We start from the raw sequence: 288,358 nt of genomic DNA, 5'->3' as shown, positions 1-288,358 counted from the left end.
GCGTGCCATCCAGCAATGGTACCTATCCAGAAGCGCTTGAGCGTGCCATCCAGCGATGGTACCTATCCAGAAGTGCTTGAGCATGCCATCCAGAGATGGTACCTATCCCCAGCGATGGTACCTATCCAGAAGCGCTTGAGCGTGCCATCCAGTGATGGTACCTATCCAGAAGCGCTTGAGCATGCCATCCAGTGATGGTACCTATCCAGAAGCGCTTGAGCGTGCCATCCAGCGATGGTACCTATCCAGAAGCGCTTGAGCGTGCCATCCAGTGATGGTACCTATCCAGAAGCGCTTGAGCGTGCCATCCAGCGATGATACCTATTCAGAAGTGCTTGAGCATGCCATCCAGAGATGGTACCTATCCCCAGCGATGGTACCTATCCAGAAGCGCTTGAGCGTGCCATCCAGTGATGGTACCTATCCAGAAGTGCTTGAGCGTGCCATCCAGCGATCGTACATATCCAGAAGCGTTTGAGCGTGCCATCCAGCGATGGTACCTATCCAGAAGCGCTTGAGCGTGCCATCCAGTGATGGTACCTATCCAGAAGTGCTTGAGCATGCCATCCAGAGATGGTACCTATCCCCAGCGATGGTACCTATCCAGAAGCGCTTGAGCGAGCCATCCAGTGATGGTACCTATCCAGAAGCGCTTGAGCGTGCCATCCAGCAATGGTACCTATCCAGAAGCGCTTGAGTGTGCCATCCAGTGATGGTACCTATCCAGAAGCGCTTGAGCGTGCCATCCGGCGATGGTACCTATCCAGAAGCGCTTGAGCGTGCCATCCAGCGATGGTACCTATCCAGAAGTGCTTGAGCATGCCATCCAGAGATGGTACCTATCCCCAGCGATGGTACCTATCCAGAAGCGCTTGATTTTGCCATCCAGTGATGGTACCTATACAGAAGCGCTTGAGCGTGCCATCCAGCGATGGTACCTATCCAGAAGCGCTTGAGCGTGCCATCCAGTGATGGTACTTATCCAGAAGCGCTTGAGCGTGCCATCCAGCGATGGTACCTATCCAGAAGCGCTTGAGCATGTCATCTAGAGATGGTACCTATCCCCAGCGATGGTAGCTATCCAGAAGCGCTTGAACTTGCCATACAGAGATGGTACCTATCCAGAAGCACTTGAACGTGCCATCCAGAAATGGTACCTATCCAGAAGCGCTTGAACGTGCCACCCAGAGATGGTACCTATCCAGAAGCGCTTGAGCGTGCCATCCAGAGATGGTACCTATCCAGAAGCGCTTGAGCATGCCATCCAGCGATGGTACCTATGACCTTCAGCTTCTAGGTACTCTTGCTGCTCTTCGGGTGCTGGGCTTGCTGGTAGCCAAGCAAAGCAATAATCTGTATTAACTCTTTACACACTCTTCTTACCATTGCCCCACCCCTTACATGTGCCTCTCGCCCCACTGGCCCTGTAGTCCGAAGACCGCCCAAGGATTGTGCTGCAGCGGGTAGGAAAGGGGTTGCAGGAAGGAGAGGTGCTGGGAAAGGGACCCAACTTCCTTAGATAAGCACAAAACACTATATGAATCTCTGTAACAAGGCAACATATAAAAAAGCGACACAAACAAGACACTCACCACTTTAGCTTCCGTGAACTGCTCCTTTGAGCTACTTACCTATAACGTCGCCTCTCGCTTTGCCCTAAGCATCCTCAGGTCACCAGGTGGTATTAACCACTCAAGTCCTCACTTAAACACCTATAAACCTGACTATTTCTTTATGTGAACAATACAACAACCCCTCCCACCCACCCCCATCTAAGCAGCGCCAGTATAAAAATGATTGTAAACATGTACTAGCTATGAAGTGCTCACTTTAAAAGACTTGTGTATAAAAAAAACAGACTTCAAGAGCGTGTTCTCTGGCAGCCTAGTCCCAGCTGCCTGATGTGCTGGCCTCTTTAACCTTTGCTGGACTCTTGGCAGTGGTGGGACGCAGCAAAATCAGCTGTGGCCAGCCTAAAGTAGTCCCAGTATCCGGGCAAGTGCAGAGCCAACCACGAAAGTTGAGTGGGCTCGACCTGAGTGGGCCCATTAACCCTTTGTGCTGTTGACCATTCCTTACTTCTGAGACCAGGAGGCTGCGCCTTCCTTTGGGCCACTGCATTGTTATTGTAATTGTTTATTTATACAGCGCTTATACATAAGTGAAGTGCGTCAAAGCGCTTCACAGCGGGAAAGGGAACAAGAGAATACAGTAATCATGCTTAAGCCTTGAAGTTTCCGAAGGATCGAACATAAATAACCATCATACGAGGCCTGATGGCAGTTTATAGTGACTATTTCGAATTAAATAATTTCGAATGCCAAAATGTTGAAAAAATGATACCTAAAAAAACAATTTCGAATGTCTTTTTTTTGTAACCCTTTTTTTCCCTCCGAAACAAAAAAAAACATGTAAATTAAAAAATAAGACATTCGAAATATTTTTTTAGGTATAATTTTTTTGGACATTTTTGTCATTCGAACTTACTATTTCGACATATTAAGTGGATACCCCTGACGGCATTTCTCCTAGTGCAAGTGCATGAAGTGTTACAGGCGTGACCAAGCTAGGGAGGGGGGGCAAGAAAAGGGGGGGACAGGACCGACCAACTAACTAGTCCTAGTACATTTAGGTCATGCATGCATACAGACAGAGGAGACGGAGGTGCAAGGAAGGGCGCGTGGGGGGGGAAACAAACGAGCCCGGTCCAGCATGGCCCTGGGTTAAGTGCAGAGGGGTTGCCCCACTCAAGGAGCCTAAGCAGAAAGTGCAGTAATGTTGAACGGAGGCAAGTACAAAAGACTGGTGGGTGAGTCTGGGAGCTGTTAGGCTCTGGAGGTGAACCAGGCAACATTCCGCATAAACTGAACAGAGTTAGGGAGGAGAAGGAGGGTGGAGAGAAAAAGAACAGAGGTTAGCAGGGGAGAGGGAGAGAGAAGGAGGAAGAGAAGGGGAAGGTCTTGAGGAGTTTCCGGAACTTAAGGTGCTCCGGCTCAAGATGGAGAGAGACAGGGAGGCTGTTCCAGAGGGCGGCACCTGCAGAGGATAAAGATCTAACCCCAAATCTCTGTGAAAGCGGCTCCCCCGCAGAGAGTTGGAGGAGGCCGAGCGGCGGACTCTAGAGGGAGAGTATTTAGGAAGAGAACATTGTAGATAGTGTGGGCCTCGGTCCCAGAAAGCCTTGTGGATTATACAGAGTGTCTTGAACTTGATCCTTGCAGCCACGGGAACCAGTGGAGGGATTTCAGTGCTGGAGAGATGCAGTCCCTGGGCTTGAGGCCAAGAATCAGCAGTTGTGTTCTGGATGAGTTGTAGAGGACGGAGAGTAGAAGTATGAAGATTAAGAAGGAGGCTGTTGCAATAGTCCAGCCTATAGAGAACAAGGGCTCTCGAGGTGGTGAACCTCTGGGGAGGTGCAGCTGGTAGTGGGACTTTTTGGAGATCTCTGAGGTGTGAGAAGAGAAGGAGAGAATGGAGTCAAAGATGACCCCTAGATTTTTTGCCTCATTGGTAGGTGAGGGCGCAGGGCCAAGAGAGGCCGGCCAGTGTGAGAGTTGGAAAGCGGGAGCAAGGGGTCCCAATGAGTACAATATCTGTCTTACTGGCATTCAGGAACAGATCGTTAGTAGCACACCAAGACTGAATTGCAGATAGACCGTCAGGGATGAGTGAGGAGGAGGAGGAAGAGGCTGGGGGTAGCCTGAAGGAGAGCTGCGTGTCATCCGCATAACACTGAAAGTTAGAGGAGAAGGTAGAGATCCTGTGGGCCAATGGGGCTATGTAGATATTGAAGAACCAGGTGGATAGGATAGATCCCTGGGGGACACCACAAGTCGAGAGAGTGGTAGAGGAGTTCCACCTGGGAGGCCCGGTCAGAGAGATAGGAGGTGAGCCCCACCAGGGCCTGATCTATGATGCCAAGGGCATCACAGAGACAGGAGATCAGGATGTTGTGGTTTACTCTATCAAAAGCCGAAGAGAGGTTGAGAAGAATGAGGGCAGAGGGAGAGTAAGAGTCAAGATTTGAGAGCAGGTCTTCATAGGTGTTCAGAATAGTAGCTTCGTGCCTATTTCACCCGAATTCAGAGGCCATTTAGCTTCACAACGAGATGCTAATCATTGGTGGTGTGTGCCATCTAAAAGCTGAGCTTAGCAGTTAAGCTTTTGGCTTCATCGCAGGGAGTACATTAATAGTGCCTGGGCAGACGTTGGTTCTCTGGCTCTGTATGTTTGCTGCTGATGCCATGTTAACAATGATTGCTGAAATATAAAAGCTCTTCTCTCCAAGGAGTTTGGCAGGCTCTTGTGGTAGCAGCAATTTCCCAGTGGAGCTCCAGGCTGAGCATCACAGCAGAGTGCTGCCTTCTGCCTGCATCCTCATTCAAGTGTGAGGGCCCTCCCTGAGCCCGGGCTACGTCTCCTTAGCGGACCAGGTGCAGATTAGGCGGTGTGGCTGGGCTTGTTAGAAGACCCGGGCCACTTCTGCCAGACGCAGACCCAGTGAAGGCTGCAGTAGGAGTGAGGCGGCATAGAACAAGTTCTGGGCTGCCTAGCCGGAGTGGCCCGGGTGAAGAGGCTTCTGGCCAGTGGAGCCAGTGGCAATGCTCTTCATCGAGCATGCGCAAAGGAAGGGGAGCCCTATACTCTTGAGTTGCAGGGCAACCCTCACGAATCCTGGCCACCGCCGCAGTGAATTGCGCGGTACCGGTTTTGCTCTCAAGGCACTGGGTTGAAGTGAAAAGTTCCTGACAGGTTGCACCAGGTATCTTAGGTGACATGGTGAAGGCCCATTTAACAGAAGCTTGGCAGGCTCCGGGAGGAGCGCCATAGGCGGATCCTTGGAGTGAGGGCCCCTGGAAGCCGACCAAACCACCTTCAGTTCTGGGGAATAATTCTGGCTTCAGTTTGTTTTTATTTGAACAGTCCCTCATGTGGCGCACCGGGTGAAGAACAGACAACACGGGTGCAGCCCATGGGAACCTGGACTAAACCATGAGTTTTAAGAACATATACACATCCCTGATTTTGGAATTATTCATCAATGATAGCCACGTTCTAGTTATTATAAATCCCACTTGTTAAGGGAAAGGGCTTACATGAATTACCCCTTGAATTATCCTCGCCCCCGAGGGTAGTCAGTTAATAAAGGCATCTACCATGCAATTGTTTTTATGGCCGCCAATTGCCATCCACCAGTCTGGATTTTGGTCACCTCCAACAGTACCTCCAAACTCAGATGAACCTGCTCGCATATTGGAGGGACAGACTTTGAGGAAGCAATGGAAACTGGCACTGTACCCCTGGGGGCTTCGTGGTTAACTTCATAACTGGCCTTCCCTCTCTGGTGGGACAGCGAAGAGCAAAGGGGGCTCCTTGGAGGGTTTCCTCCTGAGCTGTCTAGGCACCCTCCACTCAGCCATGAACCCATCATCGCAGTGAAGGTACGGGTAAGGTACCCCGTTCTGCATGCAGCGTAGCCGGGACGATGGAATCAGGCTCTGGAGAAGTCTTAGGACAGTTCTTGGGAGGGACAATAGTAGATTCGGGTTCCTCAGGTGTTGGGTCTGGACATGTGGGCGGGAGAACCCACGCTTGCGACAGATCAGGGCAGTGGTCACTACCAATGTCAAACTGACCTCTTTCCACATTGGCACTGTGTACTTCTGGATGGACTTTCGCTGGCCTCAGTGCCCAGCGACTGACGCGTCAGGGCAGAGCCGCTGCTGTCTGGCCACAGCCCGAGTAGGGGACCGCTCCCCTTCTTCTTCTTGGGATAGCTCAGCTTTGTCCCCCACTGGGAGCAGGTGGTTACGGTGCAAGGTCTTGACATTCCTTTGCTGTCCTTCCTCAGTAGACTGGGAGCTGCCTAGCTGTTGCTACTCTATGGTGTACGGTCAGGATGCCCTCCTGTCACCTAGATGGTTCCTTCCGCTTTCCTGCTGGCTGCTGTTTTTAAGAAACACATTATTATGGTAATAGAATTTTCAATAAGCTTCCTGTAAACAAATATATAGAGCATTATTGCAACTAATGACATGATATGCTTTCAAAAAGTCATTTGAAAACAGAAAAGGATATGTACTTTCAATCATGCTTCTAAAGAAGCTTCATATATTTAGTAAAGTGACATGCATGACTATACATCATATGGACAATTACTGGTGCTTCCTTTAAGGGAGTAATACTTACTCAAATGTGTGAAGTCGTTGTCTTCACCAAACAAATGTTGTGTTCCTGTGAGGTGCAGAAGTGAATTGCTTCTACACCTCACAGGAGGTTTGCAGTTTACTCAATTATATATATTATACAACCGTAAATGAGCTGAGCTGTTGTAATTTTAAAAACAATATTTTGATTTATAATAATAATAATTGTATTATTATTATTAATATTAGGGTATTTATAGAGCACACACCAAGCTTCGGGAAGCAAAGAGTGCTTTACAATTATAGTGGGAAGAACAGACTGAGGGTAGCAGAGAGAAAAGGAGCAGGAAGCTAACAATAAGGGTTGGCAATTGGCAGCATGGGGGGAAGACAGTGGGTAGCAGATCACAGAGTCTCAGGTAGGATGGGGAGTGCAGTGTGTCTGGACCTAGGTGTTAAGGAGGATCCATTCCTTGCCGAGGAAGGTCTTGAGCTCTTTCCTGAACTGTAGAAGTGGTGGGGCAAGTCCGAAGTTGACGAGGAGGAGGTTCCAGAGTCTTGGAGTGCAGACAGAGAAGGCCTGTCTTCTGGTTCTTCCCTTCCTGCACCCTCGAAGATCAAGTCTGCACATTCCCTTACTGCTGATGTATCGCAGGCCTCAGGAGATGCAGAGTATCGCAGGGAGGTACCTTGGGGACTTCAGGATGACAGCCTTGTAGATGATGCAGCAGGATTTGAAGATGATACGGGCTTGCAGCGGGAGACAGTGCAGTTTGATGAGGGCCAGGGCGATGTGATTGAATTTGCAGAGACCTTGAATGCGTCGTGCGGCAGCCTACTGGACACACCTCAGGAGCCCGCATAGTCACCGGAAGGCCTTCCAGAAGGTTATTGCCACCATCCAGGTGGGAAAGGGCCCAATGCATGCACAGCAGATCTGAAATTGTTTTCTAGGATGAAGGGCTTGATTTACTACCAGAGAGGAAGTTGGTACCAGGCCGTTTGTGTCTTCCTTGCTATGTGCTGTTTGAACGTGAGGTGTCTGTCGATGTTGAACCCAATGGATTTAGCACAGGTGGCCAGCTGGGGTGTGAATCGCTCGAGGATCATAGCAGAGAGCCAGGTCTGGATGTGAGGGTGCTTGGTGTTGTTGGTCAGCAGTAGGAATTCAGTCTTGGAGGGGTTGAGTTTCAGGTCAGCACTGGACATCCAGGACTGGATCAATGTGAGGCAGGCCTGGAGCCTGTGGATGTCTTCGATGGAGGATCTTGAGGTAGATCTGCGTGTCATCTGCGTATTGGTGGATGTGGACGTTGTGTGGAGAGAGGTGGGTTCTGAGTGGTTCCATCTAAAGACTGAAGATCACAGGGGATAGGATGGATCCTTGTGGGACTCCACAGGTGGTTGGCAGAGTTGGTGATCTGCGTATTGGTGGATGTGGACGTTATGTGGAGAGAGGTGGGTTCTGAGTGGTTCCATGTAAAGACTGAAGATCACGGGGGATAGGATGGATCCTTGTGGGACTCCACAGGTGGTTGGCAGAGTTGGTGATCTGCGTATTGGTGGATGTGGACGTTGTGTGGAGAGAGGTGGGTTCTGAGTGGTTCCATCTAAAGACTGAAGATCACAGGGGATAGGATGGATCCTTGTGGGACTCCACAGGTGGTTGGCAGAGTTGGTGATCTGCGTATTGGTGGATGTGGACGTTGTGTGGAGAGAGGTGGGTTCTGAGTGGTTCCATGTAAAGACTGAAGATCACGGGGGATAGGATGGATCCTTGTGGGACTCCACAGGTGGTTGGCAGAGTTGGTGATCTGCGTATTGGTGGATGTGGACGTTGTGTGGAGAGAGGTGGGTTCTGAGTGGTTCCATCTAAAGACTGAAGATCACAGGGGATAGGATGGATCCTTGTGGGACTCCACAGGTGGTTGGCAGAGTTGGTGATCTGCGTATTGGTGGATGTGGACGTTGTGTGGAGAGAGGTGGGTTCTGAGTGGTTCCATGTAAAGACTGAAGATCACGGGGGACAGGATGGATCCTTGTGGGACTTTATCTGCTTTTGGCCTTTGGCAGAGGGCAGACGGTGACTTGCATCCTATGTGGCTTCTCCTCTCGGTATGGGTATTTCACCAAACTGTTATGCCCGTCATTAGTTGGGTTTGTGCACAAGGGCTTTCCTCGGATCGTTAACATGGCAGACATTATGTTGATGGCCCTGACTCCTTTTTGGCGTTATCTCTGATCTCTGTTTTCCGTCTCGGAGGGGCCTCGACATCCTGTTCGCCACCATTCAGGCTGCCTTGCACATTGTAATGCCGCAAGGTTTGTTCTTCTCTGACACAGCATTGCTTTGGCATCCATCTTGCATGAGGCCAGGTCAGTGGCTGACACATGAGGAGATGGAACATCATATTTTAGATGCCAGCCTTCAATGCTGGGGGGACGGGGGTGGAGAATGAGCACTGGCAGCTTTTGGTGGTCCTCAGAGTCAGCCCTTCACAGCCATGTTTTAGTGACCCTTCTGGCCCTGAGAGATTTCTGAAAGTGAAAGTTCCTGCTGGCTGCTGCTGTGGGCTTCTGAAGCTGTACGATATAAGAACCAAATGGGGAGGTCCCTTGTCCAAACTGCTTGCCAATCTCGCCTTGGTTTTCTAGCAATTCTACCTTCATTGGGGTATCTTTCTCAATGCAGATTGTGTCCTGTGACTCCGGAGCTGGATTGCATGTGGCAATCCCACCATAGGCATTGGAGTCTACAACCATTTAGCATCCAGATTTAACTACCAACTGCCTCACTTCTTAAGCTAGCGTCCAGACTTGGAGGTCTGTCCATTGATTGGGAACCCTCTGCCCAAATGCCTTCTTGCCCATGTCTTCATTGCCAGCCATCTACCACCAGTGCAGGTTGGCTTTTGTTCTACACGTTGTAGTGGTGCCAGTTGAGCGTGCCTAGCATTGTTTCCCTACACTCTTCCGGCTTTCCGCCAGCTCTCCGATTCTGTTCCCTGCTCTGCTGTTCCTTGAGCTGGGCTCCAGCACTGATGGGCAGCCCCTGTGCTTACAGGGTGACCTTTCTCTGAAAGGGTTGAGGTGTTGCAGAGCTCCTGATCCCTGGTGAGTCTTTCTGGTGAGGGTCGGAAACTCTTCCACTCATCGTGCCTCAGAGGGACGATTAAGGACTGCAGCTCTGCCGTGGTCCCCTGATGTTGCTGGTCTTTGGAGGGGTCTCTCGATCCCTTTCTAAGCCTATTGTGGATGTTGAGTATTTCCTGTCTGATCTCTTTGGTTTTTGGGAACTCCAACCCTACTATCATTGTGTACTGTCAGTTGTGTCTGCAGGCCCAAGAGCCTAAATGGGCTTCTGGTCGTGAACCTTGGGAGGCCCCAGTGACTCCTTGGAACTCTCTTGTGGGACGGGCTGGCTGGTCTCTGACTTTCGGGGCTGGGCTCAGTTCTTTTAACTGGAAGTTGCCTCTTTTTTCTTCATTGTCAGGATCAAGACCTTGTCATTGTCCTCTTTCTAAATCTCCGCCAAGGCCTGCCTGAAGCTCTGCATGACGGAACATGTCTACAATGTCAGTCCTTATGGATTAGCATGGTATCTAGTCCATAACTCCCTGGCATCTGCTGTCATTGGGGCCTTCCTTGTGTGGTTGTGGAATAGCCACTCGACTACATCTTCCTCTCCTCTGAACAGAGGCAGCAAAAGGAGCTCAGGGACCATTTTCCGACTATATTGGGGTTCTGATAGCCTTCTCCCCATTACTTTAGTGCATTTTGCACACACCCCCTAACATTGAATATAATCTAATCGCTCATCAAAAGGCGTGAGAGGTAGGGCACATGGAAGATCAGGACTATCCCTTACTCCCCTTCCCTCTTTCCCTTTTTGTGTTCCCCCATTCACCTTTACACAGTCAACTCTTGGCTCTGGCACTTCACTCTATCAGTTTGGCACTTACCAGCCTATCTCCGTGGTTTACCGGGTCGGCCATTTAAACATTTAATCTGGAGAAAGTGCCCCCACACTTCAAGGACACTCTTTAGGGGTCTATGTGATTACTGCGCATTGGCAATAAGCAGTTATATGTGGGGGAGACGCCCCCTGCTCCACCACCTATACTCCCCTCACATAATGCATTACCATAACCCACCCCCCACAAAAACTGCTGCGAAAGTCGCATTACAAACATCTGCATTTTCGCGTTCAGTAATTTCCGATGCGCACTAAAGGGGTGATACCCTCTTGAGCGCATCTCGACTCCATCACACAACCGTGCACTGACTAATGTTAGTACCATGCATGCAGGGTACTGGGCAATGCCCTCACTGAAAATTGCTCGACTTTACAGTTGGGTTTTAGTCCCTCATTTCTGGTCAACATTAGTTTAATTCATTACCAGTATTTACACAGGCACCCCATAAATGATGCTCCCCTCAACCCCATTCTACCTTTCCAGGTATTTGTATGTGTGTTTCTATCCTACTCCCAATTCTCCGACCCGCTTGTCTTTTTGCCCCTTTCCTTTCCCTTCCCTAGCAGACCACAATCTGTGGATAAGCAAGGCTGTGCTTTTTTTTATTGTGATCTGGTTTACAGAAAACCTTTCACAACCTTTAAAAAGAAGTAAGAAAAATCACATAGTCCGAAGCAATAACATCATACAACATTTCAATTCAATAAAGCATTATCTCCTCGCAATTCCTTCAAAAATCTCCAAAAGAAATCTGCACATTGCTAACATCAGGGAAACATTCTCGCCCCACATAAGGCCAGACCAAAACAGGTCCCCGGCAAAGTCAGTCCCCGATGAAGTATTGTCCTTAAAATCAGACCCTCTGTTGTTATTCAATATTGGGCAAACAGTGACCAAATGTCCTAAAGTCTCTAACTCGCCAACACCTCCTCAAAGACGACATTCAAGCCCCAGATGTGTGTGTGCTTGCCAGAAGCCTACACGTTCCAGCGTGGGTAGCTGGTAAATGGAAAAGGAAAGGGAAATGTTATGCATTTTGTTACCAGGAAGGAGTTGTAGGTGCCTGGGCAAAGCACCCTTCTTTGTCAGGAATTTAGCATATTCTTTATAAGAACCATAAATACTACATTGGGCAATAGTTTCTAACCGATCCTGCCTGAACAATTGGTGTTTAGTGCTGGCAGGATGTGTAATGAGTTCATCTTCAGTTGAGATAATGCAACCTAAAAGATTTGACAATTTAGTCTTAAAATCATTAATAGTTTCTACAGACCTATCCCCCATCGTTCTCGTCGGGTCCATATACAACCAATTTGGGAGAGGAGAAATTACCGTCGCATACCTAGACAACTACCTCCATAAAAATCTTGTTTGCAAAGAAATTAACCACAGCTCGTGTCTCAGGGTGGCATTGGAAACAGCCCTAGACAGGCCCATTGTGTGTTTCCATATCTGCCCCTGTATCACCTTTAGGTAAAGGCCCAGGTCCATTGGGGCATATCCAGTCCATACAACAAAAGCGGTTCAATCTGTGCCAGATAGAATCTTTTTAATGGTATGATGGAAAATGTACACAACTGACCATAAGGCCCACAACGGGGCCCTGTCTACCCCTGTCCACCACGGTACGCCGCAATGCTACCCTGTGTTTTGGCCCCTGTGAGTGTTCGTGTGACCCCCTCCCACCACCATGCCCCCCGTGAGTGTTTCTGTGCCCCCCAACCCCATACCCCTGTGAGTGTTTCTGTGCCCCCTCCCACCCCATTCCCCCGTCAGTGTTTCTGTGCCCCCCGCCCCCATGCCCATGTGAGTGTTTCTGTGAGCCCCTCCCACCCCCATGCCCATGTGAGTGTTTCTGTGAGCCCCTCCCACCCCCATGCCCCCGTGAGTGTTTCTGTGCCCCCTCCCACCCCCATGCCCCCGTGAGTGTTTCTGTGCCCCCTCCCACCACCATGCCCCCGTGAGTGTTTCTGTGCCCCCCAACCCCATGCCCCTGTGAGTGTTTCTGTAACCCCCACCCACCTCTTGCCCCTATGAGTGTTTCTGTGCCCCTCCCACCCCCATGCCCCCTGTGAGTGTTTCTGAGCCCCCACCCACCCCCATGCCCCTGTGAGTGTTTCTGTAACCCCCACCCACCTCTTGCCCCTGTGAGTGTTTCTGTGCCCCCCAACCCCATGCCCCTATGAGTATTTCTGTAACCCCCACCCACCTCTTGCCCCTGTGAGTGTTTCTGTGCCCCCCAATCACCCCTATGCCCCCGTGAATGTGTCTGTGCCCCACCCATCTCCATGCCCCTGTGAGTGTTTCTGTGGCCCCCTCCCACCCCCCATGCCCCCTGTGAGTGTTTCTGTGCCCCCCACCCCCATGCCCCTGTGAGTGTTTCTGTGCCCCCTCCCACCCCCATTCCCCCGTGAGTGTTTCTGTAACCCCCACCCACCTCTTGCCCCTGTGTTTCTGTGCCCCCCAATCACCCCTATGCCCCCGTGAATGTGTCTGTGCCCCACCCATCTCCATGCCCCTGTGAGTGTTTCTGTGCCCCCCTCCCACCCCCCATGCCCCCTGTGAGTGTTTCTGTGCCCCCCAACCCCATGCCCCTGTGAGTGTTTCTGTGAGCCCCTCCCACCCCCATGCCCATGTGAGTGTTTCTGTGCCTCCTCCCACCCCCATGCCCCTGTGAGTGTTTCTGTGAGCCCCTCCCACCCCCATGCCCATGTGAGTGTTTCTGTGCCTCCTCCCACCCCCATGCCCCTGTGAGTGTTTCTGTGAGCCCCTCCCACCCCCATGCCCATGTGAGTGTTTCTGTGCCTCCTCCCACCCCATGCCCCCTGTGAGTGTTTCTGTGCCCCCCTCCCACCCACATGACCCGTGAGTGTTTCTGTGCCCCCCTCCCACCCCCATGCCACGGTGAGTGTTTCTGTAACCCCCACCCACCTACATGCCCCCTGATTAGTGTTACATGCCCCCCTCATGATCATTTGTCCCTTGACCTCTTGTAACAGCTTGTCTGTCTCCCCCCTTTCTCTCCTTGTCTTCTCCTCCCACCCCTCTCCCCATTGCTATCCTGAATATGCGTTGGACATTTTTTGATAGCCGCTTGTTCTGTTCCTCTCCCTATCACCTCTCTCCACTCCCCCCACCTCCCTTTTGCCCCTCCTCTTGTCATTCAGGCATAGTAATGTTACTGCTTGGCTTGTCTCCTTTTCTCCTCCCTCTCCTCTCTCTTATTGTTCCCTGCACTTGCACTATCTGAAATGTCACCAGACTGATAATGATAGTTATTTTCACATTCTGATTTGTTTCAAGGACCTGTAAGAATGTAACTGTATTCTGCCATGTCCCCTCCCTGAAGCCCTTTGAAACACATAGTGTCTAGACGCTATACAAGTAAACAATCAATTCAATTCAATAAAGCCTCATGAGCTAAGACACAAGAGGCTGAGCCTTACCTATTAAAGGTTGTTTCCAAGGGCCAACGAATTGACATTAGTGAGATCGTAACCCAAGTATCTCAAAGGAGACCCTCTGTCAATCTCTGGCCGCCAATTTCCCAGTACATGGTTTTGGGCTGTGTCCTTCGAAAGATGCCAATTTTAGATTTTTCTCCATTAACCAATACCTTGTTGATACAGGGATATTGGAAAAACAAAGTAAGCGTTCGCTGAATACCAATGGCCTACTTATCAAAGAAGACCAGTTCGTCAGAGAAGGACAAGCAGTTTAGCTTTAAATGATCCAAATTCACTGGAAAGATTGTATTATTCTGCCAGAGAAGGTTGATGTTGTCGATGTAAGTATTAAAAAGAGCTGGGGCCGAAAGGCACCCCTGTTTAAGTCCTGCAGATGTCATAATGGGCTTCGACATGAAACCTTCCCTGGAGAGCCGGATCTTCATGGACATGGCACTATGCATCAGCTTCATCAAATGCACTCATTTCAGAGGCACCTCTAACCACAGGTAGATCTCGCTTCCCGATCAAAAGCGCCACTTAAATCAATCATTGCCATATATATGGTCCCATTCGAAGCTTTCTTCACGCTAGCTTGTGAATTTCCACAATGGTGGCATTTCATGCAGTGCCCATATTGCGTCTTAAGCCCGCTGGGTCAGGAGCAATGGCACCCGATTGTAGGGAAGTAATGCCATTAAGGTCTCTTCACAGAGGTGAGCCGCATCCAGTAAGACTATGGTCCTTTAATTATCTGATTTACTACGGTCGCCTTTTTCATAGACTCCCTCCATGTAGGTTGAGTAACACGCAACTTATATATATTAGTAAACAAGGCCTTCAAAAATGGAAGCCCTATGTTGGGAGTGCTTTTGATCATTACTGGTGCCAAGCCATCAAGACCAGAGGTCTTAGAAGCCTTTGCTCTGGATATCGCCCAAAGAATGTCCTCTTGAGTCCAGGGTCAATCACCCGGACATATGTACCCCGTTAAAGTTCAATCCCCTAGGGTAAACCCCACCGGACAAGAGTATTTATGATTAAGATACTCTACCCAGACCTCTTCCCGGGATAGGACATGAGGTTCAGGTCTGAACCTTACCCAGTTTGTTGTTGATTTTTGTCCAAAATCTGGCTGTGTGCTCACTCATTAAATACTTCAACACAAACCGGTTGTCCTTTGTGTACATTTCAATTTTTAGAGATTTAACATCGTTTTTGTGGGTCTGTACAATAGCTCTCCTATTAATCATAAATTCCAAGGGAGAAAGACCCTCTTTTACAAGATCTCGGCGATTAGCTCTTTGCAACGTTTTAGAGTTCGCTATTCGCATTTCGAATATGTGCTTGGAAGATGTATTTGTTATCATCCTGCCTTTGTTGGATAGTGTAGTCAGGCATTGGCGAATCACGAGATAGAAGGTTTTGAAAGAGAAATGAGAGATGGGAATACTACCATTGCACGGATCATGATTGGGAATGGCAATAGATATTGAACTGGTAAACCTTCGACAAGTATGGCCGTTCCATTTAACCGTTATCCCCCCGCCCCAAAGCCGGTCAGGTTATAACATAGCCATAGCCGGATTTAAATCCAGACACCCAACTTGAATCTGCATAGAAAAGTGAAAGATGATATGCTATGGTCCCCCACTGCTGGATCGTATAGCTGTAGGGGGCCACAGAATCTTCTCAGCTCATCTGACACCTACATATGATCAACCACGAGTGCCTAGTCCCCCGATGCCAAGGGTAGGGGTTTGTGCCCTCCAGCACCTCGTGTAATGGGACAACAGACATCCTCCACCCCAGCATATATGAATCCCAGTCAACTCCTCGTAGTATGTTAAGAGGAGTAGTTGAAAGTGGCACGATCGAGAGCTCATTTAACTTGGCACCCTCTGCACAATTTGAATTAAAATCCCCTCTTACTATGATAACATGTAGAAAGCCTTGTTCTAACCAATCGGCCATTAACAAAACCAAAGCATCCTGCATAGAGGACAAAGACGACCTAGATGTATTCCAGTACACGTTGACTATAAGACATTCCAAGATCCCTGGTTCAGTAAAAAGTCCTAAAGCCAAAAGGCCTTCATGCAAAGAGTTGATACAATATGATATGATATGATAGGTTATTTATAACACGCTTAATACCCATATGTTTCTAAGCGCTTACCCAGGGATCGAACCGTGTTGCTCGTGTCGTCCAGCTTCCAAGTCGAGCTATCCTCCCAAGCCAGATAAGCCTTGACTCTCAAGTTTAGCTCTAATGCAATGGCCAACCCCCCACTAGGACATCCCATAGGTCCTCTGGTGGCCGGCTTAGTAAAAGTAGTATATCTCGCTAAGTCAAAATGTTCCAATGCCATAGTTTCTTGGATCATGATAATATGCTTATCCTTGAAAAAGTCAGAATTGAGAAGGATTTTAGTCAAATGTGCCTGTCCACATGCATTCCCAGAAGAGTTTAGAATAGGAAGGGGGTCAGCGGTGAGAATTGGCCTCTCTCATGCTAGTAAACATTTGAATGGCCCCCTCTAACCAAGCCCAGTCCTGGGGCGGGCCCAAAGCTGCACATGCTTAAGTAGCGTTAGACGAGTTGACGAAGGCAACTTCCATGGGGGGGCGGGGGGTGGATAATGTGGAAAGAAACATTTTGATTTCTTCTTTAGTGCTCAATGTGTGGAGATCAAAGCCTCAGGATCTCTGAGTTACTCTGTGATAACCCTGAGGGCATCTTCACACCTACTCCCTTTTGATCCTCTTCTCAGGTGGCCAGGGAAAGGCCATCGCTCTTGGATTCTGACACTGGGGGTTGAGATGCGAGTGAGGATCACCTGGGCGGAGGGTTCTTGGGGATTGGGGATTGTGGAGAGGATATCCGCAGGTGTGACATGGTATCCCCCCTTTTCTGGGGAGAACCAACCTTACCCTCTCTCTGCCTTATAGGCTCTTACCAATCACTTCCTCTCATTTCCCCTCATTCATATCATCATAGTACTGGGACGAGGAAAAGGCGATTAGGAGTAGTACACACTAACTTTTCATTTCACCACTCTGGTACTGAGACCAGGAAGAGGCATGATGACTGTTGTGAGGGTCAGGCATGTCCCAATAACTACGGGCCAGCCAATTGGAGCTAAGAACTCACACCTGCAACCTGTTAAATGGTTGCAGGTGTATAAAAAGAGAGACCAGCAGAGAGAGAGGGAGCAGAAGAGAAATACATCTGGACAGGAGAGTGAAGCTGGCAGAATATGGGCCGGTGAAAACGATGCTGACTACTGCAGAGAAGCCAGAAAGATGCCAAGGCCAGAGCCGGCCGCAAGAGGGTCAGGAGCTGTGCAGAGCCCTATGTTGTGTGTTCCCCATTGGGAGTGGGAAACACAGAGGCCCTCATTACAAGTCCGGCGCTGGACCATGGTGCTATTAGCACAAGTCCGGCGCTGGACCATGGTGCTATTAGCACAAGTCCGGCGCTGGACCATGGTGCTATTAGCACAAGTCCGGCGCTGGACCATGGTCCATGCTAGAGTCCGGCATGGTGGATGACGGAATTACCGCCCCATTCCAAGGTGAGTGGGGCGGTAATTCCCCATTCACCATTTGCCCTTCCCCATTCCAATTTTTGCCCCATAGGGCATAATGGGGATGGGGAAGGCGCTAATTACGGCACCGTAAATTACGGTGCCGTAATTAGCACCAAGGTCGCTTAGCGCCTTGGACCTTAACGCCTGCAAAAAGCAGGCGTTAAAGTGGGAATCAGGCGTTAATGATTAACGGTGCCGATGGCGCCGTTAAACCCTTAACGCCTGACTTGTAATGAGGGCCAGAGACTACCCGATGCCATCGACCACTGCAGGAAAGTCTGAAGGAAGCAAGCTCTGCCTGCCAGAGAACCCCGGGAGTGGGAGAGAAGCAAGTAAGAACCCAAGAGCGAAACCAGAGCACCCAGAGGACTGACCGCACACGGGGCGCTCCAGGGGCATGGTGTGGGAACGGTGGATGCCGCTGAAGTAAAAGTACATGACAAATGGGTCTGGAGGACAAAAGTGAACTATTGCATACCGAACAGGTTGTCAAGGATGTAATGAGCTTTGAAGGGTGAACGGAGGAAAAGATATGGGAAAAACATGAGAATAATGCAGGAATGAAACAGCAGGTGATGGGCATTTGCAAAGGAGATGAATTTAAAAAGACAGCATTTGCGGACAAAGTGAAACCAGTAAAAGGCAAAACACTATTTGATAGTGTGAAAGCAAGGTGGTAACCAGGAGAAATACCACAAAGGAACGTGTGTGATAGTCACATGTTGGTGGCAAGAAGCTGTTAAATTGAACCAGAGGCATAGGTGCACGTGTGACACGGATACAGAATGGAAGTCCTATGAGAAAGAATGGACCGTTGCAAAGGGCCATTGGTTATCCGTTGTGCGACCTGTGATGGGTGGACCGTGTGATCTGATAACTGCACTTAGACTGAGGAATCCTTAATTGGAGTAAAGCAAGGGAAGTCAAGAGGCTGAGGCTGGTCAGTCTAAGATTGTTCAAGTGACAGAAAGACAAGGTAAAGTACGAAACTTGATTTGGTGGTGAATTTGAAGCCAGAAGAGCTGCCTACTTGAGGAAGGGACCCCCAAAACCATTTTGGTTGGAACTTTGTTGTATTTGGGGAAGGGAATGCTGAGACCATTTTTATGGAACTGTCTTGAACTTGGGGCAGGGAGCCAAGAGCAAACCAGGAGCTGGAAGAAGCTCGGAACTTTATTTTGAACACTGTTTCTTTGGTTGCTGACATCCCTACACATTGTTTAGCTTTAGTTGGGAGAGCAAGTATAGGTTTTGGACCCAGACAGACTTTTAGGTTGAACCTACTGACTCGGACTATCCTTAGTTTCTTTAGGTGGGGAAATCCCACCCTAGTATAGGGCAAGTTTGGCCTTACACCGTCCTGACATTTGAGTTAATAAAGATCTTTTGTTTGAACGTTGAATCTTTTGTCTGTGTCTTGCTTCATGATGCCTTCACATTGCTCATCCAAAACCTTCACGCAACTAAGGGTAAATAGAAGTGACTGACCAGTCGATCCAATCATTGTTTAGATAATGCTACATAATCAATGTCACCTGTGTGGAGAAGTCTCAAGGAGGGAATATGCTGGAAAATACCCAACAATGTGTGCCAATTCGTGGGCTGGGACCCATTGACGTGTATCAGGTTTTCCCAGCCGATGATAACCAATGCTTGCCCATTTGATCTAGTAGTTTGCCCACTCTGTGAAGGCGGGGCCGGTAGTTATAATTGATGAATCATAGCCTACTTTAGGCTCCTCAGTCGACGTAGACTGCTATACCAAAGAAGCAACGTTTACCGATGGAATACAAAGTGTTGGTAACCAGATTATTTTTGTCTCTACGTAGATCAGAAACATTCACTTGGGTAACAGAATCACAAGCGTAAGTGACAGGACCACAGGTTGCATCTTTAGTTGACCGCAAATAGGTGGTGATTTTTCTTTGATTGTTAGGTCATGTGCAATTTTTAAAGGCTAACTAGCCCCCTCCGCCCCCCGCTTCTGACGTTGCCAAAGTTGTTGATGTTAATGTAGAGGCTCCGGTGGCTTCAGTGTTTAGATCAATAATTTCTCCCTCTGCTGGTAAAGACCGCAAACATTTCAATGATGATTTGTGTTTCTTTAAATTAAGGGCAGGCAGATTTTTAGTTTTTTGAATGAACTGCAGACTTTTTTCCTGGTTTTATTTTTTTGTTTTCCACAGACCCGTGGTAAAATTGGAACACCAATCATAGTCGGACTCTCCGCCACTGGGGACTCAAACAACACTGGATTCTACTTTAGTAGTAGAGCTGGGAGGGTTGTGGGGGGTAGAACTATTTGGGGTTGGCTAAGAGGAGATAGTTCTAAGTGCATTTGGAGAATTAGTGGCGGAGGGCAAGTCCAAGTCAACCTGAACCTCTCTGTGCTCTATGACAGCGTGCATCACACTTCCCTTTGCCAAAAAGTCCAGTTCTTTCTGTGTTTTTTGATCTACCATAGCAATTTCCACAACATTATCCTGCACGATATCTTTGATATTGGCATAAATGCATAGCAGTGACTCCAAGTGGAGAGCAGATATAGAGGCTGACTCCAAGGAATCCGCATTAGGCAATATATTAGACATTCTCCTAGATTGCATATTCTTTGGAGTGAAATAGTGCATAGCTGCACACAACTCAGGGTATAAGCTTCATTCCTGGGACCATACTGAAGAGGAATGGGGAAGCCACCCCCTTCCTCCCCCGTCTATGAAATACAGGACACGGACGAAGACCAGGAAACATTGCAACCAACCATTCTATTCCTGATGAATCCCCAAAGGACCTATGGTTGACAAATATGTCGAGAGGCCTCAGCCAGCCCTAAAGGCCAGGCACGGTACAAATCTACCCCAGAGTGGACGAGGAGCCCCAGGTGGCAACCAAAGACACCTCAATTGACAGTATCGATTAAAGCACCAAGAAGCTATGCTGCTGACATCTTTAGAGACACCACGACTTAGCAGTGTCAGATATGAAGCACACGTGCCATCCGCACTCCGGGACATAAACACACATTCGAATACATGAAGAACACGAGCATACAGTTCTATAGAGAGAGGACAGATTCATATACATACTGTCATTGCTTTATATTATTTTGTCATTAGCTAAACTCAGCAACGTAGCACCCGCAAGAAGCAAGTGATCCTGAGCAAAGCTTGCAGATGCTTACATGCGAATACCCTTATGAAACTGCAGGAGCACCTATAGGACCAGACAGAACCAAAGTGTGACTAACCTATGGAGAATATACAATAGCACATAGACCGTAGACGCCACATTATGGTTTAGGAAAATTACAGCAGGCCACCGGCCTCTCGGCAAGAGCTGATCTGAGCTGATTTCAGGATGAAAGGAGAGCAAGACGTGCGAGACAGGGCCCACTGCCAAGGCCACAAGACACGGATGACATTCCAGTGAGTCGATCTCACGCTACCAGAGAGAGGATTGTAACAAAGATGTTACAATGTAAGAAAGTGTTGCACAGAGCGAACAATCACTCTCATAGCCTAAGGTGCTACACACAAGTTACAATGCAGACACATAGTCATTCTTATTACCTTGAAAAGGTACACCAAGAGCTGAGAACCTTTGCAGATCCCAGGCCTGGGGACAACAGCTCTAGCCAATCACAGTTTAGTATCCTAGGGGTGGGTAGCAATGGGCAAGAACCAATGGTTAGACCCTCATACTGCAACATTGTTATAGATAGTGAGTTGGGGATGTACCAGGCCAGCCACCTGACATGGGAGAGCCAGTAGAATAACACATATAGGCAACCATATAGGTTATTAGACTCCTGATGGCCAATCCCAGATGTCAATAGGTTTTTGGAGAAAGGCCCAGATAGTGATGGAGCAGTGACATAATTCTACAACAAAACTGGCCTGCGAGCCAGGAGAAGTTGAGATGTCCATAGATTTCTTCTGTCCCTGTGCTGATCCCTGTTGGTTTTGTCTGTAATAAACCGCAGTTTGATCTTGCCATTGACTGAGTCCTCCGGTTGTCCTGTGGAAGGTGTTGGGCCTTTCAAGAGTCTGCAAACTCCTAGTGGCCCTCTGGCGTGCAAGCCCGGCACCAGGTCAACTGATTAGCCGCCGAACCTGAGAGGCTGCAGGACCCTCGCATATTTCCAGAAGTCGGGAAAACGCGCGCCCGTTTACAGGTCGCCAGGAGCCCCTTGTGAATTATCCTGCCTGAAGTCAGCGAGTTGTCCAGGCAGACCAATACGGGGAGGCAAGCGCCTTGACAGGGAGCCAGCAGCCGAGTGGCGCTAGCACACCATGGAGTCTAAGTATTGGCCCAGTCTAAAGCCAAATGTGGGTGTGAGGGAGGGTATTGAGTATTGTGGAGCATTGGTTAGTATTGCAGAGTACTATTGAAGTATTGTCTAGTATTATGAAAAGTGAATAGGGACAGGAGCTGAGGTAGAAGTCCCTTTTCTACGTTTAGGGCACATTCGGTCTTAGAGGTAAAAGGTCCTGGTGAATTACTTAGACTATTGACTCCAGGGCTTTGTTGCCAAAAGTTATGTAAAATAGCGGTATTCCTGTGGGTTGAGCGTTTTAGCTCTGGTCATAGATGACGGTATCCCTGTGAGGGTTAGCAAGGGAGCTGGCCTAGATTGCGGAATGTGAGTCGACTGGTTAAGTCTCCTGGAGTGAGGCGTTTCGCACGCTAGGTGAAACAGAGGGTGCAGTTTCATCCCAGGAGAATATTGGTATACTCTGCCTGGAGTGCAGGAAGACAGCTGTGGGGTTTTTGTGTGGGTTGGTAGTAGCAGGCTATTACAGTGTGCGCACAATATTTGAGTTACCTATGCTGTTTTGGTAGCTTGGTTACATCACCCTTAGGTGTGCACATAGGACACGAAGATCTTGAGACCGTGAGGAGCTAGTATTGGAAACATGGGATTAGCAGACGAGATGAACCAGCGGCGGTGCGTGGAAGGAGCATGCGCAAGATCGTGGGTGTGCATGAGGAGGCAGAAACTGTGAAAGCGGGCAGTGTGCGGAGCTCTCCTGACAGCTGTAGGACCAGAGAGGCTCATAGAAACTGGAAATTATTGTTACTGTATTGTGCTTTCTTCCATAACCAGCGGGCTATCGAAACCCTCAACTTGAGGTCCGGTATAAGGTATTGAGATGTATCAAGGTAAAAGTGGGGGGGATACACCCCTTCAACACTGGTGTAAGACACTTACACCTTATAAGATAAAGATTTGTAAATATAGCATAGAATGGTTCAACTGTATTGAGGGTAACTTAACCAGACCATGGCCACCTTGTGGAAGTTTCTTCAAAGACGTATAGCAATCACTATCGACACACATACAGGGTACCTACAAGGGGAAGAAATGGACTAAACGCATGCCCATATTTCAGTTGTGGCGCGTGTTCCAGAAGGGTGAAGGGGATGCCGTGAGGCACCAGTGGATGCTAAACTAGCAGGAGGTGAAGGACCAAGGGACCCATCCCTCCGCACCCCTGCCTGCCCTCCTCAAGTGTAGCATCTGATGATACAGACGATGAACGAGGAATGTATCCAATGAGGGAATTAAGGGCAGCAGAGGGGTATTTAAGTCTGACATATAAGCCACCACCACATACAAAAGAGGAGAAGCCGAAAGACGCAGTGCAGCCAGCTATTGATACAGGGGCGAGCAGTGAGAGGCAGCAGCATGTGAATGAGAAGCTCAAGGGCGTTAGCGCAAACTAATGGATAGCAGTGCAGGTACTTTTGAAGCTTCAAGGGAAGACAAATGGAGAGGCGGAAGGGGCGATAGACCGATAGACATCCCGAAGAAGAACAGTGACACGATGGATTGGGCAGATACAATGGACGAGTAAGAAAAACACAAGTTAGCTGAAAGGGAACGGCGGAGGTTGCATTTAGACAGACTGGCAAGGGAACGAGCGTGCAGGGAGGAGGACAAGCAAGCAATAAGGGCGGTAAAGATGCAGGTAGCACTGGATGGGGAAAGGAATAGATTTGAGGAGGACAGATGGACAGAACCAGACAATACAAACTCTCGGGGCAGGAGCACAAATGAGGGAGGTGGAGCAGGCCTACGCGTTTGGACAGGAGGAAACAGGGGTGACTTGAGTGACATCAATCTCAGCATGTAAACCCATCACAGACTTGACATCGAGGAGTCTGAGTTTCGCAGATGATTTCTGTAGCAACATGGACACTGGGTCTGAAAACGAGGACAAATGCAGTGGGGACGGGAGAGGGGAGCAGTACTGATGACAGTCCACGGGAACAGAGACAGACAAACGGGTGTCATGGGAGTTCAGGCCGCATACACAGGGAGAAGGGAGAGGTGGCTCAGATGAGCAGAGACAACAGGCAGATGACTTCTGCACCCCACACAGTACTTATATGAACAGATTGAGGGATCTCCCAGAACAAAGGAGAGTGGGGACAACCATAGCTTGTTGAGGGGGACGGTCGACAAGACCTAATGATGACAACAGAAGAGTGCCCATATTTGAGCCAGTAGATGTATGCGCAGGCATTTAGAGTGTGAAGGGGCCTCGACAGATAAGACTGACCAGAAGGTCACCTGAGGAGGAGACATCATACACACAGATGCCTTTACTGGAGAGAGGAGGGGTGAGACCTAAGTATGTGCCGTGGAAGCACACAGACAAGGAGAATGTGAAGTGTAGGTTACCATTGTTGAGCTCAGGAGCCCAAAAATGGATTTATGAGATGGAGAAGATGACAGCTGGCCATAGATTAGCAGTGGGTGACATAAAGGGACTGTTAGCATCGATATTAGGATACACAGCTGATGAAGTATGGAAGAGGGCAGCGTTCCCAGGGGTGACGACACAGAACACAGCGCACAACGGGTCACCATTTACAAACTGCAGGGTGCAGCAGTCTGGCAAGCATTAAGGACACAATACCCAGACATGTCAGACATTGGGGCAATTACATCACGTAAGATGAGGGAAGATGAAGATCCTGTGAAGTACATTCAGGAGATTCAAGAGCTTTGGTGCCTCAAAACTCGAGAGTCTTGGAACAAAACAATAGCAATCCTTTACCACATATTAGTGCAGGGACTACCAGAGCCAGTTCAAAAGAGTTTGAGGAAACGGGTAGGGATGGAAGCGAAAGGAAGACCAGAGATACAGCTCACGATAGTGCACCATTGTAGACTGGGTTTCTGAAAAGGGGAGGCCTACAAAGGGATCATGATATTGGTCCACAGATGCATCGCAATCAAGGGGGATTTTCAGGAGGGTTTCGGGGATATGGACAACAGGTGCAGCAGAACCCAAGGGACTTCTCAGGGGGTTTTCCAGGTCAGGGAAGGGAGCCACCACAGTGCTGGACCTGTAGGCAGCTAGGGCACATCTCCAGGATATATTGGTTTAGAGGGACACAACAAAGTTGGGGAGAGCATGACTAGCAGCCATATCAAGGGGGTCAAGAAGATTATTATGCACAGGATCAACAACCACAAGGGCAGACACAGGGTACATATCAACAAATGCCACAAGCACGACCAGCACAGATGCCAGTATCAATACCACAGTAACTACAGGCACCACAGATAAGAGGGAGCACACAACAATTAGTGCAGATACAGAATGACGACACAGCAGCAAACGTGGACACAGTGGTGACAGTACCCATTTGACAACTAAGGGGGAGTTACCATGGTAGGGAGCAACCCCTTTACAGGAAATGGGTTGTCCATGTAACCTCAATAGGACAGCCCATAGACGAACTTGATGTGTCCCATCCTGTCAATAACACTCAACCCTGCGGAGGAACCTCGCATAGTGGTGGCGATAGGTTAAAAAACATGTTCTTTTCTTGTTGACACCAGGGCGACTAGGTCATGCATTAGGGAAGGAACATTTACATTGTCAGGCGATGCCATGAACACTCAAGGGTTCTCTGGGGCTCGGGAAGTGGTTCCTTATACTGATAATATCTCACTTTCTATAGGAGATCACAATCTATCACTACCTTTACTCTACTATCGAGAGACACCAGTAAACATATTGGGACGAGACATTATGAGCAGGCTAAACATGACCATTTAATTCACAGACAAAGGCATAGTGTGCGCAACACCAGGCATACACATGCTCAATGTAAGGCAGATTGTTCAAGTATATTTTTGAAGCACGGTACGGAGGGGGTCCCAGTGGACCCAGAAATGTTCCTGTGTGGGACTGACATTGCTATTGAATGGCTTCCTGGCATCTCAGGGAAAGTGTGATGGGTCCCAAACGAATACCTGTTCAGGCCAGAAAAACCCTTGGATGACCAAGAAGGAACAATAGTGCCCATAGGAATAGGGACAGTGGAGGCGAGAGAGGATTGTATTGCAGTACACTGGATGGATGACACAGGGAGGGCATAGAGAGCAATAATTGCAGCTGCAGAGGGGTGCAGGCTAACTACAGTGACAGACAAGGAACTGTTCAAGGAAGAGAGACACGAACTGGAGATGGTTTTTGAAATGTGTGTAACGTACTGGTTACAGATACACTACAGAGAGGTGCCACAGAGAATGGCAATGGCGCTGGAAACGCCACCCTCATTTTGGGAGGAGAACTTAGCCAAGGTACCTAGCAGTTTATGGACTACAATTCCTTATGACGTGGGCTGTATAAAGAGAATAGGGGGAGTGAAGATCAAGCTGAAGCCAGGAGTGATTTTGCCAAGAGTGAAACAGTACCACCTAACTAAGGAAGCAGATGAAGGCATTCATGGGACAATCACAGCTCTGATTGAGAGAGTCCCCATGTAACACAGCAGTGTACTCTGTGCGTAAGGCAAATGGGGTGTCATGGCATTTTATTCAAGATTTAAGACCTTTTAACCATATTGTAGAAGAAGCGTATCCTCTAGTTGCAAACCCAGCGACAATCCTGTGCAGCATTCGGCGGAAGCTGCCTGCTTCACGGTCATTGATTTGAAGAATGCATTCTTCTCAGTGCCACTACACCCAGACTCACAAGACTTGACAAGTTTCCTGTATAGAAAACAGAAGTGGAAACAAAATTATTTACCACAATGGTACTGCGAGTCGCCATCAATCTATAACTAAGTGATACAAATGGACCTGAGCAACATACAGACAGAAAGCACAGTTTTACAGTATGTAGATGACATTATGATTTGCAGTGACACAGAAGATCAGTGCAGGAGGGACTTAGTGTACATGCTGACAGTGTTAGCTGACAAAGGGTGCAAAGTGGACAAGGCTAAGTTACAATATTGCCAGAAGGAGGTGCTGTACATTGGACAGATGATATCGAAGGACGGCCGACAAATTGCCCCACGGAGAGCCGAGGCAATACGTAAGACACCCCAGCCCACGACAGTGAGGGAGATGCAACAGTTCTTGGGATTGTGTAATTACTGCAAAGCATGGGTCTTTGACTACAGCACATACACAAGGCCACTACTGTGTGCCCTGAAAGAGGAACAGAGGGGAACAAAGACACTGACATGGACCACAGAGATGACTGAGGCCTTTGAGGAACCGAAGGAAGCCGTAAGGACTGCCCGAGTGTTAGGGACCCCATGCCACAAAAAGGAATTCTTCCTATCTTCCCACACTGGCGGTGTAGTGATGAAGATAGTACTGACACAGAAGACAAGCATGGGGCATAAGCCAATTGCTTGCTACAGTGGACAACTTGACCCAGTGATGAGAGGACATATTCCGTGCAAACAAGCTTTGGCAGCTGCAGCCTTTGCAGTAGAGAAGTCATCAGCAATAACAATGGGGTGCTCCACCACTCTGTACGTGGAGCACACCCTCTTTGCGATACTACATAAGGCAAACAGCACACTGACCACACAGAGAGCATCAGGGTACGAGGTGATAGTATTGAATGTAGGATTGAAGATGGTAAGATGCAAGACTGTAAATCCAGTGACATTCTTGGCAGATGTTCTCCAGGTAGTATCTAACAACATGTGGTACAAACACATGACGAAAGTATGTTAGAAAACCACCGGGGAGAGCTGTTATGTCTGCTCTTTAATCCCCTACCCCATGAGTTCCTCTAGAAAGTTCATAGCAACTGAAATACCAACAGCAAGAGCACAGTGCCTGATGTATCTCGCGATGGTGCAAATGCGAGGAAGAATCCAAGGGAAGACAGCAACATTGAGATGGATGTCCAAAGGAACATTCCCATGTGAAGATAATTACATAAAGACATTGGATAAGATGAACAATTATTGGCAGCTAGATGAGGCCATACAGTACATAAATGACAGACCTGAGAAGGGAGAAACAAAGATGATCACATTGAAGGAGCTACCATGTCCATGGACAAGCGTGAAGGAAATAGGAAGGGAACCTGGCTGCTGGGAAAGGCCACAGATATTAGTGTATGGATGAGTGTACACTAAAGATGGATGGCAAGATGGGGTAGTAGGAAGCAAGGCACTGACACTAGCCCAAACGTCAGTGAACAAGGTGCAGGAAGAAACGAAAACGATAAGTGCCTGAAGGAATGGGACGCAAGTGCAAAATTACTGACATGGGTAGAAAATGAAGCGGGCCGATGTCGATAATCCCTCTGAAGACACCAGCCCTGTGCTATCAGAACAATGGCAAGGTCGAAGTGGGTGAGAACGTGGGGTACAAAACAATTGAACAACTTGCAGCAATGAGAGCGGGAACGGCATTGCTCATGGATCACTACTGGGCTTGTGGATCGAAGGCCTATGTGAAGCTGCCACTTAAATGGAGAGGAGTTTGCTCACTGGTACACATCAACATGCCTTCGTTGGTCGAACTCAAGAAGGATGTAAAGTTAGATGAATGCCCGGAAATGAACAACAATAAGAGAAGGAAGAGATTGGTCGGGGTGACACCAACAGCCCATGCGGATCAGGCGGAGAAAAGGGGAGGATTGAGCAGAGTGAAGAGAGGGAGGAATTACTTCTCAGAGGCATCAGAAACAGCGCTGGATGAGATTCCAGCAGAACACAGATGTTCATTGCATCAATAATACCAGGGATACAGACATCCGAAACACCAAGTGGTTGCAGGTCACTAGTTGGGAGCTGATGGTAACAATGAACTCTACGGTGAATGGGTTCAACCCCATAAAGGAAGAGCTCAGAGCAATAAGGTTGGTGGCACTCCAGAATAGATATGTTCTGGATCGCCTCATGGCTATGGAAGGAGGAGTTTTCACAAAGATAGGGAGTTCCTGTTGCACATTCACACCTGCCAATGATGAAGGTAACAGAACTCTATCAGATGCAGTGGCACAACTGGCACAGAGGCATGCCAAAATGAAAGATGAAGCCTGAGAAACCCGGGAAGGACAAGAGCTGGATAGCATATATATGGTCATAGAAGCCATCATGGCTGTCAGGCGGTACTGAAGGTGATAGCAGGAGCTCTTGTACTGGGAGCAGCATCCATGTGTGGGATCAAAATCTGCATGGCAAGATGCAATATAACAGACAGCAGAAGAGGCTATCGGAATGCAGATCCTGATGGATGTAAACATAGGGGGAACAAAAGACGAGTTTGTTGCAGAACGAGGCAAGATCATATCGAAATATCATGCAGTGTGACCTATTCCCAACCAAATCCATGAAGCTGGTCAACCTATATGATCCAAAGTACTATGAAGGAAAGTTGGTTTGGTGTAACCCTGAAGGAGTGTGCTGTTACATGCACTGGTTGTTTGATGACCAAGCAAACTAATATGGACAAGTTGGAGGAATAACAAAGATATGGCAGCCTGTCATATAAGGATATGGTTGACAGGTCAACCAGAGGGGGGACTGAAGAGGGATGGGGAGCCTACCACCTCCTCCCCCTGCTAAGAAATACATGACATGGAGGAAGACCAGTAAACATCGCAACCATCCATTCTATTTCAGACAAATTCCCAACTGACCTATGGTTGACAAATATGTCGAGAGGTACCCCCTCAGCCAGCCCTAAAGGCCAGACGCGGTACAAATCTACCCCCGAGTGGACGAGGAGCCCCAGGTGGCAACCAAACACACCTCAATTGACAGTACGATTAAACCCTTAAGTGCCAAGGACGAGATATCTTGGCCTTGGGATTACCTCCAGGATGCCAGGGACGGGGTAGCTCGTCCTTTTTGGCACTTTGTTTTGTGTGATCCCTGCAAAGCAGGGATCACACAAAACATTAATCCATCCCTCGGGTTATGTCATCACTACGCCTCTTTTGTGCTTTAATAACACTACCGCGAATATTGGCGATCGTGACGTCTTTTTCTTTTTTAATTTATTCATCCCCGTTCCATATTCAACGCCACTCGCAGACGGTTTACTCCCAGATGGTAAAGTGAAAACACAACTGACACGAAGGGTGTCTTTTAAGGAAAGAGGAAGTTGTTATGTCCAGGCCAGGCAGACCAAAGCTGGGGGCACCCAGAAAACATGCTGGGGACACCCAGCAGACACATAGGCTGCGTCCACGCAGCAGGATTGCGGGCAGGGATCACTCTGCTTGCGTCGGGATCACCCGACATGGCCTCTAGGCTGAGGGCACCCAGAAAACAGATCCGGACCGGGGGCACCCGGTCAGCCGTGAGCACACGGCTCATCCATGGCCTGGGGGCACCCAGGCCTATTCAGCAGACAACGCTGGTGTTGCCCAGCAGGGGCACCGGCTTCCAGGAGTAGAGTTGCCCAGCAGAGGCTCTTCAGACATGGCAGGCAGCCATGGGGGACAGCGTTGCCCAGCAGGGGCACCGGCTTCCAGGGGGGTAGAGTTGCCCAGCTGGGGCTCTTCAGACATGGCAGGCAGCCCTGAGGGACAGCGTTGCCCAGCAGGGGCACCGGCTTCCAGGGGGGTAGGGTTGCCCAGCTGGGGCTCTTCAGACATGGCAGGCAGCCATGAGGGACAGCGTTGCCCAGCAGGGGCACCGGCTTCCAGGGGGAAGAGTTGCCCAGCTGGGGCTCTTCAGACATGGCAGGCAGCCATGAGGGACAGCGTTGCCCAGCAGGGGCACCGGCTTCCAGGGGGAAGAGTTGCCCAGCTGGGGCTCTTCAGACATGGCAGGCAGCCATGAGGGACAGCGTTGCCCAGCAGGGGCACCGGCTTCCAGGGGGGTAGAGTTGCCCAGCTGGGGCTCTTCAGACATGGCAGGCAGCCCTGAGGGACAGCGTTGCCCAGCAGGGGCACCGGCTTCCAGGGGGGTAGGGTTGCCCAGCTGGGGCTCTTCAGACATAGCAGGCAGCCCTGAGGGACTGCGTTGCCTGGCAGGGGCACTGTCCTGGTGGAGGCCCTCTGCCAGCTACGCAGCACCAGCATGGTGCTGTGCAATAACGACACGGAACACCATGGTCGGTTACTCTGAAGACTAAATGCCACGAGACAGGAGCAGAAGCCTGGGAGATACCATGCTCCCAGGAGGGGAAACCCGTGACAGAGGTGTAGTGGTTGTGAGGAGACTATGAATGCTAGGGTGAGTGGATACACATACTAGAAACGTCCCATCACATTTGCCAATGTTAGTAGCAGACTAGTAGTCTGAGACTAGGCAACAGCACCGCTGTTCACTTTTCTCTAAATCCTGCTGCACTGAACATTTGAGCTTGTGACGCGGGTTAAAGGACAAGGTATTTGATCATTTGCTTTCTTGGAATGGAATATTTTTAAGACAAAATGAAACAATGCTATTGGTTAGATGACACCATTTTCTTTTGTTATTTTTTTTTACCGTGAACTTCCCCAGGGATTTTTGGGGACCATGACTACACTTTTGGTATCATTATTCTGTGTAAAATGGGTTTGCACTGAAATCTTTGTTGATTAAATACCCTTTGTCTTGCTAGGATGTACTCATTCTAATACGTCACTTGATTATTGCTTGTACTTTACACAGGTAGGTAGGGTCATTACCATCTAATGTTACCTACACACGTGTCTTACGTTATACACTGATTGGTGATTTTGAGTACTTTGATTAAGTTTAGATGGTGCCTGCTTTCTCTTTTCTTTTGCAAACAACATTTCTACCAACTTTAGCTGGGAAATGTGTTGGAGTGTCAGGGTTGCAAACTGGTTTCAAAATGCTGCTTCGCCACTTAACCAAAGTGTGTGCTCCTGGGCAAATCATTTGATCTCATTATGGCTTATCTCCCAGAATGAAAAGTCTCTTCAAGTGATTCAGCTCACACTGTGGGTACCCCAAAGAGGCCTCACTCCTGATACTGCCACAGACCTAATATTAAAGTGATCATTTATATCCTGGACTTCACAGTTTATTTGTCTCTTGACTTACTCATGGGAACTTGTTTGAATATTCCTTGCCATGATCACTTCGAATTTTAAAGACTCATTCTGTGACATCATTTTCTGTGATGTTACTACATATGCAAATAAGGGGGGCCACGCATCTTATTTTACTGCCAAGGGTCCGGGGAATCTAATCTAAAGGCGTACACGGATACAGGGATTTCCAAACAGGCCGGCCTACAATTTTGCATTGCTGTTGTGGCTGGTGTAGAGTCAGTCGCATGTCAAGCGACTTGCTTCTAAAAGATCAGGAACTATGGACAAAGGCAGTCCCATCAGCTGCAGACTGCAGGCTAGCGTTGATCTGAATCTGCTCCAGGTCTCCAGTCCCATCAGGTGCAGACTGCAGTCTAGTGTTGATCTGAATCTGCTCCTGGTCTCCAGTCCCATCAGTTGCAAACTGCAGTCTAGCAATGATCTGAATCTGCTCCAGGTCGCCAGTCTCATCAGCTGCAGACTGCAGTCTAGCGTTGATCTGAATCTACTCCAGGTCTCCAGTCCCATTAGGTGCAGACTGCAGTTAGCGTTGATCTGAATCTGCTCCAGGTCCACAGTCATATCAGGTGCAGAATGCAGTCTAGCGTTGATCAGAATCTGCTCCAGCTCTCTAGTCTCATCGGGTGCAGACTGCAGTCTAGCGTTGATCTGAATCTGCTCCAGGTGTCCAGTCTCATTAGGTGCAGACTTCAGCCTAGCATTGATCAGAATCTGCTCCAGGTCTCCAGTCCAATCGGCTGCAGACTTCAGTCTATCAATCTGAATCTGCTCCACGACTCCAGTCCCATCGGGTGCAGACTATAGACTAGCGTTGGAAAATGAATTGATATTAGAAATAAAGTTTTACTCAAATGTGCCAACCTTTAGGGGTTACATTTGTTATGGTGAGTCTTCAAATTAAAGATCCAATTTTCAATTAAGAGAAAGAAAAAGTCTTCAATATTTGTCATTTGTTTTGTTCCAAAGTACTTTTTATTTTTAGTTCCACGTTACCATCACATGTATAATTCCATTATTTTTCCAGTCCCACATGTGCAATTCCGTTGTTTTTTGTTTCAAGTTTTTCAGTCCAAGTGTTTACTTCACACTTAAATAATCAATAAACAGAAGATTCTCAAAGAATAATATCAATGTTCCCACTCAATCATTTTTGTTCCCACTCAACACGTGTTTCCCCGTTGTTGGTTACAATGGTTCATCAGGAGACCAAATCCTAATCAAATTAACATAATTGTGAGAAAAAAGAAGGAAAGAAAGAAAAGAAGACCATTGTCACGAATATTATTCTAGTAAAAACTTTTTGATAATGTAAAATAATTTGTTATTTCTTGACTCACCCTATTTAGTTCCTTCATACACACATTATACGGTGCATTCACTTTGTCCAAGTTAGTTTAACTTATGGTTGTTTAAATGCAATAGCTGTGCTTTTTTGCAGAAATGTATGTTGTCAGCTCTCTGCTGCTGATTCTTAGTAGATTCTGTTAAATAGAGAAGGCTTACTTAGAAATGAAGGATCTTTCCAGATTATAAATGTTTAGTTTAAAAATGGCTTGGAATTGTGTTAGTTTTCCAACAAAGAGATGCCTGCCAAGAAAGATCTAAGTGATCTTACCTTGGTTTGCTGTTAATTTCAATCTTCCAAAAAATGTCCTTCCGGTCCTGTTACATTGCAGAGTGCTGTCGGATGCTTTCGCGGCATCTCTGCTTTGAAACGCTTTTTTTATAACTCGCACGAGGCGCAATGATGTCATCACGCCGCGCGTCACATCATTACGCGTGACTTGATGACATCATTGCGTTACTTGACATTTCGGTGGCCATTTTGTTTGTCCTTACAATGTGGAATGATCTTTTCTATGGTTTTCCAAATTTATTTGTTAATGTTTTGAAATTTCCCTTTTCATGGTCTTCAAATTTGAATGTCAGATAGCCCTATTTACATTTTGGAGCATGACAGTTATATTAAATATATTTATATAAGAGTGTTTTGACTAAAAAGGAATATTTTCAATCATTATTATGCGAGAGATATATATAATTATTTCTAATTTCTGCAATACAAATTAAGAGGTTCTTGAGCACAATTGATACATTTTCCGTATTAATAACATTCTGAACTTTGATATTATTATTTATACATTAACAAATCACATATAGAACTTTAATTAGTCAGACATGTTCATAATCAATATAACAAGATGCTAAATCATAGCCAAATGTACATTTCTGTGTTGCAATTCAAACTAGTTACACATGTGACCATAATGCATATCCATTTACTTTCCTGTTTTCTCAAAATGTCTTCTTTATTTCCTCCTCTGGGAGGTAGAGATTTTTTCCAAGCCAAAAATCTTTAGATTGGATATGTCCAACGTCGGGCGATTTTCCATCATGTGGACTGATATGGGAGATCTTAGGTCTTTGTTGTTAATTGCTCTAAGATGTTCAAAAATTCTCACCTTACGTTTTCTTATTGTACTACCAATGTTCAATTTTTTGCAAACACATTCTAGCCCATAGATTACAAATGTTGAGTTGCAATTAATAAGTTGGTAGATTTGTTTGGTTTTTCCATTTGGTAATAAAATCTCCCTTTTCCCAGTGCTTAGCAAAGGACATAGTTTACAATGCCCACATTTGTGAGTGCCCTTTGTGAGTGTAGTCTAGCGTTGATCTGAATCTGCTCCACGTCGCCAGTCCCATCAGGTGCAGACTGCAGTCTAGCGTTGATCTGAATCTGCTCCAGGTCTCCAGTCCCATTGTGAAAACAAAGAGAACATTTCGAGGCTGAGTACCCCCAAAAGGAAATACACCGAACACGGGTTACAAAGGAACATACAAAGATCTTTATTTTATACTGAACAGTTTCAAAGGACAAAACAACAGATAGCTATCGGCCCTCAGTACAACACAGCGAACTCCAGCGTGGTTCGGTGTGCTCAGTGAGTGGGGCTGTACATTAGAATAGTCGCACCTTATATACCTTTGAAAACATGATGTCCAACCCTACTGTGGGTTAATATTTGTTAATACATTACGGATCTAGGGTTCGTGCCGAGTTCACACATCTATACGTTTAGGGTTTACTTTTAATGTATTCACCAACAAGCCTTAATAGTAACAGTGTATCTTAGGATTTTGTGTTGAGCCTTCTTAAACATCTATACAATGTAGTTTAAACAAATGTTCTCAGTTCAGTATTTGAATACATTGTTCGTAACATATGCTCGCGGATTTAGCTTCATTGGCACGAGTAATCCTTCACACACAGGTCAACGAAGGACAAGATCTCAGTTCATCACCCTAATAAGTGGCCTGCAGGCAAGTTACATATTAGTTTATACATAGAGGTCAAGGCGGCCATGTTATATTTTCGCAATGACACTATCCACCATTTTAGCTCACAGGGTGACTTTGCAGAGAGAACCTAAAATGGCGGATTGACCTGAAATGGCGGCTTACATTGATTCTAAGGTCGGGACCTTGCAACACGGATTTCTTCGCAAGTGGCTTACAAGCAGCTTTGCGTAGGCCAATATACATATATTCATAGCAATAGGAAGCACAATATAATTTCCCGTTTGACAAACCCTCCTTTTGGCCTATGCCAAGTGCTAAACTACTTCTGATCTTCTTGCAAACACTACATGTATCATTGTCCATGCACCCTGAATCACTGTCGGAAATATCTATTGCCATTAGATCAGTTGCTAAAATTTCTTTTAACACATATTCTTTGGAGTTTTTATCTGGGGCATCTACCTTATATCCTATTGTACCTATCGCCTGTGCGCAACATCCCCCTAGCATCGAACATATACTAGGTAAACACTGGATACAACAGCAAAGAAACAACAAAATTCCCAAAATTATCAGTAAGACTGAAAGCACCTTCCAACCCCAAGATCGCAAGAAGTCCCAGAACCAAGCGCTAAGATCCCAGTTTCCCTCGGGAACATGCACTTCTGAACTAAGGATGTGCAGATTCTGTATTGCCTTGAAGATAGTTGGGGAGGAATCTGGCACGAAAACACAGCAAGCGGAACCCACCAATTTACACACTCCACCACGTTCAGCCAGAATGACATCGAATGCCATCCGGTTCTGAAGTGCTACAAACCTTATTGCTTTCTGTTCTAAATTCATATTATAGAGTATGTCTGTGGTCCGGTTGATGGTTCTCTCCAGTACTCTCGCTAGTCTTCTGATATCCTCGGAATGCGGTATCTGCCCCTAAAATGGCACGAATGATTTTGCTACATCTCCCAAGATCTGTGCTGGAGTGTCACCATTCTCGTCCCGCCGTGGACAAGCCTTTGAAACCTCTACAGTACTAGCTATGAACACCCCGGGTAACAGGATCCCTAAATAACAAGTTCCCTGCCAATCCCTGGGTAACCATGGAAATGCTACATTACCGCAAACAAAGTAGACAGGTTCGCCTACATACAAAGGTCTGTCTTCCCCAGTCAAATTCGCAACGTTGGCGCAACCTTTAAAATCTCCCATTGACTGAGTACCATTCCTCTGTATGCAGAAAGAAACTGAATCGGGGCTATGGTTAACAGTGTACGAAGGAGGCATGGATCCTTATTGCCTATCAGAGCCATCTTGAAGGAAATCAAAGATTGAAAGGGACGAGACAGTCTATCAGAGGGCCTTATAGAAGCAATGTTAAGCTTACTCCTATTTGCGAAAAAAGCAAGCATCCCAGGGGAGTCAGAACACGTTTCTCAAAACTATTCAAATTAGTACCATCGAAGTTCCCCGAGATACTATCGTTCCAATGGCCAAAGAACAGTGCTCTAAGAGAAGCATAACAAGCAGTTGTTAAGGGTAAAGGATGAATATACCAACCTAGCCCCTTGTTGCCATGCTGCGGTAAATGCGAGCAGACCCAACAGTTGGATCTATTAAAAATGGCATGTCTGGCATTCATGATAAGTAACAATGTATTGTTGTGATATCTTTGTCTATGCTGGGAGTGCCTAGGGGACAGAGTATGCAAGTGCACAAAAGGAGTAGAAACAGTGGGTACATTTTCAGTCGGTAACAAGGTTTCGAATGGATGTACTTCCTAGAGGCACCAAAGGACTAAGACAGTGACTATTATAAAACCAATTAACATTATAAAAAGACAGCAATACGTTTTCGGGGCCCAAGAAATTTGTCCATTTTCCCGGCCGGTCACACGATCATTTATCAGTCCAGTACGAGCGGTAGCGGTTGCAGTCATTGCAGTCTTCAAACGAAAAACCCCAATGTTATTAGCTGGTGACCTCCCGGCCGTGCGACTTCTTAGTCCTTCCACAACCCTAGCCAACAGAATCCCCTTTTTCAAACAATTACTCGGACAAAAAGCAAGCCCTCGATGAATTTCCTTTCTTCTTCGAATGCACAGCCGAACCGTGCCGTAAGTCTATTTCCTTGGACGTAAATTGTACCTTGCTGTTCCTGGTACTGATTGATCCGAGAACAATGTGTCGTCACTTCCCGTTGAAAGCAGCGTATCAAGAGCAAGTGAAGATGCAGGATCCGGAACGACAGTTTCCGGAAGCGAAACTTTCGGAGAGTGTGGAGACAAAATGGCAGGTTTCCCAAGCCTCACAGGCTCAGAGAGATTCTCTGATGCACTCTCGACGCTATTTACTGCTTCGGGATCATTGATTGCAGGGTTAGCGAGGGGTTCTGTTTCTTCTGTATCGTGTGGCACTGGGTGAGGAAGTCTCTTGAGATGCGTGGCGTGGATCAAATTTTTTCAGCCTGCTCCACGCACCGCCATCTGTGTGACCAGCAGACCTGGAATGGGCCCCGCCAACGAGATGCAAGGCAAGAAGAACGCTCAAATGCCTTGGTGAGCACCCAATCTCCGGGCCGAATACTGTGGCCCGGATCCTCGTATCCACAGGTAAAGCCTCTCGCACCTGGTGATAAATCAAATACAGGTTTTTAGTCAACTGGCTACAGTAATCTGAAAGAAGTACATTTTCGACATTCTTTAAAGATCGACATTTCTGAAGGTTCCAGATATTGGCAGATCTCCCCATTACCACCTCAAATGGAGACAGCCCAGTCTTAGTTTGAGGGGTTGTACGCATGGCTAATAACACGATCGGTAAGGCATCCGGCCATTTTAATTTGGTGCCGGCACACGTCTTGGCGAGCTTGTTCTTGATGATGCCGTTGTGCCTTTCTACTAGTCCGGCGCTCTGAGCGTGTCTGGCCGAATGGAACCGTTTGTCGATCTGTAATGCCGCGCATATCTGCAGAATTACAGCAGCGACAAAATGTGGACCAATGTCCGACCAGATGACTCTTGGTAGCCCGAACCTGGGAAAATATTCTTTTAACATGGTTTTCACAATAGTCATGGCTGTAGCGTCTTTGACAGGGAAAGCCTCGACCCATTTGCTGAAAGCACAGATGACAACTAACACATATTTCAAATGATTACAATGTTCCATTTCAATAAAATCAAAGTGGATGACCTCAAAGGGGACAGAAGGTGGCCTGAAACTTCCCCTTGGAGTTGATGTTCCCTTTCCCACATTGTGCTGTAAACAGATCATACAGTCTTGGACATAGCGCTGAGCTATTTTCGATATTTCGTCATTCGCCAAAACTTTCTAGCATTTTCGTAACCTTCTGGGCACATATATGTGTAGGGCCATGGGCCATAACAACCATCATCATCACGTATGCATCAAGAAGTAGCCATTTCCCTTCAGCTATGTCTACCCAACACCCATCATCATCGAGTTTCCCCAAGCCCTGAGCCCACCACTTATATTATTCTAACATGGCATCGGCTTGGATATCCCTTACGGACCCAACAACCTCGTCCATTGCATAGGCATTTACAGTCGCCCTTGAAACATACATCTCCGTAAAGAGATTGGTGGCAGTCTGTTTAGCTATCTGATCAGCGAAAGCATTCCCATTTCCTATATCATCTATAATCTTTCGATGTGCTGCACATTTCACAACAGCTAACTGAGTATGGAGTGCAAGCGCTGAGAGCAGTTGTCGTATTAGGGAGCCATGCTGGATCTTTGTACCATGTGAAGTTAAGAACCCTCTCTCTGACCAAAGTCTCCCAAAGTTGTGAACCACCCCAAAGGCATACTGACTATCAGTATATATGTTTACTGTAAATCCTTCAGAAAGTTCACAAGCTCGGGTCAATGCTATAATCTCTGTGGCCTGCGCAGAGTTATGTGTGATGCTCTTGGTTTCCACGACCGTGCTCATTGTAGTGATTGCATACGCAGCTGTGGATGTACCATCCGGGAGTTTGAAGCAGGAGCCGTCACAAAACACCTCCCCTTGTGGATTGTTCAAAGGAATGTCTTTCAGATCAATTCTACCCTTTGTCTCTTGTTCGGTAGTATATAGACAGTCATGTGACTCTTTGTCACTGCAAGCAGTACCTTGCGGGAAAGGTAAGAGTCAGCCGGATTAAGAACACAACATCTCTTAATTTGTATGTGGGGAGCGAACAAGACCAATTCATATCTCATCAACCGTGCGGAAGTTAGGTGTTGCGTTTGGGTTCTGTTCAGTAGAACATCTACAGAGTGAGGCACCATCAGGGCTAGATCATGGCCTAGGACCATTCCCTCACTCTGTTTTACAGACGCAGCAGCAGTGACAGCTCACAAACATCTTGGCAAAGCGCATGCTACTGGATCAAGGGCGGAAGAAAAGTAACCGCACGGCCTATTCTTCCCTCCATGTTCCTGCGTTAATATAGCCAAAGCACATCCATCACATTCATGCACAAACAACACAAAGGCCTTTTCGTAATTTGGTGTGCCCAAAACCGGTGACGAGCACAATGCAGTCTTGAGCAGATCAAATGATTGCTGGTGTTCCGCGTTCCACGTCAATGGTGAAGAAATGCCCTTCTTCGTCAAAGCCAACATTGGCTTAATCACTAGTGAGAAGTTTGGGATCCACAACCTACAGTAAGAAGCCATATCTACGAAGGCTCTAACTTACTTCTGTGTATTTGGGACAGACATGCCAGAAATGTGTTTTATTTGTTCAGGTGTCAATCTTCTTCCCTCCTTTGACAGGAGATAGCCTAAACAGGCGACCTCCTGACAACAGTATTGAAACTTTTTAAGCGAAGCTTTGTGACCATGTTTAGCCAGGTGTATAAGCAACAACACAGTGCCCTCCTTACAAGCGCTCTCAGAGTCAGCAGCTAAAAGCAGGTCATCAACATACTGAAGTAATGTACAAGAAGAGGGCAATTCAAGGGTATCAGGCTGTTCTTTCAAAGCCCTACTATAAATGCTAGGACTCTTTGTCACTGCAAGCAGTACCTTGCGGGAAAGGTAAGAGTCAGCCGGATCAAGAACACAACATCTCTTAATTTGTATGTGGGGAGCGAACAAGATCAATTCATATCTCATCAACCGTGCGGAAGTTAGGTGTTGCGTTTGGGTTCTGTTCAGTAGAACATCTACAGAGTGAGGCACCATCAGGGCTAGATCATGGCCTAGGACCATTCCCTCACTCTGTTTAACAGACGCAGCGACAGCTCACAAACATCTTGGCAAAGCGCATGCTACAGGATCAAGGGCGGAAGAAAAGTAACCGCACGGCCTATTCTTCCCTCCATGTTCCTGCGTTAATATAGCCAAAGCACATCCATCACATTCATGCACAAACAACACAAAGGCCTTTTCGTAATTTGGTGTGCCCAAAACCGGTGACGAGCACAATGCAGTCTTGAGCAGATCAAATGATTGCTGGTGTTCCGCGTTCCACGTCAATGGTGAAGAAATGCCCTTCTTCGTCAAAGCCAACATTGGCTTAATCACTAGTGAGAAGTTTGGGATCCACAACCTACAGTAAGAAGCCATATCTACGAAGGCTCTAACTTACTTCTGTGTATTTGGGACAGACATGCCAGAAATGTGTTTTATTTGTTCAGGTGTCAATCTTCTTCCCTCCTTTGACAGGAGATAGCCTAAACAGGCGACCTCCTGACAACAGTATTGAAACTTTTTAAGCAAAGCTTTGTGACCATGTTTAGCCAGGTGTATAAGCAACAACACAGTGCCCTCCTTACAAGCGCTCTCAGAGTCAGCAGCTAAAAGCAGGTCATCAACATACTGAAGTAATGTACAAGAAGAGGGCAATTCAAGGGTATCAGGCTGTTCTTTCAAAGCCCTACTATAAATGCTAGGACTTTCCGTGTAACCTTGCGGTGCACGGGTAAAGGTGAATGAGCGTCCTCCTAAGGTGAAAGCGAACAATTATCTACTGTCCTTGTGTATAGGAATACTGAAGAAAGCCTTCTTCAGATCCACAACACTAAAGTAAGTAGCTGTAGCCGAAACCATAGTTAATATTGTCGTCACATCAGGCACAATTGGAAATTGCGGAGCAACGACCTTATTGATGGCACGTAAATCAATTATGAAACGTAAAGGAATTGCACTATCACCTTTTTTGTACACGGGTAAAATTGGACTATTCCACAAACTACCTGCAATTTCCTCAATCACCCCGCGGTGCACAAAATCAGAAACGATGCATTTCAAAGCTTGCTCGCCCTCAACTGAAATCTTATATTGTGGAATGCGTGGCAGCTTTATTCCATTTTTCAAGACTATTTTAACAGGCTTGATCTGTAAAACACCGACATCATTGTCGTCAATTGCCCATAAACACTCTGGTACATCACTGAATTCTGGTGGCAAAGGTCTGGTTAAGAATTGAGTGACAGAATGTTGCTGTGGTGAAATCGTCAAACGCACTCCATCAGAACAACAATGAATTACCGCATTTAATTCCTTCAACAGATTCAACCCCAGCAAATTCTCTCCACAGTTCGAAGTCAAAAGGAATGGACAGTGGTCCGTAAAGGGACCCAAAGAAATAGGTACCCACGAAGAAACTGGACAAACAACTGGTGTGCCAGAAAACCCTACAGAAACATTGGTTTGCCCTGACAGTGGAATGTTTGGAACCCGAGAATGATCAATGGAACACTTCTGTGCCCCTGTATCTACCAAGAATGGATGTTTCCTATTTCCCACTACCATTTCAATGTAGGGACCTTTCTGATTAACGGGATTAGGCGTAGGTTCCAAACCCTGCTTCGGGCAATCCTAACGAAACAGAATGTCATCAAAAGGAAGTTCTTCAGATAGATATGCAGCAGAAGGATGATCAAATATGTTTCTAGTATCCACACTCGGAGTCTGATTATCCTGCGAAAAAGATTGCTGTGGATCCTGTGCAAACTGACCTCTACCAGGGCCCCCTACACCCGGGCGACCTCTGGATCGTCTACCCATATTTCCGAATGTGTTATTCGACCTTTGTCGAAGGACGGGGCATTGTGCACGCCAATGACCCTCTTGTCGACAATAGGCACACTGGTTAATGTTCACAGGACCCAAGGGCACATTCCCTTGTGGAACATACTGACCTCTAATCTGCGAACTAGCGTTCTAGGGCCTCTAACAATTTGTTGTAATAATACTTTAGTCTTCAAATCATCATTTCTCTTCTCTACTCTTTCCTTTTCATTATTGACACAATTCTCGTAGTACTAAGCCATTTGCAGTACTTCTGATTGGGTCTTCGCCTGCCAAGCGCTCTCAGAAGACATAATTTGTGACTGGATGTCAGGCAGCAATCCACGCACAAATTTGTCCACAAATAATCTTTTCCCAGACTCTGTGCCTAGGTCTTGTCCACTGGAATCCGAGAATACCTGTTCAAACTGATTGAAGAACTCGGTAGCACCCTCAGACTTCCCTTGGACACAGGCTGTAAGCTTGTCCTAAATAATTCTCTTTTCGGGAATTATGGTTTTCAATTTAGCAATAATCCTGTCAGGTAAAGTTAGTATCACCTGAGGCGGTCTCTCGCCAGCTGGCCTTTCTCCATCGAGTCTAATTATGTTAGCCCATGTATCTCCCAACCCTGGTGTGTCATCTATAGTCCTAACCTGTTTCCACAAATCTATGGGCAGGAGTACAGGAAATAACAGATCAATATCACCCAAGGTGAATACTAAGGACTGTAACACAGACTCTATTTCTTTATAGAATCCTGTCGGATTTTTCCTAATGTGAGGAATAGATTGTCTAAGGGTATTCACTTCCTGTCTCGAGAACGGGACGTGAACAAATTGCGATACATAATGTGCAGGAATGTTCACAGTAACTGCATTCGTTGCAGGATCAGCCGCAATCTCAACCTTGGGACAAATGTCGGAGGAACCTCTCTCATAGGCAACTGAGAAGTAGGCAACTCTGAACGCTTACTAAGCAACAGAGCCAGATGGAGCGCTAAAGCAGTCGAAAAAGCTCTCTTATAAATACCCAATAACTCTGTGGGACAACTAATCTTTCTCTTTACACATTCATCCTGCAGGTACTCTATCATTACCTGTATCACTTTCCTCTGCATTTCTAGCGTATACTGACTATTAGTATCAAATACTTCAACTGGAGTTATCGATATGTCTGAAATCCATCTAATCGCATCTTTCGTACAAATTCGTGTTTCTTCAGATATCGATTTGCGACAAGGAAGGAACTGTTTCTGTACATACATACTATCCTCATTATCATCCTCATTCTGTAACCTTTCCAACTCCTTTCTATACTCAAATATTCTCTCGACATGCTCATGTACCTTCTCCACAGTGTCTCTTGAAAACGCTAAAGTGTTAAGATCTCTCAACCCTTGTGGGAGATCTGCATTATTTAATTTGCCCCACATTACACATAAATGAATCCCTAAACCTTCAATGAAAACATTTTTCTCAGGAAAACTATCCATATTAGAAAGTGTGGCAAGAACATTAGCTCGATCATCCCTCTCTATACAATGCTTAGCCCATGCAATCAAATCTCGTTTCTTCTCTGGAGGTACAGTATTGTGAGTAACAACCCTTGACCCCGCACCCTGATAGACTACAAGCGGTACAAGACCACTTGGAAGAGGGGGAGCAGGTAAGTTCAATGTAGGTACTGTTACTGGTGCAATAGGTAGAAGTGGAGGAACAGGTGGAAGAACAACAACTGGAGGAAGAGGAACATTCGGAGGAGCAGGAACAACAGGAACAACAGCAGGATGAGCAGGAATAACAGCAGGAAGATGCAAAGCGGCAGGAAGAGGAACATACGGAGGTGGTGCAAGGGCACCAGGCCTTCGTTCATTTAACAATTTGTCAATAAATTCATCGGAAACATGGAAATCTTTGAAAGGATAGATTTTCTGAATGCCAAGTGAGAAAGCCCTATCCATATTCCTAGCTGACTCAGAATGTTTATCTTGGTCATATAACAACGCTTTTTCGGTGTTCGTCTTATGACGGCGCGCATGTTTTTCTCTGCTCTTAAATTGCTGCAACGCTTCTTTTTTCCAATTCTGCAAAACATCGAATGCTGCAGGTCTAGCCTTTTTCTTTAACAAAATTGACTCTAAATACTCAATACGAGGGATTTCAAAACTACCATTGATTGGCCACTGAAGTTCGGAGGCATGTCTGGTGGGTCTGTGCCAAAAATCATTAAACACTATACTTCCAATGCCATGCTTACAGTACATAGTACAAGCCGGCGACCCCTCCTGTGGTGCCGGATGGCTAAATTCCAAAGATTGCCTATCGCTGCGGAATAACGCCCTGAAGCAGGTAGACAATTTCCCAGGCATATCAAAATATTGGTGTTACCTGGTCAATAATTGTATTTGCAGATACAATGCGCCAAAACAAATTATCAGGATACTTAAAAATCAGGTCACGACTCACCTGATCAATCCTAAGGAGGTCCGATCGGATTTCAAAATTCTTTTCTAACGAATATTACCTCATGTTTGGTGATTTCGGCAAAACTGGCCGCCTCGATAAGTGGACCCAGAAGGGGCCCCTTTATTTTGTCACACCGTCCGATCCCGGTCCGATAGCGTGTGTCAACCTTCGACAATCCGGCATCAATCTTGAGGGTCCCTATTCGGGCGCCAACTGTGAAAACAAAGAGAAAATATCGAGGCTGAGTACCCCCAAAAGGAAATACACCAAACACGGGTTACAAAGGAACATACAAAGATCTTTAATTTATACTGAACAGTTTCAAAGGACAAAACAACAGATAGCTATCGGCCCTCAGTACAACACAGGGAACTCCAGCGTGGTTCGGTGTGCTCAGTGAGTGGAGCTGTACATTAGAATAGTCGCACCTTATATACCTTTGAGAACATGATGTCCAACCCTACTGTGGGTTATTTGTTAATACATTACGGATCTAGGGTTCGAGCCGAGTTCACACATCTATACGTTTAGGGTTTACTTTTAATATATTCACCAACAAGCCTTAATAGTAACAGTGTGTCTTAGGATTTTGTGTTGAGCCTTCTTAAACATCTATACAATGTAGTTTAAACAAATGTTCTCAGTTCAGTATTTGAATACATTGTTCGTAACATATGCTTGCGGATTTAGCTTCATTGGCACGAGTAATCCTTTACACACAGGTCAACGAAGGACAAGGTCTCAGTTCATGACCCTAACAAGTGCCCTGCAGGCAAGTTACATATTAGTTTATACATAGAGGTCAAGACGGCCATGTTATATTTTCGCAATGACACTGTCCACCATTTTAACTCACATGGTGACTTTTGCAGAGAGAACCTAAAATGGCAGATTGACCTAAAATGGCGGCTTACATTGATTCTAAGGTTGGGACCTTGCAACACGGATTTCTTTGCAAGTGGCTTACAAGCAGCTTGGCGTAGGCCAATATACATATATTCATCACAATAGGAGGCACGATATAATTTCCCGTTTGACACCATTAGGTGAATACTGCAGTCTAGTGTTGATCTGAGTCTGCTGCAGGTCTCCAGTCCCATCAGGTGCAGACTGCAGTCTAGCATTGACTTGAATCTGCTTCAGGTCTCCAGTCCCATCAGGTGCAGAATGGAGTCTAGCGTTGACTTGAATCTGCTCCAGGTCTCCAGTCCCATCCAGCGCAGACTGCAGTCTAGTGTTGATCTGAGTCTGCTGCAGGTCTCCATTCCCATCAGGTGCAGACTGCAGTCTAGCATTGACTTGAATCTGCTTCAGGTCTTCAGTCCCATCAGGTGCAGAATGGAGTCTAGTGTTGATCTGAATCTGCTCCAGGTCTCCAGTCCCATTAGGTGAAGACTGCAGTCTAGTGTTGATCTGAGTCTGCTGCAGGTCTCCAGTCCCATCAGGTGCAGACTGCAGTCTAGCATTGACTTGAATCTGCTTCAGGTCTCCAGTCCCATCAGGTGCAGACTGCAATCTAGCGTTCACCTGAATCTGCTCCAGGTCTCCAGTCCCATCTGGTGCAGACTGCAGTCTAGTGTTGATCTGAGTCTGCTGCAGGTCTCCAGTCCCATCAGGTGCAGACTGCAGTCTAGCATTGACTTGAATCTGCTTCAGGTCTCCAGTCCTATCAGGTGCAGAATGGAGTCTAGCATTGATCTGAATGTGCCCCAGGTTCTCAGTCCCTCAGGTGCACAGTATAGCGTTGATCTGAATCTGCCCAAAGTCTCCAGTCCCATTAGGTGCAGACTGCAGTCTAGCGTTGACCTGAATCTACTCCAGGTCTCCAGTCCCATCAAGTGCAGACTGCAGTCTAGCGTTGATTTGAATCTGCTCCACGTCACCAGTCCCATCAGGTGCAGACTGCAGTCTAGCATTGACCTGAATCTACTCCCGGTCTCCAGTCCCATCAGGTGCAGACTGCAGTCTAGCATTGATCTGAATCTGCTCCAGGTCTCCAGTCCCATTAAGTGCAGACTGCAGTCTAGCGTTGATCTGAATATGCCCTGTGTCTCCAGTCCCATCAGGTGCAGACTGCAACTTAGCGTTGATCTGAATCTGCTAAAGATCTCCAGTCCCATTAGGTGCAGACTGCAGTCTAGCGCTGATCTGAATCTGTTCCAGGTCTCCTGACCAATCAGGTGCAGACTACAGTCTGTCTTGACCCTAGTCTGCTCCAGGTCTCCAGTCCCATCGGGTGCAGACTGCCGTCTAGCGTTGATCTGAATCTTCTCCAGGTCGCCAGTCCCATCAGTTGCAGACTGCAGTCTAGCGTTGATCGGAATCTGCTCCAGGTCTCCAGTCCCATTAAGTGCAGACTGCAGTCTAGCATTGATCTGAATCTGCTCCAGGTTGCATGTCCCATCAGGTACAGACTGCAGTTTACCGTTGATCTGAATCTGCTCCAGGTCTACAGTCCCATTGGGTGCAGACTGCAGCCTAGCATTGACTTGAATCTGCTCCAGGTCTCCAGTCCCATCGGGTACAGACTGCAGTCTAGCATTGACTTGAATCTGCTCCAGGTCTCCAGTCCCATCGGGTGCAGACTGCAGTCTAGTGTTGATCTGAATCTGCTCCAGGTCTCCAGTCCCATCAGGTGCACAGCCTAGTGTTGATCTGAATCTGCTGCAGGTCTCCAGTCCCATCAGGTGCAGACTGCAGTCTAGCATTGACCTGAATCTATTCCAGGTGTCCAGTCCCATTGGGTGCAGACTGCCGTCTAGCGTTGACCTGAATCAACTCTAGGTGTCCAGTCCCATCAGGTGCAGACTGCAGTCTAGCATTGATCTGAATCTGCTCCAGGTCTCCAGTCCCGTTAAGTGCAGACTGCAGTCTAGCGTTGATCTGAATATGCCCTGTGTCTCCAGTCCCATCAGGCGCAGACTGCAGCCTAGCGTTGATCAGAATCTGCTAAAGATCTCCAGTCCCATTAGGTGCAGACTGCAGTCTAGCGCTGATCTGAATCTGTTCCGGTCTCCTGTCCAATCAGGTGCAGTCTACAGTCTATCTTGATCCTAATCTGCTCCAGGTCTCCAGTCCCATCGGGTGCAGACTGCCGTCTAGCGTTGATCTGAATCTTCTCCAGGTCACCAGTCCCATCCATTGCAGACTGCAGTCTAGCGTTGATCGGAATCTGCTCCAGGTCCCATTAAGTGCAGACTGCAGTCTAGCATTGATCTGAATCTGCTCCAGGTCGCATGTCCCATCAGGTACAGACTGCAGTCTAGCATTGATCTGAATCTGCTCCAGGTCTACAGTCCCATTGGGTGCAGACTGCAGTCTAGCATTGACTTGAATCTGCTCCAGGTCTCCAGTCCCATCGGGTACAGACTGCAGTCTAGCATTGACTTGAATCTGCTCCAGGTCTCCAGTCCCATCGGGTGCAGACTCCAGTCTAGCATTGACCTGAATCTACTCCAGGTCTCCAGTCCCATTGGGTGTAGACTGCAGTCTAGCATTGACCTGAATCTACTCCAGGTCTCCAGTCCCATCGGGTGCAGACCACAGTCTGGCATTGACCTGAATCTGCTCCAGGTCTCCAGTCCCATCGGGTGCAGACCTCAGTCTAGCATTGACCTGAATCTGCTCCAAGTCTCCACTCCATTCAGGTGCAGACTGCAGTCTAGCGTTGACCTGAATCTGCTCCAGGTCTCCAGTCCCATCGGTTGCAGACTGCAGTCTAGCGTTGACCTGAATCTACTCCAGGTCTCCAGTCCCATCGGTTGCAGACTGCAGTCTAGCGTTGACCTGAATCTACTCCAGGTCTCCAGTCCAATCGGGTGGAGACTGCAGTCTAGCAATGATCTGAATCTGCTCGAGGTCTCCAGTCCCATTAGGTGCAGACTGCAGTCTAGCGTTGACCTGAATCTGGCCCAGGTCTCCAGTCCCATCAGGTGCAGACTGCAGTCTAGCGTTCACCTGAATCTGCTCCAGGTCTCCAGTCCCCTCAGGTGCAGACTGCAGTCTAGCGTTGATCTGAATCTGCTCCAGGTCTCCAGTCCCATCAGGTGCAGACTGCAGTCTGGTGTTGATCTGAATCTGCTCCAGGTCTCAAGTCCCATCGGGTGCAGACTGCCGTCTAGCATTGATCTGAATCTGCTCCAGGTCTCCAGGCCCCTCGGGTGCAGACTGAAGTCTGGCACTGATCTGAATCTGCTCCAGGTCTCCACTCCCATCGGGTGCAGACTGAAGTCTAGCATTGACCTGAATCTTCTCCATGTCTCCAGTCCCATTAGGTGCAGATACTGCAGTCTAGCATTGACCTGAATCTGCTCCAGGTCCCCAGTCCCATTAGGTGCAGACTGCAGTCTAGCATTGACCTGAGTCTGCTGCAGGTCTCCAGTCCCCTCAGGTGCAGACTGCAGTCTAGCGTTGAGCTGAATCTGCTCCAGGTCTCCAGTCCCATCTGGTACAGACTGCAGTTTAGCGTTGACCTGAATCTGCTCCAGGTCTCCAGTCTAGCAATTATCTGAATCTGCTCCAGGTCTCCAGTCTCATCAGGTGCACACTGCAGTCTAGCGTTGACCTGAATCTGCTCCAGGTCTCCAGTCCCATCAGGTGCAGACTGCTGTCTAGCGTTGATCTGAATCTGCTCCAGGTCTCCAGTCCCATCGGGTGCAGACTGCATTCTATCGTTGATCTGAATCTGCTCCAGGCCTTCCGTCCCATCAGGTGCAGACTGCAGTCTAGCAATGATCTGAATCTGCTCCAGTTCTCCAGTCCCATCAGGTGCAGACTGCAGTCTAGCTTTGATCTAAATATGCTTCAGGTCTCCAGTCCCATCAGGTGCAGACTGCAGTCTAGCATTGGTCTGAATCTGCTCGAGGTCTCCAGTCCCATCAGGTGCAGACTGCAGTCTAGCGTTGATCTGAATCTGCTCAGGTCAGTCCCATCAGGTGCAGACTGCGGTCTAGCGTTGATCTGAATCTGCTCCAGGTCTCCAGTCCCATCGGGTGCAGACTGCGGTCTAGCGTTGATCAGAATCTGCTCCAGGTCTCCAGTCCCATCGGGTGCAGACTGCAGTCTAGCGTTGACCTGAATCTGCTCCAGGTCTCCAGTCCCATCGGGTGCAGACTGCAGGCTAGCACTGATCTGAATCTGCTCCAGGTCTCCAGTCCCATCAGGGGCAGACTGCAGCCTAGCATTGATCTGAATCTGCTCCAGGTCTCCAGTCCCATCAGGTGCAGACTGCAGCCTAGCGTTGATCTTAATCTGCTCCAGGTCTCCAGTCCCATCAGGTGCAGACTGCAGCCTACCATTGATCTGAATCTGATCCAGGTCTCCAGCCCCATCAGGTGCAGACTGCAGTCTAGCATTGACCTGAATCTGATCCAGGTCTCCAGTCCCATCAGGTGCAGACTGCAGCCTAGCGTTGATCTTAATCTGCTCCAGGTCTCCAGTCCCATCAGGTGCAGACTGCAGCCTACCATTGATCTGAATCTGATCCAGGTCTCCAGCCCCATCAGGTGCAGACTGCAGTCTAGCATTGACCTGAATGTGCTCCATGGGCCTCATTACACGGTAGGCGGTAAGTTACTGCCTTTACCGGCATTGCGCTAATAACGTGTCCGGGTAGGAAGTAGGCCGCTAATAACGTGGCATCACGAGTACACGGGCACGAGCTTAGCGCCATGCCGGTAAGGACCTTACCGCCATGCCGGTAAAGACCCCGTAAAGGCCCTTACCGGCACCGAAGAAAGCGCTGATAGCACTTCCGCACTCCCACAACACGGCATTAGCGGTGACCGCTATCAGCGGTCACCGTAAATAAGCAGAGCCGGAAGTAGTGTCATCGGACAGGAATGGGAAATAGCACGGCGGCCATCTTTAAAAACACAATCCATTGCCATCCTCTGCCCCCAGGACCTGCATCCACACCAGAGCCTTCCAAAATACTTCACAGACCCACTGGCAATGCCCAAGGCAATTAAAAAAGGAGCAGAGCGACAGCGCAAGGAGCGTTTTTCCAATGAAGAGCTTACAATGCTCACTGACACGCTTGCTGCAAAAGCAGAGGTGGTGTTCGCCAATGACATGTGGCGTCCCACCCTAATCACAATAAAGGAGATCTGGGAAGAGGTGGCCCGTAAAGTCAGTGCGGTGGGTTCCACACCCCGCACTGTGAAAGATGTCAGGAAGCGGTGGGACGATCTCAGCCTCCGTGTACGCCGCATCCAGGCTGCCAACTGGAACCTGGCCATCGGCACAGGAGGCGTTGGAGGATCCTCAATAAAACAAATAGAGTGGGAGGAGACCTGTGCAAGCACCATTGGGGTTGAATCAATCGAGGGAGTTGGCGAAATGGAGCGTGGTGTGCCCACATCGTCAGATGGAGGTGAGTGACCACACAAAACACTGCACTGTGAAAGATGAGGTAATTGCCCAAATGTGAGCCCTAAATCATCTCATGGATGTGGCCATCAAACATACATGCACACAACCCTGCCCATATGCGTTTCACATCCCAACACACACACATGCATGCGTCACCACAGACACGTGTCACCCAGACTCATGCATGAATGACCCACCCAACAGTCTTACGACCTGTATGCCCAAACATGAAGTCTGAATGCATAGAAGCATGAACAACATCTGCATGAAGCACGTTGACCAATCAACAATGCCATCCCTCTCTTTGTCCCCCACAGGCTCTCAAACTGACAGCGATGAGCAGGACACTGCGACGCTGGCTCCCCCGCTAAGAAACAACCCAGGGGAAAGGAATCAGGCAACATCGCCAGCACGTCGAGGGGCATAGGGAATAGTGCACTCTAGCAGAGGGCCAAACCCACCAAGCCACCCACGTCAGCAAGACGTGAACGTACGCCTGAACCAATTGCAGCACCCACTCTAGTAAGTCCCCCCACGCACGATCCACCCGCGGAAGGGACACTGTCTGCTGCCAATAGTTCCATCGGCGAGGCAGCTGCCACGGCACCCATGTCCGATGTGGAGGACACTTGTGACTCGCCCATACAACAACATACATCCAGTCCCCAGCAGTCAAAAGAACCAAGCCCACGCCCACATCACATTCCAGCAGTCATGGCCAGTCCGGGGATGAAATAGTGGCAGGGTGCTGGAGTCCACCAGTGTCATCACCTGATGCTGGACCAATACAACAAGGTGCGGCATCCACCCCACAAGCAAGACACAGTGGCCCTGACATGGCCATCATCAGACAGCGGCAGGAGGACATCACTGCGCTGGTTGGCCAGCATGTGGATGAGGCAGCACGTGCGAGGGAGGAGTGCAGGGAGCATGCAAGGGACACTAACAGGCTATGTGAGGAAATGTCACTTTTGAGGCAGGTCCTCACATGCAGAGCAGACGCAATGGACAGGCAGAACCCCCCACCGGCACCGGAACAACCGTGCACCTCCTCTTCTGCCAGCTCAAGGCAGAACAGCCCCCGGCGCAGGTCCTTGCGGGCTATGCGGCGCACAACCTCTCAACCCCCCCAATGGTAGCAGTGGGGATGGGAACTAGAGCCAGCCGGATGTTGCTGACACATGTACAGCTATGCAGCACTGATGTACAAGTAAATCAAGCATTTCGAGCTAGAAAAGTCCTCTTTTTCAGGGGGCTGCGTGGCTGAGGACAAAATGCAAACGTGTATGAACAAGAGTGCCACTAAATACAGCTACCCGCCTACACACATGCTAGGTGTGACTAGTTGCACCAAGTGTTAACAAATCGTGTTGCTTTATAAATCCAAACAGGAAAGAGAGATAGAGATAAACATATTTTAATCAGTACACGAGAAAACTCGACATGTTAAAAAAACAAAAATGCATTTAGTTTACACAAAACATAAAAACATGGTTTGAAAATCAGCGTGTATCCTAACCAGAAAGACAACAACTGCAAACATCATTTTTAAACAGTGTTGTGAGGTTAGTACAAGTGTGGTATTGACAATTCGCATATCCTCAATAGTTGTTGTTATTATTTGTCCTTGACTCTGTCGACACAGAGAAATGTATTTCTGGGTTCCAGCAGATGTTGTTGAAAAGAAAAACTCTCTAGCTGACGTTAGATTGCTATGAGACATGTGCTGGACCCGTCTTCAGGACAATACTTTGTAGGGCCACTGGATAAATCTCAGGGGCACAATGGTAATGCTTGCAATTGCTTTGTAGCTGTGTGTGGCATCGGATTTGGTCACCATTTCGGCCAACACCGTGTCGATCGACATCAACGAATAGGCACACCTTGCCTGTGCATAAAGTCATTCTCACTGTGAGCTCCCACAGTTACTACTATCGAATTTGGTCTACATGGTCACCAAAGCCGATGCCACACACATCTACAAAGCAATTGCAAGCATTACCATTGTACCACCGTGGACGAGCCTTTGAAACCTCTACAGTACTAGCTATGAACACCCCAGGTAACAGGATCCCCAAATAACAGGTTCCCTGCCAATCCCTGGGTAACCATGGAAATGCTACATTAAATGCTACGCAAACAAAGTAGAAAGGTTCGCCTGCATACAAAGGTCTGTCTTCCCCAGTCAAATTTGCACCGTTGGCACAACCTTTAAAATCTCCCATTGACTGAGTACCATTCCTCTGGATGCAGAAAGAAACTGAATCGGGGCTATGGTTAACAGTGTAAGAAGGAGGCATGGCATCCTTATTTCCTATCAGAGCCATCTTGAAGGAAATCAAAGATTGAAAGGGACGAGACAGTCTATCAGAAGGCCTAATAGAAGCAATGTTGAGCTTACTCCTATTTATGAAGAGCGAGCATCCCAGGGGAGTCAGAACACGTTTCTCAAAATTATTCAAATTAGTACCATCAAAGTTCCCCGAGATTCTATCGTTCCATCAGCCAAAGAACAGTGCTCTAAGAGAAGCATAACAAGCAGTTGTCAAAGGTAAAGGATGAATATACCAACTTAACCCCTTATCCCCATGTTGCGGTAAATGTGAACAGACCCAACTGTTGGACCTATTAAAAATGCCATGCGTAGTATTCATGATTAGTAACAGAGTATTGTTATGGTACCTTTGTCTATGCTATGAGTCCCTAGGGGACAGAGTATGCAAATGTACGAAGGGAGTAGGAACAGTGGGTACAGTTTCAGTCGGTAACAAGGACTCTAAAGAATGAGTTTCCTCAATGTACCAAAAGCCTAAGACAGTGGCCCACATTACGACCCTGGCATTAAGGGGTTAGCGGCGCTGTAAAAGGTGTCGGCACCGTTAAACCCTTAACGCCTGATTACGAGGTCCCTTTGCGGCTCCCGACCTTAACTACTGGTCTGGACCAGCCGTTTAAGTAGGGACCCGCAAAGGGACTTTTGAGGTAATTACGGTACCGCAATTTGCGGTACCGTAATTACCGCCTTCCCCAGTCCCATTGAGCCCTATGGGGCAAAAATGGGAATGGCGCAGGGCCAATGGAAAATGGGGAATTACCGCCCCGCCAAACTTGGAATGGGGTGGTAATTCCCCATTTACCATTGGCGGAATCGGTAAGTTACCAGTGTTAGCCATGGCACTATTAGCGCCATTGATTAATGCTGGAGTCGTAATGAGGGCCAGTGACTATTATAAAACCAAATATTATTATAAAAACACAGCAATATGTTTTCGGGCCCAGATTTTTTGTCCTTTATCCCGGCTGCTCACACGATCATTTACAAGTACCAAGCGGTAGCAGTGGCAGGCATTGTAGTCTTCATACGACAAACTCCAGTGTTATTAGCTGGCGACCTCCCGGCCTCACGACTTCTTAGTCCTTCCACAACCCTAGCCAACAGAATCACCTTTCTCAAATTTGGGCAAAAACAAGACCTCAATGATTCTTTTCCTTCTTCAAATGCACAGCCGAACTGTGCCGTAAGTCTATCAGATGCACAGCAAAACCGTGCCCGAAGTCTATTTCCTTGGACGCAGATTGTACCTTGCTTTTCCCGGTACTGATTGATCCGGAAACAATGTGTCATCACTTCCCGTTGGGAGCAACGTATCAGGAGCAAGTGAAGATGCAGAATTTGGAACAACAGTTTCCAGAAGCAAAACTTTTGGAGAGTGTGGAGACAGAATGGCAGGTTCCCCAAGCCTCACGGCTCAGAAAGATTCTCCGATGCACTCTCAGCGCTATTTACTGCTTTGGGATTGTTGGTTAAAGCGTTAGCGAGGGGTTCTGTTTCTTCTGTACCGTGTGGCACTGAGTGAGGAAGCCTCTTGACATGTGTTGCGTGGATCCAATTCTTTCTGCCTGAGACACGTACCGCCGTTTGTATGACCAACAGGACCTGGAATGGGCCCCGCCAACGAGGTACAAGGCAGGAAGAACGCTCAAATACCTTGATGAGCACCCAGTCCCCTGGCCGTATGCTGTGGCCCGGGCCCTTGTATTGCACAGGTAAAGCCTCTCGCACCTGGTGATAAATCAAATACAGGTTTTTAGTCAACTGGCTGCAATAATCTGAAAGAAGTACATTTTCAACATTTTTCAAGGATCTACATTTAGGAAGATTCCAGATATTGGCAGGTCTCCCCATTACCACCTCAAATGGAGAGAGCCCAGTCTTAGTTTGAGGGGTTGTACGCATGGCTAATAACATGATCGGTAAAGGCGTCCGGCCATTTTAATTTAGTGCCGGTACACGTCTTAGCGAGCTTGTTCTTGATGATACCGTTGTGAATTCTACTAGTCTGGCACTCTGAGCGTGTCTGGCCGAATGGAACCGTTTGGCGATCTGTAATGCCGCATATATCTGCAGAATTAAAGCAGTGACAAAATGTGGGCCATTGCCTGACCAGATCACTCTTGGTAGCCCGAACCGAGGAAAATACACCTTTAACATGGTTTTCGCAGTAGTCATGGCTGTAGCATCTTTGCCAGGGAAAACCTCGACCCATTTACTAAAAGCACAGATGACAACTAATACATACTTCATAGTGTTGCACCGTTCCATTTCAATAAAATCGAAGTGAATGAGTTCGAAGGGGACATAAGGTGGCCCAAATCTTCCCCTTGGAGTTGATGTCCCCTTTCCCACATTGTGTTGTAGGCAAATCATGCAGTCCTGAACATAGCGCTGGGCAATTTTTCGAAATATTGTCATTTGCCCAAACTTTCTCTAACATTTTCTTAACTTACTTGGCACATATATGCGTAGGACCATGGGCCATGACGACCATCATCATCACAAAAGCGTCAGGAAGTAGCCATTTCCCTTCAACTATGTCCACCCAACACCCATCATCATCGAGTTTCCCCAAGCCTTCAGCCCACCTCTTGGATTCTTCTAACGTGGCATCGGCTTGGCTATCCCGTACAGACCCAATACCCTCATCCATTTCTTAGGCATTTACAGTCTCCGTTGAAACATACATCTCTGTAAAGAGATCGGTGGCAGTTTGTCTATCTATCTATCTGATCAGCGAAAGCATTCCCTTTTCCTATATCATCTGTAATCTTTCGATGTGCTGCACATTTTACGACAGCTAACTGAGTAGGGAGTGCAAGCGCTGAGAGCAGTTGTACTATTAGGGAGCCATGTTGGATCTTTGTGCCATGTGAAGTTAAGAACCCTCTCTCTGACCAAAGTCTCCCAAAGTTGTGAACCACCCTAAAGGCGTATTGACTATCAGTATATATGTTTACTGTAAGCCCTTCGGAAAGTTCACAAGCTTGGGTCAATGCTATAATCTCTGCAGCCTGCGCAAAGTTATGCGTGATTCTCTTGGTTTCCACGACCATGCTTAATGTGGTGATTGCATAAAGCAGGAGCCATCACAAAACAGCTCTTCTTGCGGATTGTTCAAAGGAGTGTCTTTTAGATCAATTCTACCCTTTGTCTCTTGTTCGGTAGTATACAGACAGTCATGTGATTCTTCGTCGCCGCAAGCAGTACCTTGCAGGAAAGGTAGGAGTGCAGCCGGATTATGAACACAACACCTCATAATTTGGATGTGAGGAGCAAACAAGATCAATTCATATCTCGTCAACCGTGCGGAAGGGAGGTGTTGCGTTTGGGTTCTGTTTAGTAGAACATCTACAGAGTGAGGCACCATCAGGGTTAGATCAGGGCCTAGTACCATTCCCTCACTCTGTTTTACAGACGCAGCAGCAGCAGCGACAGCTCGCAAACATCTTGGCAAAGTGCATGCTACAGGATCAAGGGCGGAAGAAAAGTAACCGCACGCCCTATTCTTCCCTCCATGTTCCTGCGGTAATACAGCCAAAGCACATCCATCACATTCATGCACAAAAAACACAAAGGCCTTTTCATAGTTTGGTGTGCCCAAACTGGTGCCGAGCATAATGCAATCTTGAGCAAATCAAATGATTGCTGGTGCTCCGTGTTCCACGGCAATGGCGAAGAAATGCCCTTCTTTGTCAAAGCCAACCTCGGTTAAATCGCTAGTGAGAAGTTTGGGATCCACAAACTACAGTAAGAAGCCATACCTATCAAGGCTCTAACTTCCTTCTCTGTATTTGGGACAGACATGCCAGAAATGTGTTGTATTCTTTCAGGTGTCAATCTTCTTCCCTCCTTTGACAGGAGATAGCCTAAATAGGCGACCTCCTGGCAACAATATTGAAACTTTTTAAGCAAAGCTTTGTGACCATGCTTAGCTAGATGAATAAGCAACAACACAGTGCCCTCCTAAGAGGCACTTTCGGAGTCTGCAGCTAAAAGAAAGTCATCAACATACTGAATCAATGTACAAGTAGAGGGTAATTCAAGAGTATCAAGCTGTTCTTTCAAAGCCCTACTGTAGATGCTAGTACTCTCTGTGTAACCTTGAGGTGCACGAGTAAATGTGAACAAGCGTCCCCCTAAGGTGAACACGAACAAGTATCTACTGTCCTTGTGTATAGGAATACTAAAGAAAGCATTCTTCAGATCCACAACACTAAAGTGCGTAGCTGTAGCTGGAATCATGGTCAATATTGTCGTCACATCAGGCACAATTGGAAATTGCGGAGCGACGACTTTATTAATGGCACGTAAATCAATTATGAAACGGAATGGAATTGCATTGTCGCCTTTTTTGTACACAGGTAAAATTGGACTAGTGCACAAACTACCTGCAATTTTCTCAATCATCACGCGATGCACAAAATTGGAAACAATGCACTTCAAAGCTTGCTCGCCCTCAACTGAACTCTTATACTGAGGAATGTGGGGCACATTCCCTTGTGGAACATACTGACCTCTAATCTGCGAACTACCCCCTCTGGGGCTTCTAACAATTTGCTGTAATAATACTTCAGTCTTTAAATCACCTTTTCGCTTCTCAACTCTATCTTTTTCATTGTTGACACAATTCTTGTAGTACTGAGCCATGTGCAGTACTTCTGATTGGGACTTCGCCTGCCAAGCGCTCTCAGAAGACATCATTTGTGACTGGATGTCAGGCAGCAATCCACGCACAAATGTGTCCACAAATAATCTTTTCCCAGACTCTGTGCCTAAGTCTTGTCCACTGAAATCTGAGAATACCTGTTCGAACCGATTAAAGAACTCGGTAGCACCCTCAGACTTCCCTTGGACACAGGCCGTAAGCTTGTCCCAGATAATCCTCTTTTCGGGAATGATAGTCTTCAATTTTGCAACGATTCTATCAGGCAAAGTTAGTATCACCTGGGGCGGTCTCTCACCAGCTGGCCTTTCTCCATCAAGTTTAGTTATGTTAGCCCATGTATCTCCCAACCCTGGTACGTCGTCTATAGTCCTAACTTGTTTCCACAAATCTACGGGCAGGAGTACAGGAAATAACAAATCGATATCACCTAGGGTGAATACTGAGGACTGCAAGACAGACTCTATTTCTTTATAGAATCCTGTCGGATTTTTCCTAATATCAGGAATAGATTGGCTATTGTATTCACTTCCTGTCTTGAGAACGGGACGTGAACAAACTGTGATACATAATGTGCAGGAATGTTCACAGCAACTATACCCGCAGCAGCATCGGCCGCAATCTCAACCTTCGGGACAAATGTCGGAGGAACCTCTCTCATAGGCAACTGAGAAGTAGGCAACTCCGAACGCTTACTAAGCAGCAGAGCTAAGTCGAGCACTAAAGCAGTTGAAGAAGTGTCAAGAGAAAAAGCTCTCTTATAAATACTCAGTAACTCTGTGGGACAACTAATCTTTCTCTTCACACAATCATCCTGTAGGTACTCTACCATTACCTGTATCACTTTCCTCTGTATTTTTGGTGTATACTGACTGTATGTGTCATATAACTCAACTGGAGTTATCGACATATCTGAAATCCATCTAAGCGTGTCTTTCGCACAAATTCGTGCTTCCTCAGATATCGATTTTCGACAAGGAAGGAACCGTTTCTGTACATACATACTTTCCCCATCGTCATCCTCATTCTGTAACCTTTCCAACTCCTTTCTATACTCAAATAACCTCTCGACATGCTCATTTACTTTCTCCACAGTGTCTCTTGAAAACGCTAAAGTGTTTAGATCCCTTAACCATTGCAGGAAATCTGTATTATTTAATTTGCCCCCCATTACACATAAATGAATCCCTAAACCTTCAATGAAAACATTTTTCTCATGAAAATTATCCATATTAGAAAGTGTGGCAAAAACGTTAGTTTGATCATCTCTCTCTATACAATGCTTAGCCCATGCAATCAATTCATGTTTCTTTTTTGGAGATACAGTATTACGAATGACAACCCTTGACCCCGCACCCTGATCGACTACAAGCGGTACGAGACCACTTGGGAGAGGGGGAGCAGGCAAATTCAATGGAGATACCGTTTCTGATGCAATAGGAACAGGTGGAGGAACAACAACTGGAGGAAGAGGAACATTAGGAGGAGCAAGTACAACAGGCACAGCAGGAATAACAGCAGGAAGAGGCACAACAGCAGGAAGAGGAACATACAGAGGTGGCACAGTGGCACCAGGCCTTCGTTCATTTAACAATTTGTCAATTAATTCATCAGAAACATGGAAATCTTTAGAAGGATAGATTTTCTGAATACCAAGTGAGAAAACCCTATCCATATTCCTAGCTGACTCAGACTGTTTATCTTGGTCATACAATAATGCTTTTTCGGCGTTCGTCTTATGATGGCGTGCATGTTTTTACCTACTCTTGAGTTGCTGTAACGCTTCTTTTTTCCAGTTCTGCAAAACATTGAATGCTACAGGTCTAGCCTTTTTCTTTAATAGAATTGACTCTAAATACTCAATACGAGGGATTTCAAAACTAACATTGATTGGCCACTGAAGTTTGGAGGCATGTCTGGTTTGTCTGTGCCAAATATCATTAAACACTACAGTTCCAATGTCATGCTTACAGTACATAGTACACGCCGGCGACCCCTCCTGTGGTGCTGGACGGCTACATTCCAAAGATTCTCTATCGCTGCAGAATAACGCCCTGAAGCAGGTAGACAATTTCCCAGGCATATCAAAATATTGGTGTTACCTGGTCAATAATTGTGTCTGCAGATACAATACGCCAAAATCAAATTATCAGGATATTTAAGAATTGGGTCACGACTCACCTGATCAATCCTAAGGAGAGCCGATTGGATTACAAAGAATCTTACCTAACTAATCTTACCTCGTGTTTGGTGATTTCGGCAAATCTGCCCGCCTCGATAAGTGGAGCTTCGTCAAGATGCCGTCTCGGACCACATGCTAATCGTCCAGGGATCGGGTCGTGCAGCGCTGCCGAGGTGTTGCATCTCGTTCAGAAGAGGCCCCCTTCACCGTCCGATCCCGGTCTGATAGCACGTGTCAACCTTCGACAATCCGGCATCAATCTTGAGGGTCCCTATTCAGGAGCCAACTGTGAAAACAAAGTGAAATTATCGAGGCTGAGTACCCCAAGAGGAAATACACCGAACACGGGTTACAAAGGAACATACAAAGATCTTGTATTTTATACAGAACATTTTCAAAGGACAAAAGTAACGGATAGCTATCGGCCCTCAGTACAACACAACAAACTCCAGCGTGGTTCAGTGTGCTCAGTGAGTGGGGCTGAACATTAGAATAGTCCTGCTTTATATACGTTTGCGAACATGTTGTCCAACCCTACTGTGGGTTAATATTCCTCTAATACATTACTGATCTAGGGTTCATGCCGAGTTCACAGATCCATATGTATAGGGTTTTGCCTTTAATATATTCCCCAACAAGTCTACACGGTAACAGTGTATTTTTGGATTTCTCATAAAGGTCTTCTCAAACATTATTACAATGTAGTTAAACAAGTGTTCTCAGTTCAGTATTTGGATACATTGTTCTTAACATATGCTTGCGGATTAGTTTCATTGGCACGAGTAATCCTTTACACACAGGTCAGCGAAGGACAAGGTCCCAGTTCACGACCCCAACAAGTGGCCTGCAGGCAAGTTACATATTAATTGCACACAGAGGTCAAGACGCCATGTTGTATTTCGGAATGACATTGTCCACCATTTTAACTCACAGGGTGACTTTAAAGAGAGAACCTAAAATGGCGGATTGACCTAAAATGGCGGCTTACATTGATTCTAAGGTCAGGACCTTGTAACACGGACTTCTTCGCAAGTGGCTTATAAGCAGCTTGGCGTAGGCCAATATACATATATTCATTGCAATAGGAGGTACGATATAATTTCCCGTTTGACAGGGAGTGTTGTGGGGGGAGGGGGGAAATGGTGTTTTGGGAGTGTTGTGGGGTTAGGGGGAAAGGATGTTTTGGGAGTGTTGTGGGGGGAGGGGGAAAGGGTGTTTTGGGAGTGTTGTGGGGGGAGGGGGGAAAGAGTGTTTGCGTAGTTGGGTCCATGCACTTCTTTGACTAATAATAAATAAAACACACTGGTGACAAGATAAATCACAGGAGTGGACATTTTCATTGTGTATGTGTGCTTTATTGGTGGACAGGGCCCTGTGTACATTTTACCACAAAACCCAGTGGCCAAATACCCACATCCATTCAACAAAGTTCAACCATGTGTATTAGAAAATGTGGTCGATCAGATGCTGGCGCACAGCACGTCCCTCCTGGGCATCGCCACCTGCATGACCTGCAGCCCCGTCTCCTCCCTCCTCATCCCCATCATCATCCTCAGCAGGTGGTTGCAGTTCAATCTAAGGGGACATTGGCACATTCCGTCTGATGCACATATTGTGCAGCATGACACATGCCATGGTGATCTTGGCCACGTTCGCATGGCCGTACAGGAGTGCCCCGCCTGACCTGCTGAGGCACCGCAACCGTGTCTTCAAAAGGCCAAATGTCTGCTCAATTACCACGCGGGTACGTGTATATGCACGATTGTATTCCTCTTTGTGCCTGTTCCGTGGGTTCCGTACAGGAGTAAGGAGCCACCACTTCAGGGGATAGCCAGCATCACCTGCATGGGTGCAACAATGGGTATGTGTAAGTGTTTACATCAAGTGGAACCTGTACATATCACACAAATCAACTTTGCATTGTGAATGACATCCACAAATCCCTGCATGCATGAAGGCAATCAGAGTAACTGCAATGTGGGAAGGTGAGGTAGTCTTTGCAAGTGGTCATGCACCGTGTATGCCTACGGCAGTTATTGCCATGGACTGGGTGAGGTCAAGTCATTTGTGTCTCTTGGTCCTGGCAACGTTTGTACCACACTGCTAATGTACTGCCATCCTGAAGTTGATGTCCCCATGCTGTGATGCGGCACTTCAGTAGTGGTGCACGGGTGTGGATCAGTCAAGTGGCTACAGGTGATCCCTTTGTATGCACTCAAGGCCGCATATCCGTTGTGATGCTGTTCAGCGTTCATTTCCAATGTCCATTTTGGCTGCATGCTGCTGCTTTGTGTTATGGAGGGTTTGGTATGATGTGCAATGTGCATGTGGATGGATATCGCATGTTTGGCGTAATGGATAACTTTCTTTGTTGTGCAGATTACTACTTGCATGTGGTTTTGTGTCAGGTCCAGTCCATTGTGGGCTGCCTCGGTGGACAGTGGTGTAAATCTGTATGTCCATTTTTTGTCATGACAACTGTTCACACCCAGTTGGAGTATGCATCCCCCCCCCAATCACACCCAGTTGGAGTATGCATCTCTCCCCCCAATCACACCCAGTTGGAGTATGCATATCTCCCCCCCCAGTCACACACCACATCACACTGCCATTTGCTTGCCCTGCTACTCACCAAGTAGCCACAAACATTGTCCAGCATGTCGCTCCATGTAGCGTGGTACCGTTGAGTTCCGCAGGACCATTGAATCATGGGTTGATCCGGGATATCGGGCACAACAATGTGTGATTATCTTGTTTGAGTCACATACCATTTGGACGTTGATGGAGTGGTATTGCTTTCTGTTTCGGTATACTGCCTCATTAGCATGTGGGACCACCAATTCCACATGAATACAGTCGATGGCCCGGATGCAACTTGGCATGCCTGCCAATGAATAGAAGCCAACTTTGGTGTTGGAGGTCTCCTGGGCAGTCCGTGGCAGGGATATGTGTTCACTTGTGTGCTTTAGGAGGGCATCGAGCACCTGGTTCAGCATGCGTGAGAATACTGGTTGTGATATGTCATGCATCTGCCCTACCGTAGCTAGTAGGTGCCTGTGGCCAGGAAGTGGAGCACAGTTACCACCTTCAGTCGAGGGGGGATGGCAGTACAGATGTCTATGAGGCTCACAATGTCATTGTGTATCATGTCCACAATGTTGGTGATGGTATCCCGGTCCAGATGGTACAGGGTGTGTATCTGCTCAGGGGTTAGGTTGAATGGACTGGCTCTAATCCGGTATGGGCTTTTTGGGCCTATTCCATGCCGCTATTAGCATGTCCGCATGCCTTGTGATGGACTTCTATTTCCGCCATGCCGCTATTGCCGACATGAGGGGTTGCGCGCCTGTGACCATGCCGCTATTAGAGGCACTGTTCTTAGCGGTGCCGCTAATAGCGGACAGACTGGTCGTAATTGGCAGGAGCGTTAGCGATACCGGAAATCCTTTATACCGGCATTGTTTTTTCCCTTACCGCCTACCGTGTAATGAGGCCCATCTCCAGCCCCATTAGGTGCAGACTGCAGTCTAGCATTGACCTGAATCTGCTCCAGGTCTCCAGTCCCATCAGGTGCAGAATGGAGTCTAGCGTTGATCTGAATCTGCTCCCGGTCGCCAGTCCCTCAGGTGCACAGTCTAGCGTTGACCTGAATCTGCTTCAGGTCTCCATTCCCATCAAGTGCAGAATGCAGCCTGGCCCTGACCTGAATCTGCTCCAGGTCCCCAGTCCCATCAGGTGCAGACTGCAGTCTAGCGTTCACCTGAATTTGCTCCAGGTCTCCAGTCCCATCATGTGCAGACTGCAATCTAGCATTGATCTCAATCTGCTCCAGGTCGCAAGTCCCATCAGGTACAGACTGCAGTCTAGCGTTGATCTGAATCAACTGCAGGCCTCCAGTCCCATCGGGTGCAGAGTGCAATCTAGCGTTGACCTGAATCTGCTCTTGGTCTCCAGTCCCATCAAGTGCAGACTGCAGTCTAGTGTTGATCTGAATCTGCTCCAGGTCTCCAGTCCCATCAGGTGCAGACTGCAGTTGTTCAGGAGGGGAAGAAGTTACTGACGGGCCCATAGGTCAACACTCACCCTCCAGAACTTGTAAGACAAGATATCTGCACCATGTGAGGACAGGGGGGGCAGGATTCACCTAGTCCAACACGACTCAATAATGAGGACTCAGTAAGTTGGCAAAGAAAGTCTGTTTAATGACAATTACATCAAACAGAGAAACAAATGGAGATCAGCAGCATTGCGATCACCTGTCTCATTCCGACTTCCTCGAACTTCAGTTGAACAGCCACTTTTATGCATAAAACTCGTCATCATTGACGTCTAACTTTACAAAAATCATCATGCAATATAATTGGTTAGGAAAGGTAATTTAAGTATAGGTGTTATATCTGTATATGATAATAGGGCATGCGGATTGGATAACTCTTATGGGTGGGCGTCTACGCCCATCCCTCTACATTTCGCGTGATAGACGTCACTACATCTATGACGTCCTATTGGTTACAGTATCTATAGGACTCCAGATAACTTGGTCCATTGTGATTGGGCAGGTTACACCCCTAGACATAAATTTCCACTTTTAATTAGCAGCCCCTGTGCCTGGTGTCCCAAGTTTCACCCTGCCCCCCTTCCATCAATCAGTGCTTTAGGGCGATGTGTCAATTAGTTGGCTAAGGATAGCCTCGAAACTGTAGTCTCTTATCAGGAAAAGTTATGGCATCCTCGGGTCCTGGATGACATCAGGCGATGGTACTTCTTCGCGCCTGGCTGGTCACGTGTTAGTTCACCATGAATCTGCTTCAGTTTCCAGCTTTTAGTGCATTTGATTCTGTGTCAGCCTAGCCCCTGCATGGGGCCCCCCTTATCTTGACCTTCATGAGGCAGGCTGGTATGCTCTGAAGTTGGAGTCTTGTGAGCTGACGCGCTCCTCCCATTCTCTGGTTGACCTCGATTTCCTAGGCATGAGCCGCTCTTTGTTGAGTTTCGATTCCGCTCCTTCTCTTGCCTTTGGCTGGGTTTCAAAACTTGGCCTGTCAGACCTCTGGCCACCTGGGTACCTTTCTGCTTTTACAAAATGGAGTTGCACGTGTATAATGTGCCTTATTGAAGTAGATATACGGTTGGAGCTTGCCGCTCTATCTTTCTACTAAGCATTGCAAGCAACATCGGTTTCTTAGCATCTTGCGTTACAAGCCTATTTACACACGCTTAACAGGATGGTTGCTTCCATCTTGTCTCGTAGCACTGTTTCCTCCTTTTTTTAACATTGTCTCCTCTCTGTTTCTATTCCATTCATTTTTCGTAGTTACTCACACTGGCGTGTTATCTTCGACAGCTGCTTTTGTTCATTCACGGGTCTGTTCAGGCCCTTGTGTCATTTCCACTGGCCTTCCACTGGTCTTCCATTAAGGCTTTTGGGGTCTCTTCGTGGACCGTGTGTAGGTACTCCTCATTTCGCATCAGCGGCTGGTATGGCTGTCTAATAGGGTACCGTGCTGCCCAGGGTTGTCTGGTGATGGGTGCTTCAACCGGTATGGATCTTCTGATGTATACTGGGCGGAGTCCCAGTGCAGCTCTTTGTAGGTTCATTTGCTCTTCATACATCACATACCTTGGCGAGTACGCTCCTGGTACCTCGAAATAAGAGAAAGGGGTGCAGGCCATGTCTGGGACCTCCTCTACACTCCCCCCTCTGGTCGGTTCATCGACCACTTCCGCACCTTCCTTTGCATTCATTTCTTTTGGTTCTTCAGTGTCATGCTCATCGTCCTCTGCGTTGGTACATGATGGTGTGAATGTGTGAGCCTTTGGAGTCCATATTTTTATCACTCCCTTCAAACTCCCTGCTGTTCTCACATGTTCGTCTTTGTTCCATGCCATTAGCTGGCATTGTCCATTTGGGATGCAGTAGATCCATTTTCCTTCATACCTTCTTCGTTTCTTAGGGTATGTGAACTTTGTTCCCTCTGGTGCAAATTTGCTGGCTTTCCCAAAGTCTCTTATTTCATCATCAGTCAGGTCTCTGGGCTTCCATCCTGGCTCGACATCAACCATTATTTTCATCCCTATGGCTTTCTTTGCAGTTTTCTGGCACTGTGTAATGATTATCTTGATAACACAGAATCCTAGCAATACCATTGCTAGTAGAGCTCCCAGAAACTTGAATATATCTGCCATCCATTGTGAGACCCACAAGAATAGGTCTCCAAACCAGCTGTCATCGTCCACTTCATCACCTTCATCGATCATCTGTTTTTTCAGGCTTGTCAACATGTTTATGGCCTGTATCAGGGTTCCGTTTTCTTCATCGTGTGATGGTCCAAATGTGCAACATGATTCTCCGATTTTTGCACAAACACCTCCATCCATTGCAGTGATCATGTCAAGCACATATCTGTTTAGGAGGGTCATAAATCTGATTGCTCTCAGCTCTTCTTTGATCGCGTTGAATCCTTTTATGGTGGTATTGATGGTCTGCATTTACTCCCGTCTGGTTATCTGCAACCATTTAGTATTGACTCCAGCTTGGATGTGGGGCAGGAGTAGTGTTGTGAATACTGTTGTGGTGAGGCTGAACAGCCTGTGTTCGTAAGGGATTGCATGGAATGCCTCTTCTGATTTGAGAGAAAAATCATTTTCCCTCTTCATCCTGGATACCAGTTCCGCAGATCTCCTTTTTCTTAGATGAGCATCTGCTTTCAGGAAACTGTCCAACTTCAGGTCATTCTTAGGGATCACTAGTGTGTGAACATGGACGTTCACTAGTGTGCATATGCCTCCCCAGTTTTTCGGCCGTCTTATGTATGCCTTGGATACACATGCCCAGTAATGATCCATAATAATTGCGGTTCCTTGTTTCATTCCTGGAGCTTCAAAGATTCGTCCGCAGTTTTGATTCTCTCCCATCTTCCTTGTGCCATTGTTTCTGAAACATAGTTTCGGGCTCTCCAGTGGCACTATCTGCAGGTGTCCTCCTCTATCTTTGACCCATGTTAGCAGTTTTACCAACCTTGGCCACAGAGGTTTGCATAACCTCTGCAAATTCTCTATAGCTTCCTTGCAGACTCCAAGGTCCATCCATACTCGGCAGATTACTACTCCGTCTTCCCATCCATCTGGGGAGACCACGAACACCCAGATCTGCATTTGGCCTCTGTTCTTCCAGTTTTGAGCCTCTTCTGCAGTCTTCCCTCGAACGTTCAGTCTCGGGTTAACTTCCCATCTTATCCCTGATCCTTTGTTGTTAGGGTTCTCCTACCTGATCACATGATTGCTGGTGTGCGCTCGGTTTCTTGTTTTAATGTCCTGGACGTAGCCATCCTCATCCGGGTAATCCTTTTTGTTGGCCCATATCAACGAGGCGTCTCTTCCCATAAATTGTCCTCTGGTGTTGCACATTGCTACATGTGACATACAGTGTGCTGTAGGGACATCAATTCCTACAGCCACAAAGATCTTGGATTTTCCCATGCTGTTTGGTCGGAGAGCACAGACAAAGCATTCTCCTTCCGACTCACTTCGTCCTACTTCCTTCATGTGCTGGTACCATATGTTGTTTCCGGGATGAGCTGTGCTGTCCAGGTAATCATTAAGTTCATTGTTATCTTCGTGTGGGCTTCTCTTAATTCTCAGTGTTCTTCTGTAGTTTGCTATGACTATGTCTCTAAATACGTCTGTGCTGCTTTTCCTCTCTGGGTGTCTCGGTCGAGTAGGCTGCCTCAACTGCATTGCTGTGGTAGCAGGAGGATTTGTGCTGCCTTTCCTTCCCTTCTGTATTCTGCCATAAACTTCCCGTAACCACCATTTGTTCACCAACTTCCCAACTCGTGGCTGTATTGCAGGCCTGCGGCTTGTTCCTTGCTTTGGAGCAGGTGTGCTTGCTGTTATAGTTTCTGTAGTTCTGTTTTTCTGCTCCTTGTGCAGTTCCTTTGCTTGGGCTATGAATGGGAACAAATATTCTATTAGCATGTGTGTCTTCTCTGTGAGTTCTTTTGTGGCCACTTCTGTTCTTTTGAGGGATTTTGCTATGCCCTTTCTCTCTAGTGGTTCACTTAGCTCCTCTTGAGTACTACCACTGTTTTCTGGAATAGATGTTGGAGGTCCTGTAGCCATTGACACTTGCCCTGGTCGGTGTGCCTCCTGTGTGTGGGTGCGTGCAGTGGTCAGTGCAGCATTTTCATTCATTCCGTGCTGACCCTGTAAGCAGCTTTTCTCTTCATTTGTTACCTCAAATGTGGCTAAATCATTGCTTATAACATTTAAATTGAGTTTGTTACTTTTATCATCAGGTTTTCTTGAGACTGGGATGACTATATAGGGTCTGGGTGCTTTCGTAGGCCCCAGATGTTCATTATCTGGTGGGTGCACTGAGATTGGAGCACTTCGCGCACCAATAAAGAAAGCAGTTCTGATTGTTAATGACAGAAAAACAATAATAATAACTATACATATGCACACAATCGTTCGGAACGACAATTTGCAGAATTTTCTTCCAGGGAAGTGGGGGCGCCCTTCTGTTGGGGCTAAAACCAAGTTACTGTTCTGGGCCCCCATTTCGAATGAGTTCATAGTCAATTATTTATTCCTTCTTTTGCTCTGGTCTCGTGTATCGAGAGTTTGTTACTATTAGAGGTACGAGTGCTTCTCCAAATGTCCCCCCTCACGTCAGTGATGACGGTAGTCTCTGGATACTCAGTACAGTTCCTGTGCTAGACTATGGAAAAGGGTTGGGCTGTCAATCTGGGAAAATGAATACCCTTCATTTGAATGATAGATGTAACTTGACGGCTGTGGGCCAACCGTCTTATGCACCAAATTATACAAATATAAACTGCTATGCTTGACCGACGAGCGGCCATTTTAAATGTAGCAAGAATCGCCATTTTGCTTGTTAACCATTGCTCATTGCTTTCTGTCTAAAAACTGCTTTGCAGCTTGCAATTCTTGCGAATTCTGCTTACTCTGCTCAACGGTTAACATTGTTGTCTGAATATGAAAGGACAAGGTCGCGGGACTGAAGAGTTTGCTGAAACTCCTCATGAGTAGCCCAGAGAGGAATGCCCACGCTCCCTCTCTGTAGCCTTGGGAGGAAGCTGCAGGGCATTTAACCACTTCACAGCTGCCAGCCAGTCTCGTACGATGGTAGAATATGTTAGAATAATACAGTTAAAGGCTTGAATTATGCTTCTCTTACGCCCCCCCTTCGCAAAACCCTTCAGAACGTGTCGGCTCCCAGGACACGAATAGTACCTCATAGATAGCAAAGCTTGGAATGTGGCTCTTCCCCCGTGTACAGATTGCTTCCAAGACAGAACCACCGTGTTCTAAAAGATGCCTCCGCACTTTCTAAATTGCACATTGTTACTAGAATAGACATCGAAAGCATTATAATCGTCATACTCGTCGGATATGTCCATCGTCATCCCGAGTTCAAAGGAACTTAATACAGAGGGGTGTTGAACATGACTTTGCTGATTGTATGATATGCATTTTGTATATATGTAACTGATGTACGTAATTCGCTCTCTTGCGTCCCTCGAGGTCTAGGAAACTCACGTCGCGGGGCGTAAGATCAGAATTGGCCAATTGATACTATCTTTTGCTTGCAATAAACCCTAGCATTGGGAATTTGAAACCTCGTGTCTGGCGCATCTTTTTGTGTATGGTCGTTGCCTTGTTTCCATAGCACGAGGGACCCCTAGGGGCCCTTTTTAGGGCTAGCAACTTTGGTACATCACATTCATTATGCATATTGATAATAGGTGAGGTCCCAATGCACGCCTCGAATTTGTCTTGGTCCTGAGGACATGCTGGAACTTGCTCAATGCGAACGAATGAAAAGATGGAACTGCTAAAAATCACACAAAATAAAATGTTGTACAAATAAAAACAAAAATAAAAATAAAAGTGAACATATGAAAAAATAGGAAAAAATGAGAAAAATTAAGGAAAAGGAAAATAAGATGGTGAAGTTCTTGTGTCCTCTCCTTTCGTTCGGTCTCTTGGTGACAAGTTGAAGGACAGTGTCTCTTTCCTCTATCTGCTCCACGGCGGAAGGATGACGAAATGGATAATAAGAAAAATAGAAGAAAAATAAAAATAACTAGGATCAATGATGTTGTAATCCTCGTTACTGCTCTTCTCGATCTGTCCTTGGCGGGAAGTTTATTGGAATCTCCTTAGGAATTCTCGCTGGAAGTTGGACAGCTCCACTTGGAGCATTATACCATGGAGAAGTGTGCCCATGTGTGGGGCATTTGCCGGATCTCTAAGGAAGGTGATGACATCAACATCTGCAGGCCTTCCTACCATTTCTGGATAGTCTGTGACTAACCTAAACAGAACGTTCTGCACCAGCCGGGTGTCCTCGGGTGATAGGGACATTTGTTCTGTTTGGCTGTGTCCTGATCACAAGCTTTTCTTTTGATTCGCACAGTCTTTGCACCTTCCCATCGCGTGGATTACCACCAAATTATTTAATTTAGTCCACAGCTGACTCAGTTGAGCTAGGTTTCTTGGATCTCTGATATAAGTGCGTGTGTCAGTTGTTCTCCCGATGAGCCCTGGGCACTTCTCGACTATTTGGAAGAACAAATTAAACGTGAGTTCATCAATGTCTATTGGCAGTGGACGCATTTGTGCTCTTCTCACTGTACTCAGGCAGTACAATGAAGGCTTCCGTGATGACAGTCAGTAGTTGCCAGATTATTTTCTTGTTGGCCGAATCTTGGATAAAGTCTGTGACACTGGCTCCTCTCCCGATGAGTGATGGGTATGATAACACCACGAGTTGGAAATAGGTTAGCACATCCCACTTGAGACTTCTGCTGGAGTGTACCATAAGTTCTGCGAACAAAGTCTCAATACTGATTGCTTCAGGATACTGTGTTACACTCTCAAGCAATGTCTTATTTGCAGTCTATCAGAGTCTTGATTCTTTGTACTACTTGGGCATGTCGTGCTTTCGAAAGTTCATTTTATCAATGTTGTTGTGGCTTAGGATGTGCTTCTCTTTACCCTGCAACTGGGATATACAGAGTGCTCGTTATGTCCTTAATTCCCCTTGCTTGAGGAACCTGTCCAGTTCTATGCTACACTTTGCATCCGGGTTCTTTGTCTTGGTTTTCTGCTCATGCATCATTTTTCCTCGCCATGGATCTTGTCTGCATGTGCTGAAGTTCTTCCCCGTTGTCTGTGGTTTCTTTACAGTTGTATGCAGCAGGAGGGCTCTCTCCTATATAGGGTTTAATGTCATTCAGAAAGATCCATGCCCTTCTGCCCTGGAGCTTGACAGCTGATGGGGTGCAGTCCTCTACGATGAAGGGGCCATTGAATCTTGGCTCGTCCCACCTTTTTCTTGCGTGGTTTCTCACCAATACTGCATCACCAGGGAAGACAAGGGGCGCATGTACACCTTGCTCGGTGTCTGCTTCAGCACTTCCTGCTGTATTTTGTGCTGCGCCGTCCCCTTTTCGCCGTCGCTGCAGCTGGCCTGTAATGACAGAGGTGCTGGATGTCATACAGTCTAGGTACTTTTGCATCTCTGTTCCCAGGACCTCTAGTCGGCTGGGCATCACAACTAACTCTATCACGGGGGTAGGAGGGGTTCTCATCCTTCTGCTTATAACTATCTTGTGCGGTGTGAGATGATGGTCGGATCCTGGTTGGTTCTGAAGTGCATACAATGCCAATGGTAGACAATGCAGCCATCCCTTCTTTAATGTGAGCTTCAACTTGGCTATCCTCTCCTTAAGCAAGCCGTTGATCCGTTCACATATCCCATTCCCCTCAGGATGATACGCCGATGAGAACTTGTGCTTTATACCAAGCAACAAGCTAATCTGTTCGAAAACTGAATTAAAAAGTGAGCCCAGTTATCTGATCTCATTACTTCATACACACACCCCATCTATGGAACACCTCCTTCACTAGGAACTTGGCAGCACAGGTAGCGTCGGGATGTGTACAGGGACCTGCTTCTATCCATCTAAAGAATGGACACACCACCACAGTTAAATGCCCGTACCCGTTGCACACTTGAATCATGTCGACGTAGTCGATATGCAAGTGCTGGAATGGTCCATTTGGTCTGGGAATGATTCCTCTCACTACTTTTAATGTGAACCCAGCGGTGAACTGCTGGCAGATAATGCAGTTCACCATGAAAAATGAAACATGCTCTGCTAAATTCGGTGTGAACCAGTCTTCTGCGAGCGTTGCAGCAAGATTTTCTTTTGTCATGTGGATGGGGTAGTGTAGTTGTTCTAAAGCTACCTTTAGATGGGTGACAGGCATTACTGGTTTACCAGTGCTGTCTTGGCTCCACAACCCGTCAGAGGGGTTTAAAGAACACCCTCGACGCTTCCACAGATTTTTCTCCTCCTGAGGTGCCCCCCCCTCGAGCTCCATTAGCTGAGTCTGCCCCATATTGCTATAGGCTTCTGGTGTGGCTCGAACTACCATCATCCTCTCATTGGTACGTGCCACCTCCATGTCCATGATTGTTTCAGTTTTGAATGCCATGCACTTGGCTTCCGTGTCCGCTTCATGATTTCCATGTGACACGAAATCCATCCCCTTGGTATGAGCAGCGCATTTCACGACTGCTATGCCCACTGGGAGCTGTAGTGCTTTTATCAGCCTGTCCAATAAGGCTGCATGTTGCACTGGCGTGCCGTCTGCTCGGAGGTAGCCCCTCCTTTTACAGCGCGCTAGTCCTGCATGTACTGTGGACGTCACATAGGCTGAGTCACTGTACACAGTTACTTCCTGGTCTGCATGATTCTCAATGGCAAGGATCAGTGCCAGCAGTTCTGCAGCTTGCGCAGAATAGTGGGATGGTATTCGTGCACTAACGAGTACTCGAAACTCCCCATTCGTTAGGTGTTTTAACACGGCCACGCCTGTATACCTTTGTCCGTCTTCTTGGTCGATTCTTGAAGACCCATCAATAAAGACGATCTCTCCACTTGCCAGGGAGTTTTCCTTTACCCTGGGGATCTCATCGTAGAATTCCTCATAGTTCGCACAGTCATGTATAGGTTCTACCTCTGTGACTGGCTCAGCTATGAACGTAGCAGGGTTTACAGTTTTACATCACACTGTCTTGATCAATGGATTAGAGATGATCACCTCATAGGCGGATGCTCTCTCAGATGTCAGCGTGCCCTTTGGCTTCTCTAGTATGGCGAACAGTGAGTGTTCAACATACAATGTCATGGAGCACCCCATCACAATGGATGACGCCTTTTCGATAGCGAATCGGCAGTGGCTAGGTTTTGTTCGCATGGGAAGTGGCCCTTCATGACCGGGTCCAGACTCCCGCTGTAATATGCTAGGGGCTTGTACCCCAGCGAGGTTCGCTGCGTGAGCACTGCAGTCATAAAATTACCATCAGAGTGTGAGAACAGGTAGAATTCCTCTGCATAATTAGGAATCCCGAGAACTGGGGCCTTACAAATTGCCCCCTTGAGTTCTGCAAACCCTTTCTCCATTGTCTCAGTCCATTCAATTTCTCCTTTTGTTGCTTGGGCTTTCTTTAAAGCCTGAAGCAAGGGCTTGGTATACGAGCTGTAGTCAAAGACCCATGCTCTGACATAATTGCACAGGCCTAAGAAGCTCTGCATGTGTTTTAACGTGTGCGGCTTGGCCGTGTTCATGATGGCTTCAGCCCTTTCTGGGGTTACTTTCTTCCCCTTATGAGGGATCAGTTGCCCTATGTACAACACTTCTTGTTGACAGTACTGCAACTTTCGCTTATCAACTTTGTATCCCTTTTCCGCCAATATAGTCAATAGCTGGACAGTCGCGCCTGCATTGTTCTTCTGTTGTGCTGCTGATCAGAATGTCATCTATGTACTGCAAAACAACACTGTCCACCGCAATATTGTTTAGGTCCATCTGGCATAGCTTGACCGCCCAACTGCGCATTCTGAAAGCCATTTTGATTATTCTGAAAGCCTCCCTGGTAACCTCGAAACCCTCCTCGATTACTCTGCCATCCTCTTCCTCCAAAACCCCTTCCTCTTGGGTAAAATCCTGCGTTGCCCTGATTATTCTGCGATGGGTTGGTCGCTTGTTGTGCGCTTGGTTTGGCTGGGCTGGTGAGCATGGCTCCCTCGAGAGCATACTTCGAGAGCTTCTTTTGCACCATCTTCGCCTCCTCACCCTTACGAGTTGCCTCCTTTTTCCGATTCTTTTCTTGCAACAATCTACAGTAGTGTGCGATTGTCAACTGTATTTCGGCCCATGGTTTTGCTACTACTCCTACCAATTTTTTAAGCTGCTTCTGCACCAGTTCAGGCAACCCTTGGCATAATATGTGGTAGAATACAGGGATAGATTTCGTCCAAGACTCATGCGTTTCGAGCACCCACGCGTCCTAAAAATTCTGGATATAAAGCAATGGGATCTCTGACTTTTTCATTTTTTGAGTCATTATCGCCCCCATATCAGAAGTGTCTGGATATAGCGTTTACAGCGCTTTCCACACTGCTGCCCTACAGTTATTAAGCGGTACTATGTCATGGGAGGTGTTAGTTAGGGTTACCCTAGGATCGCCTGCCCGGTTTCCATACATCATCTGCTCTTTCACCAAGTATGGCCATTAGGAGGCCCTTAATGTCCCCTATGGCTAAGTTGACACCCCCCGTCATTTTCTCTAACTCGTGTATTCACTTTCGAGCTCCCGATGTCAGCATTGGAAGCTTATTTTTAAGGTTCTCTCGGTCCATATATGGCCATGGAATATACTGTGGTCTGGCTCCCCCCTTTTCTAACAATGGGAATTGGAATGCACAGTCCTCCTTCTCTTTCCCTGTAGCTCTCCGGTCTATTGTCGGGGTGGCATTCCCGCCTTGCTGTCTACCTGGCAATGCCCTTAGTGTGTCTGCATAGGCAGGTGCTGACGCCCCCCTCTGACCATGGGGTGTTCCTTCATGATGGCAGGACTGCGTGGCAGACTTTGGATCCCTACTTGTGGACCCACTAGCGTCTGACCATCGTACCCCTCGGTCCCCTGGGAGCCGTTTTTCGCACCATCTCCCTTCTTCATGTGCCACATCCTCCGTTTCCCCACCAGAGTCAGATTCTGAGTACTCCCAGTTTACACAACTCCTAGCATCTTCTTCATTTTGCCCAATCTCCAGCTTGTCTAGGGACAGTCCCCTGCTCCCACTACTTCGGGTGACATCCTCAGAGTCATATAGCTGAGTGCTCTCTTAGCGCTCATCTTCCCTTCCCCCATCGGATATATGCTCTAGCCCCATCTCGTCGTATATTTTATCGATCGTTTCCCCGATGCTTCTGGTGTCGAAGTTATCTTCAATATTTGTCCCGCTTGTACTTGGTACCGCATCGCTTGCAGGAAAGAATTCTTTTATGTCTTCCCATTCTACTGTAGGATTGGGTTTAATCACTTCCCGCTCCAAATATTCAAGATCCCGTGCCCTCTGTCTGTGCTTACGTTCTATTTCCTCATCTATTTCCTTTCGCTTCTTTGCTTCTTCCCTAGCCTTATCTACTTCCCTCATTCGTTCATTTCTACATTCTTTTGCCCTTCTATTTTCCTCATCTTCCCGCTTTTTTATTTTCCTGTTGTGCACTCTCCTTTCTTCCTCCAACCTTAACATGTTCTGCCAGTACCTTCTATAGGCTGCGTACTGTGTGCGACTGAGCGGTATTCCTTGCTCTTCGCGATATAGTTGTTCTCGCTTTAGCCTATCTTTCCTTCTAGACCTTTCATCTCTTTCTTCCATCCCTTTCTCTTTCTCTCCCCTTTGCATCTCATCAGACTTCTCCCTTGGCCTCAAACCATCACTTCCTTTTCCATCTAACTTCAGTAATATTTGACCTCCCATCCATTCGTCTTTCGCGATTGCTATCTCATCACCTCTACCTTAATTTCCTTTATGTTTATTTCCCTCTTTCTCCTTATCTGGAGGTGCACAACTCTGTGCCCAATCTTTCCCTTCATCTTCGCATCTCTCTTTGTCCCTTGAGACTGCGGAGGCGATATTGTTTTCCTGTTCTTTTCCCTTATTATCGTCACTACTGTACGTAGGCGACTCATATGCAGGGTTGCTATACCCCGTGGCTGCTTTAAGTTCTCTTAGTGGGTAAAGACCCTCTGACTTGCTTCCTTCAATGACTGGCTCATTCCCTCTTAGTTACAGAATCGCGCAAAGCCAAAATGCATTTCAACCAATCATTAATACAATTATTTTACGTTTGACATACAAAAAGACACATATGACAGACACTCGACACACTAGACGGACACTGGTCATACATATACCTGCTTTCTAATCAATACCCCGTCATGGGATGTGCATGAACCCCTTTTGTGCCGTCTTTAATCACCACCGTAGCCTAAATTGTCCCCCCACTGTGGGCTCTGGGTTCACGTTCCTTCTGACCACTCTTTAAAGAGCAGGAACAAGGTGAATCCTTACGTTTTATCTCAGGTGCCCCCCTGGTATTCCTTACGTTTTGTCTCGGGTGTCCCCCTGGTATTCTTCTTTATTTCTTATACTGGAGTCATTACCCCCTAGATATATACAGTCTTCTCTACTGCTAACTACTTTATTTTTTTTTCTTCTCCGCCACCCTCCGTTACCTTTCCCTAACTTACTCTAATGCCTACATGACATTTGCCAAAGTAACGAGTTTGTTGTTTCACTCACTGATCGCATCTTTTCCTCTCTGGAACTTCGGGATCACCGCCCCTTCCTCTTCCTGCTTTTAAGGTTTTCGTCCGATCCGCTGCTCGTGGGAATGAGAATGGTTATGCTTGGAAAGGTGGGTTCCTTCAGACCCACTGCAGATTTTTGGATTATTACTGTATCATTGTCCACGGGGAGCTTCTCAGTCTAGTCAGTCGGAATGGCGAAAAGGATCCGTGATTTTACCGAAGGCCTAGAGTTACTTCATGCCATCAGTCTAAAGGTGTCTTATAACTATCAATCGATAATCAATAACCGATGGCCGAAACCATCTTCACGCTACCAAGTGTTCAGGAGGGGAAGAAGTTACTGACGGGCCCATAGGTCAACACTCACCCTCCAGAACTTGTAAGACAAGATAGCTGCACCATGTGAGGACAGGGGGTGCACGATTCACCTAGTCCAACACGACTCAATAATGAGGACTCAGTAAGTTGGCAAAGGGAAGTCTGTTTAATGACAATTACATCAAACTGAGAAACAAATGGAGATCAGCAGCATTGCGATCACCTGTCTCGTTCCGACTTCCTCGAACTTCACTTGAACGGCCACTTTTATGCATAAAACTCGTCATCATTGACGTCTAACTTTACAAAAATCATCATGCAATATAATTGGTTAGGAAAGGTAACTTAAGTATAGGTGTTATATCTGTATATGATAATAGGGCATGCGGATTGGATAACTCTTATCGGGTGGGCGTCTACGCCCATCCCTCTACATCACGCGTGATAGGCGTCACTACATCTACGACGTCCTATTGGTTACAGTATCTATATGACTCCAGATAACTTGGTCCATTGTGATTGGGCAGGTTACACCCTAGACATAAGTTTCGACTTTTAATTAGCAGCCCCTGTGCCTGGTGTCCGAAGTTTCACCCTGCCTCTCTTCCATCAATCAGTGCTTTAGGGCGATGGGTCAATTAGTTGGCTAAGGATGGCCTCGAAACTGTAGTCTCTTATCAGAAAAAGTTATGGCATCCTCGGGTCCTGGATGACATCAGGCGATAGTACTTCTTCGCGCCTGGCTGGTCACGTGTTAGTTCACCATGAATCTGCTTCAGTTTCAAGCTTTTAGTGCATTTAATTCTGTGTCGGCCTAGCCACCTGCATGGGCCCCCTTATCTTGATCTTCATGAGGCAGGCTGGTATGCTCTGAAATTGGAGTCTTGTGAGCTGACGCTCTCCTACCCTTCTCTGGTTGACCTTGATTTCCTAGGCATGAGCCACTCTTTGTTGAGTTTCGATTCCGCTCCACTCTTGCCTTTGGCTGGGTTTCGAAACTTGGCCTGTCAGGCCTCTGGCCACCTGGGTACCTTTCTGCTTTTACAAAATGGAGTCACACTTGTATAATGTGCCTTATTGAGGTAGATATATGGTTGGCGCTTTCCGCTCTATCTTCTACTAAGCATTGCAAGCAATATCGATTTCTTAGCATCTTGCGTTTCAAGCCTATTTACACACGTTTCACAGGACGGTTGCTTCCATCTTGTCTCGTAGCACTGTTTCCTCACGTTGTAACATGTCTCCTCTCTGTGCCTATTCCATTCAATTTCGTAGTTACTCGCACTGGCGTGTTATCTCCGATAGCTGCTCTTGTTCATTCTCGGATCTGTTCAGGCCCTTGTGTCATTTCCACTGGCCTTCCATTAAGGCTTTTGGGGTCTCTTCGTGGACCGTGTGTAGGTACTCCTCATTTCGTATCAGCGGCTGGTATGGCTGTCTAATAGGGTACCGTGCTGCCCAGGGATGTCTGGTTATGGATGCTTCAACCGCTATGGATCTTCTGATGTATACTGGGCAGAGTCCCAGTGCAGACCTTTTTAGGTTCATTTGCTCTTCATACGTCACATACCTTGGCGAGTACGCTCCTGGTACCTCAAAATAAGAGGAAGGGGTGCAGGCCATGTTTGGGACCTCCTCCACACAGTCTAGCGTTGATCTGAATCTGCCCCAGGACTCCAGACACTGCAGGGGCACTGGCGTCCAGCCCTCCCCTTGTCCCCTGAAGCTGTGTACCTCACCTCGCTTTGCACGTCCTGCCTGTGGCACACAAGGTACGTGCCTGGAGGGGCACCGGTCGGAGAAGCACCTGCCACGCTTGGGCCTGCATGGCTATCAGTCCTTATGAAGTCTGTTGTTCATAGCCACGTGTTGATAAAGAGCTCAGGTACTGCTAATTACTTGGGCAATGCAAATATTGATGCACAGCAGATGTGCAAACACCTCTCCCCTGTGCCCACGGCCCTGGGCCCCGGGTCATGGCAATGACGCAAGCACGTCACAATCGTATTGCGAATTGTTTGCTGTTATTTTAATCTACAGTCAAATGAATGCAATATTGGACACTGCCAAGCAACTTTTAAAAAAGCAGAGGTTGTTTTGTCTCGTTAAAGAGAGCTTTAGATCGTTGGTCCTTAATGTGTTCTGCTAACATGACGTTTACAAAAGCAGAAGGTCAGCATGGCAGCAGCACTGCACAACATCTGATATGATAAGCCCCTCGTGTGTGCTTTGTGTGTGCTCTGGGCCTGTGTGAGAGATTGAAGCATGCAGACAGCCGCTGCGAGTGAAGCCCTGCGTGAGAGCGTTCCTTATTCCTCGCGTGTGCAACACTTCCCAGGAACACGCTATGCCAGGATTGCAAGGCTGCAGTGCAGCTGTGTATATTGTGATATACATTCTCACTGGCGGCTGATGACGAGGTCCACCAGACTATAGTGGGCAGCTCCTCTTATGCACCCATTGCGAGGCAGCTGGGAAAGGTCCCAGAGGTGGTGAAACACAGAGACAAGTTCTCCGCAATGTTCTTGCCTCTGGGCATTTTGGGATGGTTGCCCCTGGCAGAGTGGGGCACAGACTGGAAAATCTGCTCAATGATTTATCGTGCACCGCATGGCGATGCCAGCAGTGGCACCGTATAGGGAAGCCACTAGCCAGCAGTGCCACTGTATAGGGAAGCCCTAGTGTCACCGTATAGAGAAGCCAGCAGTGTCACTGTATAGGGAAGCCAGCAGTGCCATCATATAGAGAAGCCAGCAGAGTCACTGTACAGAAAAGCTAGCAGAGTCACCGTAGAGAAGCCAGCAGTGTCACCGTATTCACTGTATAGGGAAGCCGGCAGTGTCACCGTATAGAGAAGCCAGCAGTTTCACTGTATTCACTGTATAGGGAAGCCAGCAGTGTCACTTTATGGGGAAGCTAGCAATGCCATCATATAGAGAAGACAGCAGAGTCACTGTATAGAGAAGACAGCATAGTCACCGTACAGGGAAGCCAGCAGTGTCACTGTATAGGGAAGCCAGCAGTGCCACTGTATAGGGAACCCACTAGTGTCACTGTATAGGGAAGCCAGCAATGTCACCTATAGGAAAGCTAGTAGTGCCACTGGCAAGCCAGCAGTGTCACCATATAGGGAAGCCAGCAGAGTCACTGTATAGGGAAGCCAGCAGTGCCATCATATAGAGAAGCCAGCAGAGTCACTGTATAGAGAAGCCAGCAGACTCACCGTATAGAGAAGCCAGCAGTGTCACTGTATAGAGAAGCCAGCAGTGCCACCGTATAGGAAAGCCACCAGAGTCACCGTACACGGAAGCCAGCAGTGTCACTGTATAGGGAAGCCAGCAGACTCACCACATCGGGAAACCAGCAGAGTCACTGTACGGGAAGCGACCAGTGTCACTGTATAGGGAAGTCAGCAGTGCCACTGTATAGGGAAGCCACTATTGTCATCGTATACGGATGCCAGCAGTGTCACCCGTAGGAAAGCCAGCAGTGCCACCGTATAGGAAAGCCAGCAGTGTCACCGTATAGAGAAGCCAGCAGTGTTACTGTATAGGGAAGGTAGAAGTGGCATCCTATGGAGAAGCCAGCAGAGTCACTGTATAGAGAAGCCAGCAGTGTCACTGTATAGAGAAGCCAGAAGTGCCATGGTATAGGAAAGCCAGCACAGTCACTGTACAGGGAAGCCAGCAGTGTTGTCACTGTATAGGGAAGCCAGCAGTGCCACCGTATAGGAAATCAAGCAGTGCCACTGAATAGGGAAGCCACTAGTGTCACTGTATAGGGAAGCCAGCAGTGTCACCTATAGGAAAGTCAGCAGTGCCACTGTATAGGGAAGCCAGCAGTGTCATCATATAGGGAAGCCAGCAGAGTCACTGTATAGGGAAGCCAGCAGTGTCACCGTATAGGGAAGCCAGCAATGCCAGTGTATAGGGAAGCCAGCAGAGTCACTGTATAGGAAAGCCAGCAGAGTCACCGTACAGGGAAGCCAGCAGTGTCACTGTATAGGGAAGCCAGCAGAGTCACTGCATCGGGAAGCCAGCAGAGTCACTGTACGAGGAGCAACCAGTGTCACTGTATGGGGAAGCCAGCAGTGCCACTGTATAGGGAAGCCACTAGTGTCACCGTATAGGGATGCCAGCAGTGTCACCTATAGGAAAGCCAGCACTGCCACCGCATAGGGAAGCCAGCAGTGTCACCGTATAGAGAAGCCAGCAGAGTCACTGTATAGAGAAGCCAGCAGTGTCCCTGCATAGAGAAGCCAGAAGTGCCATGGTATAGGAAAGCCAGCACAGTCACTGTACAGGGAAGCCAGCAGTATTGTCACTGTATAGGGAAGCCAGCAGTGCCACCGTATAGAAAAGCCAGCAGTGCCACTGAATAGGGAAGCCACTAGTGTCACCATATAGGGAAGCCAGCAGTGTCAGCTATAGGAAAGCCAGCAGTGCCAATGTATAGGGAAGCCAGCAGTGTCACTGTATAGGGAAGCCAGCAGAGTCACTGTATAGGGAAGCCAGCAGAGTCACTGTATAGGGAAGCCAGCAATGCCACTGTATAGGGAAGCCAGCAGTGTCACCGTATTCACTGTATAGGGAAGCCAGCAGTATTACCGTATAGAGAAGTCAGCAGTGTCACCATATAGGAAGGCAGCAGTGTCACTGTATAGGGAAGTCAGCAGTGTCACCATATAGGGAAGCCAGCAGAGTCCCTGAATAGGGAAGCCAGCAGAGTCCCTGCATAGGGAAGCCAGCAGAGTCCCTGTATAGGGAAGCAAGCAGTCCCACTGTGTAGGGAAGCCAGCAGTGCCACTGTATAGGGAAGCCACTAGTGCCACTGTATAGGGAAGCCAGCAGTGTCACCGTATAGAGGAGCCAGCAGTGTCACTGTATAGGGAAGCCAGCAGTGCCATCATATAGAGAAGCCAGCAGAGTCACAGTATAGAGAAGCTACCAGAGTCACCGTATAGAGAAGCCAGCTGTGCCACCATATAGAGAAGTCAGCAGTGCCACAGTATAGGAAAGCCAGCAGAGTCACCATACAGGGACGCCAGCAGTGTCACTGTATAGGAAAGCCAGCAGTTCCACTGTATAGGAAAGCCAGCAGTGCCACTGTATAGGGAAGCCGCTAGTGTCACCATATAGGGAAGCCAGCAGTGTCACAGTATAGGGAAGACAGCAGTGTCACCCTATTCACCGTATTGGGAAGCCAGCAGTGTCACCATATATAGATGTCAGCAGTGTCACCGTATAGGGAAGCCAGCAGAGTCACTGTATAGGGAAGTCAGCAGTGTCACCATATAGGGAAGCCAGCAGAGTCCCTGAACAGGGAAGCCAGCAGACTCCCTGTATAGGGACACCAGCAGTGTCACCGTATTGGGAAGCTACTAATGTCACCGTGTAGGGAAGCCAGCAGTGTCACCTATAGGAAAGCCAGCAGTGCCACTGTATAGGGAAGCCAGCAGTGTCACCATATAGAGAAGCCAGCAGTGTCACTGTATGGGGAAGCCAGCAGAGGCACCATACAGGGAAGCAGTGTCACTGTATAGGGAAGCCAGCAGTGCCACTGTATAGGGAAGCCACTAGTGCCACTTTATAGTTAAACCAGCAGTGTCACCTATAGGAGAGCCAGCAGTTCCACTGTATAGGGAAGCCAGCAGTGTCACCGTATAGAGAAGACAGCAGTGTCACTCTATAGGGAAGGCAGCAGTGCCATCATATAGAGAAGCCAGCAGAGTCACTGTATAGAGAAGCCAGCAGTGTCACTGTATAGAGAAGCCATAAGTGCCATGGTATAGGAAAGCCAGCACAGTCACTGTACAGGGAAGCCAGCAGTGTTGTCACTGTATAGGGAAGCCAGCAGTGTCACTGTATAGGGAAGCCAGCAATTCCACTGTATAGGGAAGCCAGCAGTGTCACCGTATTCACTGTATAGGGAAGCCAGCAGTGTCACCATATAGAGAAGTCAGCAGTGTCACCATATAGGGAAGCCAGCAGAGTCGCTGTATAGGAAAGCCAGGAGTATCACCATATAGGGAAGCCAGCAGAGTCCCTGTATAGGGAAGACAGCAGTGTCACCATATAGGGAAGCTAGCAGAGTCCCTGTATAGGAAAGCCAGCAGAGTCCCTGTATAGGAAAGCCTGCAGTGCCATCATATAGGTAAGCCAGCAGAGTCACTGTATAGGGAAGCAAGCAGTGTCACTGTATGGGGAAGCCAGCAGAGTCACTGTATGGGGAAGCCAGCAGTGTCACTACATTCACTGTATAGGGATGCCAGCAGTGTCACTGTATAGGGAAGCCAGCAGAGTCCCTGTATAGGGAATCCAGCAGTGTCACCATATAGGGAAGCCAGCAGAGTCACTGTATAGGGAAGCCAGCAGTGTCACTGTATAGGTAAGCCAGCAGAGTCACTGTATAGGGAAGCCAGCAGTGTCAACGTATTCACTGTATAGGGAAGCCAGCAGTGTCACCGTATAGGGAAGCCAGCAGAGTCCCTGAATAGGGAAGCCAGCAGAGTCCCTGCATAGGGAAGCCAGCAGAGTCCCTGTATAGGGAAGCAAGCAGTCCCACTGTATAGGGAAGCCAGCAGTGCCACTGTATAGGGAAGCCACTAATGCCACTGTATAGGGAAGCCAGCAGTGTCACCGTATAGAGAAGCCAGCAGTGTCACTGTATAGGGAAGCCAGCAGTGCCATCATATAGAGAAGTCAGCAGAGTCACCGTATAGAGAAGCCACAAGAGTCACCGTATAGAGAAGCCAGCAGTGCCACCATATAGAGAAGTCAACAGTGCCACAGTATAGGAAAGCCAGCAGAGTCACCATACAGGGACGCCAGCAGTGTCACTGTATAGGAAAGCCAGCAGTGCCACTGTATAGGAAAGCCAGCAGTGCCACTGTATAGGGAAGCCACTAGTGTCACCATATAGGGAAGCCAGCAGTGTCACAGTATAGGGAAGACAGCAGTGTCACCGTATTCACCGTATAGGGAAGCCTGCAGTGTCACCATATATAGAAGCCAGCAGTGTCACCGTATAGGGAAGCCAGCAGAGTCCCTGAATAGGGAAGCCAGCAGAGTCCCTGTATAGGGAAGCAAGCAGTCCCACTGTGTAGGGAAGCCAGCAGTGCCACTGTATAGGGAAGCCACTAGTGCCACTGTATAGGGAAGCCAGCAGTGTCACCCTATAGAGAAGCCAGCAGTGTCACTGTATAGGGAAGCCAGCAGTGCCATCATATAGAGAAGCCAGCTGAGTCACCGTATAGAGAAGCCACCAGAGTCACCGTATAGAGAAGCCAGCAGTGCCACCATATAGAGAAGTCAGCAGTGCCACAGTATAGGAAAGCCAGTAGAGTCACCATAGAGGGACGCCAGCAGTGTCACTGTATAGGAAAGCCAGCAGTGCCACTGTATAGGAAAGCCAGCAGTGCCACTGTATAGGGAAGCCACTAGTGTCACCATATAGGGAAGCCAGCAGTGTCACAGTATAGGGAAGACAGCAGTGTCACCGTATTCACCGCATAGGGAAGCCAGCAGTGTCACCATATATAGAAGTCAGCAGTGTCACCGTATAGGGAAGCCAGCAGAGTCACTGCATAGGGAAGTCAGCAGTGTCACCGTATAGGGAAGCCAGCAGAGTCCCTGAATAGGGAAGCCAGCAGAGTCCCTGTATAGGGACACCAGCAGTGTCACCGTATTGGGAAGCTACTAGTGTCACCGTGTAGGGAAGCCAGCAGTGTCACCTATAGGAAAGCCAGCAGTGCCACTGTATAGGGAACCCAGCAGTGTCACCATATAGAGAAGCCAGCAGTGTCACTGTATGGGGAAGCCAGCAGAGGCACCGTACAGGGAAGCAGTGTCACTGTATAGGGAAGCCAGCAGTGCCACTGTATAGGGAAGCCACTAGTGTCACTGTATAATTAAACCAGCAGTGTCACCTATAGGAAAGCCTGCAGAGCCACTGTATAGGGAAGCCAGCAGTGTCACCGTATAGAGAAGACAGCAGTGTCACTCTATAGGGAAGGCAGCAGTGCCATCATATAGAGAAGCCAGCAGAGTCACTGTATAGAGAAGCCAGCAGTGTCACTGTATAGAGAAGCCAGAAGTGCCATGGTATAGGAAAGCCAGCACAGTCACTGTACAGGGAAGCCAGCAGTGTTGTCACTGTATAGGGAAGCCAGCAGTACCACAGTATAGGAAATCCAGCAGTGCCACTGAATAGGGAAGCCACTAGTGTCACAGGTATAGGGAAGCCAGCAGTGTCACCTATAGGAATGTCAGCAGTGCCACTGTATAGGGAAGCCAGCAGTGTCACCATATAGGGAAGCCAGCCGAGTCACTCTATAGGGAAGCCAGCAGTGTCACCGTATAGGGAAGCCAGCAATTCCACTGTATAGGGAAGCCAGCAGTGTCACCGTATTCACTGTATAGGGAAGCCAGCAGTTTCACCGTATAGAGAAGTCAGCAGTGTCACCATATAGGGAAGCCAGCAGAGTCACTGTATAGGAAAGCCAGGAGTATCACCATATAGGGAAGCCAGCAGAGTCCCTGTATAGGGAAGACAGCAGTGTCACCATATAGGGAAGCTAGCAGAGTCCCTGTATAGGAAAGCCTGCAGTGCCACCATATAGGGAAGCCAGCAGAGTCACTGTATAGGGAAGCAAGCATGTCACTGTATGGGGAAGCCAGCAGAGTCACTGTATAGGGAAGCCAACAGTGTCACTATATTCACTGTATAGGGATGCCAGCAGTGTCACTGTATAGGGAAGCCAGCAGAGTCCCTGTATAGGGAAGCCAGCAGAGTCACTGTATAGGGAAGCCAGCAGTGTCACCATATAGGGAAGCCAGCAGAGTCCCTGTATAGGGAAGCCAGCAGTCCCACTGTATAGGGAAGCCAGCAGTGCCACTGTATAGGGAAGCCACTAGTGCCACTGTATAGGGAAGCCAGCAGTGTCACTGTATAGGGAAGCCAACAGTGTCACTATATTCACTGTATAGGGATGCCAGCAGTGTCACTGTATAGGGAAGCCAGCAGAGTCCCTGTATAGGGAAGCCAGCAGAGTCACTGTATAGGGAAGCCAGCAGTGTCACCATATAGGGAAGCCAGCAGAGTCCCTGTATAGGGAAGCCAGCAGTGTCACTACATTCACTGTATAGGGAAGCCAGCAGTGTCACCGTATAGGGAAGCAAGCAATTCCACTGTATAGGGAAGCCAGCAGTGTCACCGTATTCACTGTATAGGGAAGCCAGCATTGTCACCATATAGAGAAGTCAGCAGTGTCACCATATAGGGAAGCCAGCAGAGTCACTGTATAGGAAAGCCAGGAGTATCACCATATAGGGAAGCCAGCAGAGTCCCTGTATAGGAAAGCCTGCAGTGCCATCATATAGGGAAGCCAGCAGAGTCACTGTATAGGGAAGCAAGCAGTGTCACTGTATGGGGAAGCCAGCAGAGTCACTGTATAGGGAAGCCAGCAGTGTCACTACATTCACTGTATAGGGATGCCAGCAGTGTCACTGTATAGGGAAGCCAGCAGAGTCCCTGTATAGGGAATCCAGCAGAGTCACCATATAGGAAAGCCAGCAGAGTTACTCTATAGGAAAGCCAGCAGTGTCATTGTATAGGGAAGCCAGCAGAGTCACTGTATAGGGAAGCCAGCAGTGTCAACGTATTCACTGTATAGGGAAGCCAGCAGTGTCACTGTATAGGGAAGCCATCAGAGTCCCTGAATAGGGAAGCCAGCAGAGTCCCTGCATAGGGAAGCCAGCAGAGTCTCTGTATAGGGAAGCAAGCAGTCCCACTGTATAGGGAAGCCAGCAGTGCCACTGTATAGGGAAACCACTAGTGCCACTGTATAGGGAACCCAGCAGTGTCACCGTATAGAGAAGCCAGCAGTGTCACTGTATGGGGAAGCCAGCAGTGCCATCATATAGAGAAGCCAGCAGAGTCACCGTATAGAGAAGCCACAAGAGTCACCGTATAGAGAAGCCAGCAGTGCCACCATATAGAGAAGTCAGCAGTGCCACAGTATAGGAAAGCCAGCAGATTCACCAAACAGGGACGCCAGCAGTGTCACTGTATAGGAAAGCCAGCAGTGCCACTGTATAGGAAAGCCAGCAGTGCCACTGTATAGGGAAGCCACTAGTGTCACCATATAGGGAAGCCAGCAGTGTCACAGTATAGGGAAGACAGCAGTGTCACCGTATTCACTGTATAGGGAAGCCAGCACTGTCACCATATATAGAAGCCAGCAGTGTCACCGTATAGGGAAGCCAGCAGAGTCCCTGAATAGGGAAGCCAGCAGAGTCCCTGCATAGGGAAGCCAGCAGAGTCCCTGAATAGGGAAGCAAGCAGTCCCACTGTGTAGGGAAGCCAGCAGTGCCACTGTATAGGAAAGCCACTAGTGCCACTGTATAGGGAAGCCAGCAGTGTCACCATATAGAGAAGCCAGCAGTGTCACTGTATAGGGAAGCCAGCAGTGCCATCATATAGAGAAGCCAGCAGTGGCACTGTATAGGAAAGCCAGCAGTGCCACTGTATAGGGAAGCCACTAGTGTCACCATATAGGGAAGCCAGCAGTGTCACAGTATAGGGAAGACAGCAGTGTCACCGTATTCACCGTATAGGGAAGCCAGCAGTGTCACCATATATAGAAGTCAGCAATGTCACCGTATAGGGAAGCCAGCAGAGTCACTGTATAGGGAAGTCAGCAGTGTCACCATATAGGGAAGCCAGCAGAGTCCCTGAATAGGGAAGCCAGCAGAGTCCCTGTATAGGGACACCAGCAGTGTCACCGTATTGGGAAGCTACTAGTGTCACCGTGTAGGGAAGCCAGCAGTGTCACCTATAGGAAAGCCAGCTGTGCCACTGTATAGGGAAGCCAGCAGTGTCACCATATAGGGAAGCCAGCAGTGTCACTGTATGGGGAAGGCAGCAGAGGCACCGTACAGGGAAGCAGTGTCACTGTATAGGGAAGCCAGCAGTGCCACTGTATAGGGAAGCCACTAGTGTCACTGTATAATTAAACCAGCAGTGTCAGCTATAGGAAAGCCAGCAGAGCCACTGTATAGGGAAGCCAGCAGTGTCACCGTATAGAGAAGACAGCTGTGTCACTCTATAGGGAAGGCAGCAGTGCCATCATATAGAGAAACCAGCAGAGTCACTGTATAGAGAAGCCAGCAGTGTCACTGTATAGAGAAGCCAGAAGTGCCATGGTATAGGAAAGCCAGCACAGTCACTGTACAGGGAAGCCAGCAGTGTTGTCACTGTATAGGGAAGCCAGCAGTACCACAGTATAGGAAATCTAGCAGTGCCACTGAATAGGGAAGCCACTAGTGTCACAGGTATAGGGAAGCCAGCAGTGTCACCTATAGGAATGTCAGCAGTGCCACTGTATAGGGAAGCCAGCAGTGTCACCATATAGGGAAGCCAGCCGAGTCACTGTATAGGGAAGCCAGCAGTGTCACTGTATAGGGAAGCCAGCAATTCCACTGTATAGGGAAGCCAGCAGTGTCACCGTATTCACTGTATAGGGAAGCCTGCAGTGTCACCGTATAGAGAAGTCAGCAGTGTCACCATATAGGGAAGCCAGCAGAGTCACTGTATAGGAAAGCCAGGAGTATCACCATATAGGGAAGCCAGCAGAGTCCCTGTATAGGGAAGACAGCAGTGTCACCATATAGGGAAGCTAGCAGAGTCCCTGTATAGGAAAGCCTGCAGTGCCATCATATAGGGAAGCCAGCAGAGTCACTGTATAGGGAAGCAAGCATGTCACTGTATGGGGAAGCCAGCAGAGTCACTGTATAGGGAAGCCAACAGTGTCACTATATTCACTGTATAGGGATGCCAGCAGTGTCACTGAATAGGGAAGCCAGTAGAGTCCCTGTATAGGGAAGCCAGCAGAGTCACTGTATAGGGAAGCCAGCAGCGTCACCATATAGGGAAGCCAGCAGAGTCCCTGTATAGGGAAGCCAGCAGTGTCACCGTATAGAGAAGCCAGCAGTGTCACTGTATAGGAAAGCCAGCAGTGCCATCATATAGAGAAGCCAGCAGAGTCACCGTATAGAGAAGCCAGCAGTGCCACCATATAGAGAAGTCAGCAGTGCCACAGTATAGGAAAGCCAGCAGAGTCCCCGTACAGGGACGCCAGCAGTGTCATTGTATAGGAAAGCCAGCAATGCCACTGTATAGGGAAGCCAGCAGTGTCACCGTATTCACCGTATAGGGAAGCCAGCAGTGTCACCATATATAGAAGTCAGCAGTGTCACCGTATAGGGAAGCCAGCAGAGTCACTGTATAGGGAAGTCAGCAGTGTCACCATATAAGGAAGTCAGCAGTGCCACAGTATAGGAAAACCAGCAGAGTCACCGTACAGGGACGCCAGCAGTGTCACTGTATAGGAAAGCCAGCAGTGCCACTGTATAGGGAAGCCACTAGTGTCACCGTATGGGAAAGCCAGCAGAGTCAATGTATAGGTAAGCCAGCCACGTCACCGTATAGGGAAGCCAGCAATGACACCGTATAGGGAAGCCAGCAGTGTCACTGTATTCACTGTATAGGGAAGCCAGCAGTGTCACCATATATAGAAGTCAGCAGTGTCAATATATAGGGAAGCCAGCAGAGTCACTGTATAGGGAAACCAGCAGTGTCACTGTATAGGGAAGCCAGCAGAGTCACTGCATAGGGAAGCCAGCAGTGTCACCGTAGTCACTGTATCAGGAAGCCAGCAGTGTCACTGTATAGAGAAGCCAGCAGAGTCACTGTATAGGGAAGCCAGCAGTGTCACTGTATAGGGAAGCCAGCAAAGTCACTGTATAGGGAAGCCAGCAGTGTCACCGTATTCACCGTATAGGGAAGCCAGCAGAGTCCCTGTATAGGAAAGCCAGCAGAGTCCCTGTATAGGGATGCCAGCAATGTCACCGTATCGGGAAGCCACTAGTGTCCCCGTGTAGGGAAGCCAGCAGTGTCACCTATAGGAAAGCCAGCAGTGCCACTGTATAGGAAAGCCAGCAGTGTCACAGTATAGGGAAGCCAGCAGTACCACTGTATAGGGAAGCCAGCAGTGTCACCGTATAGAGAAGCCAGCAGTGTCACTGTATAGGGAAGCCAGCAGTGCCATCATATAGAGAAGCCAGCAGAGTCACCGTATAGAGAAGCCACCAGAGTCACAGTATAGAGAAGCCAGCAGTGCCACCATATAGAGAAGTCAGCAGTGCCACAGTATGGGAAAGCCAGCATAGTCACCATACAGGGACGCCAGCAGTGTCACCTATAGGAAAGCCAGCAGTGCCACTGTGTAGGGAAGCCAACAGTGTCACCGTATAGAGAAGCCAGCAGTGCCACCATATAGAGAAGTCAGCAGTGCCACAGTATAGGAAAGCCAGCAGAGTCACCATACAGGGACGCCAGCAGTGTCACTGTATAGAGAAGCCAGCAGAGTCACTGTATAGAGAAGCCAGCTGTGCCACCGTATAGGGAAGCCAGCAGAGTCACTGTATAGGGAAGCCAGCAGTGCCATCATATAGAGAAGCCAGCAGAGTCACTGTATAGAGAAGCCAGCAGAGTCACCGTATAGAGAAGCCAGCTGTGTCACCGTATAGGGAAGCCAGCAGTGTCACCTATAGGAAAGACAGCAGTGGCACTGTATAGGGAAGCCAGCAGTGTTACCGTATAGGGAAGCCAGCAATACCACTGCATAGGGAAGCCAGCAGTGTCAGCGTATTCACTGTATAAGGAAGCCAGCAGTGTCACCATATAGGGAAGCCAGCAGACTCACTGTATAGCGAAGCCAGCAGTGTCACCGTATAGGGAAGCCAGCAGAGTCACTGTATAGGGAAACCAGCAGTGTCACTGTATAGGGAAGCCAGCAGACTCACTGTATAGGGAAGCCAGCAGAGTCACCATTTGGGGAAGCCAGCATAGTCACTGTACAGGGAAGGCAGCAGTGTCACTGTATAGGGAAGCCAGTAGTGCCACCGTATAGGAAAGCCAGCAGTGGCACTGTATAGGGAAGCCACTAGTGTCACCATATAGGGAAGCCAGCAGTGTCACCTATAGGAAAGCCAGCAGTGCCACTGTATAGGGAAGCCAGCAGTGTTACCGTATAGGGAAGCCAGCAATACCACTGCATAGGGAAGCCAGCAGTGTCAGCGTATTCACTGTATAAGGAAGCCAGCAGTGTCACCATATAGGGAAGCCAGCAGAGTCACTGTATAGGGAAACCAGCAGTGTCACTGTATAGGGAAGCCAGCAGAGTCACTGCATAGGGAAGCCAGCAGTGTCACCGTAGTCACTGTATCAGGAAGCCAGCAGTGTCAATGTATAGGGAAGCCAGCAGAGTCTCTGTATAGGGAAGCCAGCAGAGTCCCTGTACAGGGATGCCAGCAGAGTCACTGTATAGGGAGGCCAGCAGTGCCATCATATAGAGAAGCCAGCAGAGTCACTGTATAGAGAAGCTAGCAAAGTCACTGTATAAAGAAGCCAGCAGTGTCACTGTATAGAGAAGCCAGCAGAGTCACTGTATAGAGAAACCAGTAGTGCCACCATATAGGGAAGCCAGCAGAGTCACTGTATAGGGAAGCCAGCAGTGCCATCATATAGAGAAGCCAGCAGAGTCACTGTATAGAGAAGCCAGCAGAGTCACCGTATAGAGAAGCCAGCTGTGTCACCGTATAGGGAAGCCAGCAGAGTCACTGTATAGGGAAGCCAGCAGTGTCATCATATAGAGAAGCCAGCAGAGTCACTGTATAGGGAAGCCAGCAGTGTCACTGTATAGGGAAGCCAGCAAAGTCACTGTATAGGGAAGCCAGCAGTGTCACCGTATTCACCGTATAGGGAAGCCAGCAGAGTCCCTGTATAGGAAAGCCAGCAGAGTCCCTGTATAGGGATGCCAGCAGTGTCACCGTATCGGGAAGCCACTAGTGTCCCCGTGTAGGGAAGCCAGCAGTGTCACCTATAGGAAAGCCAGCAGTGCCACTGTATAGGGAAGCCAGCAGTGTCACCGTATAGAGAAGCCAGCAGTGTCACTGTATAGGGAAGCCAGCAGTGCCATCATATAGAGAAGCCAGCAGAGTCACCGTATAGAGAAGCCACCAGAGTCACAGTATAGAGAAGCCAGCAGTGCCACCATATAGAGAAGTCAGCAGTGCCACAGTATGGGAAAGCCAGCATAGTCACCATACAGGGACGCCAGCAGTGTCACCTATAGGAAAGCCAGCAGTGCCACTGTGTAGGGAAGCCAACAGAGTCACCGTATAGAGAAGCCAGCAGTGCCACCATATAGAGAAGTGAGCAGTGCCACAGTATAGGAAAGCCAGCAGAGTCACCATACAGGGACGCCAGCAGTGTCACTGTATAGAGAAGCCAGCAGAGTCACTGTATAGAGAAGCCAGCTGTGCCACCGTATAGGGAAGCCAGCAGAGTCACTGTATAGGGAAGCCAGCAGTGCCATCATATAGAGAAGCCAGCAGAGTCACTGTATAGAGAAGCCAGCAGAGTCACCGTATAGAGAAGCCAGCTGTGTCACCGTATAGGGAAGCCAGCTGTGTCACTGTATAGAGAAGCCAGCAGTGCCATCATATAGAGAAGCCAGCAGAGTCACTGTATAGGGAAGCCAGCAGTGTCACTGTATAGGGAAGCCAGCAAAGTCACTGTATAGGGAAGCCAGCAGTGTCACCGTATTCACTGTATAGGGAAGCCAGCAGAGTCCCTGTATAGGAAAGCCAGCAGAGTCCCTGTATAGGGATGCCAGCAGTGTCACCGTATCGGGAAGCCACTAGTGTCCCCATGTAGGGAAGCCAGCAGTGTCACCTATAGGAAAGCCAGCAGTGCCACTGTATAGGGAAGCCAGCAGTGTCACCGTATAGAGAAGCCAGCAGTGTCACTGTATAGGGAAGCCAGCAGTGCCATCATATAGAGAAGCCAGCAGAGTCACCGTATAGAGAAGCCACCAGAGTCACAGTATAGAGAAGCCAGCAGTGCCACCATATAGAGAAGTCAGCAGTGCCACAGTATGGGAAAGCCAGCATAGTCACCATACAGGGACGCCAGCAGTTTCACCTATAGGAAAGCCAGCAGTGCCACTGTGTAGGTAAGCCAACAGTGTCACCGTATAGAGAAGCCAGCAGTGCCACCATATAGAGAAGTCAGCAGTGCCACAGTATAGGAAAGCCAGCAAAATCACCATACAGGGACGCCAGCAGTGTCACTGTATAGGAAAGCCAGCAGTGCCACTGTATAAGAAAGCCAGCAGTGCCACTGTATAGAGAAGCCACTAGTGTCACCATATAGGGAAGCCAGCAGTGTCACCTATAGGAAAGCCAGCAGTGCCACTGTATAGGGAAGCCAGCAGTGTTACCGTATAGGGAAGCCAGCAATACCACTGCATAGGGAAGCCAGCAGTGTCAGCGTATTCACTGTATAAGGAAGCCAGCAGTGTCACCATATAGGGAAGCCAGCAGACTCACTGTATAGCGAAGCCAGCAGTGTCACCGTATAGGGAAGCCAGCAGAGTCACTGTATAGGGAAACCAGCAGTGTCACTGTATAGGGAAGCCAGCAGAGTCACTGCATAGGGAAGCCAGCAGTGTCACCGTAGTCACTGTATCAGGAAGCCAGCAGTGTCACTGTATAGGGAAGCCAGCAGAGTCTCTGTATAGGGAAGCCAGCAGAGTCCCTGTACAGGGAAGCCAGCAGAGTCACTGTATAGGGAGGCCAGCAGTGCCATCATATAGAGAAGCCAGCAGAGTCACTGTATAGAGAAGCTAGCAAAGTCACTGTATAAAGAAGCCAGCAGTGTCACTGTATAGAGAAGCCAGCAGAGTCACTGTATAGAGAAGCCAGCTGTGCCACCATATAGGGAAGCCAGCAGAGTCACTGTATAGGGAAGCCAGCAGTGCCATCATATAGAGAAGCCAGCAGAGTCACTGTATAGAGAAGCCAGCAGAGTCACCGTAAAGAGAAGCCAGCTGTGTCACCGTATAGGGAAGCCAGCAGAGTCACTGTATAGGGAAGCCAGCAGTGCCATCATATAGAGAAGCCAGCAGAGTCACTGTATAGGGAAGCCAGCAGTGTCACTGTATAGGGAAGCCAGCAAAGTCACTGTATAGGGAAGCCAGCAGTGTCACCGTATTCACTGTATAGGGAAGCCAGCAGAGTCCCTGTATAGGAAAGCCAGCAGAGTCCCTGTATAGGGATGCCAGCAGTGTCACCGTATCGGGAAGCCACTAGTGTCCCCGTGTAGGGAAGCCAGCAGTGTCACCTATAGGAAAGCCAGCAGTGCCACTGTATAGGGAAGCCAGCAGTGTCACCGTATAGAGAAGCCAGCAGTGTCACTGTATAGGGAAGCCAGCAGTGCCATCATATAGAGAAGCCAGCAGAGTCACCGTATAGAGAAGCCACCAGAGTCACAGTATAGAGAAGCCAGCAGTGCCACCATATAGAGAAGTCAGCAGTGCCACAGTATGGGAAAGCCAGCATAGTCACCATACAGGGACGCCAGCAGTGTCACCTATAGGAAAGCCAGCAGTGCCACTGTGTAGGGAAGCCAACAGTGTCACCGTCTAGAGAAGCCAGCAGTGCCACCATATAGAGAAGTGAGCAGTGCCACAGTATAGGAAAGCCAGCAGAGTCACCATACAGGGACGCCAGCAGTGTCACTGTATAGAGAAGCCAGCAGAGTCACTGTATAGAGAAGCCAGCTGTGCCACCATATAGGGAAGCCAGCAGAGTCACTGTATAGGGAAGCCAGCAGTGCCATCATATAGAGAAGCCAGCAGAGTCACTGTATAGAGAAGCCAGCAGAGTCACCGTATAGAGAAGCCAGCTGTGTCACCGTATAGGGAAGCCAGCTGTGTCACTGTATAGAGAAGCCAGCAGTGCCATCATATAGAGAAGCCAGCAGAGTCACTGTATAGGGAAGCCAGCAGTGTCACTGTATAGGGAAGCCAGCAAAGTCACGGTATAGGGAAGCCAGCAGTGTCACCGTATTCACTGTATAGGGAAGCCAGCAGAGTCCCTGTATAGGAAAGCCAGCAGAGTCCCTGTATAGGGATGCCAGCAGTGTCACCGTATCGGGAAGCCACTAGTGTCCCCATGTAGGGAAGCCAGCAGTGTCACCTATAGGAAAGCCAGCAGTGCCACTGTATAGGGAAGCCAGCAGTGTCACCGTATAGAGAAGGCAGCAGTGTCACTGTATAGGGAAGCCAGCAGTGCCATCATATAGAGAAGCCAGCAGAGTCACCGTATAGAGAAGCCACCAGAGTCACAGTATAGAGAAGCCAGCAGTGCCACCATATAGAGAAGTCAGCAGTGCCACAGTATGGGAAAGCCAGCATAGTCACCATACAGGGACGCCAGCAGTTTCACCTATAGGAAAGCCAGCAGTGCCACTCTGTAGGGAAGCCAACAGTGTCACCGTATAGAGAAGCCAGCAGTGCCACCATATAGAGAAGTCAGCAGTGCCACAGTATAGGAAAGCCAGCAGAGTCACCATACAGGGACGCCAGCAGTGTCACTGTATAGGAAAGCCAGCAGTGCCACTGTATAGGAAAGCCAGCAGTGCCACTGTATAGAGAAGCCACTAGTGTCACCATATAGGGAAGCCAGCAGTGTCACCTATAGGAAAGCCAGCAGTGCCACTGTATAGGGAAGCCAGCAGTGTTACCGTATAGGGAAGCCAGCAATACCACTGAGTAGGGAAGCCAGCAGTGTCAGCGTATTCACTGTATAAGGAAGCCAGCAGTGTCACCATATAGGGAAGCCAGCAGACTCACTGTATAGCGAAGCCAGCAGTGTCACCGTATAGGGAAGCCAGCAGAGTCACTGTATAGGGAAACCAGCAGTGTCACTGTATAGGGAAGCCAGCAGAGTCACTGCATAGGGAAGCCAGCAGTGTCACCGTAGTCACTGTATCAGGAAGCCAGCAGTGTCACTGTATAGGGAAGCCAGCAGAGTCTCCGTATAGGGAAGCCAGCAGAGTCCCTGTACATGGAAGCCAGCAGAGTCACTGTATAGGGAGGCCAGCAGTGCCATCATATAGAGAAGCCAGCAGAGTCACTGTATAGAGAAGCTAGCAAAGTCACTGTATAAAGAAGCCAGCAGTGTCACTGTATAGAGAAGCCAGCAGAGTCACTGTATAGAGAAGCCAGCTGTGCCACCATATAGGGAAGCCAGCAGAGTCACTGTATAGGGAAGCCAGCAGTGCCATCATATAGAGAAGCCAGCAGAGTCACTGTATAGAGAAGCCAGCAGAGTCACCGTATAGAGAAGCCAGCTGTGTCACCGTATAGGGAAGCCAGCAGAGTCACTGTATAGGGAAGCCAGCAGTGCCATCATATAGAGAAGCCAGCAGAGTCACTGTATAGGGAAGCCAGCAGTGTCACTGTATAGGGAAGCCAGCAAAGTCACTGTATAGGGAAGCCAGCAGTGTCACCATATTCACCGTATAGGGAAGCCAGCAGAGTCCCTGTATAGGAAAGCCAGCAGAGTCCCTGTATAGGGATGCCAGCAGTGTCACCGTATCGGGAAGCCACTAGTGTCCCCGTGTAGGGAAGCCAGCAGTGTCACCTATAGGGAAGCCAGCAGTGCCACTGTATAGGGAAGCCAGCAGTGTCACCGTATAGAGAAGACAGCAGTGTCACTGTATAGGGAAGCCAGCAGTGCCATCATATAGAGAAGCCAGCAGAGTCACCGTATAGAGAACCCACCAGAGTCACAGTATAGAGAAGCCAGCAGTGCCACCATATAGAGAAGTCAGCAGTGCCACAGTATGGGAAAGCCAGCATAGTCACCATACAGGGACGCCAGCAGTGTCACCTATAGGAAAGCCAGCAGTGCCACTGTGTAGGGAAGCCAACAGTGTCACCGTATAGAGAAGCCAGCAGTGCCACAGTATAGGAAAGCCAGCAGAGTCACCATACAGGGACGCCAGCAGTGTCACTGTATAGAGAAGCCATCAGAGTCACTGTATAGAGAAGCCAGCTGTGCCACCGTATAGGGAAGCCAGCAGAGTCACTGTATAGGGAAGCCAGCAGTGCCATCATATAGAGAAGCCAGCAGAGTCACTGTATAGAGAAGCCAGCAGAGTCACCATATAGAGAAGCCAGCTGTGTCACCGTATAGGGAAGCCAGCTGTGTCACCGTATAGAGAAGCCAGCAGTGCCATCATATAGAGAAGCCAGCAGAGTCACTGTATAGGGAAGCCAGCAGTGTCACTGTATGGGGAAGCCAGCAAAGACACTGTATAGGGAAGCCAGCAGTGTCACCGTATTCACTGTATAGGGAAGCCAGCAGAGTCCCTGTATAGGAAAGCCAGCAGAGTCCCTGTATAGGGATGCCAGCAGTGTCACCGTATCGGGAAGCCACTAGTGTCCCCATGTAGGGAAGCCAGCAGTGTCACCTATAGGAAAGCCAGCAGTGCCACTGTATAGGGAAGCCAGCAGTGTCACCGTATAGAGAAGCCAGCAGTGTCACTGTATAGGGAAGCCAGCAGTGCCATCATATAGAGAAGCCAGCAGAGTCACCGTATAGAGAAGCCACCAGAGTCACAGTATAGAGAAGCCAGCAGTGCCACCATATAGAGAAGTCAGCAGTGCCACAGTATGGGAAAGCCAGCATAGTCACCATACAGGGACGCCAGCAGTTTCACCTATAGGAAAGCCAGCAGTGCCACTGTGTAGGGAAGCCAACAGTGTCACCGTATAGAGAAGCCAGCAGTGCCACCATATAGAGAAGTCCGCAGTGCCACAGTATAGGAAAGCCAGCAGAGTCACCATACAGGGACGCCAGCAGTTTCACCTATAGGAAAGCCAGCAGTGCCACTGTGTAGGGAAGCCAACAGTGTCACCGTATAGAGAAGCCAGCAGTGCCACCATATAGAGAAGTCAGCAGTGTCACTGTATAGGAAAGCCAACAGTGCCACTGTATAGGAAAGCCAGCAGTGCCACTGTATAGGGAAGCCACTAGTGTCACCATATAGGGAAGCCAGCAGTGTCACAGTATAGGGAAGACAGCAGTGTCACCGTATTCACTGTTTAGGGAAGCCAGCAGTGCCATCATATAGAGAAGCCAGCAGAGTCAGTGTATAGAGAAGCCAGCAGAGTCACTGTATAGGGAAGCCAGCAGAGTCACTGTATAGGGAAGCCAGCAGTGCCATCATATAGAGAAGCCAGCAGAGTCACTGTATAGGGAAGCTAGCAGTGTCACTATATAGGGAAGCCAGCAAAGTCACTGTATACGGAAGCCAGCAGTGTCACCGTATTCACCGTATAGGGAAGCCAGCAGAGTCCCTGTATAGGAAAGCCAGCAGAGTCCCTGTATAGGGATGCCAGCAGTGTCACCGTATCGGGAAGCCACTAGTGTCCCCGTGTAGGGAAGCCAGCAGTGTCACCTATAGGAAAGCCAGCAGTGCCACTGTATAGGGAAGCCAGCAGTGTCACCATATAGAGAAGCCAGCAGTGTCACTGTGTAGGGAAGCCAGCAGTGCCATCATATAGAGAAGCCAGCAGAGTCACCGTATAGAGAAGCCACCAGAGTCATTGTATAGAGAAGCCAGCAGTGCCACCATATAGAGAAGTCAGCAGTGCCACAGTATAGGAAAGTCAGCTGAGTCACCATACAGGGACGCCAGCAGTGTCACTGTATAGGAAAGCCAGCAGTGCAACTGTATAGGAAAGCCAGCAGTGCCACTGTATAGGGAAGCCACTAGTGTCACCATATAGGGAAGCCAGCAGTGTCACAGTATAGGGAAGACGCAGTGTCACCGTATTCACCGTATTGGGAAGCCAGCAGTGTCACCATATATAGAAGTCAGCAGTGTCACCATATAGGGAAGCCAGCAGAGTCACTGTATAGGGAAGTCAGCAGTGTCACTGTATAGGGAAGCCAGCAGAGTCCCTGAATAGGGAAGCCAGCAGAGTCCCTGTATAGGGAAGCCAGCAGTGTCACCGTATTGGGAAGCTACTAGTGTCACCGTGTAGGGAAGCCAGCAGTGTCACCTATAGGAAAGCCAGCAGTGCCACTGTATAGGGAAGCCAGCAGTGTCACCGTATAGAGAAGCCAGCAGTGTCACTGTATGGGGAAGCCAGCAGAGGCACCGTACAGGGAAGCAGTGTCACTGTATAGGGAAGCCAGCAGTGCCACTGTATAGGGAAGCCACTAGTGCCACTGTATGGTTAAACCAGCAGTGTCACCTATAGGAAAGCCAGCAGAGCCACTGTACAGGGAAGCCAGCAGTGTCATCGTATAGAGAAGACAGCAGTGTCACTCTATAGGGAAGGCAGCAGTGCCATCATATAGAGAAGCCAGCAGAGTCACTGTATAGAGAAGCCAGCAGTGTCACTGTATTGAGAAGCCAGAAGTGCCACAGAATAGGAAATCCAGCAGTGCCACTGAATAGGGAAGCCACTAGTGTCACCGGTATAGGAAAGCCAGCAGTGTCACCTATAGGAATGTCAGCAGTGCCACTGTATAGGGAAGCCAGCAGTGTCACCATATAGGGAAGCCAGCCGAGTCACTGTATAGGGAAGCCAGCAGTGTCACCGTATAGGGAAGCCAGCATTGTCACCGTATTCACTGTATAGGGAAGCCAGCAGTGTCACCGTATAGAGATGTCAGCAGTGTCACCATATAGGGAAGTCAGCAGAGTCACTGTATAGGGAAGCCAGCAGTGTCACCTATAGGAATGTCAGCAGTGCCACTGTATAGGGAAGCCAGCAGTGTCATCATATAGGGAAGCCAGCGGAGTCACTGTATAGGGAAGTCAGCATTGTCACCATATAGGGAAGCCAGCAGTGTCACCGTATTCATTGTATAGGGAAGCCAGCAGTGTCACCGTATAGAGAAGTCAGCAGTGTCACCATATAGGGAAGCCAGCAGAGTCCCTGTATAGGGAAGACAGCAGTGTCACCATATAGGGAAGCTAGCAGAGTCCCTGTATAGGGAAGCAAGCAGAGTCCCTGTATAGGAAAGCCTGCAGTGCCACCATATAGGGAAGCCAGCAGAGTCACTGTATAGGGAAGCCAGCAGTGTCACCATATAGAGAAGCCAGCAGTGTCACTGTATAGGGAAGCCAGCAGTGCCATCATATAGAGAAGCCAGCAGAGTCACCGTATAGAGAAGCCACCAGAGTCATTGTATAGAGAAGCCAGCAGTGCCACCATATAGAGAAGTCAGCAGTGCCACAGTATAGGAAAGTCAGCTGAGTCACCATACAGGGACGCCAGCAGTGTCACTGTATAGGAAAGCCAGCAGTGCAACTGTATAGGAAAGCCAGCAGTGCCACTGTATAGGGAAGCCACTAGTGTCACCATATAGGGAAGCCAGCAGTGTCACAGTATAGGGAAGACGCAGTGTCACCGTATTCACCGTATTGGGAAGCCAGCAGTGTCACCATATATAGAAGTCAGCAGTGTCACCATATAGGGAAGCCAGCAGAGTCACTGTATAGGGAAGTCAGCAGTGTCACTGTATAGGGAAGCCAGCAGAGTCCCTGAATAGGGAAGCCAGCAGAGTCCCTGTATAGGGAAGCCAGCAGTGTCACCGTATTGGGAAGCTACTAGTGTCACCGTGTAGTGAAGCCAGCAGTGTCACCTATAGGAAAGCCAGCAGTGCCACTGTATAGGGAAGCCAGCAGTGTCACCGTATAGAGAAGCCAGCAGTGTCACTGTATGGGGAAGCCAGCAGAGGCACCGTACAGGGAAGCAGTGTCACTGTATAGGGAAGCCAGCAGTGCCACTGTATAGGGAAGCCACTAGTGCCACTGTATGGTTAAACCAGCAGTGTCACCTATAGGAAAGCCAGCAGAGCCACTGTACAGGGAAGCCAGCAGTGTCATCGTATAGAGAAGACAGCAGTGTCACTCTATAGGGAAGGCAGCAGTGCCATCATATAGAGAAGCCAGCAGAGTCACTGTATAGAGAAGCCAGCAGTGTCACTGTATTGAGAAGCCAGAAGTGCCACAGTATAGGAAATCCAGCAGTGCCACTGAATAGGGAAGCCACTAGTGTCACCGGTATAGGAAAGCCAGCAGTGTCACCTATAGGAATGTCAGCAGTGCCACTGTATAGGGAAGCCAGCAGTGTCACCATATAGGGAAGCCAGCCGAGTCACTGTATAGGGAAGCCAGCAGTGTCACCGTATAGGGAAGCCAGCATTGTCACCGTATTCACTGTATAGGGAAGCCAGCAGTGTCACCGTATAGAGAAGTCAGCAGTGTCACCATATAGGGAAGTCAGCAGAGTCACTGTATAGGGAAGCCAGCAGTGTCACCTATAGGAATGTCAGCAGTGCCACTGTATAGGGAAGCCAGCAGTGTCATCATATAGGGAAGCCAGCGGAGTCACTGTATAGGGAAGTCAGCATTGTCACCATATAGGGAAGCCAGCAGTGTCACCGTATTCATTGTATAGGGAAGCCAGCAGTGTCACCGTATAGAGAAGTCAGCAGTGTCACCATATAGGGAAGCCAGCAGAGTCCCTGTATAGGGAAGACAGCAGTGTCACCATATAGGGAAGCTAGCAGAGTCCGTGTATAGGGAAGCAAGCAGAGTCCCTGTATAGGAAAGCCTGCAGTGCCACCATATAGGGAAGCCAGCAGAGTCACTGTATAGGGAAGCAAGCAGAGTCACTGTATAGGGAAGCCAACAGTGTCACTATATTCACTGTATAGGAATGCCAGCAGTGTCACTGTATAGGGAAGCCAGCAGAGTCCCTGTATAGGGAAGCCAGCAGAGTCACTGTATTGGGAAGCCAGCAGTGTCACCATATAGGGAAACCAGCAGAGTCCCTGTATAGGGAAGCCAGCAGTGTCACCGTATAAAGAAGCCAGCAGTGTCACTGTATAGGGAAGCCAGCAGTGCCATCATATAGAGAAGCCAGCAGAGTCACCGTATAGAGAAGCCAGCAGTGCCACCATATAGAGAAGTCAGCAGTGCCACAGTATAGGAAAGCCAGCAGAGCCCCCGTACAGGGACGCCAGCAGTGTCATTGTATAGGAAAGCCAGCAGTGCCACTGTATAGGAAAACCAGCAGTGCCACTGTATAGTGAAGCCACTAATGTCACCGTATGGGAAAGCCAGCAGAGTCAATGTATAGGTAAGCCAGACATGTCACCGGATAGGGAAGCCAGCAATGCCACTGTATAGGGAAGCCAGCAGTGTCACTGTATTCACCGTATAGGGAAGCCAGCAGTGTCACCATATATAGAAGTCAGCAGTCTCACCGTATAGGGAAGCCAGCAGAGTCACTGTATAGGGAAGTCAGCAGTGTCACCAGATAAGGAAGTCAGCAGTGCCACAGTATAGGAAAGCCAGCAGAGTCACCGTACAGGGACGCCAGCAGTGTCACTGTATAGGAAAGCCAGCAGTGTCACCGTATTCACCGTATAGAGAAGCCAGCAGTTTCACCATATATAGAAGTCAGCAGTGTCACTGTATGGGGAAGACAGCAGAGTCACTGTATAGGGAAACCAGCAGTGTCACTGTATAGGGAAGCCAGCAGAGTCACTGCATAGGGAAGCCAGCAGTGTCACCGTAGTCACTGTATCGGGAAGCCAGCAGTGTCACCGTATAGGGAAGCCATCAGAGTCTCTGTATAGGGAAGCCGACAGAGTCACTGTATAGGGAAGATAGCAGTGTCACTGTATAGGGAAGACAGCTGTGTCACTGTATAGGGAAGCCAGTAGAATCCCTGTATAGGGAAGCAGGCAGTGCCACTGTATAGGAAAGCCAGCAGTGTCACCGTATAGGGAAGCCAGCAGTGTCACCATATTGGGAAGCCAGCAGTGTCACTGTAAAAGGAAGCTGTCACCATATAGGGAAGTCAGCAATGTCACCATATAGGGAAGCCAGCAGTGTCACTGTATAGGGAAGCCAGCAGAGTCAATGTATAGGGAAGCCAGCAGTGTCACCATATAGGGAAGCCAGCAGAGTCATCATATAGGGAAGCCAGCCATGTCACCATATAGGGAAGCAAGCAGAGTCACCATATAGAGAATCCAGCAGTGTCACAGTATAGAGAAGACAGCATGGTCACTCTATAGGGAAGGCAGCAGTGCCATCATATAGAGAAGCAGCAGAGTCACTGTACAGGGAAGCCAGCAGTGTCACTGTATAGGGAAGCCAGCAGAGTCACCGTACAGGGAAGCCAGCAGTGTCACTGTGTAGGGAAGCCAGTAGTGCCACCATATAGGAAAGCCAGCAGTGCCACTGTATAGGGAAGCCACTAGTGTCACCATATAGGGAAGCCAGGAGTGTCACCTATAGGAAAGCCAGCAGTGCCACTGTATAGGAAAGCCAGCAGTGTCACCATATAGGGAAGCCAGCAGTACCATTGTATAGGGAAGCCAGCAGTGTCAGCGTATTCACTGTATAAGGAAGCCAGCAGTGTCACCATATAGGGAAGCCAGCAGTGTCACCTATAGGAAAGCCAGCAGTGCCACTGTATAGGGAAGCCAGCAGTGTCACCATATAGGGAAGCCAGCAGACTCACTGTATAGGGAAGCCAGAAGAGTCACCATTTGGGGAAGCCAGCAGAGTCACCGTACAGGGAAGCCAACAGTGTCACTGTATAGGGAAGCCAGTAGTGCCACCGTATAGGAAAGCCAGCAGTGCCACTGTATAGGGAAGCCACTAGTGTCACCATATAGGGAAGCCAGCAGTGTCACCTATAGGAAAGCCAGCAGTGCCACTGTATAGGGAAGCCAGCAGTGTCACCGTATAGGGAAGCCAGCAATACCACTGTATAGGGAAGCCAGCAGTGTCACCATATAGGGAAGACAGCAGAGGCTCTTTATAGGGAAGCCAGCAGTGTCACCATATAGGGAAGACAGCAGAGGCTCTTTATAGGGAAGCTAGCAGAGTCCCTGTATAGGGAAGCCAGCAGTGTCACTGTATAGGGAAGCCAGCAGTGTCACCATATAGGGAAGACAGCAGACTCACTGTATAGGGAAGCCAGCAGTGTCACCATATAGGGAAGACAGCAGAGGCTCTTTATAGGGAAGCTAGCAGAGTCCCTGTATAGGGAAGCCAGCAGTGTCACTGTATAGGGAAGCCAGCAGTGTCACCATATAGGGAAGACAGCAGAGGCTCTTTATAGGGAAGCTAGCAGAGTCCCTATATATGGAAGCCAGCAGAGTCCCTGTAAAGGGAAGCCAGCAGTGTCACATTATAGGGAAGCCAGCAGTGTCACCTATGGGAAAGCCAGCAGTGCCACAGTATAGGAAAGCCAGCAGTGCCACTGTATAGGGAAGCCACTAGTTTCACAGTATAGGGAAGCCAGCAGTGTCACCTATGGGAAAGCCAGCAGTGCCACTGTATAGGGAAGCCAGCAGTGTCATAGTATAGGGAAGCCAGCAGAGTCAATTTATAGGGAAGCCAGCAGTGTCACCATATAGGGAAGACAGCAGAGTCTCTTAATAGGGAAGCTAGCAGAGTCCCTGTATAGGGAAGCCAGCAGTGTCACTGTATAGGGAAGCCAGCAGAGTCCCTATATATGGAAGCCAGTAGAGTCCCTGTAAAGGGAAGCCAGCAGAGTCACCGTACAGGGACGCCAGCAGTGTCACTGTATAGGGAAGCCAGCAGTGCCACTGTATAGGAAAGCCAGCAGTGCCACTGTATAGGGAAACCACTAGTGTCACAGTATAGGGAAGCCAGCAGTGTCAGCGTATTCACTGTATAAGGAAGCCAGCAGTGTCACCATATAGGGAAGCCAGCAGACTCACTGTATAGGGAAGCCAGCAGTGTCACCATATAGGGAAGACAGCAGAGTCTCTTTATAGGGAAGCTAGCAGAGTCCCTGTATAGGGAAGCCAGCAGTGTCACTGTATAGGGAAGCCAGCAGAGTCCCTATATATGGAAGCCAGCAGAGTCCCTGTAAAGGGAAGCCAGCAGAGTCACCGTACAGGGACTGCCGAAGGTTTCACTGTATAGGGAAGCCACTAGTGTCACAGTATAGGGAAGCCAACAGTGTCACCTATGGGAAAGCCAGCAGTGCCACTGTATAGGGAAGCCAGCAGTGTCATAGTATAGGGAAGCCAGCAGAGTCAATTTATAGGGAAGCCAGCCATGTCACCGTATAGTGAAGCCAGCAATCCCACTGTATAGTGAAGCTAGCAGTGTCACCGTATTCACTGTATAGGGAAGCCAGCAGTGTCACCATATATAGAAGTCAGCAGTGTCACCGTATAGGGAAGCCAGCAGAGTCACTGTATAGGGAAGTGAGCAGTGTCACCATATAAGGAAGCCAGCAGAGTCCCTGTACAGGGAAGTCAGCAGAGTCCCTGTATAGGGAAGCCAGCAGTGACACCACATAGGGAAGCCAGCAGAGTCACTGTATAGAGAAGCCAGCAGAGTCACCGTATAGAGAAGCCAGCTGTGTCGCCGTATAGGAAAGCCAGCAGTGCCACTGTATAGGGAAGTCACTAGTGTCACCATATAGGGAAGCCAGAAGTGTCAGCTATAGGAAAGCCAGCAGTTCCAATGTATAGGGAAGCCAGCAGTGTCACTGTATAGGGAAGCCAGCAGAGTCCCTGTACAGGGAAGTCAGCAGAGTCCCTGTATAGGGAAGCCAGCAGTGACACCACATAGGGAAGCCAGCAGAGTCACTGTATAGAGAAGCCAGCTGTGTCGCCGTATAGGAAAGCCAGCAGTGCCACTGTATAGGGAAGCCACTAGTGTCACCATATAGGGAAGCCAGAAGTGTCAGCTATAGGAAAGCCAGCAGTTCCAATGTATAGGGAAGCCAGCAGTGTCACTGTATAGGGAAGCCAGCAGAGTCACTGTATAGGGAAGCCAGCAGTGTCACTGTATATGGAAGCCAGCAGTGTCACTGTATATGGAAGCCAGCAGTGTCACCGTATTCACTGTATAGGGAAGCCAGCAGTGTCACCATATATAGAAGTCAGCAGTGTCACCATATAGGGAAGCCAGCAGAGTCCCTGTACAGGGAAGTCAGCAGAGTCCCTGTATAGGGAAGCCAGCAGTGACACCACATAGGGAAGCCAGCAGAGTCACTGTATAGAGAAGCCAGCAGAGTCACCGTATAGAGAAGCCAGCTGTGTCGCCGTATAGGAAAGCCAGCAGTGCCACTGTATAGGGAAGCCACTAGTGTCACCATATAGGGAAGCCAGAAGTGTCAGCTATAGGAAAGCCAGCAGTTCCAATGTATAGGGAAGCCAGCAGAGTCACCGTACAGGGACGCCAGCAGTGTCACTGTATAGGGAAGCCAGCAGTTCCACTGTATATGAAAGCCAGCAGTGCCACTGTATAGGGAAGCCTCTAGTGTCACAGTATAGGGAAGCCAGCAGTGTCAGTGTATTCACTGTATAAGGAAGCCAGCAGTGTCACCATATAGGGAAGCCAGCAGATTCACTGTATAGGGAAGCCAGCAGTGTCACCATATAGGGAAGACAGCAGAGTCTCTTTATAGGCAAGCTAGCAGAGTCCCTGTATAGGGAAGCCAGCAGTGTCACTGTATAGGGAAGCCAGCAGAGTCCCTATATATGGAAGCCAGCAGAGTCCCTGTAAAGGGAAGCCAGCAGAGTCACCGTACAGGGACTGCCGAAGGTTTCACTGTATAGGGAAGCCGGCAGTGCCACTATATAGGAAGGCTAGCAGTGGCACTGTATAGGGAAGCCACTAGTGTCACAGTATAGGGAAGCCAACAGTGTCACCTATGGGAAAGCCAGCAGTGCCACTGTATAGGGAAGCCAGCAGTGTCATAGTATAGGGAAGCCAGCAGAGTCAATTTATAGTGAAGCCAGCCATGTCACCGGATAGGGAAGCCAGCAATCCCACTGTATAGTGAAGCTAGCAGTGTCACCGTATTCACTGTATAGGGAAGCCATCAGTGTCACCATATATAGAAGTCAGCAGTGTCACCGTATAGGGAAGCCAGCAGAGTCACTGTATAGAGAAGTGAGCAGTGTCACCATATAAGGAAGCCAACAGAGTCCCTGTACAGGGAAGTCAGCAGGGTCCCTGTATAGGGAAGCCAGCAGTGACACCGTATAGAGAAGCCAGCTGTGTCGCCGTATAGGAAAGCCAGCAGTGCCACTGTATAGGGAAGCCACTAGTGTCACCATATAGGGAAGCCAGAAGTGTCAGCTATAGGAAAGCCAGCAGTTCCAATGTATAGAGAAGTCAGCAGTGTCACCATATAGGGAAGCCAGCAGAGTCACTGTATAGGGAAGCCAGCAGTGTCACTGTATAGGGAAGCCAGCAGTGTCCCTGTATGGGGAATCCAGCAGTGTCACCATATAGGGAAGCCAGCAGAGTCACTGTATAGGGAAATCAGCAGTGTCACTGTATAGGGAAGCCAGCAGAGTCACTGTATAGGGAAGCCAGCAGTGTCACCGTATTCACCATATAGGGAAGCCAGCAGTGTCACCGTATTGGGAAGCCACTAGTGTCACCATGTAGGGAAGCCAGCAGTGTCACCTATAGGAAAGCAAGCAGTGCCACTATATAGGGAAGCCAGCAGAGTCACCGTATAGAGAAGCCAGCAGTGTCACTGTATAGGGAAGCCAGCAGTGCCATCATATAGAGAAGCCAGCAAAGTCACCGTATAGAGAAGCCAGCAGAGTCACCGTATAGAGAAGTCAGCAGTGCCACAGTATAGGAAAGCCAGCAGGGTCAAGGTACAGGGATGCCAGCAGTGTCACTGTATAGGGAAGCCAGCAGTGCCACTGTATAGGAAAGTAAGCAGTGCCACTGTATAGGGAAGCCACTAGTGTCACCGTATAGGGAAGACAGCAGTGTCACCTACGGGAAAGCCAGCAGTTCCACTGTATAGGGAAGCCAGCAGTGCCACAGTATAGGGAAGCCAGCAGAGTCAATGTATAGGGAAGCCAGCCATGTCACTGTATAGGGAAGCCAGCAATGCCACTGTATGGGAAGCTAGCCGGTCACCGTATTCACCGTATAGGGAAGCCAGCAGTGTCACCATTTATAGAAGTCAGCAGTGTCACCGTATAGGGAAGCCAGCAATCCCACTGTATAGTGAAGCTAGCAGTGTCACCGTATTCACTGTATAGGGAAGCCATCAGTGTCACCATATATAGAAGTCAGCAGTGTCACCGTATAGGGAAGCCAGCAGAGTCACTGTATAGAGAAGTGAGCAGTGTCACCATATAAGGAAGCCAACAGAGTCCCTGTACAGGGAAGTCAGCAGGGTCCCTGTATAGGGAAGCCAGCAGTGACACCGTATAGAGAAGCCAGCTGTGTCGCCGTATAGGAAAGCCAGCAGTGCCACTGTATAGGGAAGCCACTAGTGTCACCATATAGGGAAGCCAGAAGTGTCAGCTATAGGAAAGCCAGCAGTTCCAATGTATAGAGAAGTCAGCAGTGTCACCATATAGGGAAGCCAGCAGAGTCACTGTATAGGGAAGCCAGCAGTGTCACTGTATAGGGAAGCCAGCAGTGTCCCTGTATGGGGAATCCAGCAGTGTCACCATATAGGGAAGCCAGCAGAGTCACTGTATAGGGAAATCAGCAGTGTCACTGTATAGGGAAGCCAGCAGAGTCACTGTATATGGAAGCCAGCAGTGTCACCGTATTCACCATATAGGGAAGCCAGCAGTGTCACCGTATTGGGAAGCCACTAGTTTCACCATGTAGGGAAGCCAGCAGTGTCACCTATAGGAAAGCAAGCAGTGCCACTATATAGGGAAGCCAGCAGAGTCACCGTATAGAGAAGCCAGCAGTGTCACTGTATAGGGAAGCCAGCAGTGCCATCATATAGAGAAGCCAGCAGAGTCACCGTATAGAGAAGCCAGCAGAGTCACCGTATAGAGAAGTCAGCAGTGCCACAGTATAGGAAAGCCAGCAGGGTCAAGGTACAGGGATGCCAGCAGTGTCACTGTATAGGGAAGCCAGCAGTGCCACTGTTTAGGAAAGTAAGCAGTGCCACTGTATAGGGAAGCCACTAGTGTCACCGTATAGGGAAGACAGCAGTGTCACCTACGGGAAAGCCAGCAGTTCCACTGTATAGGGAAGCCAGCAGTGCCACAGTATAGGGAAGCCAGCAGAGTCAATGTATAGGGAAGCCAGCCATGTCACTGTATAGGGAAGCCAGCAATGCCACTGTATGGGAAGCTAGCCGGTCACCGTATTCACCGTATAGGGAAGCCAGCAGTGTCACCATTTATAGAAGTCAGCAGTGTCACCGTATAGGGAAGCCAGCAGAGTCACTGTATAGGGAAGTCAGCAGTGTCACCAGAGAAGGAAGCCAGCAGAGTCCCTGTATAGGGAAGTCAGCAGAGTCCCTGTAGGGGGAAGCCAGCAGAGTCACTGTATAGGGAAGCCAGCAGAATCACTGTATAGGGAAGCCAGCAGAGTCACTGTATAGGGAAACCAGCAGTGTCACTGTATAGGGAAGCCAGCAGAGTCACTGCATAGGGAAGCCAGCAGTGTCACCCTATTCACTGTATTGGGAAGCCAGCAGTGTCACCGTATAGGGAAGCCAGCAGAGTCTCTGTACAGGGAAGCCAGCAGAGTCACTGTATAGGGAAGTCATCAGTGTCACTGTATAGGGAAGCCAGCAGAGTCCCTGTATAGGGAAGCCAGCAGAGTCCCTGTATAGGAAAGCCAGCAGTGCCACTGTATAGGGAAGCCACTAGTGTCACTGTATAGAGAAGCCAGCAGTGTCACCATATAGAGAAGCCAGCAGTGCCACCGTATAGGAAAGCCAGCAGTGCCACCGTATAGGAAAGCCAGCAGTGCCATCATATAGAGAAGCCAGCAGAGAAACTGTATAGAGAAGCCAACAGAGTCAACGTATAGAGAAGCCAGCAGAGTCACCGTATAGAGAAGCCAGCAGTGTCACCGTATAGGGAAGCCAGTAGAGTCACCATATAGGGAAGCCAGCAGTGTCACCGTATTGGGAAGCCACTAGTGTCACCATGTAGGGAAGCCAGCAGTGTCACCTATAGGAAAGCAAGCAGTGCCACTGCATAGGGAAGCCAGCATTGTCACCGTATAGAGAAGCCAGCAGTGTCACTGTATAGGGAAGCCAGCAGTGCCATCATATAGAGAAGCCAGCAGAGTCACCGTATAGAGAAGTCAGCAGTGCCACAGTATAGGAAAGCCAGCAGGGTCAAGGTACAGGGATGCCAGCAGTGTCACTGTATAGGGAAGCCAGCAGTGCCACTGTATAGGAAAGCCAGCAGTGCCACTGTATAGGGAAGCCACTAGTGTCACCGTATAGGGAAGCCAGCAGTGTCACCTATGGGAAAGCCAGCAGTTCCACTGTATAGGGAAGCCAGCAGTGCCACAGTATAGGGAAGCCAGCAGAGTCAATGTATAGGGAAGCCAGCAATGCCACTGTATGGGAAGCTAGCAGTGTCACCGTATTCACCGTATAGGGAAGCCAGCAGTGTCACCATATATAGAAGTCAGCAGTGTCACCGTATAGGGAAGCCAGCAGAGTCACTGTATAGGGAAGTCAGCAGTGTCACCAGAGAAGGAAGCCAGCAGAGTCCCTGTATAGGGAAGTCAGCAGAGTCCCTGTAGAGGGAAGCCAGCAGTGACACCATATAGGGAAGCCAGCAGAGTCACTGTATAGGGAAGCCAGCAGAGTCACTGTATAGGGAAACCAGCAGTGTCTCTGTATAGGGAAGCCAGCAGAGTCACTGCATAGGGAAGCCAGCAGTGTCACCCTATTCACTGTATTGGGAAGCCAGCAGTGTCACCGTATAGGGAAGCCAGCAGAGTCTCTGTACAGGGAAGCCAGCAGAGTCACTGTATAGGGAAGTCATCAGTGTCACTGTATAGGGAAGCCAGCAGAGTCCCTGTATAGGGAAGCCAGCAGAGTCCCTGTATAGGGAAGCAAGCAGTGCCACTGTATAGGAAAGCCAGCAGTGCTACTGTATAGGGAAGCCACTAGTGTCACTGTATAGAGAAGCCAGCAGTGTCACCATATAGAGAAGCCAGCAGTGCCACCGTATGGGAAAGCCAGCAGAGTCACTGTACAGAGAAGCCAGCAGTGTCACTGTATTGGGAAGCCAGCAGAGTCACTGTATAGGGAAGCCAGCAGTGCCACTGAATAGGGAAGCCACTAGTGTCACTGTATAGGGAAGCCAGCAGTGTCACCTATAGGAAAGCCAGTAGTGCCACTGTATAGGGAAGCCAGCAGTGCCATCACATAGAGAAGCCAGCAGAGTCACCGTATAGAGAAGCCAGCAGTGTCACCATATAGGGAAGCCAGCAGAGTCACTGTATAGGGAAGCCAGCAGTGCCATCATATAGAGAAGCCAGCAGAGTCACTGTATAGAGAATCTAGCAGAATCACTGTATAGAGAAGCCAGCAGTGTCACTGTAGAGAGAAGCCAGCAGTGCCACCATATAGGAAAGCCAGCAGAGTCACCATACAGGGAAGCCAGCAGTGCCACTGTATAGGGAAGCCAGCAGTGTCACCATATAGAGAAGCCAGCAGTGTCACTGTATAGGGAAGCCAGCAGTGCCATCATATAGAGAAGCCAGCAGAGTCACCGTATAGAGAAGTCAGCAGTGCCACAGTATAGGAAAGCCAGCAGGGTCACCGTACAGGGACGCCAGCAGTGTCACTGTATAGGGAAGCCAGCAGTACCACTGTATAGGAAAGCCAGCAGTGCCACCGTATAGGGAAGCCACTAGTGTCACCGTATTTCAGGAGTGGCACTCTATTAAGAGTTTCACAGGACACCCAGAAAGGGTTTGGGTGGTTGTGCCAAATAAAGTGGACAGATAAGAACACACACAGCGGAAAGGAAAGAGAACGAAGAGTAAGCAAGAGTAGCAAGGGAAAAGATACAGAATGAATACCCTCTTGGGGTGTATGCAGATATAGGAAAAGAGTATTCCACGAACCTTGGAAATACTCTAGCCTTCTGCACAGTTTGCTATAACAGAGGCCCACGCTGTTTGCTCATGACTTGGAACAGCAGCTATGGGTGTCTGTAATGTAGAAACAGGACAAGGGAAGGGGCAGAGGTTGACTGATGGGAACCAACAGACAAGCTCTGTGCAAAAGTGTCTACAAACAGTACAAGAGAAGATACTACAGACAAATCCAGTAAATGAGGTGATAGCAAACTAGCAGAAGGAAATGAAAGGAAAGCCGTGTAACAGGATAGGATAGCAGAGGAAAGTAAGGAACAAGGTTGAGAGCTCAGAGGAGCAGGAAAGCAATGAGTAAGCCCACAGGGGTAGGACTGTAAGGTAGAACGCCCAGAGGAAAAGGGCTTAGGGCAGCAGAATAAAGCAGACTGCACGACAAGGATCCCGTAAGGGCCGGGCAGTAAGGAGTGAACCCTGAGGGACAGGGCCGATGAACGTAGAAGGTAGCAGAGGACTGTAGAGAGCTGCTAGGCCGAGAACCCAGCGGAAAAGGTAGGTAGTAGGCAGCGAAGCGGGATAAGCTGCAAAGTAGGAAGGCCCAGAGGACAAGGGCTGTAGGTAGCCAGAGAGAGGTAGGCTGCAGAGCAGGGAGCCCCAGAGGACAAGGGCTGAAGGCAGCCGGAGTGAGGCAGGCTGCAGGGCAAGGAGCCCAGAGGACAAGGGCTGAGGCAGGAAAGCAGCAGAGTGTGATCAGCTGCAATGTAGAGGGTACGCAGGGCACGGGCGGAGGCTGGAAGACAGCAGAGCGTGATCGGCTGCAATGTGGAGAGCCCGACAGGGCAAGGGCGGAGGCTGGAAGGCAGCAGAGCGTGATCGGCTGCAATGTGGAGAGCCCGGCAGGGCAAGGGCGAAGGCTGGAAGGCAGCAGAGCGTGATCCGCTGCAATGTGGAGAGCCCGGCAGGGCAAGGGCGAAGGCAGGAAGGCAGCAGAGCCTGATCGGCTGCAATGTGGAGAGCCCGGCAGGGCAAGGGCGAAGGCTGAAAGGCAGCAGAGCGTGATCCGCTGCAATGTGGAGAGCCCGGCAGGGCAAGGGAGAAGGCTGGAAGGCAGCAGAGCGTGATCCGCTGCAATGTGGAGAGCCCGGCAGGGCAAGGGCGAAGGCCGGAAGGCAGCAGAGCGTGATCCGCTGCAATGTGGAGAGCCCGGCAGGGCAAGGGCGAAGGCTGGAGGGCAGCAAAGTGTAACAGGCTGCAAGGCAGGAAGCCCAGAGGAGCTGGACTGAGGCAGGGAGCCCAGAAGGCTAGGGCTGTAGGCAGCAGGGTGTAGCAAGCAACAAGGCAGGGTCCAAGCAGGAGTGAAGGTAAACAGCATACAGGATCCGTAGGAAGACGTGAAAGGTGGAGGAAGGACTCTCAGATGCAAGAGGCTGAGCCACTGCAGGCAGCAGCCTTTATACTGCCTAGCCCAGCACAGAGGCAGGCTAATTGGTTGCACCTGGCTAAGCACACCTGCAGGCAATCGGCCACCTCCCTTTCTGTTCCTGGGCTGGTGGAAGCAGGGCAAGTCCCTTGGGCTTCTGGGGGGTGTAGTTCCTTTGATAACCCATAGGAACAGCCAGGAATCGATGCTTGTAGCCAGGTGCATTGTGGTATACGTAGTTTGTGGGAAAAATAATAAAGTTCCCAAAGTAAATATAGATGGATCCAAGAGTCTGTTGCAAATAAATGATAAACAAATAGTCCATATTGAGCGTAAATGGATGCGCCCATGGCGCAGGCATGACACCGTATAGGGAAGCCCGCAGTTTCCCCTATGGGAAAGCCAGCAGTTCCACTGTATAGGGAAGCCAGCAGTGTCACAGTATAGGGAAGCCAGCAGAGTCAATGTATAGGGAAGCCAGCCATGTCACCGTATAGGGAAGCCAGCAATGCCACTGTATGGGAAGCTAGCAGTGTCACCGTATTCACCATATAGGGAAGCCAGCAGTGTCACCATATATAGAAGTCAGCAGTGTCACCGTATAGGGAAGCCAGCAGAGTCACTGTATAGGGAAGTCAGCAGTGTCACTATAGAAGGAAGCCAGCAGAGTTCCTGTATAGGGAAGTCAGCAGAGTCCCTGTAGAGGGAAGCCAGCAGTGACACCATATAGGGACGCCAGCAGAGTCACTGTATAGGGAAGCCAGCAGAGTCACTGCATAGGGAAGCCAGCAGTGTCACCCTATTCACTGTATTGGGAAGCCAGCAGTGTCACCGTATAGGGAAGCCACCAGAGTCTCTGTACAGGGAAGCCAGCAGAGTCACTGTATAGGGAAGTCAGCAGTATCACTGTATAGGGAAGCCAGCAGAGTCCCTGTATAGGGAAGCCAGCAGAGTCCCTGTATAGGGAAGCAAGCAGTGCCACTGTATAGGAAAGCCAGCAGTGCCACTGTATAGGGAAGCCACTAGTGTCACTGTATAGAGAAGCCAGCAGTGTCACCATATAGAGAAGCCAGCAGTGCCACCGTATAAGAAAGCCAGCAGAGTCACTGTATAGGGAAACCAGCAGTGTCTCTGTATAGAGAAGTCAGCAGTGCCACAGTATAGGAAAGCCAGCAGGGTCAAGGTACAGGGATGCCAGCAGTGTCACTGTATAGGGAAGCCAGCAGTGCCACTGTATAGGAAAGCCAGCAGTGCCACTGTATAGGGAAGCCACTAGTGTCACCGTATAGGGAAGCCAGCAGTGTCACCTATGGGAAAGCCAGCAGTTCCACTGTATAGGGAAGCCAGCAGTGCCACAGTATAGGGAAGCCAGCAGAGTCAATGTATAGGGAAGCCAGCAATGCCACTGTATGGGAAGCTAGCAGTGTCACCGTATTCACCGTATAGGGAAGCCAGCAGTGTCACCATATATAGAAGTCAGCAGTGTCACCGTATAGGGAAGCCAGCAGAGTCACTGTATAGGGAAGTCAGCAGTGTCACCAGAGAAGGAAGCCAGCAGAGTCCCTGTATAGGGAAGTCAGCAGAGTCCCTGTAGAGGGAAGCCAGCAGTGTCACCTATAGGAAAGCCAGCATTGCCACTGTATAGGGAAGTCAGCAGTGTCACCGTATAGGGAAGCCAGCAATACCACTGTATAGGGAAGCCAGCAGTGTCAATGTATTCACGGTGTAGGGAATCCAGCAGTGTCACCATATAGGGAAGACAGCAGGGTCATTGTATAGGGAAGCCAGCAGTGTCACTGTATAGGGAAGCCAGCAGAGTCCCTGTATAGGGAAGCCAGCAGTGTCACCATATATTGGGAAGACAGCAGAGTCTCTGTATATGGAAGACAGCAGAGTCCCTGTATAGGGAAGCCAACAGTGTCACCATATAGGGAAGCCAGCAGGGTCACTGTATAGGGAAGCCAGCAGTGTCACTGTATAGGGAAGCGAGCAGAGTCAGTGTATAGAGAAGCCAGCAGTGTCACCGTATTCACCATATAGGGAAGCCAGCAGTGTCACGGTATAGGGAAGCCAGCAGAGTCCCTGTATAGGGAAGCCAGCAGAGTCACTGTATAGGGAAGCCAGCAGTGTCACCATATAGGGAAGCCAGCAGAGTTCCTTTACAGGGAAGCCAGCAGAGTCCCTGTATAGGAAAGCAAGCAGTGTCACCGTATAGGGAAGCCAGCAGAGTCACCATATAGAGAAGCCAGCAGTGTCACAGTATAGAGAAGCCAGCAGTGCCACCGTATAGGAAAGCCAGCAGAGTCACCGTACAGGGAAGCCAGCAGTGTCACTGTATAGGGAAGCCAGCAGTGCCACCATATAGGAAAGCCAGCAGTGCCACTGTATAGGGAAGCCACTAGTGTCACCATATAGGAAAACCAGCAGTGTCAGCTATAGGAAAGCCAGCAGTGCCAATGTGTAGGGAAGCCAGCAGAGTCACTGTATAGGGAAGCCAGCAGAGTCACCGTATATGGAAGCCAGCAATGCCACTGTATAGGGAAGCCAGCAGTGACACCGTATTCACTGCATAGGGAAGCCAGCAGTGTTACCATATAGAGAAGTCAGCAGTGTCACCATATAGGGAAGCCAGCAGAGTCACTGTACAGGGAAGCCAGCAGTGTCACTGTATAGGGAAGCCAGCAGAGTCACTGTATAGGGAAGCCAGCAGTGTCACCGTATTCACTGTATAGGGAAGCCAGCAGTGTCACCATACAGGGAAGCCAGCAGTGTCACCTATAGGAAAGCCAGCAGTTCCACTGTATAGGGAAGCCAGCAGTGTCACTGTATAGGGAAGCCAGCAGTGCCATCATATAGAGAAGCCAGCAGAGAAACTGTATAGAGAAGCCAACAGAGTCAACGTATAGAGAAGCCAGCAGAGTCACCGTATAGAGAAGCCAGCAGTGTCACCGTATAGGGAAGCCAGTAGAGTCACCATATAGGGAAGCCAGCAGTGTCACCGTATTGGGAAGCCACTAGTGTCACCATGTAGGGAAGCCAGCAGTGTCACCTATAGGAAAGCAAGCAGTGCCACTGCATAGGGAAGCCAGCATTGTCACCGTATAGAGAAGCCAGCAGTGTCACTGTATAGGGAAGCCAGCAGTGCCATCATATAGAGAAGCCAGCAGAGTCACCGTATAGAGAAGTCAGCAGTGCCACAGTATAGGAAAGCCAGCAGGGTCAAGGTACAGGGATGCCAGCAGTGTCACTGTATAGGGAAGCCAGCAGTGCCACTGTATAGGAAAGCCAGCAGTGCCACTGTATAGGGAAGCCACTAGTGTCACCGTATAGGGAAGCCAGCAGTGTCACCTATGGGAAAGCCAGCAGTTCCACTGTATAGGGAAGCCAGCAGTGCCACAGTATAGGGAAGCCAGCAGAGTCAATGTATAGGGAAGCCAGCAATGCCACTGTATGGGAAGCTAGCAGTGTCACCGTATTCACCGTATAGGGAAGCCAGCAGTGTCACCATATATAGAAGTCAGCAGTGTCACCGTATAGGGAAGCCAGCAGAGTCACTGTATAGGGAAGTCAGCAGTGTCACCAGAGAAGGAAGCCAGCAGAGTCCCTGTATAGGGAAGTCAGCAGAGTCCCTGTAGAGGGAAGCCAGCAGTGACACCATATAGGGAAGCCAGCAGAGTCACTGTATAGGGAAGCCAGCAGAGTCACTGTATAGGGAAACCAGCAGTGTCTCTGTATAGGGAAGCCAGCAGAGTCACTGCATAGGGAAGCCAGCAGTGTCACCCTATTCACTGTATTGGGAAGCCAGCAGTGTCACCGTATAGGGAAGCCAGCAGAGTCTCTGTACAGGGAAGCCAGCAGAGTCACTGTATAGGGAAGTCATCAGTGTCACTGTATAGGGAAGCCAGCAGAGTCCCTGTATAGGGAAGCCAGCAGAGTCCCTGTATAGGGAAGCAAGCAGTGCCACTGTATAGGAAAGCCAGCAGTGCTACTGTATAGGGAAGCCACTAGTGTCACTGTATAGAGAAGCCAGCAGTGTCACCATATAGAGAAGCCAGCAGTGTCACCGTATGGGAAAGCCAGCAGAGTCACTGTACAGAGAAGCCAGCAGTGTCACTGTATAGGGAAGCCAGCAGAGTCACTGTATAGGGAAGCCAGCAGTGCCACTGAATAGGGAAGCCACTAGTGTCACTGTATAGGGAAGCCACTAGTGTCACTGTATAGGGAAGCCAGTAGTGCCACTGTATAGGGAAGCCAGCAGTACCATCACATAGAGAAGCCAGCAGAGTCACCGTATAGAGAAGCCAGCAGTGTCACCATATAGGGAAGCCAGCAGAGTCACTGTATAGGGAAGCCAGCAGTGCCATCATATAGAGAAGCCAGCAGAGTCACTGTATAGAGAATCTAGCAGAATCACTGTATAGAGAAGCCAGCAGTGTCACTGTAGAGAGAAGCCAGCAGTGCCACCATATAGGAAAGCCAGCAGAGTCACCATACAGGGAAGCCAGCAGTGTCACCATATAGAGAAGCCAGCAGTGTCACTGTATAGGGAAGCCAGCAGTGCCATCATATAGAGAAGCCAGCAGAGTCACCGTATAGAGAAGCCAGCAGAGTCACCGTATAGAGAAGTCAGCAGTGCCACAGTATAGGAAAGCCAGCAGGGTCACCGTACAGGGACGCCAGCAGTGTAAATGTATAGGGAAGCCAGCAGTACCACTGTATAGGAAAGCCAGCAGTGCCACCGTATAGGGAAGCCACTAGTGTCACCGTATGTCAGGAGTGGCACTCTATTAAGAGTGGCACAGGACGCCCAGAAAGGGTTTGGGTGGTTGTGCCAAATAAAGTGGACAGATAAGAACACACACAGCGGAAAGGAAAGAGAACGAAGAGTAAGCAAGAGTAGCAAGGGAAAAGATACAGAATGAATACCCTCTTGGGGTGTATGCAGATATAGGAAAAGAGTATTCCACGAACCTTGGAAATACTCTAGCCTTCTGCACAGTTTGCTATAACAGAGGCCCACGCTGATTGCTCATGACTTGGAACAGCAGCTCTGGGTGTCTGTAATGTAGAAACAGGACAAGGGAAGGGGCAGAGGTTGACTGATGGGAACCAACAGACAAGCTCTGTGCAAAAGGGTCTACAAACAGTACAAGAGAAGATACTACAGACAAACCCAGTAAATGAGGTGATAGCAAACTAGCAGAAGGAAATGAAAGGAAAGTCGTGTAACAGGATAGGATAGCAGAGGAAAGTAAGGAACAAGGTTGAGAGCTCAGAGGAGCAGGAAAGCAATGAGTAAGCCCACAGGGGTAGGACTGTAAGGTAGAACGCCCAGAGGAAAAGGGCTTAGGGCAGCAGAATAAAGCAGACTGCACGACAAGGATCCCGTAAGGGCCGGGCAGTAAGGAGTGAACCCTGAGGGACAGGGCCGATGAACGTAGAAGGTAGCAGAGGACTGTAGAGAGCTGCTAGGCCGAGAACCCAGCGGAAAAGGTAGGTAGTAGGCAGCGAAGCGGGATAAGCTGCAAAGTAGGAAGGCCCAGAGGACAAGGGCTGTAGGTAGCCAGAGAGAGGTAGGCTGCAGGGCAGGGAGCCCCAGAGGACAAGGGCTGAAGGCAGCCGGAGTGAGGCAGGCTGCAGGGCAAGGAGCCCAGAGGACAAGGGCTGAGGCAGGAAAGCAGCAGAGTGTGATCAGCTGCAATGTAGAGGGTACGCAGGGCACGGGCGGAGGCTGGAAGACAGCAGAGCGTGATCGGCTGCAATGTGGAGAGCCCGACAGGGCAAGGGCGGAGGCTGGAAGGCAGCAGAGCGTGATCGGCTGCAATGTGGAGAGCCCGGCAGGGCAAGGGCGAAGGCTGGAAGGCAGCAGAGCGTGATCCGCTGCAATGTGGAGAGCCCGGCAGGGCAAGGGCGAAGGCAGGAAGGCAGCAGAGCGTGATCGGCTGCAATGTGGAGAGCCCGGCAGGGCAAGGGCGAAGGCTGGAAGGCAGCAGAGCGTGATCCGCTGCAATGTGGAGAGCCCGGCAGGGCAAGGGCGAAGGCTGGAAGGCAGCAGAGCGTGATCCGCTGCAATGTGGAGAGCCCGGCAGGGCAAGGGCGAAGGCCGGAAGGCAGCAGAGCGTGATCCGCTGCAATGTGGAGAGCCCAGCAGGGCAAGGGCGAAGGCTGGAGGGCAGCAAAGTGTAACAGGCTGCAAGGCAGGAAGCCCAGAGGAGCTGGACTGAGGCAGGGAGCCCAGAAGGCTAGGGCTGTAGGCAGCAGGGTGTAGCAAGCAACAAGGCAGGGTCCAAGCAGGAGTGAAGGTAAACAGCATACAGGATCCGTAGGAAGACGTGAAAGGTGGAGGAAGGACTCTCAGATGCAAGAGGCTGAGCCACTGCAGGCAGCAGCCTTTATACTGCCTAGCCCAGCACAGAGACAGGCTAATTGGTTGCACCTGGCTAAGCACACCTGCAGGCAATCGGCCACCTCCCTTTCTGTTCCTGGGCTGGTGGAAGCAGGGCAAGTCCCTTGGGCTTCTGGGGGGTGTAGTTCCTTTGATAACCCATAGGAACAGCCAGGAATCGATGCTTGTAGCCAGGTGCATTGTGGTATACGTAGTTTGTGGGAAAAATAATAAAGTTCCCAAAGTAAATATAGATGGATCCAAGAGTCTGTTGCAAATAAATGATAAACAAATAGTCCATATTGAGCGTAAATGGATGCGCCCATGGCGCAGGCATGACACCGTATAGGGAAGCCCGCAGTTTCACCTATGGGAAAGCCAGCAGTTCCACTGTATAGGGAAGCCAGCAGTGTCACAGTATAGGGAAGCCAGCAGAGTCAATGTATAGGGAAGCCAGCCATGTCACCGTATAGGGAAGCCAGCAATGCCACTGTATGGGAAGCTAGCAGTGTCACCGTATTCACCATATAGGGAAGCCAGCAGTGTCACCATATATAGAAGTCAGCAGTGTCACCGTATAGGGAAGCCAGCAGAGTCACTGTATAGGGAAGTCAGCAGTGTCACCATAGAAGGAAGCCAGCAGAGTTCCTGTATAGGGAAGTCAGCAGAGTCCCTGTAGAGGGAAGCCAGCAGTGACACCATATAGGGACGCCAGCAGAGTCACTGTATAGGGAAGCCAGCAGAGTCACTGCATAGGGAAGCCAGCAGTGTCACCCTATTCACTGTATTGGGAAGCCAGCAGTGTCACCGTATAGGGAAGCCACCAGAGTCTCTGTACAGGGAAGCCAGCAGAGTCACTGTATAGGGAAGTCAGCAGTATCACTGTATAGGGAAGCCAGCAGAGTCCCTGTATAGGGAAGCCAGCAGAGTCCCTGTATAGGGAAGCAAGCAGTGCCACTGTATAGGAAAGCCAGCAGTGCCACTGTATAGGGAAGCCACTAGTGTCACTGTATAGAGAAGCCAGCAGTGTCACCATATAGAGAAGCCAGCAGTGCCACCGTATAAGAAAGCCAGCAGAGTCACTGTACAGAGAAGCCAGCAGTGTCACTGTATAGGGAAGCCACTAGTGTCACTGTATAGGGAAGCCAGCAGTGTCACCTATAGGAAAGCCAGTAGTGCCACTGTATAGGGAAGCCAGCAGTGCCATCACATAGAGAAGCCAGCAGATAAACTGTATAGAGAAGCCAGCAGTCACCGTATAGAGAAGCCAGCAGAGTCACCGTATAGAGAAGCCAGCAGTGTCACCGTATAGGGAAGCCAGCAGAGTCACTGTATAGGGAAGCCAGCAGTGCCATCATATAGAGAAGCCAGCAGAGTCGCTGTATAGAGAATCTAGCAGAATCACCCTATAGAGAAGCCAGCAGTGTCACTGTAGAGAGAAGCCAGCAGTGCCACCATATAGGAAAGCCAGCAGAGTCACCGTACAGGGAAGCCAGCAGTGCCACTGTATAGGAAAGCCAGCAGAGTCACTGTATGGAGAAGCCAGCAGAGGCACCATACAGGGAAGAAGTGTCACTGTATAGGGAAGCCAGCAGTGCCACTGTATAGGGAAGCCACTAGTGCCCCTGTATAGTTAAGCCAGCAGGGTCACCTATAGGAAAGCCAGCAGTGCCACTGTATAGGGAAGTCAGCAGTGTCACTGTATAGAGAAGACAGCAGAGTCACCGTACAGGGAAGCCAGCAGTGTCACTGTATAGGGAAGCCAGTAGTGCCACCATATAGGAAAGCCAGCAGTGCCACTGTATAGGGAAGCCACTAGTGTCACCATATAGGGAAGCCAGCAGTGTCACCTATAGGAAAGCCAGCATTGCCACTGTATAGGGAAGTCAGCAGTGTCACCGTATAGGGAAGCCAGCAATACCACTGTATAGGGAAGCCAGCAGTGTCAGTGTATTCACGGTGTAGGGAATCCAGCAGTGTCACCATATAGGGAAGACAGCAGGGTCATTGTATAGGGAAGCCAGCAGTGTCACTGTATAGGGAAGCCAGCAGAGTCCCTGTATAGGGAAGCCAGCAGTGTCAGTGTATTCACGGTGTAGGGAATCCAGCAGTGTCACCATATAGGGAAGACAGCAGGGTCATTGTATAGGGAAGCCAGCAGTGTCACTGTATAGGGAAGCCAGCAGAGTCCCTGTATAGGGAAGCCAGCAGTGTCACCATATAGGGAAGACAGCAGAGTCTCTGTATAGGGAAGACAGCAGAGTCCCTGTATAGGGAAACCAACAGTGTCACCATATAGGGAAGCCAGCAGGGTCACTGTATAGGGAAGCCAGCAGTGTCACTGTATAGGGAAGCGAGCAGAGTCAGTGTATAGAGAAGCCAGCAGTGTCACCGTATTCACCATATAGGGAAGCCAGCAGTGTCACGGTATAGGGAAGCCAGCAGAGTCCCTGTATAGGGAAGCCAGCAGTGCCACCGTATAGGGAAGCCACTAGTGTCACCGTATGTCAGGAGTGGCACTCTATTAAGAGTGGCACAGGACGCCCAGAAAGGGTTTGGGTGGTTGTGCCAAATAAAGTGGACAGATAAGAACACACACAGCGGAAAGGAAAGAGAACGAAGAGTAAGCAAGAGTAGCAAGGGAAAAGATACAGAATGAATACCCTCTTGGGGTGTATGCAGATATAGGAAAAGAGTATTCCACGAACCTTGGAAATACTCTAGCCTTCTGCACAGTTTGCTATAACAGAGGCCCACGCTGATTGCTCATGACTTGGAACAGCAGCTCTGGGTGTCTGTAATGTAGAAACAGGACAAGGGAAGGGGCAGAGGTTGACTGATGGGAACCAACAGACAAGCTCTGTGCAAAAGGGTCTACAAACAGTACAAGAGAAGATACTACAGACAAACCCAGTAAATGAGGTGATAGCAAACTAGCAGAAGGAAATGAAAGGAAAGTCGTGTAACAGGATAGGATAGCAGAGGAAAGTAAGGAACAAGGTTGAGAGCTCAGAGGAGCAGGAAAGCAATGAGTAAGCCCACAGGGGTAGGACTGTAAGGTAGAACGCCCAGAGGAAAAGGGCTTAGGGCAGCAGAATAAAGCAGACTGCACGACAAGGATCCCGTAAGGGCCGGGCAGTAAGGAGTGAACCCTGAGGGACAGGGCCGATGAACGTAGAAGGTAGCAGAGGACTGTAGAGAGCTGCTAGGCCGAGAACCCAGCGGAAAAGGTAGGTAGTAGGCAGCGAAGCGGGATAAGCTGCAAAGTAGGAAGGCCCAGAGGACAAGGGCTGTAGGTAGCCAGAGAGAGGTAGGCTGCAGGGCAGGGAGCCCCAGAGGACAAGGGCTGAAGGCAGCCGGAGTGAGGCAGGCTGCAGGGCAAGGAGCCCAGAGGACAAGGGCTGAGGCAGGAAAGCAGCAGAGTGTGATCAGCTGCAATGTAGAGGGTACGCAGGGCACGGGCGGAGGCTGGAAGACAGCAGAGCGTGATCGGCTGCAATGTGGAGAGCCCGACAGGGCAAGGGCGGAGGCTGGAAGGCAGCAGAGCGTGATCGGCTGCAATGTGGAGAGCCCGGCAGGGCAAGGGCGAAGGCTGGAAGGCAGCAGAGCGTGATCCGCTGCAATGTGGAGAGCCCGGCAGGGCAAGGGCGAAGGCAGGAAGGCAGCAGAGCGTGATCGGCTGCAATGTGGAGAGCCCGGCAGGGCAAGGGCGAAGGCTGGAAGGCAGCAGAGCGTGATCCGCTGCAATGTGGAGAGCCCGGCAGGGCAAGGGCGAAGGCTGGAAGGCAGCAGAGCGTGATCCGCTGCAATGTGGAGAGCCCGGCAGGGCAAGGGCGAAGGCCGGAAGGCAGCAGAGCGTGATCCGCTGCAATGTGGAGAGCCCAGCAGGGCAAGGGCGAAGGCTGGAGGGCAGCAAAGTGTAACAGGCTGCAAGGCAGGAAGCCCAGAGGAGCTGGACTGAGGCAGGGAGCCCAGAAGGCTAGGGCTGTAGGCAGCAGGGTGTAGCAAGCAACAAGGCAGGGTCCAAGCAGGAGTGAAGGTAAACAGCATACAGGATCCGTAGGAAGACGTGAAAGGTGGAGGAAGGACTCTCAGATGCAAGAGGCTGAGCCACTGCAGGCAGCAGCCTTTATACTGCCTAGCCCAGCACAGAGACAGGCTAATTGGTTGCACCTGGCTAAGCACACCTGCAGGCAATCGGCCACCTCCCTTTCTGTTCCTGGGCTGGTGGAAGCAGGGCAAGTCCCTTGGGCTTCTGGGGGGTGTAGTTCCTTTGATAACCCATAGGAACAGCCAGGAATCGATGCTTGTAGCCAGGTGCATTGTGGTATACGTAGTTTGTGGGAAAAATAATAAAGTTCCCAAAGTAAATATAGATGGATCCAAGAGTCTGTTGCAAATAAATGATAAACAAATAGTCCATATTGAGCGTAAATGGATGCGCCCATGGCGCAGGCATGACACCGTATAGGGAAGCCCGCAGTTTCACCTATGGGAAAGCCAGCAGTTCCACTGTATAGGAAAGCCAGCAGTGTCACAGTATAGGGAAGCCAGCAGAGTCAATGTATAGGGAAGCCAGCCATGTCACCGTATAGGGAAGCCAGCAATGCCACTGTATGGGAAGCTAGCAGTGTCACCGTATTCACCATATAGGGAAGCCAGCAGTGTCACCATATATAGAAGTCAGCAGTGTCACCGTATAGGGAAGCCAGCAGAGTCACTGTATAGGGAAGTCAGCAGTGTCACCATAGAAGGAAGCCAGCAGAGTTCCTGTATAGGGAAGTCAGCAGAGTCCCTGTAGAGGGAAGCCAGCAGTGACACCATATAGGGACGCCAGCAGAGTCACTGTATAGGGAAGCCAGCAGAGTCACTGCATAGGGAAGCCAGCAGTGTCACCCTATTCACTGTATTGGGAAGCCAGCAGTGTCACCGTATAGGGAAGCCACCAGAGTCTCTGTACAGGGAAGCCAGCAGAGTCACTGTATAGGGAAGTCAGCAGTATCACTGTATAGGGAAGCCAGCAGAGTCCCTGTATAGGGAAGCCAGCAGAGTCCCTGTATAGGGAAGCAAGCAGTGCCACTGTATAGGAAAGCCAGCAGTGCCACTGTATAGGGAAGCCACTAGTGTCACTGTATAGAGAAGCCAGCAGTGTCACCATATAGAGAAGCCAGCAGTGCCACCGTATAAGAAAGCCAGCAGAGTCACTGTACAGAGAAGCCAGCAGTGTCACTGTATAGGGAAGCCACTAGTGTCACTGTATAGGGAAGCCAGCAGTGTCACCTATAGGAAAGCCAGTAGTGCCACTGTATAGGGAAGCCAGCAGTGCCATCACATAGAGAAGCCAGCAGATAAACTGTATAGAGAAGCCAGCAGTCACCGTATAGAGAAGCCAGCAGAGTCACCGTATAGAGAAGCCAGCAGTGTCACCGTATAGGGAAGCCAGCAGAGTCACTGTATAGGGAAGCCAGCAGTGCCATCATATAGAGAAGCCAGCAGAGTCGCTGTATAGAGAATCTAGCAGAATCACCCTATAGAGAAGCCAGCAGTGTCACTGTAGAGAGAAGCCAGCAGTGCCACCATATAGGAAAGCCAGCAGAGTCACCGTACAGGGAAGCCAGCAGTGCCACTGTATAGGAAAGCCAGCAGAGTCACTGTATGGAGAAGCCAGCAGAGGCACCATACAGGGAAGAAGTGTCACTGTATAGGGAAGCCAGCAGTGCCACTGTATAGGGAAGCCACTAGTGCCCCTGTATAGTTAAGCCAGCAGGGTCACCTATAGGAAAGCCAGCAGTGCCACTGTATAGGGAAGTCAGCAGTGTCACTGTATAGAGAAGACAGCAGAGTCACCGTACAGGGAAGCCAGCAGTGTCACTGTATAGGGAAGCCAGTAGTGCCACCATATAGGAAAGCCAGCAGTGCCACTGTATAGGGAAGCCACTAGTGTCACCATATAGGGAAGCCAGCAGTGTCACCTATAGGAAAGCCAGCATTGCCACTGTATAGGGAAGTCAGCAGTGTCACCGTATAGGGAAGCCAGCAATACCACTGTATAGGGAAGCCAGCAGTGTCAGTGTATTCACGGTGTAGGGAATCCAGCAGTGTCACCATATAGGGAAGACAGCAGGGTCATTGTATAGGGAAGCCAGCAGTGTCACTGTATAGGGAAGCCAGCAGAGTCCCTGTATAGGGAAGCCAGCAGTGTCAGTGTATTCACGGTGTAGGGAATCCAGCAGTGTCACCATATAGGGAAGACAGCAGGGTCATTGTATAGGGAAGCCAGCAGTGTCACTGTATAGGGAAGCCAGCAGAGTCCCTGTATAGGGAAGCCAGCAGTGTCACCATATAGGGAAGACAGCAGAGTCTCTGTATAGGGAAGACAGCAGAGTCCCTGTATAGGGAAACCAACAGTGTCACCATATAGGGAAGCCAGCAGGGTCACTGTATAGGGAAGCCAGCAGTGTCACTGTATAGGGAAGCGAGCAGAGTCAGTGTATAGAGAAGCCAGCAGTGTCACCGTATTCACCATATAGGGAAGCCAGCAGTGTCACGGTATAGGGAAGCCAGCAGAGTCCCTGTATAGGGAAGCCAGCAGAGTCACTGTATAGGGAAGCCAGCAGTGTCACCATATAGGGAAGCCAGCAGAGTTCCTTTACAGGGAAGCCAGCAGAGTCCCTGTATAGGAAAGCAAGCAGTGTCACCGTATAGGGAAGCCAGCAGAGTCACCATATAGAGAAGCCAGCAGTGTCACAGTATAGAGAAGCCAGCAGTGCCACCGTATAGGAAAGCCAGCAGAGTCACCGTACAGGGAAGCTAGCAGTGCCACTGTATAGGGAAGCCAGCAGTGCCACCATATAGGAAAGCCAGCAGTGCCACTGTATAGGGAAGCCACTAGTGTCACCATATAGGAAAACCAGCAGTGTCAGCTATAGGAAAGCCAGCAGTGCCAATGTGTAGGGAAGCCAGCAGAGTCACTGTATAGGGAAGCCAGCAGAGTCACCGTATATGGAAGCCAGCAATGCCACTGTATAGGGAAGCCAGCAGTGTCACCGTATTCACTGCATAGGGAAGCCAGCAGTGTTACCATATAGAGAAGTCAGCAGTGTCACCATATAGGGAAGCCAGCAGAGTCACTGTACAGGGAAGCCAGCAGTGTCACTGTATAGGGAAGCCAGCAGAGTCACTGTATAGGGAAGCCAGCAGTGTCACCGTATTCACCGTATAGGGAAGCCAGCAGTGTCACCATACAGGGAAGCCAGCAGTGTCACCTATAGGAAAGCCAGCAGTTCCACTGTATAGGGAAGCCAGCAGTGTCACTCTATAGAGAAGCCAGCAGTATCACTGTATAGGGAAGCCAGCAGAGTCACTGTATAGAGAAGCCAGCAGTGCCACCGTATAGAGAAGTCAGCAGTGCCACATTATAGGAAAGCCAGCAGAGTCACCATACAGGGACGCCAGCAGTGTCACTGTATAGGAAAGCCAGCAGTGCCACTGTATAGGAAAGCCATCAGTGCCACTGTATAGGGAAGCCACTAGTGTCACTGTATAGGGAAGCCAGCAGTGTCACCTATGGGAAAGCCAGCAGTGCCACTGTATAGGGAAGCCAGCTGTCAGGCTCCTGTTGACTGGCGCAGAGGCAGTACAAACACCTGCCTCCCCGTTGGGTGTTAGCACCTGGGAATGTAAACCGCAGGCCACCTTGACCCGCCGGGGAAAGAGGGTTAGGGTCCGTTGGTTTGGATGGGTAGAGGGAGTTCAGGATAACCGGAAAGAGGGTTAGGAGGCTGTTATGGATAGGTAGGGAGTTTTAGGGAAACATGCTCCTCGGCTCCTGTGCGCTGCTCCGATGGATGTACTCCGCCCATGCACTCATGCACCTCACTCACACTGTGTGCCCTTCAAAGGGGAGCCTTTGTACTGGAGCTCCAGGACCAGGACACTATGACATGAAAGTGCTGACTATCGTAGCTGCTCTGCTACTAACTATAGTATTGCCACAGTAATAACACCTGCATTAACTCATGCAGCACAAATTCTCAAATTTCGTGCGTGATCACCAACTCCCTTGCATTATACTCATACAGGGTACAAACATATAACAGCACTTAGCTCTGATTGCTGGCTGGTGCCTCAGATCCTCCTGACTTGTTCGTGTTGCTCAGCCAAAGGACACTCAAGCTTTCACTGCAAAATACCAAAACACATTGTCAGTGCGGGCGAAAACAATCCTGGTGCCTAGCACATGGATAGAAACGAACTCGTAGTTGACTTCACTCCGAGTTGCTTAATTAGTTTTTCCACGCATTAAGTGCGTGGGCAGTTAGTCACAGTATTGCCCCAAATCATGCAGGGTCTATGTACTGGTTCCCAGACTGCAGGGGACTCGTGCGTGATGCTTCTCATGCCTCTGCCCCAGTCTGCAGTACGGTGTCTAAACCGTAATCCCAACCGGAAGTACAGCCGAAATCGTCGTGGCCTCCCAACTGCGTTTGCGTTCCCAACAAGTAGTTTTAAAAGAGAAACTTATCTTTTGATTATGCGCGGGGCCTGGGGTGTTCAGGCGGGAGCTTGTGCCCCGCGTAGCCGTGCCTGCCAGAGCCCAGGTGGAACACGTCTTCTCTCCTCTGCATCCGGAATTGCGAGCGTCGCTCCGATGGCACGGCTTGCGCGTGCGCATTAGCGCGGACGTGGCATTTCCTGACAGCAGGCTCGTGCAAGGCACGGACTGCTGGGAGATGTAGTTCCAAGGCGGTTCTCCATCCCAGAGTCTTCTTTCTGCAAAAGGGATGGAAAACCCACCTTGAATACTGGGTAGGGCATTTCAGGGGGGTTCTCACCCCTTCTGCAGCCCCCACAGTGGCTGCAACCTGCCTTCTGGCCCCAACACGTGGCTCAGCCCTGAAACCAGCAGTGTCACAGTATAGGGGAGCCAGCAGAGTCAATGTATAGGGAAGCCAGCCATGTCACTGTATAGGGAAGCCAGCAATGCCCCTGTATAGGGAAGCCAGCAGTGTCAATATATAGAAGTCAGCAGTGTCACCGTATAGGGAAGCCAGCAGAGTCACTGTATAGGGAAGTCAGCATTGTCACCATATAAGGAAGCCAGCAGAGTCACTGTATAGGGAAGCCAGCAGAGTCCCTGTACAGGGAAGCCAGCAGAGTCCCTGTATAGGGATGCCAGCAGTGTCAATATATAGAAGTCAGCAGTGTCACCGTATAGGGAAGCCAGCAGAGTCACTGTATAGGGAAGTCAGCATTGTCACCATATAAGGAAGCCAGCAGAGTCCCTGTATAGGGAAGTCAGCAGAGTCCCTGTATAGGGAAGCCAGCAGTGACACCATATAGGGAAGCCAGCAGAGTCACTGTATAGGGAAGCCAGCAGAGTCCCTGTACAGGGAAGCCAGCAGAGTCCCTGTATAGGGATGCCAGCAGTGTCACTGTACAGGGAAGCCAGCAGTGCCATCATATAGAGAAGCCAGCAGAGTCACTGTATAGAGAAGCCAGCAGAGTCACCGTATAGAGAAGCCAGCAGTGTCACCATATAGTGAAGCCAGCAGTGCCACTGTATAGCAAAGCCAGCAGAGTCACCGTACAGAGAAGCCAGCAGTGTCACTGTAAAGGGAAGCCAGCAGAGGCACCGTACAGGGAAGCCAGCAGAGTCACCATACAGGGAAACCAGCAGTGTCACCATACAGGGAAGCCAGCAGTGTCACTGTATAGGAAAGCCAGCAGTGCCACTGTAGAGGAAAGCCAGCATTTCCACTGTATAGGGAAGCCACTAGTGTCACTGTATAGGGAAGCCAGCAGTGTCACCTATCGGAAAGCCAGTAGTGCCACTGTATAGGGAAGCCAGCAGTGCCATCACATAGAGAAGCCAGCAGTGTCACTGTATAGGGAAGCCAGCAGAGTCACTGTATAGTGAAGCCAGAATTGCCATCATATAGAGAAGCCAGCAGAGTCACTGTATAGAGAAGCTAGCACAGTCACCGTACAGAGAAACCAGCAGTGTCACCGTATAGAGAAGCAAGCAGTACCACCGTATAGGAAAGCCAGCAGAGTAACCGTATGGGGAAGCCAGCAGAGTCACCGTACAGGGAAGCAAGCAGTGTCACTGTATAGGGAAGCCAGCAGTGCCACTGTATAGGGAAGCCACTAGTATCAGTATAGGTAAGCCAGCAGTGTCACCTATAGGAAAGCTGGCAGTGCCACAGTATAGGGAAGCTTGCAGTGTCGCCATATAGAGAAGCCAGCAGTGTCACTCTATAGGGAAGCCAGCAGTGCCATCATATAGAGAAGCCATCAGAGTCACTGTACAGGGAAGCCAGCAGTGTCACTGTATAGGGAAGCCAGCAGAGTCACCATGTGGGAAGCCAGCAGAGTCACCGTACAGGGAATCCAGCAGTGTCACTGTATAGGGAAGCCAGTAGTGCCACTGTATAGGAAAGCGAGCAGTGCCACTGTATAGGGAAGCCACTAGTGTCACGATATAGGGAAGCCAGCAGTGTCACTGTATAGGGAAGCCAGCAGTGTCACTGTATAGGGAAGCCAGCAGAGGCACCGTACGGGGAAGCCAGCAGATTCACCATACAGGGAAGCCAGCAGTGCCACTGTATAGGGAAGCCAGCAGTGCCATCACATAGAGAAGCCAGCAGTGTCACCATATAGGGAAGCCAGCAGAGTCACCGTATAGAGAAGCCAGCAGTGTCACCGTATAGGGAAGCCAGCAGAGTCACTGTATATTGAAGCCAGCCTTGCCATCATATAGAGAAGCCAGCAGAGTCACTGTATAGAGAAGCTGGTACAGTCACCATATAGAGAAGCCAGCAGTGTCACCGTATAGAGAAGCCAGCAGTACCACCGTATAGGAAAGCCAGCAGAGTAACCGTATGGGGAAGCCAGCAGAGTCACCGTACAGGGAAGCTAGCAGTGCCACTGTATAGGAAAGCCACTAGTGTCCGTATAGGTAAGCCAGCAGTGTCACCTATAGGAAAGCCAGCAGGGCCACTGTATAGGGAAGCCAGCAGTGTCGCCGTATAGAGAAGCCAGCAGTGTCACTCTATAGGGAAGCCAGCAGTGCCATCATATAGAGAAGCCAGCAGAGTCACTGTACAGGGAAGCCAGCAGTGTCACTGTATAGGGAAGCCAGCAGAGTCACTATATGGGGAAGCCAGCAGAGTCACCGTACAGGGAAGCCAGCAGTGTCACTGTATAGGGAAGCCAGTAGTGCCACCGTATAGGAAAGCGAGCAGTGCCACTGTATAGGGAAGCCACTAGTGTCACGATATAGGGAAGCCAGCAGTGCCACTGTATAGGGAAGCCAGCAGTGTCACTGTATAGGGAAGCCAGCAGAGGCACCGTACGGAGAAGCCAGCAGAGTCACCATACAGGGAAGCCAGCAGTGTCACTGTAAAGGGAAGCCAGCAGAGGCACCGTACAGGGAAGCCAGCAGAGTCACCGTACAGGGAAGCCAGCAGTGTCACTGTATAGGAAAGCCAGCATTGCCACTGTATATGGAAGACACTATTGTCACTGTATAGGGAAGCCAGCAGTGTCACCTTTAGGAAAGCCAGTAGTGCCACTGTATAGGGAACACAACAGTGCCATCACATAGAGAAGCCAGCAGTGTCACTGTATAGAGAAGTCAGCAGAGTCACCGTATAGAGAAGCCAGCAGTGTCACCATATAGGGAAGCCAGCAGAGTCACAGTATAGTGAAGCCAGCATTGCCATCAAATAGAGAAGCCAGCAGAGTCACTGTATAGAGAAGCCAGCAGAGTCACCGTATAGAGAAGCCAGCAGTGTCACCATTTAGTGAAGCCAGCAGTGCCACTGTATAGCAAAGCCAGCAGAGTCACTGTACAGAGAAGTCAGCAGTGTCACTGTAAAGGGAAGCCAGCAGAGGCACCGTACGGGGAAGCCAGCAGAGTCACCGTACAGGGAAGCCAGCAGTGTCTCTGTATAGGGAAGCCAGCAGTGACACTGTATACGAAAGCCAGCATTGCCACTGTATAGGGAAGCCTCTAGTGTCACTGTATGGGGAAGCCAGCAGTGTCACCTATAGGAAAGCCAGTAGTGCCACTGTATAGGGAAGCAAGCAGTGCCATCACATAGAGAAGCCAGCAGTGTCACTGTATAGAGAAGCCAGCAGAGTCACCGTATAGAGAAGCCAGCAGTGTCACCGTATAGGGAAGCCAGCAGAGTCATTGTATATTGAAGCCAGCCTAGCCATCATATAGAGAAGCCAGCAGAGTCACTGTATAGAGAAGCTAGCACAGTGACCATATAGAGAAGCCAGCAGTGTCACCGTATAGAGAAGCCAGCAGTACCGCCGTATAGAGAAGCCAGCAGTGTCACTCTATAGGGAAGCCAGCAGTGCCATCATATAGAGAAGCCAGCAGAGTCACTGTACAGGGAAGCCAGCAGTGTCACTCTATAGGGAAGCCAGCAGAGTCACTATATGGTTAAGCCAGCAGAGTCACTGTACAGGGAAGCCAGCAGTGTCACTGTATAGGGAAGCCAGTAGTGCCACCATATAGGAAAGCGAGCAGTGCCACTGTATAGGGAAGCCACTAGTGTCACGGTATAGGGAAGCCAGCAGTGTCACCTATAGGAAAGCCAGCAGTGCCACTGTATAGGGAAGCCAGCAGTGTCACTGTATAGGGAAGCCAGCAGTGCCATCATATAGAGAAGCCAGCAGAGTCACTGTATAGAGAAGCCAGCAGAGTCACTGTATAGAGAAGCCAGCAGTGTCACTGTATAGGGAAGCCAGCAGTGCCATCATATAGAGAAGCCAGCAGAGTCACTGTATAGAGAAGCCAGCATAGTCACCATATAGAGAAGCCAATAGTGTCACTGTACAGGAAAGCCAGCAGTACCACTGTATAGGGAAGCCACTAGTGTCACCATATAGGGAAGCCAGCAGTGTCAGCTATAGGAAAGCCAGCAGTGCCAATGTATAGGGAAGCCAGCAGTGCCACTGTACAGGGAAGCCAGCAGAGTCACTGTATTCACTGTATAGGGAAGCCAGCAGTGTCACCGTATAGAGAAGCCAGCAGTGTCACTGTATAGGGAAGCCAGCAGTGCCATCATATAGAGAAGCCACAGACTCACCGTATAGAGAAGCCAGCAGAGTCACCATATAGAGAAGTCAGCAGTGCCACAGTATAGGAAAGCCAGCAGGGTCACCGTACAGGGACGCCAGCAGTGTCACTGTATAGGGAAGCCAGCAGTGCCACTGTATAGGAAAGCCAGCAGTGCCACTGTATAGGGAAGCCACTAGTGTCACTGTATAGGGAAGCCAGCAGTGTCACCTATGGGAAAGCCAGCAGTGCCACTGTATAGGGAAGCCAGCAGTGTCACAGTATAGGGAAGCCAGCAGAGTCAATGTATAGGGAAGCCAGCCATGTCACCGTATAGGGAAGCCAGTAATGCCACTGTATGGGAAGCTAGCAGTGTCACTGTATTCACCGTATAAGGAAGCCAGCAGTATCACCATATATAAAAGTCAGCAGTGTCACCGTATAGGGAAGCCAGCAGAGTCACTGTATAGGGAAGTCAGCAGTGTCACCATAGAAGGAAGCCAGCAGAGTCCCTGTATAGGGAAGTCAGCAGAGTCCCTGTATAGGGAAGCCAGCAGTGACGCCATATAGGGATGCCAGCAGAGTCACTGTATAGGGAAGCCAGCAGAGTCACTGTATAGGGAAGCCAGTAGTGCCACCGTATAGGAAAGCGAGCAGTGCCACTGTATAGGGAAGCCACTAGTGTCACGGTATAGGGAAGCCAGCAGTGTCACCTATAGGAAAGCCAGCAGTGCCACTGTATAGGGAAGCCAGCAGTGTCACTGTATAGGGAAGCCAGCAGTGCCATCATATAGAGAAGCCAGCAGAGTCACTGTACAGAGAAGCCAGCAGTGTCACTGTATAGGGAAGCCATCAGTGCCATCATATAGAAAAGCCAGCAGAGTCACTGTATAGAGAAGCCAGCATAGTCACCATATAGAGAAGCCAGCAGTGTCACTGTATAGGAAAGCCAGCAGTGCCACTGTATAGGGAAGCCACTAGTGTCACCATATAGGGAAGCCAGCAGTGTCAGCTATAGGAAAGCCAGCAGTGCCAATGTATAGGGAAGCCAGCAGTGCCACTGTATAGGGAAGCCAGCAGAGTCAATGTATAGGGAAGCCAGCAGTGTCACTGTATATGGAAGCCAGCAATGCCACTGTATAGGGATGCCAGCAGTGTCACCGTATTCACTGTATAGGGAAGCCAGGAGTGTTACCGTATAGAGAAGTCAGCAGTGTCACTGTATAGGGAAGCCAGCAGTGTCCCTGTATGGGGAATCCAGCAGTGTCACCATATAGGGATGCCAGCAGAGTCACTGTATAGGGAAGCCAGCCATGTCACTGTATAGGGAAGCCAGCAGTGTCACCTATGGGAAAGCCAGCAGTGCCACTGTATAGGGAAGCCAGCAGTGTCAGTATAGGGAAGCCAGCAGAGTCAATGTATAGGGAAGCCAGCCCTGTCACCGTATAGGGAAGCCAGCAATGCCACTCTATCGGAAGCTAGCAGTGTCACTGTATTCACTGTATAGGGAAGCCAGCACTATCACCATATATAAAAGTCAGCAGTGTCACCATATAGGGAAGCCAGCAGAGTCACTGTATAGGGAAGTCAGCAGTGTCACCATAGAAGGAAGCCAGCAGAGTCCCTGTATAGGGAAGTCAGCAGAGTCCCTGTATAGGGAAGCCAGCAGTGACACCATATAGGGATGCCAGCAGAGTCACTGTATAGGGAAGCCAGCAGAGTCACTGTATAGGGAAGCCGGTAGTGCCACCATATAGGAAAGCGAGCAGTGCCACTATATAGGGAAGCCACTAGTGTCACGGTATAGGGAAGCCAGCAGTGTCACCTATAGGAAAGCCAGCAGTGCCACTGTATAGGGAAGCCAGCAGTGTCACAGTATAGGGAAGCCAGCAGTGCCATCATATAGAGAAGCCAGCAGAGTCACTGTATAGAGAAGCCAGCAGAGTCACTGTATAGAGAAGCCAGCAGTGTCACTGTATAGGGAAGCCAGCAGTGCCATCATATAGAGAAGCCAGCAGAGTCATTGTATAGAGAAGCCACCATAGTCACCATATAGAGAAGCCAGCAGTGTCACTGTATGGGAAAGCCAGCAGTGCCACTTTATAGGGAAGCCACTAGTGTCACCATATAGGGAAGCCAGCAGTGTCAGCTATAGGAAAGCCAGCAGTGCCAATGTATAGGGAAGCCAGCAGTGCCACTGTATAGGGAAGCCAGCAGAGTCACTGTATAGGGAAGCCAGCAGTGTCACTGTATATGGAAGCCAGCAATGCCACTGTATAGGGATGCCAGCAGTGTCACCGTATTCACTGTATAGGGAAGCCAGCAGTGTTACCGTATAGAGAAGTCAGCAGTGTCACTGTATAGGGAAGCCAACAGTGTCCCTGTATGGGGAATCCAGCAGTGTCACCATATAGGGATGCCAGCAGAGTCACTGTATAGGGAAGCCAGCAGTGTCACTGTATAGGGAAGCCAGCAGTGTCCCTGTATGGGGAATCCAGCAGTGTCACCATATAGGGAAGCCAGCAGAGTCACTGTATAGGGAAGCCAGCAGTGTCACTGTATAGGGAAGCCAGCAGAGTCACTGTATAGGGAAGCCAGCAATGTCACCGTGTTCACCGTATAGGGAAGCCAGCAGTGTCACTGTATAGGGAAGCCAGCAGAGTCCATGTGTAGTAAAGCCAGCAGAGTCCCTGTATAGGGAAGCCAGCAGTGTCACCGTATAGGGACGCCAGCAGTGTCACTGTATAGGGAAGCCAGCAGTGCCACTGTATAGGAAAGCCAGCAGTTGCCACTGTATAGGGAAGCCACTAGTGTCATTGTATAGGGAAGCCAGCAGTGTCACCTATGGGAAAGCCAGCAGTGCCACTGTATAGGGAAGCCAGCAGTGTCACAGTATAGGGAAGCCAGCAGAGTCAATGTATAGGGAAGCCAGCCATGTCACCGTATAGGGAAGCCAGCAATGCCACTGTATGGGATGCCAGCAGTGTCACTGTATTCAGTGTATCGGGAAGCCAGCAGTGTCACTGTATAGGGAAGCCAGCAGAGTCTCTGTATAGGGAAGCCAACAGAGTCACTGTATAGGGAAGTCAGCAGTGTTACTGTATAGGGAAGCCAGCAGAGTCCCTGTATAGGGAAGCCAGCAGAGTCCCTGTATAGGGAAGCAAGCAGTGCCACTGTATAGGAAAGCCAGCAGTGCCACTGTATAGGGAAGCCACTAGTGTCACTGTATAGAGAAGCCAGCAGTGTCACCATATAGAGAAGCCAGCATTGCCACCGTAAAGGAAAGGCAGCAGAGTCACTGTACAGAGAAGCCAGCAGTGCCACTGTATAGGGAAGCCAGCAGAGTCACTGTATAGGGAAGCCAGCAGTGCCACTATATAGGGAAGCCACTAGTGTCACTGTATAGGGAAGCCAGCAGTGTCACCTATAGGAAAGCCAGTAGTGCCATCACATAGAGAAGCCAGCAGAGAAACGGTATAGAGAAGCCAGCAGAGTCACCGTATAGAGAAGCCAGCAGTGTCACCATATAGGGAAGCCAGCAGATTCACTGTATAGGGAAGCCAGCAGTGCCATCATATAGAGAAGCCAGCAGAGTCACTGTATAGAGAAGCTAGCAGAGTCACCATATATAGGGAAGCCAGCAGTGTCACCATATAGAGAAGCCAGCAGTGCCACCATATAGGAAAGCCAGCAGAGTCACCGTACAGGGAAGCTAGCAGTGTCACTGTTTAGGGAAGTGAGGAGAGTCACTGTATGGGGAAGCCAGCAGAGGCACCGTACAGGGAAGCAGTTTCACTGTATAGGGAAGCCAGCAGTGCCACTGTATAGGGAAGCCACTAGTGGCACCGTATAGTTAAGCCAGCAGTGTCACCTATAGGAAAGCCAGCAGTGCCACTGTATAGGGAAGCCAGCAGTGTCACTGTATAGAGAAGACAGCAGAGTCACCGTACAGGGAAGCCAGCAGTGTCACTGTATAGGGAAGCCAGTAGTGCCACCATATAGGAAAGCCAGCAGTGCCACTGTATAGGGAAGCCATTAGTGTCACCATATAGGGAAGCCAGTAGTGCCACCATATGGGAAAGCCAGCAGTGCCACTGTATAGGGAAGCCATTAGTGTCACCATATGGAGAAGCCAGCAGTGCCACCATATAGGAAAGCCAGCAGAGTCACCGTACAGGGAAGCTAGCAGTGTCACTGTTTATGGAAGAGAGGAGAGTCACTGTATGGGGAAGCCAGCAGAGGCACCGTACAGGGAAGCAGTGCCACTGTATAGGGAAGCCATTAGTGTCACCATATAGGGAAGCCAGCAGTGTCACCTATAGGAAAGCCAGCAGTGCCACTGTATAGGGAAGCCAGCAGTGTCACCGTATAGGGAAGCCAGCAATACCACTGTATAGGGAAGCCAGCAGTGTCAGCGTATTCACTGTATAGGGAATCCAGCAGTGTCACCATATAGGGAAGACAGCAGAGTCACTGTATAGGGAAGCGAGCAGTGTCACTGTATAGGGAAGCCAGCAGAGTCCCTGTATAGGGAAGCCTGCAGTGTCACCATATAGGGAAGACAGCAGAATCTCTGTATAGGGAAGCCAGCAGAGTCCCTGTATAGGGAAGCCAACAGTGTCACCATATAGGGAAGCCAGCAGAGTCATTGTATAGGGAAGCCAGCAGTGTCACCGTATAGGGAAGCAAGCAGAGTCACTGTATAGAGAAGCCAGCAGTGTCACCATATTCACCATATAGGGAAGCCAGCAGTGTCACTGTATAGGGAAGCCAGCAGAGTCCCTGTATAGGGAAGCCAGCAGAGTCACTGTATAAGGAAGCCAGCAGTGTCACCATATAGGGAAGCCAGCAGAGTTCCCTTATAGGGAAGCCAGCAGAGTCCCTGTATAGGAAAGCAAGCAGTGTCACCGTATAGGGAAGCCACCAGAGTCAACGTATAGAGAAGCCAGCAGTGCCACGGTACAGGAAAGACAGCAGAGTCACCGTACAGGGAAGCCAGCAGTGCCACCGTATAGGAAGGCCAGCAACGTCACCGTACAGGAAAGCCAGCAGTGTCACTGTATAGGGAAGCCAGCAGAGTCACCGTATGGGGAAGCCAGCAGAGTCACCGTACAGGGAAGCCTGCAGTGCCACCATATAGGAAAGCCAGCAGTGCCACTGTATAGGGAAGCCACTAGTGTCACTGTATAGGGAAGCCAGCAGTGTCACCTATAGGAAAGCCAGCAGTGCCACTGTATAAGGAAGCCAGCAGTGTCAACGTATAGAGAAGCCAGCAGTGTCACTGTATAGGGAAGCCAGCAGTGACATCATATAGAGAAGCCAGCAAAGCCACCGTATAGCGAAGCCAGCAGTGTCACCATATAGAGAAGCAAGTGCCACGGTATAGGAAAGCCAGCAGAGTCACCGTACAGGGAAGCCAGCAGTGTCACCGTACAGGGAAGCCAGCCGTGTCACTGTATAGGGAAGCCAGCAGTGCCACCGTATAGGATAGCCAGCAGTGCCACTCTTTAGGGAAGCCACTAGTGTCATCATATAGGGAAGCCAGCAGTGTCACCTATAGGAAAGCCAGCAGTGCCACCGTATAGGAAGGCCAGCAACATCACCGTACAGGAAAGCCAGCAGTGTCACTGTATAGGGAAGCCAGCAGAGTCACCGTATGGGGAAGCCAGCAGAGTCACCGTATAGGGAAGCCAGCAGAGTCCCTGTATAGGGAAGCCAGCAGAGTCACTGTATAGGGAAGCCAGCAGGGTCCCTGTATAGGAAAGCAAGCAGTGTCACCGTATAGTGAAGCCAGCAGAGTCACCGTATAGAGAAGCCAGCAGAGTCACCGTATAGAGAAGCCAGCAGTGTCACCGTATAGAGAAGCCAGCAGTGCCACGGTATATGAAAGACAGCAGAGTCACCGTACAGGGAAGCCAGCAGTGTCACTGTATAGGGAAGCCAGCAGTGACACCGTATAGGAAAGCCAGCAGTGCCACTGTATAGGGAAGCCACTATTGTCACCGTATAGGGAAGCCAGCAGTGTCACCTATAGGAAAGCCAGCAGTGCCACCGTATAGGAAGGCCAGCAATGTCACCGTACAGGAAAGCCAGCAGTGTCACTGTATAGGGAAGCCAGCAGAGTCACCATATGGGGAAGCCAGCAGAGTCACCGTACAGGGAAGCCAGCAGTGCCACCATATAGGAAAGCCAGCAGTGCCACTGTATAGGGAAGCCACTAGTGTCACGGAAAGCCAGCAGTGTCACCTATAGGAAAGCCAGCAGTGCCACTGTATAAGGAAGCCAGCAGTGTCAACGTATAGAGAAGCCAGCAGTGTCACTGTATAGGGAAGCCAGCAGTGCCATCATGTAGAGAAGCCATCAAAGCCACCGTATAGCGAAGCTAGCAGTGTCACTGTATAGAGAAGCCAGTGCCACGGTATAGGAAAGCCAGCAGAGTCACCATACAGGGAAGCCAGCAGTGTCACTGTATAGGGAAGCCAGCAGAGTCACCGTATGGGGAAGCCAGCAGAGTCACCGTACAGGGAAGCCAGCCGTGTCACTGTATAGGGAAGCCAGTAGTTCCACCGTATAGGATAGCCAGCAGTGCCACTGTATAGGGAAGCCACTAGTGTCACCATATAGGGAAACCAGCAGTGTCAGCTATAGGAAAGCCAGCAGTGTCAATGTATAGGGAAGCCAGCAGTGTCACCGAATAGGGAAGCCAACAGAGTCACTGTATAGGGAAGCCAGCAGTGTCACTGTATATGGAAGCCAGCAATGCCACTGTATAGGGAAGCCAGCAGTGTCATCGTATTCACTGTATAGGGAAGCCAGCAGTGTTACCGTATAGAGAAGTCAGCAGTGTCACCATATAGGGAAGCCAGCAGAGTCACTGTACAGGGAAGCCAGCAGTGTCACTGTATAGGGAAGCCAGCAGTGACACCATATAGGGATGCCAGCAGAGTCACTGTATAGGGATGCCAGCAGAGTCACCGTATGGGGAAGCCAGCAGAGTCACCGTACAGGGAAGCCAGCCGTGTCACTGTATAGGGAAGCCAGTAGTTCCACCGTATAGGATAGCCAGCAGTGCCACTGTATAGGGAAGCCACTAGTGTCACCATATAGGGAAACCAGCAGTGTCAGCTATAGGAAAGCCAGCAGTGTCAATGTATAGGGAAGCCAGCAGTGTCACCGAATAGGGAAGCCAACAGAGTCACTGTATAGGGAAGCCAGCAGTGTCACTGTATATGGAAGCCAGCAATGCCACTGTATAGGGAAGCCAGCAGTGTCATCGTATTCACTGTATAGGGAAGCCAGCAGTGTTACCGTATAGAGAAGTCAGCAGTGTCACCATATAGGGAAGCCAGCAGAGTCACTGTACAGGGAAGCCAGCAGTGTCACTGTATAGGGAAGCCAGCAGTGACACCATATAGGGATGCCAGCAGAGTCACTGTATAGGGAAGCCAGCAGTGTCACTGTATAGGGAAGCCAGCAGAGTCACTGTATAGTGAAGCCAGAATTGCCATCATATAGAGAAGCCAGCAGAGTCACTGTATAGAGAAGCTAGCACAGTCACCGTACAGAGAAACCAGCAGTGTCACCGTATAGAGAAGCAAGCAGTACCACCGTATAGGAAAGCCAGCAGAGTAACCGTATGGGGAAGCCAGCAGAGTCACCGTACAGGGAAGCAAGCAGTGTCACTGTATAGGGAAGCCACCAGTGCCACTGTATAGGGAAGCCACTAGTATCAGTATAGGTAAGCCAGCAGTGTCACCTATAGGAAAGCTGGCAGTGCCACAGTATAGGGAAGCTTGCAGTGTCGCCATATAGAGAAGCCAGCAGTGTCACTCTATAGGGAAGCCAGCAGTGCCATCATATAGAGAAGCCAGCAGAGTCACTGTACAGGGAAGCCAGCAGTGTCACTGTATAGGGAAGCCAGCAGAGTCACCATGTGGGAAGCCAGCAGAGTCACCGTACAGGGAATCCAGCAGTGTCACTGTATAGGGAAGCCAGTAGTGCCACTGTATAGGAAAGCGAGCAGTGCCACTGTATAGGGAAGCCACTAGTGTCACGATATAGGGAAGCCAGCAGTGTCACTGTATAGGGAAGCCAGCAGTGTCACTGTATAGGGAAGCCAGCAGAGGCACCGTACGGGGAAGCCAGCAGATTCACCATACAGGGAAGCCAGCAGTGCCACTGTATAGGGAAGCCAGCAGTGCCATCACATAGAGAAGCCAGCAGTGTCACCATATAGGGAAGCCAGCAGAGTCACCGTATAGAGAAGCCAGCAGTGTCACCGTATAGGGAAGCCAGCAGAGTCACTGTATATTGAAGCCAGCCTTGCCATCATATAGAGAAGCCAGCAGAGTCACTGTATAGAGAAGCTAGTACAGTCACCATATAGAGAAGCCAGCAGTGTCACCGTATAGAGAAGCCAGCAGTACCACCGTATAGGAAAGCCAGCAGAGTAACCGTATGGGGAAGCCAGCAGAGTCACCGTACAGGGAAGCTAGCAGTGCCACTGTATAGGAAAGCCACTAGTGTCCGTATAGGTAAGCCAGCAGTGTCACCTATAGGAAAGCCAGCAGGGCCACTGTATAGGGAAGCCAGCAGTGTCGCCGTATAGAGAAGCCAGCAGTGTCACTCTATAGGGAAGCCAGCAGTGCCATCATATAGAGAAGCCAGCAGAGTCACTGTACAGGGAAGCCAGCAGTGTCACTGTATAGGGAAGCCAGCAGAGTCACTATATGGGGAAGCCAGCAGAGTCACCGTACAGGGAAGCCAGCAGTGTCACTGTATAGGGAAGCCAGTAGTGCCACCGTATAGGAAAGCGAGCAGTGCCACTGTATAGGGAAGCCACTAGTGTCACGATATAGGGAAGCCAGCAGTGCCACTGTATAGGGAAGCCAGCAGTGTCACTGTATAGGGAAGCCAGCAGAGGCACCGTACGGAGAAGCCAGCAGAGTCACCATACAGGGAAGCCAGCAGTGTCACTGTAAAGGGAAGCCAGCAGAGGCACCGTACAGGGAAGCCAGCAGAGTCACCGTACAGGGAAGCCAGCAGTGTCACTGTATAGGAAAGCCAGCATTGCCACTGTATATGGAAGACACTATTGTCACTGTATAGGGAAGCCAGCAGTGTCACCTTTAGGAAAGCCAGTAGTGCCACTGTATAGGGAACACAACAGTGCCATCACATAGAGAAGCCAGCAGTGTCACTGTATAGAGAAGTCAGCAGAGTCACCGTATAGAGAAGCCAGCAGTGTCACCATATAGGGAAGCCAGCAGAGTCACTGTATAGTGAAGCCAGCATTGCCATCAAATAGAGAAGCCAGCAGAGTCACTGTATAGAGAAGCCAGCAGAGTCACCGTATAGAGAAGCCAGCAGTGTCACCATTTAGTGAAGCCAGCAGTGCCACTGTATAGCAAAGCCAGCAGAGTCACTGTACAGAGAAGTCAGCAGTGTCACTGTAAAGGGAAGCCAGCAGAGGCACCGTACGGGGAAGCCAGCAGAGACACCGTACAGGGAAGCCAGCAGTGTCTCTGTATAGGGAAGCCAGCAGTGACACTGTATACGAAAGCCAGCATTGCCACTGTATAGGGAAGCCTCTAGTGTCACTGTATGGGGAAGCCAGCAGTGTCACCTATAGGAAAGCCAGTAGTGCCACTGTATAGGGAAGCAAGCAGTGCCATCACATAGAGAAGCCAGCAGTGTCACTGTATAGAGAAGCCAGCAGAGTCACCGTATAGAGAAGCCAGCAGTGTCACCGTATAGGGAAGCCAGCAGAGTCATTGTATATTGAAGCCAGCCTAGCCATCATATAGAGAAGCCAGCAGAGTCACTGTATAGAGAAGCTAGCACAGTGACCATATAGAGAAGCCAGCAGTGTCACCGTATAGAGAAGCCAGCAGTACCGCCGTATAGAGAAGCCAGCAGTGTCACTCTATAGGGAAGCCAGCAGTGCCATCATATAGAGAAGCCAGCAGAGTCACTGTACAGGGAAGCCAGCAGTGTCACTCTATAGGGAAGCCAGCAGAGTCACTATATGGTTAAGCCAGCAGAGTCACTGTACAGGGAAGCCAGCAGTGTCACTGTATAGGGAAGCCAGTAGTGCCACCATATAGGAAAGCGAGCAGTGCCACTGTATAGGGAAGCCACTAGTGTCACGGTATAGGAAAGCCAGCAGTGTCACCTATAGGAAAGCCAGCAGTGCCACTGTATAGGGAAGCCAGCAGTGTCACTGTATAGGGAAGCCAGCAGTGCCATCATATAGAGAAGCCAGCAGAGTCACTGTATAGAGAAGCCAGCAGAGTCACTGTATAGAGAAGCCAGCAGTGTCACTGTATAGGGAAGCCAGCAGTGCCATCATATAGAGAAGCCAGCAGAGTCACTGTATAGAGAAGCCAGCATAGTCACCATATAGAGAAGCCAATAGTGTCACTGTACAGGAAAGCCAGCAGTACCACTGTATAGGGAAGCCACTAGTGTCACCATATAGGGAAGCCAGCAGTGTCAGCTATAGGAAAGCCAGCAGTGCCAATGTATAGGGAAGCCAGCAGTGCCACTGTACAGGGAAGCCAGCAGAGTCACTGTATTCACTGTATAGGGAAGCCAGCAGTGTCACCGTATAGAGAAGCCAGCAGTGTCACTGTATAGGGAAGCCAGCAGTGCCATCATATAGAGAAGCCACAGAGTCACCGTATAGAGAAGCCAGCAGAGTCACCATATAGAGAAGTCAGCAGTGCCACAGTATAGGAAAGCCAGCAGGGTCACCGTACAGGGACGCCAGCAGTGTCACTGTATAGGGAAGCCAGCAGTGCCACTGTATAGGAAAGCCAGCAGTGCCACTGTATAGGGAAGCCAATAGTGTCACTGTATAGGGAAGCCAGCAGTGTCACCTATGGGAAAGCCAGCAGTGCCACTGTATAGGTTTGCCAGCAGTGTCACAGTATAGGGAAGCCAGCAGAGTCAATGTATAGGGAAGCCAGCCATGTCACCGTATAGGGAAGCCAGTAATGCCAATGTATGGGAAGCTAGCAGTGTCACTGTATTCACCGTATAAGGAAGCCAGCAGTATCACCATATATAAAAGTCAGCAGTGTCACCGTATAGGGAAGCCAGCAGAGTCACTGTATAGGGAAGTCAGCAGTGTCACCATAGAAGGAAGCCAGCAGAGTCCCTGTATAGGGAAGTCAGCAGAGTCCCTGTATAGGGAAGCCAGCAGTGACGCCATATAGGGATGCCAGCAGAGTCACTGTATAGGGAAGCCAGCAGAGTCACTGTATAGGGAAGCCAGTAGTGCCACCGTATAGGAAAGCGAGCAGTGCCACTGTATAGGGAAGCCACTAGTGTCACGGTATAGGGAAGCCAGCAGTGTCACCTATAGGAAAGCCAGCAGTGCCACTGTATAGGGAAGCCAGCAGTGTCACTGTATAGGGAAGCCAGCAGTGCCATCATATAGAGAAGCCAGCAGAGTCACTGTACAGAGAAGCCAGCAGTGTCACTGTATAGGGAAGCCATCAGTGCCATCATATAGAGAAGCCAGCAGAGTCACTGTATAGAGAAGCCAGCATAGTCACCATATAGAGAAGCCAGCAGTGTCACTGTATAGGAAAGCAGGCAGTGCCACTGTATAGGGAAGCCACTAGTGTCACCATATAGGGAAGCCAGCAGTGTCAGCTATAGGAAAGCCAGCAGTGCCAATGTATAGGGAAGCCAGCAGTGCCACTGTATAGGGAAGCCAGCAGAGTCAATGTATAGGGAAGCCAGCAGTGTCACTGTATATGGAAGCCAGCAATGCCACTGTATAGGGATGCCAGCAGTGTCACCGTATTCACTGTATAGGGAAGCCAGGAGTGTTACCGTATAGAGAAGTCAGCAGTGTCACTGTATAGGGAAGCCAGCAGTGTCCCTGTATGGGGAATCCAGCAGTGTCACCATATAGGGATGCCAGCAGAGTCACTGTATAGGGAAGCCAGCCATGTCACTGTATAGGGAAGCCAGCAGTGTCACCTATGGGAAAGCCAGCAGTGCCACTGTATAGGGAAGCCAGCAGTGTCACAGTATAGGGAAGCCAGCAGAGTCAATGTATAGGGAAGCCAGCCCTGTCACCGTATAGGGAAGCCAGCAATGCCACTCTATCGGAAGCTAGCAGTGTCACTGTATTCACTGTATAGGGAAGCCAGCACTATCACCATATATAAAAGTCAGCAGTGTCACCATATAGGGAAGCCAGCAGAGTCACTGTATAGGGAAGTCAGCAGTGTCACCATAGAAGGAAGCCAGCAGAGTCCCTGTATAGGGAAGTCAGCAGAGTCCCTGTATAGGGAAGCCAGCAGTGACACCATATAGGGATGCCAGCAGAGTCACTGTATAGGGAAGCCAGCAGAGTCACTGTATAGGGAAGCCGGTAGTGCCACCATATAGGAAAGCGAGCAGTGCCACTATATAGGGAAGCCACTAGTGTCACGGTATAGGGAAGCCAGCAGTGTCACCTATAGGAAAGCCAGCAGTGCCACTGTATAGGGAAGCCAGCAGTGTCACAGTATAGGGAAGCCAGCAGTGCCATCATATAGAGAAGCCAGCAGAGTCACTGTATAGAGAAGCCAGCAGAGTCACTGTATAGAGAAGCCAGCAGTGTCACTGTATAGGGAAGCCAGCAGTGCCATCATATAGAGAAGCCAGCAGAGTCATTGTATAGAGAAGCCACCATAGTCACCATATAGAGAAGCCAGCAGTGTCACTGTATGGGAAAGCCAGCAGTGCCACTTTATAGGGAAGCCACTAGTGTCACCATATAGGGAAGCCAGCAGTGTCAGCTATAGGAAAGCCAGCAGTGCCAATGTATAGGGAAGCCAGCAGTGCCACTGTATAGGGAAGCCAGCAGAGTCACTGTATAGGGAAGCCAGCAGTGTCACTGTATATGGAAGCCAGCAATGCCACTGTATAGGGATGCCAGCAGTGTCACCGTATTCACTGTATAGGGAAGCCAGCAGTGTTACCGTATAGAGAAGTCAGCAGTGTCACTGTATAGGGAAGCCAACAGTGTCCCTGTATGGGGAATCCAGCAGTGTCACCATATAGGGATGCCAGCAGAGTCACTGTATAGGGAAGCCAGCAGTGTCACTGTATAGGGAAGCCAGCAGTGTCCCTGTATGGGGAATCCAGCAGTGTCACCATATAGGGAAGCCAGCAGAGTCACTGTATAGGGAAGCCAGCAGTGTCACTGTATAGGGAAGCCAGCAGAGTCACTGTATAGGGAAGCCAGCAATGTCACCGTGTTCACCGTATAGGGAAGCCAGCAGTGTCACTGTATAGGGAAGCCAGCAGAGTCCCTGTGTAGTAAAGCCAGCAGAGTCCCTGTATAGGGAAGCCAGCAGTGTCACCGTATAGGGACGCCAGCAGTGTCACTGTATAGGGAAGCCAGCAGTGCCACTGTATAGGAAAGCCAGCAGTTGCCACTGTATAGGGAAGCCACTAGTGTCATCGTATAGGGAAGCCAGCAGTGTCACCTATGGGAAAGCCAGCAGTGCCACTGTATAGGGAAGCCAGCAGTGTCACAGTATAGGGAAGCCAGCAGAGTCAATGTATAGGGAAGCCAGCCATGTCACCGTATAGGGAAGCCAGCAATGCCACTGTATGGGATGCCAGCAGTGTCACTGTATTCAGTGTATCGGGAAGCCAGCAGTGTCACTGTATAGGGAAGCCAGCAGAGTCTCTGTATAGGGAAGCCAACAGAGTCACTGTATAGGGAAGTCAGCAGTGTCACTGTATAGGGAAGCCAGCAGAGTCCCTGTATAGGGAAGCCAGCAGAGTCCCTGTATAGGGAAGCAAGCAGTGCCACTGTATAGGAAAGCCAGCAGTGCCACTGTATAGGGAAGCCACTAGTGTCACTGTATAGAGAAGCCAGCAGTGTCACCATATAGAGAAGCCAGCATTGCCACCGTAAAGGAAAGGCAGCAGAGTCACTGTACAGAGAAGCCAGCAGTGCCACTGTATAGGGAAGCCAGCAGAGTCACTGTATAGGGAAGCCAGCAGTGCCACTATATAGGGAAGCCACTAGTGTCACTGTATAGGGAAGCCAGCAGTGTCACCTATAGGAAAGCCAGTAGTGCCATCACATAGAGAAGCCAGCAGAGAAACGGTATAGAGAAGCCAGCAGAGTCACCGTATAGAGAAGCCAGCAGTGTCACCATATAGGGAAGCCAGCAGATTCACTGTATAGGGAAGCCAGCAGTGCCATCATATAGAGAAGCCAGCAGAGTCACTGTATAGAGAAGCTAGCAGAGTCACCATATATAGGGAAGCCAGCAGTGTCACCATATAGAGAAGCCAGCAGTGCCACCATATAGGAAAGCCAGCAGAGTCACCGTACAGGGAAGCTAGCAGTGTCACTGTTTAGGGAAGTGAGGAGAGTCACTGTATGGGGAAGCCAGCAGAGGCACCGTACAGGGAAGCAGTGTCACTGTATAGGGAAGCCAGCAGTGCCACTGTATAGGGAAGCCACTAGTGGCACCGTATAGTTAAGCCAGCAGTGTCACCTATAGGAAAGCCAGCAGTGCCACTGTATAGGGAAGCCAGCAGTGTCACTGTATAGAGAAGACAGCAGAGTCACCGTACAGGGAAGCCAGCAGTGTCACTGTATAGGGAAGCCAGTAGTGCCACCATATAGGAAAGCCAGCAGTGCCACTGTATAGGGAAGCCATTAGTGTCACCATATAGGGAAGCCAGTAGTGCCACCATATAGGAAAGCCAGCAGTGCCACTGTATAGGGAAGCCATTAGTGTCACCATATAGAGAAGCCAGCAGTGCCACCATATAGGAAAGCCAGCAGAGTCACCGTACAGGGAAGCTAGCAGTGTCACTGTTTATGGAAGAGAGGAGAGTCACTGTATGGGGAAGCCAGCAGAGGCACCGTACAGGGAAGCAGTGCCACTGTATAGGGAAGCCATTAGTGTCACCATATAGGGAAGCCAGCAGTGTCACCTATAGGAAAGCCAGCAGTGCCACTGTATAGGGAAGCCAGCAGTGTCACCGTATAGGGAAGCCAGCAATACCACTGTATAGGGAAGCCAGCAGTGTCAGCGTATTCACTGTATAGGGAATCCAGCAGTGTCACCATATAGGGAAGACAGCAGAGTCACTGTATAGGGAAGCGAGCAGTGTCACTGTATAGGGAAGCCAGCAGAGTCCCTGTATAGGGAAGCCTGCAGTGTCACCATATAGGGAAGACAGCAGAATCTCTGTATAGGGAAGCCAGCAGAGTCCCTGTATAGGGAAGCCAACAGTGTCACCATATAGGGAAGCCAGCAGAGTCATTGTATAGGGAAGCCAGCAGTGTCACCGTATAGGGAAGCAAGCAGAGTCACTGTATAGGAAAGCCAGCAGTGCCACTGTATAGGGAAGCCACTAGTGTCACTGTATAGGGAAGCCAGCAGTGTCACCTATAGGAAAGCCAGCAGTGCCACTGTATAAGGAAGCCAGCAGTGTCAACGTATAGAGAAGCCAGCAGTGACACTGTATAGGGAAGCCAGCAGTGACATCATATAGAGAAGCCAGCAGTGCCACTGTATAAGGAAGCCAGCAGTGTCAACGTATAGAGAAGCCAGCAGTGCCACCATATAGGAAAGCCAGCAGAGTCACCGTACAGGGAAGCTAGCAGTGTCACTGTTTATGGAAGAGAGGAGAGTCACTGTATGGGGAAGCCAGCAGAGGCACCGTACAGGGAAGCAGTGCCACTGTATAGGGAAGCCATTAGTGTCACCATATAGGGAAGCCAGCAGTGTCACCTATAGGAAAGCCAGCAGTGCCACTGTATAGGGAAGCCAGCAGTGTCACCGTATAGGGAAGCCAGCAATACCACTGTATAGGGAAGCCAGCAGTGTCAGCGTATTCACTGTATAGGGAATCCAGCAGTGTCACCATATAGGGAAGACAGCAGAGTCACTGTATAGGGAAGCGAGCAGTGTCACTGTATAGGGAAGCCAGCAGAGTCCCTGTATAGGGAAGCCTGCAGTGTCACCATATAGGGAAGACAGCAGAATCTCTGTATAGGGAAGCCAGCAGAGTCCCTGTATAGGGAAGCCAACAGTGTCACCATATAGGGAAGCCAGCAGAGTCATTGTATAGGGAAGCCAGCAGTGTCACCGTATAGGGAAGCAAGCAGAGTCACTGTATAGAGAAGCCAGCAGTGTCACCATATTCACCATATAGGGAAGCCAGCAGTGTCACCGTATAGGGAAGCCAGCAGAGTCCCTTTATAGGGAAGCCAGCAGAGTCACTGTATAAGGAAGCCAGCAGTGTCACCATATAGGGAAGCCAGCAGAGTTCCCTTATAGGGAAGCCAGCAGAGTCCCTGTATAGGAAAGCAAGCAGTGTCACCGTATAGGGAAGCCAGCAGAGTCAACGTATAGAGAAGCCAGCAGTGCCACGGTACAGGAAAGACAGCAGAGTCACCGTACAGGGAAGCCAGCAGTGCCACCGTATAGGAAGGCCAGCAACGTCACCGTACAGGAAAGCCAGCAGTGTCACTGTATAGGGAAGCCAGCAGAGTCACCGTATGGGGAAGCCAGCAGAGTCACCGTACAGAGAAGCCAGCAGTGCCACCATATAGGAAAGCCAGCAGTGCCACTGTATAGGGAAGCCACTAGTGTCACTGTATAGGGAAGCCAGCAGTGTCACCTATAGGAAAGCCAGCAGTGCCACTGTATAAGGAAGCCAGCAGTGTCAACGTATAGAGAAGCCAGCAGTGTCACTGTATAGGGAAGCCAGCAGTGACATCATATAGAGAAGCCAGCAAAGCCACCGTATAGCGAAGCCAGCAGTGTCACCATATAGAGAAGCAAGTGCCACGGTATAGGAAAGCCAGCAGAGTCACCGTACAGGGAAGCCAGCAGTGTCACCGTACAGGGAAGCCAGCCGTGTCACTGTATAGGGAAGCCAGCAGTGCCACCGTATAGGATAGCCAGCAGTGCCACTCTATAGGGAAGCCACTAGTGTCATCATATAGGGAAGCCAGCAGTGTCACCTATAGGAAAGCCAGCAGTGCCACCGTATAGGAAGGCCAGCAACATCACCGTACAGGAAAGCCAGCAGTGTCACTGTATAGGGAAGCCAGCAGAGTCACCGTATGGGGAAGCCAGCAGAGTCACCGTATAGGGAAGCCAGCAGAGTCCCTGTATAGGGAAGCCAGCAGAGTCACTGTATAGGGAAGCCAGCAGAGTTCCTGTATAGGAAAGCAAGCAGTGTCACCGTATAGTGAAGCCAGCAGAGTCACCGTATAGAGAAGCCAGCAGAGTCACCGTATAGAGAAGCCAGCAGTGTCACCGTATAGAGAAGCCAGCAGTGCCACGGTATATGAAAGACAGCAGAGTCACCGTACAGGGAAGCCAGCAGTGTCACTGTATAGGGAAGCCAGCAGTGACACCGTATAGGAAAGCCAGCAGTGCCACTGTATAGGGAAGCCACTATTGTCACCGTATTGGGAAGCCAGCAGTGTCACCTATAGGAAAGCCAGCAGTGCCACCGTATAGGAAGGCCAGCAATGTCACCGTACAGGAAAGCCAGCAGTGTCACTGTATAGGGAAGCCAGCAGAGTCACCATATGGGGAAGCCAGCAGAGTCACCGTACAGGGAAGCCAGCAGTGCCACCATATAGGAAAGCCAGCAGTGCCACTGTATAGGGAAGCCACTAGTGTCACGGAAAGCCAGCAGTGTCACCTATAGGAAAGCCAGCAGTGCCACTGTATAAGGAAGCCAGCAGTGTCAACGTATAGAGAAGCCAGCAGTGTCACTGTATAGGGAAGCCAGCAGTGCCATCATGTAGAGAAGCCATCAAAGCCACCGTATAGCGAAGCTAGCAGTATCACTGTATAGAGAAGCCAGTGCCACGGTATAGGAAAGCCAGCAGAGTCACCATACAGGGAAGCCAGCAGTGTCACTGTATAGGGAAGCCAGCAGAGTCACCGTATGGGGAAGCCAGCAGAGTCACCGTACAGGGAAGCCAGCCGTGTCACTGTATAGGGAAGCCAGTAGTTCCACCGTATAGGATAGCCAGCAGTGCCACTGTATAGGGAAGCCACTAGTGTCACCATATAGGGAAACCAGCAGTGTCAGCTATAGGAAAGCCAGCAGTGTCAATGTATAGGGAAGCCAGCAGTGTCACCGAATAGGGAAGCCAACAGAGTCACTGTATAGGGAAGCCAGCAGTGTCACTGTATATGGAAGCCAGCAATGCCACTGTATAGGGAAGCCAGCAGTGTCATCGTATTCACTGTATAGGGAAGCCAGCAGTGTTACCGTATAGAGAAGTCAGCAGTGTCACCATATAGGGAAGCCAGCAGAGTCACTGTACAGGGAAGCCAGCAGTGTCACTGTATAGGGAAGCCAGCAGTGACACCATATAGGGATGCCAGCAGAGTCACTGTATAGGGAAGCCAGCAGAGTCACTGTATAGGGAAGCCAGTAGTGCCACCATATAGGAAAGCGAGCAGTGCCACTATATAGGGAAGCCACTAGTGTCACGGTATAGGGAGCCCAGCAGTGTCACCTATAGGAAAGCCAGCAGTGCCACTGTATAGGGAAGCCAGCAGTGTCACAGTATAGGGAAGCCAGCAGTGCCATCATATAGAGAAGCCAGCAGAGTCACTGTATAGAGAAGCCAGCAGAGTCACTGTATAGAGAAGCCAGCAGTGTCACTGTATAGGGAAGCCAGCCGTGCCATCATATAGAGAAGCCAGCAGAGTCATTGTATAGAGAAGCCACCATAGTCACCATATAGAGAAGCCAGCAGTGTCACTGTATAGAAAAGCCAGCAGTGCCACTTTATAGGGAAGCCACTAGTGTCACCATATAGGGAAGCCAGCAGTGTCAGCTATAGGAAAGCCAGCAGTGCCAATGTATAGGGAAGCCAGCAGTGCCACTGTATAGGGAAGCCAGCAGAGTCACTGTATAGGGAAGCCAGCAGTGTCACTGTATATGGAAGCCAGCAATGCCACTGTATAGGGATGCCAGCAGTGTCACCGTATTCACTGTATAGGGAAGCCAGCAGTGTTACCGTATAGAGAAGTCAGCAGTGTCACTGTATAGGGAAGCCAACAGTGTCCCTGTATGGGGAATCCAGCAGTGTCACCATATAGGGATGCCAGCAGAGTCACTGTATAGGGAAGCCAGCAGTGTCACTGTATAGGGAAGCCAGCAGTGTCCCTGTATGGGGAATCCAGCAGTGTCACCATATAGGGAAGCCAGCAGAGTCACTGTATAGGGAAGCCAGCAGTGTCACTGTATAGGGAAGCCAGCAGAGTCACTGTATAGGGAAGCCAGCAATGTCACCATATTCACCGTATAGGGAAGCCAGCAGTGTCACTGTATAGGGAAGCCAGCAGAGTCCCTGTGTAGTAAAGCCAGCAGAGTCCCTCTATAGGGAAGCCAGCAGTGTCACCGTATAGGGACGCCAGCAGTGTCACTGTATAGGGAAGCCAGCAGTGCCACTGTATAGGAAAGCCAGCAGTTGCCACTGTATAGGGAAGCCACTAGTGTCATCGAATAGGGAAGCCAGCAGTGTCACCTATAGGAAAGCCAGCAGTGCCACTGTATAGGGAAGCCAGCAGTGTCACAGTATAGGGAAGCCAGCAGAGTCAATGTATAGGGAAGCCAGCCATGTCACCGTATAGGGAAGCCAGCAATGCCACTGTATGGGATGCCAGCAGTGTCACTGTATTCAGTGTATCGGGAAGCCAGCAGTGTCACTGTATAGGGAAGCCAGCAGAGTCTCTGTATAGGGAAGCCAACAGAGTCACTGTATAGGGAAGTCAGCAGTGTCACTGTATAGGGAAGCCAGCAGAGTCCCTGAATAGGGAAGCCAGCAGAGTCCCTGTTTAGGGAAGCAAGCGGTGCCACTGTATAGGAAAGCCAGCAGTGCCACTGTATAGGGAAGCCACTAGTGTCACTGTATAGAGAAGCCAGCAGTGTCACCATATAGAGAAGCCAGCATTGCCACCGTAAAGGAAAGGCAGCAGAGTCACTGTACAGAGAAGCCAGCAGTGCCACTGTATAGGGAAGCCAGCAGAGTCACTGTATAGGGAAGCCAGCAGTGCCACTATATAGGGAAGCCACTAGTGTCACTGTATAGGGAATCCAGCAGTGTCACCTATAGGAAAGCCAATAGTGCCATCACATAGAGAAGCCAGCAGAGAAACGGTATAGAGAAGCCAGCAGAGTCACCGTATAGAGAAGCCAGCAGTGTCACCATACAGGGAAGCCAGCAGATTAACTGTATAGGGAAGCCAGGAGTGCCATCATATAGAGCAGCCAGCAGAGTCACTGTATAGAGAAGCTAGCAGAGTCACCATATATAGGGAAGCCAGCAGTGTCACCATATAGAGAAGCCAGCAGTGCCACCATATAGGAAAGCCAGCAGAGTCACCGTACAGGGAAGCTAGCAGTGTCACTGTTTAGGGAAGTGAGGAGAGTCACTGTATGGGGAAGCCAGCAGAGGCACCGTACAGGGAAGCAGTGTCACTGTATAGGGAAGCCAGCAGTGCCACTGTATAGGGAAGCCACTAGTGCCACCGTATAGTTAAGCCAGCAGTGTCACCTATAGGAAAGCCAGCAGTGCCACTGTATAGGGAAGCCAGCAGTGTCACTGTATAGAGAAGACAGCAGAGTCACCGTACAGGGAAGCCAGCAGTGTCACTGTATAGGGAAGCCAGTAGTGCCACCATATAGGAAAGCCAGCAGTGCCACTGTATAGGGAAGCCATTAGTGTCACCATATAGGGAAGCCAGCAGTGTCACCTATAGGAAAGCCAGCAGTGCCACTGTATAGGGAAGCCAGCAGTGTCACCGTATAGGGAAGCCAGCAATACCACTGAATAGGGAAGCCAGCAGTGTCAGCGTATTCACTGTATAGGGAATCCAGCAGTGTCACCATATAGGGAAGACAGCAGAGTCACTGTATAGGGAAGCGAGCAGTGTCACTGTATAGGGAAGCCAGCAGAGTCCCTGTATAGGGAAGCCTGCAGTGTCACCATATAGGGAAGACAGCAGAATCTCTGTATAGGGAAGCCAGCAGAGTCCCTGTATAGGGAAGCCAACAGTGTCACCATATAGGGAAGCCAGCAGAGTCATTGTATAGGGAAGCCAGCAGTGTCACCGTATAGGGAAGCAAGCAGAGTCACTGTATAGAGAAGCCAGCAGTGTCACCATATTCACCATATAGGGAAGCCAGCAGTGTCACCGTATAGGGAAGCCAGCAGAGTCCCTGTATAGGGAAGCCAGCAGAGTCACTGTATAAGGAAGCCAGCAGTGTCACCATATAGGGAAGCCAGCAGAGTTCCTTTATAGGGAAGCCAGCAGAGTCCCTGTATAGGAAAGCAAGCAGTGTCACCGTATAGGGAAGCCAGCAGAGTCAACGTATAGAGAAGCCAGCAGTGCCACGGTACAGGAAAGACAGCAGAGTCACCGTACAGGGAAGCCAGCAGTGTCACTGTATAGGGAAGCCAGCAGAGCCACCATATAGGAAAGCCAGCAGTGCCACTGTATAGGGAAGCCACTATTGTCACCGTATAGGAAAGCCAGCAGTGCCACCGTATGGGAAGGCCAGCAACGTCACCGTACAGGAAAGCCAGCAGTGTCACTGTATAGGGAAGCCAGCAGAGTCACCGTATGGGGAAGCCAGCAGAGTCACCGTACAGGGAAGCCAGCAGTGCCACCATATAGGAAAGCCAGCAGTGCCACTGTATAGGGAAGCCACTAGTGTCACTGTATAGGGAAGCCAGCAGTGTCACCTATAGGAAAGCCAGCAGTGCCACTGTATAAGGAAGCCAGCAGTGTCAACGTATAGAGAAGCCAGCAGTGTCACTGTATAGGGAAGCCAGCAGTGACATCATATAGAGAAGCCAGCAAAGCCACCGTATAGCGAAGCCAGCAGTGTCACCATATAGAGAAGCAAGTGCCACGGTATAGGAAAGCCAGCAGAGTCACCGTACAGGGAAGCCAGCAGTGTCACCGTACAGGGAAGCCAGCCGTGTCACTGTATAGGGAAGCCAGCAGTGCCACCGTATAGGATAGCCAGCAGTGCCACTCTATAGGGAAGCCACTAGTGTCATCATATAGGGAAGCCAGCAGTGTCACCTATGGGAAAGCCAGCAGTGCCACCGTATAGGAAGGCCAGCAACATCACCGTACAGGAAAGCCAGCAGTGTCACTGTATAGGGAAGCCAGCAGAGTCACCGTATGGGGAAGCCAGCAGAGTCACCGTATAGGGAAGCCAGCAGAGTCCCTGTATAGGGAAGCCAGCAGAGTCACTGTATAGGGAAGCCAGCAGAGTCCCTGTATAGGAAAGCAAGCAGTGTCACCGTATAGGGAAGCCAGCAGAGTCACCGTATAGAGAAGCCAGCAGAGTCACCGTATAGAGAAGCCAGCAGTGTCACCGTATAGAGAAGCCAGCAGTGCCACGGTATATGAAAGACAGCAGAGTCACCGTACAGGGAAGCCAGCAGTGTCACTGTATAGGGAAGCCAGCAGTGACACCGTATAGGAAAGCCAGCAGTGCCACTGTATAGGGAAGCCACTATTGTCACCGTATAGGGAAGCCAGCAGTGTCACCTATAGGAAAGCCAGCAGTGCCACCGTATAGGAAGGCCAGCAATGTCACCGTACAGGAAAGCCAGCAGTGTCACTGTATAGGGAAGCCAGCAGAGTCACCATATGGGGAAGCCAGCAGAGTCACCGTACAGGGAAGCCAGCAGTGCCACCATATAGGAAAGCCAGCAGTGCCACTGTATAGGGAAGCCACTAGTGTCACGGGAAGCCAGCAGTGTCACCTATAGGAAAGCCAGCAGTGCCACTGTATAAGGAAGCCAGCAGTGTCAACGTATAGAGAAGCCAGCAGTGTCACTGTATAGGGAAGCCAGCAGTGCCATCATATAGAGAAGCCATCAAAGCCACCGTATAGCGAAGCTAGCAGTGTCACTGTATAGAGAAGCCAGTGCCACGGTATAGGAAAGCCAGCAGAGTCACCATACAGGGAAGCCAGCAGTGTCACTGTATAGGGAAGCCAGCAGAGTCACCGTATGGGGAAGCCAGCAGAGTCACCGTACAGGGAAGCCAGCCGTGTCACTGTATAGGGAAGCCAGTAGTTCCACCGTATAGGATAGCCAGCAGTGCCACTGTATAGGGAAGCCACTAGTGTCACCATATAGGGAAACCAGCAGTGTCAGCTATAGGAAAGCCAGCAGTGTCAATGTATAGGGAAGCCAGCAGTGTCACCGAATAGGGAAGCCAACAGAGTCACTGTATAGGGAAGCCAGCAGTGTCACTGTATATGGAAGCCAGCAATGCCACTGTATAGGGAAGCCAGCAGTGTCATCGTATTCACTGTATAGGGAAGCCAGCAGTGTTACTGTATAGAGAAGTCAGCAGTGTCACCATATAGGGAAGCCAGCAGAGTCACTGTACAGGGAAGCCAGCAGTGTCACTGTATAGGGAAGCCAGCAGAGTCACTGTATAGGGAAGCCAGCAGTGTCACTGTATTCACTGTATAGGGAAGCCAGCAGTGTCACCGTATGGGGAAGCCAGCAGAGTCCCTGTATAGGGAAGCCAGCAGAGTCCCTGTATAGGGAGGCCAGCAGTGTCACTGTATTGGGAAGCCACTAGTGTCACTGTGTAGGGAAGCCAGCAGTGTCACCTAAAGGAAAGCCAGCAGTTCCACTGTATAGGGAAGCCAGCAGTGTCACCATATAGAGAAGCCAGCAGTGTCACTGTATAGGGAAGCCAGCAGTGTCACCATATAGAGAAGCCAGCAGTGTCACTGTATAGGAAAGCCAGCAGTTCCTCTGTATAGAGAAGCCAGCAGTGCCACCATATAGAGAAGTCAGCAGTGCCACATTATGGGAAAGCCATCAGTGCCACTGTATAGGGAAGCCAGCAGTGTCACCTATGGTAAAGCCAGCAGTGCCACTGTATAGGGAAGCCAGCTGTCAGGCTCCTGTTGACTGGCGCAGAGGCAGCACAAACACCTGCCTCCCCGTTGGGTGTTAGCACCTGGGAATGTAAACCGCAGGCCACCTTGACCCGCCGGGGAAAGAGGGTTAGGGTCCGTTGGTTTGGATGGGTAGAGGGTGTTCAGGATAACCGGAAAGAGGGTTAGGAGGCTGTTATGGATAGGTAGGGAGTTTTAGGGAAACATGCTCCTCAGCTCCTGTGCGCTGCTCCGATGGACGTACTCCGCCCATGCACTCATGCACCCCACTCACACTGTGTGCCCTTCAAACGGGAGCCTTTGTACTGGAGCTCCAGGGCCAGGACACTATGACATGAAAGTGCTGACTATCGTAGCTGCTCCGCTACTAACTAAAGTATTGCCACAGTAATAACACCTGCATTAACTCATGCAGCACATATTCTCAAATTGCGTGCATGATCACCAACCCCCTTGCATTATACTCATACAGGGTACAAACATATAACAGCACTTAGCTCTGATTGCTGGCTGGTGCCTCAGATCCTCCTGACTTGTTCGTGTTGCTCAGCCAAAGGACACTCAAGCTTTCACTGCAAAATACCAAAACACATTGTCAGTGCGGGCGAAAACAATCCTGGTGCCTAGCACATGGATAGAAATGAACTCGTAGTTGAATTCACTCTGAGTTGCTTAATTAGTTTTTCCACGCATTAAGTGCGTGGGCAGTTAGTCACAGTATTGCCCCAAATCATGCAGGGTCTATGTGCTGGTTCCCAGACTGCAGGGGACTCGTGCGCGATGCTTCTCGTGCCTCTGCCCCAGTCTGCAGTACGGTGTCTAAACCGTAATCCCAACTGGAAGTACAGCCGAAATCGTTGTGGCCTCCCAACTGCGTTTGCGTTCCCAACAAGTAGTTTTAAAAGAGAAACTTATCTTTTGATTATGCGCGGGGCCTGGGGTGTTCAGGCGGGAGCTTGTGCCCCGCGTAGGCGTGCCTGCCGGAGCTCGGGTGGAACACGTCTTCTCTCCTCTGCATCCGGAATTGCGAGCGTCGCTCCGATGGCACGGCTCGTGCATGAGCATTAGCGTGGGCGTAGCATTTCCTGACAGCAGGCTCGTGCAAGGCACGGCCTGCTGGGAGATGTAGTTCCAAGGCAGTTCTCCATCCCAGAGTCTTCTTTCTGCAAAAGGGATGGAGAACCTGCCTTGAATACTGGGTAGGGCATTTCAGGGGGGTTCTCACCCCTTCTGCAGCACCCACAGTGGCTGCTAGCTGCCTTCTGGCCCAACAAGTGGCTCAGCCCTGAAACCAGCAGTGTCACAGTATAGGGAAGCCAGCCATGTCACCGTATAGGGAAGCCAGCAATGCCACTGTATAGGGAAGACAGCAGTGTCACCGTATTCACTGTATAGGGAAGACAGCAGTGTCAATATATAGAAGTCAGCAGTGTCACCGTATAGGGAAGCCCGCAGAGTCACTGTATAGGGTTAGTCAGCAGTGTCACCAAATAAGGAAGCCAGCAGAGTCCCTGTATAGGGAAGTCAGAAGAGTCCCTGTATAGGGAAGCCAGCAGTGACACCATATAGGGAAGCCAGCAGAGTCACTGTATGGGGAAGCCAGCAGAGTCACTGTATAGGGAAACCAGCAGTGTCACTGTATAGCGAAGACAGCAGAGTCACTGCATAGGGAAGCCAGCAGTGTCACCGTATTCACTGTATCGGGAAGCCAGCAGTGTCACTGTATAGGGAAGCCAGCAGAGTCTCTGTATAGGGAAGCCAGCAGAGTCACTGTATAGGGAAGTCAGCAGTGTCACTGTATAGGGAAGCCAGCAGAATCCCTATATAGGGAAGCAAGCAGTGCCACTGTATAGGAAAGCCAGCAGTGCCACTGTATAGGGAAGCAACTAGTGTCACTGTATAGGGAAGCCAGCAGTGTCACCTATAGGAAAGCCAGTAGTGCCACTTTATAGGGGAGCCAGCAGTGCCATCACATAGTGATGCCAGCAGTGTCACTGTATAGAGAAGCCAGCAGAGTCCCTGTATAGGGAAGCCAGCAGTCTCATTGTATAGGGAAGCCAACAGAGTCCCTGTTTACGGAAGCCAGCAGTGTCACTGTATAGGGAAGCCAGCAGAGTCACTGTATAGAGAAGCCAGCAGAGTCACCGTATAGAGAAGCCAGCAGTGTCACCATATAGTGAAGCCAGCAGTGCCACCGTATAGGAAAGCCAGCAGAGTCACCGTACAGAGAAGCCAGCAGTGTCACTGTAAAGGGAAGCCAGCAAAGGCACCGTACGGGGAAGCCAGCAGAGTCACTGTACAGGGAAGCCAGCAGTGTCACTGTATAGGGAAGTCAGGAGTGCCACTGTATAGGAATGCCAACATTGCCACTGTATAGGGAAGCCACTAGTGTCACTGTATAGGGAAGCCAGCAGTGTCACCTATAGGAAAGCCAGTAGTGCCACTGTATAGGGAAGCCAGCAGTGCCATCACATAGAGAAGCCAGCGGTGTCACTGTATAGAGAAGCCAGCAGAGTCCCTGTATAGAGAAGCCAGCAGTGTCACTGTATAGGGAAGCCAGCAGTGGCATCATATAGAGAAGCCAGCAGAGTCACTGTATAGAGAAGCCAGCAGAGTCACCGTATAGAGAAGCCAGCAGTGTCACCATATAGTGAAGCCAGCAGTACCACCGTATAGGAAAGCCAGCAGAGTCACCATACAGAGAAGCCAGCAGTATCACTGTAAAGGGAAGCCAGCAGTGTCTCTGTATAGGGAAGCCAGCAGTGTCACTGTATAGGGAAGCCAGCAGTGCCACTGTATAGGAAAGCCAGCATTGCCACTGTATAGGGAAGCCACTAGTGTCACTGTATAGGGAAGCCAGCAGTGTCACCTATAGGAAAGCCAGTAGTGCCACTTTATAGGGAAGCAGCAGTGCCCCCATATAGGAAAGCCAGCAGAGTCACTGTACAGAGAAGCCAGCAGTGTCACTGTAAAGGGTAAAGGAAAGCCAGCAAAGCCACCGTACGGGGAAGCCAGCAGAGTCACCGTACAGGGAAGCCAGCAGTGTCACTGTATAGGGAAGCCAGCAATGCCACTGTATAGGAAATCCAGCATTTCCACTGTATAGGGAAGCCACTAGTGTCACTGTATAGGGAAGCCAGCAGTTTCACCTATAGGAAAACCAGTAGTGCCACTGTATGGGGAAGCCAGCAGTGCCATCACATAGAGAAGCCAGCAGTGTCACTGTATAGAGAAACCAGCAGAGTCACTGCATAGAGAAGCCAGCAGTGTCACTGTATAGGGAAGCCAGCAGAGTCACCGTATAGAGAAGCCAGCATAGCCGTCATATAGAGAAGCCAGCAGACTCACTGTATAGTGAAGCCAGCAGTGTCACCGTATATGGAAGCGAGCAGAGTCACTGTATAGAGAAGGCAGCAGTGTCACTGGATAGGGAAGACAGCAGAGGCACCATACGGGGAAGCCAGCAGAGTCACTGTACAGGGAAGCCAGCAGTGTCCCTGTATAGGAAAGCCAGCAGTGTCACTGTACAGGGAAGCCAGCAGTGTCACCATATAGGGAAGCGAGCACAGTCACTGTATAGAGAAGGCAGCAGTGTCACTGGATAGGGAAGACAGCAGAGTCACCGTATGTGGAAGCCAGCAGAGTCACCGTACAGGGAAGCCAGCAGTGTCACTGTATAGGAAAGCCAACAGTGCCACTGTATAGGAAAGCCAGCATTGCCACTGTATAGGGAAGCCACTAGTGTCACTGTATAGGGAAGCCAGCAGTGTCACCTATAGGAAAGCCAGTAATGCCACTGTATAGGGAAGCCAGCAGTACCATCACATAGAGAAGCCAGCAGTGTCACTGTATAGGGAAGCCAGCAGTGCCACTGTATAGGAAAGCCAGCATTGCCACTTTATAGGGAAGCCACTAGTGTCACTGTATAGGGAAGCCGGCAGTGTCACCTATAGGAAGGCCAGTAGTGCCACTGTATAGGGAAGCCAGCAGTGCCATCAGATAGAGAAGCCAGCAGTGTCACTGTATAGAGGAGCCAGCAGAGTCACTGTAAAGAGAAGCCAGCAGTGTCACCGTATAGGGAAGCCAGCAGAATCACTGTATAGTGAAGCCAGCATTGCCATCATATAGAGAAGCCAGCAGAATCACTGTATAGAGAAGCCAGCAGTATCACTGTATAGGGAAGCAAGCAGAGTCACTGTATAGAGAAGGCAGCAGTGTCACTGGATAGGGAAGACAGGAGAGTCACCGTACAGGGAAGCCAGCAGTGTCACTGTATAGGAAAGCCAGTAGTGTCACTGTACAGGGAAGCCAGCAGTGTCACCGTATAGGGAAGCGAGCAGAGTCACTGTATAGAGAAGGCAGCAGTGTCACTGGATAGGGAAGGCAGCAGAGTCACCGTAAGGTGAAACCAGCAGAGTCACCATACAGGGAAGCCAGCAGTGTCACTGTATAGGAAAGCCAGCAGTGTCACTGTATAGAGAAGGCAGCAATGTCACCATATATAAAGCCAGCAGTGTCACCATATAGGGAAGCCAGCAGAGTCCATGTATAGGGGAGCCAGCAGAGTCCCTGTATAGGGAAGCCAGCAGTGTCACCATATATGGAAGCCAGCAGTGTCACTGTATAGAGAAGCCAGTAGAGTCCCTGTATAGGGAAGTCAGCAGTGTCACCATATAGGGAAGCCAGCAGAGTGACCAGATAGGGAACCCAGCAGTGTCACCGTATAGGGAAGCCAGCAGTGTCACCATATAGGGAAGCCAGCAGAATCTCTGTATGGGGAAGCCAGCAGTGTCACCATATAGGGAAGCCAGCAAGTCACCATATAGGGAAGCCAGCAGTGTCACTGTATAGGGAACCCAGCAGAGTCACTGTATAGGGAAGCTAGCGGTGTCACTGTATAGGGAAGCCAGCAGAGTCACCTTATAGGGAAGCCAGCAGAGTCAGCATATAGGAAACCCAGCAGTGTCACCGTATAGGGAATCCAGCAGTGTCACCATATAGGGAAGCTAGCAGTGTCACTGTATAAGGAAGCTGTCACCATATAGGGAAGCCAGCAATGTCACCATATAGGGAAGCCAGCAGTGTCACTGTATAGGGAAGCCAGCAGAGTCACTTTATAGGGAAGCCAGCAGTGTCACCATATAGGGAAGCCAGCAGAGTCACCATATAGGGAAGCCAGCAGTGTCACCGTACAGAGAAGCCAGCAGTGTCACTGTATAGGGAAGCCAGCAGAGTCACCGTACAGAGAAGCCAGCAGTGTCACTGGACAGGGAAGCCAGCAGAGACACCATACGGGGAAGCCAGCAGAGTAACCGTACAGGGAAGCCAGCAGTGTCACTGTATAGGAAAGCCAGCAGTGCCACTGTATAGGAAAGCCAGCAGTGCCACTGTATAGGAAAGCTACTCATGTCACTGTATAGGGAAGCCAGCAGTGTCACCTATAGGAAAGCCAGTAGTGCCACTTTATAGGGAAGCCAGCAGTGCCATCACATAGAGAAGCCAGCAGCGTCACTGTATAGAGACGCCAGCAGTGGCACGGTATAGGAAAGCCAGCAGAGTCACTGTATGGAGAAGCCAGCAGTGTCACTGTATTCACCGTATAGGGAAGCCAGCAGTGTCACTGTATAGTGAAGCCAGCAGAGTCCCTGTATAGGGAAGCCAGCAGAATCACAGTATAGGGAAGCCAACAGTGTCACTGTATAGGGAAGCCAGCAGTGTCACTGTATAGGGAAGCCAGCAGAGTCACTGTATAGGGAAGCCAGCAGTGTCACTGTATAGGGAAGCCAGCAGAGTCCCTATATATGGAAGCCAGCAGAGTCCCTGTAAAGGGAAGCCAGCAGTGTCACTGTATAGGGAAGCCAGCAGAGTCCCTGTATAGGGAAGCCAGCGTGTCACTGTATAAGGAATCCAGCAGAGTCCCTGTATAGGGAAGCCAGAAGTGTCACCATATAGGGAAGCCAGCAGTGTCACCATATAGGGAAGCCAGCAGTGTCACCGTATAGGGAAGCCAGCAGAGTCCCTGTATGGGGAAGCCAGCAGTGTCACCGTATAGGGAAGCCAGCAGAGTCACCATATAGGGAAGCCAGCAGTGTCACTGTATAGGGAAGCCAGCACTGTCACTGTATAGGGAAGCCAGCATTGTCACTGTATAGGGAAGTCAGCAGAGTCACTGTATACGGAAGCCAGCAGTGTCACCGTATAGGGAAGCCAGCAGAGTCCCTATATATGGAAGCCAGGAGAGTCCCTGTATAGGGAAGCCAGCAGTGTCACTGTATATGGAAGCCAGCAAAGTCCCTGTATAGGGAAGCCAGCAGTGTCACTGTATAGGGAAGCCAGCAGAGTCCCTGTATAGGGAAGCCAGCAGTGTCACCATATAGGGAAGCCAGCAGAGTCACCATATAGGAAACCCAGCAGTGTCACCGTATAGGGAAGCCAGCAGTGTCACCATATAGGGAAGCCAGCAGAGTCCCTGTATGGGGAAGCCAGCAGTGTCACCATATAGGGAAGCCAGCAGAGTCACCATATAGGGAAGCCAGCAGTGTCACTGTATAGGGAAGCCAGCAGAGTCACTGTATAGGGAAGCCAGCAGTGTCACTGTATAGGGAAGCCAGCAGAGTCACCGTATAGGGAAACCAGCAGAGTCACCATATAGGAAACCCAGCAGTGTCACCATATAGGGAAGCCAGCAGTGTCACCATACAGGGAAGCCAGCATTGTCACTGTAGAAGGAAGCATTCACCATATAGGGAATCCAGCAATGTCACCATATAGGGAAGCCAGCAGTGTCACTGTATAGGGAAGCCAGCAGAGTCACTGTATAGGGAAGCCAGCAGTGTCACCATACAGAGAAGCCAGAAGAGTCACCATATAGGGAAGCCAGCAGTGTCACCATATAGGGAAGCAAGCAGAGTCACCGTATAGAGAAGCCAGCAGTGTCACTGTATAGGGAAGCCAGCAGAGTCACTGTATAGGGAAGCCAGCAGTGTCACTGTATAAGGAAGCCAGCGGAGTCACTGTATAGGGAAACCAGCAGAGTCACCATATAGGAAACCCAGCAGTGTCACCATACAGGGAAGCCAGCATTGTCACTGTAGAAGGAAGCGTTCACCATATAGGGAATCCAGCAATGTCACCATAAAGGGAAGCCAGCAGTGTCACTGTATAGGGAAGCCAGCAGAGTCACTGTATAGGGAAGCCAGCAGTGTCACCATACAGGGAAGCCAGCAGAGCCACCATATAGGGAAGCCAGCAGTGTCACCATATAGGGAAGCAAGCAGAGTCACCGTATAGAGAAGCCAGCAGTGCCACGGTATAGGAAAGCCAGCAGAGTCACTGTACAGGGAAGCCAGCAGTGTCACTGTATAGGGAAGCCAGCAGAGTCACCATACAGAGAAGCCAGCAGTGTCACTGAATAGGGAAGCCAGAAGAGTCACCATACAGGGAAGCCAGCAGAGTCACCAAACAGGGAAGCCAGCACTGTCACTGTATAGGAAAGCCAGCAGTGCCACTGTATAGGAAAGCCAGCAGTGCTACTGTATAGGGAAGCCAGCAGTGTCACTGTATAGGGAAGCCAGCAGAGTCACCGTATAGGGAAGCCAGCAGAGTCACCAAATAGGAAACACAGCAGTGTCACCGTATAGGGAAGCCAGCAGTGTCACCATATAGGGAAGCTAGCAGTGTCACTGTATAAGGAAACTGTCACCATATAGGGAAGCCAGCAGAGTCACTGTATAGGGAAGGCAGCAGTGTCACCATATAGGGAAGCCAGCAGAGTCACCATATAGGGAAGCCAGCAGTGTCACCATATAGGGAAGCAAGCACAGTCACTGTATAGAGAATCCAGCAGTGTCACCGTATAGAGAAACCAGCAGTGCCACAGTATAGGAAAGCCAGCAGAGTCACTCTACAGGGAAGCCAGCAGTGTCACTGTATAGGGAAGCCAGCAGAGTCACCGTACAGAGAAGCCAGCAGTGTCACTGGACAGGGAAGCCAGCAGAGACACCATACGGGGAAGCCAGCAGAGTCACCGTACAGGGAAGCCAGCAGTGTCACTCTATAGGAAAGCCAGCAGTGCCACTGTATAGGAAAGCCAGCGGTGCCACTGTAGAGGGAAGCCACTAGTGTCACTGTATAGGGAAGCCAGCAGTGTCACCTATAGGAAAGCCAGTAGTGCCACTTTATAGGGAAGCCAGCAGTGCCATCACATAGAGAAGCCAGCAGCGTCACTGTATAGAGACGCCAGCAGTGCCACGGTATAGGAAAGCCAGCAGAGTCACTGTATGGAGAAGCCAGCAGTGTCACTGTATTCACCGTATAGGGAAGCCAGCAGTGTCACTGTATAGTGAAGCCAGCAGAGTCCCTGTAAAGGGAAGCCAGCAGAATCACTGTATAGGGAAGCCAGCAGTGTCACTGTATAGGGAAGCCAGCAGTGTCACTGTACAGGGAAGCCAGCAGAGTCACTGTATAGGGAAGCCAGCAGTGTCACCGTATAGGGAAGCCAGCAGAGTCCCTATATATGGAAGCCAGTAGAGTCCCTGTATAGGGAAGCCAGCAGTGTCACTGTATAGGGAATCCAGCAGTGTCACCATATAGGGAAGCTAGCAGTGTCACTGTATAAGGAAGCTGTCACCATATAGGGAAGCCAGCAATGTCACCATATAGGGAAGCCAGCAGTGTCACTGTATAGGGAAGCCAGCAGAGTCACTTTATAGGGAAGCCAGCAGTGTCACCATATAGGGAAGCCAGCAGAGTCACCATATAGGGAAGCCAGCAGTGTCACCGTACAGAGAAGCCAGCAGTGTCACTGTATAGGGAAGCCAGCAGAGTCACCGTACAGAGAAGCCAGCAGTGTCACTGGACAGGGAAGCCAGCAGAGACACCATACGGGGAAGCCAGCAGAGTAACCGTACAGGGAAGCCAGCAGTGTCACTGTATAGGAAAGCCAGCAGTGCCACTGTATAGGAAAGCCAGCAGTGCCACTGTATAGGAAAGCTACTCATGTCACTGTATAGGGAAGCCAGCAGTGTCACCTATAGGAAAGCCAGTAGTGCCACTTTATAGGGAAGCCAGCAGTGCCATCACATAGAGAAGCCAGCAGCGTCACTGTATAGAGACGCCAGCAGTGGCACGGTATAGGAAAGCCAGCAGAGTCACTGTATGGAGAAGCCAGCAGTGTCACTGTATTCACCGTATAGGGAAGCCAGCAGTGTCACTGTATAGTGAAGCCAGCAGAGTCCCTGTATAGGGAAGCCAGCAGAATCACAGTATAGGGAAGCCAACAGTGTCACTGTATAGGGAAGCCAGCAGTGTCACTGTATAGGGAAGCCAGCAGAGTCACTGTATAGGGAAGCCAGCAGTGTCACTGTATAGGGAAGCCAGCAGAGTCCCTATATATGGAAGCCAGCAGAGTCCCTGTAAAGGGAAGCCAGCAGTCTCACTGTATAGGGAAGCCAGCAGAGTCCCTGTATAGGGAAGCCAGCGTGTCACTGTATAAGGAATCCAGCAGAGTCCCTGTATAGGGAAGCCAGAAGTGTCACCATATAGGGAAGCCAGCAGTGTCACCATATAGGGAAGCCAGCAGTGTCACCGTATAGGGAAGCCAGCAGAGTCCCTGTATGGGGAAGCCAGCAGTGTCACCGTATAGGGAAGCCAGCAGAGTCACCATATAGGGAAGCCAGCAGTGTCACTGTATAGGGAAGCCAGCACTGTCACTGTATAGGGAAGCCAGCATTGTCACTGTATAGGGAAGTCAGCAGAGTCACTGTATACGGAAGCCAGCAGTGTCACCGTATAGGGAAGCCAGCAGAGTCCCTATATATGGAAGCCAGGAGAGTCCCTGTATAGGGAAGCCAGCAGTGTCACTGTATATGGAAGCCAGCAAAGTCCCTGTATAGGGAAGCCAGCAGTGTCACTGTATAGGGAAGCCAGCAGAGTCCCTGTATAGGGAAGCCAGCAGTGTCACCATATAGGGAAGCCAGCAGAGTCACCATATAGGAAACCCAGCAGTGTCACCGTATAGGGAAGCCAGCAGTGTCACCATATAGGGAAGCCAGCAGAGTCCCTGTATGGGGAAGCCAGCAGTGTCACCATATAGGGAAGCCAGCAGAGTCACCATATAGGGAAGCCAGCAGTGTCACTGTATAGGGAAGCCAGCAGAGTCACTGTATAGGGAAGCCAGCAGTGTCACTGTATAGGGAAGCCAGCAGAGTCACCGTATAGGGAAACCAGCAGAGTCACCATATAGGAAACCCAGCAGTGTCACCATATAGGGAAGCCAGCAGTGTCACCATACAGGGAAGCCAGCATTGTCACTGTAGAAGGAAGCATTCACCATATAGGGAATCCAGCAATGTCACCATATAGGGAAGCCAGCAGTGTCACTGTATAGGGAAGCCAGCAGAGTCACTGTATAGGGAAGCCAGCAGTGTCACCATACAGAGAAGCCAGAAGAGTCACCATATAGGGAAGCCAGCAGTGTCACCATATAGGGAAGCAAGCAGAGTCACCGTATAGAGAAGCCAGCAGTGTCACTGTATAGGGAAGCCAGCAGAGTCACTGTATAGGGAAGCCAGCAGTGTCACTGTATAAGGAAGCCAGCGGAGTCACTGTATAGGGAAACCAGCAGAGTCACCATATAGGAAACCCAGCAGTGTCACCATACAGGGAAGCCAGCATTGTCACTGTAGAAGGAAGCGTTCACCATATAGGGAATCCAGCAATGTCACCATAAAGGGAAGCCAGCAGTGTCACTGTATAGGGAAGCCAGCAGAGTCACTGTATAGGGAAGCCAGCAGTGTCACCATACAGGGAAGCCAGCAGAGCCACCATATAGGGAAGCCAGCAGTGTCACCATATAGGGAAGCAAGCAGAGTCACCGTATAGAGAAGCCAGCAGTGCCACGGTATAGGAAAGCCAGCAGAGTCACTGTACAGGGAAGCCAGCAGTGTCACTGTATAGGGAAGCCAGCAGAGTCACCATACAGAGAAGCCAGCAGTGTCACTGAATAGGGAAGCCAGAAGAGTCACCATACAGGGAAGCCAGCAGAGTCACCAAACAGGGAAGCCAGCACTGTCACTGTATAGGAAAGCCAGCAGTGCCACTGTATAGGAAAGCCAGCAGTGCTACTGTATAGGGAAGCCAGCAGTGTCACTGTATAGGGAAGCCAGCAGAGTCACCGTATAGGGAAGCCAGCAGAGTCACCAAATAGGAAACACAGCAGTGTCACCGTATAGGGAAGCCAGCAGTGTCACCATATAGGGAAGCTAGCAGTGTCACTGTATAAGGAAACTGTCACCATATAGGGAAGCCAGCAGAGTCACTGTATAGGGAAGGCAGCAGTGTCACCATATAGGGAAGCCAGCAGAGTCACCATATAGGGAAGCCAGCAGTGTCACCATATAGGGAAGCAAGCACAGTCACTGTATAGAGAATCCAGCAGTGTCACCGTATAGAGAAACCAGCAGTGCCACAGTATAGGAAAGCCAGCAGAGTCACTCTACAGGGAAGCCAGCAGTGTCACTGTATAGGGAAGCCAGCAGAGTCACCGTACAGAGAAGCCAGCAGTGTCACTGGACAGGGAAGCCAGCAGAGACACCATACGGGGAAGCCAGCAGAGTCACCGTACAGGGAAGCCAGCAGTGTCACTCTATAGGAAAGCCAGCAGTGCCACTGTATAGGAAAGCCAGCGGTGCCACTGTAGAGGGAAGCCACTAGTGTCACTGTATAGGGAAGCCAGCAGTGTCACCTATAGGAAAGCCAGTAGTGCCACTTTATAGGGAAGCCAGCAGTGCCATCACATAGAGAAGCCAGCAGCGTCACTGTATAGAGACGCCAGCAGTGCCACGGTATAGGAAAGCCAGCAGAGTCACTGTATGGAGAAGCCAGCAGTGTCACTGTATTCACCGTATAGGGAAGCCAGCAGTGTCACTGTATAGTGAAGCCAGCAGAGTCCCTGTAAAGGGAAGCCAGCAGAATCACTGTATAGGGAAGCCAGCAGTGTCACTGTATAGGGAAGCCAGCAGTGTCACTGTACAGGGAAGCCAGCAGAGTCACTGTATAGGGAAGCCAGCAGTGTCACCGTATAGGGAAGCCAGCAGAGTCCCTATATATGGAAGCCAGTAGAGTCCCTGTATAGGGAAGCCAGCAGTGTCACTGTATAGGGAAACCAGCAGAGTCCCTGTATAGGGAAGCCAGCAGTGTCACAATATAGGAAAGCCAGCAGAGTCACCATATAGGAAACCCAGCAATGTCACCGTATAGGGAAGCCAGCAGTATCACCATATAGGGAAGCCAGCAGAGTCCCTGTATGGGGAAGCCAGCAGTGTCACCATATAGGGAAGCCAGCAGAGTCACCATATAGGGAAGCCAGCATTGTCACTGTATAGGGAAGCCAGCAGAGTCACTGTATAGGGAAGCCAGCAGTGCGACTGTATAGGGAAGCCAGCAGAGTCACCGTATAGGGAAACCAGCAGAGTCACCATATAGGAAACCCAGCAGTGTCACTGTATAGGGAAGCCAGCAGTGTCACCATACAGGGAAACCAGCATTGTCACTGTAGAAGGAAGCATTCACCATATAGGGAATCCAGCAATGTCACCATATAGGGAAGCCAGCAGTGTCACTGTATAGGGAAGCCAGCAGAGTCACTGTAGAGGGAAGCCAGCAGTGTCACCATACAGGGAAGCCAGCAGAGTCACCATATAGGGAAGCCAGCAGAGTCACTGTATAGGGATGCCAGCAGTGTCACTGTATAGGGAAGCCAGCGGACTCACTGTATAGGGAAACCAGCAGAGTCACCATATAGGAAACCCAGCAGTGTCACCATACAGGGAAGCCAGCATTGTCACTGTAGAAGGAAGCGTTCACCATATAGGGAATCCAGCAATGTCACCATATAGGGAAGCCAGCAGTGTCACTGTATAGGGAAGCCAGCAGAGTCACTGTATAGGGAAGCCAGCAGTGTCACCATACGGGGAAGCCAGCAGAGTCACCATATAGGGAAGCAAGCTGAGTCACCGTATAGAGAAGCCAGCAGTGCCACGCTATAGGAAAGCCAGCAGAGTCACTGTACAGGGAAGCCAGCAGTGTCACTGTATAGGGAAGCCAGCAGAGTCACCATACAGAGAAGCCAGCAGTGTCACTGGATAGGGAAGCCAGAAGAGTCACCATACAGGGAAGCCAGCAGAGTCACCAAACAGGGAAGCCAGCACTGTCACTGTATAGGAAAGCCAGCAGTGCCACTGTATAGGAAAGCCAGCAGTGCTACTGTATAGGGAAGCCAGCAGTGTCACTGTATAGGGAAGCCAGCAGAGTCACCGTATAGGGAAGCCAGCAGAGTCACCAAATAGGAAACACAGCAGTGTCACCGTATAGGGATGCCAGCAGTGTCACCATATAGGGAAGCTAGCAGTGTCACTGTATAAGGAAACTGTCACCATATAGGGAAGCCAGCAGAGTCACTGTATAGGGAAGCCAGCAGTGTCACCATATAGGGAAGCCAGCAGAGTCACCATATAGGGAAGCCAGCAGTGTCACCATATAGGGAAGCAAGCACAGTCACTGTATAGAGAATCCAGCAGTGTCACCGTATAGAGAAACCAGCAGTGCCACAGTATAGGAAAGCCAGCAGAGTCACTCTACAGGGAAGCCAGCAGTGTCACTGTATAGGGAAGCCAGCAGAGTCACCGTACAGAGAAGCCAGCAGTGTCACTGGACAGGGAATCCAGCAGAGACACCATACGGGGAAGCCAGCAGAGTCACCGTACAGGGAAGCCAGCAGTGTCACTGTATAGGAAAGCCAGCAGTGCCACTGTATAGGAAAGCCAGCGGTGCCACTGTAGAGGGAAGCCACTAGTGTCACTGTATAGGGAAGCCAGCAGTGTCACCTATAGGAAAGCCAGTAGTGCCACTTTATAGGGAAGCCAGCAGTGCCATCACATAGAGAAGCCAGCAGCATCACTGTATAGAGACGCCAGCAGTGCCACGGTATAGGAAAGCCAGCAGAGTCACTGTATGGAGAAGCCAGCAGTGTCACTGTATTCACTGTATAGGGAAGCCAGCAGTGTCACTGTATAGTGAAGCCAGCAGAGTCCCTGTAAAGGGAAGCCAGCAGAATCACTGTATAGGGAAGCCAGCAGTGTCACTGTATAGGGAAGCCAGCAGTGTCACTGTACAGGGAAGCCAGCAGAGTCACTGTATAGGGAAGCCAGCAGTGTCACCGTATAGGGAAGCCAGCAGAGTCCCTATATATGGAAGCCAGTAGAGTTCCTGTATAGGGAAGCCAGCAGTGTCACTGTATAGGGAAACCAGCAGAGTCCCTGTATAGGGAAGCCAGCAGTGTCACAATATAGGAAAGCCAGCAGAGTCACCATATAGGAAACCCAGCAATGTCACCGTATAGGGAAGCCAGCAGTATCACCATATAGGGAAGCCAGCAGAGTCCCTGTATGGGGAAGCCAGCAGTGTCACCATATAGGGAAGCCAGCAGAGTCACCATATAGGGAAGCCAGCATTGTCACTGTATAGGGAAGCCAGCAGAGTCACTGTATAGGGAAGCCAGCAGTGCGACTGTATAGGGAAGCCAGCAGAGTCACCGTATAGGAAAACCAGCAGAGTCACCATATAGGAAACCCAGCAGTGTCACTGTATAGGGAAGCCAGCAGTGTCACCATACAGGGAAACCAGCATTGTCACTGTAGAAGGAAGCATTCACCATATAGGGAATCCAGCAATGTCACCATATAGGGAAGCCAGCAGTGTCACTGTATAGGGAAGCCAGCAGAGTCACTGTAGAGGGAAGCCAGCAGTGTCACCATACAGGGAAGCCAGCAGAGTCACCATATAGGGAAGCCAGCAGAGTCACTGCATAGGGAAGCCAGCAGTGTCACTGTATAGGGATGCCAGCAGTGTCACTGTGTAGGGAAGCCAGCAGAGTCACTGTAGAGGGAAGCCAGCAGAGTCACCATATAGGGAATCCAGCAATGTCACCATATAGGGAAGCCAGCAGTGTCCCTGTATAGGGAAGCCAGCAGAGTCACTGTATAGGGAAGCCAGCAGTGTCACCATACAGGGAAGCCAGCAGAGTCACCATATAGGGAAGCCAGCAGTGTCACCATATAGGGAAGCAAGCAGAGTCACCGTATAGAGAAGCCAGCAGTGTCACCTTATAGAGAAGCCAGCAGTGCCACGGTATAGGAAAGCCAGCAGAGTCACTGTACAGGGAAGCCAGCAGTGTCACTGTATAGGGACGCCAGCAGAGTCACCATACAGAGAAGCCAGCAGTGTCACTGGATAGGGAAGCCAGCAGAGTCACCATACGGGGAAGCCAGCAGAGTCACCATACAGGGAAGCCAGCAGTGTCGCGGTATAGGAAAGCCAGCAGTGCCACTGTATAGGAAAGCCAGCAGTGCTACTGTATAGGGACACCACTAGTGTCACCTATAGGAAAGCCAGTAGTGCCACTCTATAGGGAAGCCAGCATTGCCATCACATAGAGAAGCCAGCAGCATCACTGTATAGAAAAGCCAGCAGAGTCACTGTATAGAGAAGCCAGCAGTGTCACTGTATTCACTGTATAGGGAAGCCAGCAGTGTCACTGTATAGGGAAGCCAGCTGTGCCATCATATAGAGAAGCCAGCAGAGTCAGTGTATAGAGAAGCCAGCAGTGTCACCATATAGAGAAGCCAGCAGTGCCACCGTATAGGGAAGCCAGCAGAGTCACCGTACAGAGAAGCCAGCAGTGTCACTGTATAGGGAAGCCAGCAGAGTCACTGTACGGGGAAGCCAGCAGAGTCACCATACAGGGAAGCCAGCAGTGTCACTGTATATGGAAGCCAGCAGTGCCACTGTATAGGAAAGCCAGCAGTGCCACTGTGTAAGGAAGCCACTAGTGTCACTGTATAGGGAATCCAGCAGTGTCACCTATAGGAAAGCCAGTAGTGCCACTGTATAGGGGAGCCAGCAGTGCCATCACATAGAGAAGCCAGCAGTGTCACTGTATAGAGAAGCCAGCAGAGTCCTTGTATAGGGAAGCCAGCACTGTCACTGTATAGGGAAGCCAGCAGAGTCCCTGTATAGGGAAGCCAGCAGTGTCACTGTATAGGGAAGCCAGCAGTGCCATCATATAGAGAAGCCAGCAGAGTCACTGTATAGAGAAGCCAGCAGAGTCACTGTATAGAGAAGCTAGCAGTGTCACCTATAGGAAAGCCAGTAGTGCCACTTTATAGGGAAGCCAGCAGTGCCATCACATAGAGAAGCCAGCAGCGTCACTGTATAGAGACGGCAGCAGTGCCACGGTATAGGAAAGCCAGCAGAGTCACTGTATGTAGAAGCCAGCAGTGTCACTGTATTCACCGTATAGGGAAGCCAGCAGTGTCACTGTATAGTGAAGCCAGCAGAGTCCCTGTATAGGGAAGCCAGCAGAATCACTGTATAGGGAAGCCAGCAGTGTCACTGTATAGGGAAGCCAGCAGAGTCCCTGCATAGGGAAGCCAGCAGTGTCACCGTATAGAGAAGCCAGCAGAGTCCCTACATATGGAAGCCAGCAGAGTCCCTGTATAGGGAAGCCAGCAGTGTCACTGTATAGGGAAGCCAGCAGAGTCCCTGTATAGGGAAGCCAGCAGTGTCACCATATAGGGAAGCCAGCAGAGTCACCATATAGGAAACCCAGCAGTGTCACCGTATAGGGAAGCCAGCAGTGTCACCATATAGGGAAGCCAGCAGAGTCCCTGTATGGGGAAGCCAGCAGTGTCACCATATAGGGAAGCCAGCAGAGTCACCATATAGGGAAGCCAGCAGTGTCACTGTATAGGGAAGCCAGCAGAGTCACTGTATAGGGAAGCCAGCAGTGTCACTGTATAGGGAAGCCAGCAGTGTCACCGTATAGGGAAGCCAGCAGAGTCCCTATATATGGAAGCCAGTAGAGTCCCTGTATAGGGAAGCCAGCAGTGTCACTGTATAGGGAAACCAGCAGAGTCCCTGTATAGGGAAGCCAGCAGTGTCACAATATAGGAAAGCCAGCAGAGTCACCATATAGGAAACCCAGCAATGTCACCGTATAGGGAAGCCAGCAGTATCACCATATAGGGAAGCCAGCAGAGTCCCTGTATGGGGAAGCCAGCAGTGTCACCATATAGGGAAGCCAGCAGAGTCACCATATAGGGAAGCCAGCATTGTCACTGTATAGGGAAGCCAGTAGAGTCACTGTATAGGGAAGCCAGCAGTGCGACTGTATAGGGAAGCCAGCAGAGTCACCGTATAGGAAAACCAGCAGAGTCACCATATAGGAAACCCAGCAGTGTCACTGTATAGGGAAGCCAGCAGTGTCACCATACAGGGAAACCAGCATTGTCACTGTAGAAGGAAGCATTCACCATATAGGGAATCCAGCAATGTCACCATATAGGGAAGCCAGCAGTGTCACTGTATAGGGAAGCCAGCAGAGTCACTGTAGAGGGAAGCCAGCAGTGTCACCATACAGAGAAGCCAGCAGAGTCACCATATAGGGAAGCCAGCAGAGTCACTGCATAGGGAAGCCAGCAGTGTCACTGTATAGGGATGCCAGCAGTGTCACTGTGTAGGGAAGCCAGCAGAGTCACTGTAGAGGGAAGCCAGCAGAGTCACCATATAGGGAATCCAGCAATGTCACCATATAGGGAAGCCAGCAGTGTCCCTGTATAGGGAAGCCAGCAGAGTCACTGTATAGGGAAGCCAGCAGTGTCACCATACAGGGAAGCCAGCAGAGTCACCATATAGGGAAGCCAGCAGTGTCACCATATAGGGAAGCAAGCAGAGTCACCGTATAGAGAAGCCAGCAGTGTCACCTTATAGAGAAGCCAGCAGTGCCACGGTATAGGAAAGCCAGCAGAGTCACTGTACAGGGAAGCCAGCAGTGTCACTGTATAGGGACGCCAGCAGAGTCACCATACAGAGAAGCCAGCAGTGTCACTGGATAGGGAAGCCAGCAGAGTCACCATACGGGGAAGCCAGCAGAGTCACCATACAGGGAAGCCAGCAGTGTCGCGGTATAGGAAAGCCAGCAGTGCCACTGTATAGGAAAGCCAGCAGTGCTACTGTATAGGGACACCACTAGTGTCACCTATAGGAAAGCCAGTAGTGCCACTCTATAGGGAAGCCAGCATTGCCATCACATAGAGAAGCCAGCAGCATCACTGTATAGAAAAGCCAGCAGAGTCACTGTATAGAGAAGCCAGCAGTGTCACTGTATTCACTGTATAGGGAAGCCAGCAGTGTCACTGTATAGGGAAGCCAGCTGTGCCATCATATAGAGAAGCCAGCAGAGTCAGTGTATAGAGAAGCCAGCAGTGTCACCATATAGAGAAGCCAGCAGTGCCACCGTATAGGGAAGCCAGCAGAGTCACCGTACAGAGAAGCCAGCAGTGTCACTGTATAGGGAAGCCAGCAGAGTCACTGTACGGGGAAGCCAGCAGAGTCACCATACAGGGAAGCCAGCAGTGTCACTGTATAGGGAAGCCAGCAGTGCCACTGTATAGGAAAGCCAGCAGTGCCACTGTGTAAGGAAGCCACTAGTGTCACTGTATAGGGAATCCAGCAGTGTCACCTATAGGAAAGCCAGTAGTGCCACTGTATAGGGGAGCCAGCAGTGCCATCACATAGAGAAGCCAGCAGTGTCACTGTATAGAGAAGCCAGCAGAGTCCTTGTATAGGGAAGCCAGCACTGTCACTGTATAGGGAAGCCAGCAGAGTCCCTGTATAGGGAAGCCAGCAGTGTCACTGTATAGGGAAGCCAGCAGTGCCATCATATAGAGAAGCCAGCAGAGTCACTGTATAGAGAAGCCAGCAGAGTCACTGTATAGAGAAGCTAGCAGTGTCACCTATAGGAAAGCCAGTAGTGCCACTTTATAGGGAAGCCAGCAGTGCCATCACATAGAGAAGCCAGCAGCGTCACTGTATAGAGACGGCAGCAGTGCCACGGTATAGGAAAGCCAGCAGAGTCACTGTATGGAGAAGCCAGCAGTGTCACTGTATTCACCGTATAGGGAAGCCAGCAGTGTCACTGTATAGTGAAGCCAGCAGAGTCCCTGTATGGGGAAGCCAGCAGAATCACTGTATAGGGAAGCCAGCAGTGTCACTGTATAGGGAAGCCAGCAGAGTCACTGCATAGGGAAGCCAGCAGTGTCACCGTATAGAGAAGCCAGCAGAGTCCCTACATATGGAAGCCAGCAGAGTCCCTGTATAGGGAAGCCAGCAGTGTCACTGTATAGGGAAGCCAGCAGAGTCCCTGTATAGGGAAGCCAGCAGTGTCACCATATAGGGAAGCCAGCAGAGTCACCATATAGGAAACCCAGCAGTGTCACCGTATAGGGAAGCCAGCAGTGTCACCATATAGGGAAGCCAGCAGAGTCCCTGTATGGGGAAGCCAGCAGTGTCACCATATAGGGAAGCCAGCAGAGTCCCCATATAGGGAAGCCAGCAGTGTCACTGTATAGGGAAGCCAGCAGAGTCACTGTATAGGGAAGCCAGCAGTGTCACTGTATAGGGAAGCCAGCAGAGTCACCGTATAGGGAAACCAGCAGAGTCACCATATAGGAAACCCAGCAGTGTCACCGTATAGGGAAGCCAGCAGTGTCACCATACAGGGAAGCCAGCATTGTCACTGTAGAAGGAAGCATTCACCATATAGGGAATCCAGCAATTTCACCATATAGGGAAGCCAGCAGTGTCACTGTATAGGGAAGCCAGCAGAGTCACTGTATAGGGAATCCAGCAGTGTCACCATACAGGGAAGCCAGCAGAGTCACCATATAGGGAAGCCAGCAGTGTCACCATATAGGGAAGCAAGCAGAGTCACCGTATAGAGAAGCCAGCAGTGTCACTGTATAGGTAAGCCAGCAGAGTCACTGTATAGGGAAGCCAGCAGTGTCACTGTATAGGGAAGCCAGCAGAGTCACCGTATAGGGAAACCAGCAGAGTCACCATATAGGAAAGCCAGCAGTTTCACCATATAGGGAAGCCAGCAGTGTCACCATACAGGGAAGCCAGCATTGTCACTGTAGAAGGAAGCATTCACCATATAGGGAATCCAGCAATGTCACCATATAGGGAAGCCAGCAGTGTCACTGTATAGGGAAGCCAGCAGAGTCACTGTATAGGGAAGCCAGCAGTGTCACCATACAGGGAAGCCAGCAGAGTCACCATATAGGGAAGCCAGCAGTGTCACCATATAGGGAAGCGAGCAGAGTCACCGTATAGAGAAGCCAGCAGTGTCACCGTATAGAGAAGCCAGCAGTGCCACGGTATAGGAAAGCCAGCAGAGTCACTGTACAGGGAAGCCAGCAGTGTCATTGTATAGGGAAGCCAGCGGAGTCACCATACAGAGAAGCCAGCAGTGTCACTGGATAGCGAAGCCAGCAGAGTCACCATACGGGGAAGCCAGCAGAGTCACCATACAGGGAAGCCAGCAGTGTCACGGTATAGGAAAGCCAGCAGTGCCACTGTATAGGAAAGCCAGCAGTGCTACTGTATAGGGAAGCCACTAGTGTCACAGTATAGGGAAGCCAGCAGTGTCACCTACAGGAAAGCCAGTAGTGCCACTCTATAGGGAAGCCAGCATTGCCATCACATAGAGAAGCCAGCAGCATCACTGTATAGAGAAGCCAGCAGAGTCACTGTATAGAGAAGCCAGCAGTGTCACTGTATTCACTGTATAGGGAAGCCAGCAGTGTCACTCTATAGGGAAGCCAGCTGTGCCATCATATAGAGAAGCCAGCAGAGTCACTGTATAGAGAAGCCAGCAGTGTCACCATATAGAGAAGCCAGTAGTGCCACCGTATAGGAAAGCCAGCAGAGTCACCGTACAGAGAAGCCAGCAGTGTCACTGTATAGGGAATCCAGCAGAGTCACCGTACGGGGAAGCCAGCAGAGTCACCGTACAGGGAAGCCAGCAATGTCACTGTATAGGGAAGCCAGCAGTGCCACTGTATAGGAAAGCCAGCAGTGCCACTGTGTAGGGAAGCCACTAGTGTCACTGTATAGGGAAGCCAGCAGTGTCACCTATAGGAAAGCCAGTAGTGCCACTGTATAGGGGAGCCAGCAGTGCCATCACATAGAGATGCCAGCAGTGTCACTGTATAGTGAAGCCAGCAGAGTCCCTGTATAGGGAAGCCAGCAGTGTCACTGTATAGGGAAGCCAGCAGAGTCCCTTTATAGGGAAGCCAGCAGTGTCACTGTATAGGGAAGCCAGCAGTGCCATCATACAGAGAAGCCAGTAGAGTCACTGTATAGAGAAGCCAGCAGAGTCACCATATAGAGAAGCCAGCAGTGTCACCATATAGTGAAGCCAGCAGAGTCACCATATAGGAAACCTAGCAGTGTCACCGTATAGGGAAGCCAGCAGTGTCACCATATAGGGAAGCCAGCAGTGTCACTGTATAGGGAAGCCAGCAGAGTCACTGTATAGGGAAGCTGTCACCATATAGGGAAGCCAGCAATGTCACCATATAGGGAAGCCAGCAGTGTCACTGTATAGGGAAGCCAGCAGTGTCACTGTATAGGGAAGCCAGCAGAGTCCCTTTATAGGGAAGCCAGCAGTGTCACTGTATAGGGAAGCCAGCAGTGCCATCATATAGAGAAGCCAGTAGAGTCACTGTATAGAGAAGCCAGCAGAGTCACCATATAGAGAAGCCAGCAGTGTCACAATATAGTGAAGCCAGCAGAGTCGCCATATAGGAAACCTAGCAGTGTCACCGTATAGGGAAGCCAGCAGTGTCACCATATAGGGAAGCCAGCAGTGTCACCGTACAGAGAAGCCAGCAGTGTCACTGTATAGGGAATCCAGCAGAGTCACCGTACGGGGAAGCCAGCAGAGTCACCGTACAGGGAAGCCAGCAATGTCACTGTATAGGGAAGCCAGCAGTGCCACTGTATAGGAAAGCCAGCAGTGCCACTGTGTAGGGAAGCCACTAGTGTCACTGTATAGGGAAGCCAGCAGTGCCACCTATAGGAAAGCCAGTAGTGCCACTGTATAGGGGAGCCAGCAGTGCCATCACATAGAGATGCCAGCAGTGTCACTGTATAGTGAAGCCAGCAGAGTCCCTGTATAGGGAAGCCAGCAGTGTCACTGTATAGGGAAGCCAGCAGAGTCCCTTTATAGGGAAGCCAGCAGTGTCACTGTATAGGGAAGCCAGCAGTGCCATCATATAGAGAAGCCAGTAGAGTCACTGTATAGAGAAGCCAGCAGAGTCACCATATAGAGAAGCCAGCAGTGTCACCATATAGTGAAGCCAGCAGAGTCACCATATAGGAAACCTAGCAGTGTCACCGTATAGGGAAGCCAGCAGTGTCACCATATAGGGAAGCCAGCAGTGTCACTGTATAGGGAAGCCAGCAGAGTCACTGTATAGGGAAGCTGTCACCATATAGGGAAGCCAGCAATGTCACCATATAGGGAAGCCAGCAGTGTCACTGTATAGGGAAGCCAGCAGAGTCACTGTATAGGGAAGCCAGCAGAGTCACCATATAGGAAAGCCAGCAGTGTCACCGCATAGGGAAGCCAGCAGTGTCACCATATAGGGAAGCCAGCCGTGTCACTGTATAGGGAAGCCAGCAGAGTCACCATATAGGGAAGCCAGCAGAGTCACCATATAGGAAAGCCAGCAGTGTCACTGTATATAGAAGTTAGCAGTGTCACTGTATGGGGAAGCTGTCACCATATAGGGAAGCCAGCAATGTCACCATATAGGGAAGCCAGCAGTGTCACTGTATAGGGAAGCTGTCACCATATAGGGAAGCCAGCAATGTCACCATATAGGGAAGCCAGCAGTGTCACTGTATAGGGAAGCTGTCACCATATAGGGAAGCCACTAGTGTCATCGCTACCATCAGATTTTGAGAAGGGATGAGTGGTTGGGATCCCTTTGGAGTCGGCTAACATACAAGGGTGCAGCTATCTGTGCACGCAAAGATAAGGAAATATGGACTGTAGTTAGCCTATTGGGAGGTCTGCTGCAAAGGTTGACCTAGGACAACCTGCCCCTTAGACTGTCGTAAGAATTCCGAAACAGACTGGTAAGGCGTAGGTAAATGCAAATAGGTGATTGAAACGAAGCCTTGTGTGCGCCCAATGGACTTAGAAGGATCAAGTTACTTACCTGTAACTCCTGTTCTGCAGCACTAGTATCTTTCATGGATTCGCATGCTGTGAATATTCCCGGCGTCAGGCAGGGAATCCCCAGTAATATTAAAGCAGTTTACCTTTAAACTCTAAAACTGCATGTCACTTTAGTGCTCTATTTGAGTTATTTTGGGCCACACTGCCCACAGCCAATTAGATGGGTCCCCTTAGATCTGCCTCTGGTGGCCATCTTCAGAGTTGCCAGCGCATGTAAAGTGGCAGTAGGAACCAAGAAGAGCCAGAGCGGGGTAGGCGGGAGGGTTGTATGTGAATCCATGAAAGATACCAATGCTGGAGAACGGGTCATTAACATATGCCTTAACCAGCATGGGGTCTTCCATGGATTCACATGCAGCTTGAATAAGAGCGCACAGCAGTGCACATACACAACCAATGGGCGGAGCTACAGCTCAAAGGAAGTAATCTACTCACCTCTGGATCTCTCACCTCATGCAAACAGGTTGTGAAGCCCTGCCTGGCCGACTCGGGACTCCTCCCTGGAATCCCTATCGATGCAGTAAAACCATGTCAAGTTGTAGCTGAATACTGGATTCCTGCGATATTGGCGCTTTCTACATAGCTGAGGAAGATTCTTCTGTGGTGTTGGATCAAAGTTCATTGAGAAATGTAGTGCATTAGTTATTGATTTGTGTCATTAGTTCTTTATTATCACTGTGGATGCTGACACGTGTTTCGACCATCAGTGGTCTTTATCAAGGAAAAATGTGATTAATCCTGGGCATTGAGTTGGTGGAGCGTATTGCCGTGGGGGCGGGGGGGGGTGTGATTGCGTTCACTGAGTAGTGCTTCCAGAAGGCCTCTGCACTACACAGAATAGTACCCAAAGTGCTGAGCCTGACCACCCACCTGCCAAGATTCGAGACTAGGACTCTGACACCAGCAGTGGAATGGAGAGGCAGGTCCCCCAGCCTTAGGGAAGGGGGGAGAATGCCTCTACCTTCTAAATAATGTGGGCCAATCCCCACAGAAGAGGAAAATACACCCCATACATTGCATACATTTTACTGTCACTCTCTGGCCGGCCTCCCTTAGTCTTCTCCCTGCTCCTACCTTTGAGGCTAAAAACCTCGGGGTCATCTTTGACTCCACACTCTCCTTCTCTCCTCACATCTCTGACGTCTCTAAGAAGTCACACTACCAGCTGCACCTCCTCAGAGGTATTCTTCCTTTCCTCTCCTTCCCCCAGAAGCTCACTGTCTCCAGAGCTCTGGTCCCCTCTAGGCTGGACTACTGCAACAGCCTCTTTCTAAATCTATCTGCCTCTACTATCCGCCCCTTGCAACTCATCCAGAATAGGACTGCGAGACTTATCCTTGGCCTGAAGCCCAGGGATCGTATCTCTCCAGGACTGAAATCTCTTCACTGGCTCCCAGTGGCTGCGAGGATTAAGTTCAAGACCCTCTGCATTGTTCACATGGCCTTCTGGGGCCTGGGGCCTCAATACCTCCAGCTCTCTCGTGGTAAAAACCTTAATACTCTATCTCTTCGCTCCTCCACCTCCAACTTCCTCAGGGTCAGTCACTTCTCCATGCAACGAGTTGGTGGTAGATCGCTTTCTCCTGCTTTGGCCTCCCTCTGGAACAGCCTCCCTGCCTCACTGAAACTGGAGAACCATCTCTGGTTCCGGAAGCACCTCAAGACCTTCCTCTTTGCTTCTGCTTTCTCTCTTCCTCTCCCCTGCTGAACTCCTGGCTGAAACTGAAACTGGTCACCTGGCTACCCTCTGATCTCAGGGCCAGGTCCCTTCCCCGCCAGTTGCACAACTGCACTGCCACCCTGGCAAACATTGCACTAGGGTAGCTGTAACCCTACAGTCTCCCTACCAGCACGTGGACACGTGCTGTCCGCACTTACCTCTGCACTTTCCACCAGCTGGCCACACTTCTTACTGTTTGTGCACTGCCCCCTCCCCTTTACCCTTGCACTTGCCACCTGCTGGCCTTACCTTACTGTTATTTATTTATTTATGTATATCCCATGCACTGCACTATCTTCACCCCTTTACCCCCGCACTTCTCCTCCATCCCCTTCCCCTGCACTTGCGCGATCTGAATGTCACCTGGCCTAGTAAAATCGTTGTCTCTGTCTTCCCTCTGTTCCCCCTCCCTGCCTCGTCACGCCTTGAAACACTTGTGTATAGGCGCGTTATAAATGCCATATCATATCATGTCACTAGCAGTGTCATTTCAGTAAACACCAGGGGTAGAGGCAGTGACATCACATGACCCATGTCCACTCACTCAGACCCTGGCAGGGTGCTTCACTGTGGTGACTGCCCACTGTAAACACGTGCTGTTGGAAACTTCGACGTGTGGCGTGTTAATAAGCAGTGGCTGATTACAGGCAACGCAAACACGTCCAGCCGCTAAAGCCAGAAAAAGCTGATCACGCGCCTATTTTTAGATTATCAATAGATCACACTAGCTACTAACTAAGAAGTCCACGGGGGTCGCAAGCGGCTATAGTGGGGCACTGGTGGCGGCCATGTCAGAGAACTTGTCAATGTGGACCCCCTGTGGTTTTCTGTGACTCAGGACTGCACGGGCAGCTAATGGCTGTTAATTAATGTTGCCAAGGAGACGGGCCAATTTACTCACATACAAGAAGTACATATACACAGCAACTGAGGCCGTTTCTGGTGACAAAGATATGTATGTTGGTGGGCAAAGCATCCAAGGATGATGGAAGGCAGGCATGCAATGGCATTACGAGTGTGGGGCGAGATCGAGGGGGAAAGGGGGTACTTTTGAGGTGGCCCCCACTACTGGAATAGCAGGCAGGCACGTACTTTGGCAGAGCAGTGGCGGGCGTGCATTAGGAGCCCGTGTGGTAACACCCGCACTGGAACAGAAGTGGGTGCAGGTCTGTCACAGGGCTCGAGGCGAGGGTACACGCGGGTGGACTGAGTCCCCCCACCTGAGCCCTGGTGCAGGAGAAGCCTAAACTAATGCGCACAGCAGCAGGAGCGGAGAGTGGGCCCTGGGGTGCAGCGGCTGCACTGTGTGCATGGCATCTCCATGCTCCGCAGTCCGCGCCACCGCCCAGGGCTTGGATAAAAGGCGGTGCCGGAGCGCGTCTGGTGTGGGGGGCTAGTGAAGGTCATGGGTGGGGAGCAAAGTGGGGGGGGCGGCCTAGGAGCAGCCCCGGAGGCTACAAAGCCCGGGACATGGCGACGCCTGGGTGGGTAGAAGTAGATACAGGCCGGCCTAAAAACAGCCGCTAAGATAAACAGCCCCAGCGCCATGAAAGCCTTTCTTTCAGCCGGTGCCGCCGGGCCCAGAATGGGATCAGTACCCTGTTGTTCGGCGCTGCGACACTCGGGAGCCATCCGGCTCGATTGCATCGCTGTCTCTCTCTCTCTCCCACGCCCGGCCGGCCTTCCGGAGTCTCGCACCCCCTGTGCACTGCAGCAGATCCAGAGGCCCAGGGACACGGAGACATGTTCCCAAGATCACACAGCTTATCCAGGGGAGCTGGGCCTTCCCGAGTCTCGCGCCCCCTGTGCACCGCATCTCCAGAGGCCCAGGGACACGGAGACATGTTCCCAAGATCACACAGTTTATCCAGGGGAGCTGGGCCTTCCTGAGTCTCGCGCCCCCTGTGCACCGCATCTCCAGAGGCCCAGGGACACAGAGACATGTTCCCAAGATCACACAGCTTATCCAGGGGAGCTGGGCCTTCCCGAGTCTCGCGCCCCATGTGCACCGCATCTCCAGAGGCCCAGGGACACAGAGACATGTTCCCAAGATCACACAGCTTATCCAGGGGAGCTGGGCTTTCCGGAATCTCGCGCCCCTGTGCACCGCATCTCCAGAGGCCCAGGGACACAGAGACATGTTCCCAAGATCACACAGCTTATCCAGGGGAGCTGGGCTTTCCGGAATCTCGCGCCCCCTGTGCACCGCATCTCCAGAGGCCCAGGGACACGGAGACATGTTCCCAAGATCACACAGCTTATCCAGGGGAGCTGGCCTTCCCGAGTCTCGCGCCCCCTGTGCACCGCATCTCCAGAGGCCCAGGGACACAGAGACATGTTCCCAAGATCACACAGCTTATCCAGGGGAGCTGGGCTTTCCGGAATCTCGCGCCCCCTGTGCACCGCATCTCCAGAGGCCCAGGGACACGGAGACATGTTCCCAAGATCACACAGCTTATCCAGGGGAGCTGGCCTTCCCGAGTCTCGCGCCCCCTGTGCACCGCATCTCCAGAGGCCCAGGGACACGGAGACATGTTCCCAAGATCACACAGCTTATCCAGGGGAGCTGGGCCTTCCCGAGTCTCGCGCCCCCTGTGCACCGCATCTCCAGAGGCCCAGGGACACGGAGACATGTTCCCAAGATCACACAGCTTATCCAGGGGAGCTGGGCTTTCCGGAATCTCGCGCCCCCTGTGCACCGCATCTCCAGAGGCCCAGGGACACGGAGACATGTTCCCAAGATCACACAGCTTATCCAGGGGAGCTGGGCCTTCCCGAGTCTCGCGCCCCCTGTGCACCGCATCTCCAGAGGCCCAGGGACACAGAGACATGTTCCCAAGATCACACAGCTTATCCAGGGGAGCTGGGCCTTCCCGAGTCTCGCGCCCCCTGTGCACCGCATCTCCAGAGGCCCAGGGACACAGAGACATGTTCCCAAGATCACACAGCTTATCCAGGGGAGCTGGGCTTTCCGGAATCTCACGCCCCCTGTGCACCGCATCTCCAGAGGCCCAGGGACACGGAGACATGTTCCCAAGATCACACAGCTTATCCAGGGGAGCTGGGCCTTCCGGAGTCTCGCGCCCCCTGTGCACTGCAGCAGATCCAGAGGCCCGGGGACACGGAGACATGTTCCCAATATCACACAGCTTATCCAGGGGAGCTGGGCCTTCCCGAGTCTCGCACCCCCTGTGCACTGCAGCTTCAGGCATGTTCCCAAGAGCACACATTTTATCCAGGGGAGCTGGTATCAAGGAGCCATGAAAGATTACCGAAGCGCACCCCACTGGGCAACAGAGGCCTGACACACAGGGAAGAGGACGCATGGCAATCCTGTGTCACACCTCCTGCACGTGCCCAGGACGAACATGCGTGCCTGAGGGGGACTAGGCCAACCCACTGCATGCATTCACTAGAGAGGTTACTTCACTGCAGTCTCTTTATCCCGCGACTCTTCCGTTCCCGTTCCCACAAAAGACATTGCTCCTTGGCACAGCCGTGGGCATCCTCGGCAGAGAGGCCAAGGACTGAAGGAACAGCTTGCCTAAACTCCCCCTTAATAATAAAATACTACTGCTTGGCATGTTGCACGCACATCAATAGTAGCGGCGGGGGTGGCATTTTTAGTTTGGGCTATTGGGTGTTGCTTGCGCCACCTGTAAGCCGAAACGATTGCTTTGGGGTACAGATGGGGAGGACTGGCATATGAGGACGGGCACAAAGCTTCTAGGTGCTGTTTGGTAATTTGGCCACCCATTAACTGCACTGCCCAGAGCAATGCTAGTCCCTATGCCAGTCCCACCCAGTTCTTGCCCCTCCCCTCCTAAAACACCTCCTCAAGGGAACTCCTTGAACTCGCTTTAATCAAGCCTTAACATCAAACTTTGCACTCGAAGGCCTGTCCAGTGTTTTCTCAAAGCAGTCTTCTGAGAGTTAATGACTTGATAGGAGTTATAAATCCGCTACTGGTGTAATAAACATGTCTAAACCAGGCCTGGCTTCAGGCACTCAATTTACAAACACTCTGCATGCCCTTCACTGAAGCCATGTTAAAAACAAGTGTTGCCAAAGCCAACAGTTTTGGCTTGTGTAGGAGTATTAGGCATTTGCCAGGCACTGCTAATAGGTGCCCAGGTACTCGCACCACTGTGCAGCTGCAGCCATCAATAGCCAGTGAATACGACTAAGGCAGTCGCTGGCAAGTTCCTTTACCATGCCTACATAAACGCCCAAACTGTTGGCATTGCCAATGCTTGTTCACACTTGTATTCGAGCTAGGGGGAAGAAGGTATAACTCGGACAGTGATGGGTGGGGCTGCGCCTGCGCATTAGACGCGGGCGCACTACATTTAGAGACATGTACCCATGAGGGATTAGTGGGTTTGGGTAATATGCAAATGACGGTAACACAATTTGAAAGACAGGCAATCTGACATGAAATGAAAACTTATAGTGCCTATTTCACCACTGCACGTGAGTTATCCAAGTGTATGCAGTCCTGTAAATCTTGGCTAAACCGAGGCAGAGATGTTATCTATAAAATATAAACCGTGTGCCCCATTGCAGCGGCTCACGTTTGCCCACTGTCTTTCCCCAATGTTTCACTTCGCGACTGGGCCCCCCTACTCTCCTTTGCAGCACACAGAATAGCCAGCAGGTCGACAATAGTGGGGTTGCACCTCTGTTGCCCGTTAGTGTTATGGGCCCAACAACCTCCACCCGTGACCCAACAGCGACTGCCTCTCAGAACTCCCATCTCGCCTGGGCCAGCTCAATGCCCTCATGGGCCCTTGCCCAGTGCCACACTACCTTGACGTGTTGATTTGACCTGAATACCTGCAACAAAAGCTTACTCACTACAGACCAAACAGAAGCCTACCACCACCTACGTAACCAATCCATGTTATTTCATGAATTCAGATCTGGCCGTTGGGACAAGAGGCAGCAAATGTCGTTGCATGGAATCAGGGTCTCCTAACATAAGCCATCCCAGCCCCCGCCAGAGCCCACCTGCTACTTGATTTTGAATGAATCCAGACTCTCTTTGCCTAAGCCCTTCCAGCACCTTACAGAGCCCACTTGCCTCTGAATGTTTGAAGTGAGACACTCCTAACATAAGCCTCTCTAGCCCTTCCCAAGGCCCCACCAGATACTGAACCCTTCCACGACTTTCAGTCCCATATCCTCACCCGTAGGAATTCAGCCACTCCCCCAGGCTCCCCTGCCATGCTAGGGGGAAAGGATCAGGCAATCAGAACTTCCAGGTGGGAAATGCACTTCCGGGGGACTCGCTAAACGAGGGGAGCAGCAGGGCGGTTTCTCTCTAGAGGACCGGGTGGCCTGGAGACTGGCACTGGCACAGACGACAAGTTCTGAATTTCTCTATAAGTGACTATGCATTATGGCCGCCACGTCTGAATCCATTACACTGCATTTGACTGCAATGATTAGATGATACAGACAAGAGGACCTACGTGCTGGTGGTATCTGTTTCTTATCTGACAACTGTGCATGTCATTTGCATGTTGACTGCATGTTAGCCATTGATGCATGTGTTCTGCATGTAAATTATAGCAGAGCCCTCTACTGCAGACAGTTGCCCTAGGTGGGATTGACCGACTATTCACAATACCCTTGCCCTCCCTCGCGCTGCAACACACAGTTGAGTCCCACAAGAAATGTGGTCCGGCTATCGCATAGCTACTGGCATAGCAATCTTTCCTTATGCCTTTGCAATATGCGCTGCATGAAACTCAATTACTGGTTGCTCACCTTGTATTGTTACTTTTATTCAAATGTTTGCACAGATTACGGTCTTGTGAAGGGCGTTCATCCACGCAGCGCTTCGACGCCAAACCAATGACAGCAGGTGCTATACAAATAATGGAGAAGGGAGCACAAAGCGGGAGGCCTGTACCCACACAGCACTTCATAGACTGTTACCTATGCATCCTTGTGTTAGTTTCTGTGCATGTGTACCTATATTGACCACCGCGGTCATGACGTGTTCTATGAGCTCCCACACAGCACCAGGCTATGTCTCATTTGCACCTGTGTGTCACAAAGCACATGATCCTGTTTTGAGTTTGGGTGTGTTCATATGTACACAGAGCCATGCAAGGGGCAACTCCATCACCAACATTTCTGGGGTCCCTGTGAGATCATCCGATTCTGTGGGTCCAATGGCAAGGCCAATTTTTGACATACATATTCAGATGCCATCGGTTGAATGCAACCCGCCCCTGAGAGGGCATTGCTATGACTCTAAAACGCAGGAAGCATTATGGATGAACAAAGATCCTAAGCTTGAGCCCGCAATCCCCACAGGGAAAATAGTGGAATGGTCCATTCACTTATCAAGGCAGAAGTTTGCATTGTGGATCAATGGCGTCCCAGATATGACAGAATCTGGCCAGACCATGAGCCCGTAGAGGAGGGTCAACTGTGACCACAAAAGTGATGGGTGGAAGGTTTCGAATGAATCTGAACCACTGGCAATTGCTCTGGGCAACCTTCCACACCACCGTTTTTTAGCCCGTCTGCGCCATTGCAAAAGGGGTAGAGGAGGGTCAAGACAGGCGTTCATTCAACCCAACGGGCAGAGATGGCACACATGAGTGTTTCCGTTTTGGTGGCCGGAATCACCTAGCGAATGGCAGAGAATGCCCAGGCATGGGCAAAGAGTGCACAGAGTGCTACAATATAGGACATTTCGCCGCAACATGCAACCCCAAGCGACACCACAACGACCAGGTGTACAAGAAGATTCAGACACCGAAGAAAGAACCCATTGAACCTGTGTGTTCACGACAATGCCTAATTGTAGCAAAACCGTTCTGCATTGTTTTGATATTTGGCATCGCAACAAGTCTACTTGCTGATTCTGGCTCTGGCTATAGTTTTTTGACATAAGATAAGTACTTTTCATTGTTTCCCGGCTGCTCGAACAAACTACACAAACTACACAAACCTTCGATTTAGCCAGGCACTTATGGCAGCCACAACATTTAAATGATTTGATTACCGACAAAGTTAACATTCTCTTAAAAGACAGGCGTGCAGTGATAAAGGCATATTTGTCAGCCAAAGTGTCAGCAGTACTAGACTGGACCACACAAGACTCCAGGAACTCAAACTAGATCCATGTTTCAAAGAAGAAGTCTTCTCGGTTCAGCACATGTCGGTACTGGACCTCCCCAATCAACACAAAAATGTGTTCTGCAAGACAACGTGGATTCACAAACAATATGTTCATAAGATCATCTACAGCCGCGTGCTGCGCCAGTGAAACAAAGTGCGTTAGGTACAACTATCGGAACACAAGGATCTCAGGCAGTGGCTCGAGGAGTCAATATGCAACAACATCATCAAACCCATCAAAGCCAGAGAATGGCTGCGTCCAGTGGTGCTCATGAAAAAACAAGAGGTCCAAGGCCTGTGCATGGACCGCTGTAGTCTCAATAACAACATAGTTACTTATTCATATGCGATATCACATTTTATGGAATTGCTTCTTTTAATTACAAAAAGCTCAATCTTTTTAAGTCACACCTCAAAAGTGCATGCCATCAGGTCTGCATTCAATGTGAATTCGAAGCGTACCCCGGAGGGCACTTACCAATACACAGGAACGCCCTTTGGACATTTGTCCGCAGCTGCAGTCTATAATAATAATAATAATTTGGCATTTATATAGCGCTACAAACCCTCAGGTATCTGAGCGCTGCTTATTATTACCCACGGTGTGTGGTGCTCATTTATCGACCTCGGAAGGATGAAGGCCCCGCCGGGATTCGAACCTGCGTTAACAGGCTCTGCACGGGTGTCAAAGCGAGCGCTCTACTCCTCTACTCGCTGTGCCACTTGACCGGCTTGAAATGTTCATAACAAGCCTCCTGCACGACAGACCCAATGTCACCTTTTTGCATGATAACATTGGAGCCTATGGACATGACACAGAAGTTCACTGCCACACTCTGGGCAAAGTTCTACAGAAACTGGAGGATAGAGGATTTATCCTCCCAAAAAAGAAAAGGGCAAATTCAAACCCCTGAAGTGGAATACATTGGATCTACCATGTTGGCTTCTTAAACCCTCCAGAAAATCTCTTTAATGGACGCAATTGGCAAAGCTCTGTGCCATATCAACAAAGACCAAGTGCGCTTGTTTGTTCGTTTGTGTGCTTGTTTGTTCGTTTGTTCGTTCGTTTGATCGTTCGTTTGATCGTTCGTTCGTTCGTTCGTTCGTTCGTTCGTTCATTCAATCGTTCGTTCGTTCGTTCGTTTGTTTGTTTGTTCGTTCGCTCGTTCGTTCGTTTGTTCGTTCGTTCTTTCGTTCATTCGTTCATTTGTTCGTTCATTTGTTCGTTTGTTCGTTTGCTCGTTTGTATGTTTGTTCATTTGTTCATTCGTTTCTTCATGGGTTTGACAGACCATTATACAAAGTTTGCTGAAACATTCTCCTTTTAAACAAGCTACTCCACTATCCCCTCACGAAAGGAGATTGGCTTGAATGGTCGAAACAATGCCAGGCCACACTTGACACCATCAAGAAGATCATTCCAACCAGATAAGGCCACCATCATTACGGAAGATGCCAGCTCGTACGGTCTTGGTGCCACCTAGAGGAAAAAAGATAGAGACAGTTGCTCTGTCATATCATTTGTGTCCAGATCACTCTCAAAACAGAAAATAACTATCCAGCTATCGAAAAAGAAATGCTGGCATGCGCCTGGGCAACTGAACATTTCAGAATTTACATTTGGGTCAGGAGATTAATGTTGCAAACAGATCCTAAACCCCTCATGAAAGAATTTATGTTCAATGTCAGTATATCCTGGGTTGGCCAAACAAACACGCAAGCACACTGCTTTTCAAAACTGCCCTTACAGACCAGAAATAAGATAGATCAGACCACTAGCGACAGTGTGCTAGCCACAACATTAGAGGCGGCGGAGGCCACTTCTGCCTGTATTCCAGGCCAGACATGGGAGAAGACTACACTCCACAACGTAGGAAATCCTATACATTAAAGAAGGCCGGCCGCCAAAGAGCGATCTCTCTGCTGGAACATGCCCCTACTGCAAGGTTGCACCGGAACTCACAGAAGAAGAAGGGCATTACTCTATACAAATGCTGAATTTGCAAGCAGTACTAGTGGTCAGAAATGCATGGCGATATTGAGCGGCACATCGCGGCCTGTTCCGCCTGCCACTAAGGTGAGCCATGCCTCATCGCACTCACCTTACCAATGACCTTGGTGGAATGGACTGGGATTCTATGGAAAAAGGTGAGAATTGATTTCAGTAGTCCTTTGGACACATGCCTCGACACCAGAGATATGCGTGTGTCCTTGGTCACTACTAAATGGATTGAAGCACACTTTCTACATATGATCAGCACTGCCACCACCATAGATGTCTTAACCAGAGTCCTTTGCACAGAAGGGTGCTCAGAAACCCTAGTATCTGACAGTGGATGCAATTCACATAGAAAGGGCATGGTAGTCTCTTACAGAAAAATGGCGTAACCTACTGCCAGGCAGCACTGTATCACCCCATGGTTAATGGACAAGTCGAGAGGGCAAACAGGCTGATCAAAGAGAGCATGCAACAGACCAGGGCACATGGCATGGACTGTCATGATGCAGTTCAATTAACCCTGTGCGCGCACAGAGTGACCATGGGTTTCACCACAGGGTCCACCCTGAACGACCTAATGAGAGGCCGTAAGGCCTGCCCAAAAACGAAATCTGCCCTGGACACAAATGCAATCATGCAGTCCCACGAACGGCAGCTCAGAGAATCAGCGACAAGTTATGAGTTATTGACAAAGCAAATGCAGCAATCGAAAAAAGCAAAGTGTGGTGCAGCCAAGGGGTGTAGCCATCGTAACACCCCACTAAAAAGCCTCACCTGTCTAATTTCTAATATGTATAGTCTGATGCATGTACCCACTGTGATATGGCAATTGCACCTCTCATGTACACCACTATGTCAGCTTCCTATCCCTGCGTATCTGACATAATCAGCATTTACCTCACTTATACAAGGTTGCCATCTTGAAATCAGCCTCTTTGTGTAAGGTGACCACACTCTGCATCATGACAATTGTGTTATTTCAGCCCCAGTTTGCATTTGAGCGAGTAGTCATGGGATACAATTGTGTAGATAAACATGCGTCACATCTAGATAGAACTGTGGAGATTAACTTGCATCACATCTAGATAGAACTGTGAAGATTAGCATCCGTCACATCTAGATAGAGCTATGAAGATTAGCATGTGCCACATCTAGATAGAACTGTGAAGATTAGCATGCGCCACATCTAGATAGAACTGTGAAGATTTGCATCCGCCACATCTAGATAGAACTGTAACGATTAGCATGCGTCACATCTAGATAGAACTGTGAAGATTAGCATGCGCCACATCTAGATAGAACTGTGAAGATTAGCATGCGCCACATCTAGATAGAACTGTGAAGATTAGCATGCGCCACATCTAGATAGAGCTGTGATGATTAGCATGCGCCACATCTAGATAGAACTGTGAAGATTTGCATGCGCAACATCTAGATAGAGCTGTGAAGATTAGCATGCGCCACATCTAGATAGAACTGTAAAGATTTGCATGCACCACATCTAGATAGAACTGTGAAGATTTGCATGCGCCACATCTAGATAGAACTGTGAAGATTAGCATGCGCCACATCTAGAAAGAGCTGTGATGATTAGCATGCGCCACATCTAGATAGAACTGTGAACATTTGCATGCGCAACATCTAGATAGAGCTGTGAAGATTAGCATGTGCCACATCTAGATAGAACTGTAAAGATTTGCATGCGCCACATCTAGATAGAACTGTGAAGATTATCATGCGCCACATCTAGATAGAACTGTGAAGATTGGCATGCGCCACATCTAGATAGAGCTGTGATGATTAGCATGCGCCACCTCTAGATAGAACTGTGAAGATTAGCATCCGCAACATCTAGATAGAACTGTGAAGATTAGCATGCGCCACATCTAGATAGAACTGTAAAGATTAGCATGCGCCACATCTAGATAGAACTGTGAAGATTAGCATCCGCAACATCTAGATAGAACTGTGAAGATTAGCATGCGCCACATCTAGATAGAACTGTAAAGATTAGCATGCGCCACATCTAGATAGAACTGTGAAGATTAGCATGCGCCGCATCTAGTTAGGACTGTGAAGATTAGCATGGGCAACATCTAGATAGAACTGTGAAGATTAGCATCCGCAACATCTAGATAGAACTGTGAAGATTAGCATGCGCCACATCTAGATAGAACTGTGAAGATTTGCATGCGCAACATCTAGATAGAGCTGTGAAGATTAGCATGCGCCACATCTAGATAGAACTGTAAAGATTTGCATGCACCACATCTAGATAGAACTGTGAAGATTTGCATGCGCCACATCTAGATAGAACTGTGAAGATTAGCATGCGCCACATCTAGATAGAGCTGTGATGATTAGCATGCGCCACATCTAGATAGAACTGTGAACATTTGCATGCGCAACATCTAGATAGAGCTGTGAAGATTAGCATGCGCCACATCTAGATAGAACTGTAAAGATTTGCATGCGCCACATCTAGATAGAATTGTGAAGATTAGCATGCGCCACATCTAGATAGAACTGTGAAGATTGGCATGCGCCACATCTAGATAGAGCTGTGATGATTAGCATGCGCCACCTCTAGATAGAACTGTGAAGATTAGCATCCGCAACATCTAGATAGAACTGTGAAGATTAGCATGCGCCACATCTAGATAGAACTGTAAAGATTAGCATGCGCCACATCTAGATAGAACTGTAAAGATTAGCATGCGCCACATCTAGATAGAACTGTGAAGATTAGCATGCGCCACATTTAGATAGAACTGTAAAGATTAGCATGCGCCACATCTAGATAGAACTGTGAAGATTAGCATGCGCCGCATCTAGTTAGGACTGTGAAGATTAGCATGGGCAACATCTAGATAGAACTGTGAAGATTAGCATCCGCAACATCTAGATAGAACTGTGAAGATTAGCATGCGCCACATCTAGATAGAGCTGTGATGATTAGCATGCGTCACATCTAGATAGAACTGTGAAGATTAGCATCCGCAACATCTAGATAGAACTGTGAAGATTAGCATGCGCCACATCTAGATAGAACTGTGAAGATTGGCATGCGCCACATCTAGATAGAGCTGTGATGATTAGCATGCGCCACATCTAGATAGAACTGTGAAGATTTGCATGTGCAACATCTAGATAGAGCTGTGATGATTAGCATGCGCCACCTCTAGATAGAACTGTGAAGATTAGCATGCGCCACATCTAGATAGAACTGTAAAGATTAGCATGCGCCACATCTAGATAGAACTGTGAAGATTAGCATCCGCAACATCTAGATAGAACTGTGAAGATTAGCATGCGCCACATTTAGATAGAACTGTAAAGATTAGCATGCGCCACATCTAGATAGAACTGTGAAGATTAGCATGCGCCGCATCTAGTTAGGACTGTGAAGATTAGCATGGGCAACATCTAGATAGAACTGTGAAGATTAGCATCCGCAACATCTAGATAGAACTGTGAAGATTAGCATGCGCCACATCTAGATAGAGCTGTGATGATTAGCATGCGTCACATCTAGATAGAACTGTGAAGATTAGCATCCGCAACATCTAGATAGAACTGTGAAGATTAGCATGCGCCACATCTAGATAGAACTGTGAAGATTAGCATGCGCCACATCTAGATAGAGCTGTGATGATTAGCATGCGCCACATCTAGATAGAACTGTGAAGATTAGCATGCGCCACATCTAGATAGAGCTGTGATGATTAGCATGTGCCACCTCTAGATAGAACTGTGAAGATTAGCATCCGCAACATCTAGATAGAACTGTGAAGAATAGCATGCGCCACATCTAGATAGAACTGTAAAGATTAGCATGCGCCACATCTAGATAGAACTGTGAAGATTAGCATCCGCAACATCTAGATAGAACTGTGAAGATTAGCATGCGCCACATCTAGATAGAACTGTAAAGATTAGCATGCGCCACATCTAGATAGAACTGTGAAGATTAGCATGCGCCGCATCTAGATAGAACTGTGAAGATTAGCATGCGCCACATCTATATAGAACTGTAAAGATTAGCATGCGCCACATCTAGATAGAGCTGTGATGATTAGCATGCGCCACCTCTAGATAGAACTGTGAAGATTAGCATGGGCAACATCTAGATAGAAATGTGAAGATTAGCATCCGCAACATCTAGATAGAACTGTGAAGATTAGCATGCGCCACATCTAGATAGAGCTGTGATGATTAGCATGCATCACATCTAGATAGAACTGTGAAGATTAGCATCCGCAACATCTAGATAGAATTTTGAAGATTAGCATGCGCCACATCTAGATAGAACTGTAAAGATTAGCATACGCCACATCTAGATAGAACTGTGAAGATTAGCATCCGCAACATCTAGATAGAATTGTGAAGATTAGCATGCGCCACATCTAGATAGAACTGTAAAGATTAGCATACGCCACATCTAGATAGAACTGTGAAGATTAATATGCGCCGCTTCTAGATAGAATTGTGAAGTTTAACATGTACCACATCTAGATAGAATTGTGAAGTTCAGCATGTACCACATCTAGATAGAATTGTGAAGTTTAGCATGTACCACATCTAGCTAGTGATGCCAGAAAACAACCTCACTAATAAATCCTTGCAAGCAATATCTTGGTCTTTTCCCCCTAGCAGTTGTATTCCTAACAGGGTACAGTTGGCTGGGAGAAGAAATGGCGAATATTTAAAAAAATGTTTGTGTGGGTAATGAGGGGGCGGGGGAATTGAACTGTGTTTTTGATGACAACTGCATAACTGTGGCGCATTAGCACAGGCGTTGCTCGACTAAGCAAGCTCACGGGAGACACAACCATGGGGGGAGAAATGCCCATAGAGTAAATGTGCAAAGCCCTGCCGTTGTACTACAACAGGATCACAAATTATTACAACCAGTGGGTGACTGAGACTAGGGGAAGGGGGATGCCCCACTCATGGTCAGGAGTATGCTAGAACACATGTCCATCTTTCTAACAGGAAACTACAAAGGTAAACAATTACAAAACAGGAGGGAAATATTGAACCTCTGGAAGATGTTCGAGGACACAGAGGACCACGGGGGGGGGGCGCGCAACAATAGTAGAGGTGCAGGCCCAGACGAAGATGGGAAGGCCTCGATGGGACATACAGGAATATATGCTTTAGCAGCCCGCCTCGTTGTGGGATAAACAAACCTAATGTATGTGTCAACAGGTTCAAATGTACCAGCGACAGCACCCCTCTCACATATGACCCCCCTCCAGCGATCACAGCACACGCAGATTTGAGCTCAAGAGACCAAGAAGTAGCACTGGCCTCGACATGAACAGAACTAGCCAGAATACGAACAGCGTGTGACGTAACAAAGGCAGACCAGCCGGTGCCACCAGCGATGGATGAGTGGAAGTCAGGAGATTGTTTATTCAGAATAGACAATTTGCCCATAAAAGCCATACACGTACAGCGTGACGGTGACATGGATAGCTCAGGTTATGAGAAAGTCGGGTCCAGTGGGGGAGACGAAGATGAGTGGAGCGAGTTCCATGAGGTTGAGGATGGGGAAGATGGAGAGGCTGAACAGGCGCCTCAACCCACCACAGGGTAGAGAGCTTATGGGATGGCAGGTTGATGGAGAGGTTTGGCAGGATGGCAGTAGCAAGGAAAAAGGTAAGTGTAACTAAGGGCAAAAGGAACAGATTGAAAATGCAAATGCCCCTAATACACAAGGGGGCAGGGAGGCCACAATATGTACCATGGGTACAGATGGACAAGAATCACCTAATAAAGATGCTTCTGGCAATCACAGGGAGCACGGGAAGGTGGATATACACTTGAAAAGCGCACCGCAGGAGTACCCCTGGCAATAGGAGACATGAAAAGCTTATTGGTGGCCGTATTGGGGATCAGGCTGCCAATGTGTGGGTGAAGGCAGGGTACCCGGGAGTAACACTGAGCAATGACGCTTACAATGGAGCATCGTTTAACAAGAACACAGCAAAGGTTTTGGATGCGCTGCGGCAAGCGTTCCCAGACACGCCAGATTTACAGTCCCATTATGCAGTGTACAATGGGCTACGATGAGGACTCTGCACAATTCATTCTTAAGGTCCAAGAGATGTGGAGGGCAGAAACGGTAACGCCTGGGACCAGTCAAAAACAAGGCCTGCCTAAAGAAGTACAAAAGGAGCTTGACAATATCATTGGGGCTGAGGCGAAGGGGTGGCCTGAAATCCAAAGCATTATAGTGCATCATTGCAGGAGACTAAAAGAACGCAAGAAAGAAATGCATCAGAGGTGACAGGCAGAAGAAGCAAAACTGGTACAGAATAAATTAGCCAAAGTGGCTGTAATGGCATTGGGACTGAGGCCCACCCACATGGAGCAGCGAGTGTATACCCCTGGCATTCCAAGTGCCAGAATAGCCGCAGTGTGGGCTGAAGGATGACAAGGACAGTGGGGCAGAAACCTGCATGTCCCAGGGCCAAAGTGGCAAGGAGGACAGCAACGAGAATTGGGTGGGTTCAGGCAATCAAGGGGAGGGATGTTTGGGGGAATGGGACCCAGAGGAGGAGGAAAGGGACAATGTTGGACCTTTGGGAATTGGGGACATTTTTCAAGGGAATGCAGGAGTAGACAAGCTATGGGATATAAATATGACCAGCAGAACTATGGCCCCCTAACCCAAGGGACCCCCCCCAAGGACCGCCCCCCAGAATTACCTCAATACCATACGGGATGCACCAAGCTCAGCTGCCCTCACACCCCATGGCCCTCCCCCACCACAACAGCCCCAACAGGTAGTGCAGCAGTACCAGCCCCACCCCAACATGCAGCAGGCGGAGAACACGAATGCCTTCGGTAGCACGCCCAAGGGTACAGTGGCCCTGTTTCAAGGTGCTACAGTGGTGGGGGGAAATCCTTCCTCGTTCCCAGGAACAGACACCTACCCTGACTAGAAAAGCCCACCGAAAGCACTTGCGTGTCCGGTTCTATCGATAACCCTAAACCCAGAAGAGAAACCCCTGGTGGAGGCAGTGATAGGAAACAAAACAATTCATCTTTATGGTAGATTCAGGCGCTGAGAAATCATGTATTAGTGCAGGTGACTTTCTGCTATCTGGCAAAGATTTTGATATGCAGGGATTCTCTGGGGCTGTTTTAACTGTTCCATATACAAAAGATTTAGATGGAAACGTAGGAGGAACGGTAGTACGTGCCCCCATTGTATTCTGAGAGCTCTCCTGTCAACCTGCTTGGCAGGGATCTGCTTAGCAGATTGAACATGACGATCTCATTCACAGACAATAGCATGAGTGCCCACGCCAGTCATGTGCTCAGTGAGGGCGATGCTCTTGATACAAACCATGGCATGTGACATGGTCTTGCGAGGCATCCCTGTTGACCCAGACATGTTCATCTACGGCATAACAGTGCTTGCGCAGGCAGTGCCACACATTTCCAAAATCTGCTGGAGAGTGCCAACTGATTTCATTTTCCACCCTGCAGTGTCCCCAGAGTTAGTGACAGCCACCATATTGTCGCTAGATCTGCAGGGGTTGTTAGTATCAGCCAAGAGAATTGTGGTCCTAGGTACGGCCACTCACGAATGCCAATGGCAAACCGTCCTGTGTATTGATTCCACTGTACCCCTCAAGGAATTAACAGATGCATAACGTTTTGAGGATGATGACAGTGGCGGGAAATAATACTTGAGATTTGCATCCCCTGTGATATCATGGTGCAGTATAGGAGAGTGCAAAGCCCCCTCACGGCTGTTGTCACCCCGCCCCCATTCACACAAGGTGACTTAGAACATGTGCCGATACAGTTGTGGACAACTAACACGCACGATATAGGGCTCCTAAAAGAAGTGACCCCAGTAAGAATCACACAAAAAAATGGAGCAGTATTACCCTGAGTGAAACAGTACCCACTCTCAAAGGAGGCAGAAGAGGGTATCAAGGACACAATACAGGCCTTGCTACACCAAGGGTCATAGTGCCCTCTACCTCACCATGTAACACGGCCATATGCCCTGTCAAAAAGGCAATGGGGGTAGTTGGAGAATGATCTAGGATCTCCGCACCCTCAATGACGTAGTACAGAAAGAATGTCTTCTCGTTCCAAACCCAGCCTCCATCTTGTGCAACATCCCTAAAGAGGCGACGCACTTCACATTCGTCGACTTAAAGAACGTATTTTTCTCAATACCATTGCACCCAGACTCACAGTATCTCACAGCATTAACACATGGCGAAAACGCTACGAGCACACTCATTTTGGCCCAAGGGTATTGCGAGAGTCCAAGCATATTTAACAGGATATTGCACAACGACCTATGTAACATCCATGTGCCCAGCACAGTCTTCCAATACATAGATGACTTATTGGTATGCAGTGAAAGTGAGCAGGACTGCCGCAGAGACTCCATCACCCTGCTGCAACTGTTAGCCCGTAAGGGTTACAAAGTTGATAAGGCCAAGCTCCAATACTGCCATCTTTAAGTACTCTATCTAGGGCAGCTCATTTCAGTGGCCAGCAAGAGAATTATCCCTGACAGAGCAGTGACAGTGTGCACCATGCCTAAGCCGGTTACAGTAAAAGACATGCAGACATTTCAGGGGTTGTGCAACTACTGCAGGGCTTGGATTCTGGACTATGCAGCATACCTGAGGCCACTCTTACAGGGCCCCAACAAAGCATAAAAAGGTAGCCATAAACTAGAATGGACAGCAGACATGGTGCAAAGTTTCAATGACCTGAAAGAAGTGATTTCCACAGCTCCAGTTCTCGCCAGCCCAGACTACACCCAGGAATTTGACATATTTTCACACTCAAGCAGCACACTTATGACAGCTGTACTGACACATTAGAGCACAATGGGCCATAAACCACTGGCCTACTACAGCAGTATACTAGACTGCATGCAAACAAGTTCTCGCTGCAGTTGCCTTCACCATCGAGAAGAGCTCCACAATTGTAATGGGGTGCTCAGCAACATTGTACGTGGAACTCTCAGTATTTGCAATCCTAGAAAGATCGAAGTCCACCCTCACCACTCAGAGAGCATCGGCTTACGAAATTATTATCTCATCCCAAATGTCCATGTTGTAAGATGCAAAGCAGTAAACCCTGCCACGTTCCTAACGGAACAGTGCACAGAAGATGATTTACAACAACACAACTGCGCCACCTATGAGGGCCAAGGATAGTCCACTAGGAGAGGGCGAGGTGCTCTTTGTTGACGGGTCAGCAACAATCAAACAGGACACGGGACATAGACATACTGGGATGGCAGTGGTGTGCTTAGAAGCAGGGGAGTATGAAACATTAGTAATGAAAAGGCTACCTATGCACTACTAAGCACAAGCAGCGGAGCCCATAGCACTCATAGAAGCACTTCAAGCATCAAAGGGTTGTCATGTGGCCATCTATTCGGACTCAACATATGTCACCACAATGGTGCATGCTGGTCTCTCGTGCTGGAAAAGAAGGGGCTTCTGACGAGCATACGGACCACCCGTGAAACATGCAGGGCTACTTAGTGCCCTGATTTCTACCCTAACAGAGCCATTGGTAGTGGTGGTCATCAAATGTGCCGCCCATATCAATAACACCGACAAAATCTCTTTGGGAAATGCAGATGTGGTGGCCAGAGCAGCAGCGTACCTCCCAGTACCCATACCTGCTGAATATGTTGTTACTACCATTTCCACATAACCAGAGAAGGACCCATACACAGCACTGCCCATAGCACAAATAATAGAGCTCCAATATAGAGCACCACAGGAAGAGAAAGAAATTTGGCTCAATCCCGGGTGTGTACAATGACCAACTGATCTCTTATGGAGACAACAATGTACAGGGAAGGCAATAATGCCCATGGAACTACTACACACAGCCTTTGAACAACTACACTACCCCTCTCACAGCTCAAAACAACACATTACAGCAGACATACAGGGGGATTGGTTCATACCAAATCTCCAAGAACACCTCTGAACCATGGTCATACAATGCACTACATGCCAAGTGATCAGTACTGGAATGACACTCCGCACATTACGAGGTACCTTGCCCGCCCCATTGGCCCATTCCGCAAGCTCCATATTGCTTATGCGTACATGGGAGAGAGATGTAATGGAGCTCGATACGTCATTGTAGTAGTGTGCCCATTCTTGAGGTGGGTTCGGACCGGCCCCTGTGCCCACCAAAATGCCAAATGTGCTACAAAATTGCTTGTATGCGAGGTGTTTCCCCGATGGGGAGTGTGCAATGTTTTGAGATCTGATAATGGCACCCACTTTTTTAATGAACACTTCAAGGAAATCACAGCCCTATTAGGTGTTAAACACTGCATGTGCTCCATTTACCACCCCCAAGCAAATGGCGCTGTGGAACGGATAAATGCCCTTCTCAAGAGTAAGCTTTCCAAACTTTGCAACACCCTAAAAAATAACTGGGTGCATTGTATACCCCTGGCCCTGTTCAATTTGCGCACTCAGCCCAGCAAGGACGACCACCTCTCACCACACAAGATAGTAACGGAAAGGTGCATGTACACACCCATCCCCCCTGTGAGAAGAGCATCAGACGCTCATAGAACTACAACAATTCTGGGTGAGGAGTTCAAAGAATACTCGACACACTGTACACATGAGATCAAATGCACCTAGCGACAAATCGCACCACTTCTCCCAGACAACACACAAAACACTACAGATCAACTTGCAGGCACAACACCCGCCCAACCACTCTTACCAGGGGAGCTAGTGTATGTATGTAAGGAACTTTGTGCTCAAGTGTAACAATCTCAGGTTCCACGGGCTCTACAAAGTGGTGTTTTCCACCCCTCTTGCAGTAAAGGTGAAAGGGCTTCGATATTGGATACACCTTTGAGACATTCACAGGGCACCGCCAAATTCCTCACAAGTACCCTAAACCAACACAACCAGTCTACCTCACCTTACTTAGTTTAATGCTGCCAATCTAACTGCACGTGCAAGATACCAGACATGCATTGCTGCTAAAAGCATAAGTGTAACGCTCACCTGATTCCCGTAGAGGCGCCGGTCTTGACTGGGCGTATACCGTATCTTCAAAGGTGATGTGTAACACACGGCTGGCTCTTTGGGCTGGACCTCTGTGCACTGTATGTCTGACTCGAAGGGTAAGATGTCTGCAGATAGAAAATATGGGATTAAGGAACTGGGTTATTGAATGTCTCTCTCTTCTTCCCTTTCTCTTCTCCTGTAGAACCCCAAAGGTTAACGCTCTCACCTTAGGTAAGTGAACGCTGTGCTCTCCATCTGCCTCGGGGCAGGGTGCTGTAACCAGTTTCTTCACTGGATAAGGGGAGCAGGCCTCTTGACTTCAGAGGACTGCTGTCCGTCGTTTACTGCACGAACTGTAAGTTTCGAGTAATTCTAATGTCTTTAAAGTCTTTAGTAATGATGTCTCTTGTTTTGCAGGGTTCCGGCGATGGCGGATGACGGGCTGAAGTGAGTTGAAGATGGAGCCCGTGTGATGAATAGAAGCGCCTGGAAGCACGTAAGTAAGCGCTTGTTGCCTGCTTCACGATGCGCTCTAACTGTCTTTTTATTTTGCAGGTACAAGTTCGGAGCGGCTGCAGGGTGCCGGAATACCCACTGGGTTAGATGTGGAAAGGAGTAATGGCACGTGAGTATTAAAGTTCCCCAATGTCTTTAAACGCACCTTGTTTTGTCTTTCAGATGCGGGATGCAGCGCCGAAGGCCTCCGGAGCGTGCAAAGAGTTGGTAAGCTTTTGTCTTTCAGATGCCGGAATGCAGTGTGAAGACCTCCGGAGCGCACGAAGAGTAGGTAAGCCTTTGTCTTTCAGATGCCGGAATGCAGCGCGAGGCGTTGGTGACAGCCGATGGACCAGGTAAGTGAAGAGCTGTCACATAAGACCGTAATGCTAACCTGTTCTTTCTTGTCTTTATAGGTGTTGCTGAAGACTGGATTCAGGATGGTAAGCCTTTTTCCTTAGGCCCAGGACCAGATGCAGAAGACACGATGAGCGTTCTGCTGCAGAGGATGCAGAATAACGCAAAGCAAGATTCATCCATCGGGTGTGGTTTAAATAGCCTCCTGTAGTGCTTAGGTGTCTCCTTCCACAGCCACGCCTAGGTAAGAAAAGAGTTCCTGCCTTCCAGAAGAGTTCCAGTGTTCTGAACCTAGGGAGTGGCTCCTGCCCCACCCAACAGGAAAAGTAGTTCCAAACAGAAGAGGATCAGAGGCTCAACTGGCAGGCAAGTAAGCAGCATGGTCTGCTACAGGTAAGTCCACCCAAGCATTATGAGCCCGGCGCTTCCAGCGCTGGGACTGGGCATATTTATGAGCCTGGTGCCACTGGCGCCAGGACTGGGTCCAAAAGGTCCCAATTGGGACTGGTTGGCACTCGGAACCTGGGTTATGGATCTGCTTCCAAGGGAGTTGGGAAAACCCTGACCTTTTGGAAGCAGAGATCATGACAGTACCCCCCCTCAAGGCCCCTCCCAAACCGGGCTTCTCCGGGGGTTTTGGCTTGTCAGGAAATGTTCGGTGAAATCCTTTGATTAGGCGAGGAGCGTGGACATATTCAGCAGGTTCCCAGGATCTCTCTTGGGGGCCGTAGCCTTTTCAGTCAATTAGGTAAAATAGTTTAGATTTGGAGATCTTGGAGTCCAGAATGCTGTGATATGGCAATTGCACCTCTCATGTACACCACTATGTCAGCTTCCTATCCCTGCGTATCTGACATAATCAGCATTTACCTCACTTATACAAGGTTGCCATCTTGAAATCAGCCTCTTTGTGTAAGGTGACCACACTCTGCATCATGACAATTGTGTTATTTCAGCCCCAGTTTGCATTTGAGCGAGTAGTCATGGGATACAATTGTGTAGATAAACATGCGTCACATCTAGATAGAACTGTGGAGATTAACTTGCATCACATCTAGATAGAACTGTGAAGATTAGCATCCGTCACATCTAGATAGAGCTATGAAGATTAGCATGTGCCACATCTAGATAGAACTGTGAAGATTAGCATGCGCCACATCTAGATAGAACTGTGAAGATTTGCATCCGCCACATCTAGATAGAACTGTAACGATTAGCATGCGTCACATCTAGATAGAACTGTGAAGATTAGCATGCGCCACATCTAGATAGAACTGTGAAGATTAGCATGCGCCACATCTAGATAGAACTGTGAAGATTAGCATGCGCCACATCTAGATAGAGCTGTGATGATTAGCATGCGCCACATCTAGATAGAACTGTGAAGATTTGCATGCGCAACATCTAGATAGAGCTGTGATGATTAGCATGCGCCACATCTAGATAGAACTGTGAACATTTGCATGCGCAACATCTAGATAGAGCTGTGAAGATTAGCATGTGCCACATCTAGATAGAACTGTAAAGATTTGCATGCGCCACATCTAGATAGAACTGTGAAGATTAGCATGCGCCACATCTAGATAGAACTGTGAAGATTGGCATGCGCCACATCTAGATAGAGCTGTGATGATTAGCATGCGCCACCTCTAGATAGAACTGTGAAGATTAGCATCCGCAACATCTAGATAGAACTGTGAAGATTAGCATGCGCCACATCTAGATAGAACTGTAAAGATTAGCATGCACCACATCTAGATAGAACTGTGAAGATTAGCATCCGCAACATCTAGATAGAACTGTGAAGATTAGCATGCGCCACATCTAGATAGAACTGTAAAGATTAGCATGCGCCACATCTAGATAGAACTGTGAAGATTAGCATGCGCCGCATCTAGTTAGGACTGTGAAGATTAGCATGGGCAACATCTAGATAGAACTGTGAAGATTAGCATCCGCAACATCTAGATAGAACTGTGAAGATTAGCATGGGCCACATCTAGATAGGGCTGTAATGATTAGCATGCGTCACATCTAGATAGAACTGTGAAGATTAGCATCCGCAACATCGAGATAGAACTGTGAAGATTAGCATGCGCCACATCTAGATAGAACTGTGAAGATTAGCATGCGCCACATCTAGATAGAGCTGTGATGATTAGCATGCGCCACATCTAGATAGAACTGTGAAGATTTGCATGTGCAACATCTAGATAGAGCTGTGAAGATTAACATGCGCCACATCTAGATAGAACTGTAAAGATTTGCATGCGCCACATCTAGATAGAACTGTGAAGATTAGCATGCGCCACATCTAGATAGAACTGTGAAGATTAGCATGCGCCACATCTAGATAGAGCTGTGATGATTAGCATGCGCCACCTCTAGATAGAACTGTGAAGATTAGCATCCGCAACATCTAGATAGAACTGTGAAGAATAGCATGCGCCACATCTAGATAGAACTGTAAAGATTAGCATGCGCCACATCTAGATAGAACTGTGAAGATTAGCATCCGCAACATCTAGATAGAACTGTGAAGATTAGCATGCGCCACATCTAGATAGAACTGTAAAGATTAGCATGCGCCACATCTAGATAGAACTGTGAAGATTAGCATGCGCCGCATCTAGATAGAACTGTGAAGATTAGCATGCGCCACATCTATATAGAACTGTAAAGATTAGCATGCGCCACATCTAGATAGAGCTGTGATGATTAGCATGCGCCACCTCTAGATAGAACTGTGAAGATTAGCATGGGCAACATCTAGATAGAAATGTGAAGATTAGCATCCGCAACATCTAGATAGAACTGTGAAGATTAGCATGCGCCACATCTAGATAGAGCTGTGATGATTAGCATGCGTCACATCTAGATAGAACTGTGAAGATTAGCATCCGCAACATCTAGATAGAATTGTGAAGATTAGCATGCGCCACATCTAGATAGAACTGTAAAGATTAGCATACGCCACATCTAGATAGAACTGTGAAGATTAGCATCCGCAACATCTAGATAGAATTGTGAAGATTAGCATGCGCCACATCTAGATAGAACTGTAAAGATTAGCATACGCCACATCTAGATAGAACTGTGAAGATTAATATGCGCCGCTTCTAGATAGAATTGTGAAGTTTAACATGTACCACATCTAGATAGAATTGTGAAGTTCAGCATGTACCACATCTAGATAGAATTGTGAAGTTTAGCATATACCACATCTAGCTAGTGATGCCAGAAAACAACCTCACTAATAAATCCTTGCTAGCAATCTCTTGGTCTTTTCCCCCTAGCAGTTGTATTCCTAACAGGGTACAGTTGGCTGGGAGAAGAAATGGCGAATATTTAAAAAAATGTTTGTGTGGGTAATGAGGGGGCGGGGGAATTGAACTGTGTTTTTGATGACAACTGCATAACTGTGGCGCATTAGCACAGGCGTTGCTCGACTAAGCAAGCTCACGGGAGACACAACCATGGGGGGAGAAATGCCCATAGAGTAAATGTGCAAAGCCCTGCCGTTGTACTACAACAGGATCACAAATTATCACAACCAGTGGGTGACTGAGACTAGGGGATGCCCCACTCATGGTCAGAGAAGGGCTCTTTTGACAGGAGTATGCTAGAACACATGTCCATCTTTCTAACAGGAAACTACAAAGGTAAACAATTACAAAACAGGAGGGAAATATTGAACCTCTGGAAGATGTTCGAGGACACAGAGGACCACGGGGGGGGGGGGGGCGCGCAACAATAGTAGAGGTGCAGGCCCAGACGAAGATGGGAAGGCCTCGATGGGACATACAGGAATATATGCTTTAGCAGCCCGCCTCGTGGTGGGATAAACAAACCTAATGTATGTGTCAACAGGTTCAAATGTACCAGCGACAGCACCCCTCTCACATATGACCCCCCTCCAGCGATCACAGCACACGCCGATTTGAGCTCAAGAGACCAAGAAGTAGCACTGGCCTCGACATGAACAGAACTAGCCAGAATACAAACAGCGTGTGACGTAACAAAGGCAGACCAGCCGGTGCCATCAGCGATGGATGAGTGGAAGTCAGGAGATTGTTTATTCAGAATAGACAATTTGCCCATAAAAGCCATACACGTACAGCGTGACGGTGACATGGATAGCTCAGGTTATGAGAAAGTCGGGTCCAGTGGGGGAGACGAAGATGAGTGGAGCGAGTTCCATGAGGTTGAGGATGGGGAAGATGGAGAGGCTGAACAGGCGCCTCAACCCACCACAGGGTAGAGAGCTTATGGGATGGCAGGTTGATGGAGAGGTTTGGCAGGATGGCAGTAGCAAGGAAAAAGGTAAGTGTAACTAAGGGCAAAAGGAACAGATTGAAAATGCAAATGCCCCTAATACACAAGGGGGCAGGGAGGCCACAATATGTACCATGGGTACAGATGGACAAGAATCACCTAATAAAGATGCTTCTGGCAATCACAGGGAGCACGGGAAGGTGGATATACACTTGAAAAGCGCACCGCAGGAGTACCCCTGGCAATAGGAGACATGAAAAGCTTATTGGTGGCCGTATTGGGGATCAGGCTGCCAATGTGTGGGTGAAGGCAGGGTACCCGGGAGTAACACTGAGCAATGACGCTTACAATGGAGCATCGTTTAACAAGAACACAGCAAAGGTTTTGGATGCGCTGCGGCAAGCGTTCCCAGACACGCCAGATTTACAGTCCCATTATGCAGTGTACAATGGGCTACGATGAGGACTCTGCACAATTCATTCTTAAGGTCCAAGAGATGTGGAGGGCAGAAACGGTAACGCCTGGGACCAGTCAAAAACAAGGCCTGCCTAAAGAAGTACAAAAGGAGCTTGACAATATCATTGGGGCCGAGGCGAAGGGGTGGCCTGAAATCCAAAGCATTATAGTGCATCATTGCAGGAGACTAAAAGAACGCAAGAAAGAAATGCATCAGAGGTGACAGGCAGAAGAAGCAAAACTGGTACAGAATAAATTAGCCAAAGTGGCTGTAATGGCATTGGGACTGAGGCCCACCCAGATGGAGCAGCGAGTGTATACCCCTGGCATTCCAAGTGCCAGAATAGCCGCAGTGTGGGCTGAAGGATGACAAGGACAGTGGGGCAGAAACCTGCATGTCCCAGGGCCAAAGTGGCAAGGAGGACAGCAACGAGAATTGGGTGGGTTCAGGCAATCAAGGGGAGGGATGTTTGGGGGAATGGGACCCAGAGGAGGAGGAAAGGGACAATGTTGGACCTTTGGGAATTGGGGACATTTTTCAAGGGAATGCAGGAGTAGACAAGCTATGGGATATAAATATGACCAGCAGAACTATGGCCCCCTAACCCAAGGGACCCCCCCCCAAGGACCGCCCCCCAGAATTACCTCAATACCATACGGGATGCACCAAGCTCAGCTGCCCTCACACCCCATGGCCCTCCCCCACCACAACAGCCCCAACAGGTAGTGCAGCAGTACCAGCCCCACCCCAACATGCAGCAGGCGGAGAACACGAATGCCTTCGGTAGCACGCCCAAGGGTACAGTGGCCCTGTTTCAAGGTGCTACAGTGGTGGGGGGAAATCCTTCCTCGTTCCCAGGAACAGACACCTACCCTGACTAGAAAAGCCCACCGAAAGCACTTGCGTGTCCGGTTCTATCGATAACCCTAAACCCAGAAGAGAAACCCCTGGTGGAGGCAGTGATAGGAAACAAAACAATTCATCTTTATGGTAGATTCAGGCGCTGAGAAATCATGTATTAGTGCAGGTGACTTTCTGCTATCTGGCAAAGATTTTGATATGCAGGGATTCTCTGGGGCTGTTTTAACTGTTCCATATACAAAAGATTTAGATGGAAACGTGGGAGGAACGGTAGTACGTGCCCCCATTGTATTCTGAGAGCTCTCCTGTCAACCTGCTTGGCAGGGATCTGCTTAGCAGATTGAACATGACGATCTCATTCACAGACAATAGCATGAGTGCCCACGCCAGTCATGTGCTCAGTGAGGGCGATGCTCGTGATACAAACCATGGCATGTGACATGGTGGTGCGAGGCATCCCTGTTGACCCAGACATGTTCATCTACTGCATAACAGTGCTTGCGCAGGCAGTGCCACACATTTCCAAAATCTGCTGGAGAGTGCCAACTGATTTCATTTTCCACCCTGCAGTGTCCCCAGAGTTAGTGACAGGCACCATATTGTCGCTAGATCTGCAGGGGTTGTTAGTATCAGCCAAGAGAATTGTGGTCCTAGGTACGGCCACTCACGAATGCCAATGGCAAACCGTCCTGTGTATTGATTCCACTGTACCCCTCAAGGAATTAACAGATGCATAACGTTTTGAGGATGATGACAGTGGCGGGAAATAATACTTGAGATTTGCATCCCCTGTGATATCATGGTGCAGTATAGGAGAGTGCAAAGCCCCCTCACGGCTGTTGTCACCCCGCCCCCATTCACACATGTGCCGATACAGTTGTGGACAACTAACACACACGATATAGGGCTCCTAAAAGAAGTGACCCCAGTAAGAATCACACAAAAAAATGGAGCAGTATTACCCTGACTGAAACAGTACCCACTCTCAAAGGAGGCAGAAGAGGGTATCAAGGACACAATACAGGCCTTGCTACACCAAAGGTCATAGTGCCCTCTACCTCACCATGTAACACGGCCATATGCCCTGTCAAAAAGGCAATGGGGGTAGTTGGAGAATGATCTAGGACCTCCGCACCCTCAATGACGTAGTACAGAAAGAATGTCTTCTCGTTCCAAACCCAGCCTCCATCTTGTGCAACATCCCTAAAGAGGCGACGCACTTCACATTCGTCGACTTAAAGAACGTATTTTTCTCAATACCATTGCACCCAGACTCACAGTATCTCACAGCATTAACACATGGCGAAAACGCTACGAGCACACTCATTTTGGCCCAAGGGTATTGCGAGAGTCCAAGCATATTTAACAGGATATTGCACAACGACCTATGTAACATCCATGTGCCCAGCACAGTCTTCCAATACATAGATGACTTATTGGTGTGCAGTGAAAGTGAGCAGGACTGCCGCAGAGACTCCATCACCCTGCTGCAACTGTTAGCCCGTAAGGGTTACAAAGTTGATAAGGCCAAGCTCCAATACTGCCATCTTTAAGTACTCTATCTAGGGCAGCTCATTTCAGTGGCCAGCAAGAGAATTATCCCTGACAGAGCAGTGACAGTGTGCACCATGCCTAAGCCGGTTACAGTAAAAGACATGCAGACATTTCAGGGGTTGTGCAACTACTGCAGGGCTTGGATTCTGGACTATGCAGCATACCTGAGGCCACTCTTACAGGGCCCCAACAAAGCATAAAAAGGTAGCCATAAACTAGAATGGACAGCAGACATGGTGCAAAGTTTCAATGACCTGAAAGAAGTTATTTCCACAGCTCCAGTTCTCGCCAGCCCAGACTACACCCAGGAATTTGACATATTTTCACACTCAAGCAGCACACTTATGACAGCTGTACTGACACATTAGAGCACAATGGGCCATAAACCACTGGCCTACTACAGCAGTATACTAGACTGCATGCAAACAAGTTCTCGCTGCAGTTGCCTTCACCATCGAGAAGAGCTCCACAATTGTAATGGGGTGCTCAGTTACATTGTACGTGGAACTCTCAGTATTTGCAATCCTAGAAAGATCGAAGTCCATCCTCACCACTCAGAGAGCATCGGCTTACGAAATTATTATCTCATCCCAAATGTCCATGTTGTAAAATGCAAAACAGTAAACCCTGCCACGTTCCTAACGGAACAGTGCACAGAAGATGATTTACAACAACACAACTGCGCCACCTATGAGGGCCAAGGATAGTCCACTAGGAGAGGGCGAGGTGCTCTTTGTTGACGGGTCAGCAACAATCAAACAGGACACGGGACATAGACATACTGGGATGGCAGTGGTGTGCTTAGAAGCAGGGGAGTATGAAACATTAGTAATGAAAAGGCTACCTATGCACTACTAAGCACAAGCAGCGGAGCCCATAGCACTCATAGAAGCACTTCAAGCATCAAAGGGTTGTCATGTGGCCATCTATTCGGACTCAACATATGTCACCACAATGGTGCATGCTGGTCTCTCGTGCTGGAAAAGAAGGGGCTTCTGACGAGCATACGGACCACCCGTGAAACATGCAGGGCTACTTAGTGCCCTGATTTCTACCCTAACAGAGCCATTGGTAGTGGTGGTCATCAAATGTGCCGCCCATATCAATAACACCGACAAAATCTCTTTGGGAAACGCAGATGTGGTGGCCAGAGCAGCAGCGTACCTCCCAGTACCCATACCTGCTGAATATGTTGTTACTACCATTTCCACATAATCAGAGAAGGACCCATACACAGCACTGCCCATAGCACAAATAATAGAGCTCCAATATAGAGCACCACAGGAAGAGAAAGAAATTTGGCTCAATCCCGGGTGTGTACAATGACCAACTGATCTCTTATGGAGACAACAATGTACAGGGAAGGCAATAATGCCCATGGAACTACTACACACAGCCTTTGAACAACTACACTACCCCTCTCACAGCTCAAAACAACACATTACAGCAGACATACAGGAGGATTGGTTCATACCAAATCTCCAAGAACACCTCTGAACCATGGTCATACAATGCACTACATGCCAAGTGATCAGTACTGGAATGACACTCCGCACATTACGAGGTACCTTGCCCGCCCCATTGGCCCATTCCTCAAGCTCCATATTGCTTATGCGTACATGGGAGAGAGATGTAATGGAGCTCGATACGTCATTGTAGTAGTGTGCCCATTCTTGAGGTGGGTTCGGACCGGCCCCTGTGCCCACCAAAATGCCAAATGTGCTACAAAATTGCTTGTATGCGAGGTGTTTCCCCGATGGGGAGTGTGCGATGTTTTGAGATCTGATAATGGCACCCACTTTTTTAATGAACACTTCAAGGAAATCACAGCCCTATTAGGTGTTAAACACTGCATGTGCTCCATTTACCACCCCCAAGCAAATGGCGCTGTGGAACGGATAAATGCCCTTCTCAAGAGTAAGCTTTCCAAACTTTGCAACACCCTAAAAAATAACTGGGTGCATTGTATACCCCTGGCCCTGTTCAATTTGCGCACTCAGCCCAGCAAGGACCACCACCTCTCACCACACGAGATAGTAACGGAAAGGTGCATGTACACACACATCCCCCCTGTGAGAAGAGCATCAGACGCTCATAGAACTACAACAATTCTGGGTGAGGAGTTCAAAGAATACTCGACAAACTGTACACATGAGATCAAATGCACCTAGCGACAAATCGCACCACTTCTCCCAGACAACACACAAAACACTACAGATCAACTTGCAGGCACAACACCCGCCCAACCACTCTTACCAGGGGAGCTAGTGTATGTATGTAAGGAACTTTGTGCTCAAGTGTAACAATCTCAGGTTCCACGGGCTCTACAAAGTGGTGTTTTCCACCCCTCTTGCAGTAAAGGTGAAAGGGCTTCGATATTGGATACACCTTTGAGACATTCACAGGGCACCGCCAAATTCCTCACAAGTACCCTAAACCAACGCAACCAGTCTACCTCACCTTACTTAGTTTAATGCTGCCAATCTAACTGCACGTGCAAGATACCAGACATGCATTGCTGCTAAAAGCATAAGTGTAACGCTCACCTGATTCCCGTAGAGGCGCCGGTCTTGACTGGGCGTATACCGTATCTTCAAAGGTGATGTGTAACACACGGCTGGCTCTTTGGGCTGGACCTCTGTGCACTGTATGTCTGACTCGAAGGGTAAGATGTCTGCAGATAGAAAATATGGGATTAAGGAACTGGGTTATTGAATGTCTCTCTCTTCTTCCCTTTCTCTTCTCCTGTAGAACCCCAAAGGTTAACGCTCTCACCTTAGGTAAGTGAACGCTGTGCTCTCCATCTGCCTCGGGGCAGGGTGCTGTAACCAGTTTCTTCACTGGATAAGGGGAGCAGGCCTCTTGACTTCAGAGGACTGCTGTCCGTCGTTTACTGCACGAACTGTAAGTTTCGAGTAATTCTAATGTCTTTAAAGTCTTTAGTAATGATGTCTCTTGTTTTGCAGGGTTCCGGCGATGGCGGATGACGGGCTGAAGTGAGTTGAAGATGGAGCCCGTGTGATGAATAGAAGCGCCTGGAAGCACGTAAGTAAGCGCTTGTTGCCTGCTTCACGATGCGCTCTAACTGTCTTTTTATTTTGCAGGTACAAGTTCGGAGCGGCTGCAGGGTGCCGGAATACCCACTGGGTTAGATGTGGAAAGGAGTAATGGCACGTGAGTATTAAAGTTCCCCAATGTCTTTAAACGCACCTTGTTTTGTCTTTCAGATGCGGGATGCAGCGCCGAAGGCCTCCGGAGCGTGCGAAGAGTTGGTAAGCTTTTGTCTTTCAGATGCCGGAATGCAGTGTGAAGACCTCCGGAGCGCACGAAGAGTAGGTAAGCCTTTGTCTTTCAGATGCCGGAATGCAGCGCGAGGCGTTGGTGACAGCCGATGGACCAGGTAAGTGAAGAGCTGTCACATAAGACCGTAATGCTAACCTGTTCTTTCTTGTCTTTATAGGTGTTGCTGAAGACTGGATTCAGGATGGTAAGCCTTTGCCTTTCAGATGCCGGAATGCTAACCTGTTCTTTCTTGTCTTTATAGGTGTTGCTGAAGACTGGATTCAGGATGGTAAGCCTTTTTCCTTAGGCCCAGGACCGGATGCAGAAGACACGATGAGCGTTCTGCTGCAGAGGATGCAGAATAACGCAAAGCAAGATTCATCCATCGGGTGTGGTTTAAATAGCCTCCTGTAGTGCTTAGGTGTCTCCTTCCACAGCCACGCCTAGGTAAGAAAAGAGTTCCTGCTTTCCAGAAGAGTTCCAGTGTTCTGAATCTAGGGAGTGGCTTCTGCCCCACCCAACAGGAAAAGTAGTTCCAAACAGAAGAGGATCAGAGGCTCAACTGGCAGGCAAGTAAGCAGCATGGTCTGCTGCAGGTAAGTCCACCCAAGCATTATGAGCCCGGCGCTTCCAGCGCTGGGACTGGGCATATTTATGAGCCTGGTGCCACTGGCGCCAGGACTGGGTCCAAAAGGTCCCAATTGGGACTGGTTGGCACTCGGAACCTGGGTTATGGATCTGCTTCCAAGGGAGTTGGGAAAACCCCGACCTTTTGGAAGCAGAGATCATGACAGTACCCCCCCTCAAGGCCCCTCCCAAACCGGGCTTCTCCGGGGGTTTTGGCTTGTCAGGAAATGTTCGGTGAAATCCTTTGATTAGGCGAGGAGCGTGGACATATTCAGCAGGTTCCCAGGATCTCTCTTGGGGGCCGTAGCCTTTCCAGTCAATTAGGTAAAATAGTTTAGATTTGGAGATCTTGGAGTCCAGAATGCTTTTGACTTCAAACTCGAGTTCTCCATCAACTAGGATAGGTTTTGGAGATTTAGTTAGTCGGGTTTGAGGTTGCACAGGTTTTAATAGAGAGACGTGGAAGACCGGATGTATCTTCATGTGCGGGGGCAAGTCCAACTTGACCGCTACTGGGTTTACTATGGTAGTGATGGAATAGGGACCAAGGTATCTTGGGTTGAATGTGCGTGGCCCTTTTAGAGGTAGATATTTGGTGGATAACCAGACTTGATCCCCTACTTGATATTGAGGGGCTTCCTTCCGATGTTGATCTGCTCCTTTCTTGTATTGTTCTTTAGCCCTTTGAAGGTGAGAAACAGCTTCCTTAAAGGCTTGGGTGATTGTAGAATGCAGGTAGTCTACTGCTGGTGTTTCAAGATCTTGGAGGGGATCCAACTCCGAGGTTCGAGGGTGACTGCCGTACAAAAGAAAAAACGGGGTTTTCCCAGTTCCCGAATGGACAGAGTTATTGTAGGCATATTCGGCTATCCAAAGGATGTCTTTCCAAGTTTTTTCAGTTTGTTGCAGCATGCAGCGTAAATACTGTTCCAGAGTTTGATTGGTCCTCTCGGTTTGTCCGTCGGTCTGAGGGTGGTGACTGGTCGATAGTCTCACATCAATTTGAGCCGACCGACAGCAACTTCGCCAAAAATGAGAAATAAATTGACTACCTCGATCCGAAATTAGAACCGAAGGAAAACCGTGCAGTCGGACGATGTTTTCGAGAAATTCTCGGGCCAGAGTTGCTGCTGTTGGCAAGCCTTTGAGCGGAATGAAATGCGCCATCTTGGAGAATAAGTCCACGATTACTAGAATCGTATTGTATCCGGAGCATGGAGGTAGATTGGTGATGAAGTCCATAGAAAGCGTATGCCAAGGGCGAGGTGGGATGTCAATAGGGCGTAAGAGGCCTGCTGGTCTTTCCTTTTGACTCTTGTTTTGGGCGCATACTCCACAGGACATTATAAAGTCTCTGATATCTTTTTTCCAAGACGGCCACCAGAAGTAGCGCTTGATCTTTTCTGAGGTCTTGGCCATACCGGGATGTCCTTCCATTAAAGAATCGTGATAACAAGAGATAACTTTTTTCTGTAAATCTGTGCTGGGTAGGTATAATCGTTCTTGGAAATACAATAAGTTGTCCTTTACTGCAAAGTCATTTCCCTGCAGATGCCAATTCTGTATGTCTGCTGGAGTTACAAGTTGCCTGGCTTTATCCTTAACTTCCTCTATGGATTCTGTGGCGATTACACCCAGAATTCTTTGTTCGGGAATGATTGGTACAGGTTTAGGGTTGATCAAGTGTTCTTCCACTCCCATCCGAGAAAGGGCATCAGCTTTACCGTTCTTTGTACCAGGTCGATAGGTAATTATGAAGTAAAACTCGGCAAAGAATAATGCCCAACAGAGTTGTCTAGAGGATTGGGCTTTTGCGGTTTTCAAATATTGCAGGTTTCGGTGATCCGTAATCACAGTAACGGTGTGTCAGGCCCCCAGCAGATAATGCCGCCAAGCCTTAAAGGCAGACTTGATAGCCAGAAGTTCCTTGTCAGTAATCGTGTAATTGATTTCAGGAGGCGAGAATTTGCGGGACCAAAATGCCACGGGATGCAACTGATTGGTTACCGGGTCCTTTTGTGATAGAACTGCCCCCATGGCAAGGCTTGAAGCATCAGTTTCCACGATGTAGGGGAGTTCGGGGCGAGGGTGTTTTAAGATTGGTGCAGAGATAAATTTAGTCTTCAAATCCTGGAAAGCTTGTTCCGCCTCGGTAGACCATTCAAAACGTTTGTTTTTCTTTAACAAGGCAGTGATGGGCTGGACTATTCGAGAGAATTCGGGGATAAACCTGCGGTAAAAGTTAGCGAAGCCTAACATGCTTTGCACACCTTTTACGGAGGATGGTGATGGCCATTTGAGAACTGCATCGACCTTCTTTGAATCCATACGCACTCCGCCAGGTGATAATATGAATCCCAAGAATTCAACTTCAGTCACGTTGAAAACACATTTTTCCAACTTAGCGAAAAGTTTGTGTTGACGCAATCTTTCAGGGACCATTTTCACGTGTTTCCGATGTTCAGATTCCGATGAAGAATAAACGAGGATGTCGTCAATGTAAACAACAACACACACATCTATGAGCTCTCTGAGGACATCGTTCATAAAATATTGAAAGGCGGCCGGGGCATTGCAAAGTCCGAAGGGCATGACCTGATATTCAAATAGCCCATACTTGGTGCGGAAGGCCGTCTTCCATTCATCGCCCTCTTTTACTCGTACCAAGTGGTAAGCTCCTCTAAGATCCAGCTTTGTATATATGCATGCTTTTCTGACTTGGTCCAGGAGTTCAGGGATCAAAGGTAACGGATATCTATTCTTAACAGTGATCTGGTTCAGGGAGCGATAATCTATACAAGTTCTAAGGTCTCCTTCCTTTTTTGGAACGAAGAACAAAGCTGAAGAAGCAGGGAACTTGGAAGGACGAATAAACCCATTTGCCAGGTATTGATCCAGGTATTGTAGGAGGTGAAGGTTCTCAGGCTCGGTGAGGGCATACATTCTACTACAAGGAGGAGTAGATCCAGGTATCAGGTCTATCTGGCAGTCATAAGACCTATGAGGAGGTAGAGAGTTAGCCTGATCCTTCCGGAAAACATCTTGGTATTCTAGGTATTCGGGAGGTAACTGGGGAGTCTCTGAAGAAATTGCTGCCAGTGCAACACCAGGTGGAGGGTGACAAGTAGAGACACATTCTGGAAACTGGACCGTTCTTGCTCGCCAATCGATCAGACGATTGTGTTTCTCTAACCAAGGTACTCCTAGAATAATCTGAAACTGAGGGGCCTTGATCACATCGAACACGATCTTCTCATGGTGTCCATCTTGACTTACTAGAGGGATCGACCAGTCTGCCGCATTGCCACTAAGGTACGAAAGCACGAAAGCTACTTTAGCTTGATCAGTTGGAAAGGCTGCTGGCCGGCATAAGAAATGCAACCGGCACTGATTGATAAATACTGCAAACCTCTTTGGGTCACCAGAAAATCGTTCGGGCGGAGCCAGAGGTACATTCCCAGGTAGGTTGATCTGCACTGGATTCATAGAGGATGTAGAAGGAAGATTTCCCCCAGATGCGGGTAACGGGGTCTGTCCGGCTTGTGACTGTAGCAATTGTCTAGCGAGATCATCTGGTCGCTCCTTGGAAATAATCAGTTCCCTTCTTAGAGCGTTCGTTTCCTGATGGGCTGCATGCACTTCTGCCCTTAGTTCCCCAAATAACTGGGCTAGCTGGTCGGTATCCGAGGTTTCCATAGCGCCTGGACGGGAGTTTTGTGGTAGGCTTTGCGTTCTGTAACGCTCACCTGATTCCCGTAGAGGCGCCGGTCTTGACTGGGCGTATACCGTATCTTCAAAGGTGATGTGTAACACACGGCTGGCTCTTTGGGCTGGACCTCTGTGCACTGTATGTCTGACTCGAAGGGTAAGATGTCTGCAGATAGAAAATATGGGATTAAGGAACTGGGTTATTGAATGTCTCTCTCTTCTTCCCTTTCTCTTCTCCTGTAGAACCCGAAAGGTTAACGCTCTCACCTTAGGTAAGTGAACGCTGTGCTCTCCATCTGCCTCGGGGCAGGGTGCTGTAACCAGTTTCTTCACTGGATAAGGGGAGCAGGCCTCTTGACTTCAGAGGACTGCTGTCCGTCGTTTACTGCACGAACTGTAAGTTTCGAGTAATTCTAATGTCTTTAAAGTAATGATGTCTCTTGTTTTGCAGGGTTCCGGCGATGGCGGATGACGGGCTGAAGTGAGTTGAAGATGGAGCCCGTGTGATGAATAGAAGCGCCTGGAAGCACGTAAGTAAGCCCTTGTTGCCTGCTTCACGATGCGCTCTAACTGTCTTTTTATTTTGCAGGTACAAGTTCGGAGCGGCTGCAGGGTGCCCGAATACCCACTGGGTTAGATGTGGAAAGGAGTAATGGCACGTGAGTATTAAAGTTCCCCAATGTCTTTAAACGCACCTTGTTTTGTCTTTCAGATGCGGGATGCAGCGCCGAAGGCCTCCGGAGCGTGCGAAGAGTTGGTAAGCTTTTGTCTTTCAGATGCCGGAATGCAGTGTGAAGACCTCCGGAGCGCACGAAGAGTAGGTAAGCCTTTGTCTTTCAGATGCCGGAATGCAGCGCGAGGCGTTGGTGACAGCCGATGGACCAGGTAAGTGAAGAGCTGTCACATAAGACCGTAATGCTAACCTGTTCTTTCTTGTCTTTATAGGTGTTGCTGAAGACTGGATTCAGGATGGTAAGCCTTTTTCCTTAGGCCCAGGATCAGATGCAGAAGACACGATGAGCGTTCTGCTGCAGAGGATGCAGAATAACGCAAAGCAAGATTCATCCATCGGGTGTGGTTTAAATAGCCTCCTGTAGTGCTTAGGTGTCTCCTTCCACAGCCACGCCTAGGTAAGAAAAGAGTTCCTGCTTTCCAGAAGAGTTCCAGTGTTCTGAATCTAGGGAGTGGCTTCTGCCCCACCCAACAGGAAAAGTAGTCCCAAACAGAAGAGGATCAGAGGCTCAACTGGCAGGCAAGTAAGTGGCATGGTCTGCTGCAGGTAAGTCCACCCAAGCATTATGAGCCCGGCGCTTCCAGCGCTGGGACTGGGCATATTTATGAGCCTGGTGCCACTGGCGCCAGGACTGGGTCCAAAAGGTCCCAATTGGGACTGGTTGGCACTCGGAACCTGGGTTATGGATCTGCTTCCAAGGGAGTTGGGAAAACCCTGACCTTTTGGAAGCAGAGATCATGACAATAAGCTCTGTAAATTAAAACAAACTCTCTCTCTCTCTCTCTCTCTCTCTCTATCTCTCTCTCTTTCTCTCTCTCCTTTGTATTATCTCCCCTTCCCTCCCCTCGCCCTACCCTCCCTATTTCATACCTGTTCTTGTTCCTATTACAGGAGAAAGAAGATGAATCATTCAACGTCAAATTGTTCATTGCATAACAATAGAAATATCATTAGTTCTACTGGAATATATTCTTATAAATGCGGCTTGCACTTTACTGCTATATTGGGTTTAATCTTTTATCTGGACAAGCCATCTAAAAGAGGGGGGACAGGAACAAATGTACACCTCTCAATATAAACGAACTTCCAAACACAACTGTATATATGTACAATATGTCCCAAGCAAGTAACACCAGTGCCCGTATGACGAGATGTACGAGTAAAATGTTTGAAATATTACTTCCCACTATTAAAAACCTCTTTTGTAGCACAAATAGTAGTAATAGCACCACCGTTAGCATGAGCATAGCACAAAGGAGGTATATATTGCGCCATGACAGGATGAAAAGACAAGTGCGTAGGCTCAAATATGATGCATACCATGGCCTAGGCCTGGATGCTGGTGAAGATATCCATCATCCCGAGCACTCAAATAGTTGGTATTCTGACATAAGTGCGGTGGGTAGACGAACAACCAATAGTAGTTGCTATGTATGCTCATTGATATTGCATACATCGGGGGCACCCAAGGTCCTAGTACACCAAGAAGTACCAATTATAGAGGCACAATGCCTGATTCATCTTGCGCTATGTAGGATAAAAGGCACCTTCCAGGCACACAACATGCGTCTACAACTTGTCGATCCAGAAGCCCAGAAATGAAAAGCCAATCTGACAAACACCAACTGTTTAAAGCAACCATATTTGGTGATCGAGGGAGCAAAGTATGTGAATAACAGGTGGCAGGAAAGGACCCTCACTTGTCAAGCTGAAGGCCTCCTGGGATACCAAAAAAAAAAAGTGGTCCTCGTGGAAAGAACATGTGCACAAATATGGACATAGCATGTTACAAAACTGACATGGTTTGCAGCAATGGAGAAGCTAGTGAAGGTGCACCAAGAGAAGAACTATGAGTTGTCCTTTTTCTGCGAAGGAACTGTCTTTGTCGGCTCCAACGAGCAATGCAACAGAACATTGTTGATTCCAGATTTAAAGAGAGGTACAGCAGCACTGATGGACTACTACTGGGGGTGAGGCCAACAAGCGTACAAGCACCTCCCACCATCATGGAAGGGATATTGTCCGCTGGCCACGCTACACTCAGCGCTACTAGTAATCCCAGAAGAACACTTGAAAGGGGGGCCACTGCCTGATGAGGCACCAACAGTGTCCCCAATGATCACAGAACAAAACACACTGCCAACCCCAGAATTTTGCTTCCTCGCTGGGAAGAAGCCATATGACCAGCTGCGAAGGAAAAAGAGAACATCAAACTATCTATCCAAAGACTCATTGACACTGCTTGAAGAAATACCTGCAGAATACAAGTTGTTGAGCTCAGCAGAGACATTCTTTGCATCGCTATTGCTACCCGGAGTGCAAGCACAAGCTAATGCTAAATGGCTTCAAATTGTGCGCTGGGAACTGGTCCAGTTGGCAAATGACACTGAGCAGGGGTTCAACATCGGAAGGGTCGAGCTGCATGCACTGAGGCTGATGACGATGTAGAACTGTTACATTTTGGATATGCTAACGACAATGGAAGGAGGTGTGTGCAAAAAGATTGGGCGTTCATGTTGCACATTCATGCCTTCTGAAGATGCAGAAAATGGGTCGTGTTTATCCTGGTTTGTTTTTGCACATGCCAATTGGGGCTCTGATGTTGTGCCAAAGCAGTACCTAATAGCGCAATGATGATGGTTTCAATTGGCGTTTCAAATGTACCTCATAGCACAAAGGAGGTAGAAGTAGAAACTGACCATCCCCATCCCCCGCATGGATCCCGTACCCTGTGGAGATAAAGTAGACAGGCTATACCACATGATAGTTGTCCCTCCTCCAGACCCTGAGAACTATAAGGAAGTATAGGTAGATTTAGCAAGGTACGGGGGCTGCATCTAGATGACATGTACTCCTGAAGAGGATGCATAAGTGGGAAAAAGCCTGCAAAATGTATGTAGGGCATGGATGCCAATAAAGGGAACGCCCCATATGAAGCTGCAGTGAGAAGGGAAAACTAGTGCAAATATGCAGAGGAATTTGTTACTTGAGAAGTAACTAAAGAGGGGAATGTTGGGAATGACATTAACCTTTTCCCACGCCCCTGTGCACTTTAGAGTGAAGTAGTCCCATAGATAGATGGGCGATGTACCGGGGGGGAGAGGGCTGTGCTAATGAACTCAGCACAAACACAATATTGCATGAATTAGAGATGCATAGACCTAGTGCGCGCATATATAGAGACGCCATTTTGTAACTATGATGAATACAATCAGTCCTGCATGGCTGTGTGGTAAAACATAAGCCCAACGAAGAAACCTGAACAGGCCCAAACTCAGAGAGTAGATGACCCTGTGCTGCTAATTACCACAGACACCAACCTTTGTCCTTTGACTGTTGCAATTACCTGCTATCCCAGAAAGGAATGTGCCCTGCAAAGCCATGAGACAGCACCAGGCTCCTTGCGGCACGCATTCATCACAGCCAGGCCAACAGCAGACCTCAAACCCCCACCCAGCCCACCAGGGGTAATGGCACCCACCACTGACCCAGTCCAAGAACCCCTGCATTCTGCGATAGTGGACGACCTCTGATCAACAGACATTAAACCAATGGCCATAAAAGATCTAAACAAACACAATCATTTCACCTTATCCCATAAATACACCGTTTGTAGTACGAGGTACAGGGGGAATACATTATAGCTCAAAACGAAGGTGGAAGCCTTGGGTGCGTGGAGTGCGATATGAACCGAGGAGAGAATGTGTGGGTCAGCATGACCGTGTTCCTCCCCCTGTGCCAGTCCTCAAGTTTCCCAGGTGCATTTCATAATTATGTAGCTAGGTTATTGTACAATAGTAACTCTGAAATGGCAACATGTGAAAAGCCTGACCTTCAGTCCCTGGAGAGAAGAGCCCAGCTGACCCCACGTGAGGGAAGACAAACAGACGAGACTGGAGCCAATCATAGCCTGGCATCTCCTATGGAGCAAGCCCATGCATAGGGTCTCACCAACCAGCTGTGCGAGTTTTGACCATATCTAATGATGTCACTGATGACGGTGTGTATCCGCATAATGTGTTGCTCATGCAGACTCTGGCAGAACTTTCTCGAGCAGCAGAGCCCTTTGCCTGCACCTTTACTTTTTGTACAATTAAAACTTGTTATCCTTGCAAGCAATCTCTTGGCCTTTTTTCCCTGGTGGGCTGTATTCCTCCTGACGTGAGCGTACAGGGGCGTGCCTTCAGTACACATACCACTAGAGTAATACAGAGGAAAACTGCCACTCCTCCACATGCCTGCCAATTAGGCGGCCAAACAGCAACTCCAATCACACAGGTTAATCATAGATGTTGAGCGCAGAAACGCGAAGACAAAGAGATAAGGAAAACCTGCTAACCCAATACTAAAACCTCAACTTTGTGAATACACTTCTCATACAGAATCACACAACCACTTCTCTGCACATCAATCGGCACATACCTCACCACATTGCAACAACAAACTAACAACACATAACCCATAACCCAGCACAACAACACATGGGAATTCACACCGAACCGAAAATCGCACTTAAGCTCAGCGAACCGAACTGAAGCTGCCAACAGGACATCACAACTCTCACTTTCAATATTTTCGTAAAAGGGAATCATTATTCAAGTCAGTTATGTTTTTTTCGTGGCTTCAGGTTTCTCGGTCTCCCTTTACTTCGATTTGTGAGACTCAGGAGTGTTGCGTCACTTGCTGGCCTCATCTTCAAATTTAGTTAAAGGGTGACATATAGCCGTCTTAACGCTTTCGGCAACCTATCCTCCAGTCCAGTGGTGTGAGACCAAACCGGCTCAAGGCTTCCTCCAGACTGTTCTCGGGTTCAGGATAGCTGTGAAACTCAGCAGTCTCATGGCTTCCTCCAGCTTATTCTCCAGATAAGAACGGGCGTGAGACTCAGCAGTCTCATGGCTTCCTCCAGGCGATTCCCCAGTTCAGGAATAGTGTGAGACTCGGGAGTCACAAGGATTTTACCCAGCTCTTCATCGTGTCAGAACACGTGTGATGCGTAGCAGTCTGAAGGATGTTCTGCAGCCCAGCTCCAGGCGCTAGGATTCTAAGCACTCCCAGCGGGCACTCATTCTCTTCTCCAGGTGCTTCCAGAACGCACGCTCTGCCTTTGTGTCCACAACTGGTTAAGAGGAGGGTTTCATCTCCAGTCCCCTTTCTCTCCGCCCTCAATGTGCGGTGCCTCTGGAATGGTTCATGGAGCGTGACGACACCTTGTGTTTTCTGTGTTATTTGCGAAGTTGCATGAAGTTGCGCACAGCCAGAGAACGTGCAGATGGCGTGTTGAAAACAGTGGCCAGGTCGTTGGCTTTGGGAAAGCGGCTTACTGTTACACGGGTCTGAAATGCCACACCCGGCCTTTGTATCATCAAAGCTATTATTCAGCAACAGTGTATACCCTTAATTCAAAAGAATACTAAGCCCAAAACCTAAGAGTCCGGACTAGGTTCATTTGAAGGTAAAAATACATTCACGCTTTGTTTTTTTCTGCCACATCTGGGGGTAGCGTTCTAGCGCCGGGGTACGCACAGAACTCGAGTTATGGTCAATTTACCTTTAGCACGTGAAAACGCGTACCTGCCTGGGAATGTCAGTGTGAGAATGGGTCCCGAGACAGTAAAGCCTATTCGCCAACAGCTGGGAAGGGCTGGATTTAGGAAGTCTTTTGTTGTCAGGTTATTCATTTTCACACCTGCTCTCTTGGGAGGATGAGAATTTAAAAGAGTGGGTGGCGTTGCCATCAAACCTCTGGAGTCTAGTTCTCGGGAGGATAGCTCAGGCGCAACGTGCTCTGGAGCAACACAGGTTCGATCCCCGGTCTGCACTTAGAAACCTCTGGGTATTAGGCGAGTTGTAAATAACCAATGACATTATTATATAGCAGGCAGCAAAGGGTGGTTTGGCAAGGGGGGCTGTTTGCAGCCACTGTCCCTTTGTTCACTACTGGCCAAGACATGGGCAGTGCTAAATGATCATGGGGGGTCCTGCCCCGGAAATACCATGTGCACCATTCTGATATCTCCCAGCATGCTTAGCTCCTGCTCAAAAGCACCTCCTCAGGACGCAAGGGACTCTGGGAAATGTTTGCTAAGGAGGCCAGGCGCTCCCCTTAGAGTGCTCCCCACTTGGTCCTACTTGCAGATTTGGAACCTACCAGTTCCATCCTAGGGTGTTCCTTAAAATGGAGAAGGAATTCTGCACAGAGACTCTTTTGGTTATTTGTTGAAGCTGTGGGAAGTTCATAGTTCACCCCCATAGTGATGAAGACAAGCTGATCAAGGGGGGCTGGGGGAGGATCCCTTCCCTTGATGCTCCCGAGGAACAGAAGGGCACAGCTGGAAGAACTCTTGGGCCGGCCTGCCTACACCGAAGGTCCCTGGTCCAGGGCATTTTAGTACCCGGATTGGAAAGACTGTCACTGTAGACCACCATACTCCCACCTGTGAAGGGCGCGCAAGCTTTGGAGACCCCATGAAGTCTTTTTTGGAATCCAGAGGCATTCATCCTGGCACTGTAATTGCTCAGAGCATCCACCTGTCTCCAGGCGTGACGTGTTCATTGAATCCCTGATTGGGCCGCCAGGTGCTTTTCACACCTGACTGCTTTGTGCCCCCGGTGCCCTGCTAGGCTTGGCAAGTCTGCCCAGGCAGCCAGCTGAGAAGTCCTGTTCAAAGCCGCCCCCACCAAACATGTCTTTCCAAGCCACTGATCACATGGAGATGTCTGGCACCCCAGAGACTGGTCAACTCCCCTTTTCCTACATCACCCAAAGCATTTAGTGATTGTTTTTGTTTTGCATTTCACTTTGTGCACATTTGGGACATCACTCCTTCATATGTCACAGTTAACCGGTCTTTCCATAATATATATTCAGCCTTGATTGCGCCTGCTTTTATCTTGCAGGGCTGGGTGATTAGAGTGCTTAGTGGTTGTGTGCTTTTAGTAAAGACTGATATTTTATAGAGCCTTGGTTGGGCCTTCCTCTGATGTTGGCGCTCACCACACACATTGTTGTTGCTTGGAAGCTCCCACTACTGGTCCATATGGGCAGAGTGTGGTCTGCCCTTGGCCCACAATAACAGTAATGAGGTGAAGAAGGCACATGAACTACTTTTACCTGTGCAACCTTTTTAACCAAAACACCTCTGAGCCCAGCAGCGGCACAAGTTTGGGCCTGGTGCATAGAAGCCGTTGGTACCACCTTGTACTTCTTCTGGCCAAAATAGGATTATCACCACAGTAAACTTTAGCATTTGAATTGTTTTCTGAATCTTGTATGGGCTTTAAGGTAAGGTTATAGGGTGTTCCCAGGCCCCTGTCTTTGGGGGGATAAGTGCCTTGGTCTGATGCTTGATATGATATGATATCGCATTCATAACGCGCCTATACACAAGTGTTTCAAGGCACGACGAGGCAAGGGAGGGGGAACAGAGCGAGGACAGAGACAGTGATCTTACTAGGCCAGGTGTCATTGAGATCTCGCAAGTGCAGGGGAGATGGGGAAGGGGAAAAGTGCGAGGGGAAAGGGGGAGGAGAAGTGCAGTACATAGGATGAACAGTAATAAATAAAAACAATAAATAAGAATAATAAATAAAGTGCGGCCAGTTGGTGGCAGGTGCAAGGGTAAGTACAGGCATCAAATGTCAAATGCTGATAGGGGGCTGTAGGGATACAGAAACAGCCCCAAAGTGCAAGGGTTGCCAGGGGGGCAGTGCAGGTGTGCAACTGGCGGGGATGGGACTTGGGCCCGAGAACAGAGGGTAGCCAGGTGACCAGCGCAGTTTCAGCCACAAGTTCAGCAGGGGAGAGGAGAAGAGAAAGCAGAGGCAAAGAGGAAGGTCTTGAGGTGCTTCTGGAACCAGAGATGGTTCTCCTCAATTTTCAGAGAGGCAGGGAGGCTGTTCCAGAGGGAGGCCCCAGCTGAATAAAGAGATCTATCACCAACTCGTTGCTTGGAGAAGCGACTGACCCTGAGGAAGTTGGAGGCGGATAAGCCAAGAGCTCGAGAAGGAAGATATTTAGGAAGAGAGAGTTGAAGGTATTGAGGCCCCAGGCCCCAGAAGGCCTTGTGGACAATGCAGAGGGTTTTGGACTTAATCCTCACGGCCACTGGGAGCCAGTGCAGAGATTTCAGTCCTGCAGAGATACAATCCCTGGGCTTGAGGCCAAGGACAAGTCTTGCAGTCCTGCTCTAGATGAGTTGCAGAGGGCAGAGAGTAGAGGCAGGCAGATTTAGAAAGAGGCTATTGCAGTAATCCAGCATAGAGAGAACCAGAGATCTGGAGACAGGGAGATTCTGAGGGAAGGAGAGGAAAGGAAGAATACCTCTGAGGAGGTGCAGCTGGTAGTGTGACTTCTTAGAGATGTCAGCGATGTGAGGAGAGAGGGAGAGTGTGGAGTGGAAGATGACCCCAAGGATTCTAGCCTCACAGGTGGGAGCAGGAAGACGGCCAAGAGAGGCCAGCCAGAGAGCGACAGGAAAGTAGGGAGCGGGTATGCCGATGAGGAGAATCTCAGTCTTACTGGCATTAAGGCAGAGATCCTTGGCGGCACACCACTCCTGGATGACAGACAGTGAGAGTCGGAGATGAGAGAAGGAGAAGAGGTGGCTGAAGGGAGCCTGAAAATGAGCTGAGTGTCTGAAAGTTAGGGCAGAGAGCGGCAATGCGGTGTGCAAGAAGTGTCAGGTATTGGTTGAACAGCCAGGGAGAGAGGTTAGACCCCTGGGGAACACCACAGGTAGAGATAGAGATCAAGTAGAGGAAGGACACAAGTTGGACCTGGGAGGGTCAATCGGAGAGGAAAGAAGTCAGCCAAGCCAGGGCCTGATCGGTGATACTCAGGTTATCACGGAGACGGTTGAGCAGGATGGCATGGTTGACCGTGTCAAAGGCAGAAGAGGGATCAAGTAAGATGGGGACAAAGGGTGTGTTGGAATCGAGGTTGGAGAGCAGGTCTACGTGGATTTTCAGGAGAGCGGTTTCCGTGCTTCTGGCAGCTCTGAAGCCAGACTGGTGTTCATGGAGACAACCAACAGATTCAGTGTGGAGACTAAGCTGGGAAATGGCCAGTTTTTCAGGAGTTTGCCCAGGAAAGGAGTGATGGAGATTGGGCGATAGTTAGCCGAGCAGGAAGGGTCGGCAGATGGTTTCTTAAGAAGAGGCTGCCCCAAGGAGTGCTTCAGGGGGGAGGGGAAGACTCCAGTAGCGAAGGAGTGGTTGCAGAAATCAGCCACAGCAGGATCCAGGGTGTCAATGTGGTCCTTGATGGTTTTGGATGAACAGGGGTGAACCTGTTTGGATGAGACTGTCATAGATCGGACTTGTCTAGAAACCTCATCTTGGGAGAACAGGGGAAAGGCAGAGAAGGTGGGAGGAGAAGTGGCCGAAGAAGGGCCAGAGGAAGAGCAGGGAGTAAAGGGGGAAGAGGGAAAGGAAGAGAGCAAGGTCAGGATGTACTGAGTTTTAGAGATGAAATGAGACACTTGGGGCTTGCTTTCTTTGGGGTGTTATCTGGCAATTCATTGAAGAGTACAATCAAAGCTTTCATGAAGGTAGAAAGGGTGTCACAAAGTCTGGGAGGTATATCGTCCCCTTCTTGCAAAAGGTGCAGGCAAAGATAATGTTGCATAATCCTGAAATTCACAGGCAGCAAGTGAGGGGCTTGCATGATGTTGTCCAGAGTGGCATATTACAATGCATGCTGCCTTGCACCTGAGTAATGGTTGTCATAGAAATGGCAAGATGCAGAGCATTAGCGTAATCAAGCTTGGGGGCGGGGGGGGATTAGGGCTTGCACAGCTTGTCTCTTGTGGTAAGTGTTTAGTGGGGGAGTGCCTTTTTTTTAGCAAATGAAGGTAGAAGTGAACACGGGGGGTCGCTAGGATTTGGTAGAATGAACGCACTTAAGGGCAATACCCAATGAATCGAGTCATTTGAATAGAGTGGTCCAGAGATCTCCAAATTTAGACACTGGTAGATGTTCGACATCCACATAGAAATTGATGATAGGCAATTCGAGATATTGTTATTTCTCTGAATTTATTGTAACACAATACGCCAGATTCAACCAAAAGTGAGGCAGTTCTCTTTGATTGCAGATAGAGAAGGCAACCCAATCTACCCAATCCTTAGGAGTTTGTTTGTTTGTTTGTTTGTTTAGTATTTATTTATTATGCGCACCGGACCCTGGGGTATAAGGGCGCAGAAAGTAAGAATATGTACAGCTTAGAGCATAAGTTACAGGTTACAGTTACAAGTTACAGAAATTACCAGTTACAGGTGCAAGTTTACAATACAAGTTTACAATCGTATGGTGCAGATGCTGTGTAGCAAACAGGCGTAAGCATTATCATAGGTTCAATTAGCAGTTACTGTCGTTAGCCAGTTAATTACAATTTGCCTGAATTTGGAAAAAGAGCATTCTAGCCTTGCGGTAGTGGGTAATTCGTTCCACAATTGAGCAGCTTTGACTGGGAAGCTAGCTCCGCCTATAGTGGTCAGTTTAAAGCGAGGTACTTGTAGACGATTGGTGTAGGCAAGTCTGGTTAGTCTTGTGGGGTGTGATCTAGTGAATCTGTCCTTTAGGTATTGAGGGGCTTTGTTATGTAGAGATTTGTGTGTGAGAGATGCAGTTTTGAGTCTGATTTTCTCATGGGTGGAGAGCCATTTGTGTTTCCTTCTTATTGCTGTAATGTGTTCTCTCCTGGGGATGTTCAATGCTGCTCGGAGGGCCTTATTTTGCTGTATCTGGATTTTGTTGATGATGGATTTAGTGGCTCCTATGTATAGTGCGTTACAATAATTTAGTTTAGAGATGATAAGGGCTCTGGCTAGTGTTGGACAACTGTGCTGAGAAAGGAATTGTTTCCCTGCTCTAATGAGCTTGCATGTGTAGGCTGTTGAGGAAGCTAGGGAGTTTACCTGTTTGGAGAATGATAAGGTAGAATCAAGGTAGATCCCTAATGTTTTAACTTCTTTGGCAACTTGTATGCAGTTCCCATCTATGGTAAAGGAAGAGTAATTTGTACTTAGTTTATTGATGAGGGGTGCGGTGCCTAGGATAAGAAGCTCAGTTTTATCATCGTTCAGGCATAGGCCATGGGTTGCCATCCATGCCTGAACGATGCTGTATATTTTGTTCACCATAGCTAGATCTTTTTCGTAAACCCCTGTGAGTGGGAGGAGGATCTGGGTATCGTCAGCATAGTTAGTATACATGATACCCAGATGGTCCAAATCATCAAACAGGGGCTTAGTGAATATGTTATATAGCGTTGGTGAAACGCATGATCCCTGTGGCACACCGCAGGTAATAGGGATGGGGTCTGCCGCTGCTGTAGGTGAGAAAACCCTCATGGTGCGGTCACTAAGGAAGGATTGTATCCATGCTATAGCCTCAGTGGAGAAGTGTGCTGCTAAATCTAGGTGGTTACATAGGACTTTATGGTCCACTAAATCAAAAGCGGCCGATAGGTCTAGTAGCAGGAGGAGTGCTGGTTTTCCAGAATCTCGTACTTTGTCTATTTGGGCTTTCAGGTCAATCAGTGCAGTTTCTGTGCCGTGTAGAGGGCGGAAGCCAGATTGTCGGGAGCCTAATAATTGGTTTTGTTCCAGGAAGTTCTGGATTTGGATGTATGCCACCTTGTCCAGTATCTTCAAGAGGAACAGAACCATAGTAATAGGTCTATAATTAGTGGGTATAGTGGGGTCTAGAGTAGCCTTTTTTAAGAGTGGGAGCACCCAGGACTCTTTTAAGTTACTGGGGATAATGCCTGTGGTAAAGGAGGCATTAATTAACTTAGTGATAAATGGTGCTAGATCTCGTGCGGCATCTTTGATGAGTTGTGCTGGACATAAATCTCCTTTGCAGTTGGACGGTTTTAGACCGAGTATTGCTTTCTCTACTTCTAGTATGGAGACTTTGGAGAAGTGGAATTGCGTAGTGGGTTTGGAGTTAGGAAGTGTCTAAATAGGCGGTAATATATTGGGTGCTAAGGTCTCGCGTTTTAGTTCTATTTTCTTTTGGAGGTTTCGGACTTTGTTAGAGAGGGCTTGCTGGATTTCAGAGCACCACTTTTTGTCTTTGAGACAGTTATCTTGAGGTGTTATTGGGTTTTCCAGTTCTCTGAGTATGGCGAACAGTTCTTTTGTACTTGATTTGGCTTGTGTGATTCTGTTATTGTAGGTCTCTTGTTTAGCTAGGATGATTTCTTTTTTATAATGAGAAGAGATGTTGACTAGTTTCAGTTTATTTTCTGGACTGGGGTTAGTTTTCCACGTATTTTCCCATTTCCTTTTTTCTAATCTTAGATTTTTTAAGAGGGGGGTGAACCAGTTGTTCAGGTGGCTCTTTGGCTTGCTGTTTCTGAGCTTGAGTGGTGCGATGTCGTCAAGGGTTTTGTTCATGATGTTGTTAAATTCTTCCACTAGGCTGTTAGGGTTAAGGTTGTCAGGTAGAGCGTCCAGAGTGGGCATGATGCCGGGGAGTAGTTTGTCTAATGTCATGTTTTTTTTGTTTCTGGTAAGTGCAGGAGGTGCACACGGTTGTTGTAGTTTGGGGGTGGTAGTGTCCAAGGAGAATGAAATTAGATGGTGATCTGACCAGATTTGGGGTGAGATGGAGAGATTGGCTATATTGCAGTTGTGGTCAGCAATCCAATCAAGGGTTCTCCCTTTGATATGGGTGGGCTCAAGCACTCTTTGTGTGTAACCCAGTTCTGTTAGGGTGTTGGAAGCTGCTGTGGCTTGTAAGTCGTTGATATCATTAAAGCCAATATTGAGGTCACCTAGTAGTATTGATTGAGTAGTATCTTTGAGGTTTTCTGATAGGATGGTAGTTAAGTCTTCTATGAAGTTCTTGATAGGACCTGGAGGTCTGTATATCAAGTGAAGGTTAAGAGTTTGTGAGTTAGCTGTGGGTGTCTTGGTGGACATTATCTTGCAAGATTCAATGGTTGGTGAGAGGGTGAGTCTCATCCCGAGTTTAGTTTTGACGATGATGGCTAGTCCGCCACCTCGAGCTCCGCGCCTATCCGATCTGAGGATAGTATAATTGTTGGGCACAGCTAGGGATAGTGCTGGGACTGATGCCTCATGCAGCCAAGTTTCTGTAATGGCTAGGAAGTCGTAGTCTTCTGTCAAGATAATTTCAGATATTTCTATGGCGTGGGCGACTAAGGATCTAGCGTTTATTAAGGCTCCTTTGATTTTCGGTGTGTGGTTAGGGTGTGTAGCAGAGTTTATTGCGGCATTAGGAGGGGCATTTGTTTCTTTGTTTGTTTGGTAGTTATTATACTTAATGTAGTTATGGGTGAATGGTTTGCGAGTGGGTTCCTTTTTGGCTCGAATGGTATTAGTTTCGTATTTGATGAGTGGATCAAAGATTCTGGGTAGTCTTGCTCGTAGTCTTAGGTTTCTGTCAGCTGTGTTACATTGTGTAGTGGATCGTTGTGTTGTGGTTGCTGTAGGGGGCGACATGGTGAGACGTTCCCAAGGGGCGAGTGAGGAGGCCAGGTATACTAGATAGGATAGTATAAGGAGCATTGTATAATGTGTGAGCATCCTGTATCTAGAATGATGGCTAGAGTTATAGTTTTGGGTAGAGTGCAGGCAGAGTAGCTGCTAGGTCTGCTATGTTGTTATCTAGTGTGTGAGGTCAGGCATATGGTGTTAAGTTGCAGTGATCCTAGGGCGCAGACAGATGGCAGTATGGTGTATATATGGACATGGGCAACACAGTTACTGTGGTCTATGAGCGACCAAAGGGCACAACACAATTACTGTGGTCTATGAGCGACCAGAGGGCACAACACAATTACTGTGGTCTATGAGCGACCAAAGGGCACAACACAATTACTGTGGTCTATGAGCGACCAAAGGGCACAACACAATTACTGTGGTCTATGAGCGACCAAAGGGCACAACACAATTACTGTGGTCTATGAGCGACCAAAGGGCACAACACAATTACTGTGGTCTATGAGCGACCAAAGGGCACAACACAATTACTATGGTCTATGAGCGACCAAAGGGCACAACACAATTACTGTGGTCTATGAGCGACCAGAGGGCACAACACAGTTGCGGTGGCATTAGTGAGGCGCGGCGCGATATGTTACATGAGAGCAGTAGCAATAGCCTAGTGCACATAAGTAACAGGTGGTTAGCAAGAGTGAATTCACTGAGTTTGTATGTTTATACTAGCAGTAAGCCGTAGACATTCACATGAGGACCGTAGGGTAGACTAAGCGACTAGGGTGTTATGCTTTACTCACAGTGGGTTGAGTCCAGACAATGCAAGTGGAGAGTACTGCTTCCTCCTCGGCATAGCGGAGGCTGTTCCTTGGTTAGATTTAGTCTCTTTTTCGGTGGGGTCCGTCAGGAAACCTTCTTGCTCCCTCAAGGAAAGGTCTCGACTCTGTACTGGATTCTCCAACACAGCAGAATGTTTGGTCGGGATGTAGGTTTGGTATTGCGCTCACATGCGCTAAACAGGGGCAAAACAGGGCCTTGTACTGGCCTTTGACTGGCCGCCGGCTATTCCGCCTGCCGGCGGAAGTTCGAGTTTAAAATAACTCGTTGCTAGGCGACCGGGGGAAGCCGAGCCTCGATTTCATGCCGCATCACGCCCGACATTTTGTTTCAGGAAGGAAATGTCGGCGCGGTGCGTGCCCAGATGGGTCACCGGTGCTTGTCTTCATGTGGGGGCAGTGTGGGCAGATGGAGGGGCCCTGGCAGGGCAGGTAGTTGCACCTCCCAGCCTGGGTGGGAGGGATGGCCCGTTGCGGTCGCGGTCGTTGTTGCGGTCGCTGCGATGCCTCCAGGAGTTGGAGCGCGTGGGTGGCTGCTGGTGGGGGCTCCTGCCCGCGCCACTTCTGGAACTCGAGTGGCTCCTACAGGGGCAAAACAGGGCCTTGTACTGGCCTTTGACTGGCCGCCGGCTATTCCGCCTGCCGGCGGAAGTTCGAGTTTAAAATAACTCGTTGCTAGGAGTAGTACAGCTTGGATGAGTATCCATCCATCCTCCTGGATGATGGTAATGTTGGGTGTTCAGAGTCTTCGCGCTCACCTCTTAGAATCTCGGTGGAGTTCCCCTCTGGTAAATCCACAAAGTTGTGTTATACCGTTTAACGAAACAAGATGTCAGAGGTGGTACTAACTCCTGATTGTGAGGCAGCGGTATGGATGGCGTCATGTTATTGTAAGGGGGTTTCTTTAGTCTTAAAAGAAGGTGCGATGAGTAGTTAATTCCGCAGCAAATACGGGATTCTGGAAGTCACATGTTTTCTATTTTGACCCTTCAGTCACTGTCCCAGGGGTTGGTAACATTTGAGGTACCTTATCACTAAGACCACACAGGCACTGTTATTCGTTATTTGGGGCATTTCCTGGTCCTGGGTTGCCAGAGACCAGGACTATAAGCTCCATCCCAGGAGTAGCCTCAAAATAAATGCCCAGCTTCAAAAATGTAGACTGGCTTAGAAATCAGCTTCCGTGCGTTACCACGTGTCTTATTTCTAAAAGACGGACACATTGTCAGTCTCCACCTTCAATGTGTTCCAACACTGATACACTGTTGCCATAGTCTTAGACACATCACATTTTGGGGTGTACAGCTTCCTTTGTCGCGTGCACAGATAGAAGTATACTTGTCACTCCATGTTGCTATTTCAAATTGGCTCTAGACACCCCATTAGGAGTGTGAGGGAGTTATTGGGTGCAGTGCCCTGTCTGCATCTAGCCAACAGAGAGGCAAGGGCTTGCTTGCCCCTCAAAATATCTTAACTTTCAAATGTAGTATATATGCTCCTGGGGCTACCTCCATACCTGCAGATAAAAGGAATAATGAGCAGTTAGCGGGCGCCCCTGTGCCTAAGGGATAATGGGGGACCAACGCAGAGCAGCAAGTAGGCATAGGACATAGGCAAGCACACCCTACTCACTGCAGCTGACACAAAGGGGGCAGCAGATGGAACCTCTGTGTTCCTTAGGGTGGGAAGGGGCAAATTAAAGCAATGCAGTAGCCGAGAAGTTCCAGGTCTCAGGACTGTGCAGCTGGAGCCTCCCCTCCCCGATGAATGCAGTAGCTGAGAAGTGCCAGGTCTCAGGACTGCGCAGGTGGAACCTTCCCTCCCCCTTGAATGCAGTAGCTGAGAAGTTCCGGGTCTCTGGACTGTGCAGCGGGACCTCCCCTCCCCCTTGAATACAGTTGCTGAGAAGTTCCGGGTCTCTGGACTGTGCAGCGGAACCTCCCCTAACCCATTAATGCAGTAGCTGAGAAGTTCCAGGGCTCGGGACTGTGCAGCTGGGACCTCCCCTCCCCCTTGAATGCAGTAGCTGAGAAGTTCCGGGTCTCTGGACTGTGCAGGCGGAACCTCCCCTCCCCCATGAATGTAGTAGCTGAGAAGTTCCAGGTCTCAGGACTGTGCAGGTGGAACCTCCCATCCCCCATGAATGTAGTAGCTGAGAAGTTCCAGGTCTCAGGACTGTGCACCTGGAACCCCCCATCCCCCGTGAATGCAGTAGCTGAGAGGTTCCAAGTCTCAGGACTGTGCAGCTGGAACCTCCCCTCCCCCATGAAGGCAGTAGCTGAGAGGTTCCAGGTCTCAGGGCTTTGCAGGTGGAACCTCCCCTCCCCATGAATGCAGTAGCTGAGAAGTTCCAGGTCTCAGGACTGTGCACCTGGAACCTCCCCTCCCCCATGAATGCGTAGCTGAGAAGTGCCAGGTCTCAGGACTGTGCAGGTGGAACCTCCACTCCCCATGAATGCAGTAGCTGAGAAGTTCTAGGTCTCAGGACTGTGCAGGTGGAACCTCCCCTCCACGAGGAATGCAGTAGCTGAAAAGTTCCAGGTCTCAGGACTGCACAGGTGGAACCTCCACTCCCCGTGAATGCAGTAGCTGGGAAGTTCCAGGTCTCAGGACTGTGCAGGTGGAACCTCCCCTCCCCGTGAATGCAGTAGCAGAGAAGTTCCAGGTCTCAGGACTGTGTAGGCGGAACCTCCTCTCCCCCATGAATGCAGTAGCTGAGAAGTTCCATGGCTCGGGACTGTGCAGTTGGAACATCCCCTCCCCCATGAATGCAGTAGCTGAGAAGTTCCAGGTCTCAGGACTGTGCAGGTGGAACCTCCCCTCCCCCATGAATGTATTAGCTGAGAAGTTCCAGGTCTCAGGACTGCACAGGTGAAGCCTCCCCTCCCCCATGAATGCAGTAGCTGAGAAGTTCCAGGTCTCAGGACTGTGCAGGTGGAACCTCCCCTCCCCCATGAATGCATTAGCTGAGAAGTTTCAGGTCTCAGGACTGTGCAGGTGGAACCTCCCCTCCCCCATGAATGCAGTAGATGAGAAGTTTCAGGTCTCAGGGCTTTGCAGGTGGAAATTCCCCTCCCCCATGTATGCAGTAGCTGAGAAGTTCCAGGTCTCAGGACTGCGCAGCTGGAACCTCCCCTCCCCCATGAATGTAGTAGCTGAGAGGTTCCAGGTCTCAGTGCTTTGCAGGTGGAACCTCCACTCCCCGTGAATGCAGTAGCTGGGAAGTTCCAGGTCTCAGGACTGCACAGGTGGAACCTCCACTCCCCGTGAATGCAGTAGCTGGGAAGTTCCAGGTCTCAGGACTGTGCCGGTGGAACCTCCTCTCCCCCATGAATGCAGTAGCTGAGAAGTTCCATGGCTCGGGACTGTGCAGCTGGAACCTCCCCTCCCCCATGAATGCAGCAGCTGAGAAGTTCCAGGTCTCAGGACTGTGCAGGTGGAACCTCCCCTCCCCCATGAATGCATTAGCTGAGAAGTTCCAGGTCTCAGGACTGCACAGGTGAAGCCTCCCCTCCCCCATGAATGCATTAGCTGAGAAGTTCCAGGTCTCAGGACTGCACAGGTGAAGCCTCCTCTCACCCATGAATGCAGTAGCTGAGAACTTCCAGGTCTCAGGATTGTGCAGCTGGAACCTCCCCTCCCCCATGAATGCAGTAGCTGAGAAGTTCTAGGTCTCAGGACTGCGCAGCTGGAACCTCCCCTCCCCCATGAATGCAGTAGCTGAGAAGTTCCAGGTCTCAGGACTGTGCAGCTGGAACCTCCCCTCCCCCATGAATGCAGTAGCTGCGACGTTCCAGGTCTCAGGACTGTGCAGGTGGAACCTCCTCTCCCCCATGAATGCAGTAGCTGAGAAGTTCCAGGTCTCAGGACCGTGCAGGTGGAACCTCCTCTCCCCCATGAATGCAGTAGCTGAGAAGTTCAAGGTCTCAGGACCGTGCAGGTTGAACCTCCCCTACCCCATGAATGCAGTAGCTGAGAAGTTCCAGGTCTCAGGAACGTGCAGGTGGAACCTCCTCTCCCCCATGAATGCAGTAGCTGAGAAGTTCAAGGTCTCAGGACTGTGCAGGTGGAACCTCCCCTACCCCACAAATGCAGTAGCTGAGAAGTACCAGGTCTCAGGACTGTGCAGGTGGAACCTCCCCTTCCCCATGAATGCAGTAGCTGAGAAGTTCCAGGTCTCAGGACTGTGCAGCTAGAACCTCCCCTCCCCCATGAATGCAGTAGCTGAAAGGTTCCAGGTCTCAGGACTGTCCAGGTGGAACCTCCCCTGCCCATGAATGCAGTAGCTGAGAAATTCCAGGTCTCAGGACTGCGCAGATGGAACCTCCCCTCCCCCATGAATGCAGTAGCTGAGAAGTTCAAGGTCTCAGGACTGCGCAGATGGAACCTCCCCTTCCCCAGAAATGCAGAAGCTAAGAAGTTCCAGGTCTCAGGACTACGCAGATGGAACATCCCCTCTCCCAAGAATGCAGAAGCTGAAAAGTTCCAGGTCTCAGGACTGCACAGGTGGAACCTCCCCCATGAAAAAAAAACATGAATGCAGTAGCTGAGAAGTTCCAGGTCTCAGGACTGTGCAGATGGAACCTCCCCTCCCCCATGAATGCAGAAGCTGAGAAGTTCCAGGTCTCAGGACTGTGCAGATGGAACCTCCCCTCCCTCATGAATGCAGTAGCTGAGAAGTTCCAGGTCTGAGGACTGTGCAATTGGAACCTCCCCTCCTCCATCAATGCAGCAGCTGAGAAGTTCCAGGTCTCAGGACTGCGCAGGTGGAACCTCCCCTCCCATTGAATGCAGCAGCTGAGAAGTTCCAGGTCTCAGGACTGTGCAGGTGGAACCTCCCCTCCCAATGAATGCAGTAGCTGAGAAGTTTCAGGTCTCAGGACTGCACAGGTGGACCCTCCCCTCCCCCATGAATGCAGTAGCTGAGAAGTTCCATGTCTCAGGACTGCGCAGATGGAACCTCCTCTCCCCCATGAATGCAGCAGCTGAGAAGTTCCAGGTCTCAGGACTGTGCAAGTGGAACCTCCTCTCCACCATGAATGCAGCAGCTGAGAAGTGCTAGGTCTCAGGACTGCGCATGTGGAACCTCCCCTCCCCCATGAATGCAGTAGCTGAGAAATTCCAGGTCTCAGGACTGTGCAGCTGGAACCTCCCCTCCCCCATGAATGCATTAGCTGAGAAGTGCCAGGTCTCAGGACTGCGCAGGTGAAACCTCCCCTCCCTCATGAATGCAGTAGCTGAGAAGTTCCAGGTCTCAGGACTGTGTACCTGGAACCTCCTCCTCCCCCGTGAATGCAGTAGCTGCGACGTTCCAGGTCTCAGGACTGTGCAGCTGGAACCTCCCTTCCCCCTTGAATGCGGTAGCTGAGAAGTGCCAGGTCTCAGGACTGCGCAGCTGGAACCTCCACTCCCCCATGAATGCAGTAGCTGAGAAGTTCCAGGTCTCAGGACTGTGCAGGTGAAACCTCCCCTCCCTCATGAATGCAGTAGCTGAGACGTTCCAGGTCTCAGGACTGTGCAAGTGGAACCTTCTCTCCCCCATGAATGCAGTAGCTGAGAAGTTCCAGGTCTCAGGACTGCACAGGTGGAACCTCCCCTCCCCCATGAATGCAGTAGCTGAGAAGTTCCATGTCTCAGGACTGCACAGATGGAACCTCCCCTCCCCCATGAATGCAGTAGCTGAGAAGTTCGAGGTCTCAGGACTGCGCAGGTGGACCACCCTCTCCCCATGAATGCAGTAGCTGAGAAGTTCCAGGTCTCAGGACTGTGCAGGTGGAACCTCCCCTCCCTCATGAATGCAGTACCTGAGAAGTTCCAGGTCTCAGGACTGCGCAGATGGAACCTCCCCTCCCCCATGAATGCAGTAGCTGAGAAGTTCCAGGTCTCAGGACTGTGCAGGTGGAACCTCCCCTCCCCCATAAATGCAGTAGCTGAGAAGTTCCAGGTCCCAGGACTGCGCAGCTGGAACCTCCCCTCCCCCATGAATGCAGTAGCTGAGAAGTTCCAGGTCTCAGGACTGTGCAGGTGGACCCCCTTCTCCCCCATGAATTTAGGAGCTGAGAAGTTCCAGGTCTCAGGACTGCGCAGGTGGACCCCCCCCCACCAATGGATGCAGTAGCTGAGAAGTTCCAGGTCTCAGGACTGTGCAGGTGGAACCTCCCTCCCCCATGAATGTAGTAGCTGAGAAGTTCCAGCTCTCTGCACTGTGCAGCTGGAACCTCCCCTCCCCCATGAATGCAGTAGCTGAGAAATTCCAGGTCTCAGGACTGTGCAGGTGGAACTTCCCCTCCCCCTTGAATGCAGTAGCTGAGAAGTTCCAGGTCTTAGGACTGTCCAGGTGTAACCTCCCCTCCCCCATGAATGCAGTAGCTGAGAAATTCCAGGTCTCAGGACCGTGCAGGTGGCACCCCCCCTCCCCCATGAATGCAGTAGCTGAGAAGTTCCAGGTCTCAGGACTGTGCTGGCGGAACCTCCCCTCCTCCATGAATGCAGCAGCTGAGAAGTTCCAGGACTCGGGACTGCGCAGGTGGAACCTCCCCTCCCCGTGAATCCAGTAGCTGGGAAGTTCCAGGTCTCAGGACTGCGCAGGTGAAACCTCCCCTCCCTCATGAATGCAGTAGCTGAGAAGTTCCAGGTCTGAGGACTGTGCAATTGGAACCTCCCCTCCTCCATCAATGCAGCAGCTGAGAAGTTCCAGGTCTCAGGACTGCGCAGGTGGAACCTCCCCTCCCATTGAATGCAGCAGCTGAGAAGTTCCAGGTCTCAGGACTGTGCAGGTGGAACCTCCCCTCCCCATGAATGCAGTAGCTGAGAAGTTTCAGGTCTCAGGACTGCACAGGTGGACCCTCCCCTCCCCCATGAATGCAGTAGCTGAGAAGTTCCATGTCTCAGGACTGCGCAGATGGAACCGCCTCTCCCCCATGAATGCAGCAGCTGAGAAATTCCAGGTCTCAGGACTGTGCAAGTGGAACCTCCTCTCCCCCATGAATGCAGCAGCTGAGAAGTGCTAGGTCTCAGGACTGCGCATGTGGAACCTCCCCTCCCCCATGAATGCAGTAGCTGAGAAATTCCAGGTCTCAGGACTGTGCAGCTGGAACCTCCCCTCCCCCGTGAATGCATTAGCTGAGAAGTGCCAGGTCTCAGGACTGCACAGGTGAAACCTCCCCTCCCTCATGAATGCAGTAGCTGAGAAGTTCCAGGTCTCAGGACTGTGTACCTGGAACCTCCACCTCCCCCGTGAATGCAGTAGCTGCGACGTTCCAGGTCTCAGGACTGTGCAGCTGGAACCTCCCTTCCCCCTTGAATGCGGTAGCTGAGAAGTGCCAGGTCTCAGGACTGCGCAGCTGGAACCTCCACTCCCCCATGAATGCAGTAGCTGAGAAGTTCCAGGTCTCAGGACTGCGCAGGTGAAACCTCCCCTCCATCATGAATGCAGTAGCTGAGAAGTTCCAGGTCTCAGGACTGTGCAAGTGGAACCTTCTCTCCCCCATGAATGCAGTAGCTGAGAAGTTCCAGGTCTCAGGACTGCACAGGTGGAACCTCCCCTCCCCCATGAATGCAGTAGCTGAGAAGTTCCATGTCTCAGGACTGTGCAGATGGAACCTCCCCTCCCCCATGAATGCAGTAGCTGAGAAGTTCCAGGTCTCAGGACTGCGCAGGTGGACCACCCTCTCCCCATGAATGCAGTAGCTGAGAAGTTCCAGGTCTCAGGACTGTGCAGGTGGAACCTCCCCTCCCTCATGAATGCAGTACCTGAGAAGTTCCAGGTCTCAGGACTGCGCAGATGGAACCTCCCCTCCCCCATGAATGCAGTAGCTGAGAAGTTCCAGGTCTCAGGACTGTGCAGGTGGAACCTCCCCTCCCCCATAAATGCAGTAGCTGAGAAGTTCCAGGTCCCAGGACTGCGCAGCTGGAACCTTCCCTCCCCCATGAATGCAGTAGCTGAGAAGTTCCAGGTCTCAGGACTGTGCAGGTGGACCCCCTTCTCCCCCATGTATTTAGTAGCTGAGAAGTTCCAGGTCTCAGGACTGTGCAGGTGGACCCCCCCCCCCCCCACCCATGGATGCAGTAGCTGAGAAGTTCCAGATCTCAGGACTGTGTAGGTGGAACCTCCCTCCCCCATGAATGTAGTAGCTGAGAAGTTCCAGCTCTCTGGACTGTGCAGCTGGAACCTCCCCTCCCCCATGAATGCAGTAGCTGAGAAATTCCAGGTCTCAGGACTGTGCAGGTGGAACTTCCCCTCCCCCTTGAATGCAGTAGCTGAGATGTTCCAGGTCTTAGGACTGTCCAGGTGTAACCTCCCCTCCCCCATGAATGCAGTAGCTGAGAAATTCCAGGTCTCAGGACCGTGCAGGTGGCACCTCCCCTCCCCCATGAATGCAGTAGCTGAGAAGTTCCAGGTCTCAGGACTGTGCTGGTGGAACCTCCCCTCCCGTGAACGCAGTAGCTGAGAAGTTCCAGGTCTCAGGACTGTGCTGGTGCAACCTCCCCTCCCCCATGAATGCAGTAGCTGAGAAGTTCCAGGTCTCAGGACTGCGCAGGTGAAACCTCCACTCCCCGTCAATGCAATAGCTGAGAAGGTCCAGGTCTCAGGACTGAGCAGGTGGAACCTCCTCTCCCCCATGAATGCAGTAGCTGAGAAGTTCCAGGTCTCAGGACTGTGCAGGTGGAACCTCCCCTCCCCGTGAATGCAGTAGCTGAGAAGTTCCAGGTCTCAGGACTGTGCAGGTGGAACCTCCCCTCCTCCATGAATGCAGCAGCTGAGAAGTTCCAGGACTCAGGACTGTGCAGGTGGAACCTCCCCTCCCCGTAAATGCAGTAGCTGGGAAGTTCCAGGTTTCAGGACTGTGCAGGTAGAACCTCCCCTCCCCCATGAATGCAGTAGCTGAAAAGTCCCAGGTCTCAGGACTCTGCAGGTGGAACCTCCCCTCCCCCATGAATGCAGTAGCTGAGAAGTTCCAGGTCTCAGGACTGCGCAGGTGGAACCTCCCCTCCCCCATGAATGCAGTAGCTGAGAAGTTCCAGTTCTCAGTACTCTGCAGGTGTACCTCCTCTCCCCCATGAATGCAGTAGCTGAGAAGTTCCAGGTCTCAGGACTGCGCAGGTGGAACCTCCCCTCCCCCATGAATGCAGTAGCTGAGAAGTTCCAGGTCTCAGGACTGCGCAGATGTTACCTCCCCTCCCCCATGAATGCAGTAGCTGAGAAGTTCCAGGTCTCAAGACTGCGCAGGTGGAACCTCCCCTCCCCCATGAATGCAGTAGCTGAGAAGTTCCAGGTCTCAGGACTGCGCAGCTGGAACCTCCCCTCCCCCATGAATGCAGTAGCTGAGAAGTTCCAGGTCTCAGGACTGTGCAGCTGGAACCTCCCCTCCCCCATGAATGCAGTAGCTGAAAAATTCCAGGTCTCAGGACTGCACAGCTGGAACCTCCCCTCCCCCATGAATGCAGTAGCTGAGACGTGCCAGGTCTCAGGACTGTACATGCAGAACCTCCCCTCCCCCATGAATGCAGTAGCTGAGAAGTTCCAGGTCTCAGGACTGCGCAGGTGGAACCTCCACTCCCCGTCAATGCAATAGCTGAGAAGGTCCAGGTCTCAGGACTGAGCAGGTGGAACCTCCTCTCCCCCATGAATGCAGTAGCTGCGATGTTCCAGGTCTCAGGACTGTGCAGGTGGAACCTCCTCTCCCCATGAATGCAGTAGCTGAGAAGTTGCAGGTCTCAGGACTGTGCAGGTGAAAACTCCCCTCCCTCATGATTGCAGCAGCTGAGAAGTTCCAGGTCTCAGGACTGCGCAGATGGAACCTCCTCTCCCCCATGAATGCAGTAGCTGAGAAGTTCCAGGTCTCAGGACTGTGCAGGTGGAACCTCTGATCCCCCATGAATGCAGTAGCTGAGAAGTTCCAGGTCTCAGGACTTCGCAGCTGGAACCTCCCCTCCCCCATGTATGCAGTAGCCGAGAAGTTCCAGACTGTGCAGCTGGAACCTCCCCTCCCCCATGAATGCAGTAGCTGAGAAGTTCCAGGTCTCTGGACTGTGCAGGTGGACCCCCCCCATGAATGCAGTAGCTGAGAAGTTCCAGGTCTCAGGACTGCGCAACTGGAACCTCCCCTCCCCCATGAATGCAGTAGCCGAGAAGTTCCAGGTCTCAGGACGGTGCAGCTGGAACCTCCCCTCCCCCATGAATGCAGTAGCTGAGAAGTTCCAGGTCTCAGGACTGTGCAGCTGGAACCTCCCCTCCCCCATAAATGCAGTAGCTGAGAAGTTCCAGGTCTCAGCACTGTGCAGGTGGAACCTCCCCTCCCCCATGAATGCAGTAGCTGAGAAGTTCCAGGTCTCAGGACTGTGCAGGCGGAACCTCCACTCCCCGTGAAAGCAGTAGCTGAGAAGTTCCAGGTCTCAGGACTGTGCAGGTGGAACCTCCTCTCCCCCATGAATGCAGTAGATGAGAAGTTCCAGGTCTCAGGACTGCGCAGGTGGAGCCTCCCCTCCCCCATAAATGCAGTAGCTGAGAAGTTCCAGGTCTCAGGACTGTGCAGGTGGAACCTCCACTCCCCGTGAAAGCAGTAGCTGAGAAGTTCCAGGTCTCAGGACTGCGCAGGTGGAACCTCCTCTCCTCCATGAATGCAGTAGCTGAGAAGTTCCAGGTCTCAGGACTGTGCAGCTGGAACCTCCCCTCCCCCATAAATGCAGTAGCTGAGAAGTTCCAGGTCTCAGCACTGTGCAGGTGGAACCTCCCCTCCCCCATGAATGCAGTAGCTGAGAAGTTCCAGGTCTCAGGACTGTGCAGGTGGAACCTCCACTCCCCGTGAAAGCAGTAGCTGAGAAGTTCCAGGTCTCAGGACTGTGCAGGTGGAACCTCCTCTCCCCCATGAATGCAGTAGATGAGAAGTTCCAGGTCTCAGGACTGCGCAGGTGGAGCCTCCCCTCCCCCATAAATGTAGTAGCTGAGAAGTTCCAGGTCTCAGGACTGTGCAGGTGGAACCTCCACTCCCCGTGAAAGCAGTAGCTGAGAAGTTCCAGGTCTCAGGACTGCGCAGGTGGAACCTCCTCTCCTCCATGAATGCAGTAGCTGAGAAGTTCCAGGTCTCAGGACTGTGCAGGTGGAACCTCCTCTCCCTCATGTTATTTTGATACCAGCCTCAGGTGACGCAGATCTTTAGGAGACTCATGTTCAAAAATGCACTTAATTAGCCCATTAAGTATTTCACATCTGAGGATCTACATGCATTCACTGAATGTTCATTCAATTATAGCCCCTAGGCTCCAAGGTGCATAATTCAGACCAGTGCCATAGGTAATGCATAATTATGATAAGATATAATAGGTTATTTATAACGCGCTTAATACTCAGAGGTTTCTAAGCGCTCACTGAGGGATTGAACCTTGCTTCCAAGACGAGCACGTTGCCGCTGAGCTATCGTCCCGAGACAATTGACCATTTGGTGCAAAGATCTCGGTTGCTACTCATAAGACTTATCACCAAGGTAATAGTATTAGCACAAGAATTTTCAAGAAATCATATTCTAACCTTGATTTTTGTGCACATGATTCCATGGTCTGTGGTTTGTTTCAAATAATAGTATCTTGTTTTTTCAATCAGGTTTCTCGAATTCTGTCTGTGTATATAAAGAAGCTACTATGTAATCAACATGATGGCATATTGGATAGATAGCACTCCTTAATAGTGGTAAATATCTAACCCTTTAGCTCCACGGTATTAATCAAGTTGGTGGATGTAAAGGCAATCTCTTGAGAGAAGAATTGCGCTCAGCGCATCTATAAATATAAGGATAGATTAGATAACTAACTACCGCGATAAGAGCATCTCTGCGTGCTGTTAAGCGTAACTTTTTTTTTAAAAAGGAAGCAAAATCACAGTGAGCAATTTTAAAGCAGTAGGCAAATACATATTTTGCAGGAGAAATGCTTGGAAAGTCTGTGAGAACTCTGTGTTGCACGCTGTTCTCATTTCCAAGATGGCCGCTAATTATGCCGGCGTCTGTTTATGACGTCATCACGTCTCTACGTTCGTGACGCCATGTGCATATAAGCCCTTTTTTGGGTTTATTCGAGCAATAACCAGGTGCGAGTGTAAGTTAGTAGGACTTTGTAATATTTTTTTTTTAAATAAGGAAAGGATGGTGGGTTCCTCCTATTCGTAGATTCTTTTAAAAACATGTTTTACTGTTATCTCTTAACTGTGAGTCGTTCGCTAATTAAGTTAATAAAAAGTGGCTGCTATGTCTACAAGAAATGTCTGCCACCAGTCTGTTTTTTTCCAAGTTTAGTATCAAGCACATGCTGTGCGGCTAAAATGCTAAGCTGTCAAAAAGATTACTGAACATGCCCGGATAACTAAATAACTAGCACAAACCCAATGAGGTCGGCTCCTAAAGAGATAGTAAAAGTAATTAGAGGATAAAGTTATCCTAATTAAGTGCGGTACACTTTGAGTCATGTCAGTGTTGTGGCTGTTATTGATCTATGTATGCCTTTGGATTAAAACTCCACCTTCTCCAGTAAATGTGTCAATAATCATTGGCATTCATATGTGTCCAAACCTAACTCTAAAAAAATTACAATTACAATTTGGTGAAGTTTCTGCGGGACTAGGTAGACCCAGAAGGTTTTAAAAAAATGTATTTTCTATAACAGACAAATTGGATCTGTGAGACCAGCCCCAGTGTTCGGCTCCATAGATGGCCTCTAAGACCGCACGCGCAGCCCCTACCCCGTGTTCTCTGGCAAATTTGACGATGGCGCCACTGTACCTGGCTAGTGTCAGATCCGCCTTCTCCGACTGCTCCTTCCAGGTGCAGCCCTGTTTTATTCTTAAACCCAGGTAATAATATGCATGAGAACAATTAACATGGGGGGGGCTGATAAACAGCTGAAACAGAGCTTGCCCTGACGGTCACGTTTTAACACACAAGAAGGCACAACACATCTGTGCAATGGTACTAAGCAATAGTCTTTTCAATCACACAGTGGTCATGGGAGGGAGAGGAAATGCATCCATATAAAGAGACACAAGGATAGCAGGATTTTCTATCTAAAACTGCCTATTATATGACAAATACTAGGAAGCACTGATGTTACGCTTATCTAAAAGTAGATAGAAAAAGAAAGGAACCTAAATCCGGTGAGTACATCTCAGCTCACTTGTCTTGTGTGTTGTTACCACAATTCCTTCTTGAAGCACTCTCTTTCATTCACGTATAAAAAGAGAACATCTCTGGCTTTAAATCAGCAGTCTATGTGTGGGTACAAATCATTTTATTAGCCTACAGACTCACTGAGTATCTTTCCCTAGATTCTCTACAGTTAAAAAACGAGGGTGTTTCCTAAACATATATAGCCTTAGTTTTCTATAGTGAAGACACAGACTAACTGCTCTCTCCGGATGACAAGCATTCATCTACTGGGAGCTAGGAGTAAAGGCAGCTGGGCTAGACAAGACAGTTACTGCCTCCCAAATGCAGCATTTGCTCACTACCGGTTTCAGTAGTGTAAGGTTATTTTAACCACTTGCTTCCAGACAGTCTTCAATTCGAGCAGTGATGCATTCACTGAGATCTAAGGGAGGCGATGGAGGTAGTATACATTACCACACCATCCTCTGTTGCCAAATATCAGAAACTCAGAGAAAAACCTGAGTAATTTCCGTATAGCAGACAGAAGTATAACATGCAGAACAGCTATGTAACTCAGTTCCTGCGTCCGCGATCGACAGTCTCCCCATTGGGAAGCCTTGTAAAAAGATGGCTGGAGCCTGAACGAGACGGCAAGCACGGGCTGCAACCGAGGAAGTATCCTCAGTCAACTCAGACTCACCCCTCTCCTTGATGCTCTACCTTCCTGTGAGGATCCTTTCCTTTACCAGTGATAACAGTACCGCGTTCTCTGTTTCTTGCACTATTTCTTGTATGGTCAGCGCGGCAGGGAGTACCATGTTGACGAGGTAGTTGACATATTAATCAGCTATGGAGTTCTGCGCCTCCGCCACCTCGGCTGGGAGTGGGAACCTGGAGTGGAAATCAGCCAGGTTGTTCTCCTTCCCTGGCTTCTGGACTATATCGAAGGAATATTCTTGCAGGCGAAGACCCCATCGAGCAATGCGAGGAGGCCTCTTAGCATTTGTTTGGCCGTAAATGGTGGTGAGGGCCTCATGATCCGTCATGATGGTGAACTTGCTCCCGTACAAGAATAGATGATAACGTTCACAGGCCCGTACCACAGCCAGGCTTTCTTTTTTGGGCTGTGAGTAGGTATGTTCAACGTTGGACAGGCTTCTGCTGGCATAGGAGACAGTGCGCTTTGGCAAGTTGGATCCTCGTTTGTATTGTGCCAGAAAGGCCCTTAACCCTGCAGCACTCGTGTAGACCGTCACTTCTGTCACCAGTTCAGGGTCATACTAGGCCATGCACGCAGATAATGAGATGCAAGCATTTATCTCCTGGAACACAGCCTCACACTCCTGAGACCAGAAGAACTCCTGCCCCTTTCATGTAAGGAGCCGCAGCGGCGTGCTGACAGACGCAAAGTCTTTGATATACCGCCTAAAGTAACTGCCCATTCCCAGAAATACATTTTTAGTTTTCCCAAACCTTGAAAGAGTGACTGGAAAATGTGTATCACCATGTCCTTGGGGCTGGAGGTGTAGGCAATTATCTGATACACGATGTGCACCAAACCTATCTTGATAGCCAACTTGAAACGTAGTATGCCTCTTCTGAGCGCATCCCCTTTTATTGCGCAAATCAGCAACCTCTGTGATTTGTCCTTGTAGGAGCAGACTGACCCGAAGAGGCCTTTGCAAGGAAGTGGTGTGCTTGACCCATAGGTGCATATGTCAATGTCTGAGGCTTTAAGTCTGGCAGGATGTTTCAAGCTAGCATAGGTCTCCTGACTCATGACGTTCACGCTGGCACCTGTGTCAATGAGGAACTCCTGGGTGCTGCCCTTGACGTGCAGGAGCAGCGTCACACTAAATTCTGTCACCATTCTGTTGCTTATGGAGTGTACATATCCCCTCTTCCTCTCACCGTTGGAGGAGGAGTTCAACTCCAACTGGCGTCTGGGGGACGTCTCAATGTACCACACATTGCTTCTTGTAGACCTCTGCTTGTGGTTATCAGGTGTGGTTGATCAACAATACTCATATCGCCATCCGTTAGGTCATTTGGGGCTTCGGGTGATGTTTGACGACATTCTGAGGGTCTCTTCCTTCTGAGATGGGGCAAAGACCTCCGGGGCGTAGACCTCTGCCCCTTGGATGCTCGTCCAGAGTATCTTCTTTATGATTTGTGTGAGCCATATTTGGATGCCTTACACATGGACCAAAAATGATTTTCGTCCCGCAGCCATCACATTGGTGTCTCATGGCCGGACACGTTCCTTCACAGCGACACCTGTAGCATTTCATTGGTTATTTCTCCCGTGTCTTGTCAGAGGCCTGTATTTGGCAGACGGCTTGGAGCAGCATGAGAGATGGTGATCTTCCCCATGGACTCTGCTTGTCTGCCGATGGCCATGCCGGTCCTTATCAGCATGAGATTCGCAGTCGGCAATCACCTGCAACCTGAGGGCTTCATCAGTAGAGTAATTGTCAAAGTTGCAACATTTCACCCCCGCTCTCAGTCTCATCACAAATGTCAGTCCAGAAAAAAGTAGACACCTCTCGATCGTAAGGCAATGTACTTTATTGGCTGAAGACCAACCGCCTCATGTGTTTAGTATTAGAGATATGTAGCCATAAGCTTGACTGAAGTGCTGCCATTTTAAGGTGACTGAAATCGCCATTTTGTTTTCTCTAACGTTGGCTTTTTGCTTCATGTCAAAACTGCTTCGCTGGAATATTATTCTGCTCCACTGGTGCATAACGCAAGGCCGCGAGAGACATGTTGAAACATAACGCAGTAACCCAGACAGAAATGCCTGGTCTCCTCCCTCACATATCCTTGGAAAATAAGCAGCAAGACATTCTAATCAGTACAGCAGGTGCCAGCTAGTCTCGGAAACACAGTAGAAATGCTAGAAGCGAACATTAAATGACTTGAATTATTGCGCTTCTTTGCTCTTCTTTGTGGCCCCCATTTCCTGAGCCCTGTAGAGCTCTGGGGAGCAAGTTGACCGCCAGCACACAAATAGAAACCAGGAGATAGCAAGGCCTGGAATGTGTCTCTCCCCTATGCACAGCTTGCTTGCAGAAATAGAAGCATTGTGTTCTTTTAAACAAAGACTTATGTCTGTAGCTTCGTGAAATTGCAAACTGTTGCTAAATGAATGTTTGAAGGTGTCATACTCGTCACCATTGTCAATCATCATGCCCAATTCAAAGGAAATGTATTAGGGGCGGTATTGGATGTGTCAGTACTGATTGTAAGATGCTTGCTTTGTATATATGTAACTGTTGTACGATTCTTTTTTGCTCTTGCGTCCCCCGAGGTTTGGTAACACACGTCGCGGGACGTGGGACCCAGTTGGCCAACTGAGACTATTTGCTTTGCAATAAACTTTAGCTTTTGGGAATACAACCTTGTGTCTGGCGTATCAGTTCGTGTGTGGTGATTGTGCCTTGTTTCCACATGCGAGGGTCCCTCAGGGGCCCCTTCAAGATGGCGCCTGAATAGGGACCCTCTCCCATTTGTTCCATCGTGTACGTTGTAAGATAAGGAAGGTGGAGAGAACGGCGAGGATGGGACGATCGAGCCGGGATCAAGAGGTGTTCGGGGCGCCCCTGCGAAAGCGATGAGAGACTCCTTTGCAGATCTGCACACCACTGATCCCTGATCGACGTGCCCAGCCAGAGAACAAGGAGGCGAGTGTCCCGAAACGAGGCAGAGTGAGCCAAGACATGCAGACATGATGTCATTGGTTGCGTAAGTATACGGACGAATTGTGTCTTGAAAAAGACAACTTGATTGATCAGGTGAGTCATGCCCCGATTCAGAATAATCCTGATATTGGTTGAGAGTTGATTTTGCTAAATCAAACACCCAGGGTAAGGTTGATTAGCCAAGGCTAAGGTTAAAACATGCCTGGGGTATTGTCCACCCTACCAGGATTTTTCTGCTGCGGTAGACAATCTTTGGAAACTGGCCAGCTTGCACCACCCGTGGGAACGCCGGCGTATGAGATGTATGTGAAGTATGGTGTGGGAGCGATAATGTTTTGTGAGACTTGGCATAGGCAAACCAGAAAACAGGAAGATTTTCAGTGGCCAAATCATGGGAGTTTTGAGTTGACGAGAATAGATAATTTGGAGAAGGTGTTGATGAAAAAGAAAACACGCCCTGCAGCATTTGATATCCTTAGGGACTGGAGAAGGGAAGCTATGCTTCGCTGGAGAAGTAGGGAGGCATAAGTCGAAAGCAGAGAGAGTGAAATAAAAGGAGGAGGAGGAGTGGAATGATAGTTTGAGAAAGTCCAATAGACGCGATCAGTTGAGTTTAGAAAAGATATACCCACAACAGGAGTTGCATTCATCAGACTAATTGATCAATAAAATATTGACTGATACAAAGCGAGGCCCAAGGGGAGAGACTAAAAAGACCGCGTCAGTAACTATTGCTCAGCCCCCTCCAGTTGCTCAGCCCCTCCCAGTCAACCAAATCCCAGCACAGCCACAGACTGCACCATCAGCGCCTCTCATTAGCCAGTCAGCGCTGCAACAGCCACTTCCCGTTCCCATTGTACCATCTGCACCTCCCTCTCTAGAGATCGTTTCTGTCCCATCTGCCCCTCCTGTGATTGAACTTGAATTTATAGAAACAGAAGAAGGGGCTGGACAAAGTGGATGTGCTAGAGTGACCCATAGTGCGATCAGCAAGGAGAGAAAGCGGGAGTTGAAAAAACAGGCCGAGATGTATATAAACAGGAATGATGAAACGTCAGCGCTACAGGTAGTGTTGGAATGCATGGGGGAATATTTAGTGGCGAGATGGAAACAGTTAATTGGAAAGCTACCGCCGCAACGATTGTTGGACTTGAATGCATTAGCTCACTGTAGAGGGAGGGAGGAAGAGATAAGGGAACATGTAGACTGACTTTTTGAATTTAAGAATGAACTTGATAATGAATATGCTGAAATGTTTGCCACACCAGGGTTTAGGAGCCGTGATATCAGGAGAGATAGGACGGAAGCGGTAGAGCCCTATATACAGCGGCGATTTTTGCCGTCGACACAACAGACAGGCGATAAACTAAAAGTATGTTTAAGAGAGGCGTTAAAATGGATTTCAGATCCTAGCATCCCCACAATGGAAATACATGAGATATTTGATGAATACCCCCTGCCCATGAAAAGAAAAGCACTGCAGACAATGGCTGAACATCTAATAGACTAAGATATAAGTGAGAAGAAAGCCAGCCCCCCTGAAATAATAGCAGTATATAAGAGAGCACTTCAACGTGGAACAGGAGAAACAGCATTAACACTTGACTTGGGAATATTATTACATATGTGTCATGATGCCTACCCCCGGGCATCCGGATCGAGTCCATCAGCCCCGGGAGCAGGTATCGAGATACCTATTAAAACCCCAGCAGCCCCAGCTGGGGGCTGTTTGGGTTCAGTCCTGGCACCTTAGGCGCCAGGCTCATCTTAGAAATCAATCCTGGAGCCATAGACGCCAGACTCATAGATATTACGTACCTCATGCAGACCATGCTGCAAATTAATCCAAGCCAACGTGAGGCCTGGATGGGACTATTTTATTACAGGGACTATTTTTTACTCGGTGTGGTTCTGGGGAACTTCTTACCTGGAACTACTTTGGAGGCTATTTAAACCACGCCCGAACAGCAGCACACGCTTTGCGTTATTCTGCATTCTGCAGGGTAACGCTCACCGTGCCTGCAAGTCAGCATCCAGTCTTCTGCCACGCACGCCTTGAATCCAGAGCTCCTAGAAAAAGGGGAAAGAAGGAGAAAAGGTTAGATCACAGACATTATTTTAATTCCTTACCTGATTCCGGATCCAGCACGTCTCCGAGCCTGAAAGGACATTACTTCAGCACGCGTCGCACCGCCAGCAGCAGCGTCGTGTCATACTCACCAGTCCACATCATCTTTCGACTCGGCGCTGCCTCCATCATTTTCTTCGGCGAACTCCAGCACCTGGGGGAAAAACAAATGGAATAACAAGGTGAGCCGAGAGAGCCGACCAAATACAATCACTTTTACCACCACAGGCGTACCTGATTTACCACCGGAGGCATTACCCTTTAATACGCCACATCTTCTTATGCCGCACCTATAAAGGGAGAGAGAACAACAAGTTAAACTCATGCAACTTTTACCGGACAGTGTTGGGTAATACAGACTTTTACCTGAACGCCATCAGCAGCCTCCAGACAATATTTTAGCTGCAATTCAACAAGGGAATGGAACAAGAGTGAACATCGGACATATTGAACTCTTTGAACTTTATAAACCCCAGAGTCAATATTCCTCCAGAACTCCTCCAGTACCTTCAAACCAGTGAAGTAACTGGTATCTACGCGCCCCTGCATGCCACGCAGGATGGAGAGCTCATCATTTAAAAACATAAGGTGAGGTTACTAAAAGGGGATATCGGAGGTGACTAGTGGGGAGAACGAGTACAGTGGGGAAGGGCCATCACTAAAATCCACGCGTGGCTAAATCGCTTTCTCCACTTGCAGGAGAATACTTCTACGGGTCAAGCAGACAAGATTAGACGGGCCAGTCCAGACTGTCATCTCTGCACTACACATCACGTTAGTGGAGACCGCAGCTGTCTGGGTCCTATCGACGCCCCTGTGGGAACCAGGTGAGCGTAACAGAACGCGAAGCCTATCTACAAATCCCCACCCGGGCGTAATGGAAACCTCAGAAACTGACCAACTAGCCCAATTGTTAGGGGAACTTAGGGCAGAAGTGCACGCCGCGTGCCAAGAAACTAATGCCCTCAGGAGAGAACTGATTATGTCAAAGGAGCGCACTGATGATCTTGCTAGACAACTGCTGCAAAACCAAGCTGAGCAAACACCACTACCTGGACTCGGGGGGAATCCAACTCCCGTTTCATCGAGCAATCTTGTGCAAGTGGTTCTACCAGGGAGCATTCCTTTAGCTCCACCCAAACGTTTTGCTGGGGACCCGAAAAGGTTCACCGTGTTCATGAACCATTGCCGCTTGCACTTTTTATGCAGACCTGGAGCTTTTCCAAACGACCAAGCCAAAGTAGCCTTTGTACTATCATACCTTAGTGGCAGCGGATTGGTCAATTCCACTAGTCAACCAGGATGACCCTCTTCTACGGGATTTTCAGGGTTTCCAATTGAGCATGGAAAGACTATTCGCCAGACATTCACAGGGACAGGCCCTGGATAATGAACATTTATCCCTACGACAAGGTAATCAGGATCTGCTAACCTATATTGCAACCTTCAATAGGTTGGTGGTGGAAACCGGATGGCCAGAGGAAAAACGAGTTACATTATTCCATCATGGACTTTGGGGTGAACTCAAAGATGTTTTGGCCCAAGTTGTGAACCCACCTCAGGATTGCGCAGAATATATAGACTTAGTGGTCCAGTTAGACCACCGACTTCAGAATAGAAAGGCTGATCGAGCTAAGTTTGAGAATCGGGTATTGGTTAAACCCAATGTTACCCCCAAAGGAACAGATGCATCAGAACCTATGCAGATCGGGGGGGTTAAGGGACCCTTGACTCAAAAGGAAAGATAAAGGATATGGCAGATGCAATTGTGCCTGTACTGTGGGGCCTCAGGACATTTTATACGGGATTGCCCTATAAAACCATCCAAGAAAGTAGTCGGAGTTGCTGTTAGAAATCAAACAGAGCCTGATTCGGGAAACGACCACGCCCGACAAGCGTAGAGGTCCACTTGCCGAGCTTGAAGAAGGACACTCAGACCTCGCACCTAATCATACCAATGGTCCCTATTGATCCATGGCAGCCATCACGTATGCACGCAGTAAGGGCATATATCGATAGCGGGACCGTAGGAAACTATATGGACCACAAATTAGCTTCTAGGATGAATCTACCTCTCTGCGAAAAGACCACTTCGGATGTCATCACCACAGTCGATGGAACTGAAATTGCCTCTGGGCCTGTAACTCATTCCACCACAGAGATGACACTGTTGGGTCAAGATGGGCATCAAGAGACTATTGTGTTTGATTTAATCAAAGCCCCGCAGTTCCAAATAATACTGGGGATACCTTGGTTGGAAACACATAATCCTTGTATTGATTGGCGAGAGAAGAGAATAACCTTCCCGGATTGTGCACACACCTGTTACCCGGAAAAAACCTTGAACAAAGGCCTGGCCACAGTCACTAATCCAGTCGTGCAGTTACCTCAGGAATATCAAGAATTCCAGGATGTTTTCCAAAAAGAACAGGCAAACACCTTACCACCTCACAGATCATACGATTGTCAAATCGACCTCATACCCGGTGCACAACCTCCATGCAGTAGGATCTACTCCCTTACAGAACCCAAAAACCTTCACCTACGACAATACTTGGACCAATACCTTGCTAATGGCTTCATTCGTCCATCCAAGTCCCCTGCATCCTCAGCTTTATTCTTCGTACCTAAAAAGGAAGGTGACCTCAGAACGTGCATAGACTACCGCGCATTAAATCAGATTACGGTGAAGAACCGATACCCATTGCCTCTAATCCCCGAATTACTAGACCAAGTAAAGGATGCTTGCATCTACACTAAATTAGATCCCAGAGGGGCATATCATCTGTTACGTGTAAAGAAAGGCGACAAATGGAAAACTGCCTTTCGTACCAAGCACGGATTATTTGAATATCAGGTGATGCCCTTCGGGTTGTGCAATGCACCAGCAGCCTTCCAGTATTTTATGAACGATGTCCTTCGTGAACTCATTGACGTCTGTGTTGTCGTATACATAGACGATATTCTAGTGTACTCCTCCTCAGAATCAGACCATATTAAGCATGTTCGTGCAGTCCTCGAGAAACTACGCCAGCACAAGTTATATGCAAAATTGGAAAAATGTGTTTTTCATGCTACAGAAGTTGAATTCCTTGGATTTATCCTGACTCCATAAGGAGTCCGAATGGACTCTCGAAAGGTGGATGTAATTCTCAAGTGGCCATCACCCAGTTCAGTTAAAGGGGTACAAAGCATGCTTGGATTTGCTAATTTCTACCGCAGATTTATTCCTGACTTCTCATATGTTGTACACCCCATCACAGCAATTTAGCGAAAAAAAAACACTTCTTGTGGACCGAAGAGGCTGAAAAGGCCTTCCAAGAGCTGAAATTGAAATTCACGTCGGCACCTGTCTTAAAGCATCCACGCCCCGAGCTCCCATATGCAGTTGAAACCGATGCATCCAGTTTAGCCATGGGAGCTGTCCTGTCCCAGAAGGATCCTGAAACCGGTCAACTTCATCCAGTAGAATTTTGGTCCAGAAAGTTCTCGGCCCCGAGTTAAACTATGCGGTTACCGATAAAGTGTTGTTAGCCATCAAATCCACCTTCAAGGCTTGGCGACATTATCTTCTCTGTGCCAGGCACACCATTACTGTAATCAGCGATCACAGGAACCTGCAGTATTTAAAACAGCCAAAGCCCAATCATCGTGTCAACTTCGATGGGCATTATTCCTTGCCGAATTCGTTTTCGTGATCACTTATCGACCAGGTTGCAAGAATGGTAAGGCAGATGCCTTATCCCTAATAGGGATGGGAGAAGTATATTCGAACCCAGAACCGGTGCCTATAATTCCAGAACAAAGAATTCTTGGCATAACTACTCTACAGACTTTAGAAGATATTCATTTAAAAATCCAACAACTTTTCGATTCAGCAGCCCTGCAGGACTGGGTGAAAAAGGGCCAAGATTATTCAGTCATCAATGACTTACCTTACTATCAAGGGCATCTATTTCTACCACACAAGGAACTACAAGAACTAGTCATCTCCTATTACCATGATGCTCTGATGGAAGGGCACCCAGGTATTGCAAAGACTGAAGCTAAAATTAAAAGACAATTCTGGTGGCCCACCTGGCGAAAAGACGTAAAGTCATTTGTACTGTCTTGTGGGATCTGCGCCCAAAACAAAAGTCAGAAGAAAAAAACAGCTTGTCTTTTACAACCTTTAGATATTCCACCCACACCATGGCACACTTTGTCTTTAGATTTTATTACAGATCTACCGCCATGTAATGGATTCAACACCATTCTAGTTATTGTGGATCTTTTTTCCAAGATGGCCCACTTTATACCTTTAAAAGGATTACCTTCCACTTCAATTTTGGCCAAGGAATTTCTCAAAAACATTGTTCGAATACATGGATTTCCTTCCGTATTGATTTCTGATCGGGGTAGTCAGTTCATTTCGCAATTTTGGAAAAAATGTTGTCAATTGGCGCAAATCGACGTGAGGTTATCGGCCAGTCACCATCCTCAAACCGATGGTCAGACGGAGAGGACCAACCAGACTCTTGAACAATACCTACGTTGTATGCTTCACAAAACCGAAAGTAATTGGAAGGATATTTTATGGATTTCTGAATACGCATACAATAACTCTGTACATTCAGGAACCGGACAAAGCCCCTTTTATACCATACATGGACATCATCCTCGAACCTCAGAACTCGATTCGCCCCAGCATTTAGAAATGCCAGCAGTGACCCATCTGCACTCTACTATTACACAAGCCTTTAAGGAGGCAACTGAACATTTGAAACAAGCAAGAGAAAAATACAAGAAAAATGCTTATCAACATAGAAGTGAGACTCTACCATATCGGATTGGAGATCAAGTTTGGCTGGCTACAAGACACATACCTCTGAAAGGAACTCAGACTTTTAATCCTAGATATTTGGGACCTTACACCATTAAGGCCATTATCAACCCCGTGGCCGTCAAATTAGAATTACCCTCTAATCATAGTTGATTTTATTGCAAGATTTGGTTTAATTGGTTTGTTCGTGTTTTCATTTGAATTGAGTGCTTTATTGTTTGTTTCAGCCTATGTGGAACTGATGTATTGTAAACCTAATAAACAGAAGTTAAAAAAAATAAAAATAAAGAATTACCCTCTAATATGCGAATTCATCCTGTCTTTCATGTTTCACTTCTAAAACCAGTTCAACCTGGAACAAGATTAACCAAACCACCTGACCCCATCCTAATAGATGGAGAACCTGAATTCGAGGTAGAAGACATCCTGGACTCTAAAATGGTTAAATCAAGACTTTTTTATTTAATCGACTGGAAGGGTTACGGACCACAAGAAAGGTCATGGGAACCTAGCGACCACGTTCATGCTCCTCGGTTGGTGAAAAAATTCCATCGGAACTTCCCAGACAAGCCAGGGCCAAGGGCAAGAACAACTTTAGGAGGGGCCTTGGGGGGAGTGCTGTCATGATGCCTACCCCCGGGCATCCGGATCGAGTCCATCAGCCCTGGGAGCAGGTATCCAGATACCTATTAAAACCCCAGCAGCCCCAGCTGAGGGCTGTTTGGGTTCCGTCCTGTCGCCTTATACGCCAGGCTCATCTTAAAAATCAGTCCTGGCGCCATAGGCGCCAGGCTCATAGACATTACTTACCTCATGCAGACCATGCTGCAAATGAATCCAAGCCAACATGAGGCCTGGATGGGACTATTTTATTACAGGGACTATTTTTTACTCGGGTGTGGTTCTGGGGAACTTCTTACCTGGAACTACTTTGGAGGCTATTTAAACCACGCTCGAACAGCAGCACACGCTTCGCGTTATTCTGCATTCTGCAGCGAAACGCTCACCGTGCCTGCAAGTCAGCATCCAGTCTTCTGCCAGGCCCGCCTCGAATCCGGAGCTCCTAGAAAAAGGGGAAAGAAGGAGAAAAGGTTAGATCACGGACATTATTTTAATTCCTTACCTGATTCCGGATCCAGCACGTCTCCGAGCCTGAAAGGACATTACTTCAGCACATGTTGCATCGCCAGCAGCAGCGTCGCATCATACTCACCAGTCCACAGCATCTTTCGACTCAGCGCTGCCTCCATCATTTTCTTCAGCGAACTCCAGCACCTGGGGGGAAAACAAAAGGAATAACAAGGTGAGCCGAGAGAGCCGACCAAATACAATCACTTTTACCACCATAGGCTTACCTGATTTACCACCGGAGGCACTACCCTTTAATACGCCACATCTTCTTATGCCGCACCTCTAAAGGGAGAGAAAACAACAAGTTAAACTCATGCAACTTTTACCGGACAGTGTTGGGTAATACAGACTTTTACCTGAACGCCATCAGCAGCCTACAGACAATATTTTAGCTGCAATTCAACAAGGGAATGGAACAAGAGTGAACATCGGACATATTGAACTCTTTGAACTTTATAAACCCCAGAGTCAATATTCCTCCAGAACTCCTCCAGTACCTTCAAACCAATGAAGTAACTGGTACCAACGCGCCCCTGCATGCCATGCAAGATGGAGAGCTCATCATTCAAAAACATAAGGTGAGGTTACTAAAAGGGGATATCGGAGGTGACTAGTGGGGAGAACGAGTACAGTGGGGAGGGGCCATCACTAAAATCCACAGGTGGCTAAATCCCTTTCTCCACTTGCAGGAGAATACTTCTACGGGTCAAGCAGACGAGATTAGATAGGCCAGTCCAGACTGTCATCTCTGCACTACGCATCACGTTAGTGGAGACCGCAGCTGTCCGGGTCCGATCGATGCCCATGTGGGAACCAGGTGAGCGTAATAATATGAGAGAAGGGGGCGGAACAGTGAGTGCGGTATTTCCCATGAGAGAAGTCCCACCTACCTTTGTGCCAAAAGTAGAAATCCCTGGGGTTAATGGGGCGCAGCACAGGTAACGGAAGCACATTATACAGCCCAATATGTGCATATCCCCTTCTCCAGACAGGAAGCGAATAACATAAAACAGACGATTCCTTATATAAGAAAGAATCCCGTGGGATTTTACAAGGAAGTAGAATCCTGTCTGCAATCATCCTTGCTCACTATGGGTGACATAGATTTAATATTCCCAGTAATCCTGCCAGCAGACATTTGGAAACAAATAAGAAAAGTGGATGATGAAACGGCCAATGGCGCCACATGGGCGAATTTAATAAAGGAGGATAAAGAAAAAGAGGTGGGGGGGAAAACCATGGCCAAATATGGCGGCATTACCAGCACGAATAATACAGAAATTGAAAGGAATTGTTCCAGAAAAAAGAATTCAATGGGACAAATTGACTGCGCGCGTTCAGGGCAAGGATGAGTTAGCTACAGATTATTTTAATAGATTTGAGGAAGTATTTACAGATTTCAGTGACAGGATATAAGCACAGAGGCGGGAAAAAGACTACTTGTTGACAAATATGTGAGAGGGTTAATACTTCCAATTCAAAACTTAATAATGACATTGGAAAGTGCATGGCAAGCAAAAACGTTAAGTGAAGTACTACAGATGGCCCAATATTATGAGAACAGAGTGAACACAGAGAAAGAAAAAGAGGTGAAGGATAGAGCAAATTTGAAAACAAGGGTGCTACTTCAGCAAGTGGCGGGACACAATAGAGGGAGAGGAAATGCACAAGGTAGAAGTAATTCAAACATGCATGGAGGGCCCCTGGGATTGAATCAATGTACGTACTGCAGAGAGGAAGGTCACTGGCGAGCGCAATGTCCACACTTGCAAAATAGAAATGGGTATGGCCAGAGAAGACAGCATAGGGGCCATCCAGGAGCAAATGGGCATAACAGAAATAACATGCAGCTGCACCAAAATAGTCAAGGGAATGGTACCCAAAATCAGAACCAAGCTCAGAATCAAACCTCTGCTCCGATTCAGAGCCATCAAAACACGCAAAATGGGAATAGAGGTAGGGGCGGGAACATTTTTGATACCCAATCGGGTGCGTACTATAGTAATAGTAGCGATTACACATCAGATGATGTGTTGTTTCCCCAATAGGACAGCCCAAGACAGGGGTCGGAACCAGTGTCTATTCCCGTGAATCAGAAAGGACCCTACATAGATATGAAAGTCGGGAATGGAGAGCATAGCTTTCTCATAGATACGGGGGCACAAAAGTGCTCAATAGATCATCACTTGGTTCCAGAAATACCACTGTCAGGGCAAAGAAATATTTCAGTAGGGTTCGCAGGCACCCCAGTGATCAATCCTGTGTCGCAACCAGTAGCAGTGACATTAGGCTCATTCACTGAATATTGTCCATTTCTCTTAACAGAGAATTGTGGGGAGAATCTTTTGGGGTTAAATTTATTGAAAAAATTGAGTGCAGTTATCCACTGTACACCAGATGGAGTATTTCTGACCATTTCACCACAAAATGTACCGGTATCTGAATTTGTGTCCAATCCTTTGCCAGGAGAATTGAGTGAAGTGCCAACTTGTATATGGGCGATGAATGACAATGATGTGGGCTGCTTGAAGATAGAGCCAGTGAAAGTATTGTTTCGGATTTGGTAAAATTGGGAGTGATTGAAGAGATTACAGGCAGTACTTGTAACAGTCCCATTCTTCCGGTGTATAAGAAAGGAAGTAATGAGGTACCATATTGTTTCATAATTCATCTGCGTGCACTGAACAAGGTAGTAGATCCTCAATTCCCATTGGTTCCAGATCTTACCACAATTTTGACAATGATTCCTGCCTCAGCTGAGTACTTTAGTGTTATTGACTTGAAGAATGCGTTCTTCAGCATTCCAGTACACAAGGAAAGTACATATTTGTTCGCCTTCACACTAGGAGGACGATCATTCACATTCACACACATTCCACAAGGCTACACAGAGAGTCCGAGTATTTACTGCAGAGCGTTAAAAAAAAAAACTAGATATGCTAGAATTACCAGCAGGTTGCGTATTGTTACAGTATATAGATGATTTATTGATCACTGCAGACACAGAGGAAATTTGTAAAAAGAGTACTGTGTTGTTATTGACCCATTTAGCAGCACAGGGCCATAATTCCAGCTTTTACTAAATTCCAATATTGTCGAAAGGAGGTGACTTATTTGGGTTACCTACTTTCGAGAGAAGGGAGAAGACTGACGCCAGAAAGAATAGAGAGTATTTCTGGTATGCCTGTACCAAAGACACAAAAAGGAGTCAGAGCCATAATAGGCATGGCTTCTTATTGTCGGCAGTGGATTGTGAACTTTGCATTGATTGTGAAGCCAATGGTGGAATTGACAAAGAAGGATGTTGTGGTGCCTTTGCAGTGGAATGAAGAATGTCAGAGAGCATTTGATTTGCTCAAAATTGCATTGTGTTCTGCTCCAGTTTTGGGCACACCAAATTATAAAAGGTTTTCAGATTGTTTGTACACGAGAGTGAAGGTTGTGCGTTGTCCGTTTTGACACAGGAACAAGGTGGAAGAAATAGGCTGTGCGGCTATTTTTCTTCTGCGCTGGACCCTGTAGCGCGCGCACTACCAAGATGTTTGCAAGCTGTTGCAGCGGCTGCTGCGTCAGTGAAACAAGCCGAAGGAATGGTATTGGGGCACACCTTAATTTTGATGGTGCCACATGCCATAGACGTTCTACTAAATAGAACGCAGATGCAACACCTCACCTCTGCTAGATTGACTAGATATGAAATTGTCCTTTTTGCGCCACACATCCAAATTATGAGGTGTAGCGCTTTGAATCCTGCAGAATGAATGCCACTTCCCATGAAAGAACTTGGTGAGAATGATACACCTCCCCATGATTGCTTAATGGTTACTGAGGAAGAAACGAAGGGGAGAATTGATTTAAGAGATACCCCACAAAAAGAGCCCGATGGAGAACTGTTTTGTGACGGCTCCTGTTTTAAACTACCTGATGGCACATCAACTGTTGCCTATGCTATCACCATGTTAAAGAGTATTGTGGAAAGTAAAAGAATCCCCTACAGCTCTGCACAAGCAGCAGAAATAATAGCCTTAACCAGAGCCTGTGAGATTTCTGAAAATCTGAGTGTAAACATATATACTGACAGCCAATACACCTTTGGCGTGGTTCATAACTTTGGCCAACTTTGGGCTGAGAGGGGTTTCTTGACATTGCATGGAGCCAGAATTCAACATGGCCCTTTGATTTTACGATTGCTGTCTGCACTCACGTGTTCAAAACGCCTAGCAATAGTGAAATGCGAGGCGCATAAAAAGGTAACATGCAAAGTGGTAGAAGGAAACACATTTGCAGACAGGATCGCGAAACAAACGGCCACTGACTTGAATACCAAAATGTTAACAGTACAGTTAGAGGAAGTGCCCTGCATGATAGAGAATGGAATTGCTACTGTCAAACAGATGCAGGCAGAAGCCACTGCAGATGAAATACAAGGGTGGGCTGAGGGCTCTGCTGAATTAGATCTAGAGGGTTGTTGGGTAGACAAGAAGAGTAGGAACTGGATGCTGCCCAATTCCTATGTAACTGCAATGGTCACGATTGCCCACAGCCCTACTCATATCTGTGCCAAAAAGATAGTCCAGCATCTAGCCACAGTATGGGAGAACATGCACATAAAAAAGAATGCCGAAAGGATGGTTCAGAACTGTATCACATGCCTACAACACAATGTGGGGAAGGGAACGGTGACTCCAACAGGCAGTTTTGGTCCTCCCTCTATGCCTTTTGAGGTAATCCATTTTGATTTCATAGAGATGGAGAGATGCCAAAACTTGAAGTATGTCCTAGTAGTTATATGTGCATTCAGTAAATGGGTGGAAGCATATCCACTAAAAGACTGTATTGCCACGAGCACTGCAAAAGTAATGTTGAAGGAGTACTTCTCCCGTTTTGGTCTGCCCCGTGTCATATGGTCAGACAACGGTCCGCATTTTGTGAGCGCAGTGATATTACTGATTTGCGCATTTCTCCAGATTGAGAAGCAATTCCATTGTTCTAGACACCCCATGAGTGCCGGTCTTATTGAACGCCACAACGGCATTCTAAAAGCCAAAATAAGCAAGATCTGTGCAGGGGGCAAGTTAAGTTGGGTAGACGCATTACCAATCGCATTACTGTGCATGCATACATCTGTGCAGGCAAGAACTCGGCTCTCCCCATATGAAATAGTCATGGGGAGACCGGTGAATGTTTAGTGTGCACCGCAGCCGAAACGGTTGAGGGAGCTCGAATACCCTGTGCTCAGCATTTATTGTAATCTGTTAATACAAAAATTGTGTTTGATTAATAAGCAGGTGCAGGAGGCATTACCAATAAGATACATTGGTCCGGGACATGCATTGGAACCCGGAGAGTGGGTGCTTATCAAGAACTTTGAATAGAAGACATTGCTTGCACCAAGGTGGCGTGGACCCTATTTGATCCTCTTAACTACGCAAATGGCAATTCATGTGGACGGGAGGAAAGCGTGGATCCCTGCGACGCACGCGAAGAAGGTCCCGTCACCATCTGAAAAACTGCCTGATCGAGACGACCAGAAAGAGACAGCGGTCCCAGAAACGAAAGAGACGGTTTGCAGTTCTTTGCCACAAAATTTGCCTGATCCTGAAACAAAGCCTGAAAAGATTGATGTAAAAAAGGAAGGGCAAAGAGTGCCTCAACGTTCCCCAGCAGAATCTGCATCACTGCTAGCTGACACAAATCGTGTACCGCTTTGACGCCCACCATCTATTGTTGCGCAACAGCCTGAAACAAAATTTGCATCATCACTTGGGCGCCCGCCATCATCTGCATTGCGCCACAAGCTGACTAAGAGCTTGAGTCTGAAAGTGCATCTGCACTATTCATTGATCACACGATACCAGGAGCAAGGCGGTATAATCTGCGGAACAGAAAGAAGGAGTGATCAAATCTTCATTTCTTTTGATCTTTGTGTTGCCTCTGTTTCCTATTACAGATGAAGTAGGAACCGAAGGCCTAGAGGAGAACGGCGTGAGGGTTGTGCAAATCGGACAGCCCAAAAAACGAGGCTCCTCGGTGCAAAAAAAATCCATGTGCAGATCACCCCTTGGGGACGAGAGGCAATTGATAACTGCTCCGGAGTTCTTTGAGCAATGTGCAAATGCACAGAGATCTTGCCCAACGCATAGCAATCCAGGCTGCTAAGAACTGGCTGAATAGACTGAGGACAATTACCGAACGTATTGACATTCGAACGAGTGCAACGAGAAGAGATATTCACGACGAACATTGCTGAAGAAGAAGAATCGGGAGAGAAGAATGCCGGAACCAGCTTTTGCCTCCTCCTGCACCACTGCTGATAATGAATTCAACATAGCGCATAGAAGGTTACAAAAAGGAAATTGTCGGAAAAATGGTATGCTGATCTTAACAATAATAATGTGCATAATGAGTATATTAGCCCCAATAATAACAGTATTGGTATTATGGTACTTGGCAGAAATACACCCATTAGAAGTGTTCTTGCCTGTTAGAAACATTTCTACTACTGAAAGCCCGGTTCATGCGATCACTTACACCTTGACGCTTCTTTGAGTGCATTATATTATGGGAAATGGAACAAAAGTGAAACTGGTCAATTAGATAGAACGAATATGAATGAATTCGAAGAAATCATTATGAAACCCGTAGGTTGTTCCATATTTCACAAAGCACGATTGATCACACCAGTAGTGACGCCACTAGACAGATTATTCCATAAATCATCTGTGATCACGTTTCATATGAACCCAGAAGGAAATAAAGATGCAGTGCCCCCGTCTTATATAGTAAATTACAGTCCACGTTCTGTCCCTTTTTGCCTAAGGAAGAAGAGTTCTTATTCGGTGGGAACATTCACTAGATGCATGAATATAGCAGTTCTTGATAAAGAGGTAGAGCCAATTTATGTAGGAGATCCTGTTTATTTTATATGTGGAGAAAAGGCGTATCCCTGGTTACCTAGAAACTGGGGAGGTACTTGTTACTTAGGATTCTTATTCCCTGGTGTATTCCTCTCGAGAACAGCAGACATAGCCAAATAGGCCAGGTCAAGACCCCGACGAAATGAGGAAGGAGGTTTGATAGTGGAGGATATAGCAAAATCATTCATAGCATTTTGGGGTCAAGCAATACATTCTTATAATATAAGACGACTGTCCAGAATATTAGAGGAAACAATAAATGGAACGACAGGTATATTATATAATATGACATTAGAGGAAAGAGGAATCAGATTAATGTCACTCCAACAAAGAATGGCTCTTGATGTAATTCTGGTTGATCGTGGTGGTGTTTGCAAAATCGTGGGATCCGCGTGCTGCGTATTCGTAAGCGACTCCTCCCCCACGATTTTCGAAGCAATAAGAAAATTGCATGTTTTAAGCTGTGACCTTCACCCTCCTGAAGGAAGTTGGGAATTAAACTTAAGTTCCTGGTTCTGGGAAGTATTACAATCATGGGGATGGAAATTATTTGCGATCTTAGTAGCCGTGCTAGGAATATTCATGACATGTTGCTGCTGCATACACTGCTTATCTATAATATGTACTGAAATAAGCAAGGGATGTGTACAGATGATGGAAAGGAAAAACACTACAAAAACAAACACTCATGTTAATGATGAATTGAAGACAGTAAACTAATTCATGTCAATTGATATTGGTGACAATGAAGAGGAGACAAGTAGTGTGCAAGAGTCAGAATCTGATTCAGATACTTGGTCAGAGGAGGATGCAATGTATGGATGAGGCGTTTGGCATACGGCCAAAAGGAGGGTTTGTCAGTCCAGAAAAAAGTAGACACTCCTCGATCGTAAGGCAATGTACTTTATTGGCTGAAGACCAACCGCCTCATGTGTTTAGTATTAGAGATATGTAGCCATAAGCTTGACTGAAGTGCTGCCATTTTAAGGTGACTGAAATCGCCATTTTGTTTTCTCTAACGTTTGCTTTTTGCTTCATGTCAAAACTGCTTCGCTGGAATATTATTCTGCTCCACTGGTGCATAACGCAAGGCCGCGAGAGACATGTTGAAACATAACGCAGTAACCCAGACAGAAATGCCTGGTCTCCTCCCTCACATATCCTTGGAAAATAAGCAGCAAGGCATTCTAATCAGTACAGCAGGTGCCAGCAGAACAGAAGCATTGTGGTATTTTAAACAAAGACTTATTTCTGTAGCTTCGTGAAATTGCAAACTGTTGCTAAATGAATGTTTGAAGGTGTCATACTCGTCACCATTGTCAATCATCATGCCCAATTCAAAGGAAATTTATTAGGCGCAGTATTGGATGTGTCACTACTGATTGTAAAATGCTTGCTTTGTATATATGTAACTGTTGTACGATTCTTTTTTGCTCTTGCGTCCCCCGAGGTTTGGTAACACACATCGCGGGACGTGGAACCCAGTTGGCCAACTGAGACTATTTGCTTTGCAATAAACCCTAGCTTTTGGGAATATATCCTCGTGTCTGGCGTATCAGTTCGAGTGTGGTGATTGTGCCTGCCTTGTTTCCACATGCGAGGATCCCTCAGGGGCCCCTTCACAAACAGATCCAAGGTCTCACCTCTATCTTGGGTAGTGGTGTGGAACACGTGTCTCTCATAGTCAATATTTCAATGCAGAACGAAATAGGCATTAAGAGAGTCAATAGCATCAGTATAGGAGGCAGTGGCTTGAACAGGCATCCCATAGAGCATGTGGCACACTGCGGCCCCAATGTGTGCATCAGTACGCCCCTGAGGCATTATGGCTCTCACACCTCCAGTATGTTAATGTAGACATACAAATCCATGAGCCATCAATCCCATTTGGGCCCCAGGCTACTTGTGTCTGATACGTGGAAGGGTGGCACTCCTTGCAGCTGCATATTCTCCTGTTGTGGTTCATGGTGCACGGGTGCGATGGGCAAGAATGGTGAGGGGGCGATGGGCATGGACGCAGAGGGCTCTACCAATGGCATAGCATGGGGATGGCTCACTGGTCTGTTGCGTGGCTGCCGAGCACTTCAGCAGCAAATCAACGTACGTGAGATGCGTCAGACCCCCGGGAAGCTGCCTTTATAAAGTTAGCAGCCCCCTTGACATGTGCCCCAGCCTTCCGCAGGTTGTATTCATCTGTTTCCAGTCCCCTCTGAGACAGAGTGGCCCCTTGGCTCAGGATGTCTCATTAATTGATTCTCTGTGGCTCCTGCAGCCTTGAAACACTTGCACAAGGCTTCTTATGCAGGTGGGAATGGCACGCTCACGCGAAAGCCGAGTAGTGCGCAGACCGGGCTCTGGAGCAGGACACTCTTGCAGAGCAGATGGCACGTGCTCACCCGGGGTGCAACGCAGGATGGCGCAAGCTCTTCTAGAACGGATGGTGCACCTAGGGCACCGCATCAGTGGCCATGTCCGAATGTGCGCCGGGTGTGGGCTACAGCCTGTTTCCCTTCTTCGCCAGTGTTCTGTTGTCTGACGAGGGGGCATGAAACGCAAGAAGTCCTACCACTTGCTAGTTTAACATAAAATGATTGGTGTATGGATGGATTCTTTAAGAGGATGGCTGGAAGGAGTCAGCCTTACAAACCCTTCTAAAGCCTGGTACTGGGTTCATACTGTTGTACAGGTAATAATGTTCTTTACAACAAATTATGTGCAAATCGGCCTTCGGCCCCCGCTATCGTCACATCACAAATTCTGCAATAAACACACAGACGTAGATCTGATCGGTCACTTGTCCTTACTTTATTATCGTCTTCCTGCAAACTGCCAGGAAGTGCTTGAATGACCCTTTCCTGTCCGGTGTTCGTGGTTAGAGAAAGTGGACTGCAGTCCACAACACTAGAACGCTGCAGACGGGTGTGTCAAAGGTACCGGATTGAGGGTAAGTAAGCAGTCAGAAGGTAAGTATGGATAGACAGGTTGTGCGTAAGTGGGATGTGGGACAGTGTGATCTATGTGATCACTGCACGCCACTGTTTTCGGATTCAGCATTTTCGTTTCTGAAATTATGGAGCATGCAGTGATCACATAGATCAGTCTAGGTCCCCCCTGATTATATTCCTAAAGGAATGGTAGAGCCGGGTTAATGAGAGGGCCAGTCGTAGCCATGCGTTGTCTCTCTGGAATATGGGCGGACTGCAGGATCCCACCCATCAGCGCCCCCAGGTAGATCACAGCACTGGACCGAAGGCCCTCATAGACCAGCGTTTCTGATCCCCAGAGTCCGCGCTATCTCTTGGGACAGGGTCAGGACACTGGGACTCATCATGAGTTGGGCGGTAAGCGGCCGCTATTTCCGCCAAGAAGAAATAGCATTACCGCCAGGAGCTGTGACGCAAATAGCACTGTATCACAAGGATACGGGCATGCGCACACGGCCCTGGGGGTAATGCTTATTGCATCCAACGGTAACAGCACCGGAGAGCGGGATACCCCCTGAAATCCCAGTGCAAAAAGCGCTACCATCAGTGGCGCCATCCACGCCTGCTAGTAGCACCAGCAGGAAATGTGTCACCGCCGGAACGGGAAACACTGCAGCAGCCAATCACAATCCATTCAATATCTGAGTCCCTTCCAGCCATCCACACACCCTTGACATCAGAAATGTCACAGGAGAGGGCAAGGGCTAGGGCAGCACAAGATCGGCTAGGACACCAAAGTTCACTGAGGCTGAACTGAATGTCCTGGTGGATGAAGTCATTGCACACCATGCTGAGCTATATGGAGCAAAGCAAAAGAAGACCTCCCAGCGTCGCACCCAGATCAGGCTGCCTGTGAGCCAGAAGGTGTTGGCCGCGTCCCCCGGAGTGGGGAAGACTGTTGCAAGCAACGGACTGACCTGCAGGTCCGAGTCCAGGATCTCCTGTTCCAGCATCGAACAGACAGCCTGGCCACAGGGAGAGGCTTACCACCACAACTGGACCTGACGACCTGGGAGGAATGCTGCAGCACAGTGATTGACATGGAGGGGATAGAGGGAGTAGGAGCCGAGGCTGGCGCTGGCACCCAGGAGACAAAAGGTGAGTGAAACCCCCCCAACAGAAATCTACCAACAGCCCACCACAGCACCCCCCAGTGGAAATACCCATGAGCCACACATTGTGACTGGGGGCAGTGTGTGGGAGCCACCACAGGCACCTACGGCAGCACGCATGTGCCAGCGCACCTCGGCCACCCCTGTGAGCTAGAGCAGTCGGGAGGGCAGCCAAGGGACACATCCAAGCCTCATGCAGTGCCCCATTGGTAGCTTGCAGTGACAAGCACCAGACCCCCCCCCGAATCACCATGTGCAACAGTACAGTATGCCATGGGGTTCAGATGCATGTGAGACAAGCAAAGGCTACACCGCCAATGTACCCGTGCCATGCGACCACAGCAAAATCACATCCCCAAGTATGCCCTCCCCCCCAGCACGTGGCCCCATCTTTGCCAGTTCGCTACCAGACGCAAGCAGGCCATGTCCATGCATCAGTCCAACAACCTCGTGCCCCACCCCTCACCCTGCAATTACTGCCATGCATGCCAAAACATGTGCAAGAATGTGTCCTAATGCCACCCTCTATGTTCCCTACAGGCACACAGCCACCACCGGAGGCATCAGGGGATGAGGACACAGCAGGGACATCTACACGCGTGGCCTTCCATGCCATCAGCAGCACCCCCGCAAGGGGGACGTCAAGTCACGCCCAGGCGCAAGACGCACCCCACCACTCCCAGCCGCAGCAGGGGCCCACCTGTGGCTAGCGCAGAGACCACTGTGGCTGTCCAGGCTGACAGTGAGGAGACAGCCCAGACAACCGGTACCCAGGAGGAGGGAGGATCGACAGTAACAGTAATGGCCCTCATGTGGCCACGCCCAGAACACCATGCCGCAGACAGCGCCGGCCATCACACACGCCATCCAACAGCCCAGTTGTTGAAATTGAACGCAGGACAAGCCCACAGGGCCCATCAAAGCGGCGGCGCACTTACACCCCAGAGCAGGATACTGATACAAGCTCTTATGGGTCACTGGTAGTGAGCCACACCAGGCAACGTCAGGACTCCCCATCCCAGCCAACAGCCACCTTGGGCACTGTCATGGTGCTCCTCAATGCTATGGAGGAGCGTCAGCAGAACATAAGAGAACTGCACCAACATAGCCAGAGCCATCACCGGCTCTAGGCTAGACTATTGCAATGTACTCTTTCTAGGAACCTCCATTGAAAACCTAGAGAGACTACAAGTCGTACAAAACAATGCTCTCCGGGCAGCCCAAGGCATTGCCAAAAGAGAACACATTTCTGAGGCCAGGAAACTAGCCCACTGGTTCCCCATAAAGGAAAGGATCATCTTTAAAGCTCTGACACTGACCCACAAGTGCATTCACCTCACTGCTCCTGCCAACCTCTCACAAAGGATCCACCCTGTCTCCACTACCAGGCCAACTAGATCACCGTACACCAACATGCTCTCTGTGCCACTAGTAAAAAAAGCCAGAGCGGGTGGATCCAGTTTCCCCTATCTCACACCCACTCACTGGAATGCCCTTCCGCCCACGATCCGAGGTGAGGCCTCCCTCACCACCTTCCGCAAAGCTATGAAAACCCTCCTCTTCACATAAGGCCCCACACATTAGCATGAATACTCACCACAGGACCCAATGCATAAGTTGTAACACAATGACCAAGTGCAATGTCTGTAACAACAGTATGATGTTCTGTAGTACTCACAATGTATCAACGACCGCTACCATGCCTGTACCTGTGTAACTAAGTCCTTGCAAGTAACAGCGCCTCAATGCCCCTGGGCTGCTTGCGCGCTATATAAATATAAATAAATAAATAAAATAGAGAGCCTTGCCACATCCCACAACTAGCACATTCAGCCCGTCAGAGGGGCCACAAAGAGGATGGCCAGAGAGAATGCACAGACCTGGACTGTTGTGGCTGCCTGCGCAGCCTCCCTGACTGGGTTTGGCCAGAGGGTGCGGGAGCTGTTCGAGGGGCTCTTTGCCTTCGCCGAGCAGATGAGGGAGAGCAATGCCCTCCACCGCCAGCAGCTGCAGATGGCCTCTGTAATTGCCTCAACCTCCACCACCCCCATAGAGGAATCCCAACTAGGCACACCTAGGCGGAGGTCCCAGTGCCAGCTGCGCTCACACTCTCCAGATGCGGGGGATTGGGGGAAGAGGGCACGGCCATCATGAATGGCATGTGTACTGTTAGCCTGAGTGTCCATATGATGCACACAATGTTGGGTGAGGCGAGGGGAGGACTGTGTGCTGGGGTGTTGGTGGTGGGTGAGGAGAGGGGGGACTGTGTGCTGGGGTGTTGGTGGTGGGAGGGGAGAGGGGGAACTGTGTGCTGGGGTGTTGGTGGTGGGTGGGGAGAGGGGGACTGTGTGCTGGGGTGTTGGTGGTGGGTGGGGAGAGGGGGACTGTGTGCTGGGGTGTTGGTGGTGGGAGGGGAGAGGGGGGACTGTGTGCTGGGGTGTTGGTGGTGGGTGGGGAGAGGGGGACTGTGTGCTGGGGTGTTGGTGGTGGGTGGGGAGAGGGGGGACTGTGTGCTGGGGTGTTGGTGGTGGGTGGGGAGAGGGGGACTGTATACTGGGGTGTTGGTGGTGGGTGGGGAGAGGGGGGACTGTGTGCTGGGGTGTTGGTGGTGGGTGGGGAGAGGGGGGACTGTGTGCTGGGGTGTTGGTGGTGGGTGGGGAGAGGGGGACTGTATGCTGGGGTGTTGGTGGTGGGAGGGGGTCGGGGGATAATGTGCTGGGGTGTTGGTGGTGGGCGGGGAGAGGGGGACTGTATGCTGGGGTGTTGGTGGGGGGTGGGGAGAGGGGGACTGTGTGCTGGGGTGTTGGTGGTGGGTGGGAGGTCGGGGCAGGGGATAGGGTGCTGGGGTGTTGGTGGGAGGTCGGGGCAGGGGATAGGGTGCTGGGGTGTTGGTGGGAGGTCGGGGCAGGGGATAGGGTGCTGGGGTGTTGGTGGGAGGTAGGGGCAGGGGATAGGGTGCTGGGGTGTTGGGGGGAGGGGGATGGAGTTTGAACATGCAAGGACATTCATGATTGTGTTCTTGGGCTCTTTCTCCACACTGTGCTGGTTGTGTACTGGGTCAGGTCAAGGAACTAAAAGTAATTGTTCATTAGCGCCTGTCAGGCCACTCTCCCTTCCCTCACTTCATCCCTGCGCGTGTCTGCCGTGGCTCCTCCCACATGGTCGTCATCTTCCTCTTGGTGTGACCTGTCAGCCTTGGGGCTAGAGGCACATTCCTCCGTAGGCAAATATTACGGAGCATAGGACACACCAAGACTTTTTCTCCTACTTTGTCAGAGGCATACATCAGGGCCCCTCCTGTGCGGTCCAGGCACTTGAATTGTGCCTTCAGGAGACCAAATGTGCGCTCTATGCAAACGCAGGTTCGGCTGTGGGCATGGTTATAGGCAGTCTCACGTGGTGTACGTGGGTCACACACAGGGGTCATCAGCCACGCCAGCAGCGAATATCCGGAGTCACCTGCATGGGGTGTAATACAGACATCAGTCATTTGTGCCATGCATGGGTCTGCAGTCTCAATGTATCTGGCAATTTTTAGCTGTGGGCATTCTGTGTGCATCCGGGCCATGCATTGTGTATGGGTGATGTGTGTGCATCATTTTTACATTATGCTGTTGATTACCCTAAAAAGAAATTGGCCAAAATGACATCTTGGGTTCCTTGCCCTCCCTTGTTTGGAACTGCAACTAAATACTCTTAGTCTATAAAAAACCTGGGCTGCATCTACAAGTCAATCAAACCATTAAAGACTTATATTTTCAACTGGAACTCCAAAAACATTCACTCCCACTTATCTCTGAGAATGACCGCCCCACAGTGGTAGGTACTCTTACGAACTCTGAACTGGACTGCTGCAATGCCCTCCTTGCGGGAATAGCAAAATATCAAGTTCAGCGCCTCCAGGTGGCCCAGAATGCAGCAGTAGGTGTGTTTTTTTTCATTGCCCCGGAAAACACCTATTTCAGAGTTTCAGAGGGGTCTTCATTAGCTACCAGTACAACAGCGAATAGAGTTTAAGATTCTATGGGCCTCATTACAAGTGTGGCGGCCACCGAATGAACGGTGCCAGTAAGGGACCGGCACCGTTTATTCCGGGCCGCCACATTATGAGTTCTGCAGCGGGTCCTGCTCTGCACGCCTGGTCAGACCAGACGTGCAGAGTGGGACCCACTAGCAGAACAGGATGCTAACAACGGGCCCGTCATTAACGGGCCCGTTGTTAGCATCCTCCCTATTCCCATTGAGCCCTATGGGGGCTCAAATGGGAATGGGGATGTACCAGGTCCCGCAAAAGGGAATTACCGGGCCCTCCAAGGTCAGAATGGCCCGGTAAGTCCCCTTTTGCCGGACCCAGTCCCGGACCCGAGTTTGGAGGTAGCCATACCACTAAAAACGGCATGGCTACCTCGAAACTCGTAATTAGGCCCTATGCCTTGTTATTAAATGCATCCATGGACTTGCCGCAACCTATCTGACCTCTTAGATTGTACCGTGTTGCCCTAGTCGCACGTTGCGATCGAAGGGACAATGTCTATTGGTGATCCCATCTTCGAGAACAACTACTTGGGGAGACAGATGTTTCTCCTATGTCGGCCCTCGTGCCTGGCATTCTCTTCTGCAATATTTGCAGCTGAAAACCTATTTGTTTAAATAAACCCTGTGGCTACTTTAAAGCTATCCTTATCAAACTGAATTCAATCTGCGCCCAGATACAGACCTCTGCTTGGCATGCACGTTAGAAATATCAAAACCAAAATCATTACTTGTCCTGTACATGCACACAGTGACTTTGTGGCGGGGAACTGTGGCGTGTACGGGTTTACTTCACATGGGCAGACTACTGTGGCACGGGTGGACATGCTGTTGGTGCTGCTTTGTGGATCTGCCCAGTGGCACATTCAAGATGCATTGTGGTACATGTGGCCTGATGTGTCATCATGTTGACAGCGGTGTGTGTTCATCACCATGTGTGTGTCCTGGTGTGTCAAACGTGTGCATGCACCCTTGGATGCCCACCATCGATTTAGCAGGGGATCCACAGGTGCCGTCAGTGCCTCCTCTTGACATGCAATGCTTCCTGAGGCTACCCCCACACCCCATTTTTTTTTATTTCTGCTTCAATGTGCATATGTGGCAGGGTTTGTACTCACCCACTATCCAGGGCTGTCATGGCCACAGGCCCCAGAACACAAAAACCACACCATCTAGTGATGGGGGCAATGGGTTATTTGACTCACTTATGTTTCTTTGGGACCCATAAACACAGGGGCCCTGGCTGGACTCAGTTCTGGCACCTTTGGCACCAGGCTCATATAGAGATATGAGCAGGAGCACTTTAATTCAGTGCAGGAGTGCTTTTACTTTATTTCAGTGCAGGAGTGCTTTTATTTTACAAGAACTTTCCAGGAGCTGAAAGCCTTTATTCCAGAGAACATCCTCATGTGCTGACTCATCGGGTGTGGCTCCCCAGGCCTGGTCTTCATGTGCTGACTCATTGGGTGTGGCAGGGTGTGGCAGGCAGTCTGAACCTGGTGGGCGTGGCTTCAGAAGCTCAGCTATATAAGCTGCTCCATCCTTATGGCCGGTGCTTCGTGTTACTGTGCACTCGCGTGTAACGTGACGCTCACCACCGCTTGGACCAGTTTACTTACATTTGAAACCAGGTGTTCTCCTGCATACTCACCTCCAGGAAACCAGTGCTTCATCGCTTCATCTGCAGACTCATCTCCTGACATCCAGTGATCTTGATCCCGATGCCGCAGCACTGCACTCGGCATCCACGAACTCGGACCCTGTGAAGAAGAAGAAAGATAAGGTTAGAACATCCGTCCTAGGGCCGTGTCGCATTTGAACCCTGTGCGCCCCCTAGTTACCAATTTACCAGCTACTGTACCGCTGCAGCTTCGTTCCTCATTCCCCCCGGCTGCCGCCTCGAGCTCCGCAGCCTCTCCTGGACCGGCAACATCACCTACAAGGGAAGAAAGCAAAAGAGCAAAGATCAAAAGTGGAACGGACAGCAATACAAGACAACGAACTTTACAATACAACAAAAACAGATGAGGAAAGACAAAGGCAAACAGGAACACTTACCTGAAGTATAGTGGCTTAGTCAAAGCAGGACTGGACTACCACGTGCAAGGGACCAGTGAAGGAACTCGGTCCAGATCATACAAGCGCCCCTGCCAGAGGCAGCAGGACGGAGTGCTTTCCAAAACTAATCATCAGGTGAGCTTTCCAGGGATAGTGCATCCCACGGGTACCATGGTTTGGGAGAAGGGGTCTGGAAGGGAATCAGGCGCACAAGCTGGCGTACTCACGCCCCATATTCTCCATGCAGGAGCAGTCCTGAGCAGAATCACCTATTACCACCAGTCACCACATAAGAGCAGAGGGCAAAGTCGGACTGAGCGACCTCACCCCCGGGAGGGCTGCAACCATGCCCCAATGCCTCCTCAGTGACCAGGTGAGCGTAACAGAACTCAAAGCCTCTTTGAATCTCTGCCTGGACGTTATGGAAACTTCTGAAATGGACCAGTTGGCCTGATTACTGGGAGAGTTACAGGATGAAGTTCATGCCTCAAGGCAGGAAACCAATGCCCTAAGGAGGGATCTAATTTTGAACCGGGAGTGGACATATGAACTAGCAAGGCAAATGCTCCAGGCACAGGCAGACTAGGTCCCACTGCCGGGTTATGCCCCTCCTGCCCCGCCTCCACCGCCCAAACCAGTACAGGTGGTTCTTCCAGGGGGGGTTCTCCTGCCCCCACCAGAACGCTTCACAGGCGATCCGAATAAGTATGCCATCTTTATGAATCAATGTCACCTACATTTCTTGTGCAGACCTGGGGCATTCCCCAACGATCAAGTGAGAGTGCCATTTGTACTCTCATATTTGGGAGGTAGTGCAGCGGACTGGTCAATACCCTTGGTAAACCAGGATGATCCTTTGCTTCGAGACTTCAGAGGTTTCCAGCATTTAATGGAGAAACTATTTGCACGGCATACTCAAGGGCCGGCTCTGTACAATGAACTGTTATCACTAGGGCAGGTTAATCAAGACTTACTAACATATATCACTTCCTTCAATCGTCTGATAGCACAAAGTAATTGGCCATTGGAGAAAAGAACTATGCTCTTTTACCGAGGCTTGCGAGGGGAACTTAAGGACATTTTAGCACAAGTAGTAAATCCTCCGGAAAGATGTGCTGAATACATTGACCTGACAGTGCAGCTCGATCACAGATTGCAGGATCGGAAAATGGATCGGGCCAAGGCTGAGGGGTGGTCGGTCTACGTGCAACCCCGTGAGAATCAAACCAAATCACACGATCAGTCTGAGCCAATGCAAATCAGAGGCTTGCGGAGCCCACTCACCAAGGCAGAAAGGGAGAAAAGGAGGCAGCAGCAGCTTTGTTTGTACTCTGATAAGGCAGGTCACTATCTCTGAGAATGCCTGGTGAAACCACCCAGGAAAGCAGTTGGAGCAACTGACAAGGGTGAAGAAGAAGAACAGGACTCAGGAGAATCCAACGCCCAGCAAGCGTAGGGGTCCACTTGTCGAGTGGTGAAAAGGAACCTATAAAGACCTCCCATCTAGTCGTCCCTGTGCTCCTGGTAAACCACAGGCAACCGTTGAAAATACATGCCTTGGAGGCTTACATTGATAGTGGGGCTGTGGGAAATTACATGGACCAAGATCTGGCTACCCGGATAGGCCTTCCTCTCCGACAGAAGCAGGTTTCGGAAAACATCACAGCCGTTGATGGATCTCAGCTATCATCCGGCCCAGTGACACATTACACCGAGAAGGTCACGCTTCTGTGTCAGGACGGTCACCAAGGGGACATCACCTTCGATCTCATCAGCGCTCCTCAGTTCCAGATGATATTGGGAATGTCCTGGCTGGAGACCCACAATCCCAGGATTGACTGGCATAAATGACTTCTGACCTTTCCCCAAGACTGTGCCGATACCTGTAAAAGCAAAGGGTTTTCATTAAAAGGTTTTACCAACCCAGGTTCGTTGAAGAAAGAAACCATACTGGGCCTCACCAGTTCACTACCACCTGAATACCTGGATTACCAAGATGTCTTTCAAAAAGAGCAAGCAAACACCCTACCTCCACACAGACCGTATAACTGCCAAATTGATCTGGTACCTGGAGCTCAAGTTCTCTGCAGCCGGATTTACGCCCTAACAGAACAGGAAAACCAGCATCTAAAAACCTACCTCGATCAGTATCTGGCAAATTGCTTCATTCGTCCATCCATGTCCCCTGCATCCTCACCCCTCTTTCTTGTGCCTATAAAGGAGGGAGACCTGAGAACTTGTATTGACTACAGAGCACTTGACTAGATCACGGTAAAAAAATGGTACCCGTTACCGCTTATCCCCGAGCACTTGGATCAAGTCAAAAACGCTCAGATATATACAAAACTAGACTTACGAGGGGCATACCACCTAGTAAGAGTCAAAAAAGGAGACCAGTGGAAGACGGCCTTTCACACAAAATATGGCCTTTATGAATATCAGGTTATGCCCTTTGAACTATGTAATGCCTCGGCGGCGTTCCAATTTTGCATGAATGACGTGCTCCGTGAACTGTTGGAAGTCTGCACTCTTGTCTATATTGATGACATTCTCATCTATTCGACCACCAAGGAGGACCACATCAACCATGTCCGGGCAGTTTTGGATAAACTGCAGCAACACCGGCTATATGCCAAATTGGATAATGTTGGCTGTGCCAATCCATGCATCATGGCCACAGAGTGCTGGAAAGTGCCCGTCCTAAGGAACTGCAGGACTGCCACCAGCTTCAGCAGGCGGTGCACGGCTGTGCAGATGTTAATCCTGCTCCCAATTTCATCATGTATTGTGGCCAGCAGCTCAGTGATGGTCTCCCTGTCCAGGCAGTACTCAGTTATCAACTCGGTGTGACTGAGGGCTCAGGCTGATGGCCTGACCCTGGGGATGCGTGTTCGCCTTGCTGGGGCTGCTCTCCTCCTGCTCCTCATTCCACCCCCCCAATGTTCCTGTGCACTGGCCTGTTTGTCCTGCATCAGAAGGGCCAGGCGCAGGCTAAGCAGCTACTCGTCCCAGCTTGCAGCAAATAATGGCAGCATGTTGATACACACAGTGTTTGGGGCATGGGTGGGTCTTTTGTAGTCCTCTGGTGTGCATTGAGTTCACCTGTGTCTTTTTCCTCCAGCTCGAGGTATTTCTCAGCTGTATTAGCACCCGTTTTCTGTGCTAATACTGCAGAGAATGCACTTGTGATATGGCTGTATATGCATTTGCTGTTGTCGGAGGTATTAGCTTGGCTGTGATTGCACCGGCGTTATTAGCACCGGCTGTAATAGCACCAGTGCCTTTTTGGGTCTGGCGGTATTTGCACCCCCTCGTGATCCAGCAGAGCAGTATTGATGGTGCTAATACCGCTAGCGCTGGCTTTAGGGGCTACCGCCCAACTCTTGACAAGACCCACTGAATTTGTCACAATGCAAATATAGAATTAAGGAGTGGAGAAAATCCTGACCCATTGCCTACACCTGCCATGCCCCATCAACCCATCCCAGCTCCTGTTAAATCATTGGCGGCACCTGGGCTGCCTACAGAGTGTTTAAGACTGGGTAGTAGTTTGCATAGTTGCTTGGGTCTGTTCTCTGCTTTTTGAGCAGAGGCCTGATGCAGGCTGATTTTTAATATTGGAGGGAGGATCCTGGTGGGGACTGAGTTATTGGGGAAGGACAAGAATGCAGATATTTCATGAAGATGTTAAATAGGTTAGGGTGGTGGGGATCTTCGGGGAGCCTGCACGGTTTCAGTGGCTGAGGGTGCTGAGCAGGTCCTGCAGTGGGTAGTGGCGGAAGGTAGTTATCAAGAGAGAGCTTGATTCCAGAGGTGATGTTTCTCTGCTGAAGGGGTGTGCGGTGCTGGAGCTTCTGTGAGGTATGGGTGCAGATCTGATGGTTGGACATGTTGGTTGGTGGAGGCGAGCCGGAAGCTGAGTGCCCTTTCAGAAAAGAAGCCTAGCCTGTGCATCGGCAGCACCGCCACAGAAGTGGCCTCAAAGCACCTATCCTTGTTTGAGATTTTAGGGTGTGCTGTGACCCCCCCAGCGATCGCTGCACCTTAGTCTGCTGGACTCACCACAGAAGTGGCCTCAAAGCGCCTATCCTTGTTTGAGATTTTAGGGTGTGCTGCGACCCCACCCAGCGGTCGCCGCACCGTAGTCTGTTGGACTCACCACAGAAGTGGCCTCACAGCGCCTATCCTTGTTTGAGATTTTAGGGTGTGCTGTGACCCCACCCAGTGGTCGCCGCACCTTAGTCTGCTGGACTCACCACAGAAGTGCCCTCAAAGCGCCTATCCTTGTTTGAGATTTTAGGGTGTGCTGTGACCCCACCCAGCGATCGCTGCACCTTAGTCTGCTGGACTCAACACAGAAGTGCCCTCAAAGCGCCTATCCTTGTTTGAGATTTTAGGGTGTGCTGCGACCCCACCCAGCGGTCGCCGCACCGTAGTCTGCTGGACTCACCACAGAAGTGGCCTCACAGCGCCTATCCTTGTTTGACATTTTAGGGTGTGCTGTGACCCCACCCAGCGATCGCCGCACCTTAGTCTGCTGGACTCACCACAGAAGTGGCCTCAAAGCGCCTATCCTTGTTTGAGATTTTAGGGTGTGCTGCGACCCCACCCAGCGGTCGCCGCACCGTCGTCTGCTGGACTCACCACAGAAGTGGCCTCACAGCGCCTATCCTTGTTTGAGATTTTAGGGTGTGCTGTGACCCCACCCAGTGGTCGCCGCACCTTAGTCTGCTGGACTCACCACAGAAGTGGCCTCAAAACGCCTATCCTTGTTTGCGATTTTAGGGGTTACTGTGTCCCCAGCCAGGGATGGCCACAGCTTAGTCTGCTGGATTCACCACAGAAATGGCTTCAACGCGCCTATCTGTGTCTGAGATTTTAGGGGGTACTGACTCCCCGCCCAGGGATTGCCGGACCTTAGTCTGCTGGACCAAGATGAAAATATGGGATTAGAGTTAGAAAGGGGGATGAGGGAAGCTTGAACTGAAGGGAAGAGTGAGTGCAGAGCTGAGAAGGATGGGATTGTAAAGGTATAACGTCACTTCCTGTTATGCACCCTCCTATGACGTACCTTGGGTCTCATAGGTTGCCCCTATGCCATAGCTCTCAACCATTTGTGTCACAAAGGCGGGTGTAATCACCCGATTTTGTTTTTGGCGGGTGAGACGCCCATTGGAATGAATGGGCGTGCAGGAGGCTTGGCGGGTGAGTCAGCCCTTCACAAGGCGGGTGACACCCGCCAAAAGCGTGTGAGTTGAGAGATATGCTATGGAATCCGTGACCCCTGCCGAGGACTGACAGCGATTTGACAATTTCTTGAGGCTAGTTTGCAAACAGTAACTGGTCACTCTAGCGGGGCCAGTCGCAAGCCAGAGAGCTTGGCCTTGAAGTCTGGTCTGGCTCCTTTTTAAGGGCGGCTGTGGATGAGGTTAAGAACATCACAGGGCAACATATACTGCATATCCCCTCCACGCTGCGCAATCGCAGGGGCGCAGTCCTTGGTTGGCGCCCTCCCCCTTGAATGGCGCATTTTCCCGCCTGTTATTTATTTTTCGTCTTTCTTTTCCCCCTCTGAAACGCTGGACGCCTGCCATCCCCTGTGGGAGACGTCCATACATACATATTACCCCCGGTCTAATTACACGTTTCACTGGCGGATATTACTCAGGCGCGAGCTATGCCAGCCCCTCACAGAATGCTGCGCCTTCCCGCCCTCTGTCTCTGAACTACTCCAGGCAAAATGGCGGCGCCCCCAGATGTAATCTCCTTTAAATAATATGGTAGTTTATAGTTTGGCTTCCAAAGCAGGTCCGTGGTAAAAGTCACTTAAAAAAAAATGCATCTGGGTGAACGCGAGACCTCTGCTTTTTTACAGTCTGTGTCCAGGCATGAGGTAATGTTTGTGGGTTAACAATGAGGTTTTTCTTCCAGGGCTAGTGGTGCTGCCTGGTGCCTTTCATCAGATAATTTCTGTTTAGGAATGCCACGCGATGCCCAAATTGAGGACCAGGGCCCGCCTGAATGTGTACTGCAGGCCTCTGCAGGCCTCGGGGAAATGGAGGCAAGCACAGGGTTGCTGCGGCGTGGCAACATGACAGTTCTACGGTGCTTCAGAGGCAATGCTGTGCATGTTTGCATATATGTATGCAAACACGTATGTTTATGAATATATGTCTTATAGTGCAATTATGGTCTGTTGATCACAGGACTATAGACTATGGGCCTCATTACGGGTGAGCCATTCGGATAGGGTGGGCAACTTTTTTAGATCCTTTTGCGGGACACTTGCCCACAAGAGTGATGACATCACAGTGTCATTCCCGTTTGGCTCGCCCCATTTGTAATTTAAATTTGTTCATTGCTCTTAACACCTGGTTTAATTGCAATGCAAATGGTTTGTCCTTGGGAGGTGATGGCCACGTTTTTAACTGCAAACATGACCACCAAGACCCCAGGAACAAAGCTTTAGCATTAGTATGAAGACAGTTGTCAGAGCGTTAGCAGCTCAACCTGCACGTTCATAAGGAGCCGGGGCCACAGAGCCGCCCAGAGAAAGAAAACAGCAGGTGGCAGCGCAGTGGTGTGTTGACGGCCACTTCAGTTTGTAGAGTGCAGTGGCAAAACACAAAATGTGGGGGCCCCCTGCGAGCCATGCTGAGGGCCCCCCCACACCCTCAACTTGGCAACAAATCACGGGTCACGCCACACTCTGGGCCGGCCTAGATTACCACGCTTGCGCAATACGCACAAAGGTGCTGCTGAAGGGGTATGCCACACACTGTACTAGGAGAAATATATAAATATGTGTTTTAATGCAATATACAGCACACTTTCTGAGAAAAATTGGCTATAAAGCCACAGTGTTTGCAATTGTTTTGTAGGGTAACACCACTCCAATACCTGCAAGTCACCAACAGTGCACAGGAACATTAATGCTTTGCTATCAAAAATGCCATGCCACAATGAAAACATGTCCAACTGGCTGCACAATGTAGACCAGTGTAGACACATAATAACATTACAGTAAAGCATGCCAGGCCACATTTAGACATATCTGGACTGGTTGCACCAAAATGTCAGGGTAAGCAATAAGACTCATCAAGAAGAGAGCACACATTCAAGCCCGGGTCTCTGCGCCCTCTAACAACACGGCCAAGCTCTTTAAAATCTGCAAGGAACTGGTCAATCCTGTTGCAGTCTCTACCTCTCCTGTTCCCTCCCAGGCCCTCTGTATGGCTCTGGCTTCTCACTTCTCCGCTAAATCTCAGGACATCCTGTCCTCTATCTCCTCTTCCGCTCCCTCTTCCTCTCTCGGCCCCCTTTGGCCATCTCTACCTCTCCTCCTCCTTTTTCCTCTTTCTCTCTGACAACACCTGACAAGGTTTCTAGACAAGTCCCATGTATGAAAGTGTCGTCCAAACAGGTGCTCCCCTGCTCCTCCAGAACCATCAAGGACCATATTGACACCCTCTTTCCATCCTTGGACGATTTCTGTATCACTCTTTCGCCACTGGAACGTTCCCCTCTCCCCTTTAGCATTCCCTTGCGCACACAATCTTCAAGAAGCCATCTGCTGATCCTACCTGCCTGGCAAACTATCTGACCCCTTTACTGGGCAAACTCTTGGAAAAGCTGGCCATCTCCCAGCTTACCCCCCACACTGAATCTGTTTGTTGTCTCCATGACCATCAGTCTGGCTTCAAAGCTGCCAGAGGCACGGAAACTGCTCTCCTGAACATCCATGAAGACCTGCTCTCTGACCTTGATTCCAGCTCTCCCTCTGTCCTCATCCTCCTTGACCTTTCCTCTGCTTTCGACACGAGCAACTTCGCCATCGAGATCATTCAACTGTGTGAGAATCTGGGCATCAAGGATCAGGCCCTGGAGTGGCTGACCTCCTTCCTCGCGGGCCGCCCCTCCCAGGTCCAACTTGGTCCCATTCTCCCCACCACCTCTCTCTACCTGTGGCGTTCCCTTGGGCTCTATCCTCTTGGCCTGGTTTTTCAACCTCTGCTTGGCCCCTTTGGCCCACCTGATCTCTACCTTCTGCACTAACAGTTTTATACGGATGACACTCAGCTCTCCTTCAGGCTCCCCTCTGCCTCCTCTCCTCCCTCTCTCATTCCTGACTGTCTATCCGCGATTCAGGATTGGTGCACCTCCAATGATCTCTGCCTTAATGCCAGTAAGATGGAGATCCTTCTCATTGGGACCCCTGCCCCTGCTTTCCCGCTCTCACTCTGGCTGCCCGCCTTGGGCCCTTTTCCTCTGCCTTCCTGCAAGGCAAAAAACCTTGGTGTCATCTTCAACGCCACTCTCTCGTTCTCTCCTCACATCTCGAATGTTGCCAAGATATCCCACTAACAGCTGCTCCTCCTCAAAGGGACTCTTCCCTTTCTCACTTTCCACCAGAAGCTCGCTGTCTCCAGAGCCCTGGTTCTCTCTAGGCTGGATTACTGGAACAGCCCCTTTCTCAATCTGCCTTCCTCTACTCTCCGTCAACTGCAACTAATCCAGAACAAGACTGCAAGACTTATCCTTGGCCTCAAGCCCAGGGATCATATCTCTCCAGCTATGAAACCCGTCCACTTGCAAGCCCTTCGCTGAGCTACCTCCAACTCTCTAAGGGTTAGACGCTTCTCCAGGCAGAAAGTGGGGGGTAGATCTCTCTCCTCTGCTGGTGCTTCCCACTGGAATTGCCTCCCTGCCCCTCTCAATCTTGAGCCGGACCACCTGAAGTTTCAGAAGCAGCTCAAAACTTTCCTCTTTTCCTCTGCTTTCTCTCTCTCCCTCACCTACTGACCTACCCGTCCGCGGTACTGACTGGTTGCTTGGCTGCCCTCAGAGTCTCACTGAGTCCAGGCTCTCTCTTGATCAGTCACCCTTGCACTGCCTCCAGGCCTACCATGCACTTAGGGGCTGTAACTGTAACCCTGCAGTCCCTTGTTCTCCTTGCACTACCCAGTGCCACGCTGCCCTTGCTGCACTTACTCAGAGCATTGCGGCCCTGTTTTCCCCTCCCCTCTCGTTGCACTTAGCCCCCTCCTTTTCCCCTTGCACTTCTCGTTCTCGCAATGACACAAGGCCTAGTGAGATCATTTGTCTTGTCCTCCCTCTATCTTCCCTCCCTTGTCTTGTCACGTGTAGAAACACTTGTGTACAGGCGCATTATAAATTACTTATATCATTTCATATCATTTTATCACAGATGTGCAGAAAAATATACAATGCCGCAGTAAGAAATGGCTAGACTGGCAGCAACCGAATACCAATATAGCCAGGTAATTACAATTAGCAGGACTGCTTTTTCAAAAATGCCCAGTTAAAAGAAAGTCATACCAAACTGAGGAATGACTAGACTGGCTGCACCAAAATGCCTCTCTAGCCACTAATACCAAATATCATGCCTGCTTAGCTTGGGCATGGAGAACCATTATGATTTATCGCACAATCCCGCCCACCCACAAATCCGCTCTCCCTCCCACCCCCTACCCCAGCCTCCAAAATCAGCTCCTTGGCCCAGAATTACTTCCACGTCCCTCTTCCTTGTCCCAGAGCTTACATATGAGGATCCTTGCCTCATAGGTAAGTACTGGGATGAGGAAGAGTGGGACTAGGAGTAATGAAGATTACAGGAAGCTAAATCAGGCATTACCTCCATGTACCTCTACCTCATCAGAGTACTTCTGTATGAGGCAGAGTGCCTCATAAACAAGTACTGCCTCATACACAAGTACTGGGACAAGGAAGAATAGGGCTAGGAGTAATCCAGGAATTACACACAAGTAGTGGTGCAACACCATTGAGTTGTGACTATGTTGACTCGACCTGTCTGACCTTTAGAGCATTTGCCGGACAGAACAGCACCTGGGTTTTGCTGTTAACAGGGGACCCAGCAATTACCAACGTAAAGCATTTCACTGTTAGTACCTGCATTCAAATGCCACATTTTTTAGGCAATTGAAATCATGATGTGTGTTTAGTACTTGCATGCCAGGCGAGTGATTGGAAGGGTATAGAGGGAACAGGAGACTTAAAGGAGAGAGTTAAGTGCTTGTAACATTGAAGCTGCACTAGAATAGTCTCATTAAAATGCGTAAAGAAGTTAGATGCCCCCACACAAATAAGTGTGCCTCTCCCCACCACAAGTGAAGTTAGCGCCTCTCCCAACATTTGAAGGGTTAGCCCCCCCGAAATGTAGGTTTTGTTGTGCCCCTTAGACAAACACCCACACCATTCGCCATATACACACCCAGCCATCCATACATTTAAGTGTGCACCCTTTCACCATACAGGCACACTCAGGCAGCCACCCATACATTTAAGTGTGCGCCCTTTCACCAGACAGACACACTCAGGCAGCCACCCATTAATTTAAGTGTGCATCCTTTCACCATACACTCACACAGGCAGCCACCTATATGTTTTAGTGTGCACCCTTTCACCATACATGCACACAGGCAGCCACCTATACATTTTAGTGTGCACCCTTTCACCATACATGCACACAGGCAGCCACCTATACATTTTAGTGTGCACCCTTCCACCATACATGCACACAGGCAGCCACCTATACATTTTAGTGTGCACCCTTTCACCATACACTCACACAGGCAGCCACCTATACATTTAAGTGTGCACCCTTTCACCATAAAGGCACACCCATGCAGCCACCTATACATTTTAGTGTGCACCTTTTCACCATACATGCACACTCAGCCACCCATACATTTGTGTGCATCATTTCACCATACACTCACACAGGCAGCCACCTATACATTTAAGTGTGCACCCTTTCACCATACTGGCACACCCATGCAGCCACCTATACATTTTAGTGTGCACCTTTTCACCATACACTCACACAGGCAGCCACCTATACATTTTAGTGTGCATCCTTTCACCATACACTCACACAGGCAGCCACCTATACATTTTAGTATGCACCTTTTCACCATACTGGCACACCCATGCAGCCAACTATACATTTAAGTGTGCACCCTTTCACCATACTGGCACACCCATGCAGCCACCTATACATTTTAGTGTGCACCTTTTCACCATACAAACACAGGCAGCCACCTATACATTTTAGTGTGCACCTTTTCACCATACACTCACACAGGCAGCCACCTATACATTTTAGTGTGCACCTTTTCACCATACACTCACACAGGCAGCCACCTATACATTTAAGTGTGCACCCTTTCACCATACAGGCACACCCATGCAGCCACCTATACATTTTAGTGTGCACCTTTTCACCATACTGGCACACCCATGCAGCCACCTATACATTTTAGTGTGCACCTCTTCACCATACACTCACACAGGCAGCCACCTATACATTTTAGTGTGCACCTTTTCACCATACACTCACACAGGCAGCCACCTATACATTTTAGTGTGCACCTTTTCACCATACACTCACACAGGCAGCCACCTATACATTTTAGTGTGCACCTTTTCACCATACACTCACACAGGGAGCCACCTATACATTTAAGTGTGCACCCTTTCACCATACAGGCACACCCATGCAGCCACCTATACATTTTAGTTTGCACCTTTTCACCATACTGGCACACCCATGCAGCCACCTATACATTTTAGTGTGCACCTTTTCACCATACACTCACACAGGCAGCCACCTATACATTTTAGTGTGCACCTTTTCACCATACACTCACACAGGCAGCCACCTATACATTTTAGTGTGCACCTTTTCACCATGCACTCACACAGGCAGCCACCTACACATTGTAGTGTGCACCTTTTCACCATACACTCACCCAGGCAGCCACCTATACATTTAAGTGTGCACCCTTTCACCATACAGGCACACCCATGCAGCCACCTATACATTTTAGTGTGCACCTTTTCACCATACTGGCACACCCATGCAGCCACCTATACATTTTAGTGTGCACCTTTTCACCATACACTCACACAGGCAGCCACCTATACATTTTAGTGTGCACCTTTTCACCATACACTCACACAGGCAGCCACCTATACATTTTAGTGTGCACCTTTTCACCATACACTCACACAGGCAGCCACCTATACATTTAAGTGTGCACCCTTTCACCATACAGGCACACCCATGCAGCCACCTATACATTTTAGTGTGCACCTTTTCACCATACACTCACACAGGCAGCCACCTATAAATTTTAGTGTGCACCTTTTCACCATACACTCACACAGGCAGCCACCTATACATTTTAGTGTGCACCTTTTCACCATACACTCACACAGGCAGCCACCTATACATTTTAGTGTGCACCTTTTCACCATACACTCACACAGGCAGCCACCTATACATTTAAGTGTGCACCCTTTCACCATACAGGCACACCCATGCAGCCACCTATATATTTTAGTGTGCACCTTTTCACCATACTGGCACACCCATGCAGCCACCTATACATTTTAGTGTGCACCTTTTCACCATACACTCACACAGGCAGCCACCTATACATTTTAGTGTGCACCTTTTCACCATACACTCACACAAGCAGCCACCTATACATTTTAGTGTGCACCTTTTCACCATACACTCACACAGGCAGCCACCTATAAATTTTAGTGTGCACCTTTTCACCATACACTCACACAGGCAGCCACCTATACATTTTAGTGTGCACCTTTTCACCATACACTCACACAGGCAGCCACCTATACATTTAAGTGTGCACCCTTTCACCATACAGGCACACCCATGCAGCCACCTATACATTTTAGTGTGCACCTTTTCACCATACTGGCACACCCATGCAGCCACCTATACATTTAAGTGTGCACCCTTTCACCATACATGCACACTCAGCCACCCATACATTTGTGTGCATCCTTTCACCATACACTCACACAGGCAGCCACCTATACATTTTAGTGTGCACCTTTTCACCATACACTCACACAGGCAGCCACCTATACATTTTAGTGTGCACCTTTTCACCATACTGGCACACCCATGCAGCCACCTATACATTTTAGTGTGCACCTTTTCACCATACACTCACACAGGCAGCCACCTATACATTTTAGTGTGCACCTTTTCACCATACACTCACACAGGCAGCCACCAATACATTTTAGTGTGCACCTTTTCACCATACCGGCACACCCATGCAGCCACCTATACATTTAAGTGTGCACCCTTTCACCATACATGCACACTCAGCCACCCATACATTTGTGTGCATCCTTTCACCATACACTCACACAGGCAGCCACCTATACATTTTAGTGTGCACCCTTTCACCATACACTCACACACACACATGTCATGGGGTTGAGGGGAGCCTTATTGCTTCAAAAAGAAATTGAGGCTCATTACGGGTCCGGCAGTAACCGTGCTGGTGCTACCAGCGGGTTGCTGTGCGACCCGTGAAAAATTACCGGCGCTTAACTTCCCGATGCCACTGGGCTATTCTAAGTCTGGCGGCCAGGAAGTCAGGGGCCAGTAATTTCGTTAATCCCCATTCCGGTGGAGTCCCATTGGACTCCATGGGAATGGGAACACGAAAGCACCAGCGCCACTGTTAACAGCACTGGGGCTTCCGTGATGGGTCTGCCTACCGTGGCCGCTCTGCCCAGCATGGTCAGACCTATCGGGCATGGCAGCCCCAGCCGGCAGACCTGTAATATGCCGGTGCAGAAACAACGGTGCCGGTAAGCTTACCAGCACTGTTGTTTCCAGACTGGTATGGTCAGAATGAGCCCCATTGTTTCTTTTTGAAGTCACTCTAACTTCATTAAGAAATTATTTCAGTTAAGGACCGAACCATATCGGAAATAATTTCTTTATGAAGGCAGAGTGACATAAAAAAATAAACTATTTCTTTTTGAAGTCATAGGGCTCCCCCCACCCCATGACATGGAGGCCTCCAGCCTAGGGTCTTCCATGTCATGGGGTAGGGGCAGCCCTCAGACTTCAAAAAGAAAATGTATTTTTGTAGTCACTCTGCCTTCATAAAGAAATGATTTCTGTTACAGAAATAATTTCTTTATGAATGCACAGTAGATTCAAAAAGAATCTTTTTTTGGTGAAAAAATTAAATATTTCTTTTTCAACTGGGGGCCCCTCCCAGGACATGTGCTGGTGGGTCCCTTGCACCATGGGGGGCTACAGGGGCCCCTGTTACACCAGTGGCAG

The sequence above is a fragment of the Ambystoma mexicanum genome, chromosome 11 (genome assembly GCF_040938575.1).
Source record: "Ambystoma mexicanum isolate Mex_15411 chromosome 11, UKY_AmexF1_1, whole genome shotgun sequence".
NCBI classification, from domain to species: Eukaryota; Metazoa; Chordata; class Amphibia; order Caudata; family Ambystomatidae; genus Ambystoma; species Ambystoma mexicanum.
This window is presented reverse-complemented; position numbering follows the sequence as displayed.